The 234,247-nt window shown below is 43.8% G+C and overlaps 2 protein-coding genes across 3 annotated transcripts; one reads left to right on the top strand and one right to left on the bottom strand.

Moving 5' to 3' along the window:
• Positions 1–30,120: 30,120 nt before the first annotated feature.
• Positions 30,121–116,884, top strand: Lonp2 (lon peptidase 2, peroxisomal). The gene is made up of 15 exons (XM_057753224.1): positions 30,121–30,466; positions 44,359–44,593; positions 47,718–47,849; positions 49,832–49,954; positions 51,376–51,539; positions 52,947–53,041; positions 55,143–55,401; positions 66,872–67,013; positions 82,444–82,594; positions 84,202–84,328; positions 88,327–88,460; positions 107,047–107,189; positions 112,827–113,034; positions 113,418–113,608; positions 116,477–116,884. Exons 1-15 carry the CDS (start codon positions 30,234–30,236, stop codon positions 116,696–116,698), a joined length of 2,559 nt encoding a protein of 852 aa, XP_057609207.1. The 5' UTR covers positions 30,121–30,233; the 3' UTR covers positions 116,699–116,884.
• Positions 116,793–149,911, bottom strand: Siah1 (siah E3 ubiquitin protein ligase 1). Of its 2 annotated transcripts, XR_009055718.1 has the most exons (3): positions 149,772–149,911; positions 119,913–125,818; positions 116,793–116,911 (listed from the first exon to the last, which is right to left on the bottom strand). XR_009055718.1 is itself a non-coding variant. In XM_057753225.1 (2 exons), exon 2 carries the CDS (start codon positions 125,814–125,816, stop codon positions 124,968–124,970), a length of 849 nt encoding a protein of 282 aa, XP_057609208.1. In that variant the 5' UTR covers positions 125,817–125,818; positions 149,772–149,911; the 3' UTR covers positions 116,978–124,967. The 2 variants fall into 2 exon arrangements, 1 of the variants encoding a protein (XP_057609208.1); XM_057753225.1 differs by lacking the exon at positions 116,793–116,911 and having other exon boundaries at positions 116,978–125,818.
• Between the last annotated feature and the right edge of the window lie 84,336 nt (positions 149,912–234,247).

The raw sequence follows: 234,247 nt of genomic DNA, 5'->3' as shown, positions 1-234,247 counted from the left end.
ACAAGAGGCGTGCCTCTGGAACGAGATGCCTTTCTCTCCCCTCACAACAAAATCAAAAACAAAAACTCCTTTACTGAAACAGGAAGAATCTTCCCAAGTAGAAGCTGAAACATGAAACCGGATGGGAGAGGCACGTGTTTTATGTGCAGTAGATCTGCTCAAAGCCTTTTCATTCGGTTAATGAATATTAATGACCAGAACACCACAGACACAGCTCTAGAATCCTAATTCAATCAGAAAATAGAAATTTCCAGAGTTGCTAACCCTTTTACTGATGTGGGCCCTGCTCTCTCCATAAATACAATCTCACAATCCTCTCCAGCCAGACTTAATGTATTAATGTCCCCTGAACAGAATGCCAATCCCCCCTACTGTTGCTGGGTCTTCATGCACACAGCTGGAGCAAGCTGGCCTCTCCTTCCCTTTCCCAGTTCCTGTTCAGACTCTGAGGCTCAAATCACACCTCTCCTTGGCTGAGAAAATTTCCTCTCTACACAAACGACTGGGGATTTCATGTCTCTCTCACTAACAGCCCTACTTTAACCCTTAGCCCCGCCCCGTATACGCTACCTAGTTGGTGCATAAGTGTCAGCTGGGATTGAGAGAGACAAGTACCTGAGAAGGCTAAAACAGAAATGCTCCCCTCGAAGAAAGAAGAAACGAGCACACAACAACACCATTATACTACAAATCTCAGGACAGCATACGTTCTAGAAAAAGACACCAAAGTAAGGGTGAGCTAAGAAACCGGGGGCGGGGGAGGAGAGAATGTTAAATAGTAGAAGATCCCACAAACGCCTAAAAAGCAGACATTAAGGAATAGGAAAATTTTAAAAACAAAACAACAGCAACCATAAGAAATAAATGGAAGACAAAAAACAAGCTAATGGACTTAAACTGAATCAGCGATAATTACATTAGATGTACATGAGCTAAGCATTTCAACGTTTCAAAACAGACATTGTCAGACAGTAGAAAAACAAGATTCCATGGCATGCTATCTACAAGAGACACCTTTTAAATGTGCAGGTATAACTAGTCGCGGTGGTAAATGCCTGCAAGCGCGCCTATTCAGAGGGTGGGGGTAGAGGGATCATAGATTCAAGTCCTCCCTGGTCAATTTAGCACAACCCTATCTCACAGTAAAAGTAACAACATCAGCAAAGAACTGGACCTAGTGCTCAGTGTTAGAGGTTCCTGCCACGCCCTAAGTCAGAAGTACCACTGATATAAACAAAGACATAGGCAAAGTGGCTCAGAAAGGAAAACCCCAGTGAGAAGACATAAGTACAGAGAAAGACACGAACAGGCTTTGGAGAGGGAAGTGTTTCTTAAAGCAAATTTAAAAACATAATTAAAGTCTTGACTAAGGCCACCACACTGAAATCTCAAACTTGTCAATCAGTTTAGCCATCAGAGAAATGCAAATCAAAACAACTCTGAGATTCCATCTTACACCTGTAAAAATGGCCAAGAACAAAAACACGGATGACAACTTATGCTGGAGAGGATGCGGGGTAAAGGGAACACTCCTGCATTACTTGCTGGTGGGAATGCAAGCTGGTACAGCCCCTTTGTATGTCAGTGTGGTGATTTCTCAGAAAATTAGGAAACAACCCTCCTCAAGACCCAGTAATACCACTTTTGGGTATATATCCAAAGGATGCTCAATTGTGCCACAAGGACATGTGCTCAACTATGTTCATAGCAGCATTGTTTGTCATAGCCAAAACCTAGAAACAACCTAAATGCCCCTCAACCAAAGAATGGATAAGGAAAATGTGGTACATTTACACAATTGAGTCTACACAGCAGAAAAAAAAAATGACATCTTGAAATTTGCAGGCAAATAGATGGAGCTAGAAAACATCATTTTGAATGAGGTATCCCAGACCTAGAAAGACAAATATCATATGTACTCACTCATTAGTGGCTTTTAGACATGAAGCAAAGAAAAACCAGTTTCTACACTTCACAATCCCGGAGAACCTAAACACCTAAGAGAGGTATACAGGATCTAATCTACATGGAAAGTAGAAAAAAAAAAAAAAAACAGGATCTGATTAAATTGTGAGTTTGGGACCATGGGAGAGAATAGAAGGGAAGGGGAGAGAAAGGGAAGGGAGCAGAGAAAAATATATAGCTCAATAAAACAATTTAAAAAGCCTTGTAAAAATACAATATACCTAAAGAAAAGGAAAAAATAGACCACCAATGCCAGCCCATACTACTATATCCAGCAAAACTGTCAATCACAACTACTGAAGAAAGAAAAACATTGCACAATAAAATGAAGTCTAACTAATTTCTATAAGTCCAGGTCTAAGAAGGCACTAGAAGGAACAATTTAGTCCAAAGATGTTGACTACATCCAAGAATACAAGAAAACAATAATCACAGAACAGTAAATCATCAAAATCCACATCACAGCAACAAATTAGCAGGAATCAATTAACACTGTTCATTAACAACACTCTATATTAATAACCTCATATCCCCAATAAAAAAGACACAGACTAGCAGATTGGATTAGAAACCAGTGTTCACCTTTCTGCTGCTTCCAAGAAACACGTTATTTGGATAGGCATTTCCTTGAGATAAGCTAGCTTATCTGTCTGCAAAGAAGAATCTCAGTTGAGCAAAGGCCTCCATCATTTTGCTTGCAGGCAAGTCTGCAGTGCATTTTTTTTTAAATTAATGATTGATGTGGGAGACCCCAGGTCACTGTGAGCAGGGTCATCCCTGGGCTGGTGTTCCTGGATGTGTATGAAAATGAGATGAGCAAGTCATGCAGAGCAATGCAGTACACCTTGTTCCTCCACAGCCCCTGCTTCAGTTCCTGCCTCAGGTTCCTGGTATGAGTTTCTGTATTGATTTCCCTTCACGATGGACTGTGTTGTGGAAGCAAAAGTTTAAGTAAACCCTTTCCTCCCTAGGCTGCCTTTTCTCTTGGTGTTTCATCACAGCAAAATAAACCTTTACTAAGACAAAAATCTTATAAAAAAAAAAAAACTTGTCAATCAGAAGGCATTCTTAAATAGAATATTAAGCAATGTGCTGATATAAATACAATCCTTTAACTGTAAAGAATTAGTGTGTGCAATCTATAAAAGATTTCAATAGACCAATAATGAATAAATACTCAATTCGGAAGGTAAACAAAAGACGTAGCTAGGCAACTGACAGAGGAGCTCACGGAGCACACGAAGCCGGGTGTGGTGGCACACAGCTGCGGTCCCAGCACCGAGAGGACAAGTCAGGAGTGAGTTTAACAGTAAGAGCCTGTCACAACAAAACAACAATGCTTTTTTAAACCCACAGGAAAACATGTTCGGCCTCTATCTAAGTCGCAGTGATGTCATCAAACCAAAATAACCTCTACCTCGGATTCTTCAAATAGGTAATATCATAAAGCCTGGAAGTTGTAGGTCTTGGCATAGCTAAAGAGCACTGCCACTCTTAAATCCTGTTTGTGAGGAAGTAAGTTGTGCCAATAATTTATAAATCAATTTGTCACCATCTGGTCAAGTTCAAGATTCTCTTATCAACATAGACAGCAATCAGGCAGGCACATGGCAGATGATGCAGTCTCCATGCTTAAGCAATTACATATGAAGTAGCCTAAAGTTTGCAAGCTTGTTTTCACTCCCCTCTCGGATTCTCTCCAGCCTCTGTTTTCTTCCTTCTCTCATGCCTATTGGTATCAAGACCAGAATGCAACATAAAGCACACACAGCAGCAAACAGCCCACAGACAGTGGAATCTCATGAAAACATGCTTTAGAGACTTCCCCAAGAATGTGTCTAGCGACTGTTTGCCCTCTCTTCAACACGCACAGTCAGGAAAACGGCTTGACAGACTGTATACTACCAACACCGTTATGTTACCACTTACAACTAAGGGCAAGTGAGCAAGGCCCTCATATCAGCCTATGTGAGTAGCACATGCCATAAGCAGGGCGGGGCGGTAAGGAACAAGACAAAGGAAACATAACAGTCTGAGCAAGCGAGTTAGCGAGCTGACCAATGTTAAAGGTCTGAGACTTGCTCCTACTCTTCAGACAGTCGAGGGTGTCAGGGCCCCTGAGCAAAGGGCACAGGAAGTTTTTCCTACAAAGCTTCCCTGGTGCTTGTCAGAAATCCTTTCTCAGCCTTCTCTACTGAAGGCTCCATCTCTGTAGCCCTCTCCTGACTTTTCTGCATTCACTGCACGCCTCTCACCTTGGTCTCTTCAGCCCAATGTGATTCAGCTGCAACCATCGAGGGAAGCAGAGCCCCGGGCCTGGTTCAGTCGCTGTTCTCAGTCTTGCTCCTGCGGCCATGCCCTGGCGACTGCCACAGCATGAGTGGTAATCACACTGGGGTCCCTGACCTGCTACCTCCATGGCCTCTCTCTGGCTGGGGGCCTTTTCCGTGTCCACTCCCTGCTCACTATGACCGGCTCAGAGGGAGGAGAGCAAATCAGGTAAAGAAGACAAGGGAGCTCAGGAGTATTACAGAATCTAGCAAATGAAAGAACCAAGAAGACTAGGCACAGCAAAGAGCCTCTGTGTGCGAGCCTCGCCCTGGTCAAGACAACACTCTTCAGCCAGCTTGGCCACAGGCTCCAGTCATTGCTCAACACAGCCCTCACGTTGCGTTTATTTAGAAAATGTATAATCTCATCTAAAGGGAAGCCCAGGCACACAGGAGCTCTCTGCAAAAATAGCCTGAGCTCTTGAGAACCTTAGCATCATAGAAGACAAAGAAAGCAAGGAAATGTTCCTGCTTTAGAGGAAACCAAAGACAGGACAGCTAAAAGCAAGGAACAACCCGAGAAGTTTGTGTGGGGGCTGTGGGTTGTGCCGCAGTGTTAAAAGTTAAAGTCCAATGTCCTGCTTTTGATTGCTGAATGATTGAAGATACTTATCCTTTTGATGATTCTGGTTATATAAGAATCCATGTTCCTGAGAAATAAGCAATCAGAGGAAGTGCAGCAAATTATCTGAGACTTTCAAATGTGTCAATAAAAATAGTAAGAGTCAAGCATGGGGACGCACACCTGCAGTTGAAGCCCAGAGCTCGGGCACAGGGGTCTGGAGGTCACAGACGGTGCTAATAAATAATGCAGGCAGAGAATATTAAAGTCATCCCCGCAGCTTGTTATTTCATCTGAGTATAGATGAAATTTCTTATCATTATTCTTTCCACCTTTCTGTGAATTTGAAATCATTTAAAAATGAAAAGTTAGACATTTGAAGAAGAAAGAACCCTACAGGGAATGTGTTGTTTTCCTTCTGTAAACCGATCGCCATTTCCCTGTGATCCCTGCTTGAGTCCCGGGGACCAGAGAGAACACACACATGCCTCTGCCATTTGAAGGCAATCACCGTGTTTCGTTTTAGCTCTCAGCCAGCCTCCAGCCTCTATTCCTTCCTTGTCCAGTCTCAGCTTCTGTTCCTCCACTCTGACAGACCCAATCTGCCTTCTATGTGACTTCTGGGCTCTTGTTCACCTCTTAAGTGGTGAAGGATCCTGTCAACAGCTTCTCGAAGTTGTCAAATAGCCCAAGATTCCCCGCACAAAAAAAAAAAAAAAAAAGCCAGCCTCTGTGATGTCCAGCACAGAAGGCCGTACCTAGGAAGCTGGTGCTGGGAGCTGATTTCCTTCCACACTCCACAGAGACTGCCGAGCAAAGATGTCCTAAGATGGTGTGGAAGCTCACAGCTGGATGGGCGTTTTACTAAAATTGGCAGCTGAGGCGGGGTGGGGTGGAGTGAGACTCTTTAAATCAGGAAGTGTGCTTTGGGTAACGTCTTTCTCCCGTCTGGCATGCCATCCTTTGCCAGGAGCAGTGCCAAGAGCAGGAAGCTGCCTAGAGTGAGGAAGCTGCTTGCCAGCAGCCACAGAGAAGCAGGAGCAGAAGGGCGGAGGAGGAGGCACAGTGACAGGCAGAGCTAGGCAGGGGACCCTGCAGCCATCATTCATGATGGAGCACCTCAGGACTCACAGGAGATTGCCAACCGTCTCTGGAGCCCCTTGCTGTTTGCAGGTGGGGGTTCCTAACCTATCCTCAATCTACTGGGCAGGCAGAAGCAGAGAAGAATCTACTTAGAACAAAGAACACAAATATACACAATTTAGAAGTCCATTTTATATGGTCTGCATAGTTCTTTTTTTTTTTTTTCTCAGTTTTAGAAAACATATTAAGAGCAGCACATTTTCTTTAAAGGATTTCTTTTTGGTCAAAAAAAAAATCTCGACAGGTCCTATGGTTATAATCAGATACTGCAAGAGCAGGCACCCATGCTCCTCTGAGTCACAGCCTGCAACACCACTGCTGGCCCCTGGCTCTTGAGCTTCTGGGCTCCCAACCTTTATTGTCACATGGGCACTGTGGTTCACCTCATTCTGTATTTGTTTTTCTCTGCCTGTGACTGTGTTCACAGTAAGAGGAGGAAAGGTATCTAGAGGACAGCTTTATGAGAAACACCCTCTATGCCTGTTCCTGTGCTCTTCCACTCTTCGTGGCTCTCTGACTCAGAACATTTACAAGGGCACATTGCAGATCAGACTTCTGACGTCCCTTCACGTCTGCAAGGTTGTCCCTTCCTCAAGACCCCATTGAACCTTTGTGGCTGCATCTTTCACCAGAAAACCCACCCAGAGAAGAGGCTAGGGTTTCCACCTCCCCAGAAAACTTCTCTCTCCCCCCCCCCGTCCCTCTGTCCCTCCCCTTCCCTTTCCTTCCCTTCCTCCCCCCTCCATGCCTCTCTCTCACACTCTCATTCTTTGCTGCTAGGGACTGAATCCCAGGCTTCACGCACGCTGCTGAACTACATCCCAGCCCAGTAAATCCATTTTTAATGTAAAGTATCCAAAGCCTCATACCCTCCTCCCGACTTCCTTCAAGACCTGAGTTGCCTGCAGTTCAGAGGAGAAGCTTTAGGTGATTTTTCCTCTGGCCTCTCACTTCTACCACTCAGCCATATTGGCTGAGCCCTGTACCCTACGGTCAGTCAGCCTAAAATGTTAGTCTTGAGTGATGAGGAGCTGGTGTCAGAGTTGGAAGGGGGTGAGGGGAGGCCACAGACAAGCACCAGAAAGGTCAAGGGCTGTCTGCTCAAGTCCTCTCATGCCTAAAGAGCCTAAAATGGTAGCTTGTGGAGGTGTTTCCAAATGACGTCACCCATTTAGGAGAGAGGTGGTCTACCATGACTGAAGAAAGATAAGAACTCTCATTTTAAAGCTGTGAGAACCACATAGTAATACAGCGTGAATTCAAGATCTTTCTTGGAAGAATCTCTCGGAAAAACTGTGAGCAGTACCCTGCAAGCATGCATATGTGCGTGTGTGTGTGTGTGTGTGTGTGTGTGTGTGCGTGTGTGTGTGTGTGCACATGACTGAAGGACCTCAGTTACTCAATTCAGGCTTCTATACGTCACAGCTGTTCAAATCCTGTCTCATTTCTAATTTTTTTTCTTTCACATACCACAAGGCTCCAAAACTAGAATTGTCCCGGCCTCTTCCAGCTCTGGGAACCCCAAGTCAAGGCTTCCTCCTACAGGGGCAGACAAGGTTGTACATGTCCCCCCACCCCCTAGGTGACCTGTACCTAGGGAGGGGTGACAGAGACCCCTCAGAACTAACTGAGGGCCACTAATTGCAACAGAGATGAGTTTTGCCTGGGCAGGGGATGAGGTGATGAGGGAGAATGGCCGGAAGCCATGGCCGCGGCCCTTCTTACCTAGCCTCCTCCACTACAGACAGCAGGTTTAGTTTCCCTGGTCCCACCTGCCGGGAGCCCTCCTCTCCAACTGCCCCATTCAACTGCCACTCCCACCACACCTGAGGAGGGAACTCTGGGGCAGCCAACATTCCCTCAGGACCACATCAAAGGGCACTGCCCCATCCCAGGATTGATCTGCAGGACACCGGGCTCTTGCAGCGGGCATCAGAGCTCACAGAGCAAGCTGGCCTGGCCTTTCCTCCAGTTTCTCACAGCATGCCTTTGTCTCTGAGGAGAGGAATCATCCTCCAACCCCCATCCCATTGCGTGAGGAAACCAAGGAGCAGAGACCTCCCACAGCGGACTCCAGCACGGTCAGCGGAGCTGAGGTCATTGCCCACACTTCCTGACTGCTCCTCCAGGCTATACCCATTTCTGGTCCTGTGTTCCTTCTGAAGATGCCAACTGTAGGGACTGGAAGGTGGTAAGAAACTAACCTTCAAAATAGAAAATCCCTGCCCGGCTATGGTGGCGCACGCCTTTAATCCCAGCACTCGGGAGGCAGAGGCAGGCGGACCTCTGTGAGTTCGAGACCAGCCTGGTCTACAAGAGCTAGTTCCAGGACAAGCTCCAAAGCCACAGAGAAACCCTGTCTCGAAAAACCAAAAAAAAAAAAAAAAAAAAAAATAGAAAATACCATTCATGCATTCATTCATTCATTTAACAGAAATCAAGGGGCAATTTGAGTTCTATTTTTCCCCTTGCGTTGAACAAATGCTCAGTCTGAGACTAGAACTCACTCTTGTGTACAGGACTCTACAGTGAGCACTGTAGGGGGCAGAGGGCTTGGCTGAGTGGCTTCTGTACCTTGCCCAGAGTAGGTTGCCAATCACAAAGTTGTAGAAGGATGCCACTGTGGCCATGAATGGGTGCAGAAGGAGCAAGGTCTCTGATGCCACTGTGGCCGTGAATGGGTGCAGAAGGAGCAAGGTCTCTGATGCCACTGTGGCCATGAATGGGTGCAGAAGGAGCAAGGTCTCTGATGCCACTGTGGCCGTGAATGGGTGCAGAAGGAGCAAGGTCTCTGATGCCACTGTGGCCGTGAATGGGTGCAGAAGGAGCAAGGTCTCTGATGACACTGTGGCCGTGAATGGGTGCAGAAGGAGCAAGGTCTCTGATGCCACTGTGGCCGTGAATGGGTATTGAAGGAGCAAGGTCTCTGATGCCACTGTGGCCATGAATGGGTATTGCAGGAGCAGGGCCTTTGATCTCAGAAACAGCAAACCATGACTGGCTTCAAGGTGCTGTTGAACCCCCAGAAGACTTCTCCCGAGCGTACTTGGCCTGAAGGACTCCTTTTGATGTGGTCCAGTTGGAGGTTTGCTTTCCCGAGTTTTAGTCACCTGCGGTCAACTGAAAATATTACACGGAAGACTCTAGAAGCAAACCCTTCCGAAGGTTTTATTTCATTGGAGCCCATTGGGAGGAGTGTGACAAAAATTTGGACAACCCTGGCTCTGGACATCACTGCTGTCAGTCACTTGGGAGCCGACTAGGTTATCAGACCCACTGTCAGCAGAACCACAGTGTTCATGTTCAAGCGACCCTTATTTTGCTTGCATCATAACCCAAAGTGCCAGAGCTGTGCTGCCGGTGATTCTATTACAGCGCATGAATTGTTCTACTTTATTATTATTATTGCAGTTATACTCTTTCTGCACCTGACATTGAACTTACTACATGTGTAGGTAGCAGGGAAAGCATCATATGATAGAGGGCTCAGGGCCGGGTGCTGTCCGGCTTCCACTGGGAGGTCTTGGAACACATTCTCCACAGACCACAGGGACCTGCTCTATTTTAGACCTGCCGGGTCTTAGCTTTGCCGATTCCTCCCTCTGCTGGTTATTTCTAGCTTCTACATTTGCTGCAGGAATTTGGTTGCATTTGTCTGCCTGCAATAAACCTGATGTTTTTCTCCCTGCCCTGCAGGGGGGTAGAAACATGGTCACTGGACAACTGGATAGTAAAATGGATGCTTCAAGGGGACTGGGATGGACCCTGGGAAGGTTCTCTTTGCATATGCCTGGAGTGCCCCCTCCCTCCTCTATGGATGCAAATTGCTGCTAATAATATCACTTGACATTTATAAAACCCTTTGCTTGATCTTCTCAACAGCCTCAGGATGCCTCCGAAGCCCAGCCAGACTCCCTTTCAAAGTCTTCCAAATAGATCCAGATATGACATGCTTACCAAAGGAGGATGCTGGATTTACCTCCATCTTCATGCGAGGCAGAGCAGAGATGGATTTCTACTAAGACAGTATTCTGGTGATATGCCAAATGGTACCAAAGATGGGATCTTGAGGTCAGATTTTGGAGCAGAATGACACAGAGGGGCCATAGGTCTCTGCATAAAGGAATCTTCCAAAAGAGATGAGCTCCCACCTCACACAGCACCGGGACTCATCCTAGATCAGGGAGCAGAAACTCAGCTGAATGAGCATGCCTAGGAGGATGGAAGGAACACAAGAATGCATTGCAGGATGAGAAGAAAAGTCGGGCATCCTCACTATAGCCTGGCATAGTGGCACACCCCTATCTCAGCCTTTGGCAGCAAGAGGGACTGAACCAGAAGGGTCAGTAGTTTGAGGTCAGCCTGTTAGATGCTAGGATGAAAAAGAAGAGAAGGAGGGAGGGAGGGAGGGAGGGAGGGAGGGGGGGGAGGGAGGGAAGAAACCTTGCTATATTTTCTCACCCTTTGAAAAATTCTAACCGTATACTGTTAAACTGAAGATCTCAAACCTAAGGGTGTCTAAAATAAAAGGATTTGTCAACTGCTAGACACACCATCCAGAAAAGGGACCAGGTCCTAGGCCAAGTGTCTGCAAGTTCCCAGCAGCAAGCTAAGGAGCCCCTGAAAATTGTCCTCCGTGGAGTTGAGAGCTTGATTTTATGACTTGGGGAAGGGAAACCTGTGGGTGCCCCACCCCACCCCCACGTCCACCCCATACTCATCCCACCCCACCCCACTCTCAGAAGGGAAGCTTGGACCGGGACATGAGCCTTTAGAGTCACCATGCCCCCATGTCTTGCTGTTTGCCTATCCTTCCTGTCTTTCCCCCTCTGTCTTATAACCAGAGAGCAAGGAAACCTGTTCAAAGCCAGTACTGAGCTTCTGCCCGAGTCAGGGTCCCTCTATCAGACTGAAGGGATGAATTAGATGAATATTGGTATTATTAATCTTTTCCATGCCACGGGCCTCTTTGATACTCCAGTGTATTTTCAGGATAGTTTTTCAGATGTCGAAGACAAGACATACAGAAATACAGATAGCCAATTATATTACAAAGGGTTATGATTAGAAAAACAAGGCTGGATATTACGAAACATAGTGTGCTGCGTGACACCCTAAGGAACGCGATCTAGATCCTGATTTGATCACGATTTTGATCCTGATCGAAAGTCCGAAGCATCGATACACATGAGGATTGTGAAAACTGGGCAACTAAGCGAGGCTTGAGAACACCCACCGGGGGCACTGTCCCCACGAGGAGCACAGATGTGTCGTGTTTGGTTGCCTCTGTTATAATAAAGAAAAATGCTGAATTTCAATTAGTAAAACTGATGATATATTTTTTTCTGCTCTGGCCCACGGCCCCGTGAACCACAGGGCAACTTCCAGATTGGCAGTCTGTGAGGTTGCTTCTAACACGGACCTGACTGGAGTCCTCGGAATTATCAGATGAAGCACGGGGACAGAATGGGGCTGTATAGGAGAAGGGGTTAGGGTTTCTTTTTTCTGAGATAGAGCTTTACTCTGTAGTCCCAGATGTCCTAGAACTTACTGTGTAAACCAGATTGGCCTCAAACTCAGAGAGGTCTGTCCACCTCTGCCTCTCAAATGCTGGTGTCGCCAAAGTCTGCCACCTAACCCTGGGTAAGGATTTGAGAGTCTTGAGAACTGGTACCAGAATATCTCATGCGTGGAAGCAGGTTTTGTTTTGAGAACTACCTGCTAGACATAGTGGCCCATACCTGTAATCCCAGGCGCGTGGCAGGTTGAGAGTGCAAGGCTACAAGTTCAAGGCCAGCTTGGACCACGAAGTGAGTTTGGAGCCAGTTTGAACAACAGAGTGAATACAAGGCCAACCAGGGCCACAGAGTAAGACCCTTCTTTAATTCATTAAAATAAATGATTTAGCTGCTGTTGACTTTGAGAATGGCTCCAGAAAGGGAGGCTGCTGGAAGAGGTGGAGACAGGGAGGGGGTGGGGGTCCTGTGGATCGGGGACAGTGGCCTCTCTCCTGTCCTCTAGCTCAGGTCTGGGTTTTCTGTGCTGAGTTCTCTGTAGATTATTATAGTTCTGAGTCAGCTGAGCCTTCCAGCAATTATTGGGAAGAAGCTGCCATCTGCTGACCAACTTGGGGAAAACGTGGCCTCTAGGTTAGTGCCTAGGAAGAAGCACTATGGGGAGATTGTTCCGGGAGGGCATCCTGTGGGTACAGCAAGCTGCCACACAGCAAGTGTGGGAGGGGCAGGGCCCGCCTGGTAAGTGAAGGAATTTTCAACTGGCAAACTCTGGCCTGGCAGAAACCGGATGGGATGGCACTAGCTGCTTCGGTCGCTCTTCAGGAGTCAGAAAGCAAAGAAAGGAGCCAAGGGGAGCAGAGGGAGAAAATAACCCGGCAAAGGGCTGTTAGGAGAGAAGAGGCATTCACTGTTAGGGAGAAACAGGTGCCACTAGGGACGCCTTGGGGAGAAGAGGAAGAGAACCTTTCCCCATCCTCAGGGGAGATGGTGTTCTTTGGACCCAAGATCGCTTCACACTCCTGTAAGGCTGTTCCTCCTGCCTTGACTATTCCTCCGACCCCGTCCTTCTTACCTAAATGTTTGCTGCGGGCCTAGGAACTGTCTGCAGCGTGTCCCCCGGGGAAGCAAGCTCTAGGGAACCTCATCTCAGCTCTTTGTCGACACCTCCTGGCGCTGCTCTGGAATAGCTTGCTGACTTGTTTACTGTTTTCTCGGTGTCCCAAGAGTCCAGAACCACCACGAGATATTATTCATCCCCAACTCTATCCCAGTGTGAAAAACCATGGGGCCTATTGGCTTACTATTTGTTTTTCTTGTGGAATTTCGAGAAACTTGTGAGTATAATTTAAAAACAAGTTATAATATGCTTTGAAACATGTTCCCCTAGGGATCTGTCTAGAAGTTGAAAATCATGTCTTTTTCTATTTTAGTATCTATAAACACACTTGCATGGCCTGCCGGCATCCGTATCCATTCAGCCTCAATTTAGAAAGACAATGCCTCCATCCAGTCCCTGTGACTTATAGAAATTGACCCTATGCTGCGAAGGAATTGAGATGTGACGTGGGCCTGGCAAATTCAAATTCTAATCACTTAACACGATTGGTTCAGAGATGAGCACGTGACTGAGCTGACCCAATGAGTGCGTCCTCACTTGGAACCTTGACTAGGAATTGCTAAACTGGGTAGTCATGAGGCTAGCGCCTGGTCACTACGAAGCCAACAGGGAGTGGAAAGTGGACAGAAGTAAAAGCCAGTGTCTTCAAGATCACCGTCCTGGCTACACTGGCCCTGGCCCAGAACTTTTTCTGGACTTTCCTGTTACACGAGTCAATACGGTGTCTTTGTGGGAGCTGGCCTGAAGGAGTCCCTGAAACTGAGCGGAGCTAATTGACACACAAAGCAGAACATGAGGCTTTTCCTTCTTGGCCTGATTGCTTCCAAATCGAACACATCACTGCAGTCCTTCAGGTGCAGCCAGGACGCTGTGAGCGCGTACGTTATTGTGAAGAGCGCTGTGTCAGAAAGGGTTGGGGTCCTAAGATGTAGAAACCCCACAGCGATCTGCTCCGTGCCTTGCTACCCGCTTCTCCCTTTTCACCCCAGCTCCCCTCACTGCATTTCAGCCCCAGTGCATTTCGTCTCTAGACAGGAAGCCATGGATCCACCGCCAGCCTCTATGAAGTTTCCTTGTCTCCTAAGGTTAGGAAATAGCTGGGGACATGCAGTCTCCTTCTCCGTTTACAGAGCTGGCTATTGCCAGGAAGGTTGCAAGCAGTGACGCGGGTGCTTCTGCGGGACGTTGGGCCTGTCAGACTCTGCGACCTGACAAATGAAGCAAGCACAATGCCTTATTCATGTGATGTTTTATTTATATTCTCTGGTGTTTTGTTTTTTTTTTATGAGCATCCCTCCTCAAAATGATGGCTTTTGTGTGCTAAATGGCTTGCTCGAGGTCACAGAAGCATAATCCACGTGAAAACCAGGCTGGAATCAAAAACCAAGTCAGTAAGAGCAGATACCCAGCTCTCTTGGAGTCTAGATTTGGCTCCTCATCTTCCTGCCACAAGGGGGCGCATCATTGCTGATTCAATGTGCTAGGACGTCAATAATCTTTTACTGTGTCACCTTTCAGAATCCTTTTCTTCAACAGCAATGTGAACGAAATAAAACAGCCTCCTGTGGCAGTAAACACTATATTAAAACATGAATATGGCACACATGGTTGCTCAATAATGGGTCGTTTTTACCATCCTTTATACCAAATCACAATAGGGTTGGCCAAGTTCTACTTTGGTGTAACTAACTCCCAGACAGTCTGTGCACACATTGTTCATGCCCTACAAAGACTTTCTCCCTTCTCTCCCTTTTACTGTCAGGCAAGGTACTACTTTTTCTTCCAGACCTTACTTAAATAGCCCCCCATCTGTGACAATTTAACCTATTAACAATTCTCCCACCCTAATTCTCTAAGCAAAGACTCCCAGAGTTGACCTAAGAGCTGCCATCTTACATTGTAATCCATCAGATCTTATACCTATACAGAACTGCCCACCCAGACCGTGGTGCAAGTTCCCAAGGAAGCAGAAGAAATGTCCTCCTCCCCTAGCCTCCCCATGGCACAGAGGATTGAACCTAGGGTATCATGTATGCCAGGCAAGTGCCACAAAACTATGTCCCCAGCCTTCCCCTTCATGTTGCCAAGATTAACCTTGAATTTGCTATCCTCCTGCCTCAGCTTCCCAAGGAACTAGAATTACAGGTCTGTGCCACCATGTCTGTACAGAGAATGTTCTTCATAAAAGTGTCCCCAATAGCTGTAAGTGTCCCATATAAGTGTTCCACAGTGTCTGGACCTGGTAGCAGCTCAGAAAAGGCCAGGTAACTAACTAGGCTGGATGAAGAAAGAGACAGATGCTGGGGGTCAGTTTAACATTTCACCTCTAAGATTCTCTCCCCCCCCCTTTCCTTTCTCCCTCCCTCCCCCTTCTTCCCCTGTCTCTCTGTCTCTCCCTCTCCCTTCTCTTGGCTTCATTTATTTTTTTTTTTATGTGTATGGATTTTTACCTGCATGTGTGTCTGCACCACAGGCATTCCTGCTGCCAGCAGAGGTCAGAAGAGGGCATGGATCACCTAGAACTGGAGCAACCGATGGTTGTCAGCTGCCATGTGAGTGCTGGACATTGAACCCAGGTTCTCTGGAAGAGCAGCCGGTGCTCTTAACAACTAAGGCATCCCTCAAAATCGGAGCAGGTTTAATGCGGCAGTCCTCTTTGCATGGCCACCCCTTTGCCCCTTACAGTGAACTGCACTGTCAGCAGTGGCGCTCAGCTGGAATAGCTCAGTCCCCGAACTGAGCGCCAAGAAGCAGACGCTAGGTGAAGACGCTGGGGTGTTCAGTGCCAGCTGCCCCAGTGGCTGCCCTTCCCCCTGCCCTGGATACATCTGTGCAGAAAGTCCTATGTCCCAGCTCCTGACCAGTGAGAAGAGAGTGAGTCATGTGGGGGACACTAAAGAAGATGGTGCCCCAGGGCATTGCTTTCTTGCAGCCCAGCTCAGCAGTCACCAAAGCCCACCGCTTCTCAGCTGTGAATGAATAAATCCTATGCAGACTATTGATGGCACTGTCGTGGATGTGACATCCTCCTGCTGTGACCACCTGAGTGAGCAACTTGTTCTTCATGTATAAAGGTGCCACAAAGACACACATCTTGTTTTTAAAGAAAGCAAAGAAAATCGATAGTTACATAAACCTCTGCCCAGGCCCTGTGGATCTGCCAGCTGCCAGCCTCTGGCTGTGGAACAAACCGCAGCCAAGGCTACCCATGGCCAAGATGCTGATTGTGTGGTCAGAGGGACATCACACAACGAATAGCTTTTCACCCCATAATCACTTAAAATACATACCGTAGGAACCCATGTTAATGACACAGAGCACTTTGCTAACTTAATGTGAAGCTCAAAGAGCTAAAATCCTTGGGACTGGAGAGACAACCTGGTGGTTAAGAGCTCTAGATGCTCTTGCCGAGGACCTGAGTGTGATTCCCAGCACCCACATGGCAGACCACAACCATCTGTAACTCTAGTTCCAGGGGTTAAACACCCCTGGACTCAGTGGACACCAGACATACACATAGTTCACAGACTACATGCAGGCTAAACGTCCATACACACAAAATAAAAATAACTAAATATTTAAAAATGTCTAAAAAAAAAGAAAGAACTATCAGAGCCAGAACCTGGAAACAACCTAAATGTCCCTCGACTGAGGAATAGATAAGGAAAATGTGGTACATTTACACCATGGAGTACTACACAGCAGAAAAAAATAACGACAGCTTGAATTTTGCAGGAAAATGGGTGGAGCTAGAAAACATTATTTTGAGTGAGGTAACCCAGACACAGAAAGAAAATTATCACATGTACTCACTCATAGGTGGTTTTTAAACATAAAACAAAGAAAGCCAGCCTACAAACCACAATCCCAGAGAACTTTGACAACAATAAGAGAGACTTACATAGATATAATCTACAAGGGAAGTAGAAAGTAGAAAATGACAAGATCTCCTGAGTAAATTGGGAGCATGGGGACCTGTGTGGATCTGTGGCCTTTGATCTAGTTGGCTTGGGATCAGATGTCTCCACAGTGGAGGAGTGATTTCGTGTGTGCTGAGGACTCTACCTCAGTTGTCCGGCTCCTGAGCTTTGCCCTCCTGGGCAGTGTCCCACCAGGACCCAGGCAGCAGACAAAGCTAAGTGCTCCTGGTAAATGCAGACGTTTTCATACTCAGATCTGAGTGTGAACACAGCACAGAAATCTATGTAGCTGAATTCTGCATGTCCAGGCATGTGTTAAAAGATGTGACCAGTGCATGCATAGTTTGCTGCATGGGGGTCCTGAAGAGCAAGGACACTTCTTTGGCACACCCCAATAATTTCTCCATGCTGAGGAGAAGCCAAGTAGAGGGAAGGCCACAAACTAGAAGTTAATGAGTAAGCCTGAGGGAGAGGATGCCCGGAGAAACCCACAGCGCTCTGCCCCCAGCCCTCCTGTGGGACTCGGCGGAAAATGACCCTTGACTGGCCACTCTGATCTACGCCACCTCTCACCCACCTAGTGCTAGGGCATGGAGAGACTCAGGCCCCAAAGCACAGAGGTAACTAACTCCCCATCTCTTAGAGAAACATAAGCAAAACTTCATTCCCAATCTAACCTGGAAATCTCTGACTGTTCTTCCCAAGTGCGGTGTCAGTAAATGCCAGGATTTGTGTGTAAGCAGCACGGAGGGAAGGATCCCTCATAGTGGACGCATAAGTCTGAGATTGCCATTTTGCTCCCACAAGGGAACCCTGAGCCTGCCTGGGAGTCTCCAAGGTAGAGAAGATAAAGTCACATGGCTGGGCAAAGAGGGGTGGTCCACCAGCACATCTGGGGACACTGGCTGAGCCCAAGGCCAGTCCTCACTGTGTGTCCCCTCCCTTATGTTCCATATCTCCCAACAAGCATTCTACCCCTTCCTACACGTTTTTAAGCTCAGAGGAGTTAAAATGCTGGTCTAATGAGCATCCTTAGGTCCTCTGTCTAATTTAGCAAGTGCTAATGTGTTTGTTGTTTTTGAAGTCTCTTCTAAGCTCATATGAATAGTCTTCTCCCGACCCTTCTACCTGAAAGAGACTTACCCATGTCCAGTTTTCACACGCTACCCTCACAACTTTCCAGATCAAAACGCACATGCCGGGAGCTCACTGTGTAGCCCAATCTAACTGTGAACCCATAATTCTCCTGCCTCAGCCAAGTTCTGTCATGATGGGCATGCAGACACCGTGCCTGGTTCCTATATATGGAATAATGTGTTTCTTTTATTTGGGTCAACATATTCTATAATTAACATTTAAAATGAAGCCTATATCTTTCCCCCAAATTATAAAAATGAGTCTGATGTATCAGTTATATATTTTTCCTAAACAATATTCAAATAAACTTTTTGTTTACTAAAATGGAAAGTGTTAGCCGGGTGATGGTGGCACACGCCTTTAATCCCAGCACTCGGGAGGCAGAGGCAGGTGGATCTCTGTGAGTTCGAGACCAGCCTGGTCTACAGAGCTAGTTCCAGGACAGGCTCCAAAACCACAGAGAAACCCTGTCTCGAAAAACCAAAAAAAAAAAAAAAAAAAAAAAGAAAGAAAGTGTTGGTCTACAACCCAAACAAAACCACCTCATTTATCACTGGAGTGGGCAATGGCCACAGGCGTGGTGTTTATACAGCACACTGCCACACCCCCTGAGCTCCTCCACTAACCTCTCCACATTGCGTCCCTCAGAGCCTTCCATGGCGATGAATCACCCTCATCTTGAGGCCTTCCTATGCTTAAAACAACATACTTGACCACAGTGTGGTTTCTGTGTCAAGCCGCTTGGCTGGCCTTCAGGTCTACATCCCCACATAAGTCTTGGCATCTCCAGTTCTCTCGGCTTGACAGACATCTCTCTGTAGCTCATGCTCACTTGACCAGGATCTCAACCATGTGTCCTATCCCACAAAGCAACTCCATCCAGTCTCCATCTCCAGACTCTCTCTCTGTCTCTGTCTCTCTCTCTGTCTGTCTGTCTCTCTCTCTGTCTCTGTCTCTCTCTGTCTCTCTGTCTCTCTCTCTCTCTCTCTCTCTCTGCTCCTCATCCTGCTCTGTGCCTCAGGCCATGCAAGGAGTGTGTTTATTTGCTTATTTGTTTGTTTGATTGTTTTTGAGGCAAGGTCTCACTACGTAGTTCTGGCTGGCCAGAAAAGCAATATGTAAGTAAGCCCAGCTTCAAACTCTGTGTTTGCTTCCTGAGTGCCTGGATCAAAGACCAATACCTGGCCTATGTCTTCCTAATTGCCTATCCTATTGGTAGGAGTTGAGCGCATGGCAGGGGCCCTGTAGACAGAATGAATAAATCTCTTCTGTCTGTCCCACCCTGGTTTCTCTCCTATGCCAAAGGAGTCAGGATTCCAGTTAGCTGAGATTCACTGGCTCCCAGGCTCAAATATTTTTTTAAGAAAAAGAAAATCTGATTTCATTTTATCAACTGCCATTCTTGAATATGCACATATAACATTCTATGCATACACAAGATATTTTATCAACAGAGTTCCCATTTTTACTGTGCATACTCATAAACAGAATTCATTATAAAAACAGAGTTTACAATACGCAATGTAATCTGGTTCACTATCAATACTATAAACATTTTCTCCTTTTTACAACAGTTAATACAGTTGTATAGCATAGAGGAAACCTTCAACAATTGTGTAGAAGAGATTCATTTAGCTTTTTGGAGGTTTTTGTGACATAGTCTTGCCATTTAGCATTTGCTGACCTGGTACTCAGTATAAAGCCCAGGTTGGCATGAGCTGTTGGTTAGTCCTGCCACAGCCTCCAGAGTGCTGCAATTACAATGCACCACTGCGCTTGGCTGAATGATTTATGAGCTTTTTAACTTGCCTATTGGCACCCACATGAGCATTAGTCAAACAACCCATCCTGTGTCTCCCATCCGTCTCTCTCAGATGCTCCCTCTTCTCTCCAGTCCCTCTGCACAGACCCCAGTTGCCTCTCCTTTCTACCAATTTCCCTGTAAGATGCTTTCTTTTCTTTCTTCTCTGAAATAGTGTTTCTCCGTGTACCTCTGGCTGTCCTAGAACTCACAACGTAGACCAGGCTGGCCTTGAACTTACAGAAATCCACCTAGATTTAGGTCACAGAGTTCTGCTCTCTCAAGGTTACTGTCAACAGGTGTGACTAATAGCCAGACCTGGTATTTCAAGAATAGAGAAGTAGATATGTTTCTGCCTCAAACAAAAGTCTACAGATCCAACTAAGCTCCAGTTCCCTTAAGGAGATAACTTTGGATTCCACCAATGGAGTGGTTTTCCTACAGACAGTTTTGGTGTAGGGCATGAGCGTGACTTGTTTTGTTCTAGCAACAGACTGTTTAACAAGAGCGTAGCCCATGACCTTCAAGTAGCCTGTTCATTTCCTTGTATCGTGTTAATGATGTTAATGTATGTTTTTCCATTTATTATTTTCATTCACATCTTCATATTCTTTACTAAAATCCCCATGCCTCTACCCTGGCAAGAGATATTTTTGTTGAGTCTGTGTCCTACACCTACACTTGTTTTTCTAGAAAAAGACAAATGCATAACAATGGTCAGCACAGGTGGTGCTGTCCTCAGTCCTGAACTGTAAGATCCTGGTCCATCACACGACCACCACTGTCAGGGAACGCTTCTCAGGTGGCCTGGTGCCACAGGAAGAGACCCACAGCTCTTTGCACACTTTATATCCTCAGCTGTGTCCATAAAAGGAAGACAGACAGGCACAGGAGGACCCCAGGATGCAGGTCCCTCCTGGTTCTAAATGCTGTCATCTCTGACAGGCAGGTCTCCCAGCGATGGAATAGCCAGCTCACAGTGGCCCATCCCTAAGATCTCAGCACTCAGGAGGAAAAGGAGAAGTGAGGGGAGGATCCAGAGTAAGAGGTCAGCCTGAGATACATGAAGAGACCCTGTCTCAAAACACTGAAGGCTGAGAATATAGACCAATGGCAAATTACACTGCAGTATTTAACATTAGGTAATGATGGTTAAACACACAATATACATCCTTATGAAAAAAGTCAAAATGCAACTTAAAACAAATGTCTTACTAATTTTAAAAAAGTTTGTGTTGGGTGCCATTTGTACAACACAGTTCTTTTAAGCCATTTTTACTTTGCGCCTACTTGAAAAAGTCACACACAAAAAATAAAGTCAATGAGGTTTTCTTAATAGCAGAATAGGCCATTCTCCATACAGGAGAAGCAATATCAAATATGCATTTGTTGTTGCTGGTGGTGATTTTAAGTCTACACATCGAAACATTTAGTTCAAGTCACGGAATTTTTCTCAATAGACAGCTCAATGCAGTGTAATTAGCTGCTTTAACTTTAAAAGACGTTATTCTTCTCAGGTATAACTTTACTGCATTTGGGCAGAGAAAAAAAGTCTTAAGAACAAGACCATGATCTAAAAATGAAAAGCAGAACAGAGAGAAACATTAACATCGTCTGGTAGCATCAATCAGCAGGTGCTGGCTCAGTTCAGCCAGGTCCCCACCAAGCAAGGCTGGTGTGCTGATTTGGGTCCCAGTAGCTGATGGACAGGCCCAGTAGGACTATAAGCTTGGCGACAGATCTGATTTGACGCTGGACAAATACATCTTGCTCTTTCAGGCTCTGAAGAGGTGCAAGATAAAAATCTAAAGGTTGTAGACCAACAGTGGAGCCATGGAAAGGCAGGCTCTGGAGTCCTTTTCCCAGCCTCTCACCTTCTGCTCGAGTCACAGCGGCCTCTTCTTTGGCCACTTATGTGTTCCCTGAGAGTCTCCAGGTGCCCCCCTACTTTTTTTGGTTTTTCAAGACAGGGTTTCTCTGTAGCTTTGAAGTCTGTCACCAAACACATAACAAAAAGGAACTTAAGAGAGGGATATTCTGGCTTACAGTGTGAGGAGACACAGCCACAAAGGTGGGGAAGATGAAGCAGGAGAAATGTGAGACTCGGCCACACTGTGTCCTCCGGAGCAGAGGGAGATGAACACTGGCGCTCCATTGCCTGCGCTCTTTTCATTTAGTCCAGAATTCTCAGAGATGGTACTGCTCACACGCCAGGTGGATCTTTCCACCTCAGCCCAGCCCTGAGACTTTCCTGTAGATCTGCCCAAGGTTTGTCTCCTAGGTGAGCCTGGATTAGTCAGTTTGAGAACAGTAGCCGTTAGAGGGAAATAGATCAATGGCCCAAGTTGCTACGCTGGTAATGATTTTACAGATATGTGTTATAAGTAGACAAATAAATAAATGGAACAGATGGTTCATGCATAGATACAGAATAAAAGAGGGTCAGATAGTCAGATACGCACAAAACACGGAAATGTATCATAAGAAGGCATTATGATTCATTTACTCATGAAAACTTACATGTCATTGCCATAGCACCATCTACTCCTCTCTAGTGGGAACGTGCTTGGCCTTGGTGACTGCCTCAAGGGGCAGTCACTTAGCTTTCTTTAGTTACCCTCGCCACTTTGCTCCCAGACTTCAATCTTTTGTGTCACCTTTGACTCACCATAGGCCTATTCAGAAAGCCATCTTCTCTGCCAGGCCTGGTGGAAAGTCTGCTTGTGGTGATATTTTATTTGTGCTTTAATAAATAAAGTTTGCCTGAAGATCGGAGTGCTGCGCTAGCCATACTAGTTAGCCATAGAGGCCAGGCAGTGGTGGTACACACCTTTAATCCCTGGAAATCAGGGGCAAAGGGATCTCTGTGAGTTCAAGGCCACCGTAGGCTGCACAAGGTTGACTCTGTCTAAAAGAGAGGCAAAACCAAGGGGTGAAGGCTCACACTTTTAATCCCAGAATTTGGGAGGTGTAGAAGGGAAGTGGTATGACTGGACAGAGAGAGGAATATAAGACAGGAGGAGACAGGAGTTCAGGATTCGGTCTGAGGTTTCATAGAGACAGGATCACCGATTTGGTCTGATGATTTCGTAGAGGTAAGAACTAGTGGCTGGCTGCTCGGCTTCTCTGATCTTTCAGCTTTCATCCCCTAATATCTGACCTGGGTTTTTATTATTAAGACCAATTAGAATTTGTGCTACAGCCTGCTGTCTCAGAACTAAAGAGGATGATGCAGGAGGCTTGCCTAGGCTACAAGGAATCTGCTATCTTCACCTGCCATTGGAGCCTTCGCAATTATGAGTTAAGTCCTGGAATCCAAATACAGGTTTTGACATTCAGATTGGGTTATGCTGCAAGTAAAAACTCACACACTGCTTTGAGAGACGATTCTCTAACTTTATCTTCTCCTCTTTCCTTCAACAGCTCACAAAAGCTCTAGTAGACTTTGCTTGTGGAAATGGACTTCCCTCCTGTGGCACTAGGCTACATTTACTTGCTGCATAAGGGTGGAATGTGCCCCTTAAGGGCATGGTGGGAAAAGACCGTTTTGGGTAAGAGTGATTAAGATTCGGAGCAGGGGGCTCAGTTTTCCAGTTACATGTGAAGCCTGGGTCATGAACACACTGAGACAAATACTGACATGCTGCAACCCACTGAGACCCTGCTGCCATATTGTTGCGAGGTTTAGTCACAAAGACTCTCATGGGCCAGAAAGAGGTGAGGGATGAAGGCAGAAAAAGCCCAGATTGCAAGTCATGCACCCTGGCAAGTTACTGCATCCTTGGCATTGACCAAGGTGTCTGTAACTAATCTACAAGCCACGGGTCAGTGCCCTAGTTTGCTTCTTTGTTGCTGTAATAAAAGGCTGACGAAAAAAACATTTTGAGGAGACCGGGTTTATTTGGCCTGGAGGTTGAGGTGGTGGTTGAGGGAAGCCAATGCAGAAACGCAAGGCACAAAGCTGGAGGCCGGAACTGAGGCAGAGGTCATGGAGGAACCCTGCTTACTGACTTGTTTTTCCTGGCTTGCTCAGCCACCTTCCTTGTATCAGGTCCACCCGCCCAGGGGTGGCACCACCTACAGTGTGCTGGGCCCTCCTACACCAATCAGCGATGGAGAAAATGCCCCCACAGACATGTTCAAAGGCCAATCTGATAGAGACAATTCCTCAGCCGAGTTTCTCTCTTCTCAAGCACAGCACGTTGACAGTCGAGACTGTTTCTCACAGTCGGTGTGTGCAGTCAAATTTCAGGGCTGCTCGAAAGTTTGCTTTCCCTTATTAATTAAAGAGAAAAGCGAAATGCCAAAGACACATGCTGGTTGTATTTGAACTTGTTTGTCAATAACCCTAGGAATCGCAGAATAGTTCCTGAGCCTGGAAGTCGCCTTGCAGCTACTCACCGTGTGGCAGCTATACACAACAAGTTTGTGAATTTAATTCATATTAACATTTCCTCTGGGGGCTGGAGAGATGGCTCAGTGGTTAAGAGCATTGCCTGCTCTTCCAAAGGTCCTGAGTTCAATTCCCAGCAACCACATGGTGGCTCACAACCATCTGAAATGCGATCTGATGCATTGTACACATATATTATGTGTACATATATTGTACACATAATAAATAAATAAAATATTAAAAAAAGAACATTTCCTCTAATTCCTGTTTAAACCCACATAATTAACAAAATAATAATCAAGCCTTTGTGTGTCCTTTGTGCATATTCCCGCAGTGGCTGATGTCAAGGGCGCAATGAAACTACCACAGGTACAACTGGGAAGAGCAGCACATGACACCTCCTCCTCCATACGGTCACCCCCGTACAGCGGTGAGCTTCAAATCTACAGATCATAGCTGGGCATGGCGGCCTATGCCTTCAATTCCCAGCACTCAGGAGGCAGAGGCAGGCAGATCTCTAAGTTCAAGGCCAGCCTGGTCTACAAAGTGAGTTCCAGGACAGCCAGAGCTGTTACACAGAGAAACCCTGTCTCAAAAAACAAAAACAAAACAAGAAAACAAAAGCCCTAACTAAGACACCTTTGTTTACATTACAATTTGTTTAACTCTAAGTTATTAAAACTCTACAGTTTATTTAACAATATAATTTGTATTGTAAAACTAAACTTGTCAAAATTTCTTGTTTGGGCCATCAGTTTCCACGAGTCATCGTGAGCAGGCTCCTCAAGCACCCTGTTTAATCAAGGCGGCCACTTGGTGTTGCTAAGATGGCTTAGCCGAGGAAAGCAAGCACTTGCTGTGTAAGCCTGAAGACCTGAGCAAGTCAAGAAACCAGATGGAGCAGCATGCATCTGTAATCCCAGCACTCCTGCTTCCAGACGGAAACCAGAGACAGGAGAATCACCCAGAAGCTTGCAGGCTAGCTAACCTGCAGGATGCATCACCATGACAGAAACCAGAGACACCCCATCTGAACTAAGTGGAAGGCAAGAACTGACTCCTACAATTTCCCTTCTGACCTCTGCGTAAGTGTGGTGGCATGCTTTCAGACATCAATCACATCACACACACACACACACACACACACACACACACACACACACAGACAAAGCAATTAAAAAAATCAAGAAGAAATAATGGTGATTTTTGCCTAAGTGTTCCTTCCACTAAGACATCCTTCACAGCTTGCTCCTAAGGTCTCTGTGCACTGGTACTGTTCTACCTGTGTGACTGTTGTCTTTCCCGTGGTATCGATGGAAATAGCCATGGTGGTACATTCCAGCGCTCCAGAGGTGGAAGCAGGCTTATTGGGAGTTCAAGGCCATTCTAGCCTACACAGCAAGTTTGAAGTCAGCCGGGATCACAGGAGACCCTGTCTCAAACCACCAGAATGAAAGAAGTTAAAAGTGTGGGTGAGCCTAATGGTGACCCAGGTTGTGAACACCTGGGAGGCGTGGCAAGGTCTTGGAGAGGATAAATTACCAGCAGAGGTGGGAGAGGAGAGGCCCAGCAGGGATCAGGTGAGTGAGTCAAAAGGTATAGCTGAAAACCTACACAAGACCCTCCAGCGAAAGTGAAGGCAGTGGCCAGGGGACAAAATCATGGCCAGCAAAAGCCTAGGACCACAGGAAAAGCCCAGGATCCTGGATGATCTGAGCCAGAACCTTGGCTCATTATTTAACAAAGCTGAACCAGAAAAGATCCTCGAGGGGCAAGCTTGAACATTATCTTCCTTGCATCAATCAGCACGTGACAGACCATAAGGACAGAGTCTTAGAGATGAAGTAAATTAAGAGTTTCTTTTGCTTTTTAGCTGAAATATAATTTTTGTTTGCTTTATTTTTTTCTTTTCTTTTCTTTCTTCTTTCTTTCTTTCTTTCTTTTTTCTTTTTTTTCTTTTTTGTGGTATTTTGAGACAGGGTTTCTCTGTAGCTTTGGTGCCCGTCCTGGAACTAGCTCTTGTAGACCAGGCTGGCCTTGAACTCACTCACAAAGATCCACCTGCTTCTGCCTCCCGAGTGCTGGGATTAAAGGCGTGCGCCACCACCACACAGATATATATATTACTTTAGTAGCATGCCAATTTGTCATGCCAGAGTCCCAGTTCTACCACCAGCAGGGAGACAGCACCCCTTGGGCCTTCCTTCAGGCTGCTCTTTCTTCTTTCTGTGCCCCCACCTATTCTTTATCTCTGGAGCTGTGAAGGTTGCAGCTCCCAAGGTTGGCACCTCCCAGCTCACCACGTTAGGCCATCTGCTTGCAACTTAACTTGACCCTTTTGGGGCCAGTCTGCCATTTCTAGATGTTTTCCCCATTAAGTAAAAATCTATTTTTTTTTTCTTTACTTCAAACAATCAGTCTCTCTGTTTTCTTTATGATGAAAGAGGGGGTGGCATCTCCTTGTGTATAGTACCTCCCTTTCCCCTTATTTAAGATGTTGTCACTGACACTTTCCCACGGTAATGCTGTGAAGTCTTACCTTGCTCTCTATGGCATGCAGGCCTGGGGCCTGGGACAGTGGTTCTGAATTTCTTCATGGTTTCCTCTCTCACCCACCCCAGTCACTGTCTCTTTAGGTCTGAGACCCTGATTTTTAGGCAATTTGGTCTGGGGTTCTTTTATTTATTCTATTGGTTTTTTTTTTTTTTGAAGGGAGGATATCAGAAAGCCAAGAAAATAATAAAGCCAAGCATGGTGGGTGGCGCAAGCCTTTAATCCCAGCACTCGGGAGGCAGAGGCGGGCAGATCTCTGAGTTCAAGGCCAGTCTGCTCTACAGAGTTCCAGGATATCTAGGGCTGCTACACAGAGAAACTCTGTCTCCAAAAAACTAACTCACTAAATAAATAATAAAATAAATATAACTAACTTACTAAACATAGAATCAGTCCAGCGATTAGTAAGCTAGCTTACATGTTTGTTGATTTTAGGATATGTGGGCATGGTAAAAAGCATTAAACAACAGTTTTTAAAATAGGCCCCAGAATTTTAAGATTGTCATAGAGATTCCTTAATAAAATACCTAGCTTGAGCCCGGCAGTGGTGGTGCATGCTTTTAATCCCAGCACTCAGGAGGCAGAGGCAGGCAGACTCTTTGAGTTCGAGGCCAGCCTGGTCTATAAGAGCTAGGTCCAGGACAGGCTTGACAGCTATTAGCAAAACCCTGTCTGGAAAAACAAAACAAAACAAAATACCCAGCATGTGCAAAGCCCTTGGTCCAATCTCCAATACCATTTTTCAAAAGACACCAGGAGTCTCAGAGAGTAGGGGCCCTCTACCCTCCAGCTGAGTGAGGCTCTTAATGAAAGGTAAGCTCTGGTGGCCCTGAGACTTGACATTTTGTCTTCAGATCACTCTCACAGTCTATCTGATATACCACACCACACACACCCAGAGGAATGATCCAGACCTGTGTGTCCATCAAGATCAGTCAGAATCATCAGCCACCAGCTCATTCTCCCTCTAGACCTCAGCGACTCAGCCTAGAATCTATCACTGGAACTGAGACTCTTTACAAAACAATTTTAAAAAGTATCTGTTTAACACCATGGCAATGTTCAGGTCAGAGCTGCAACCGAGGGCCATGTCTGGGTGCGTGGCCCTGCTGCAGTTAGGTCTGTGTTGATGTCTGAAGCTCCTATTACCACTGAAGGCCATGTGGAAGCCAAGGTCTGGGGTCATGTTAGTGTCCAAGGGCTACACTGCTACGGGGCTGTGCTGATCTGAGTAACCTGCACTGCCACCTAGGGCCACGGTGACATTCAGACCTGGCTGCTGCTCAGGACCATGTCTGGGTCCATGGTTTTACCACGGCTGGGGTCTGTGTTGAAGTTGAGGACCATGTTGTCATATGGAAGCCCTGGAATGGAGCTACAATCTGTGGCCTTGTTGGGGTTTTAGGGGCCATACCACCGCCAGCCTCATCCTGATCTGAGTGGCCAGTGCTTCCATCCAGAGCCAGGATGTCGTCTAGGCCCGAGCTGATGCCGAGGGCCGTACTGGATGGGGTCTGTGGTCCAGGTCCTGCTGGGGTCTGTGTTGATGTCTGTAGCCTGTGTCACCTCAGGTGGCCATAGGAAACATGTGTGATGAAATCAGGGGGCCATGATGAGCTGGCTCCACCCTTTGCTGGCCCAGGGAAAGCTGGCCCTGCCTCCCACTGGACACTGTAGCAAGAGAGCTGGCCCCAATCCGCACAGTAGAGCTCCCCCCGCCAATAAACTCCGGATAGATGCCCCCCACATCAAAGGTCAAAGGTGAGAGAGAACTGACCCTGACTCTTGGGCATAGGGGACCCGCCTCCAACTCTCACCTGAGTGGGTAGCCTGGGTATCCTGGACTGGCCAGCTCAGCTACCACCCAGACCCTCAACTGAGCCTGGGGTTGACCCATCCTAACATTTACCCCATCTAGGACCTGCTGCAGCTCATGAAGAGACTGGTCTTATGAAATAATACCTGAAGGATCTCCATGATTTGGGGCATCCGTGGGATACACCAGAGAAGTTTCAGTGGGGATCCAGCGATGGTGGGGTGCCAGAAATCGGAGGCCATAAACTAGACCAGTGACTCATTGCAATGATCATTTGCTAGTAAAGCTGACTGGACGAAAGGGTGAACTGTGCGCCTCACCGTAGCTTCTACCGCCACTGGGACAAATGAAGAGGTGTCGGAGAGGCGGGAACAATGGAGGAGTAAAAGGGGTGTTTATTGTTTGGTTGGTTTGCTTTGCTTTTTGAAAAATTTTCTTTTGGAGGCTGTTGCAGGGGTGAGGGGAGGATACGAGGAACTGAGAGGTGAACGGAATTAGGGTGCATAATGTGAAATTCCCAAAGAATCAATAAAGAAATTATGTTTTTTGATAAAGAATTCATATATATGCCGTGCGATGGTGGCGCACGCCTTTAATCCCAGCACTCGGGAGGCAGAGGCAGGCGGATCTCTGTGAGTTCGAGACCAGCCTGGTCTACAGAGCTAGTTCCAGGACAGGCTCCAAAGCCACAGAGAAACCCTGTCTCGAAAAACCAAAAAAAAAAAAAATTCATATATAAGAAGATACAAAAAAGTTTACAGTACCGTAACAGCAAGGTGTCAGAGACCAGGGTGGGCCTTGGGGCTCAAGGGAAGAGATAAAGAAGAGCAAGGGGCATTCAGGAGATAATGGCTGTTTTCTATCTTTACCAAGGTGACTGCTCCATTAGGCTACACACACGTCAAACGCTATCAAATCATATGCTATTAATATCTACAGTTCACTGTACACCAGTCGATCAGTAAGGCTGCTTAGAAGAAACCAACTTCATCCTTCGCTGAACTGCTTTATTAAGAGTGACTAGTTGGCCTCTCTGGAATTTACCTCATCTGCAAATGACAATAATGCTGGATTTCTCTGAAGCTTCAGGGTTTCTATATCATGTGAAATGATTTTTAAATGAAGAGCCATCTCTATATAATTCCTTTAAAGTATCTGTTTAACATCCTAATAAGATAAAGCGAAACTGAAGCAATGCCCCCGGTTTAAGAGATCTAGAGATAGGCAAAGTGAAAAATGAAGGACAATAGGAAAACCCAGAAGGGAAGGTCTGCGGATTAGGAAATGGTAATACTAACTTCCTGGTTTTGGTCATGAACCCCGATTGTGTAACGCAACAGGGAAAACCGGGTGAAAGGTGTATGAAACTTGTTACAATCTAAAATCTATTCAACGACAGGTTACAAAATATTTCTAGGGTACACCCTTCAAATACGATGATCCTTCTCAACATTCCTGTCGAGTCTAAATGTAGGCACAATTCACGCTGGCTGCACACCGATTTCTTTCTTAACTTCTGGCACCGCAGGTTTAGAGAGAAGAGCAGAACGCAGCGGCAGAGTTTGGGTCCAGGGGCCCACCATACCTCTGGGCTAGCCGGAAGCCGAGGTGTTCGGGGTAGGAACCAGCCTAGGGGTGCTGCCCGAAACCCAGGCCTGGGGGCGGGGCCAGAAGTCGTACGCTTTGGCCTGGAGGCGGGCCGGAAGCCTAGTCGCTCGGGCCTCTGGGAGGGTTGTGGGCGGGCCGGAAGTGGTGGCACATGGGCCTGGGGGCGGGGCCCATGCGGCGAGGCTTGAGCCTAGAGGCCAGGGGAGGGGGCGGGGCCGAGGACAGGGGGCGGGGCCGGAAGCGTTAGCACTCCGGCCTGGGGGCGGGCAGTAGTGAGCTCTCCGTGGTGCGCTCTCCGGTGGCCTTGGCATAGGGCGCTCAGAGCTCTCAGCGGGAGTCCTCCTGACCGCCCGGGTGCTAAGAGCCGTCGCCATGTCGTCCGTGAGCCCCATCCAGATCCCCAATCGCCTTCCGCTGCTGCTGACCCACGAGGGTGTGTTACTGCCCGGTTCCACTATGCGCACGAGTGTGGACACGGCCCGCAACCTGCAGCTCGTGCGGAGCCGCCTGCTCAAGGGTACGTCTTTGCAGAGCACCATCCTAGGAGTCATCCCCAACACGCCCGACCCGGCCAGCGACTCGCAGGACCTGCCACCTTTGCACAGGTAGGTCGGGCACCCGAGGCCTCCCCGCCCGCGCCCTGGCGACCTGCGTGCACGGCTGTGTCTCCTCACTTGGAAAGGGGGAGTGACGCTTTTAACCAGTGACCGTTAGCGAGCTGGATAACTCACGGACAGGGGTAGGAACTCTGTGCTGTTGATTACCTGCCTGTTGCTGTTAAAAATCTAATCTGAGTCCTGGTCCCCTTCAGGGCCATAGGCCAGTGCTGTTTATTTCCCAGGCCCCTCCCTTCTCCCTTCCCCCACCCACCTTTCACCCTGTTCCCTTTCTTTTCTTTCAACTGGCCGGCCTCCTGTCAGTTTCAACTTGTTTTCCAGTTGAAACGCTATAAATCTAGTCATTTATTTTCCTCCTGCTCATGCCTAAACTGCGCAGTTAACTTTTGAGTGTTTTTCTTTACACTTTATGCTACCCGTTTTCTCCACCCCTAGTGGCCTCCTCCTTGCCGGGCCTTTCCTGTTCCCATTTTCCTAGGGATCTCTTTTTCAACCTTTCTACCCTCTCATCTCAACTTGTCCCTTCTTAGCATTTTGTTTTGTTTTGGTTTGGTTTTTAGTTTTTCGAGACAGGGTTTCTTTGTAGCTTTGGAGCCTGTTCTGGAACTACCTCTGTAGACCAGGCTGTCCTCGAACTCACAGAGATCCACCTGCCTCTGCCTCCCGTGTGCCGGGATTAAAGGCGGCGCCGCCACTGCCCCTCCCTTCCTAACATTTTTATCTTAGGCCCTGTTCTTGTCACTGGAGTGCTCCCTGTTCTGGCTTGAGTTCTGTGACTTGGGTGATAGATTTCACCCGTATCTGACTTTCCATCTGCAGCTTTGAAACAGCATGTGTCTTTTAGGTATGTTATGAAGGTCCATCTGTGTAGACTGCTTTGAAAGTGCATGTGTCTTAGGTGTGCTATGAAGGTCCGTCTGTGTAGACTGCTCTGCACCATGCCTGATGGATGGCCGTGCTCCCCTGGACGGTACAGTGATTATGGATATAGAGCACGTGAAGTGCGGCTGTTCTAATATGAGTTTTAGCACCGGAGTGGCTGTGTCCCAGAAAGACCGTCAACCCCAGGCAGTTTAGGGCAGTTAGTTACCCTAAATGTGTCATAAATGTTCAGTGCACACTCGATTTTGAGAAAGCATGAAAATTTTGACCAAGAGTAAATGCTGGACTGCTAATATTTTGGCCATTTCATCTGTTACTAGTTTATTTGTGGATCCTAACGTCACAGATGTGGCTCGTATTTTTATGAACGGTATTTATCTATATATAGTGTCCCTTAGCAGATGTTACCTTCAAGTTCTTCTCTCAGGTTCTTGCTCCATATATTGTACTGAAGGCGTTTGTCCAGTTTGGAGCGCCTCCTTCCCTTCATTTTCTTTTCTTTTTCTTTTTTTTTTTTTTTTTTTTTTTTTTTTGATTTTTCGAGACAGGGTTTCTCCGTAGCTTTTGGTTCCTGTCCTGGAACTAGCTCTTCTAGACCAGGCTGGCCTCGAACTCACAGAGATCCGCCTGCCTCTGCCTCCTGAGTGCTGGGATTAAAGGCGTGCGCCACCACCGCCCGGCTCTTTCCCCTCATTTTCAAATTAAGGGTTGCCTGACTCTGAATGGAGTTTGAAAAGATTTAGAACACCTTATTTTTACTTAAGTGGGACTACGTTTCTTTGACAAAAGTTGTAGCTTTTCTTCATGTTTCCAAAGGAGACCGATAGCTCCTTAAAAACAAAGCGAACAGAAAACATAAGACAAATCCACCACAACTAAATACTGGTAGTTTACACTGTATCATCATGGAAAATCTTTACCTCCATTTGATCTGTTTCCACTATTTCCTGAATAGGGTCGGACACCAAGTTTCAGTCTTCCATCCTAACGTATTATATTTCCTATTAGTTTCCCAACATATTATCTCATTCCTTAAGCCTCTGCTTATTTCTCCCACGTTATTTTACATACTGTGTCCAACCACTTAGTTGAGGCAGAAGTCCAATGATTAAATTTTTTTGATTTATTTCTTTTGGGGGGAGTGTAGTAGAGATTGAGCCTATAGCTGTCTTGCTTGCGAATTAAGTATTCTACCATCACACTTTATCCTCAGCCCTTTTGTTACTTTTTATTTTGATACTGAGTCTCACTAAGTACTCTGTGCTGGTGTCTGCTGTGGGATAATCCTTCTGTACACTGTGAAGCTGTGTTGCTCTCATTGTTAATAAAAAGCTGATTGGCTGATAGCTAGACAGGATTTGATGGGAGCAGAGAGAATGCTGGGAAGAAGAGTGGAGTCTCGGGAGTCAGGAAGAGTTGTCATGAGATACAGAGTGAGCAGGATGAGGTGCACAAGCCTTGGGGCAGCACATAGATGAACAGAAATGGGTTAATTTATTAGAGCTAGCTAAAAAGAAGCCTAGGCAATGGACTGAGAATTAATAATTAATATTAAGTCTCTGTGTGGTTATTTGGGAGCAGCAGGTGGAATAGAGCTGATCCCTATGAAAAACTCCGCCTACAGCCTTTGAACTCTTCTATAGCTCAGTCAAGTATTGAACTGGTGATCACCCTGCCTCAGCCCTCCAAGTAGTAGGGATTATATACCTGTGCTACCAGGTCTAGCTTGGTTTATTTCTGATGTGTGCTGGATAGTTTTATGTCATCTTGAAACAAGCTATAGACTCAGTCAGGGTTTCTCTTGCTGTCAAGAGACACTACGGCCACAGCAACTTTTTTTTATTGATATTTATTGAGCTCTACATTTTTCTCTGTTCCCCTCCCTGCTTCTCCCCTCCCTGCTTCAATCCTCCCCCAAGGTCCCCATGCTCCTAATTTACTCAGGAGATCTTGTCTTTTTCTACTTTCTACTTCCCATGTAGATTAGATCTATGTAAGTCTCTCTTAGTGTCCGCATTGTTGTCTAAGTTCTCTGGGATTGTGGTTTGTAGGCTGGCTTTCTTTGCTTTATGTTTAAAAACCACCTATGAGCGAGTATGTGTGATAATTTTCTTTCTGTGTCTGGGTTACCTCACTCAAAATAATGTTTTCTAGCTCTATCCATTTTCCTGCAAAATTCAAGCTGTCATTATTTTTTTTCTGTGACCACAGCAACTCTTATAAAGGCAAACATCTAATGAGGTAGTTTACAGTTCAGAGGTCCAGTCCATTGTCATGGTGATAGGATGTGATGTCATGGTGCTGGAGAAGGAGCTGAGCATGCTTCATCTAGGTAACAGGAAGTGGTCTGAGGCACTGGGCAGTATCTTGAGCATATACTACACCTCAAAGTTCATCTTCACAGTGACACACTTCCTCCAACAAGACCACACCTCCTAATGTTGCCACACCCTTTGGGTGCCATTTTCTTTCAAACCACCACATCATCTGAGAGGAAGACTTCAACTGAGAAAATACCTTTATAAGATCAGGCTGTAGGCACGCCTGTAGAGCATTTTCTTATTTAGTAATTCATGTGGGAGGGCCCAGACCATTGTAGGTGGTACGACCCTGGGTTGGAGGTCGTGGGTTCTATAAGAAAGCAGATGAGCAAGTCACAGGGAGCAAGCCAGTAAGCAGCAGCCTCTGCGTCAGCTTCCGCTTCAGGTTCCTGCCCTGCTTGAGTCCTGTGGTGATGGCTTTTGATGATAAACTGTTACATGGAAGTGTAAGTGAAATAACCCCTTTCCTCCCCAAGTTGATGATAAACTGTTACATGGAAGTGTAAGTGAAATAACCCCTTTCCTCCCCAAGTTGCTTTTGGTCATGGTGTTGCATGTTGTTTTGGGGAGGATTGTGGAAGGACCTTGGAACTTTGGCCTGCAAAGGCCATTGAGTATTCAAAGCTTGGTGAGCTTTTCTGTGGGGACTTGGAAGATAAGAATGTTGAGAGCAATGCAGATGGTGGAGGCCTGGCTTATGAAGTTTCAGAGGAAAGCGAAGACTCTCCTGGGTCTTCTGTGTGAAGAATCTGTGGTGTCTGGTCAGCTGAAGCTGAAGAGTTGGCTGTGATTAACATGACAAGAGGACCATTAAAGTAAAACCTTTGCTTTCTGAGACAATGGGTGCTGGTCAGCTGGGGCTGAAGAATTAGTTGTGATCAAGAAGGGGCTAACATCATTGAGATGAAATCTCCTGGAAACTGTTTCATCAGAGTCAGTACATACAGGCTGTGTTCCTCGGGTGATCAAGGTTTTACCTTGGTCTGGCAGCTGAACTTGGTTGTTAAGTGTCCGCCAGGTACTACCTGTTTCAAAGGCATGAAGGGGTCATGGAGAGCAGCTGGGTCTTGGCACAGTGTGGCAGAGGTGGAGTCCCTGAAGAGAGCCTAGGAGAAATATTGGTGAAAGTAGAACCCAGTTGGACAAGAGACCCCACCATTTTAGAGAAGCCAGTATCATGGGATGGCCACCAAGAACAGCAGCAGTTTGGAACGTAGCCAATAAAAGACTCGCTCTTTGTGTTACAGAGGGCAGAGCTGGAGAAGTGAGCCAAGCTCCTTGGAGGAGCCTGGAAGATCATGTACGAGTCTCAGATAATTGGACATTGTGTGATTTACATCTTGGAAATTTGCTTTTCGCTTGTTCAAATTGTGACTGTGCTCTGGTTCTTCCCTCTTGAAATAAGAACATATTTATGATTTCACAGGAACCCACAGTTAAAAGACTAATTTTCAAAGAAATTTTAAAGGAAAGTTTGGATTTTTGTAAAGACTGAGACTTAAAGTTTGTAAAAATATTTTATATTGTGATTTTGATATAATGTGTAATCTTAGGGACAAACAAGAAAGTAAAGGCTATGGTTTAACCATAATATACTTGTGTGTTGAGTTGACAAAGGGTCAGTTGTCCTGACTAGTTTTATGCCAACTTGACACAAGCTAGAGTCATCTGAAAGGAGGGAACCTCGATTGAGAAAATGCTTCCATAAAATCAGGCTGTAGGGTATTTTCTTTGTGATTATTGGTGTCCTACTAACTGTTACCCAACTCTAGGTTGGGTTGCTTATAACTGCCTTAACTACATCTTGTGGGGATCCAATGCCCTCTTTGGCCTCTGCAGGCACTGGCATACACCTGACATGTGCACATATCACCCCCCAACACACACATAGATACATACATGTACATGTGAGTTAAAATCTTTTTAAAAGTAGAATTAGTTGTATTTTAGGTTTGAGTTAGTAATTTTTTGTATTATTCTGGCAAGGTTTTTGAGGGTTACTAATTGCCTTCACATAAATAACTACAAATGACAATAACTAAATTCTCCTTGCCTGAAACTAATAAGTCTAGTGATGTGCATTCTTAACATTCAGATTGTTTTAGGGGACTCAAAATTGGCAGTGTTGTTGGTTTGTTTACATTGCTGGGGAATTTAACCTAGGGTCTCCCAGCATGCAAAGCAAAGCCCTCTCCACTGAGCCACACCCTGTTCTGATCATTTCAATGAGAGAGTGTCTATAAAAAGCCTCCTCAGCCTCAGCAGTGTCAGAACTCACCAGGCCACAGCTATACGAGAAATGTTTGTTACTTGAGAAGCTTATATACAGAAAGATTGTACTATATCCCTCAGTAGATTCTGAAGTCTTTTCTCTATCATGGCTTTCAGAACGCTTTGTGCTTTAGTAGTATGAACATCACCGGTTTCTGTGCACAGATCTGTCCTTCCCAGTTACCTCCTATTCTGGATGCTGGCCATGCCCAGAGGTGAGTGGAGGGCTCTGTTCCTGACTGCTTTCCTTTACAGTCTCCTGGTGACCAGCCCTAGACCCAAGGACTTTGCTCTCCTGTGTTTCTGACCACCTGTTTGCTGGCTTCTCTGTGTAGCACAGCTCCTTCTTTCATGTTTCGTATATAGGCATGCTACTGGATAAGAGACTTTTAAAAAGAAATGTGGAACTCGCCTTCCATGACACCTAAGGACATAGTTAGTGGCTTCTGTGTGATGACCTGTCTCATTAGTGAAAATGGGCAATCATTTAACACCATTTGCACGGTGTCATTCATTCTTCAGTCTCACATTTTCAAAGCTTTTGTTTATTTTTTGTGTGAATGTGAATGGGGAGGGGGTCAGATGCAATGCACTCCATGCAGCACATGTGGAGGCCAGACAGCTTGGGAGTCATTTCTCACCCTCACCATGTGGTCCCTGGAATTTAACACATCTACAAGACTTGGCAAAAGGCACCCTTACCCCTGAGCCATCTCACTGTCTACCTAACTGAGCCATCTTCCTACCTAACTGTTGTGGAGAATTAGTTGAAGATGTGTTACATTTGTTTATGCTGTGGACAAATGTTTAATGATGCAAAGATGAGTTGCATTCTTTTATGTTGCATTTTTTTAACTGTGAAGCTGTGTTACTTTGCCTTCCTAAAACATTTAATTGGTCTAATAAAGAGCTAAACAGCCAATAGCGAGGCAGGAGAAAGGATCGACAGGGCTGGCAGGCAGAGAGAATAAACAGAAGAGGAAAAGAGAGAAAAAAAGGAAGATTAAGGAACGAGAAAAAGGGGAGGACATCAGGGACCAGCCACACAGCTAGACATGGAGTAAGAAGGAAAGAAAGATATACAGAAATAAAGAATGGTAAAAGGGGCTAGAGAGATGGCTCAGTGGTTAAGAGCATTGCTTGCTTTTCAAAAGGTCCTGAGTTCAATTCCCAGCAACCACATGGTGGCTCACAACCATCTGTAATGAGGTCTGGCGCCCTCTTCTGACCTGCAGACATACAAACAGAATATTGTATGCATAATAAATAAATATTTTAAAAAAAAAGAGAGAGAATGGTAAAAGCCCAGAGGCCAAAGATAGACAGGATAATATAAGTTAAGAAAAGCTGGCTGGAAATAAAGCCAAGCTAAGGTCGGGCATTCATAACAAAATCAGTACTGCAACAATTCATTTATTGCAGGGCAATCACATGAAGGGAAAGGCATCACTCATACAAAGATATCATCATCTGAAGTTGCAAATTCCAAGTAGACCTCTTGGCCATGTCTTATAAGCCACATGCTCTAGTAGAAGGCAAGACTGTTTAGAAGAATGCGCATCACAAATACTTCTCTTCTGCTGGGATAAAATACTGTGGCAAAAGGAGCTTCAGGAGCTGTGGCTCACATTTTAGGTGAGAAAGTCAGGGCATCAGGAGCTTGAAGTAGTGGTCACATCACACCCCAAATCAAGAAGTGGGGACAGCAGAGAATGCTTGTGCTCAGCTCATCTTATTTATACAGAGCAGTATCATAGACCAGGGGATGATGCCACTCACAGTGGGCAGGCCTTACTTTCTCAATTAACTGGATCAGGCTGGTTTCTCACAGGCTGGTTTCTCACAGGCATGCCCAGAGTCCCATCAAGGTGACAGTTGAGATTAGCCATCACAGTGACAAACAATGTAAAGACAATGTATATATGGTAATATGAAATTAGATTTGTTGACTATTTCATTTGCTTAGTTTCATGTATAAAACCTGGAGATGAGTAGTGTATTAGTTACTTTGCTATTGCTGTGATCAAACACAATGACCAAGGGAGCCTATAGATGGGTTTATTTGGGTTTGCAGTTTGAAAGAGATAAGAGTTCATCATCACCATGGTGGTGAAGCATAGCAGCAAGCACTAGGAATGGTGGCAATAACAGCTGAGTGCTCACATCTCAAACCACAAGCAGGACATATTGTGGAACATTAACTAGGCAAAGATGTATTACATTTGTTTCTACTGCATTTGTTTAATTATGCAAAGATGTGTTGCTATTTCACCTTGCCTGCCTAAGGCACCTGATTGGTCTAATAAAAAGCTGAACAGGCAATAGCTAGGCAGTAGAGGGATAGGTGGAACTGGCAGACAGAATAAGTGGGAGGAGAGAAGAGAGAATGAGGGAGAAAGAGAAGGAGATGCCGGAGCCAGGCAGCCACCAGATAGACAGACAGACAGACACGGAGTAGGATATACAGAATGAAAGGAAGGTTAAAAGCCCCAAGACAAAACATAGATGAAAAGAAACAGGTTAAATTAAGTTATAAGAGCTAGATAAGGCCAAGCATTCATAATTGGTAAGAAGTCTCTGTGTCATGATTTGGGAGCTGGCTGGTGGCCCCAAAGAAAGCCTGCTACAAGGAAACAGCAAGAGCACACTGGGGATGGCAGGAGGCTTTGCAACTTCCAAGCCCACCCCCAGTGATACACTTCCTCCAGCAAGGCCACATCTCCTAAGCCTCCCCAAACAGCACCACCAACTGGGGCTCAAGTCTTCAAATGCCCAAGAATATGGAGGACATCTTATTCAAACTACAACATTCTACTCTGCAGACCCCAGTGACTCATGGCCATGTCATAATGCAAAATGCATCCAGTTCAATTTAAACATTCCCTTCATCTTTCAATCAAAACAATATTAAAGTCCAAAGATCGCGATTTCTTGAGACTCAAGGAAATCTCTTAACTATAATGCCTTGTAAAATTGAAAAACTATTTACATAATTGCAACATACAATGGCAGAGAATACATATTACCCTTCCAGTAGGAGAGGGATTAGGGCATTGTGAGGAAATACTGAAGCAAACTCAGCAGGTCAAACACCAGAATGTCTAACTTCATATCTAGTGTCAGGACTTAGATGGCTCTGTCCCTCCAGCTTTGCTGCCTGCAACACACTTATAAATGCTCCTAGGCTGGTTCTGTGCCCTATGTGCAGCTCTCCTTGGCAGATATCCCACAACTCTGGCATCTTCAACATTTTAGAGTCTCCACTGAAACTCAGGCTTCAACTTCACAGCTTCGTGAATGGCCTTTCAAGGCCTCTTGCCCTCTCAGGGACTTCATTCAGGGACTCTCCTGTCATGTGTCTGGTCTCAATGGTTCTCTGAATCCATGGAGGAGGGTTCTACAACCTCTTTATTCATGTATCTCTCATGACTATAAAGCCAGACCTTGTGAACAACAGTTTGGGTTCAGCTGCAGCTTGTGATGTACCCGGGCCCCTTGAATCACATTTGCAGTGGATTTTGTTTGTTGTTCCTTTCTAAGAGCAAAAAATTCCTTGTGTCTTCTCCTTTCACAGCTTGGAAGCTTAGCTGAGTGGGATCTTGCCCTGAGGAGGCCCTTTCCTTTATTCCAGTGCAGATTTGACCCGTCCTTAATGACACCAATTTAACAGTGTCCGTCTTTCTTCTAGCAAGCCTTGGCTGTACCATTAAGCTTTCCAGTGGCCCTTTTCTCTCCACACTACATTTTTGTATTTCTGTCCCCCTTGCTCTTTCTTCATTGTAATCCTGCATAAGTATAATTACTAGTAACCGTGTGATGGAGGCAATACTAAACTGTCTTGAAATCTCCTCTACCAAAGAAGTTAGTCCATTACTTCTTAATTTAGCCCCAGGAAAGTTCTTAGAATGTGGGCAAAAAAGAGCCACACTTTTTACCAATATCAAAAACAGTCCTCTAGCCCTGTTGCTAATATTGTTTTCTTCTAAAACTTCTTGAGTTGGGTCTCCACAGTCTTCTTCATAGCTCTCAGCCCTGTCTTCCAAGCTCCTACCAGAATGGTACCTTGATTCTGTTTATTGTGTTCTGCTGATTTCCTACTCTAAATTTCTAGGTTCTTTAACTGACAGGGTCTGATGCCCCAACATAAACTATTTTTTCCCCTCTGGACCGGAGTGGAGGTGCAGGAATAATTGAGACACAGTTCACACAGCAATATCGGAAGGGAGTCTCAGGGTTCATTCAAATCCTGAAGATCACCCGCCTTTATTATCTGAACACCTTTTATCCCCCAAGGTAAACTGAGGTGGAAGTTCATTAACATTCTGTTTCCGTGGTAGCAGGACTACAGTCACATCTGCAGCTCTGTCGCTAGCTTGGAATTGACCTCTCTTCTCAGGCATCTACATAATTACAAAGCAAGGAGCTTTTGTTAGGGTAGCACAGCCTGTTTGGAAGGGTACCTGACTGCTTCAGATACCAACCATGGCCCGAGAACCTGGCTGTCACACCATGTAGAAATATGGGCCTACATTTAACAGTCATCAAAAATAAAAATAACAGTGTGGTCAGGTCTGTTACAGCAATAGCCCAGTCCTTGGTGCCACCTTGTGTCTCAGTTACATCCTCATTGTTGTGATGAAACAGCATGACCAAGGTTACTTAATAGAAGGAAAGCTTTATTTTGGTTTATGGTTCCAGAGGGATAATAGTCTGTCACCATCATGGTGGAAAAGTGTGCAGCAAGCCCCAGGTATGGTGACAGAAACAACTGAGGGCTTAAATCTCAGACCACGAGCAGAGAGGGCACACAGGGTGACAGGAGGCTTTGAAACCTCAGAACCTGCTCCTAGTGAGGCACTTCTGACAGTGCCTCACCTCGGAGTCTCCTCATCAACTGGGGACTAAGTATACAAATGCCCCGGAATATGTGGGGCATCTTATTCAGGCTGCCACAAAAAGATGCTATGTCTTGCCTAAAATAGAATTAAATTTTTCCACAATACTTGTTATCTAAAAGTGTCTTTATCAGGTATCATATCTAACAATACCAATAAGGTCTAATAATGTCACAAGTCATGTTTTTCTTTGAAAGGCATATATTCAGGGCCATCAAGAAGCTCAGTGGGTAAAAGTGCTTGCAGCCAAGGCTAACAATCTGAGTTCAGTTCTGGACACACATAATGGGAGGAGAGAACCAACTACTCTAAGTTCCTGGCTTCCACACATGTACACATGCAAACACACACATAAAAAGGCATATGTTCTTGTCAACTCTTTGCGAGTTCAAGAAAGAAACAATACACTTAAACCTTTGTCCCTTTAGAACTGAGAGGTATAATGTAAGTCCAACTTAAATTTGGCTTAGTTTGCAACACATTCCTTTCACTACACACACACACACACACACACACACACACACGCTTTGTAAGAAAATTCATTTTTTAGTGCAACATTTTATTGGTGACATAGACAAAATAATTTGTCTTTCAATCTGGAGGTTTTGATTTGGCTCATCTCTTTAGTTTTGCTTCATTCTATAAAGTAGAGAGAGGCAAAACTAGGAGAGTAAATGTTGTATATAATCCAATAAAGTTTATAGTAATTGGGAATTTGCTATATATACAAGTCAGCAAATTTACTGAGAGTGTCACCATATTGTGTGTGGCTCGTACAGTTGAGATAAGTAGGCAGAAGTCTAGTTCCATTTCCCCAGAGTGCAGGTGTGCTGGTTAGTTATGCCAGCTTAACACAGGCTAGGATCATTTGGAAAAGGGGCCTCAGCTGAGAAAATATCCCCACCAGATTAGCCCAAGGGAAAGCCAGGAGTGCATTTTCTTGATTGATGTGGAAGGGCTCAGCTCTCTGGGAGTGGTGCCACCCCTAGGCTGGTGGTACTGGGTTCTATAAGAAAACAGGCTGGGCAAGCCATAGGGAGCAAGGCAATAAGTCACACCCTTTCATGACCTCTGCCTCTGTTCCTGCCTTGGTTTTCCTGTGATGACTTCCCTGGATGATGGACTGCAAGCTGTAGGAAACCCTTTCCTTCTTAAGTTACTTTGGTCATGATGCCTTATCACAGCGCCTTAAGACAGTGTTGTATTAATTTTAGCTCCCTTCTGAGATTACCACCTTCCTAGAGGGGATAACATGTTCTAACTTGGGATCTGGAAGCCTTTTTGCTTTAGTTTAGTTTCGTTATTTCTTTTTTTGTGTGTGTTGGAGGGAATTTTGTATACATGCCACAGTGTTCTTTTGGTGTTCAAAGAACATCCCACAGAAGTTGGTCCTCTCCTTCCATCACGTGAGTCCTAGGAATTGAGCTCATGCTGGCAGACTTGGTGGCAGGATCCTTTCCCAAATGAGCTATTTTTCTGGCCCTGCAGATAAGACTTTCTTTCCGTGTATATTACATATGCATATGACTTGATCAGAAATATGTCTGATAAGGAGCTACAACTTAAAACCTTTCAATTCATTCAATGGGATTCTGCCCCTTGTAACTAGTCTTAAGGATTCTTGGGATACATGCCCTTAGTTCTCCTAAGTCCTGCAGTGTGTGCTTGGGAGTTTTTACCGTCCATGTGTAGCAGTTGAAGATTAAGTGCATATAAATCTAAATAGTAGGTTGATGATGGAGATAATTGGCTTGATGTTAGCAATGGTGATACTGGGACAGATTTGGAGATTCATTTATGCTGTTTATGTTTTAGCCTTTTAGAATGGTATTCAGGTGTTCCTATTTGATATAATTGAGTTATATAATTACCAACTACTTTTATTCCTACATTTTTATTTTTAACCCAAATATATGGAATTCTCTAGTGAGTCTTTCTTGCCACAATTTCTTTAGACTGCCAACCCCTAAATAATGGCATGGAGACTTCTTAATTATGAAAGCTTGACCTTTAGCTTAGGCTTGTTACCAACTAGATCTTATAATTTAAGTTAACCTATTTCTATTAATCTATTAATAGAAATCTATAATTCTATAGATTCTGCCATGTGACTCTTTGCCTTTCCTTGGTTCTGTGTATCTGACTACCTTTGTGCCTCGCTGGCACATGCCAGATTCTAACCCTGAATTCCTCTCTTTGCCTGCAAGTCTCTCCTAATTCCTCCTGCCTAGCTTTTGGCCATTCAGCTCTTTATTAAACCACTCAGGTGCCTTAGGCAGGTGAGGTAAAACTTAGACACATTTTCATACAGTGTGATCAAATATCTTGCAACAGAATTTATACTTCATTTTTAAAAGATGTGCCAAGTATAGTAAGATTATGTGCTTTGTACCTCACTAGATGGTAGTAGTCTAACAGATCACATACCGAATGATAATTTAAGTGCAGAAATACTAAATTCATACTTTAGATTCCCTGTTGTTATTAAAAGAATTCATTCACAATTCAGACATTTTTAGAGTTTTATCTTTTGTTAATTAATTAATTTATTTATTTATTTTGGATTTTTCGAGACAGGGTTTCTCTGTAGCTTTTTGGTTCCTGTCCTGGAACTAGCTCTTGTAGACCAGGCTGACCTCGAACTCACAGAGATCCGCCTGCCTCTGCCTCCCGAGTGCTGGGATTAAAGGCGTGCGCCACCACCGGCCCGGCCTCTTTTGTTAATTTTTTAGTTAGAATATGAAGTAATGGGTCTCATGATATTTTCTCTTCTTTCCTTTTGTTTATTTGAACCAGGATTTCTCTCTGTAGCTATGGCTGTCCTGGAACTCACTCTGTAGACCAGGCTGGCGTCAAACTCAGAGATCTACCTGCCTCTGCCTCCAGAGTCCTAGGATGGCGATGCAGAGATTAATAGGAATGGGTCAATTCAAGATGTAAGAGCTAGCTAGAAATACGCCTGGGCCATTGGCCAAGCACTGCTGTAATTAATATAGTTTCTGTGTAATTATTTGGGTCTGGACGGCTGGGAAAGGAACGCGCAGTCTCCATTTACATGCACCACAACTGCCTGGCTCATGTTGACACTTTCATATATGTATATAACTGTATTTTGTTTTTATTTGTTCCTCCTCTCTCACTCCCTTCTTTAGTCTTCTTTCTCCCCTCTCAATGTTCCCTTTCTGTTTTTGTGTGCTATAGATATAGGTGTACACATATATCTTTAAGTTTAAATCTGTATTTTCTAGATGAAAGAAAGCATGATATTTGTCTTTCTAAGTCTGGGAAAGTCGGCACTTTTTGTGGGGGTTGGGAGTTTTCCCATATAGTTCTGGCTGTCCTGGAACTTTAGACCCGGCTGACCTCAAACTCAGAGATCCCCCCTGCTCCTGCCTCCTGAATTCTAGGACTAAAGATGTACAACACCACACCTGACTACGTCAGCACTTTTTGAAGGGAATTTCTGTTCTGCCATGCTAAGTGTAATGCCAGTGTTTTATGTATTTTTCAGGATTGGGACGGCTGCCCTGGCAGTTCAGGTTGTGGGCAGTAATTGGCCCAAGCCACACTACACTTTGCTGATCACAGGCCTGTGCCGGTTCCAGATTGTGCAGGTCTTAAAAGAGAAGCCGTATCCCGTGGCTGAAGTGGAGCAGCTAGACAGACTTGAGGAATTTCCCAACACTTGCAAAGCCAGGGAGGAGCTGGGAGAGCTGTCGGACCAATTCTACAGATACGCAGTGCAGGTGGGTGGCTTCCACTCCCCCCAAAAGCTTTTCCCCTTTGGTTCTTCACTGTCCTGGGCTCAGGTGACTGTGAGGTGGCTAAGCTGTAGGGCTATGTAGAGCTGCATACATTGAAATGATTTGTGGTATTTTATAGTGTATTCTAGTTTTCTTTTGCATACACTGAAATGTATTTATAGTGTATTCTAGTTTTCTTTTGCCTAGGTTTATACTTAAACCATCCTGGACATATGGCCAACTCTTTCTAAAAGTGTTCTAAAAGATAAGACTACAGTTTCTTGATAATCCCCAGAGCCTCCCAACCAGATACCTGTTAACCCTAGTGTTTAATGTTAAAATGAAATAACCCGGAGCTGCCACTGAGATACTTAGTCAGGACAATAGAAGTTATATTGTTTCAGGTCCAGGCACACCACACAGGTTAGTGACAGTGGAAGGGTGAAGCCATAGCTACCCAATTTCAAGAACGGTTGCACTTTTGGCTAGCTAGAATGCTGGGAGAGAAGCTTGTCTTGGCTGTTCATGAAGAATTGCTCTCCTTAAGTCTAGGTGTCAATTTTTCGGTCAATCCTAGATTAAAAACCTCCTCTCTCACCTCGTCTTACTTAAAACTATAATAAAAATGCAAAATTGTATCATGAAATGTAGTCTTCTACCCTCTATTAGTGTAGTCCACTGACCCTGCCTGAGTCTGTGAGGACTAGCTGGTGTCTAAGGTCTTATTCCAGACACCACTGCCATCTGAAGTGTGGAGCAGATGGGCACAGCCTGTGGCGTTTGCATCTGATGGCCATCCAAAGAGATCTGCACTCCTGATGGTGGGAACAGCAGTAGAAATGTGGAGGGTCTGGAGTTGTAACTTCAGGCTGAAGGGAGAATGTCCCGGAAGAAAGAACCCCAGTATGGGAACTGGTCCAGGCAGGCTTGTCTACTCCTGTTTCGCAGAGGTGGTGGGAGGTATAACGGCTCCCGTCTCATGCAGAAGCTCAACTCTGTAGCCTCTTTTCTGGCCTTATTCCTCTCCAGTTTGAGTCCACAAAAACCTGTTAAATGTGGAGGTTTTACAGTGACATTAGAAAAACCTCTATAGAGAAATTAGATTAGTTTCCACCCTTTTTCTTCTGGATTTGGTCTGTACTCCACTTTGTTTCATTTTTATACCTGTGCTTTGTTCTGTGTTACATACTTTTAGTTAAGTCCGTGCACTGAAGCCGCTGGCTTTACTGTCCTGCTTGGACTTGAAGAGTGTGTTTAAGTGAGCGCTTCTCCTGCCTTCCTTTCAGCTCTTACAGGGAGACCTGCCTCTTCTGGGACGTTCTGTGTTGTAGGAGCTGCGGGCTGTGTTCCTGCCACCCAGCTCCTGGCCGCCTGGCTAGCTTATACCCCGGAATAACAACACACAAATTGTATTCTTTTAAACACTGCTTGGTCCATTATATCTAGCCTCTTGGCTAATTCTCACGTATTAATTTAGCCCATTTCTAATAATCTGTGTAGCACTCCAAGGTGCGCTTACCGGGAAGATTCTAGCCTACTTCCATCCTGGGTCGGAGCTTCATCATGTCTGCTCTGGGGAGCAGCTGCATGGCATCTAAGCTCACTTCCTCTTCCTCCCAGCATTCTGTTCTGTTTACTCCACCCACCTATGTTCTAACGTATGAGGGCCAAGCAGTTTCTTTTTTAATTAACCAATGACCTTCCTCCATCAGTTCTGAGTTCCTTCTACTCTCTCCTATTTCTGACTTGTTATACTTGCTGAGCCTTTCTTCAGATGTAACAACCACCCAGGCTGAGAGTACATCTTCATGGTAGAGCTGTCTTGGGATGCCCAGAAACGTTTCAAAGATCAGCGCAAAACCGCAGCTGCCTCTGTAGTCAGAGGAGATGAGGAAGAGCAGCCCTACCGTGTGCCCTGATGAAAGGGAACTTCTGTCATTTGTCTTTATCTTCAGCTTAATGTGTTGCAATATCCTAGCCTGCAAGTTTTGTTTGTTTTGTGTGTGTTCACCAACTGAATTATCAGTGTGCATACTAATTAACTCAAATAGTATACTAAAAAAATCGGGATTTCAACTAGTAATTGGCTATCATATTAGCATCAACTGTGCTATTAATTTCCATAATCTAATTATTATACTGTAGTTATATAAAAGTGTTCTTTGATTAGGAACAAGAGTCATGATGCCTGCAGCTTACATGTAGTGTGTCTGTGAAGTGCACAGATAGAGCGCCACATCACAGACAGGAAGAATTAGTGAATCTAGATGGGGAAGGCAAGGGGCTCATCGTACTCTTCTTGTAGCTTTGTTATAGACTGAGGGGCCACTGACAATGGCACTGGGCTTTGTCTCTACTGCATGGACTGGCTTTTTGGGATCCTATTCTCTTTGGATATATGCCTTGCTCAGCCTGGATGTAGGGAGGGCCTTGGACTTTCCACACCTTGCCCTCTCTTAGGATTGGAGGGGGGTGGGGTGAGAGGGTATATGTAGGGAGTGGAGGGGGGGAGGAGTGGGAATTTGGATTGGTATTTTTTTAAAGTAATAATAAAAAAAATTTGAGTTTTAAAGTCATAGCAAATTTACAAAGTCTTGTAATTTTAGTGTTAAATACTTAGTAGCCATTTTCGCTTTTCATTCATAGACATTTAAAAATATTACATTTACTTGGGACAATTTTCAGGATTCAGTTCTCTCTTTTTTTTGGATTTTTCGAGACAGGGTTTCTCTGTGGCTTTGGAGCCTGTCCTGGAAATAGCTCTGTAGACCAGGCTGGTCTCGAACTCACAGAAATCCGCCTGCCTCTTCCTCCCAAGTGCTGGGATTAAAGGCGTGCGCCACCATCGCCCGGCCAGTTCTCTCTTTCTACCATGTAGATCCTGGGGGAGGTCATAGGTCATCAACCCTGGAGAGCGGCACCTGTACCTGCCTCTCAGGCCCTCCGATATGCATTCTGTGAAGGACGTGTTTCTCCTGTGGCCTGTGAAATGCTTGCCATGTATGGATCAGTGATCTTTCAAAACAAAAGATGCAGATATAACATTAAACCTGTATAATAATCAGATTATTTTAGTTCACAAATGCCACTGCTTTATTTCATTAGACTCTCTTTTTTTTCCTTTCAGTTGGTTGAAATGTTGGATATGTCAGTCCCTGCCGTTGCTAAATTGAGACGTCTTTTAGATAACCTTCCAAGGGAAGCTCTACCAGACATTCTAACTTCGATTATTCGAACAAGCAACAAAGAGAAGCTGCAGGTACTGAGCCCTCTGGAATAGATCTGGATAGTACTTACACTTTCGCCTTCATAACTGCGTTCTAGAGGCTCAAGGATGTAGTTAAAATGCATTTTCTTTAAAAAATCGGCTTCTGCCAGGCATTATGGCACATGCTTGTCATCCAGGCACTTGGGAGGTAAGGGCAGAGAGATCAGAAGTTCAGGGTCATCCTTGGCTGCACGTGGATTTGAAAGCCAACTCTGGCTACATGAGACCGTCTCTCGAGAAAGGAGGAGGAGGAAGTGGGGGGTGGAAAGAAAGAATTGGAGTTGACTTTCACAGGTGGTTGTGTTACCAGGCCTGGTAACGCACAGCTGTAATCTCAGCCCTCTGAATCAGCAGTTTAAGACTAGCTTAGGCTGCACAACCAGACTGTGTGTCAAGACCCAAAGCAAACAGAGTTTATATTGTTGTTGATACAATCAGTGCTTTGGGGGGTACAATCAGTAGTATTGGTGGTCGGTTTATAAAGACAGAGAAAGCAAATATTATTTTTAAAGAAAATATTTAATTTTTATTTAAATTTAATTTTTTAAAAATTTCACATATTTGGGATGTATGGGGTGGTCAGAGATTGATGTTGGGTGTCTCTCTCCATCACTTTACACCTTACTTCTTTAGACAGGGTCTCTCATTGAAACTGGAGCTCTCTGGTTGGCTAGATTGGCTGGCAGTGGGTTCTCGGATATCTGCCTGCCCCTTCCCCTGCCCTTTAAGTGCTAAGGTTATGGAGGTGAGCCAGCACACCAGCTTCTGCATGGTTCCTGGGAATCCAGACTCAGGTCCTCTTCTGATAGGCTGTGGTTGGTGCAGTCAGAAGGAAGCAGGAGAGAGAAGACGTGCTTTTGGAGTCACCTGGCTGCAGCATTAGTGAGCACATTATCCTGAGGGAGTGTGGGGTGCAGGTGCCAAATCAGGCTGTCCTTGAGATCTGTTAATCATCTATAGGAATTTTAGTTTTTGGGGCTGGAGTGATGGCTCAGTGGGTAAAGTGCCTGCTTGTTATGCAAGCACGGGGACCTGAGTTCAGAGTTTTAGCGCCCATGTCAAATCCAGGCATGGAGTATGTGTGTGTTTGTAACTCCAGCACTTCAGGAGACAATGGTTCCTGGGGGCTCACTGGCTAGTGAGTGAGTTCTGGGTTCTCTGAGAAATCCTATTTTCTTTTAAGTACTAAGATTGAACCCTGGGTCCTACACATACTAGGCAAGCACTCGAATACCATTCTATATGCTTGGTCCTTTTTTTTTTTTTTACTTTGTGTTATGAGACAGTGTCTTGTTAAGTTGCTCAGGCTGGCCTTGAACTCACTCTAGTCCAGGGAGGCCTTGAACTTGACATCCCTGTCCCTCAGTCTTTCAAGTTGCTAGGATTATAGGCTTGTGATACCAAGCCCAGCTATATGTTTAGCTCTTGATCATGGGATATATGGCATTTTAAAATAAAAATCAATATTTTTGTGGTTTTTTTTTTAAATTCTGCTCATTTCTACTTTGCTGATAATATAGTTAATTTGGTGGTGTTAGCCATGCTAACACATGATTCCTGTCATGATTGTTAGCAGGATTGTTGAGGTTCTTTCCGTTTAGAGGAGTATACATTGAAAATTGACAGGGTGGCTACATCTCATAGCTCCCTGCAGGAAACTGGATGACCCAGGCCCAGTGTGGCCAAGGGACCCAAAGTGACAAGGAGGTAAGAGGTTCAGGTTGGGCTAAAGGTGAGGCCCATGATAACACAGAGTACCTCAGAGCTGCCTCTTAGGCAGTTCCGCCTTGGCAGCGCTGGCAACTGCCCAGGCACGGCCACACCAACCTGATAGGGCCCCAGAAGGGCCAGGGCCATGCAGATTATGGTTTTGCCTTTCTTGTAATTTAAGAACTTAAATCATGGTTCTATCTACTCGTGTTTAGAGCATATGCCTCTGGAAAAGGTGCTATTAATTTACTTACCCTTACTAGATCTTAGATGCTGTGAGCCTGGAGGATCGGTTCAAGATGACCATACCCCTGCTTGTCAGACAGATTGAAGGCCTGAAATTACTTCAAAAAACCCGAAAACCCAAACAAGATGACGACAAGCGGGTAAATAAATTTTTCTTTTTTTTCTTTCTTGGCAGGATCTTGCTTTCTCATCCAGGCTGGTCTTGAGCTCATAGCAATTCTCTTTCCTTAGCCTCAAGAGTGCCAAGATTATAGACGCATGCCACCATACCCTGCACATTCTTTTATTACATTTTTTTTCTCTCTCTCTCTCTAATATGAGACTAAGTTCTTTTGAGAAAAGAAAACTTGGAAGCCAGTGTGTGATTGTATTTGAAGCTCCTAGGGAGCTGAAAGTAAGGTGATCTCTTGAGTGTAGGAGATGAGAGCCAGCATGAGCTACATAACAAGAACCTATCTCACAAATAAACAAGCAGACAGAGTTTGTTGTTTCTCAGAAGATCTTGATGTGTTCAGAGTAGTTCTTTTTATTGCCTGGATTTTCTTCTCTTTTAGTGTATAAGCCCTATCTCAGCTCTTCACAACCTTCCCAAAGTGCTAGTGTATCATTTTTGTCCAGCAATAGTTGGAGTTAGTTCATGATACTAACGAGTTGGGAATTCAAAGAACACATATAGTACTTTTAAAATATTGCAGCAAAATCATGGGGGAAAATCAGGTGGTGTTGGTGCATGCCTGTAATCCTGGCACTTGGGAGGCAGGTAGAACTCTGAGTTCAAGGACAGCCCCATCTTCAGAGAACATTCCAGGACAACCAGGGCTACAACAGAGAAACCCTGTCCTGTTGGGAGGGCAGGGAGCTTATGGGAAGAGAAAATGTAAGTAAAAGCCATTTGAGGAGGGAAAGGATGTTCACATTGGCATAGGAAAGAGTTTAGATTGGAAGAAGAACAATTGATCATAATGGAACAGAAGCCAGACTTACTGAAGCACAGTAATTAGTGTGTGTGTACGTGGTGGGGTTAGTAGCCCCTTGCTGGAGGAGCGGAACATCACAAGAAAGCAAGTAAACAAGGGAGCACTCGCCCGGGACAGGTCATGAGACAGATGAAGTTGAAATTAATGTGGAAAGGGTGGGAATGCTGAGACATTGGCGTGTAGGAGCACGATGGCAGTTGCTGAGTGTAAGTGGTGGTACATGTGAGGAAACAGCCATGCAGTTAAGTGCAGAAGACACCTGTGCTCCCTTGCAGACACTTCCTATCTGTTGTGTGCACTGACAGCCATCTCACATTATGTTGGTCTGCTTTTTAATTCCATGGAACAAATGTGTGCACCTGCACTTATTTCCTAAAGTGCCTGTGGAGCACCATCCTGGCTTACCTTGCCTTGTACTTCTTTCCTCTCTTCTAGCTCCTTTTTGCTTTTATTTTCTTGTCTTGTCTTTCTTGTGTTTTATTAATATTTTGGAAACAGGGCTCCCTTTGAAACTTCGGCCACCCTTTAATTCTTAGGCCTCCTGCCTCAGCTCCAATTCGCTTTGACATATACTTTCTGCTTAGGTTATAGCAATACGCCCCATCAGGAGGATTACACATATCCCTGGGACATTAGAAGATGAGGATGAGGAAGAAGATAATGATGACATTGTCATGCTGGAGAAAAAAATAAAAACATCTAACATGCCAGAGCAGGCTCATAAAGTCTGTGTAAAAGAGATAAAAAGGTAAAAGTTTGTTAGTATTTTCATTTTGCTTGCTAATTTTAAAAGTTATTGCTTGTGGAAACTTGGTTATGTCGCCTCGAGTCACAGACTAAAGCTGCTTTATTGTTTATTCTCTGATCTTTTCTTATGCTTGATCAGTTCTTAGGCTACCTATGCATATTGCCTCATTGCCCACTTTTGTCCTTCTTGACCTTCTAAATGACCGGCCTTCCTCCTCTCTCCCTCTCCCCTCCCTCCCTCCCTCCCTTCCTCCCACTCCCTCCCCCCTCCCTCCCCCCTTTCTTTCTCTTTCAATTTATTTTTTACTCATATGGGTATTTAGCCTGTACATACATGGAATGCCTGAGGAAGCCAGAAGAGAACATTGGATCCCCTGGGATTGGTGTTACAGATGTTTGTGATCCACCATGTGGTGCTGCAAATCAAACCCTGGTCCTCTGTAAGGGCAGCAAATGCTCCTAACTGCTGAACCATCCTCCAGCCCCACCTTCCCTTATTCTTGACTTGCAGCTGTGATTGGTGGAATTTTCTCCCTCTGTCTTCATTGCTTTGGGTAGCTTACGTCTTGAAACATTTCTTCTTCTCAGCTTTTTTTGTAAAGGATCTCTCTGTGTAGATCCGACTGGCCTTGGCTTTGAACTCAGCCTCAGCCTCAGCCTCCTCAGTAATAGACCATAGACAGTGTACCACCATGCTCAGCTGTGAAAACAGTATTAATACTCCTAAATCACACCACATTCACTAATCTTTTCTTCAAAGCCTGAGAGGTGATTCATCTGTTCTGCTTGTATTCTGGCGCCACACCAAACTATTGTAGCTGCCTTTTCAATGTCTAAAAGAACTGACCAGATTCCTTTGTCTAGTCCCAGTGTTGTTCACAGGTCAGGGGTCTGTTTGCTTTGTGGGTCTAAGAGTTTAACCAGGACGTGCATGTGTCTGCTACTGAGCTGCATCCCAGCTCTGTGGTTTTGCTTTCTCATTAGATGATAAATTCCAGGGAGAGCTGGGGCTGTAGCTCTGCAGTACCATGCTTGCCTGTCACATCCGAGGGCCCAGGTTCCGTCCCCAGTTGCAGTGAATTAATTAGTTAACTCCAGGGGAGGGGGACTGACAGTTTGTCTTTGTATAGGCAAACTACAGGAAAACCTTGAAAACAAAAGATATATTTTATTTATTTTTTTCTTGTATGGGCATTAAGTCTGTACCTACTTACAGTGGATTGCACATTCATAATAACCATGGAGTTTAATAGAGCTTCCATTTTATGTTTTGTGTGTGTGTGAACTAGCTCTTTAAAATCTTTGTCAGGGTTTTCAAGTATGCTTGATAAGGAGACACACTTGATTTTTCTGCTATTGTGGAATTATTGTGTTCTTAAACCTGTTGTTTACATATTTTCCTCCACAGACTCAAAAAAATGCCTCAGTCAATGCCTGAATATGCTCTGACGAGAAATTATTTGGAACTTATGGTGGAGCTTCCTTGGAACAAAAGCACGACCGGTGAGCTCACAATGATGCCTGCTTTTCAGTCTCATGGTCACTCAGAAAGCTGATGCAGATTTTCATTTTATACAACACAACAGGATGCAGTGTTACATGCCTGGATTCCTACTTGGGGCGAGGAGGGTTCTAGGTTCAAGGCCAGCCTGGGCTACATTGGGAAATTCTATGTCAAAAAACAAACAGCAACAAAGTTTTACTTCAGTTATTTTGAAACCACTTTATTGAGATGCCATGGCCTAGAAAAAGTTGCACACATGTTAAGATTGTCTTGATGAAATTCAAAATGCCATTTATGAAATTATCACCACTTCCTATACTGTAAGTGTACCCATCACTTCCCAGAGTTGACTCCCACTCATTGTATGTGATAGGGAAGCCGCGTTGGAGAGGGAGAGGTGGGGGAAAAAAAAGAACAGCTGCTCTCAGCAGCATTTTTAAAGTTTTTTTGTTTTATGTGTATGGGTATTTTGATTCCATATATATCTGTATCACATGCATGCAGGGAGACCAGAAGAGGTTTGTTGGATCTCCTGAAACTAGAATTATGGACAGTTGTGAAATGCCTGTGGGTGCTGGGCATTGGGCCTGGGTCGTCTGGTAAAGCCGCAGGTGCTTTTACCTGCAGAGTCATCTCTAGCCCTCCTCTTTACAAAATTTGGTTTGGTTTGATTTTGGAGACACGGTCTCACTATGTAGCCATGGTTGTCCTGGAATTCACTGTGTAGACTAGGCTGGCCTCAAACTCCCTGAGATCCACCTGCCTCTGCCTCATAGCAAATTTTAAGAATACATGCAGTATTGGTAGCTTTAGGCACTGTGCTAGCACACTTGTCTAACTGAATGTGAGACTCTTTCACCATCACCGCCCACACCCCTCTTCCTCAAGATCCTGACAGCCATTCTTCTCCACTTCCGAGAGTTCTAACTCCCACATCGTATGTGAAAGCAGACATACATATGGGTCATATGACCCATACATATGGGTCAGTCCCAGCCTCCTCCCTGCTTCCACAACTTGGCTCATGTCTTGTGGGGCTGCCTGCCTCTTGGTGCCTTACCTTGGTTGGTTCTAGTCTCCTCCTTAGTCGTCAGCTTTCACCGCAAAGTTTGCTGAATTCTTATCATGAAAAGGGAGTGAATTTTGTCGAATGCTTTTTTTGCATTTATTGAGATGATGTGTGAATTTGGCTTGCATTCTGCCGATGTAGCATAGTAGTACATTTTTTTGATTTGTGTATGCTAAACTGTTTGCGTAGTCTCAGTAAAACACCCCACATGGTAATGGCGTATGAGTCTCTTTTTTTGTCTTTTTGAGACAGGGATTCTCTGTAGCTTTGGAGCCTGCCCTGGAACTAGCTCTTGTAGACCAGGTTGGTCTCAAACTCACAGAGATCTGCCTGCCTCTGCCTCCCCAGTGCTGAGATTAAAGGCATGTGTCACCACCGCCCAGCCAATAGAATGTATATTTAGAAATCATTGCAAAGTCCATGATTTGAGCATAGGGTTGTAATGGGTGAATGTCTCTGGAGACTCTGAATCTTAAATAGAATAATCAAGCAACAATGGAGTTCTCTGTCTTAGCTTGTTCTCTATTGCTGTGATAAATGCCATGACCAAAAGTACTGGGAGAGGAAAAGGCTTATTAAATTTTGCAGCTTATAGTCCCTTATCCAGGGAAGTCAGCTGATAGTCCATTATCCAGGGAAGTCAGGCAGGAGCTCATATAGAGGCCATGGATGAGTGGCTCTTACTAACTTGCTCCTCACGGCTTGCTTATCCTACTTCCTTACACTACATAGGACCACCCGCTGAGGGGTGGCCCCCGCCACAATGGATTGGGCCCTCCAACGTTAGTCATCATACCTATAGTCCAACCTTATGGAAGCATTATCTCAATTGAGGTTCCCTCTTCTTAGATGACTTCATCTTGTGCCAAGCTGACAGAAAACTAGCTAGCATAATCTATTTGAAGACTTAGAGGGGTCCAAATCTGGTTTTGATCATTTTTTTCTAAATAATAAATTTAGTCTCTTGCAATGCTTAAAAGGCGTTCGTTCACTTGAGAGTTCCAAGTGCTGAAGTGACTTCTGTTTGGCAGACCGCTTGGACATTCGGGCAGCCCGGATTCTTCTGGACAATGACCATTATGCTATGGAAAAGTTGAAGAAGAGGGTTCTGGAATACTTGGCTGTCAGACAGCTGAAAAACAACCTGAAGGGCCCAATCCTCTGTTTCGTTGGCCCTCCTGGAGTAGGCAAAACAAGTGTGGGGAGATCGGTGGCCAAGACTCTGGGTCGAGAGTTCCACAGGATCGCACTTGGGGGCGTGTGTGACCAGTCTGACATTCGAGGACACAGGTAAACACTGCTCTCAGCCTCACCTCTGGTTCTGCTTCATGATTTAGCTGACATTTGTGCAGTGGGCTCACTAGTGTAAGCCTCAACTTCTGTACTCTTCCTTGAATAGAACTGTAACTTCCTTTGTGATTGGACTTTAGTTGCCCTTATGTTTACTTTGGCCTAGTAGTATTACCTAAGTAATGATACTAACCTTTTAGCCTTTGCAAGAGTAATTGCGGTGCTGTGGGCAGATGTGAGGTGGTGAGTAATCTTTGAGAGCAAATTTGCTCGGCCAGCAGTCTTTATTTTCTTCCTGCGCTAAGGAGAAAGGTTAGCATATCCAGCACAGCTTACCCTATGTGTTGGACTCACTTTCTTTCTTTCTTTTTTTCTTTTGTTTTTTTTCAAGACAGGGTTTCTCTGTGGTTTTGGAGCCTGTCCTGGAACTAGCTCTTGTAGACCAGGCTGGTCTCAAACTCACAGAGATCCACCTGCTTCTGCCTCCTGAGTGCTTGGATTAAAGGCATGCGCCACCACCGCCCGGCTTGGACTCACTTTCTGTTAAAAAAAAAACAAAAAGACTATAAGAGTGTTATATTTGACTAAGCTACATTATTATAATCAGGTTTATCTTTCTTTTCTATTATTTGGCTCTGTGATTCTCTCTGCTGCCCTGATTGGAAGAGGCTTTTGGGGAGCCCAGGTTTATACTCTATGGTCAGAGGGCTCCATAACACCGTTGCAGACTGTGAGAGCACCCCCCTCGAGTATGTGTGTGAGGGGTGTGTTTGTGCCGCAGTGTACCTCAGCGGTACAGCCTGGCATGAATGTGAAACATGGAAATCCCGAACTGCTGGTGAAAGAATATGATGCATTTTTAGCATCTTATTTTCTCAGTAGTCTTTTTCACAGAGATCACTGGCCTTAGCTAATGGTGGAGAAACTGTTTGAAAAACTTCTCTCGCCGGGCGATGGTGGCGCACGCCTTTAATCCCAGCACTTGGGAGGCAGAGACAGGCGGATCTCTGTGAGTTCGAGACCAGCCTGGTCTACAAGAGCTAGTTCCAGGACAGGCTCCAAAGCCACAGAGAAACCCTGTCTCGAAAAACAAAAACAAAACAAAAAAAAAAAAACAAAAAACAGAAAAAAAATCTTCTCTCCGAGAAATAATTATTTTCTGGGTGGCCCATGCCTGTAATCCTACCATGTGGGAGGTAGAGGTAGAAGGGCCAGGAGAGCAAGGCCAGTCACAGCTATGCACTAAGTTTGAGACTAACCTGGGCTACGTAAGACCCTGTTTAAAAAAAATACTCTCTTTCATTCACACATGAATAATATACATAAAGAGAAAGCCTGCAAAAGTTCTAATAAGGAATGAGAGGACATCGAGCCAGAGGATGGATTCGGGTCATTCTGACAGTCTCAAGAGGCCTCTCTCGCTGCCTAGGCTGTCCTGTCCTCACTAGTGCCACTAGGGCTGTAGTTCACTTTCATGATAAAGTGCGCCCTTGGCGGACCCACTAGAGTATTTGGGGGTTGAAATCTGCTTTTGACTACAAAACTCAGGAGGCTCACCCCTTCCCAGTGACTATTTGTCCTCTCAGTTTGGATGATTTCCTTTCTTAGGGCAGCACAGCACTGTGTCTGGTGGGGCTTAGGCAGTGCGAGGGCATTTTGTTGCATATACATGGTTAACAGGGATGTGTTTCTTCCCCATGGGTGCTGGTAATTCTGTATGCACAGTACCTGGCACACAGCCGCACAAGGTCTCATCACTTCTTACTGGCATTGCTGGATTTCGATCTCTGTTCTGAGTTTTTACTTCAAACCTTAGCTTTGCTATTATTTTAAATGTACATTCTCAGGAGGACGAGTCTAGCTTTATAAGCTTCAATATGACTTTTTATAAACTTTAATCTGATTTTAAATTCCATTCAAACCATTTATCCTATTCTCAGTGTTATTATTTATATTGCAGAATTATGAAAAAAGTCTCCTGCCTAGTAGTGAATATACACTATCATGGGTCTTGTCACTAATTTTGTGTGTGTGTGTTTTGAAATAAGGGTCTCCTTTAAACCAATGTGGCCTCTGACTTACTATATAATCAAGACTGGTCTTAAACTGAAGATCCTTCTGCCTCTGCCTCCCAAATGGTGGTATTGCAGACATTCAGAGTCTCATCATTTCTTACTGATATTGTTGAATTTAAACATATCTCTCTTCTAAAGTTTTGCTTGCAAATAAAATTTGTCCTTAATTTTCAAGCAAATATACTTTGTATATTGTATGAATGTATTGAGAGCTAAAGCTACTGAAAATTAAAATTTATGGTCTCAATTGCCTAAAATATTTGTAGCTATGAGTTCATTTATAAATGGGTGATTTAGATAGAGAATGTGATTGCTGTCCCCACCTCAAAAAGTTATTTAGGTTTGGTTGTGAATTCAGTCTGATTTTAACTACATTCTAGGCATGGATCTTCTGTAGTTTACCGAACAACACAGCAATCCACCCTTGTGCTTTTGGGATAACTGCAAAGTACTAAAACCAAGTGACAACTTTTCCTTGAAAACCTGTTGGAGGCTCATGGACAGAGAGTGGGGTCTACTTGCCAAGAAATAGAGACAGTGAGGACCGAGTGTGGGTCCACATCCCAGTGGTGAACTGAAGGTGACTGGAAGCGGGCAGAAGAAGCAGTCCAGGGTAGAGCATAGCTCTGGGTGTCCCCTGAGAACATGTGACAGCGGAAGCCTTTGGGCAGCACCCAGGGTTGGCATTTGAGTGTTTGTCACATGCCCTCTATTGGCACTCCTAGGAAGTTTTGTTCCGCCTTAGCCTCCGAGTGTACGCCACTGCTCTGCAGTCTGAGATGGCAGGGAAACATTGCTTTGTGCTGTCTTCCTCCCCTAATCGCCGGGACATCTGCATGGCACCCAGCTGTTTGCTAGTTTCACATGTTTATAGGAAAGGAAGGTGCATATAAGTCAGAGATCGATTTTTAGAACAACCAAAAACTGTATTTTTAATAGTTGAAAAATGGTGAGGTGAGATGGAGAAAGGCAAAAAAGGGAGGCTTGACTTACATTTATGTATTAAAATAATGATCTGATGGAAAGGAGCCTGTTGTTTTTCTTCCTGTTATATTTAGTGGCTTAAAGGAAGAATGAAGCAAAGTGTAGCATTAATTCGCTCATGCAGTTTTATCTCTATGCATAGTTTCCTGTCTATAAGCCATAAAATGCCCATTCTTCTTGATGAGTTTTTGTGCTTAAATAAATGAGTTATCAGAAATGATGCAGTATAAAACATTTCCAAAAGGATGAAGCTTATGAAATTGTGTTTGTATAAATCTGGATTTTTTTGTCTTTTCGTGTGTGTGTGTGTGTTGTGCGTGTATGTGTGCTCTCATGTATGTGCGCATATGTATGACGCATGTGCATATGGAGACCCCAGGATGATGTTGGGAATCTTTTTCGATTGCTCTTCTCCCTTGTTCTTTGAGGCAGGGTCTCCCACTCAGACCTGGAGTGCAGCTCGCCAGTTCAGCTAGTTTTGTTAGCCAGCTTGCTTCAACAATCTGTCTACCTTCTGAGGCTGGGGTTGCAGACAACCACCTGACGTTTACATGGGTCCTCCTGCTTGCCCAGCAAGTACTTTAACAAAACGACCCAGCCATCTCACGCTCATGAATCCCTTTCTTATTTCTTGTTCTTTGTTTTTTAAAAAGCAAATACTTATTCTTACAATTTATCTCAAATCACTGTTGATATTGATTCTTTGAAATAATTTTGCTCCCTATATGTACAGTTCTGACATGGCAAGATATCAATGGCTCAGTTTTAAAATAAGATGAAAAGAAAATCTTGTGACTTCTATGTTGATAAATTTTTATCTGTAACTAAAATGAGAAAGATATAAATAAACCATCTATTCTTCTACAAAGCAAAAGTAGCTGTAAGTTTTTAATCTCATTTTTTACCAAAATACATTAGACATACTCTGGAGTGCTCATCTCCTCCTCTGCACTGCCTTTGAGATAGCTCTTCTAGAAGAAATTTAAGTGCCCCCAATCCCGTGTATAATACTGACTATCAACTTGAGTATGTATACAAGAGAGTTTTCCAGTTGGGCTAATTCAGGTAAAAAGCCCCAACCTAAATGTGGGCAACACTATTTGGAATGAATAAAAAGGAGAAAGTAGTCAGACTTGGTGGCACATGTCTTTAATCTTGGCCCTTGGGAGGCAGAGACCGGCAGATCTCTGTGAGTTCGAGGTCAGCCTGGTCTACAGTGAGTTCCAGGACAACCAGGTCTACACAATGGGATCCTGTCTTAATAAATACATAAATAAAATAGAGAAAGCAAATTGAGCATTCATCTTTGCTTCCTGACGGCCGATGTAATGTAATAAGCTGCCACCCGTTCCAGCTCATGGGACTGTCTCTCCCTCAGACTGTAAGTTGAAACAGATCCCCCCTCTCTTAAGTTGCCTCTTGTCAAGTATCTTGTCATGGTAACAAGAAAAAGAAGTAATGTAGGCCGAGTTTAGGCTTCCTGTATTAATATACACAGCCAGTTATGATCGTTCTTGTCTCTGTATAAACCATAAGATATTTATTGTGACCTTTTAGTGATTAAATAATGTAGATTTCTGCCACTTCTACCACATCTGAAAATATACAGCATAAATACAGATTGAGTATCCTTTCTGTAAGTCTGGAGTGCTCTGAAATATCAAAAAGTTTTTGAGTGCTGACATGATGCCTTAGTGGAAAACTGTATACATAATTCCATGTACAGGTCTCCATCAAAATATAGGTGCTCTCAAGGGATAAGGGATGACTTAGTGGTTAAGAACATTGACTGCCCTTCCAGAGGACTTGAGTTTGTTTTATTCCCAGAACCCATTTATGGCCCACAACTGCCTGTAACTCCAGTCACAGGGGATCTGATGTCTTCTTTTGCCCTCCTAAGGTATTACATGTATGTGGTACACAGACATGCTGTGAAACAATGTCTGTATTCTGTCAATTATAGCTTAAATAAACACTGATTGGCCAGTAGCCAGGCAGGAAGTATGGGGGGGAGAGGACAATCAGGCAGGAAGTAGAGGCGGGGCGACAAGAACAGGAGAATTCTGGGAAGAGGAAAGCTGATTCTGCAGTCCTGTCCCAGCCACAGAAGAAGCAAGATGTGACTCCCTTGCCAAATAAGGTACCAAGCCACGTGGCTAACATAGGCAAGAATAATGGGCTAATATAAGTTGTAAGAATTAATAAGAAGCCTGAGATACTGGGCCAATCAGTTTATAACTAATGTAGACCTCTATGTGATTTCTTTGAAATTTAATGACTGCAGGGACCAGGTGGGACAAAAACCCCAACAGACATACAAACTATTCATACATATAAAATAATTTTTAATGTAGGTATTTAAAAATATTGTATAAATTGTAAGCTATGTGTGTGATAATATGTATGAAACAAATTAATTTTTGTGTTGGATGGAACAGTCAACCTGTGTAAGAACAAGCTGTGACCCTTAGGTTATGCTGTGTATCTTGCACTTCTTTGTGTTACCTCATGATGTTTGTTTATTCAGATAGGAGAGAGCCAAATGTGGTTTCTGCGTGTTTGGGAATTCATGTAAGATTAAAACCTAATTTTATTTTGGAATTCACCCCTTTTGATAAGTCTAAGTTGTTTTTATGAAGATTTAGAAATGACTGCCAGAAGAGTAACAATCAAATTTGTTTAGACATGATGTTTTTATCACTTCAGAAGACAGTTTTCTTCTGAAGATCATTGAAGTCTCCTTTAGGCTTACGACTTTTTCGTATTTGAAACATAGCTACATATAAGTGCACATGGATAGTCAGAGTTCCCAAAACTAATGCTGTTCTTTTCCCTCAACCCTCCTTTTTCTCAATTAAAACTTTTGTATAAGGAAATAGATGCACACTTACCACTGCCACCACATTACACTATTGATAGAGATGGTGAAAATACTTGTTTGTTTTTTCTTTCATACAAAGACAATCACTATGAACTCTTTTTTTCTGCTAAACTTTTATTGGGGATTTTGGAGGATGGTTATTTTGAGACAGAGTTTCTCTGTGTAACAGTCCTAGCTGTCCTGGAACTTACAACTTGCTCTTATAGAACTGGCTGGCCTTGAACTCACAGAGATCCTCCTGCCTTTGCCTTCTGAGTGCTGGGATTAAAAGCCTGCACCACCACCACCCAGCCAGATTTACTTTTTAAAGCATGTCTGTGTGTGGGTTTGTTCTTGTGAGTACAGTGTCCACAGAAGCCAAAAGAGGACATCAGATCTGGAGCTGGAGTTAGAGGTGGTTGTGAGCTGCCTGGTGTTGCTGCTGGGAACCAAACTCAGGCCATAGAAGAGCAAGCAGTGATCTCCCTTAGCCACTGACCATCTGTCCAGCCCCTCATTGGGGATGATGATATGGTGGTAGTGATCATTTTTAAAGCAACAGAATTGTAATATTACCCTTTCTGCTTAATATTATGACACATAAACTTTTATATGTATTATAAATTCTTTTTAAGTTTTCTTATTTTCATGTGTATGTGTTTTTCCCATCTCTCCAGCCTTTATATTACAAATTCTTTATGAACATCATTATAGGGGTGTGAACATCATTACAGAGGTGTGTGCCTATGAATAATAAGAACCCTTTAAATAAGCAGAACAAACATTAATGATCAGACGTGTCTGTCTTCCTGGTTTTTATCAGGAATAACAAGTTGGTTTGCCTTTTGCATTATGTTAAATTTGAAGCTGCCTAGGTCTTTGACAACATAATGAGAAATCTGATAACCACAGGGTGTAGAAACATCATATTGGAATGCTCCTTGTAGCTGTTTATGATGTATATGTTTTTGGAAAAATTGAAAAATGCTAATCTTGAAATTTAAACCTTTTATTTCTAGAAACAGTTTTAGTTTTGTATATTTTATACAGTACCTGAGTAGTCCTAATTATTTGAATTACCATTAGCAATTAAAAGTATGAATCCATGTGTTTTTCTTTAAATAGTTTAATGGTTTTGATATGTATATATTCATATATATTCAAATACATTAGAATACTTTGAACGCATTCATGAAATTTGATTTTTAGCTAGTATATAAACACAGAATTTGTAGTGGGGTACTATGAAATGTTTCCACATAACTCCTATGTTTTGTTACCTTATTTATTGTGGTGCTAGGACTGGATGCAGGGTTTCTGTATGCCAGGCAAGCCCTTTGCCATTGAGGCTTGTCTCCAGACAGAATTCACGTCTTTAAATGAACATGTTTGTTTCAGTTTTTGGCAGTTGTGCTCTGAGACTCAGGTGGTTGTAGGAGTGATGTTCCATACACACCTACACACTGTGGGATGCAGCAGGAAGTGATGTTCCATACACACTTACACACTGTGGGATGCAGCAGGAAGTGATGTTCCTTACACGCTTACACACTGTGGGGATGCAGCAGGGAGTGATGTCCCACACACACCTCCGTACTGTGGAGATAGAGCCAGGAAGTGATGTTCCACACACACCTACACACTGTGGGGTGTAGCAGGAAGTGATGTTCCACACACACCTAAACACTGTGGGGTGTAGCAGGGAGCCCAGGCTAGCCGTTGCATCTTTCACATATTTCCTGCCTTTGTGGTTTCTGTGAAGGAGGCTTTGGTATATTTAATTTATTGAGAAATGACTACTGTGATTTGGTGAGTTTAGAAAGAATATTTTTATCTTGTGTAATCTCACTATCCAAGTCCATATTGGCCAGGCTTCTTACATCTTCAGTCTGTGAACTACATGTGCTGCCACTGTGTTTTATCTGCTAAAGTCAGTCCTGAATAGAAAAACACGTGCACACAAAATTAGGCATGTGTAGACACCTGGGTGCTACATTCCTAGGATAATCTTAAAAAGTTAAATGTTTTCCCCTCTAATAACTAGAACTTTAGTCTTTCCATAAATCATTATTTATCTAACCAGTTCATATTAGATCGATGCTTTTCTCTGCTCATGGAAAGAAAGCACTTCGCAATGAGGCTCGAGCCTCCCGCATTATTTAGACTCAGAGTCATAACTGTGGCAGACTCGGGTGCACGATGTGCAGTCACAGAGATCTTTGCAGTGGTGTGTGAGCTCTGTAGTGTCATTCAAAGACTTGTCACCTTAGCAGTGGGACTGAATCTTTGCTTTTTGATCTGATGGTGACGGTTGTCTTCCTGGCTTAGTTTTAGACTAATAGCCTGAAGTTTGGAGTTGTCACTTCCAACTGAGGAACAGGAACAACCCTGTGTGTGCCTGGTGCTATGGAGAAGACATTTTGGGGTTGTTTTCACAAAGCAAAAATTAAAGTCAGACTAGAATTCAGTTGTCTTGGTTTCTACCTAAAGTCATGGTTCCTTGACCAAAGTCTCATAGCTTCTTTCCAAGACTTCATAAGATTGGCATTGGCACTGTTGTCCCCGTTCTGTAGGTGAGGAAACTGAACCTTAGGTCAAATAATCTTCCCAAAGGACTACCTTACCAGTGGTGGTTTGGCGTACCCAAGAGAGAAGAATGTTAGCCGCTATGTATCAGCCTCTACTGTCAGCAGCCTGCTCGTTATCTCTGGATACAGAGAGGTTACAATATCCAGACTGAACTAGGTCATAAATAAGAATCAGATGCATTGTAGACCTGGTCAGTGTTGCAGGCCTTGCATTATTGGAAAATTACTGTGGGTGAGGTGTTCAGGAGAGTCTCTGAGGACTGATAGAAATTCAGCATGGCGGCAGCTCGTGTAACAACTCAGGAGGACAAGGCAGAAGAACTACCACAAAGTCAAGGGTACCCTAGGGTACATAGTAAATTGGATACACTGTGAGGCCTTGCCTCCAAACCAAAAATAAGACAGGAAGACTAATCTTTATTTTCAGAGAATTTTGTTAAATGCATAGGCAAGAAAAGTAAGGGAAATGTATTTATTAATCAGCTTTTTATACCATAATGAAATACCTGAGGCAAGTAACCAGTCAAGAAAAGAAATGTATTCAGCTCAGTTTTTAAAGTTGAAAGCCCCGACAGCACTGGACAGCCTCTTTGGCTGCACATTCTGGAGCAAGCGGTTACGTTGATATTGGGAAGACTGGCACATGTTTGTAAATCCAGTATACTTCTTTCAAATAATCTTCTTTTAAGAAATAACTCAGAATTTATTAGAACTATCTTAATCCCTTTGTTAGAAATAACATCCTCTCTCAGGATACCCTGCTTAAAGTTCCACTAACTCCTGATACTGCCACCTGGGGACCAAAGTTTTACCACATGGGTCCTCGAAAGGACATTCAAACCATATCTCTACCACAATAAGGAACATGATGTTAGCAGATCTCCCTGCATTCAAGGTCATCCTGGTTCTTGAAGCAAGTTCCAGGACAGCCAAGAGCTGTTACACAGAGAAATCCTGTGTCAAAAAAACAAAACAAAAAAAGACCAGCTTGTAGGATCTTGTTTATGAATGAAGAAAGAGAAGGCTGGCTGCTGGCAGGAAGCTGCTGGCAGATAGACGGTGATGAACCTTAATTCTCTTCTCGACAGAGGGCTTTGGATCTGTGGGGATCTCTCTGAGAGAGCCGGAACAAGGACTGTTTGTTTGCAGTGCTCTAGAAAGGGCCCGGGGATATCATTTTCTCCCCTGAATTAGGTATAGAATTGTAAGTATCTGTGTCTGAAATCTTATCGAAACCAGAAAAGCAAGAAATCTCATGGAGAATTTGAAACTTAAACAGCTTTCTCTCCCAGCACATTTAAACAGAGTGCTGGCAAGTCTGTGTTCACTAGAGAAAGAGTTTGAAAGGTTTAGTGATTTATCATGTCCTTTATGTATTCCATTCTTAAATTTATTATTATTATTAATAATATTTAAACTTTTATTAAATTTTTTCCATACAATATATTTTAATTGTATTTTTCCCATACTTCAGTTCCTCCCAAATCCTCCTCACCTCTGAACCCACCCAACTTAATGCCCTCTCTCTCAAAAAAAAAAAAGAAAAGAAACAAACAAAACCTCCACCAAACCACAAAAATGAAAATCAACATAAGCAAAATATCAGTAAGACTAAGACAGAAAATGCCTAAAGCATAGTGAGACACAAAGTCTCCAAAAGTACTATTGAGTTTATTTTGTGTTGGCCAACTCACTGCTGTTGGTGCCGAGCCTGCCCTGGGGTGTGGTTACTATACCGGGGGAGACTTCATTAGAGAAAATGGATTTTCCTTTGCTAGTGATTATCGGTTGCATATAGTGTCTTTGTCTTTGTTGGGTGCTGTAGCCCATGCCCACTTCTCCCTCTCATCTGGCTTGAACCTGTTCAAATCCTGTGCAAACTGCCACAGTCTCTGTGAGTTCCTTTGTGCGTCGGGGTCATTCATTACCCCTGGCTCTTACAAAGATTATTTTTTTTAGGACAAGGTCTCACGTATCTCAGGACAACCTCACTTGCTATAGAGCCAAGGATGACCTTGAACTTCCGATCCTCCTGCCTGGCTTAGGTAGTACTAGGGTTCAAACCCAGGGCTTTGTGCATTGCTAGTCAAGTGCTCTATTCCCCAGACCTCTATTCTGAAACCTTGGCTGTGCTAATTTCTTATTGTAAAAGAATGTTATTGTATCTAGCTTCAGTACTGCTCACCTTCCGTGGATAAAAGCCATTCCCATGACAGGACAGTTTTTCAGGCTTGCTTGTTTTTTTAAAGGTCACTCTGCCCTACTTTGTGCGGTCACGTGGCAGAGCCGAGGCTCCCTCTGTAAATGGGCTTTGTGGTTGTGTGGGTCATGTTGTAACTGCCGCTGCTCCCCTTACTGCTGATGGTTTTCTTCCAGGCAGACTGCCCTGAAGCCCGTTCAGAAGCAGAATCTGCCGTGCCTGGTGGAGGCACGGAGGCTATAGTAAAGTGAGCGAGAGTCGCAGAAAGCATGCCCCCTTGGGGAAGGCGCTTCTTCCAGTTGTGTAAACATGCTTACATCTGCTGCAGTTACGTAATGATCTGACTCAAATGGGACAACACAGCCTCTGACATTTTCACTCAGTAATACTGGACGTTCAGTTCATGAGTTATGCCCTCGCGTGCTTGTGGGAGTGATGGAGTCTTGATATTGATATAAGTACTGTTTACCTCAGATCGTTGCTTTCAAAATGAGATATTTGGATCTCTCTCCATTTCTCTCCTTTAACCAGAACTATGACTTAAAGTTATTCCAGTGTCATGGGCAACTCACAGTTAGAATCCAGCAGAAAATTAGAATTGAATCTAACATCTTTTTGATAGATCATAAAGGTTCTGTGTGCATAGAACTTGTGTGTACTGGTGAGAACTAGGCACTTTCCAGTCCTGGGGTCTCACTTCTCAGTGGCTTTGCCCTTTGCCTTTTCATCGTCATTGCTGTGACCTTGCTGCTGCTCTCCCTAGGCGCACCTACGTGGGCAGCATGCCTGGTCGCATCATCAATGGCTTAAAGACTGTTGGAGTTAACAACCCAGTGTTCCTATTGGATGAAGTTGACAAGCTGGGGAAAAGCCTACAGGGTGATCCCGCAGCAGCTCTGCTTGAGGTAAGATCTAGAAAATTCCCAATAAAATCATACTTGCGTGTGAATGAATGAGCATAGGCCATACTCAAGGCACATACATATTGGTGTGCAGTTGCTTCTAAAAAAACAGTAAAGCACAGACTGAAGTCTGGAGCTAGTTAACATCTACATACAGATCAAAAATTCCATCCTCTGTGATGTCTCTTTTTACATTTTTATGCAGTAAAACAAAGTTATGTGTGCTTGTTGTTCACAAATTTAAGTAGTAAGCTTATTGCAGAAAGAAGGTTCGATCCTACTCCTGCGCTTTAGCCTCTAAAAGGCTTTGTTAATTTGCTCCATTCTCTACATTGCTTGGCATAGCCAGGCACAGTGGTACAGGCCTGTAATTGTAGCTGCTGAGGAGGCTATAGAGAAAGATCCCGAAGGCAAAGGGAAGTAGAGGACAGGGCAGGGCAAAAGAGGGGCTCAAACCTGCAAAACAGCTCATTCCTCTGTGCAGACTGCTATAGCAAATTGTTCTGTCTTTACTTTCTTGATTCTGTGTCTTCTTTTATAGATTGGTTTCTAGTTTGCAGAGTGCGTGAGCGTCTCACAGCTGAGCACGGTTAGCCCTCCACCTGTCCTCACCACTCTTTTGCTGGTTTCCGCTGCCCTGAGACTCTTCTGTTCCCCTCACAGCCTGCACTCTGCTCTCAGCACAGTCAGGCACTCCAGATGGTCCAAGTCTTACCATCGTTAGTCTTCCGGTTGGAACGGACTGCACCCGAGTTGTCCCTTCGCCTCCCACCATGTTGAATTTCCTGCCTTCCCAGTCTGTGTTTTGGTTTACCTCACTCTGTGTTGTTAATTCACAGGAGTTTCTGGATAAAGCTCATCTGGGTGGTGTTTTTAAATGTAAATTATAAAGCATCTTCATGTTTTCCACAAACTTGCGTGGTAATTTGACCACACGTGGAATTTTTGTTGGGAATAATTTCTTTGAAGGGTGTCCTTTGTCCCTGTGACTTTCTGGTTTTTAGTGTTGCCATTGGTAAGTCTGAAGTCACTGTGCTTCCATCTGCTTTACTCTCTGGAATGTGTGGAAGTTTAGCCAACAGGGAAAACAGTCGGGGTGAGGTAAGCATGAAACTCGGTCAGCCCAACTTAGAAAACCAGTGCTGAGTCAGGGCTCCAGGAGTTGGCCTCCCCTCGTTTGTTTTTGCTGTGTAAGCACAGCACAATTTTGGAGAAACATTTTTGATCTCAATTAACTAAGCCCTGTGAGTACAAGACCTAAGGCATGTCTGCACTGAGTATCTTTACAAAGGACATGGGACTTTATCTGTCTGAAGGGTTCTTGTTGACTTAGGAACAATGCTCAATGTAAGCTAGGCAAGTGGTTCTCACCCTTCCTAATTCTTCCACCTTTTAATACAATACAGCTTCTCATGTCGTGGGGACCCCCAACCATAAAATTACTTCATTGTTACTTCAAAACTTGAATTTTGCTACTGTTATGAATTGTAAACACCTGTGGTTTTACATAGTCTTAGAGCTCAACTTTTTATTTCTCTTTTATGTGTGTGACTTTTGTGGCACTTGGTATGCCATACACCATGTTTGTGCCTGGTACCCATGAGGGCATTGGATGCCTGTAACTGGAGTTACGGATGCTTGTAAGCTGCCGTGCAGGTGCTGGGAAGGGAGTCTGGGTACTCTGCACGAGCAGCAAGTGCCCTTTACTACTGAGCTGTGTCTCCAGCCCAGAGGTATTAGACCTTTAGTCGCCATGTCTCTTCTTCCTGGAATTCACCCCTTTAAGTTTTGTTCTGCTTTCTGCCAGAACTTCTTCAGCTTTGCCTATTGGGGGGGGGGGGGGAAATAAAGGTTTTTTTTTTTTTTTGAAGACAGTTTTTTTGTGTATTAGCCCTGGCTGTCCTGGAACTCCCTCTGTAGACCAGGCTGGCCTCCACCCCACAGAGATCCACCTGCCTCTGCCTCCTGAGTGCTGGGATCAAAGGCGTGTGCCACTACCACCTGGCCCATCTTTATCTTTTAAAAAATAAAACTTTTCATTTGTTAGTCATTTCAAAAACATCTCTACATATTCTTTTCTAGTATCCTGATTTTGATTCATAGAGGTAATTCTATGGAAAAGAATTGTTGATAGATTAAAAAAAATTCCTTTTCCTTAAACTCTTTGTTTTGTACACACACACACACACACACCTTGTGTTAGAGTCTTTTATTGGATGTCTGCAAAGTTTCAGTTCTGTAGTCATATTTAATAGCAAAGAGTGAAAACGCTGTTTGGAAAGCTGTGGACACAGAAATGGAGTGTAATGACTTCATGCACACTGAGGTCATCTTATGTGTGTCTGTGCACATGTGTGGAGAAGGCTCTGAGAGGGCACTGGAGTCCATGGAGCTGTAGTAACAGGCAATTATGAACTGTTTGACATGGGACTCTGTATGGGCAGCACGTTCTTTGTCTTTTTTCTTTTTTGTTTGGTTTTTGGTTTTTCAAGTTAGCATTTCTCTGTGGAACTTGTGCTTTGGACCAGGCTGGCCTTAAACTCACAGAGATCTACCTGCTTCTGCCTTCCGAGTGCTGGGATTAAAGATGTGTGCCACCATGAATATTGTTGAGCAAGTGTTCTTATAGTATGAATGAGTATTCTTTGGGTATATGCCCAAGAGTGATACCGCTGGGTTTTGAGGTAGATTGATTCCCAATTTTCTGAGAAACCACCACACTGGTTTCCAGAGTGGCTGCACAGATTGCACTTTCACCAGCAGTGGAGGAGTGTTCCCCTGACTCCACATCCTCTCCAGCATAAGCTGTCCTCTGTATTTTTTTATCTTAGCCATTCTGACAGGTGTAAAGTGGTATCTCACAGTTGTTTGGATTGCATTTCCTTGATGATTAAGAATGTTGAGCTATTCCTGCAGTGTCTTTCAGCCATTTGAATTTCTTCTGTTAAGAATTCTCTGTTTAAGGTCGGGCGGTGGTGGCACACGCCTTTAATCCCAGCACTTGGGAGGCAGAGGCAGGCGGATCTCTGTGAGTTCGAGACCAGCCTGGTCTACAAGAGCTAGTTCCAGGAAAGGCTCCAAAACCACAGAGAAACCCTGTCTCGAAAAACCAAAAAAAAGGAAAAAAAAAAAAAAAGAATTCTCTGTTTAGTTCTCCATCCCATTTTTTAATTGGACTATTTGGTATTTTGTTGTCTAGTTTCTTGAGTTCATTATATATTTTGGAGATCAACCCTCTGTCAGATGTGGGGTTGGTAAAGATCTTATCCCATTCTGTAGGCTGCCATTTTGCCTTACAGAAGCTTCTCAGCTTCAGGAAGTCCCATTTATTGATTGTTACTCTGTGTCTGTGCTATTGGAGTTATATTTAGGAAATAGTCTCCTGTGCCAGTGCATTCAAGGCTACTTCCTGCTTTCTCTTCTAACAGGTTCAATATAACTGACTTTATGTTGAGGTCCTTGATCCACTTGAACTTGAGTTTTGTGCAAGGCCTTAGATGTGGATCTATTTGCAATCTTCAACATATTGATATGCAGTTATACCAGCATCGTTTGTTAAAGATGTTTTCCTTTTTCCATTGTACTTTTTTGACTTCTTTTTCAAAAGTTCATATGTGCATGGATTAATGTCAGGGTCTTCATTTCGATTCCATCGATCCACATGTCTGTTTTAATACCAATACCAAACTGCTTTTATTACTAGAGGTCTATAGTAGAGCTTGAGGTCAGGGATGGTGTTGCCTCCAGAAGTCCCTTTATTGTACAGGATTGTTTTAGCTAATCTGGGTTTTTTACATATGAAGTTGAATATTGTTCTTTTGAGGTCTGTGAATTGTGTTGTGATTATAATGGGGATTCCGTTGAATCTGTAGATTGCTTTTGGTAAGATTGTCATTTTTATTTTGTTGAGACTACCTATTCAAGAGCATGGGAGATAGTTCCATTTTCTGATATCTTCTTCAATTTCTTTCTTTAGAGATTTAAAGTTCTTGTCAGACAAGTTTTTTACTTGTTTAGTTAGAGTTACCCCAAAATATTTTATATTTGTTAGCTATTGTAAAGGGTAATGTTTCTCTGATTTCTTTCTTGGCCTATTTATCGTTTGTATATAGGAGGGTTAGTGATTTTTTTTTTTTTTTTTTTTTAGTTAGTCTTGTATCCCTCCACATTACTGAAGGTCCTGAGCTTTTTTTTTGATTGTGTAGGGGTTATAGGTCTATTTAAATTGTTCATCTGGTCTTGATCTAATATTGGTATGTGGTTCCTATCCAGAAAATTGTTCGTTTCTTTAAAACTTTCCAATTTTGTGGAATACAGGTTTTTGAAGTATGACCTAATGATTCTCTGGATTTCTGTTGTTATGTCCCCCTTTTCGTTTCTGATTTTGTTAATTTGGATATTGTCTCTCTGCCTTATGGTTAGTTTGGATAAAGGTTTGTCTATCTTGTTGATTTTCTTTTTTTTTTTTTTAAAGATTTATTTATTTATTTATTATATACACAGTATTCAGCCTCCATGCCTGCAGGCCAAAGGAGGCACCAGATCTCATTACAGATGGTTGTGAGCCACCATGTGGTTGCTGGAATTGAACTCAGGACCTCTGGGAGAGCAGTCTGTGCTCTTAACCTCTGAGCCATCTCTCCAGCCCCTTCTTGTTGATTTTCTTAAAGAACCCACTCTTTGTTTCATTGATTTTTTTTTTGTATTGTTCTCTTTGTTTCTATTTTATTGATTTCATCTCTCAATTTGATTAATTCCTGGCATCTACTTCCTCCTGGGTGAGTTGTTCTATATCTTTCAAGTGTTCTGTTAATTTGCTAGTATGGGATTTCTTGAGTTTCTTTATGTAGGCATTTAGTGCTATGAACTTTCCTCTTAGTACTGCTTACATAGTGTCAGATATGTTTGGGTATATTGCACATTCCTTTTCATTGAATTTTAGGAAGTCTTTAATTTCTTTATTTCTTCCTTGACCCAGGGGTGATTCAGTTGGGCAATATTCAGTTTCTATGAGTTTGTACACTTTCTGGAATTTAAGTTGTTGTTAAATTATAACATCTGATAAGATACAGGGGGGGTTATTGTAATTTTTTTTGCATCATTTGAGGTTTGCTTTGTTACCGAGTTTGTGGTCAATTTTAGAGAAGGTTCTATGAGGTGCTGAGAAGAAGGTATAATCTTTTGTGTTTGGGTGGAATGTTCTATAGATGCCTGGTAAGTCCATTTGAGTCTTGACATCTGTTAGTTCTCTTATTTCTCTGTTAAATTTCTGTCCGGCAGACCTGACCAGTCTGGTGAAAGTGGGGTGTTGAAGTCTCCCACTATTAATGTGTGGGTCTTGATGTATGATTTAAGCTTTAGCAATTTTTTTTTTTTTTTTTACAAATATGGGTGCTCCTTTATTTGGGGCATATATATTCAGAGTTGAAACTTCATCTTGATGGATTTTTCCTGCTACAAATATGAAATGGACTTCTTCATCTCTTTTGATTACCTTTAGTTTGAAGTCTACTTTGTTATATATTAGGATAACTACACCAGCCTGTTTCTTAGATCCATTCTCTTGGAAAATCTTTTTCAAACATTTTACTTTGAGGTAATGTCTGTCTTTGAAGTTGAGGTGTGTTTCTTGTATGCACCTTCTGTTTTTGTATCCAATCTGTTAGCCTGTGTCTTTTTATAGGTGAATTGAGTCCATTGATATTAATAGATATTAATGACCAGTGATTGCTAGTTCCCGATATTTTTCCTCTTCTTGTTGTTGTTGGTATTTTGTGTGCATTTCCCTTCTTTGAGATTTGCTAGTGTGGGATTATCTATTGCCTGTATTTTTGTGGGTGTAGCTAACTTCATTGGGTGGATTTTTCCTTCTAGTACTTTCTGTAGGTCTGGATTCATGGATAGGTATTATTTAAATCTGGTTTTGTCTTGAAATATTCTCTTATCACTGTCTATGGTGATTGACAGATTTGCTGAGTATAATAGTCTGGTCTGGCATATGTGGTCTCTTATTGTCTGTATAATGCCTGTACAGGACCTTCTGGCTTTCATGGATTCCATGGAGAAGTTTGGTATAATTCCAGTAGGTCTGCCTTTATGTTACTTGGCCTTCTTTCTTTGCAACTCTTAATATTCTTTCTTTATTCTGTATGTTTTGTGTTTTGATTATTACATGGTGAGGAGACTTTTTGTTTGGTACAGTCTATTTGGTGTGTGAGCTTCTTGTACTTTCATAGGCGTGTCCTTTTAGGTTGGGAAAGGTTTCTTCTTTGATTTTGTTGAATATATTTTCTGTGCTTTTGATCTGGAATTCTTCTCCTTTTTCTATCCCTATTATTCTTATGTTTGGTCTTTTCATGGTGTCCCAGATTTCCTGAAAATATTGTGAATTTTATGAATTTGTTGGATTTAACATTTTCTTTGGCCAACGAATCTACTTCCTCTATCATAACTTCGATACCTGTCATTCTGTCTTCCATCTCTGGTATTCTGCTGTTTATGTTTGCATCTGTAGTTCATTTACTCAGTTTTTCCATTTCCAGAATTCCCTCAGTTTGTGGTTTTTTTTTATTGCTTCTATTTCAGTTTCTAAATCTTGAACTGTTTCCTTCACCTGTTTGATTGCTTTTTCTTGGTTTTCTGTAAGAGATTTATTGATTTGTTCTAATTTTTTTGTTTGTCTTTTTCTCTATTTCTTTTTATTATTATTATTATTATTATTTTTATTATTTTTTGGTTTTTCGAGACAGGGTTTCTCTGTGGTTTTGGAGCCTGTCCTGGAACTAGCTCTTGTAGACCAGCCTGGTCTCGAACTCACAGAGATCCACCTGCCTTTGCCTCCCAAGTGCTGGGATTAAAGGCGTGTGCCACCACCCGCCCGGCTTTTTCTCTATTTCTTTAAGGAAAATTTTCATTTCCTCCTTAAGTCAGTCATCTTCATAAAGTTTTTTTTCAGCTCTTTTTTATATTTATTTATTTACTTATTATGTATACAATATTCTGTCTGCATGTATGCCTGCAGAAGAGGGCACCAGACCTCATTACAGATGGTTGTGAGCCACCATGTGGTTGCCGGGAATTGAACTCAGGACCTTTGAAAGAGCAGGCAATGCTCTTAACCACTGAGCCATCTCTCCAGCCCCTCATAAAGTTATTTTTCAGTTCATTCTCTTCTGCTTCATCTGCATTGGGATGGTCAAGTCTGTTGTAGAACTAGTTTCTGGTGGTGCCATATTGCTTTTTATGTTGAGTGTATTCTTTCACTATTGTCTACCCATTTCTTCCTCCAATTGGTACAGGTGGAGCCTGCGCTTTAGGGGGCCCCTCTTCCTCCAATTGGTGCAATTGGTGGCTGTGGTTCTGTTAATCGCTTCTCCAGGAGCAGGCAGGTAGAGCCTCAGGTGATTGTTCCTCCAGGTGTGGGTCAACCGGAGGCTCAGGTGGTTGCTCCTCCAGATGTAGATGGAGTCACCACTCTGGTAATCAATCACTCCTCTTGGGGCAGGAGGGTCTGTGGCTCTGGTAGTTGCTGATGCAGTGGAGTATCTCATACAAAGTATGGCCCTGGATGCTGGCTGGGCCACAGGCGCTCTTTCCCAGACGGACTTCTTACTCTAGTTTCTGGAAGCCACTGCTATCGATGCTTTCAGGCCGCCACTGCAGCTGCTGTGCTTGCTCTCTCTTTCTCTCTCTATCTCTATCTCTGATGCTTCCAGGCCAGGGTTGGGGCCACTGCCACTCTCCCTCTGATACTTCCAGGGCAGGGGCAGGGCCTCCCCCGTGCTACCTCTCTCTCTCTCTCTCTCTCTCTCTCTCTGATGCTTCTATGCTGGATCCATGAAAATCTTAGGAGTTGGGCAATTACTGTATGAACTCAAGACTGACTAATAATCCCTAACACTTCTTTCCTCTCCTGCCATCCTAAGAGATACCATGTCAGGGAATCGTCGGCCCAATATACATCTGTAATCCAGACACCTGCCTTCTTTTTGTCTCTGGAAGGACCCAGTGGCTTCAGTAGGCCTATGTGAAAAGAGAAATACCCAGCTGAAGTTATAGAGAGTTATAATGAAGTTATAATGTTAATAAGTTCTATTAACAAATGGAGAGAGGAGGCCAAGAGTGATGTCAGCTGCCACCCTCCAACTAAACCAGAGATCTTTATCTTTACAAAATGCATCTAGATAACATTTTTGTTGATTTTTTTTTAAATTTTACAACTTTACTGAGGTGTCAGGAAATTAAGCACACCAACAGATGTATGACAAGACAGAAGAAAAAAGAACAATTGTTTAAAGAAATAATGGCTAAAGTCTCCCAAAAAATGAATTTTTTAAAAACGAGGTTGACTAATAAGGTTCACATTGTATTCATAAATCATAATATCACCTTGTACCCCATAATATATACATTTGCAATTTGTCATTATACAATTTTTTAAAAAAAATCAAGCATCAAAAAGAAAAACATTGTAAGAAACCATGGTTCTTTTTTAAAATAAAATAGTTGTATTAATTTTTTTTGAGTATTTCCTATACTCATTCAATGTATGTTGGTCATATGCACTTCCCACCCTTCCCTCTGGCTTCCCAAATCCAGCCCTGTCCTCCTACATCCTCCTAACTTCATGTATTTTTTTATAACCTAACAAAACCATATTCAAACATGAACATAAAATAGAGGCATTCCCATGGGCTGGAGAGATGGCTCAGCGGTTAAGAGCATTGTGTGCTCTCCCAAAGGTCCTAAGTTCAATTCCCAGCAACCATATGGTGGCTCACAACCATCTGTAATGATGTCTGGTGGCCTCTTCTGGCCTGCAGGCATACACACAGACAACACTGCATACATAATAAATTTAAAAATATAAAAAAAATAGAGACATTCCCAAATAAAGAGTAAGAATTCACTTTAAGCAAACTCACCCTACAGGAGACACGAAGGGAGAATTTCAGATTGTAAGTGAGCTAGCAGCTGAGAACTGCAAACAGAAGCACCAATAAATGGATTGCACTAGTGAAGAGAGGAGAAAGATTTCTCCTCACTGGTTTAAAAACAGTTATATAGACCAGCATACATACATGATTGAGTTATAATATGTTTGATAATAACAGTACAAGGACGGTAGGAGGAAACACAGCTGTTCTTTACTAGGGGTAAAAAGTGACAAATAGAAACACAGGGCAGCAGGAAGCAGAGCTCTACAAAAGACCCACATGCAAATAGCAACAAAGAAGACTAGATAGCTATGACTAATGTCAAACAAAATAGATTGTAAAGAGCAGTATTTTCTAACAAGGAAAATCTACCAGGAAGTTACACACACATCATAGCCCCAAGACACACGGAACAAAACTGATAGAAACAGACGGGAGAAGTAGACAGTTGTGGGTACCTTTACAACCCTGCTTTCAGTTGTACTGGAAACTGATTAGACACTAAGAAGGATAGAAAGTGCAGCCAATCGATGGGAAAGGGGGGTGAAGTTAAACGAAGTTTAAATACCACAGCCCTTGAGCCCCTAGCTTGGGATCCAGCGTTTTCCTGGGATATACACCATTTGGGGTAGTCCGGGCTAGAAGGTAGCCGCTAAGGAGGCCAATTTGGCCCTCTTTGCCGGAGGGCTGACTCACTGCTTTTATGGAGGAGTGGATTTTTGGAGTTCCTGGATCTGCCTCATCCCACTGGAGTTTCAGATGATTTCAGGGCTTGCTTTTGACACTTTCATGTGGTGTATCTCCTGTTTAGATAGCGTGTATCTTCAAACTACTTTTTTCAAAGATTTTCCTGTGAGCTGTGTTTTGAGGCCTTTCATATTTGAAGCCTCTTTGTCATCTGTGCCATTAGCTTTTATGTGTTCTGTTCATAAAGCATTTAAAATTACATCCTCACATCCATGCACAAATAAGCATGTTACACGAAACAAGGATGGGTCATCTGTTAAAGCCACCACACAAGATACTAGTGTAGTTAGCGTCCAAAAACTTGGCAGCTTTGAAGGCAGGAAGTCTAAAATTGGATGTTGACAGGTTTCATTCCTTCCTGGACTTCTGTGGCTTTTGAAGGTCTGTCTTCTGTGTATCTGCATCACTGGAGCCTTTCTGTTCTTGGAAAGATACCAGTTAGAGTGCACTGGGACTTCACACCCAACCTCTTTTCCATCTTTTTGTTTTTCCAGACAGCGTTTCTCTATGTAGTCCTGGCTGTCTTAGTACTATCTCTGTAGACCGGGCTGGGGAACTCAGAGATCTGCCTGCCTCTGCCTTCCCAGTGCTGGGATTAAAGGTGTGCGCTACTGCCCGGCTTCACTCAACCTCTTTTTTTTGTTTGTTTGTTTTTTGTTTTTGTTTTTGTTTTCGTTTTTGTTTTTCGAGACAGGGTTTCTCTGTGGTTTTGGAGCCTGTCCTGGAACTAGCTCTTGTAGACCAGGCTGGTCTTGAACTCACAGATCACTCAACCTCTTTTAACCGTAGTATCTCCTTAAAAGTTGTATGTCCAAATAGTCGGTGTGTATGTGCTGTATGTATGATGCATTTCTAGTAAAATCCAGTGTTCTATTTAAATAATTGTTTTTGAATTCATGTTATCATGAAAACTTATTTCAGAAAGAAAAATGCCAACTCTATTATTTTCTTGCCAAATCTTTGTCTTTTAATTATATGTTGCAGTAATCTTTTAAAACTACTCTGCATGTCTGTTTTAGTTTATAGGAATGCTTATCCTGGCACATCTGTGCCAGATGTGTACGTTACAATGAAAGCAGGTGAGTGAGCACACCATAGCTAGCTTTGCACACTGACTTATTGATTACTCACTTTAACATTTCTGGTGAGGCCATCACTTTAGTTTATATTTTGTTTTAAAATCCAGTTTCTTACTGGTATCAGTGTTTCTGCTTGTGCTTTGTGGGGGCCGTGCCCCTCTCTGCGAGTGGGGATTCTCAGTGTTCTCTTCATTAAGCTTTATATCTTATATATGTTACATATTTTCTGAGTATTCAGGATTTTTGAAGATTTTAAAGCAAAATCCAGGCATTGTGTCTTTTTGTAAATATTTTAGTTCCTATCTCTAAAGGGAGTAGATTTTTGTAAATGATAATAGATGGTTATCAATGCCATCATACCTCAATGTGATTGTTACCTAGGCTTCTCTGGTCAATGGAATGTTTCCTGGCTTGCCTGTAGTTCACCTCTTTTTAGAAAGCGTTATTGAAGAACACTTCTCAGTGCACGTAGGCCACATTCCTGCCCCCTGACTTCACCCTCCACAGAATAAAGTGTTGCATCTCAGTTTCTTCTATACTTCCTAGGCATGCCATGTTAGATAGGAATTCTTCTCATGGGGTTAATGTTGAAGTTGGAAGCAAGATGGGGGAGTGTAGTCGGAGACTGCTCATTCATTTTCTGGCTTCCCAGACCCAAAATAATCACACAGAAATTGTATTAATTACAGCACTGCTTGGCCAATAGCTTATTTTTAGCTAGCTCTTACATCTTAAATTAACCCATTCTTATGATTTTATATTTTCCCACGAGGCTCGTAGTTTACCAGTACTGGCGCAAGGGCATCTTTCTCCTCAGGTGGCTACATGGCACCTCTCTGACTCCACCTACTCCCTCCTCTGTCTGCTTAGAATTCCTACCTTACCCTGTTCTGTGCTGCAATAGGCCCAAAGCAAATTCTTTATTAACCAATGGTATTCACAGCATACAGAGGGGAACCCTACATCAGGGGAGATTGCCCTAGTCAGCTATGAAAGCCAACCATGTATGTAGGGAAGCTGCTGGGACAGATAGCCCTGGTGCTAACGTAGGCTAGAGCAGATGTTTTGTGGTGACCAGGAGCAAAGGGCAATGCTGTTCTTTCATGTGTTTATCATTTTCCCTGAGGCTTAGTCTGAGAAATAGTTTCTAGAAATTCTTTTCCACTAGGTTATTGATTAGTATTTCTTGAGCCTTTTAAAAGGCTACACCTCCCGTAGTGTTTTTCTTGAATAAAAAACTGAGAAGTACTTTCTCTTCTTATCACCTAAATACCTTATATAATCTTTTTCCTTTCCTAGACTCCAGTGATCTTCCCACTTTTACCTAGGATTACAAGACACTTGCCACCATACCCATTTTTCCTTTGATTCATTTTAAAAATACCTCCTTGGAGCTGGAGAGATGGCTTTCAGGTTAAGAATACTGGCTGCTCTTCCAGAAGACCTGGCTTCAGTTCTGAGCACCCATAGTGCCTCACAGCCATCTGTAACTCCATTTCTAAGAGATCTGATGCTCTCTTGTGGTCTCTGTGGACACTTTGCATGCACGTGGCATACAGACATATGTGCAGGCAAAAACACACACATTAAATCAAATGATAGAAATATATAATACCTCACTCACAGCTCATAGCTATTGCTTTTAATTCTCCCTTTGAAAGATCCCTTCTTATATGGTGATACATGCCTATAACCCAAGCACTTAGAAAGCTGAAGCAAGAAAACAGCAAGTTCTAGCCCAGGACTAAATGAGGCTAATCACAAATGATGTGTTCCAGGCCAGATTTAGCTTTATTCTAAGACTCCATTCCAAAAGACAGACAAAGGCCAGGCATGGTGATGCATGTCTGTAGTTGGGGTTTTGGGTTTTGTTGTTGTTGTTTTTTTTTTTTTTTGGTTGGTTTGTTTGTTTGTTCTTTTGGACCCTGCTGCCCAGCTTCCAAATAAATACATGGAGACTTAGTCTTACTTATGAATTCCTGGCCTTAGCTTGACTTATTTCTAACTTAGCCAATTTTTCTAACTTAAATTATCCCATTTCTCTTTAACTATGTTTTGCCTCTCAGCTTTTTACCTTTCTTTATTCTATGTTTTTCTTCCCTTCTTACTTCATGGCTGCCTGAGTGGCTGGCCCTGGCATCTTCTTCTTTTCTTGCCCTTCCCCTTTTTCTTTTTCCCACTCCTCTTATTTATTCTCTCTGCCTGCCAGCCCTGCCTATCCTTCTCCTCCCTAGCTATTGGCCTTTCAGCTCTTTATTAAACCAACCAGGTGTTTTAGACAGGCATAGTAACACAACTTCACAGTTAAACAAATGTAACACATCTTAGCATCATTAAACAAATATTCCACAACATGAACAAATATAACACATTGTAAACTAATATCTCACACACATGTCTTAATTACAGCACTTGGAATGCAGAAGCAGGTGGATCTCTGTAAGTTCAATACCACCCTGCTCTACACAGCGAGTTCCAGGACAGGCAGAGCTACACAATGGAGAGACCCTGTCTCAAAAAGAAAAAGGAAGAGAAAAAGACAGATGAAACAAAGCCCATCATATTAGTCAGAATTCTCTAGAAGAAAAGAACTTTGTGGAATCCAAATTGATGACATTCAGACAGAGATAGATAGATAGATAGATAGATAGATAGATAGATAGATAGATAGATAGATAGATAGATAGATAGATAGATAGATATACTATAATCTATGTAATAGTTTATATATATTACAAGGAGATTTATCAGATCATCTTGCAGGTATGGTCTGGGTAGTCCAACAATGTCTCATACTAGAGAGGCCATGAATCCAATAGCTGTTCAGCCCTTAAGGCTGGATGTCTGTGCGCTCAATCTCAGTCTGGCACTGAAGACCTGGAACATCCCTGGAGAGCTGCTGGTCTTCATTTTACGCTGGATCCCAAAGAAGTTCATCCCACTATCAGTGAAGAAATAAATGCAGCAATAGGGCAGATGAACTTGACTGAGGGCAAGCAGCGCAAAGTAAAGTTTCTTGCTTCCATGTGCAGAGGTGCTGCCCTAAAACAGGCACGCCCAGGGGCTTGCCTTCCAGTCAGGTTGACACCAATATTAACCATCACACCCACTGTCTTATTTTTAAGGGGAAAAATATCACTTCATTTGAGCGGTCTGACAGTGTGATTATCCTTCACCAAGAACATTATTAGAGCTTTCTTTGTGGAGCTGAAAGCTCCTTATTGTTTTTTATAAAACAGTATTGTGTCTTATAAAAATGTGCAGTTAGGATCTTCTGGGAAATACAATCTAGAGGGACACAATGAGTTTCTGAAATTCAGGATTGTAAGTAAAAGGCTTTGAATTAAATTTGACTGGTGTGTGTGTGTGTGTGTGTGTGTGTGTGTGTATGAGAGAGACAGAGACAGAGAGGTGGGGGGCAGAGACTTGAAAAAGAGAATCAGAAGCAATGGTGAACTTATGGTCCATATTTTAAGAGACTAAATTTGGCATTTTGGATTTGTTTTAATTTTTTATTTGTTTTTCTTTTTCCTTTTTTTTTTTTTTTTTTGTTTTTGAGGCAGGGTTTTTCTGTATAGCTCTGACTGTCTGGGAACTCACTCTGTAGACTAGATTGGCCTTGAACACAGATATTCACCTGTCTCTGCCTCCCAAGTGCTGGGATTAAAGACATGTACTACCACACCTAGCGTGTGATATATATGAAGTCATGCAGTTTCCATTTTGAATATGTATATCAATCCTAGAGAGTTCTGAGTGAAATGTGTTGAAGGTTTAGGGCGTGCCTGAGGATTTCGCTGCTTATGGCCTATGTAGCTTGTGAACACCAGTGCCTGTAACTTGAAGTACACGAGCAATAACCTCAAGATGATCTCTCTGATACAAAGTTGCTCGTTTTAAGAAACTAATTGCTAAGGACACTCCTGGGATGGCTCAGCTGGTAAAGACACCTGCTGCTACCTGAAGCCATGTGACAGAAGGAGAGAAATGATCCCCACATGACCTCCATGAGCATGCCGTGGAGCACCTGCATGTGTGTGTATACATAGCCAAAATTTAAAAATTTGAACCACATAATTAAGACTAGTTATTAAATTAGCTATTAGATCAGCTTAACTATTTCTTTTAGGTCTATTGGTCTTTCAAAAAGTCAGTTTTTCATTGTACTACATCAAAACACAGTGATAATTTAAGTTTGTTTTACTTGGTGTTCCTCTTCCAGGTAAAGAATAATACCAGACAATCGGAAACTGTTTGAAGAGTTATCTACTGATTATTAATTTACTTAAAATTTCAAGATAATCTGCATATCTGCTATATATTCTATAGTGACTAAGACAGCTGTGGTTCTGCAGAGTAGTTAGCTTATGACCCACGTGACAGAGCTCCGCGGTGCAGTGTGTGGCTCTGTGCTGGGCCCTCCTGTGCTCCCAGTTATTTTGACAGTACAACTTGTGACATTTTTTTAAAAAGTGATTTAGGACATGGGGAGGTCAGGTTTTTGTTGTTGTTGTTGTTTGGGTTTTTTGTTGTTGTTGTTGTTGTTATCCTTGTGTTTATCAGCCAACTCTGTTGAACAGACATTTTACCCTTGGTGATACATTAGTGGTTTTGTTTGTAGAACTTTCTGTTGTGACTAAGTTTGTTTAAATGTTAATCCTTCTTTCCTAGGTGTTGGATCCTGAACAAAACCATAACTTCACAGATCACTATCTAAATGTGGCCTTTGACCTTTCCCAAGTTCTTTTCATAGCTACTGCCAACACTACTGCCACCATCCCACCAGCTTTGTTGGACAGGATGGAGATCATTCAGGTTCCAGGTACTTCGTTCATAAGCATGTAGACACACACAAACACACACACACACACAGAGAGAGAGAGAGAGAGAGAGAGAGAGAGAGAGAGAGACACACACACACACACACACTTTGGAGCATACCCTTTAAACTGGTCATGTTATGGAGCTGGTTTGTCCAGAAGCTCATTTGTCACTGTGTGGTCCTCAGAGGTTCTGCACACTGTAAACCACCCTTTCTGGAGATCCAGCGCAAACAACACGAGTGTGTTTGTCTGCACCATGGAAGAGTCAGTGTGTGTCCAGAAGACACAAGCAAAGTCTGTGGACTTCACACTCGGCTCTAGGCTCCCTTCAGGGATGATTAGAATGTCAGACATTCTCTGAAGCAATTCCCAAAATTACAGGCGAAAGGTTTAATTTCTACAAAGCCAGTGTCTGAGACCCAGATACAGCTTCACATCTCTGTAAGGTTGTGAAAGCTCTCCCCGTTTTTGGAAAAGTGTTACACAGTAGTCACTCCTCCTGGATGCCTCTGGGCCAGTCTCTGAGCACACTCTTCCTTCAGTTGATTATGTTTGTGTTTCTAGCCATGTCTCCTCCACACTGTAGTGCACAAAAATAGTCTTTTTAGTTATACTCAGTTTGTAACCTTTTTACTTTATTTAATTACTCAAAATTATTTTGTCTTAAAAGACATCCCATATCAGAAAGTAATCACTGCAGAGAAAAATAGGGCAGACTATAAATACATTCAAAATTGAAATGTAGCAATATAGTTTACATTCTAAATACAATTTCACATTTTAAGTAAATGTTCATTGAATTTCTCAATTACCTGCAAACCTGGTAGGTTCTTTTATTTAGTTTTAAAATGTGGTGGAGTAAAGTGTTGCTTTTGTGTATTTATAAGACTAAAGTTAACAAAGGACATTTAGTTGTTCAGAAACTGCCAGTGAGTCCATGAGCTACACTGATGGACTGGAGACAGATGCTACAGTCGTGGATGCTGCCTTTCCCTTTGACAGCCGCAGTCCTGTCCTCTAGCCTGTGTGGTGCTTTCAAGCCTTTTCTTCCTATCCGAAAGATGTGTTATCAACCCATGTTTATTAGACAGAGAGGGTACATTAGTTTAGGTGAGATTTTTTTTTTCTTACAGAATTTAAGCTCATTGGGGCTTCTTAGTCGATAAGAATATAGTCTTTTTATTTTTATAAAATGTGAAGGTAAAAATCAAAACTGATGTAGTTTAAATTTTCTTATTCTGGTTCCAGTATTAGTTGAAGTAATGCTTAAGCTCATTCCGAATCTCAGGTCTACTGAATCTGCATTTGATTCATTAAAAATTGTGGTGGGGGCTAGAGATGGTTCAGCATTCTAGGACACTTGTTGCTCTTACAGATGACCAGTGTTTGGTTCCCAACCTCCACAGTGTACCAACTGTAACTCCAATTCCAAAGGCTCCTATACCCTCTTTTGATTTCTGTGGACACCAGACATGTACATAGTACACCAACATACATGCAGCCAAAACATTCATATACATAAAATAAAGAAAATAAATCTTAAAATCCAAACAAGATGTGACATTGTTGAAGTCTGGTAGGTAATTACAGAACTCTTCTTTTCCAGGGTACACACAGGAGGAGAAGATAGAGATCGCCCACAGGCACCTGATCCCTAAGCAGCTGGAACAACACGGCCTGACTCCTCAGCAGATTCAGATCCCTCAACTTACCACCCTGGCCATTATTACCAGGTTAGTCATCTGGAAGATGGGACTTTTTTCCATGCCAATAATTTGCTGAAGGTCTGTGGACTGAAGAAATGTTTAACTGGCATCGTAGAGCATGAATTCCTCTAGCAACAGAAAACATTGCTGCAGCTGTGACTAACTCTGGATGAGGAAGAATTTCATAGTAAAACCATGTAGGATTGTCTTCATTACAAAGGGTCTTCATTGAACCAGAACTTCTACTTTGCCTTAATAGCAAACTAATTATTAAATTAATAGATTAAGAACTAAACTCATGAAAAATATAGAAGTGCTCCTTTATGCATATTAAAAACTAGAGCCAAAGCCGGGCGGTGGTGGCACACGCCTTTAATCCCAGCACTCGGGAGGCAGAGGCAGGCAGATCTCTGTAAGTTCGAGGCCAGCCTGGTCTACAAGAGCTAGTTACCAGGACAGGAACCAAAAGCTACGGAGAAACCCTGTCTCGAAAAATCCAAATAAATAAATAAATAAATAAATAAATAAATAAATATAAAAACTAGAGCCAAAGCCAGAAGTGGTGACTCACACTTTTAATCCCAGCAGGAAGGCAGAGGCAGGTGGATCCCTTACTCCTAGGCCAGTTCTAGCTTGGCCTGCAGAACAAGGACTAGTACAGTCAGGGCTATAAAGAGAAACCCTGTCACGGGTTAGGGATAAAAAAGCAAAACAAGCAAGCAAGCAAACAAACAAAAAGAACAAATCAAGCTGCTAATTTCAGACACCCATTTTATGTTTGCCTTTTTCTTCTCTGAGAGAGTAAAAAAACAAAATACCAATCCTTGGAGTTTTTGATGTTGAGATTTAACACTGGAGCAATAGAGAATGTGCTCTCCCAGATCTGCTGCCACGTGCTTACGCCTGTGACAAGTACCACGTAAATCCTCTTAGGCTGCCATGGTGGTGCACGCCTTTAATCCCAGCACCAGGAGGCAGCGGTAGGTGGATCTCTGTGAGTTTGAGGCCAACCTGGTCTACAGAGTGAGTTCCAGGACAGCCAGAGCTGTGTAGAGATCCTGTTTTTTCCTCCACCCCCTTCCAAATGAGTAAATTTATAGGTCATGTGTTTGAATGAAAAATAGACCCTGTTGGGAATTTATATTGACCATAGCCTCTTGCAGTTTTCCTCGCTCACTATTACAGATTGATTGCATCATCCAACAACTTGAGTCTGCCAAGGACTCCAGCCACCCTTTCATAGTAACCGTTTTCAAGAAATGTGAAATTTCTCTCCATACATGGCCTCTCTGACTGCCTCATGGTCTGTGTCAACTTTCTTCTATCTAGTTAGATACAGAAAATAGGACTAAGTCTGACACAAGAGTTCTTTTTTCTTAATTTTTTTTTGACATGAACTATTTGGATAATGCCAGGAGAAATAAACTGATTACCCAGAGTCTTCCAGCAGTGACATCACCGTGGACTTGTAACAAGCCATGTGAACCTTTATGGTACACCCGGCAAGGGTAGTGAGTGAGAAGACGCCTGGCTTGCCTACTTCTAAGAATGGTGCTGAAGAGTTCATATTTGTAGTTCCCAATTACTGCCTCCTACATGCTTGTTAGTGCAAAACAGTAAAAGCTGTAGACATTAGGGACTCTGATAAACAGTAAAAGCTGTAGACATTAGGTACTCTCATAAGCAGCCTTCCTACTTTCAATACTTAAAAACAATGCACAGCGGCACATAGTGCAGCGGACACTGCTCTACTGAAGCTCCAGGCGCTGAATTGCCAGATGCAGGAGACTGATGATCACGGCCAGACCTTTTCATCTGTTGCTGTGCGCTGTAGTCATGGCCCTTGGTGTTCTTGTCCCCTCCCCTCCCTGTTTCAAGCTGATTTGAACCTTGTAGTTCTCAGGTACTTACTGAGCTCCACTTCCTTGTGAGAATCCTGAATGTCATTTGTTATCATAGTCACTGTCCTATGAATTTATACTCCTATCTTATAGAGACATCTGAAGCCTAAGTATAATTGCTCTGAAACTTAATCCTACTGAAATTAAACAGAAGTACTTTCAGGTCTCCACACTATAAACAAAGCTCTTCTTCAAACTGAATGTTCATTACCACTTCTCCAGGGCAGAGGACACACATCAGTAAGAGTGTGTTCACATCGTGTGCACGAAGCCTTGGGTTCTGTCCCTAGTGCTGCCTCCCCCTCCCCACAGTTGTTTCTGTTGACTTGCTTTTAGGACTTCACTTCTCTGGTTAGTTGTCTGTAGATAACTGTGGGGTCCTGCAGCCTTGCTTCCAGCTCCATCACTAAACTGACTCAGGGGAAGTCTCATTAGTTTTTTTTTTTTTCAGATTAACTTTATGCTTTAGAATGCAATGAAATGAGTTCCTTGTTGTATTCTCATACATGTCTATCTTTGAACTTTGTTCTTGCCTGTCCCTGTGTCCTCCCCCACTCTCCCTGTGGTCCCTACTCTTTCACACATTCCCTCTCTGCTTCTCCGGCGGCGTATCTCCACACTCCCCTCCTGTCCCCTCCTCTCCTCACAGTCGCTTCCCCTCCCCATCCCCTTTTTACTGTCATGTCGCACTCAGACTCAAATCTAGAATCTATATTTGAGAAAAATAGGTTATTCTTTTTAAGTATGGTTTATTTCGTTTAACTTGAGAGATTTCCAGGTGCATCCATTTTCCTGCAAGTGCCATAATTTCTTTCTTTCTTTTTTTTTTTTTTTTTTACTGCTTAATAAAATTCTTCTGTGCCCGTGCACCACATTTACTTCATCGCCTGCTGATGGTCCCCTAGCTGTTTTCATGCTCCGGCTACCGTTGGTAGTGCTTTGCATTAATCAGCATGGGTGTGTAAGCATCTCTGTGGCACGCTGACTTACAGACCCACGAGTAATATAGCTGCATCATCTGGTAATTCTGGTTTGGGATTTATGACAGACCTCAACACCAGTAGTTCTCAACCTGTAGGTCATGAGCACTTTGGAAGGTCAAACGACCCTTTCACAGGGTCACATATCAGATATCCTGTGCATAGTAGATATTTACATGGCATTTCATAACAATACCAAGGTTGCAGTTATGAAGTAGCAATGAAATCATTTTATGGTTATGGGTCACTGCAACGTGAGGAACTGTATTAAAGGGTTGCAGCCTTAGGAAGGTTGAGAACCACTGGAATACACTGTTTTCCATACAGTTTACCTTCTCCTCAGCATCCCTATATCCTGACCAGCATCTATTATTTCTTAATGACAGCTATTCTAACTGGGAGAGATGGAGTCTCAGTACAGTTTTAATTTGCGTTTCCTGGTGACTGAGAATGATGAACACTTCTTAGGTCTTTATTGGCCACTTGTGTTTCTTAATACAGAACTGTCTATTCAGCTCATTAGCCTTTTCTCGGTTTGTGATTTGGAGTGAGTTTTTTTTTTTCTGTTTGTTTGTTTTATCTCTGTCTTAGGTTTTAGAGGGTTTGTTTGTTTGTTTGTGAAAAGTGTACCAATTAGCCCAGGCTGGTCTCCAGCCTATGAGAATGACTCTTGGTCCCTCTACTTTTACCTCCCAAGTAATTGCTGGGATGGCAGGTGTCACCAAGCCCTGGCCCGTTTCTCTGATCTCTTCATCAGTAGTTCAAGACCAGCGCATTTGGAACTAAATTACGCTGACAGGTTGTAGTCAGGAAGCTACTTAATAGACATCAAGACACAAGTGGTGTGTAACATGCTGCCGGGCTCACTTTAAGCGTGTAAAATTGCAGGGCCAAAGGTCAGCTTTTAGATGAAGGGTAACAGTTCAAGATAATGTATGTAAAGGAAATAACTGTGGCTGAAAAGATACCTTAATAGTTAAAATACACTAATTTTAATGAAATGTATTATGCTAGAGAAGTTAGTTTTTTTTTAATTAACTTTCAAATCTGCATTGTTTCTTTAGTGAAGGGGTTGGCTCTGTTTTACTTACAGGTGGTGGTTATCAAAAATAAATAAATAATAAAATGTTTTCATTTGTAACAGGTACACCAGAGAGGCAGGAGTCCGTTCTCTGGACAGAAAGTTTGGGGCCATTTGCCGGGCCGTTGCAGTGAAAGTTGCTGAAGGACAGCATAAAGAAGCCAAGCTGGACCGTTCTGATGTGGCTGACGGGGAAGGTTTGTGGCCTTGTTCTGGTATTTCCAGTCTGGCAGCTAAAAGTAGATGGCACTATCAGTTGACCAAGGAGGGTATCAGATAATCCTTGAAACAGTGGTGTCTGAATGGGGATGGAATAACAGAAGGCTTGATGGGTTTCTCAAGTTTTTTTTTTCAAATAACAAAGAGTTAATTCCTCTTCAGCGTTCTTCAAAGTTACCATTTTAATGATATAGTAACCTTCTCCAGAAGGTTGCTATAATATACACTTTACATATGGTTTGCTGTTCTCATTTTGGACCAGTGCAGGAAATTGTTCAAGTCTTTGTTATAAAGTTGTTAGAAGCCAAATGTGATGACAAACACCTGTAATCCCAGCATTCCTGAGGCTGAGGCAAGTTCAAAGCCATCCTGGTCTACATAGTAAAAACCTGTTTTAAAATTGCTGATGATGATGGTACATTTAAAAAAAAAAATAAGCTGTCTAAGTCTTCCAACACATCAGTACACTAGAAGAGATCAGTGTATGCCCTTCTTGTCCCTGAACTTTAAGAAGCTTAAGCTTCAGTTCATCACAGCATGTTCTTTTGTAAACATGACGTAGTAAGGAAGTAAGAATTGCTCCGTGGGAAGCAGACTTATTAGAGTCCTGCCATTTCCAGAACTCTTTCCAGAATGCAGTCCTGTGGCTGTGAGAGAGTTAACTGTTCTTCGTGGCAGTCATAGTAGACCAGATGTTTTCCCAGGGCATGGGAGAGTGGGTGCTCACATGACCCTCTTGGTTCTGCGTCGTCCTACCTGCTCCCACTTTGCCTGGAACCTCACTGGTTCATTTTTTCTTGAGACTAAACCTCCACTTTAGCTGAATTGGAGCTATATAATTATGGTATATGGGGTATGAATATTGAAATCGAATTGTTTCTTATAAGGACAGCAGACTTATGTTGTCCTTTGTATGGCTTGTGTCTCCCAAGTTCATCTGTTGGAAACTTCACCTCCAATGGAACAAGCGTTCCGAGGTGGTGAGGAGCTAGGGAGCTAGGGCTGTAGCCCAGTGCTGGTGTGTTTGCATAGGTCCACAAGCCTGAGTTCTATCCTGATAAGTCATGAGGGCGGCTCTTCCCTATGACGGGATTGGTGCGTTATCTTGAGGACGTGTATGTTACATTTCACAGTAGTAGGTTCCTGGTGAGTGGATGAGTTTGGGTTTCCATCACCTCTGTCTCTCAGGAGCTCTTTTGTCATGTGACCTTCTTGTCATGTTGCACATAGACCTTCCTTGATGTAGTTCTTTGCTCTTAGATTTCTCAGTCCCTAAAATTATGAGTCAAACACATTTGTATTCACTATTAATTACCTACTCTGGGGCATTCTGTCATAGCAGCACAAAACAGGCTAGGTCAGTTCTCTCAGAACTTTCAGGTGTACCCCAAATTCCTGAGTCTTTTTAGGATTTCATGGCTCAGGTCAGTTTGTTGTTGATCACCTGTCCAACACTGTAGACACTGAGGTTTCTGCTCTCTCTAACTGGCTAAATTTCATTGTATTTCTGTTTTTTTGCATTATACTTCTAAAATTTTGTCAGCATCTCTTTATCAGATTTCTTTGTTCTCATCTTATTCTTAAGAGTTTTTACTTTTTCATTTTTCATTGTTTTAGTAGAAAGTTAGTAGAACTGGGTAGAGGAAATATAAAGATTCAGATTATGCTTTAAAACCTGCCCTAACCTATGAACAGAAAGGCCATGCAGCAGCATGGAATGGCTCTTTCTCTTGTCTCTTTAGAACTGGGAGCTGTGCTCTTCCTGTACTCCAGTGTGCTCAACCCTTGGCCATCTAAGCCTCTGTCTTTTTTTGTATCTGTGATATAATAATAGCTGAAATGAAATGTGTCCATTTAACACATCCAGAAAATTGTATTTAAGATTGAGCTGGTGTTTTTAGAATTTTCAATACATGCATAGGTGTCAAATGGAATTTTCCATAGCTATAATGCAGATTAATGTATGTATGTATAATTTCTAATATTTGTGTTTATATTATATTTACAAATAGTCAGGCGCTTGTTCAGTTGTTTATGAACATACATTTTTAATGAGTAGTCATTTGGGTTTTGTTGTGATTTTATTTTTTTACTTACAGGTCATCTTGTACATGATTATGTAGCTAGGCAAAACTGAGTAGCTAAGCTATATTTCCTATAGTATCTACGTGCCTTCCTAATTAAGAAGACAGTTATTTTTCAGATACTTTGGTTGTAGTTCTTATCATAGGCACAGACATGGCCCTAGGTGGTTCTGATATCATGAAATACTGAGTTATTGTGAATGACTATCCTCCAGACTTTATAGAGTAATTGTAAGGAATATTGTAATTATAGCGTATGTAGTATGTGATATAACTATAATAAATCATGTTTGTGACTTCAAAAAACAAAACAAAACAAAAGGAGCATTCCTATAAAGGGATCTGCATGAGGTTTTCCTGCCAGAATGTTTAAGTAGAGCTTAGTCACTGGGTGTTTTTTGTTAGAAAAAGATTTATTTAAAGTAGGAGTTATTTGCTTGAAACAGTTGTTTCAAAACTTTCAAGTAATTCATTGGGTGAGTTATTATTTCTAATGTTAGAAATAATGATGGAAAGCCGGGCGGTAGTGGCGCACGCCTTTAATCCCAGCACTCGGAAGGCAGAGGCAGGTGGATCTCTGTGAGTTCGAGACCAGCCTGGTCTACAAGAACTAGTTCCAGGACAGGCTCCAAAACCACAGAGAAACCCTGTCTCGAAAAAAAACAAAAAAAAAAAACAAAAAAAAAAAGAAAGAAAGAAATAATGATGGACTCAGCTCAGAGTTACTGCCAGAAAGAAAAGTAACTTTAAACCACAAGTTTCAAATCCAGCAGAAACTGCCAAAGTTTTAACTGGTTTTCCGGAGTGGACCCAGCATCTTAGTCTGTGAATGGTGTCTCTATGTTTGTGGGATTGTTTTGACAATTAAACTGGCCACAAAGCAATGGGGGATTGGAGAAGTCAGATGAGGGATATAGTTGATTAGTGTCAGAAGAGGAATGTTGATGCTTCAGTTAGCTGTAAAGCAAGGCCTTTCATAAAAATATTGACTCGTTTTTCTACATGGTATTAGGATAGTCCAAATTTATTTTTTTTTTCCTTTTTGGGGTGTTAGTTGGATTGTAGAAAAAAGACATGACTAAAGTTTTATTCTGATATTTGCCTATCTTTTACTAAGACAAATATTCAGTTTTCAACATTACATACTTAGGTCTTACTCTGCAGAGTTAGACCAGTGTCTGCTTATTTGGTCCCTTATGTTTCATGTGTGCTCAATGACACAAGCACCTTGTGAGCATTTTTCTCAGAAACCAACCTTAGCAGAGAAATTGTCCATTTTGATGCTGATTCGATTCATAAATCTCTTTTTCATGTTCCCCAGTAAACACTTTGCCTTGGCCTTCAGATTCTGGGAACAGACACATATCAGACATGTGGCCAAGTGTGATGTGTCCTGTTGTTGGGTTTTCTGTCCTTGCTGGTTTCTGTCTTCCCACCAGGTCCCGCAACTGTTTAGCCCCAAAGAAATCACACAGAGAGTCTACATTAGTTATAAACTGATTGGCCCATTAGCTCAGGCTTCTTATTAACTCTTATAACGTATATTAGCCTTTTATATGTTATATGTTAGCCACATAGCTCGGTACCTTTTTCAGCGGGGCAGGTCACATCTTCCTTCTTCCATGTCTAGGCAGGACTACAGAGGGAGCTTCTCTCTTCCCAGAATTCTTCTGTTCTCATTGCCCCACCTCTACTTCCTGCCTCACTACTGGCCAATCAGAGTTTATTTAAAACATAACTGACAGAATACAGAATTGTCCCACAGTGTCCATTTGTTTGCAGTTCTGGAGGTTGGATGAAGAGTCTGGCCCATGCTAGCACCTTGTTTTCTTTTTACTTTTCCATTTTTTGTTTGTTTGTTTGTTTTTAGACAAGGTCTTATTAAGTTGCTTAGACTGTCCTTGAACCTGCAATTCTCCTGCCTCAGCCTCTTGAGGCACTGGAATTTTAGGCTTATACCACCAGGTCTGATAGGTATTATTTATGTTTATTCATTTAGGATTTCCCAACCTTTTGGTATGTACTGAACTAATTTCTTTCATCGGTTTTAGAAAAACTATGACAATTGTTTTTTCACATAATTGATATTTTTCCTTCTCCATTGGGACTATAAAAACTATACTCTCTTAACCCCCCTTTTCCCCATTAATTTAGCTTTTATATTCAGTTTGTACATTTTTTGTTGCCCTCTATTTCAGTTTATAACTGCTGACTCTGGCTATTTAAACCTATGTAATTATTATTTTCATAAATTGTCCTTTTTGCTTTTTAAATGGTCATTTAATTATAAATGTGTATATGTATATATACATATGTATTTATACCAATGGAATGTTTGATTATCTATATATATATATATATATATATTCACCCAATGGATTCTTAGTTGGAATTGTCTTTTCGTATCTCTCTCTCTTTGGTTTCTCAAGACAAGGTTTCTCTGTGTAGTCCTGACTGTCCTAGAACTTGCTCTATAGACCTGACTGACATTGAACTCAGAGATCTTCCTGCCTCTGCCTCCTGAGTACTGGGATCAAAGGTGTGTGCCACCACCACCTAGCTGCTTTTCTTCTTTAATTCATTTTCCTTGCTTTCTTGGGTTTAGGGTACCTTTGATCAATCCATCATCGGATCCAGCTGTAAGTGTGTCTGTGTCGCCTGCCTGTTATGACTGCTGTTGGGTGGGTTTATTTGTTGTCTTCTATTTCTGTTTTGTTTTACTTTATTTTTTGTCTTCTGTCAGTACAGAGCTACAGGTTGAACCTAGGATCTCACATTCTTGCTTCTACCTCTGAGTTCTGTCTCCAGACATATTTCTTGTTTTTCTCCTCCTTGTCCTTCTTCTATAATTTATCCTGATTCTTAGTATTCATTTTTCTTTTTTGTTTGTTTTCTTCCTTCCTTATAATTGAAAATATAAAGACCATAGCAATCACTGTCCTCTGAAAAGGGTGATATTTTCTTTTCACAAATCACTAGGGACCAGCAGGCCACTTTTGATACTGCCGAGAATTCATTTTAGACTTCGTAGGATTACTCTATCTCTGACTTAGCTTTATTCCTAAAATATGATCCTCTAGAACGTGGTTCTTCAAGAATACAGCTCTTACTGCTGATGTGACCCCTTATTGTAAATTCTTAATTTCGAGTCTAGTTGGGCCTTTACTGTCTGCTTCTTTTTCCGCTTTGGTTTCTGGAATCCCACCCTGAACATGCTCCAGTTAGGAGCTGGTCACATTAGGGAAGGAAGAATTTCCAGGCAAGTTTTCTAGCTCCTTTGTCAATGAAGCCAACTCTGTTTCGACAAACTTGACTTCTCATAGTTAAAGACTTTAAGTCCTTTCAAGACTGGAAACACAGCTTATCTTCTAAGCACTCTGCAGTATGGCAATGCTCAATTCTAGCCCATGGTGCCAAGTAAGGAGAGAGAAAGAAATCCATCTGGGTCTGGAGAGTTGTAGCTCAGTGCTAAGAGTACACACTTGGCCAAAAGACAGAGGTAGGGGCTAAGCCACCACCACTTGGCACGTAAGCGGCCCTGGTTTGAGTCACAAGTCCCATCACAGTGCTCCTCCGCTGACACTGTTCCTTACCTCCTCCATGCAGCTAGCAGCTTAGCTCCCAGTCCACAGGGGGATACGAGCTGTGCTCTCAAAGACAAAAAGCGAGGGGTTGGATTTTATTTACCTGAAGACAGGCTTGTCTTCCCACAGTAAACCTCTGTGCCCTGTGCTGGGCACAGGATGCTGGGATGGCAAGACTGTTGAGGACAGTCTGTGTAGTTCAGTGTGGGTCCCAGTTGTCTGGGGTGCATTTTGATTTGTGTTTTTTCGCTTGTGCCAGTCCCGCTGTCCTCCAGAAGATGTACGTACAGTGACTCGGCCTAAGGCAAATCCTGTATCTTACCGCCTTGTCACATCCTTTCTAGGCACCACCACAGTTTAAAATGCATCAGAATAAAAGATTTGAATTCTCCAGCTTACGACTTCTCACTCATTCACTTTAATTCTTGCAGGCAAGCACAGCATAAGCAGGGATGGAGTGGGTGAAGAGGCGGTAACCCACCCTCTGAGCGCTCATTCTTAGGGCAGGGTCCAGATGTCCTCAAGGAGTGCTGCTCTGCACTAATGGCGTCTTCCTCACCCCACTCACCTCTTAGCTCCTCTCAGGATCCAGTTCTTCAGGAAGAGTTGACCTGTGGTGGCCAGCTAGCTATCAGAGTTCTTTGTGGTGGCTTCCTGCCATTGACTTCAAGTTGAAAACATTCTGTGCTAGATATTCAAAGTGTACCCCCTTCCTAACCAAAACAGGAAGCTTTGCCTGCAGGAGCACCAGGAGATTTTTAGTTTTTCAGCTTCTTTTCTGACTAGCCTCCAAATTTGGGGATTTCCATTCTCCTGTCTATTGCCGTAAGTGTGTTGCTATGTAGTAATGAAAATAGTGTCAGGAACCGGAGCTCACACGTAATCTTAGCACTTAGGAGGAAGGAAGCAAGAGGGTAGACAGGAATTTGAGGCTAGCTTAGGCAACAGTACGAGACCTTGTCTCAGAACATAGAATAAATAATAGTGTATATGATACTGCTACTCCTCAGTCATCACAGCTGGGCTCAGAGCTCCGCCCGTACCTGCCACTGTCCTCCGCGCTCATCCCATGGGTATGCTGGGGTGTTCCCCTCAATGGCCTCTCCTGACCTCTTAGAGAGCCAAGCCTCAGTGACTCTCCACAACCCATTCAGTCCTGCAGCTTTCATGTTGCCCAAAACAGCACCATGTGGGAGACCAAGTTCAGATGCCAGCTTGGGATGCATCCATGGCCCACTCTGGACCACACATCTCTGCTGACCCTGAGGAAACCCTTCCCAGAAGATTTCACCTCTATTATTTTGATCTCTTTTTAACTGCAGCTTATTCTTCAGCCCTAGTTGTCGGCATCGTTTGTCACAGTAAAGGGAAAGTTCCAGTTACAGTGTATCACATGAATGGTCCTGGCAGAGTCTTCCCTCTGAAATGTCACAGGCCAGGTCTCCATTATCTGTATGTCTCTCAGCATTTCTGTCCTCTAAGCTCCCATAGCAGTTCATTCGACTTTGAGAAATGACTTTTCCAGCCCAAAGTTCCAAAATCCTTCCCCGGTCCTCCCTAAAACCAATATGGACACCATGACCAAAAGCAATCAGAGGGAAGAAAAGGTTTGTTTATTGTGTTTCCATATCATAGTCCATCAGTGAGGGAAGCCAAGCAGGAATCTGGAAGCAGGAAGCGAAACAGAGACTATGGAGGTACGCTGCTTACTGAATTGCCTTCCGTGGCTTGCTCAAACATTTCCTTAGAAGGCCCAGGCCCATCTGCCCCGGGGCGGCACCACTCACAACCAAGAAAATGCCCCACAGACATGCCCACTGACCAGTCTGACAAAGGCACTTCCTCAGTTGAGACTCCTCTTCCCAGGGAACTCTAGTTTGTATCCCATGGACAGAAACTAACCAGCACAGCTGCTCAGCTGGATAAGCCACCGGCAACTGAGCGGTTACCACAGAGCCAGTGTGGCCAAGACAGGCTTAGTGAGTCATTCTGAGAAGACGTTTGAAGAGTCCTGTGCTCGGGCAACAGCATTGTTAGGATGCCTCGGTAATACACACATTCGATGCAGTTCTTTCCAAATTCCAATTGCCTTGGTGTGTGGTTTTGATTTTGAAACAGGAGTTTATTGTCTCACTATGCTACTGAGGCTGACCTCAAATTCATAATTCTCCTGCCTTAGCCTCCTAGTTGCTAGGGTTATAGGCATGTGCCACCATACCTGGTACAACATCCTATTTAAAAGAAATGAAAAAAGAGTCTTCAAATCACATAGAATTGAAAGAAGAAGTAGGTAAGTCTTGGGGAAGAAGTAAGTGGTTTTTCATCTTTGAGCTTGTGAAACTAACGCCATCCTGCACATGAAGTTCCCACAGGCAGGTCTTTAGATATGTACGTGGGTGGGAATGGAATGGCAGGATATGTTGTATTTCATGTTGCACTTTTTAAAGAACTGCCAAACTGTTTTTTTCTGACTTTGGACTTGTTAACTTCAAAACTTGCTACACTGCTGTCATAATTGAAATAGTATGATATCGGCCTAGGAACAGAAGTACAGATAATGTGATGGAGTGGAGACACAAAGAATGAAGGCTACCATGATGAACTGTGTTTTAGCAAGGACTCCAAGCCCGTACAGTTAGGAAAAGATGCTCTTCAACAAGTGGTGTTGGGAAATCTTGATGTTCACATGTCACCAAGGAATGAAGCTTAGCTCGGATGTCTAGCGCTGGTATGAACTGGAAGTAGACCAAGCTCTACACTGAAGAACCAGTGCTGTGAGCTTACCTTTAAAGGAGCCCCGGAGGACTTTCACTGATACTGTAGTTGACACTGTGTACAGGAATGCTACCAGAATAGGAACCAAAAGAGAAAAGTGAACTGACCATCATCACAGTTAAAATTTTGTGTATTGGACTGAGAAGGTAGTCTGGGGAGTAAAGTGCTTGCTGCCAATCCCGACAACCCGAGTCCCATCCCTGGGACCCAGCTGGTGGGCGGAGAAAACTGACTCCTGCAAATTGTCCTCTGACCTTCATCTCTGCGCTGTGTATAAGCATGTTCACACACACGTGCATGCACACACAATAAATAAAAGTAAATACAGGTTTTTTTTTAGAAATTTGTATATAAAATGACATAATTAAAAGGAAAACAGGGCTGAGTAGGAAAAGGTTCTTGTTACCAATCTGACAACTTGAGTTCAACCCTGACCCCTGCTAGTTGTCCTCTGACCTCCATGCCTGCACCACGGCCTACATCCATCTGTACATATCCACACATAAAGTAAATTTAGAAAATTATAAATGAAAGTGAACAAAGTCTACACAGTGGAATGAAACGCTTGTAAATTGTACATGATAAAGAATTGATACCCATAGCATATAAAGAACAACAGCGTAATTGCATAGAAACAGGCCAATTAAAAACAGGCCAAGTATTTGAGTGGATATTTCTTTAACAAAGATGTACAAGATGGTCCATGAAGACATGAAAAGATGATAAGATCATAGTTCGCTGTGTCAATGCACACGACAGCTACAGTGAGAGCCGCCGCATGCCTAGACTGGCTCCAGTAGCGTTAAAGGATGTGTTAGTGTTGGCAGAAATGTGGAGAAATCAGGACAGCTCTGCATTTCTGTCAGGTGGTGGTGCAGCCACTTTGAAAAGAACATGGCAGTTCTTCAAAATAATTGAAAATAGAACTGTAGTGATCCAATAGTTCTATTCCTGAGGAGAAGAACACACGTGTATAGTCATGTTCATAGTGGAATTATTTCCATAAGCTAAAAGGAAAAAACGATCCAGATGTCTACCGTCAAATTAAGTGAGAAACAATGTGATATGTGAGAAAGAGAAGTGGATAATTGTAGTTTAACACAGTAATTCTCAACCTCTGGGTCCAGAACCCTTTGGGGGTAAACAATTGGTTCACAAGGGTCACATATCAGATATTCTACATATTAGATAATTACGTTATAATTCATAACAGCAATAAATTTATAGTTATAAAGTAGCAATTAAAATAATTTTATGATTCCTTACCACAGCATGAGGAACTGTACTAAAAGGTCGCAGCATTAGGAAGGTTGCGAGCCACTGGTTTTACAGGTTCACTTATGCTAAAGATGATGGGAAGTTTGGGTATAGATGATGATGATGCCGTGGATGTATTTGGGGTGCCCAGATTGGTCATTTGCTGGTTAAAATCATAAGCACTGAGCTACGCATTTTACTCAGATAGAAACAACTTCTAGCAAAGGATGCAAAGGAACTTTCTGAAAGTCTGCAAGCAAAAGAGCAGGACGTCCCTGCCAGGCTGTCTGACCACAGGCAACTTTGAGTAGAGAGTGAGAGAGCAAATGTACCTCTGCTGGACATTTTGTAGGATTTGCCCCAACGCCTTGTGTGTTGGTCCTTGCCTTCCACATTGTTTGAGGCAAGGTCTCTACATACAGCTGTCTTTCCTCCCATCTCCCCAGAGGGGCCTGCAGGATTACAAATGGTCATTTTATGAGTCTGGTTTTTATGTGGGCTCTACAGATTTGAACCCAGGTTGCCAGGCTCGCACAGTGAGCACTTTACGCACTGAGCCATCTCCCCAATCCCGCCCCCTTTGGAGACACGGTCTCACCATGTAGTCCTGGCTGACCTCAAGCTCATAGAGATCTTCTTCCCACCTCTGCCTACTGAGTGTTGGAATCAGTGTGCCACCATGCCAGCAATCCCCTAAAATTTTAAAACCCAAACTACATCCATTGTTCTTAGAAGTTAAAAAGTGTCTACTGTAGTTGGACTAGCATTCATGGGGCATTGGGTTTGATTTCCCTCCCTCCCCTCCCTCCCTCCCTCCCTCCCTCCCTCCCTCCCTCCCTCCCTCCCTCCCTCCCTCCCTCCCTCCCTCCCTCCCTCTCTCTCTCTCTCTCTCTCTCCTGGGATTCTCTCTTGCTCAGACTGGTTTTTGACTCCTGGCCTGATGTGGTTTTACTGCCTCAGCTTTGCACGTAGGTATGAGTATAGATGCACACCATCATGTCCAACTCAAGCAATCTGGTCTCTAGATTTGCTGCTCTTTGCCTTGTCAAGAAACTCCTAGGCTACGGGTGTCTTGTCTCAGCCGGCCTGTGGAAATGAGTCTGCCTGGGACCAGGCCTGATACATCTGTGACAGCTGTGGATTCAGGTGATGGGTTTCATCTCCCAGCATCTGTTTCCCTGGGCACAGAATGGAGAATTGGATCAGCTCAATCCAGATTTTAAGATTTTAAATATCATGCTTTTCTCATGTGCTTCTTGAGTTCCCAGTCCTTCCCAAATTCCGTAACCTCAGGAGGTGACCTAGGTGTTATCAGAAAGCTAAAGCTTTGCCTAAGGACACCACGTTAATATGAGACAAACAGCACCATTTCTATGGAAATCACCTGTCTGTGGACTGCTACGGGCCATAGTTAGTGGTGTACACTGTTGGTTCAGCCTTCACCTTTCATAATCTCTGAAAGATTATGCCCAAAGACCAAGAAATGTAGCTTTTAAACTTATGCAGCTAGGCTTGGGTAAGCAAGGTAGAGAATAAAAAAGATTGTCTGTCCCGAGCAAGGATGGAATGCAGGAGCTGTCCTTTGGTATGTCATCAAAAATACCCACAGCTCTTATCTTAAAGGGAATCAGAGATAATTTATTTTAGAGCCATTATGAGTGACCATGAACATAGATTATGTTGCCCTAAATTCCATGTTCCAATGGAGAAGCAGTTTCATAGGGTTTTTTATAGTTGAATAGAACAAAGGAAGTCATAAATCAAGCTAACTTTAAAATACATGGGTGAGCCAGGCAGTAGTGGTACACACCCTTAATCCCAGTACTCAGAAGGCAGAGGCAGGTGGATCTCTGTGAGTTCAAGGCCAGGATAGCCAGAGAAACCCTGTCTTGAAAAAACAAAACAACAACAAAAAATTGGTAGTTCCATCACAGAGGCAGATACATCAAGGTGAGGGAAAGTTTTCTGTAGGCCCAAGATGCTATCTGATGACATCCTTAGCTCTTGGATAGGTGGATCTAGTGTTCCCCTGTTGACAGCTCCCACAAGATTTTTGGTGGTGCTGGTTTGGCTTTTGTTTTGTTATATTGTTCTTGTTTTAATTTCACAAGGTGTTGATTCAGATACAGACTGGGGCGAGGAATGGCTGTTCCAGAGGCTAAAACTAGCTCAAGGAAAAGTAATTAACTTCTGAACCTACAAAATTCCAGTCTTGACAGCACTGAGCTTCAGGTCAGCCCACTGATCTCTGCAGACACGGAAGTGCCTTTGCAGGTTTTGTTCATAGATGGACGGACACAGCTTCTTTTCTGAAATTTTCGTTCACAGGTGTTGGGTTTGTGACAGCTCAGGGTGTGGCTCAGCGAAGCAGTTGCCTAGCATTTGCGGGTTGTTCCCAGCCCCAAGACAGGTCACCTGCTTGGACAGATCACCTTACGGAGGTACCGTTCTAATGAAAGCTTTGTTTGAAAGGCAGTACTCTGGGCTTTTAGAGACCTGCTACAGTTTCCTGAGGTTTATACTCTAGAATCTTTCTCTTTACCTCTCCTTTTTTTTTAAAAGACAGAGTCTAATGTAGCCCAGCTAGCCTCAGACTCAGTACGTATCCTTGATCTCTGGCTACTCTTGCCCCCTGTGTTAGAATTACAAGCATGTGTCACCACCTTTTTTTTTTTAATGTGGTGCTAGGATCCGGACTGCATGTTTGATAGACAAGCACCCTACCAACTGAGTTACATTGCCAGCCCCTTTCTCACCTTCCAGAACCTCCCCTTCTTTGCCCCTCGTGATTTTTTGATAGCTCTGAGACCTACTTTCATCAGAATCATGTTCAGTGGAAGAGGGAAAGGGGAAGGGCACACCTGCAAGTCTCTCCGCAGTAACTGAGAAGAGTGTGCCTGGTCCCTGGGAAAGTCAGCCACTCCGGCTCTGCCTGCATCTGTACCAGCATCCACACTGGAGCCCCCTGTGTTGTGTGCTTCCTGCTACCTTACTGCAGTGCACTGTCTTGAATTTTCTCTGGCCATTTTGGCCATATCCTGAATTAACTTAAAACAGTGTAGATTATCTATCAAAAAGGCTTGAAGATGCCCTGGAAGATAGTAAGACAGTTCTTAAAAACTTCAACTTCCTTTTGTTTTCAAACCATTTGAACAGGGAGAAAAAAGCTAATTTAGTGTGTATATACAGTGTATCTCGATCAGACCTACCGCAGCTCTCCGTCCTCACCCTCTAGAGCTCCCTCCAGCGCATCCCCTTCCTGCTTTCACGTCTGTACCCCACTGAGTCCGGTGAGTGCTGTGTTGTAATATGAGCGGCGGGGCTGCGTCCCCGGCACCCAGCCGCCCGCATGGCTAGCTTATGCCCTGAAATAATTACACGGAAACTGTATTCTTTTAAGCACTGCCTGACCCATTAGTTCCAGCCTCTTATTGGCTAGCTCTTACATATTGATCTAACCCATTTCTAATATTCTGTGTAGCACCATGAGCTGGCTTACCAGGGAAGATCTTAACCTGTGTCTGTCTGGAGTGGGAGAATCATGGCGACTCCCTCACTCGGCTTCTTTCTCCCAGCATTCTCTCTGTTTACTCCACCCACCTAAGGGCTGGCCTATAAATGGGCCAAGGCAGTTTCTTTATTAAATGAAAGTAACTCCTCCATCATTTCCCCTTTTTTTGTTTAAACAAAAAAGAAAGACTTTAACTTTAACATAGTAAAATTACATATAACAAAACAGTTATCAAGCAAGAATTACAGTTACAATATTTATATCTATTTTATCTTTTATCATAACTAAGGAAAACTATAACTATCTATTTATTTTTTAACTCCATCAAAGACTCCAAAAGGATATAATATTACCTAAGAAAACAAGAAATAAGAAAACTCTAGAAATGACAGAGACATCTTGCTGCCTGGACAGTCATTTAAAGTTCCTCTGTACCGTTGGGGCATCCATCTTTGGCCTACAGGCCCATAGAATCCAGTAGACATTTCCATGAAGCAGGAAAATTCCAAAGACAGTTCAGTCATTTTCTGCTGTGTCCTGTAGAATGTCTCGCAGACTCTTTCATGAGTCAGGAACCCCGAAAGATCATCTCACCTTTAGGCAAGTTTAGCAGTCCTCTTTCTGTGGGTTCTTTGTTTCCAGTTTATGCATCAGTCCAGGCAAAAGCAGTTTCGTGCCCAAATGGCTAACCAACTCCATAAGGAGCCTCTTTGATGCCCATCTTCCTCTTGAAGTAGATTGGTGCTGCCAGGAGCAGACGTGTCTCATTGTCATGAAAAGTCCTAAGTTATTAAAACACTTAAATGCCATATTTTGTAGCCTTTGAAAGATATGAAGAATGCCTATCTGAAATATATCTATGCACATCTAGAAAACCTAACTAACATGACTACAAGCTTGACTATTATTTATGATTATCCATTAGCAACCTATATTTCCTAATTATACATTACATTTTTAAATGAACTACACAATCACAATACCTTAATCAAGATCAGAAATACATATACATATAACAAAATTGACCTTAAAATCTATACCAATGTAAATTATATCTATATCATATCCCCCTTTAAATGTAAAAGAACATTTATAAACAATATTTGGGAACATAATGGGTGTGTCAGTGACTTCTCTGCATCTACTGAAACAGCCGTGTTATAATTTATGACATTTATTGATTACATGTGTTGAACCATCCCAGCATCTTAGTTGGAGTTAAATCCAGCTTGATCATGGTGAATGATCTTTCTGATATGTTCTTGAATTCAATTTGCAGGTATTTTGCCAAAAAGATTTGCATCTAAGTGCATTAGAGAAATTTATTTTTTTTATCTATCTTAAGTATCAGGGTAATACTAGCTTTATAAAAAAAAGGAGGAGTTGGTGATATTTGTTTCTTTGCTATTTTATTGACTAGTTTTAGACATATTATTGTTCTTTGAAGGTCTAGGGAAATACACCTGTGAATCCATCTGGGCCTGAACTTTTTCAGTGTAGAGAGATTTAATTACTATTTCAATCTCACTGCTTGGTACAGATTTGTTTAAATTGTGTAATCTTGACTTGGCTTAATTTTTATAGGTCATATGCATCTAGAAATTCATCCATTTCTTTTAGATTTTCCAATCTAGTAGAATATATATTTTTAAAGTAAGACCAAATGATATCTGGATTCCACTAGCATTTCAAATAATGGCTTCCTTTTCATTCCTAATTTTATTAATTTAAGTCTTATCTCTCTTGGTTTGTTTGGCTAAGGGTTTGTCAGCATTTTCAAAGAACCAATTTTTGTTCCATTGATTCATTGTGTTTGTGTGTTTCCATATCATCAGTTTTGGCCCTGATCTTAATGCTTTCTTTCTGTTGACTGTCTTGGGGGTTGTCTTGTTTTCCCGGGGCCCTAAGGTGGATCATTCATTATTTATTTGTAACCTCTCTGATTCTTCATGTAGACACCTAGAGCTCTAAACTTCTTTTTCTCCGTCTGTTTTCCTTATGTCTCTTAGGTTTGGGAATGCTGTGTTTTCATTTTCATTTGATTCTAAGAATTTTTTTTTTATGTTCTTGACCCCTTTAGAGATCCACTCGACATTAATCTCCAGGAGTTTATATATTGTTTAGTGCTTCTCTTACTGTTGATTTGTGGTCTTATTCCATTCTCATGAATATGAGGAATTATTTCAATTATCCTCTGTCTGTTGAAGCTTGCTCTGTCCTAATAGATGATCTATTTTAGAGAAAGCTCCATGGGTTTCTGTGAAGAATATATATCCTGCAGTGGCAGTAGAATGTTCTATAGTGTCTGTTCAGTTCATTCGATCTGTAATCATTCAATTATATAGTTCTCTATTTTTAATTTAAATTTTTTACGCTATTTAATGTATTTGGAAAAGAGATGCCACGGGAGGCATTTAGTACAGCAAACAGTTAAGATCAGAAAAGAATCCCCTCTGTCATAATTGAAACACTAAATATATAAAACAAAAAGTATACTGAAAGAAGCAAGTAAGAAACACCAAGCTACACAGACACAGGCCCATCAGAAGAGCAACAGATTAATCAGCTGAAACTTGAAAGCCAGGAGGGCCTAGACAGATGTAGTTCAAATTCTGAAAGACAGTAACTACCAACCCACACTACTATACCCATCGATTCTATCTGTCATAATTGCAGGAAAAAGAAAAATTCTCCATGATAAAAATAGACTAAAGGAATGTATGAGACAAAACAGAGGCACAATTTCCTGCAGTTTTTAAGACACTGTATGCCCAGCACGGTAACACATCCATTCATTATTCCCAGCACAAAGGAAGGGCAGCTCTTTTTCAGTTTGAGGCCCACCAAGTCTATATAGAGAGTTCCACATAGTGAGAGGCTGTTTAAATACAGGTATAAATTTAGATATTGTATGTGTGCATACATGTGCACATGCATGCGTATAGAAGTCAGGTGCACTTAAGGGAGTTGGTCCTCTTGTGGGCCTGGGAATTGAACCTGTCAGAGCTGGCTGTGGTGCCTTTATCGCTGAAGCTGTCTCTCCAATGTACAGGTTTGGAGGGCTTGATTTCTGTTTTGGTTTTTTTTTGTTTTTTTTTTTTTTTTGTTTTTTTTTTTTTTTATTTTTCGAGACAGGGTTTCTCTGTGGCTTTGGAGCCTGTCCTGGAACTAGCTCTTGTAGACCAGGCTGGTCTCAAACTCACAGAGATCCACCTGCCTCTGCCTCCCGAGTGCTGGGATTAAAGGCGTGCGCCACCATCACCCGGCTTGTTTGTTTTTTATTCTATGTGTGCGGATGTTTTGCCTCATTTACCCGCATATCTACTTGTGCACTCCATATTTGCCTGGCACTCGAGGCAAGAAGAGGCTTTGGGTCCCTTGAAACTGGAGTTATGGAAAGTTGTAAGCTACCATATGGGTAATGGGAACCAAACCCAGGTCCTCTGAAAGAGCAGCAAGTACTCTTAACTACTAAGCCATCTCTCCAGCTCCCCTGACCCCTACAGTTTGAAACCTCAACTTTTTTTAGGTCTGATTGCAGGTCATGTTATATCTCTCACCTGAGGAATTACAAAAGCTGATGGGGGAGGTAACCTCTGAGCCCAATATGGTCCAGCCCCCATGTGCCAACCCCAGACAGAAATAAGTGTGTTTTACTTTATCGTCCAAGCAGCCTGCTCCCGTGGGGAGAAGCACCTCACCTCAGCTTCTGCATCTTTCACTGCAGCATGCCCAATTATTTATGGGCAGGTAATAACCTTAAAGATGAGCTTTATCCTTACAAAAGAGCCACTGCCAGCTAGGCACCATGGCACATGCCCTCAACCCCAGCACTCAAGAGTGAAGCAAAAGGATCATGAGTTGGAAGCCAACCAAGGCTACATAGCAAACCCCTGTGTTTAAAAGCACAAACATACGAGCAAACCCATACATAGATCATGAGGTTCTACCATTTCCAGGTTCACATTGCCCATCAGAAAGTGAGACAGGACTGGTGTGGAAAGGCCTATATATGTGTTGCTTTTATTGGCTATTGAATAAAGAAGCTGCTTTGGCCTGTGATGGGGCAGAATAGAGCTAGGCGGGGGAACTAACCTGAATACTGGGAGAAAGTGAGTGGAGTCAGTGAGATGCCATGTAGCACTGGAGGAGACAGACTTTAGCGGTAAAGTGCAAGCCTCATGGCAAAATATAAAATAATAGAAATGGGTTAATTTAAGATAAAAGAGCTAGCTAGCAATATGCTTAAGTAATTGGTCAAGCAGTGTTTTAATTAATACAGTTTTATGTAATTATTTCAGGTCTGAGTAGCCTCCACCAACACAGGACACCTACAGAAATGGTGGCACATACCTGTAATTACAGCACTCAGGAGGTTGAGGCAGAGACTGAATATTTGAGGCCAGCCTCTTCTACATAATAAAACTCTATCTCCAAAAACATAAGAAAGAAAGTACAACACCATATCAAACTCCTCTAAGAGGGAGTTGAGTTTGTGCCAGGCTCAGGTTATACCGATCCGATACACTATACTATGCTAAGTAATGTACTGTGTCTGCATCTTCAGCCTCTGGTCTCCAGGGCCAGTAGTTGAGCTGTGCCTGCTGTTCATTGTTGTTTTGTTTAACAGTGAGCTAAGTTTTGGTCTAAAACTTCATATGTGCTAAGTGAAAATATCCCCAGCTGCTTTTACTTACTTGTTTGTTTACACTACTCAGGGTTTCACTGTATGGCCGGCCTTTGCTGTCCTGGAACTGGCTATCCAGACCAGGCTGGCTTCAGATTCAGAGGTCTGCCTGCCACCTCCTAAGGGCTGGGATTAAGGGCGTGCACCATTGTGCCTGACTTCTTATCTTTGAGGCAGTCTCACTAAATTGTTCAGATTGCTCTTATATTCCCTCTATAACCCAGGGAAGCTTTGAACTTGTGATCCTCCTGCCTGACCTTCCATTTTACCTAGCCTCAGCGTTACTATGTAAGCAGGTGTTTGTTGTTTTTGACAGGATCTTGTTTATAGCCCAGGCTAACCTAGGATTTTCAGCAGCCCTCCTTCCTCAGCTTCCCAGCTGCTGGATGGCTTGAGCCACCACACTCCATTATTCTCAGTAGGAATTTATATGTGAAAAGAAGATAGTCAGTCCGCCTCTTGTGAGGGGCAGAGACAGTAACCACGTAGAGGCACTTGTGAATACTCCCGTAAAGGCTTTGAAAGACGACTCCTCCCCCTGTGACAGGTGAAGGCGGTCTGTGCCCGTTAAGTGCATGGAGAGGCCTGGAGCGAGGTAGTCACTGTGCCTCCGGTTACACTTTCCCACTAGCTCTCTGGGAACCTGTACGTACGTGTTTCTCTTAGGGTGCAGAGAGCACGTGCTGGAAGCTGCGAAGCCTGAAGCCATCGGTGACACTGCGGACTTGGCCCTGCCGCCCGAAATGCCGATTCTCATCGACTTCCACGCGCTGAAAGACATCCTGGGGCCACCAATGTATGAGCTGGAGGTGAGAACTCTCATATCTATGTTTCCACTGGCGCTTGCTTGGTATCGGGCAAGTAGAGTTGTGGATTCTGAGGCTGAAGTTCTGTCCTAACGGGGAAATCTCCCTGTGTACTGTCACACGTGGTAGTGTGCCTCCATAGGGAAAGAGGGCCATGTCGGCTCCGGGGCAGCAAGGCTGACTTGACTCAGTCATCCCTTCCGTCTCGTGATTGGCTCATGCTTGTGGAGCTGCTGCTGCAGAAGAATCCTATCTTCTGTTGTGTGCATCTTAATCAAAGCTGTCTTGTCTTGTGCTACTGAGGGCTTGGGAGGAGGTGGGGAATCGACATGATCCCCACTGTCCGAAAGCAAGAGTCCACCTGTAGCGTCAGACTGGGGCTACCGCCCACCAGATGACGTATTTCAGGACCCTGTCATCCCTCAGGGTTAAGCCAAGTGCTGGGCTCACCCTTTCACTGTCCTGTTCTGCTTTTCCCTTTCCTACCCCACAGAAGGCCTGAGAGCCAGGACAAACCGAGACACAGATGGACATAGTTATAGAACAGGATGTTGAAGCCATTACAACATATTTGGGGAGTTTAGATGTTCCGGGTGCTTTCCTAGGAAAGGTTTGTAAAGATGTCTAGAAAATAAATCTGTCAAACCATGCATAAGGCAGTCTCTCGAGCAAAACTTCAAAATCATTACCAGTGGTGATGGTTTTCCCACGGGCTTACAAAGGGGGAGAAGAGAGACTCCCTGCAGCCATCTTCCTTGCTCACGTATCAACTTCTGAGCTAGCTTTTCAGCTGACGAGCCTTCCCACAAAGCTCCCATTCACTGGAATAGTCTTTGTTTATTCTTGCCAGCAGATCTGGAATCGTACAACCAAAGGCATTTGGGTTCTTTGAATTCTTAAGATCCCATGGATTTCAAAGTGTTTAAAGAAAATGAGGTTAGTTTTCACTGTCAGAGTCAAGACGGGTTCTGATTCCATGTTCCATGGCCTCTTTCTCTAGACTTTCCAGAAAAGGCTCACCCCAGCAGTTCCCTGAGAACTGAAACAAAGGCTGACACTTGTTTGTGTCTGTCTGTAACCCTTCTTGGCTGATGTTGACTTTCTGCCATTTCAACAGCGCTGGCAGAGGAACAGCAGAAAGAACAGAAAGGAAAAGCTGTACACATGGCTTAGTCGTGCTCTTTGGTGTCATTTTATTTTCCTAACAGCATCTTAGCTATCACAGTAGAATACTTGACCAGCTTGAATGTAAATGAGGATTTCAGCGGGGTCTGCTGACACTGTCCCCTGCAGAGATAGGCACTTTGTCGACACACTTGTGGCCTGTCATACTTTTATACCACGTTCTTCATCTTTACGTGGTCTGTCAGTCACATCTATACTCCTATAATGTTTGCCAGGGCGTTACTGGGACACCATGGCTCCTTGTGAAGGGATGGAGCGGCTGTACAATCTTGATGGGTGCATGAGTCTTCCTCTGGACTAAGAGTCACAGAGAGGTCTCCACATTTGCAGAGATCATCTTAGTCATGGGAGGTAAAGCAATGTAAACGTGGCCACAACTAGATATGCAAATGGTCCTTAAGTATTGATCTTTGAAGTATTAAAACCAGTTGGGCTGAGCTGTGCAGTGGTAGCACACGCCTTTAATCCCAGGACTCGGGAGGCAGAGGCAGGCGGATCTCTGTGAGTTTGAGGCCAGCCTGGTCTACAAGAGCTAGTTCCAGGACAGACTCCAAAGCTACAGAGAAACCCTGTCTCAAAAAAACAAACAAACAACAACAACAACAAAAAAAAACAGTTGGGCTGAAGAAACAACTCAGCAGGTTAAAGGAGATTGTCACCATGCCTGTTGTCCAGGGGTCAGTTCCCAGAACCCGCAGAGTTGTCCTCTGACCTCCACACATGTGCTTGGCATGCATGTGTATGTACACACACATAAATGTTTTCATTTTTTTCTTTAAAAAAAAATGCCACTAAGAGGCCCAGTCTAGTATCCATTAACCTTTTCTTGAAACATGTTAAATGTTTCCTCAATCTGCATATTAGCCTTATTGGCAGTTTGAGTGGGAAAATAACAACAATCAACCTGAGGGCTGGGGTTAGAGTTCAGTGGTACACTGCTTACCTAACAGGCACAAGGCGCTGACTTGAGACACTTTTATTCTACTTTGACACATAGTGAGAAAAACATTCTTTGTTTGTTTTGGTTTTTGAGTCAGGGTTTCTCTATGTAGCCATGGCTGTCTTGGAACTCGCTGTGTAGACCAGACTGACCTCAAACTCTGAGATCCACCTGCCTCTGCCTCCTGAGTGCTAGGATTAAAGGCGTGCATCACCACTGCCCAGCGAGAAAAACATTCTTAAAAGGTTTGTGCATGTTCATGTGTTCACAGGCACATGTCACAGTATACATGCAGAGGTCAGGGGACAGTTCTCTCCTTTCACCATATGGATTCTTCTAGGGATCAAACTCAGGACATCAGGTTTGACAACAAGCCATCTTCCAACTCTAGAAAACCATCTAGACTGCAAGGGTCCGCCTGTCTTAGTGGAGAGAACTGGTGACCCTACAATCAGTAGTAATAATGGGGGGCTAACAGGTATGCGCCGCTGCATAAGCAGGGTTTGAGAATTGTTTTTGTTGAGTCACTTCTTAAGAAATGTTGTGTTGAAGGGAGCTGCGGGCCTCTTCCCACAGCCTGGCTCCCAGCCGCCTGGCTAGCTTATGCCCCAAAATAACAACACACAAACTGTATTCTTTTAAACACTGCTTGGCCCATTAGCTCTAACCCTTACTGGCTAATTCTCATATCCCGATCAACCCATCTCTAATAATCTGTGTAGCACTAGTCTTACCGGGAAAGATTCAGCATGTCTGACCTGGCGGCTGGCTGCATCTTGTCTGCTCTGGAACACAGCGGCATGGCATCTGGCTCTGAGAGGAGCTGCCCTGCATCTGAGCTCACTTCCTCTTCCTCCCAGCACCCACCTATGTTCTAACCTATGAGGGCCAAGCAGTTTCTTTATTATTTAACCAATGACCTTCCTCCATCAGTGTTGTAAACCACAGCTTGCTCTGTAAAAGGGCCAAGGGCTAGGCTTGCATTTAAGAGATGTTTGGACTCCCTATGTGCTTGATTGCTGAGTTTTATATGAGGACACAAAACCTCAGGACCCCATGTCTAAGAATGGCAGGAAGACCCTTGGATAATTGTACTACCCCTGGCCACAGAGATCCTCCGTCTGATCACCGCTCCATTCTCCGCTCGTGTGTCATTCAGGTCATCACTACTCTCCGCTGCAGGTCAGTCTCCACCTACTGTGAGTCTGACCCTTTCAGCCTGGCCACATCCATCCTTCCAGTTAATAGTCTCCCGTCTCCTGCCCAGAATACCAAGATTCTCCAGCAGATGGTGTTTCAAAAAAGCAAACAAACGTGTGTGTGTGTGTGAATATGTGCACATGTCCACTTTCATGCCATGAGAGGACACCTGCCTTCCCACATTGGTTTTGAGATAGGGTCCTTCTTGGTTTTGACGCTATCTATATCAGGCTAACTGATGTGCAGCCTTCCAGATGAGTCTCCATCTCTACCTCCGATTGCCAGAGGAATGCTGGGATTAAGTACACACTGCCACACTTGGCTTTTCACTTGAGCCTGGATTGAACTCAGGTCATCAGATTTACAGAGCAAGCTCTTTTACCTCTACATCATCTTCCCAGCCTGCTTTCCTTCTTTTCCAATTTTATGTGTATGGATATTTTACCTGAATGTATGACTATGTACGACTTGCATCCTTGGTGCCCATGGAGGCCTTAAGAGGGAATGGAATCCCCTGAAGCTGGAGTTAACAGGCAGTTGGCTATGAGCTGCCATGTAAGTGTCAGTAGCTAAACCTGGATCCTCTACAAGACCCCTAAGTGATCTTGACTGCTGAGCTGTCTCCCCATCTTGCCTGGTTTCATGAAGCAACATGGTTAATAGTTTTGAGGATTCAGCTGTAAGAATTTATTGGCAGGGGCTGGAGAGATGGCTCAGAGGTTAAGAGCACTGATTGCCCTTCCAGAGGACCTGAGTTCAATTCCCAGCAACCACATGATAGCTCACAACCATCTGTTAGGAGATCTGATACCCTCTTCCAGCCTACAGGCATACATGCAGGCAGAACACTGCATACATAATAAAATAAATAAATAAATAAATAAATAAATAAATAAATAAATAAATAGTTTTTAAAAATACGCACAGGTATTAAAAAACAATTTTTTAAAAAAATGTAATCGACAGCTAATAAAACTGTAATAAATGACTTATTGTGTTAAACATAACTTTGCATTCTGAAGATTATTCTTTAGGATTAGTTCATCCAGCCCTGGAAAGAAGCCATGCAATAACAAGAATAAGAAAATTGACCCCATACTTGTGTCTTTAAAGTCATGAACAGTTTTATCATCTGGTTTTTTATTCTTAAACAGCACTGGCCTATCTTTTCCATCTTTCTAAATTAAATATAGCACAGAGCAGGTACCAGTGCTAGAGGGAACTGACTGGTTGAGCTGGGCTGGTAGCCAAGGGTAGCTAAACCTGCTGCCTACCTGTGAAGAGAAAGGTCAGAGTTAGCTCTTCCAGTAAGCTGACTCCCCAGTGGCTTCCCTGATGCCACCGTTTCCACTGCACACTCCTGCTAGAGAAAGGCTGGGTGCAAGCATAGTGACACAGTACCCAACGGTGGAGAAGCCTCACATTGGGTTGGTACTTGGTGACATACTGTACTTATTTCCTCTGGCACAGATAACACAACAGAATGGGCAGTCTGGAGACTGGAGTGCAGTCAAAGTTAGCATTGCTGTCTTTTTTTTTTTTTTAAGATTTATTTATTTATTATGTATACAACATTCCTTCCATGTATGCTTACATGCCAGAAGAGGGCACCAGATCTCATGATAGATGGCTATGAGCCACCATGTGGTTGCTGGGAATTGAATTCAGGTCCTCTGGAAGAGCAGTCAGTGCTCTTAACCTCTGAGCCATCTCTCCAGCCCCTGCATTGCTGTCTTTCAATTGTTACTTTGCATTTTCATATCTGGGATATGTTAACCTTTAGCTTATCACCTAGACTCAAAATTCCAGCTAAGCAGCTTGCTCCACTTAGGCTGCAGTCAGGCCGCACAGGGCTGTCCCATGCCCCGAGTGTAGAGGATCACCAAGGAGTGGCAGTGTTTCTGCAGTAGCTACAGAAAGCCTGTGAGAGCTGCTGCTGCTCCCTAAAGCAAGCGTACATAGTGAAAACCCAGTCAGGCTCGGGCTATGTAGAGATGCAGAGTCCAATAAAGATACACTGATACAGCTTCTGTATACCGCATATATAATTGGACCCAGCTCATGGAAGTCAGTTACTCACCCGTGTTCTAGGACTATGCTGCATCTGGCAAATACTAAATAAGAAGTGTATGTATCTCTTGTGGCAGAGAGCCAGATAATGAGAGGGTATCTCAAAATAATGTCAGGTAGTAAGTTCTCCAAGAGTTAGTACTTAAGTTTGCTCTGGAAGAGCGAGTCTTACAGGACAGTATGATTAAATGCTCTGGAAATAATTTCTCCGTGTTGACACAACTGATTGTTTTTCATCCTTCAAGGTATCTGAGCGTTTGAGTCAACCTGGAGTGGCGATAGGATTAGCGTGGACTCCCTTGGGTGGCAAAATCATGTTTGTGGAGGCAAGTCGGATGGACGGTGAAGGCCAGCTAACACTGACTGGCCAGCTCGGGGACGTCATGAAGGAGTCTGCCCATCTTGCCATCAGCTGGCTTCGAAGCAATGCGAAGAAATACCACTTGACTAATGGTACATGGCCCAGCCACAATGGGGACACAGCTGGGAAGGAGGGCCCTGGGATCATGATCCAGGAAGCATCTTACACTGTGTGACAAAGGTGACCCACTCGGTAACGTCCAGTGCTTGGCTTCTGAACACCTATGGAGACTCTAGTGACCGTGTTAAAGCTGTTTGGCTTAGTGCCTGAGCTAGAAACAAGAGCAAAGGTTTGTTTGAAATCATAGTTAGAGTAGAATGAATCTTTCTGTCCAGACCTCACTCTAAGTGCACTATCCATTAATATTTTTGAAGGGTTCATTTACACAAAACACCCATTTTTGTGTTTGATTTTATTCAGAGAAAAAAATAGGTTTAGTTTTTCTACATTAAATTTCCTTTTTTCCTTTTTAAAGCTTTTGGAAGTTTTGATCTTCTTGACAACACAGACATCCATCTGCACTTCCCAGCTGGGGCTGTCACAAAAGATGGACCATCTGCTGGTGTTACCATAGTAACTTGTCTCGCCTCACTTTTCAGTGGGCGGCTGGTGCGTTCAGATGTAGCCATGACTGGGGAAATTACTCTGAGAGGGCTTGTTCTTCCAGTAAGTATAGAAAACATTTATGTTCTTGTAATTTTTACTCAAATTATTTTTAAACTTTCATGAATAATAGTTTGCCTTCTTTCTGTAAACACTTTGGTTTAAAATAGGCATTAACAATTTAGTACCTGTAACTAATTTTTATTTTAAACTTTGGGCCAAGTAAAAGAAAACATCTCTCCCATGTTCCCTTGTCATCTGAAAAGGTTTAAGGGGGAATATTAGCATGGTTGGTAGGAAGGTCAGCAGCTTACCTGAACATCTGCAATCTCCCTTAATAGTTAAAAGTGACTCACATGTATATAAAGTTTTAAGCTCATCCCACACTTCTTGAATTGAGACATCCTAGCACCTTGCAGAAATCTTAGGTTACTGTAACTGGCAAGATTTAGAGCAAAACTACCAGCATAAAAATGGGAACGGAAGCCGGGCGGTGGTGGCGCACGCCTTTAATCCCAGCACTCGGGAGGCAGAGACAGGTGGATCTCTGTGAGTTCGAGACCAGCCTGGTCTACAAGAGCTAGTTCCAGGACAGGCTCCAAAACCACAGAGAAACCCTGCCTCGAAAAAACAAAACAAAACAAAACAAAACAAAAAAAAACAAAAAAAAACAAAAAAAAAGGGAACGGAATTAAAGTTGTCTGTTACATTTCAAAAGGCCTGACAGGCGGTGGTGGCACAACACACCTTTAATCCCAGCACTTGGGACGCTCTGTGAGTTTGATGCCAGCCTGGTCTACAGAGTGAGTTACAGGACAACCAGGGTTGTCACACAGAGAAACCCTGTCTCGAAAAACAAGCAAACCAAACAAAAACAACATCTTAAAAAGCCTGTATATCTGTGGGTCTTAGGTTCCAGTGCATATCCGGATCCGTCTACACAAATGCTGTGGCTAAATACACAGGACTCAAGTATTAGGACTTCCGGTGACTATGTGCCAGGACTTGTCTACAACAGACTGACAGATCCATGGCAGAAAAAGAGAAAAGAGCTAATGTTCTTTACTCTGCAAAATATGAATGAAAGTAGATTATAGGATTACCAGTTAAGATTATTAAAGGGGTCAGGCACACCTAAAACCCCAGCAACTCAGGAAGTCTGAAGCAGCATAGGCAACTTAGTGAGACCCAACCTCAGAGTGAAAAAGAGCCAGAGATAAGGCCCAATGGCAGAGGACTTGCTCAGCCTTGCTCAGCCTTAGTTCTAGCCACTACAATTGTACTCCAATATTTTCATTCAGCCATGCAAGGACCATGAAGAAAAGTGGTAGAATTAAAAAAAAAAAAAAAAAGAAAGAAAGAAAGAAACAACTTACTAAGTCTGAAATAAAAAGGAGTCTTTTGCACTTGGGAGGCAGAGGCAGGAGGATCTCTGTGAGTTTGAAGCCAACCTGGTCTACAGAGCTAGTTCCAGGATAGGCTCCAAAACTATAGAGAAATCCTGTCTTGAAAACCCAAAAATAAATAAATAATAAATAAATAAAATAAATCTTTTGGATTGAGTGTGGTTAGAGAATGACTAGGGAAATAATATACAGTATAGTCAGTCTGCCATATCCAGCATCTGGCAAGAGATACAGCAAACAGGAAGATGGACTACAAAGAGTAAAAGAAATAGCAGAGCTTATCCTGGAGTGGAAAGAGTCCTCAGCCACTGAGAGACACTGGATACACCGTGGAACAGTGTTACATACAGTGTCTTGTTCTTGCTCTCAGTCCAGTGCAGTGTAAAAATAGACATTTCATACTGGAAGGACACAGTCTGTCTCAGAATTTTCTCTGAAGAAGGCACTCCAGAAAAGCACAGTCTGGGCCAGGGTGACAGCTATGTAGGAAGGCCTAAAGCTAGCCAGTTAGGTTGAAGCTCGGAAAATTTAGGGAGCAGGAGAACCTGCTTCTTTCTGTGTGATGCATAGGAGGCCCAAGTCCTCACTTGTGGGCTTTCCCAGTCTGTAGATAACCTCAAACATGATACCTTGCTACTTCTAGGGCAAGTGATCCAACCTATCAATCCAGGCAGCAGCTTTCTTTTTATGCCTTAGCACTGAAATTCACGCAGCATCACTTCCATCAGAGGGAAGGGGGATCAGACTCCACCTTTTGTGAAGGAACCATTCGTTGTAGGAATAGCTTTTTGTTTGTTTTTAAATCACAAGAGGGCAGCCCTGGTGGCACATGCCTTTAATCTCAGCACTTGGGAGCAGGGAACAGAGGCAGACAGATCTCTGTGAGTTAAGGCTAGGGTAATCAACAGGGTAATTGTCACGAAGCAACAATTAAAAAACAACCAGAGCTAGTTTGGAGTGTTCTCAGTTTTAGATGGCACAAAGGCCTTTGCTTTGTGGTAATGAAGACAATAATCTTGTAACACAACTGAACATCCTCTGTAAGACCAGTTCATTTAACTTTAACTTTAAAATCTTTATTTTATAAAAACAGAACTGTAGCAAATGATGTACATGTACACATTATATAACATTTACAGCAACATATTTATTTCTTCCATTTGTCATTTCTTCATGGTAAAAATTTCCAAAATTCTTTCTTCCAGCTAGGAATAGCATAACCAAGCTAATGTAATACTGTTACAGAATCAACCTAAATACAAGGTTGCAATCACACACACATACACACACACACACACACACACAGGCATCCATAGACATCATAATTTCAAATTTTCTCATTAAAATATTTAAAATGGAAGCAACACAAACATTTTTTAGAAAGACTACCATTAGCCTTTTTACTGGCATCCCAGCTCAGCTCATACCATAACCAAATGGGAGGTGGCTGAATACCCAAGCTCAGTGAGAAGCAGGTCCACTTGCAGACCATAACCCTTGACGGCTGTCTTCTCTCGCCTGGCAGGTGGGTGGAATTAAAGACAAAGTGCTAGCTGCACACCGAGCAGGGCTGAAGCAGATCATAATTCCACAGAGGAATGAGAAAGACCTTGAAGAAATCCCAAGCAACGTCAGACAGGATCTAAGTTTTGTCACAGCAAGCTGCCTGGATGAAGTTCTAAATGCAGCTTTTGATGGTGGCTTCGCTGTCAAAACCAGGCCTGGTCTCATTGACAGCAAACTTTAGATCCCAACGTCAGCTGGAATTTTAATTATGAGGTGCCAAGAGGTGCCAAGGCTGGTTTTAGGCACCAGTAAGAGTAAGCAAAATATCCCTAATTTGTGGACATAATCAAGATAACAGTGAGTCTGTTCAAGTAGCTGTTGATGTTTATTACAGAAATATTGGTTTAATAAAGAATTAAAACTAGAAGTGTGGTCTTCAGTAGGATTGGTGTCCCTGGAAAAGATACAGAACAGAGGTTCTCTGTGGTCGCAGAACAAAAAACATGCTAGAAATGTCAACCCTCTGGCCCACTATAGACCCGAATCCTACTCAAGGATGTGGAATAGAGATCCAGGAATCCCTCTGATGTGTCTGATATGTTTAGTGATTGGGTGAGTCAAGTGCGGTGGTACAGGTACTCGGGAGGCAGAAGCAGGTGGGTCTCTTGACGTTCAAGGCCAGCTTGGTCTACACACCAAGTTCCAAGGCAGCCAGGACGACATAGGGAGACCCTATCTCAAAATAATAACAGTTGGCACATACTCTTAACTCTGGAGACCCATGTAGACTTTATTGGATCCTGGAACCCAATTACTTAGAAGGGAAACTAGCAAAAACAAAACTCTAGGCAACTATTTAAAAGTATAGGATGAGGCCCACATAGGACCATACAGGTCCTAGGTTGAGGGAAGCAGCAATGAGAACAGTGGCATATGTTGGCAGTCATTGCAGGAACACAATGGCTTTGGGTGCCTGTAATCTCGAAAAACTACAGGCCCAAGGGAGCAGCTGTGTGTTTCGGGATGACCCCTAAACTTGGAATCCTTTTTTATGCCAAATCCCAAGTGTGTCAACTTGGAATGCCTGTTTGCTCCTGTGACTCAGTCTGAAAGGGTGAAGGCCCTTACTAGGTTTCTGAACCCTGTTTCATACATGCTCATGTGTGAAATAACAGTATTATTGCTGATTCAACAAGAATGCAATGTAAACAACACAATTTTAATTCTAGAGTCAGAATCTTACATTATAAGATATGAGAAGAGCTAATATAGTTTTGATACTTCCTGAATGAGAATGGGGTCTGCAAGCTACCTAAACCCTGCTCAGGCCTACTAAAAATCTCTGGAGGAAATACCGAACCAGGACTAGCTGGGGGCACTCACAACCCTTGATGAGCTCCTGACCTCTGTAATCATGCACAAGGAGCAAAGGAACAATCCACTGGCCTTGTCCATCCAGCCTTCCCACCAAGCCCTGCTTCATATACCTGCCTGAGGTGGTAACACAACATCTTTTAAAGCTCAGGGTTCTCTGGGGCCTAGAAATCAGCACTGACCTACACAGGAAATTACATAGGGCAGCTTCTGTGCTGTCTGAAGTATGTGCATTTTCTAAAACAGATTTATGTCCATCTTTGTGTGTGCGCGCACGGGCACCTGCACAGGCCAGAGAGGGTGTCGGATCCCTGGAGCAGGAGTTACAGGTGCTTGTAAGCTGCCTGGGCTGGGTGCTGGGAACTAATTTGGGTATTCAGCAAGCACAGCAAGCACTCTCAACTGGGGAGCGGTTTCTCCAGCCCATCTTTCCTTTTGAAAGGAGCCATCTGGGATTGAATGGTATGGTTTTTGTTTTTCTAACACTGTTTTGGGTTTGCTATGCAGGAGGTTTTGATCAGAGAAACTGCATAAAATCCACCACTGTAACCACTTACAAATATTTAGTTCAGGGACATCTGTGACATTCAGTGTTCCCACTGTCCACGATTTTTTCAGCACAAACAACTCATTCCCCCAATTGCAGGCCTGGTAACCACTCTTCCCCTCTTATTCTAAGTGTTTTGAAGAAGTTTTGTTCTTTTCTTGTCTGACATCTCACCATCTTGTCAAGTTTATCTCTATATCATGTATCAAACTTCTTTTTCTGGCTGAACAAGCCACTGTGTACATATGACATACTGTGTATCCACTCCCCTGCTGTTCTGTGACTGTGGACTACCAACAGGAATGTACAGATCCCTTGCTTTTCTATTATTTTGGGGTGTGTGCTCAGAAGTAGAACTTCTGTGGTGGTGCTTTGATCGAATGCCCTCCCAAAATGCATGTGTTCCATTTCTCATAGGAAAGGGCTCAAAAAACGAGCTAGTTACTTTGTACAGGTGCACTTCTCCACCAGGTTAGCACTGAGGCAACATCTGGGAAGTAGGAGCACCTGGCTCCCATCCTTCAACTCACCAACCCTGACCTCCAGCTTCTGCCTCCAGACCTGTTCTTTACTAGCCACAAACTTTCTGCCCATGCATGTGTCCATGTGTGCACATGGTGTTGAGGGCCACAGTGGGACTTGCACAGACTGGGTAAGTCCCCAACACTGAGCTAGAGCACACCTCAACCTCAGCCCCATCTCCTCTCTACTGTGGCTGCACCATTTGGGACATGCATAGCTTTTAGGTATCAAAGACAAACAAAGCTGTAATGCCATGGTTATCAACTTTCTAAGTATAGTTTCAATTGTTCTGTCCATGTACCATCCCTCTGAACTCTTCTATGTACTACAAATAAGACTCTGTGATCCTGAGTCACATAATAAGCTATATGCAAATTTAGGGCCAAATGCCTTCTGTTTTAGTTGTTCATAAAATATTTAATACCAATAGGTAAATCAGTGGCTATAAGTAAAATACCAGATTATGAATGATATAAAAGATACAAGAATCTTTTAAAAAAAAAAATACCAGGTTGGCCAGAGGAAGTGCACGCCTTTAATCCCAGCATTCAGGAGGCAGAGACAGGTCTACAAAGTTCGAGGCCAGCCTGGTCTACAAAGTATCAGGACAGGCTCCAAAGCTACGGAGAAACTCTGTCTCAAGAAACAAAACAAAAACCACCAGGTCAGTGTATGTGCTGAAAACATGATTTTCTTTCCTCTTCTCTTATAGCAATTACAGTTTGTATTCTGGACTAGAGGTATTACTCGGTAGAATTCTTGCTTAGCACTGGAGAGGCCACGGCTTCAACTCTGAAACACAAACAACTTGTGGCCATACCACATACCTTCTTCATAATAGAGGGGCTACAGCTGGGTCTCATGTGCAGCACCAAATTCCCAAATCTGAGACAGGCACTGCTTGAGCTCCAGGACATTGATTCCCATCTGGGCACAGCAGTTTCTGATGGCTACCATTAATTTCCAATACTAAGTGAAGGGACAGTCACTCTTCATTGCTGTGACGGAATACCTGAGGAAAAGGCTTCTTTGGGCTCATGGTTTCAGGTTTTCGTCCACAGATGCCCCATCGCTGTGGGCTTGTGATGAAGCAGAACACGGTGGTGGAAAGGGAAGGTGTGCCAGAGTAAAGCTGTTCACCTCATGGCAGCTGGAAGCAGAAGAGCCAGAGAGGAAGATCCAAAGACAAGACACCCTTCCAAAATACATTCCCCAGTGACATATCCTTCCCCCAACACTCTATTCAGCCATCAACATCCACTGATGAAGTTACCAGTGATCCACTTTTCAGGGTCAAGCCTTTTACACCAGCCATTTTAGAAGATGTGCCAGGCCAAGCAAGACACATCTCCCCCACCAAACCTAACTCAGACAGTCACCGCTTAAGGCAGAAGCACTTAGTGGCTCTCCTAGGAAACTTACACAAAGGAAACTATACTATTATTAAGAGGCTTGACAATAAGTTACACAAAAGTATTTGACAATCTGGGATTAGTCACTAGTTTTGCTTAATGAAATAAATGTGTGTCGCATTTCTCAGAGCAAAGGAGAAAGAAACTACTGTGTATGGCAAGAGAAGCTGTCAGTCTCCGTTGATGGTTAAGGTCCAACAGTAATGCTCTTCTCCCTGATGTATTGACACACAGTGTGCCTTACAATGATCATTATTCTTTACTAAAAACAAAAAATGACCTGCACACGGTTTTAATCCCTGCCAACTGCCGAGAAGCCAAGGTCTTACTGAGCAAACTCCAAGCCAGCCAGTGCTGTAGAGCTGCACAAGACCTGGCTCCATAAACAAGCTATCTAAAGGATTTTAATTCTAGGAAAAAATTGTCTTTGATAAAAATTCCCTTGAGATACACTATAGTGCTTGGTATAAAAGCTAAATTCTGTTTGGGTGATGCCATCTTTAAAAATGTTTATTTTGATAAATGATATAAATAGCCTAACTGGACAAGTCGGACAGAACTCTTGTGTTTTGCACACTCCCATGGAACACTGCTCAGTCCACAAGCTTCCACGATATCCACACCTTTTCTTTTGAGACAGGGTCTTGCTGTATAGGCCAGGCATGCTGCTTACCTGCCTATGCACTGGTATGTTATGATCCCCCCCTACAGCCTCCCAAGTGCTGGTTTGGGATTACTTTTTTTTTAGATAATGCACACAAATAGTGGCAGGACCTGTAAGTTAATATACTCTGCACACTGTTACATTCTGATCTTATTTTTGTCCATCTAATGAGATGGTCACAAATTGATTAGTTTGATCCAATGTTGGGTTGGTTGTGAGTGTTCTGTTTTTTTGTTTTGGTAACTGTTAAAAAGGTAGTATTTTTCCAATTTTTTATGTGTTTTACCTATATGTATATCTGAGTACCATGTGCATGCCCAGTGCCCATGGAGGCCAGAAGGCATGAGATTCCCTGGAACTGGAGTTAAAGATGGTTGTAAGCTACCACAAGGGTGCTGGGAATTGAATCCAAGTCCTTTGGAAGAGCAGCCAGCGCTCTTCAGCCTACTTTTAAATTTTAAATTTGGATTACTTACCAGATTTTCCTCTCAGGAATCTGAATAAACTTCTACATTTGATTTATAATCATTGTAGATGTTCCTGAAGAGTTCTAAAGTTCTTTGAGAACAGAAAATGAGGAATGACTGTCACTTTTTCTAAATTAAACTCACCTAAGTGTACATGACATAAATGTGAGTTTTCAAGTTGCTTAAAAAAATTAAAGCAAAAGTAAACTTCCCCCAACCACTGATACACAACTAAACTAGTCCAGGATTTAATTCAGTATGACAAACTCAAGCTTAAGAGATAGAGGTGTAGCATGAGAGGCCTTAGTTTGATCCTGGGCAACACAAATTGGAGTATTTTTAAAAGCAGAACAAAGTCAAGGAGGATCGTGTATATCTACCCATAAAACTCCTGAACGATGCTGAATGGTGGCGCACACCTTTAATTCCAGCACTCGAGAGGCAGAGACAGGTGGACCTCTGTGAGTTCAAGGCCAGCCTGGTCTACAGAGTGAATTCCAGGACAGGCTACAGAGAAACCCTGTCTCAATACCCTCCCCCACAGTTCCTGAAAGACACCAAAAGGGTCAAAGCAATCAACAGAAATTATCTACTCTAAACAATGTAAAGACAAGAGTTCATTTTTGTGTGTCAAATCTCAAGGGAACAAAGAAATGTGGCTACATTTCTCATCTGTGGGAATCAAGAATATGAAGACTTAATAGCTAATAAACGTTAATGTGTCAACCTTACCTGCTGCTAAATATACATAAAATATGCCTTCACTTGCTAAAATTAGCAAAAACGGGAGATAAACAAAATCCTTTACAATTCTGGGTCCCATTGAAGCCTCCCCAGAGAGCATCAATAAAAGTATCACAACTTTTCAAATATTAATGCCCAAAACATACTAAGAACGTACAGACTAATATGTAAGTAGCAAAATAAAAAATCTTGACATATTAAACAGCAAAATTATTAGCTGAGATATAGTGAGTGGTCAAATTACTAAAAATGTTTTTATTAGGGGTTCAGCCACTGAATGCTTGCTTGTAGTTTTGCTGAGGTACTAGGTTTAAGCCCAATAACAACAACAAAAAAGTCCAAGTTTTGTTTGGTTGATTATTTTCTATTTTTGAGTCAATATGTTGAGCAGGTTGACCTCAAAACCTTGCGTTCTGCCTTGGCCTCCAAGCCCTGAGATAACAAGCATGAACCATGGCCAGCCTTCCCAACACTATCAAAATGGTAAAGTCTAGGGTGATCTTGTTACGTGGTGAAGGTTACAGAAAAAAACCAATCAATATCTCAAAATATATGTGGTACAAGAACATGCTCATGCATTTAACTAGTAAATAAAATGTCAGTCAGCTCTGATTTCATGGAGGAGAGTATGGATTTCTAATGGCCATGCCTTTTGAGATGTTAAAGTCTGGGCACAATACAGTGAAACTGCAAAATGACATTCCCTCAAACATACACTCAGTTGCTTTTCAGCCAAGCTTTGTGGCATTCAACTGTGTGTGTGTGGGGGGGGGGAGAGGCTGAGGTAAGGCGTAGAGAATTCAGGGCCACCCAGGGTAGCAAGACCTTGTCTCAACACACACACAAGCTGCTTTTCTAAATTTTCATGCAAATAAAAACCTGGTTGTAATCTGTGGCTAAATTATTCCCTTTCACCCCAAATATAGCTACATAAGCACATGACAATCAACTCAATAGAAGGTTTACTGGTACTTAAAATGGCTAACAGAACCAAGCTCCATAATCCAGAATTGGAAATAGGATAAAGGGAAAATGCAAGTTAATTCTCAATGACTTTCTAAGCTTGGGGTACCACTAGGAAAATACAAAATTATCAATGACAGATTTCTGCTGTGTTCTGAGTGTAGCTAGGAACACAACACTAAAGGTAAAATCCAGTGTTCCACATTGGCTGGATACTTAGGTCGTAGGAAGCACTGTTTCAGGGTAAAGTACTAGCGTCTCATTTAACCCTTCACATACTCACCATAATTTAACTCCATTTAACACATTAGGAAACTAGGCCCAAGGTCAGACAGCTGGTTAAGTTGGATAGAGGTAAACTAGTACATAGGAACTTGGCAGCCAGGCTGCGGAGTCAAACTCCACCACTGGAACTATGATGATAAACTCACTTTTCATAAAGGAAAAGAGTGATCAGCATTAATCAGGCATACTCTAAATGTCCTTATGGGAATCAAATGGGGGGAGAACCTAGTCCTTTCTGTGCTTCAGAATAAAACTAACATACTTCAAAACAGAGGCATATAATCTAATCTTCTGCTCTAAATACAGGAAACCACCTCTAGACTTTATCAAAGAGCTCTCTTTAGAGCCAGGGGTTAGGGATGTAGCCCAGTGGGAGAGTGCTTGCTTAGCAAGTGCTGGGCCTATAGTCAGTCCTCAGCTCCAGGAAAAAACAAAACAAAACAAACCAACCTAGAGCTAAAGTAAACACATTAAGATTTTTTTAATTTGCCAGATAATCTTTTAATGAGAATTATAAAAGACCAAAAACATTTTTTGCAAACTGCCTTTTTTTAAAAAACAAATGATTTCCTTTAATTACAAATACTGTGTATGATGATGCACTCTTTTGCAAAACCAATAAATACAAGAACCAATTTAAACATGTGATTTGCCCAACACATTTGAAGAGAGGAAAGGCCTGATTTTTTAAAGGTATCTATATAACTCAGTTTACTCCCTAACCTGACCTTCCCAAGAGTCAGCCTGATGGAGGGACTCACACAGACAAGACCATCTCATACCTGCTGCAGCTTGTACAGCGCTCTCATGTTACCTTTCCTTTCTGGAATTCCTATTTTCACAAAAGGGCTGAATTAAAAATAGTTCTAATAAACTGATTGAAGGAAAAGAAAGTATGTACTGAACACAAACTTTTGACATAAGCAATTATGAATATCAAAAAGACACTAACTTAAAGGTACAAAAGTGAGAAAAACCTGAATTACAGAAAAGAAAGTCAAATTTATTTAATGAAAAACTAGAATAAAAATTAGCAAATACACACACAAAAAAAGAAAAGAAAACAAAACAAAAAACACAGCAGCACTATGTATTGACTCACAAGGGGAAAGCAGTGGTCCATGACCACGCAGATGGCTTGTCAGTTAAAGGAAAACCAACCACACTTGTGCACCCATGTGTGCACAGACACACATCCCCAAAAAGTTGTTGTCAACAATACAATCAATCTACAACAAACACGAAGTTCAGAAATATTTTACAATGCTTCCTTTCTTTTTTCTTAATACAAAAGATGCCCATCTTGGGTATATATATATTTTTTCAGTGGTTTACTGTTGAATTATTTTTAAATATATTAGTGTTACTACATGCAACTGTTTCCTGTATTAACAGCCTTTCTTTTTATTTACCTTCATGTGTCTAGTTCTACCTACCAGGAGAGTTTTAGGTTGGCAAGCAGATGGGTGCCTTATTCTCTGTGAAGTCAAATGCAAATTTTAAACACTGGCCAGAAATATTTGATTGCTGTTTCAACACATGGAAATAGTTACATTGATGCCTAAATTGCCATTTTCTGCAAAAAGCTGTGCAATGCTGGTGTCAAACACTAGGCAGTCACTATTCATAATGGCTGTTGCAATTCCCTCATGAATAGACCGAGGAGTCGCTTCCCAAGTCAATCGCCGCCTATGACCATTTAGCTCAAGTCGATAAGCAAAATTTTCAGCTTGCTTGCGTGTTCCTATCAGCTGTACAATTGCAAAGAACTGCTGGTGACCATCGTATTTTTCCTGTTTCTCCAAGACTAACATGAAGTGAAAGCCAAAACAAGACTGCATCATCACCCAGTCAACAGCACCAGGAAGGTTAATGTCTGTAGCAAGGAAAACTATATCTTCTCCTTGCAGGGTTGTAATGGACTTGTGCTGATGCATCAGGTGGGGCATGACAGCATCCAAGGAGCCTTGCCACTTACAGGAAGCACCAGGGCAGGGGCAGGAGTAAGGCCTGAACTCACAGAGCTCCTCGTGCTCTGCCTTTTCTGTGTGCGGGAGAGTTATTTCACATCCAGAAGAGGCGTATTTACAAGGGAAAAGTACTGAATTGGCCACTTTCTCCATAGCCAAGTTGCGGATGGATCCCAGTGGACCCCGGCAGGTCGGACAACATGTGAGTTTAGGACGACAGTTGCTACAAACAAGATGGCCACTCTGACACTGAAGAATGGGTGGCAACACATAGTCAAAGCAGACAGGACACTCAAAAAGACTCGCCAAGTCATTGTTGGATGCAGTTGTGCCAGTCAGGGCAGGTACCCTCTGGGATGGTGGACACTTTGAGGTGCCAGTGGGTAATGCTGTAGCAGTCTGGCGGCTCATTTCTGAAATGAAAAACAAAAAAATAAAAGGAGGCAGGAGAAAAGGTTATAACTATAACACATTCATAAATAATGTATACATATCATACTTATAAAACATCCCACAAAATTTATGAGCAAAAGACTAAAGTTAAATAAATATGGTTTTAAAACGATATACAAATAAAATAAAAATTAATGTGATGAAGGATGAATTTTAATAAAGTTATACAAGTAAACCAAATATTTCCAAAATGTTCTATAGCGTGTTTAAAATACCTTCTGTCTAAAAAAAAGTACTGAAAATCTTTGGGTTGGCTACATAAAATAAGAAACACAGCCGGGGGCAGTGGTGGCGCACGCCTTTAATCCCAGCTCTTGGAGGGCAGAGGCAGGCGGATCTCTGAGTTCCAGGACAGCCAGGGCTACACAGGGAAATCCTTCCTCCAAAAGAAGAAGAAGAAGAAGAAGAAGAAAAGGTAAATATAGCAAGACAGCATGGTATATGCCTTTAAATCCAGCATTCAGGAGGTAGAGGAGGTAGAAGCAGGTGGATTTCTGAGTTTGAGGCCAGCCTGTTCTATAGTGGTAGTTCTAAGAGAGCTATATTTTGAATAAAAAACAAAAACAAAGGACATAAATACAAAGCTGGAGAGATGGCCCAACAGTTAAGAACACTGGCTGCTCTTCCAGAGGACCAGCGTTCAAATCCTAATACCCAAATGGAGGTTCAAGAGAGACCTCTAGGGCCCTGCATACATGTGGTATACAGACATACATGCAGGCAAAACACCCATACACATAAAATGAAAATAAATCTTTTGTAGAAGAAGCCTTAAATACAATATTAGGACCTACTTGGGCTGGCCTTTTTCTCCTCAGAGTCTCCACCTCTGTCTATTTCTTCAAGACTGAGTTAAGCCTCACGGCTTCAGAATCTACAGCTTGAGTCCTATACAGTTCATATGCCAAAGACTACGAGAGACTAACCCTCCCCAGCAGTGAGCAACATCTTCTGGAGAGGTATGTTCAGGGAAAGGAAGCACTGTCATCCCACTATCTACCTGCAGCTACCTAATAGGTCTTTCCAGCTGGCATCATTTGTCTCCTGTCAATCAGTGCCCACCACCAGGCTGGAGAAACAGGGACAAGTGCAGAGCCATCCTTCAGTAAGCTGTTGCTCTGGCATTTATGAAAGTCCTTATTCTACTTCCACAGAACAAATCTCACAGAATGTACAAAGGGAAGGGAAACTCAGGAAAAGTAAGAGGAAATGAGGGTAAAAGCACCACAGAAACAAACACTGGATGAGGATGAAGGGCAAGCAAAGAACTCCCTGCACCCATCGGTTCCTTTGGATGGCTGCAGCACACACCAACTATACACAGACTTCAGGGTCATCTGGAGAAAGGACCAGCAAGCGAGAGTCAAGCAGAATAAGCCCCTTTCCCCAGCACTGTGCCGCTAAGGGATATGGCAGGTCGTAATTTATCTCAGCTGACAAAAGATCAATGTCCTAACAGTGCACTCCCTGAGACTACACTAAATACTTAATATAGTAATTCCTCCAGTTATAATCATTCTGTTGCAAAGACATTTAAGTTTCAAAATAACTGTGGTTACAAATATAACCAAGCCAATACAAATGAATTATAGATTGAAGTAGACAGTAGACATTGTAAATAAGGGGCTAAGAGCAACACTGGAGGGTTAATTTTTTTCCTTTTGTTACTAAAATCGTGCTCTCAAGTTCAAAGGGCAAAAGAAAGTACTAACAAATGTTTAGCTTACCCATGTCCCTCGGGTTTCATCTCCAACACACACACGCAGTATAACAAACTCCATCACAACATCTCAGGCTCATAGTATGGAAGGATATAACATGAATCAACTCTCATCATCTGAAGCCCTGTGATCCAGGTGTCACAATAAAAAGAACGTTCTGTAATCTACTTTCTATCTGAGCAAATTCTTTAATGCAGATGATTTATCCATTTTAGATCACTTATAAAACAATGGGCTTGGCATTACCAAAGCCTATTAGTTTCCCATCTACTCCACCATGTTAAGTGTGCTCACCCAAAGGAACACCGTAATTGGAAAGTGATTCCTTGAAACAAAACCGCTCCCATCACATAAAAGAGCTCAGTTTCTTTAAATGCAATACAGTCAAGTTCAGAAGAAAAACACTAGCCCAATGCTTTGACCTGGCAAAATACCTCTAACATTTATCAGCATAAGTTCAGATTCATGTTACAACATATTTTTATTACCTTCCAAACACTGGAGAAAGCACACTGATTTCTACTCAGCATGATAAACAAAGATTCCGACACAGAAAACTGCCACACCATTCCCGAGTTAGAAGGGTGGAATGCGGCTCCATCTTGAGCCACAAAGATTCTCGACTATGCAGCAGCCCCAAGGTAGAAACCAAGAACAAGTCTGCAGAAGTCGTAACGTGCCTGAAGCTAGATTTAAACCAGAGTCGCTGCAGTTCTACTGAACCCTTACTGCGGACCTCACAGAGCCAAACACAGCCGCGTGGCCTAAACCAGAATCTATGGATTCGTGAAGTTCAGTTTCTGTCTTGGAAACAGATGCTTTTATGTCAGTACCTTTCCTCTTTCTGGTCCTGGTCCTAACCGTTGGCAAGCATGTGAACAGGACTCCCTTCCAGGAATGCAGAAAGGGTGCCGGCGGCTTCCAGGACATGAGAAGCCAAGCGTTAGGTTCCTGCAACCCACAAGGCCAGCCCTTGGCTCCTAAATTTAGAAGACTGGTCACTTCCATTCAGATTTAAAGTAGCTCAATGGGTGGCCTGTCCCCAGGAGGGACAACACCTCCCTTGAACTCTAGCAGAAGTCCGCCTGAGGTTCTGGCATCCTGCTGCTTAGGCTCCAACACCTGGCAGGCCCCTGGGCAGGGCCTAGAGAAGGGACGGACTTTGTCCCAAGCCCCGCCCCACAGACCACCTGAGCAGCTTTGGCAGGCGCCACCTGCAACATGAAGCCGGTGCACTTGGCAGCACTTGAGTCCGGTAGAACATGTTTGTGGAGGTCAGGATCTCAGTGCTTTCTTAAGGCTCCAGAGTATGAACATACAGGGATGAAGGGAAGTGCACAGCCAGGCAAGCACTCCTAACGTCAACTTCGTCCTGTGAATTCTCAAGTTCGCATGCAGTGAATAACTCACACAATACTTCCAGGCCTCAACTACTATTTTCCTCAATTCTAACTCAGCCACTTGTGTGCCAGCCTATTTCAAATGCCCTCTTCCAGTACAGTGAGAATCGTAAACACATTCAGGACACATAAAACGCTACTTCTACCTCCAAACTGAGATTATACTCTCATCCCACTCTGGAAAAGTTTTCTTAACTGGCCTCATTAAACTAGAGTAGCTTGCCTTGCTTTTAAACAAGCATTACCCTTGGCCCATAAAGTCCTATGCACTTCAGACCTGGATGGTGTCAGCTGAAGCTTCAAAGGTTTATGCTGGTATTACATCATGCTTAGGACAATCTTCAAACATAACCAAAATCTGGCAATGAGCATCCCAGTACAATGAGTTCTACCCACTTTCACTAACATCGACTCCAACCACTTGCCCACCTTCATTATGTTCAGTAACTTTCACCTAACTTTAATACTAGACTATAAGAAACATCTTTAAGAACAGAAATACAACGTACACTTTCCAAATTGTACATCAAGCCCATTTTGGTAGAAAGCTTCAGTAGCTATTATCTAAATGGGGAAAAAAAAAAACATTATTCCCTTTAATTTTGCCTTAATATTTTCAGGGCACTTAGCCACTGTTAGGTTTTTGTTGTTGTTTTGGGGTTGTTTGTTGAGATCTGACATACTCATTAATCCTAGACTGCCACTGAACTCTTAAGAGCCTGAAAATGATCTTGAACTTCTGATCATCCAACTCCCACCACAGACTACTCAGACTGCTCACCACCACATCTAGTTATGTAGTGCCATGCCTTTGGAAAAACCAAGCAAGCATTCCAAAAACCGAGCTATGTCTCCAGCTCATATACATTTGTTAGTGTGTATCAGTGTTTTGCCTGAATGTGTATATATACACCACCAGCAGAGGCCAGTAGAGGCCATAGGATCCCTTGGAATTAGCATTTGGACAGTTGTGAGCCACCATGTGGGTGCTGGAAAACAATTCACAACAGCAGCAAGTGCTCCTATCTGTTGAGTCTTCTCTTCAAGCCCTGCATTCTTTACTTACAGGGGGGAAAAAGGTTGAATGCAAAGACCGTTCACCCTTTCTTGATTTCCCTAAAATTCTTCTTAGAAATTACATTTACTATAAAGCAATAATGATGAAGGTAGATCAGTGGTATGAGATCTCAAACCCAGGACAAATGACTGAGGTGTCTATTTAATATATCAAAGTAGACCTGGTTGCCAGGTTCTCCATGCATCCCTCACTCCCTATCTGTACAGGGTATGGCTGGGATGCCCCGGTCCCCTTAAATTTCTCCAGCCCAGGAGCTGAGCTGCACTTCCCTATATAATCCAGCCATTCTGCTTACTCTGCCCCCGCCACCCCCATCTACCCTTTACTTTCCCGGCTCCCCACTTCTCACATGGCCAGGCTCAGGGTCATGTTCACTCTGGACTGGCAGCTGTCCCTGCCTCTGGCTATGCTCTCCCTTTTATCTACAATAAATCTTCTTCTCTGTCATACCCGGAAGCAGTCATGTCCTTCCTTTCTTATTTCTTCTTTTCATCCATCTGGCACCAAAAGCTGGGACTGACACAACTGATCCCTTCCAAGGAACTCTGCTGCTCTGACTCTCCTAAGGTTTGCACAGATCATTTGTTTCCGCCCCCTCTTGTCATCCATCAAACTGGACCCCAAATTCTAGGGTCTGCCTTCTCACTACTTCTCCCCCCACCCCCACGTCCCTCTCCTTGTCTATGCCATCACTGTATCCCCGACTCCTAGAGCCTTCTACATCCTCCCAAGGTACCCACTGCATGTTCCCTTCATCTCTCAGCTCTGGCCTGCGACACCCATCTGGGTCTCCCTGCCCTGCCCTGCCCTCTTCATCTCTCTACAGGATCAGTGTCACCCCAAGCTGCCTGCTTCTCCACTGTCACCACAAAAGCCACACCGGTGTGCCAGGAAGCTCCCTTGCCCTACTTGGGTCCTAGTCACGTGAGAAGAGCCACCTCTTCATGATTTGGAACACTTGACAAGTTTTCCATTCCCCTTGAGAATGCCCTGGCTGGAAATTCTCGTCACAAAGACTCTTTATCCACCTCAGCTCGGCTCGCTTTCTCTCGCCTCCCCCAGGAACTGCTGACCTGCTTGCAGTCCACCCCTCCCTCCCACAGCTTCTCTAAGCATGAGCACATTTGGGTCACCACACACACTTTCTCAGCTCCTCTAGGAGCTTACAGAAATTCCTGTAAGGGGAGTTTCTTTTTTCAACATACACAAACACACACACACACCCAGGCCTGGACTATAAACAGCTTAGCCTCAGTATAGATCAATGGCCAAAAATTGGCACACTTGATTTCCAAACTCTCACAAATCTTAACTGCCACAGCACAAACAACTGACCTCAAGTCTCTTACATCTACACTAGCTCTGCTCTACACTTCTGCTTCCCACTCTTAAAAAACTTTTATCTCTACAATTTCTCTTTGCTCTGCTCTCAAAACATCTCTTAAACCTATGCTGTAAATTCTATCTCAGGAGTTGTAAGTTCACTGGGTATGGTTAAAATTATCTATAAATCTGTAACAAAACTTGGCTTTAAACAAAGGCTTATAATTAAAAATCTATACAGAGGCAATCTTAATTTGCTATAAGTTACTATATATGTGATTCAAGCCTTGTTTATAATATACTGTATATGTAACTTGAATTCAACTTTTTTGTTTGTTTTTTCAAGACAAAGTATCTCTGTGTGTCCTTGCCTGTCCTCAAACTCAGAGATTCACCTGCCTCTGCATCCAGAGTATTGGGATTAAAGGGCACCATCACTGCCCAGCTGGATTCAACTAGAGAAAGAAAGAAAGAAAGAAAGAAAGAAAGAAAGAAAGAAAGGAAGGAAGGAAGGAAGGAAGGAAGGAAGGAAGGAAGGAAGGAAGGAAGAAAATGTTTAGCAGTTAAGAGCACTGCTCTTCCAGAAGTCCTAAATTCAATTCCCAGAAACTACATAGTGGCTTACAACCATCTATAATGAGAAATAAATAAAGCTTTATTTATTATGTATACAGTGTTCTGCAAGCATACATGGAAACAGAACATTGTATACATAATAAATCTTTCAAAAAATAGCTTTTAATAACAACTATGTGGCTGGCAGCCATCTTTACTGAGATTAAAAGGTACATGCTATGGGACTTAACTGCCATTTTAAGATGACCACATAACATAAACCAACTAAGGTAACATCTATATAACTTTTTAGTCCTATTGAGCCATCTGCTTCCTCTTTTAGACTAATGAAACAACAACAGGCCTAAAATATTTTGGGTTGGTATGAATTATGATGATAAACTTTAAGGTTATAAAGGTCTACTCAGATTAACAAAAGCTGATTTAGAGATTTAGACCTAACTACTTATAGCTTTGCTAACAGTTCAACCCCAGGCTTCTAGAAAATTCAGATAAGTAACAATATATGTTTGCTAAATAAGGTGTATTTGTTTGATAAGGTTTATAAATTCCTAAGGGCTACTCAGGGTCACAGTAATATCTGTCTAGCTTCTTTGTCTATGCTCACTTTGTTACACTTTAACTATCGTGATAAACTATACAAAAAAACTGATCTTCTATAATGGCACACCATAAAAAAAACTGATCTTCTATAACGGCACACTATAAAAGGATCAGAAAATTTCCCAGTCTCCCTATGGACTGTATTTAGGGCTCTAAGCTTTATTTTGATGATGCCAGGAACACTTTTGGGCTGACTTCTCTACTCTGCCTGGTCAAAGTAAGGTCATCCTCAAGTTCTTCTCCACAGGAACATCTCTCAGACTTGGGTCTGGCCAAGGCTGCTCTCTGTGGCAGCTAAAAATTAAATGCTGTCCTGTATGATAGACACTGACTACCCCAAACAAAGGCATCTAGACCACAGGAGCCACGGCAACCATCTAGGTAGTGGTTTCAGGGACTCAACTTGAATCCACCTCCTGCAGGCCAAACAGACTCAAGTACTCCTAAATTTCCCCCACCTGCTATTCCTGAGTGGGCTCTCTTCTCTCTCTCTTCCCCTTGATCTTGGGAATCCAGTCCTCTAACTACCAGGACCATAGGTCTATAAATTTCAAATGTATACCCTAGATAAAAAAAATTCTCCTCTGGGGGCTGGAGAGATGCCTCAGCGGTTAAGAACACTGGCTGTTCTTCCAGAGGATACACATTCAATTCCCAGCACCCACATGGCAGCTTACAACTCTCTGTAACTCCAGATACAGAGGATCTGACACCCTCACACAGACAGACATACATGCAGGCAAAACACCAATCAATACTCATAAAATAAAACTGAATTATTTTTTAAAAATTTCCCCTAAACTCTTTAACTCTACCTTCTGTCCCTAATCTGTATCTGTTCCAGCAGATTTCCAATCAACTAAATACTGCAAACTACTCCAAACTCGCCAGTCCCATGTGTTTCATTCTGACAGAATTTCCAGCCAGCCTGAGCCTCTGCATCCTAGACAGCTCCAAAGCAGCTAGCCCTAGGTGGTCCAGCCTCACAGACTGTTCCAACGTGCCTACACATATCTTAACCCCGGATAATCCCATTGAGCCTGGATAGTCAGTGACCCTGCTCTTCTAGGCCTTAGCCACCATTCCAGCTCTCCTGGGTCCCCAACAATCCAACAAGGACTCTCACCGCTGGCAGGAAGTAGTCACTGATTATCAACAAAAAGACTGGGACGTGGGTCTCAAACTGTAGACAAAAGGCTGAGGTGCCTATTTAACATATCAAAGTCCACCTGACAGCCAGGTTCTCCCTGATCCCTCATTCCCCACCAGTTACAGAGTATACTCCACCCTAAATTTCTCCAGCCCAGGAGCTGCACTTTCCTATAGAATCAGCCATTTTGGTGTCCCCAACCCTTCTACCCTTTACCCTCCTGGATCTCCTCTCTCCCCTTCGCCTTCTCTCACAGCCAGGCTCAGGTCACATTCACTCTGAACTCTCCCAGCTGTCCCTGCCTCTGGCTATGCTCCCCTTTATCTACAGTAAACCTTCTTCTCCACCGTGTCTGTCCTTTTTATTTTTTTTTTCATTCAAGTGGTCGATCTCTCATAGCTAACTACCAAATGCAAATCCTTAAGTTCAAATTCTAAGTGGCAAAAATGTCAATAAAATTATAACTATCCAATTATATATTTACACTTTATATTAGGAATTTGAATTAAAACATTTAAACATGCTGGTGATAGCTCACTTCTACACTTCTACATGTATGAAGACCTAGTTCAATCCCTCACATATATAAAAACAGTGTGGGGGAGTTATTCTAGCACTGGAAAATGAAGACAGGAGGATTCCTGGAGCTCCAGAGCCAGTCTAGCAAATATGGTGGGTTCGTGGCCAATGAGACTCATTCTCAAGGGAGGTGTTTCTGAAGACAGGGCTGTGCTTGGGTCTCTGTGTGCACGTCAAGAAAAGTACCTGACAGAAAGCTGCTATGGAAAAGGAACTCAAATCTGTAACTCATCTCCTTCCAAGATTCCCTACTGAGGTTTCCACTTCAGAAAAATACCTAATCAGAACCTCACAGGCACTATGTAAAGGAGATCCTGCAGAGGCTGAAGAGATGGCTCAGTGGTTAAGAGCACTGACTGCTCTTCTAGAGGACCCGAGTTCAATTCCCAGCACCCATATGGCAGCTTACAACTGTCTGTAACTCCAGGATCCAGCACCCTCACACAGATATACATACAGGCTAAAATACCAATAAAATAGTTTTTTTAAAAAAAAGAGAGAGATCCTGCAATATGAATTATAAATAAAATACAAAATAAGAGTGAATTATGTAAGAAATATAGCAGCATCAGAAAAGTGTTCATTAAAGGAAGAGTCCATCCCTAGACCACAATAGTTCTCAAATTCAATGTGCTACCTACCACCTAAGGAATCTTGTTAAAAAACAAAAACAAAAAACATAGACTTTAATTTGGGAGGTCTGAAGCTAGACTATGTCTTTGGGGCTTCATTTGGTTTTGTATGATGTACTGCTGAGGATCTAGCCCAAGCATAACCAGCCTGCATGGCAAGTCTAAAGACATGTTTGTGGGCTGGAGAGATGGCTCAGTGGTTAAGAGCATTGCCTACTCTTCCAAAGGTCCTGAGTTCAATTCCCAGCAACCACATGGTGGCTCACAACCATCTGTAAAGAGGTCTGGCGCCCTCTTCTGGCCTGCAGGCATACACGCAGACAGAATATTGTATACATAATAAATAAATAAATATATTTAAAGACATGTTTGTGCCTCTCTCCTCTTACTGAACCTGATCCCAAAAACTGAGAATTCCTCAAGAACTGTTTGAGGCACTGGGCTACAACAAGAAGAGAATCTTGTCTCCAGCAGAAAGATTTACACTGTCAAATGACCTTGTAGGAAAGACAGGAAAAGCCGGGCGGTGGTGGCGCACGCCTTTAATCCCAGCACTTGGGAGGCAGAGGCAGGCGGATCTCTGTGAGTTCGAGATCAGCCTGGTCTACAAGAGCTAGTTCCAGGACAGGCTCCAAAACCACAGAGAAACCCTGTCTTGAAAAACCAAAAAAAAAAAAAAAAAGACAGGAAATAGAGGCAATGAAGGGCGATGCGTGGCCTCGCTGCCTTACATAGGTATATCTGTCCTCTTCCCTTTAAACTCTAGTTGGGGACAGGCATCACCTACTTTTATCCCTCTTCCCAATTGTGGTTACATTGACCAAATCCCCCTTTCTGCTTTTCATCATTAATTTGGCTCTTTTCATTGGTTTATTGAGGATGGGTGACAACGTGTAATGGGGTATCTGCTATGACCCCGACTCCAGTAACATGGGACCCTCAACATTCCAGGAAGTGCTCTACCAGTAGGCCTTCTGCAGTGTGCACAAACTCCTAAGTATAGCCAGCCAGTTCTGCTGTCCACATGGAAGCTATAACATGGAGACCATAACAAAGTATAAAAACTGAAAAAGTGCACACCTTAATCCCAGCACTCAGGAGGCCAGCCTGGTCTACAGAGAGTTCCAGAACAGCTAGGGCTACCCAGAGAAACCCTATCTCAAAAAATAAATAAACAAACAAAACAAACTCTCATGTACGTCATTGTTAGAATAAATTATTTTCACTAAATTCTTCAAGGAATTCAGATTATTCATATTTTTTAAAAGTAGTAAAATGATAATAAGCAAACATAACTAAGGCAAGGACTCAAACAACAGTGATGGAAGGAACCTTTAAGAAGACTATTATTGAAATAATCAAATGATTAACAAGTAATTGAAGTCTTACCCCAGTACAGGGATTCAAGCCCTTGAAATCTTTGTATGCTAACGAATGGCTGATAGTGGCCAAGGATGCAGCTCAGTCACTCAAAAACTTGACCCTTCAGAGAGGGGATAAAGATAGGGTTGACTGCAAAAGGGGCCAGAGTTTAATCAGCCATGTTTAAATAATGAAGCCTCATAAAAATCCCACAAGGACTGGGCTTAGTTTCCAGAAAGAGTGGCATGTGGAAGTGTCTAGAGAATGTACCCAAGAGGAAGACACACAAGTTTCAAGCCCCTTCCCTTCTAACTTGCTTTATTCATTTCTTCTACTTGGCTGCTCACAGTATGTTATTTATATCATTTGTAACAAAAGAACATTAGTAAAATATGTACCAGAGTTCTGTGGACCACCCTAGCTAACTATGAGATCAGAAAAAGTAGTCCTGTAAACCCTACTTTATATCCACCCATAATGCACTGCTGGTCAGAAATGTAAATTACAATCTAGAGAATGACATCAGAACCTCTAGACACAGATCTTAACCAGTAGGGTCAAACTTGAGGGAGAACGTATTTCAGGACACCCAACTGGTACTGATGGGAGAGGTTGATATGTACAAAACCCCTACCTACCAAGGCTAAGGGTTTTTTTGTTGTTGGGTTGCTTTATTTTTTGACACAGGATTTCTCTGTGTAGCTCTGCTCTCCTAGAACTCTCTGTAAAACAGGTTCGCTATAAGCACGTGGAACCCTGCAAACTCAGACTTCACTTGGGAATGGTACAGCCATGCTTCACCATTGTAGTCAGTTCTACTACACAGCACACACAATTTGTCTATATAATGTCAAAAATGAAGTATTAGCATTGCCCAAACAAAACACTTTACCATTCCAATGAGTATTTTTCCTTCCTTATTCATGATCAAATACAAAACCCACAGTTAATGCCAGAAATTGTGGACAGTACTGTACCCTACATATACTGTGGTTTGGAGTTGTACATATACATATATATACACATACATACATTATATACGGACCTGTGACAAAGTTTAATTTAAAATTAGGCACTGTTAAGAGACTACCAATAATTTACTCTGTATGTTCTGAGAACTTTTCTTCCCTATTAAATCAAGAAATTGACCTTTTCATTTAAAGAAGACATTTCTACCCTCTCTTTGAAATCTTAAATCACTAGTAATAAAGCTCTTACACTTCTGAGCTATTGTTTAAATATTCTTAAAATTCTATGTGTATAAATGTTTTACTTGTGTGTGTGTCTGTGTACCAAGTGTTTCTAGTGCCTGTGGAGGCCAGAAGAGGGTTTCAGATATCCTAGAACTGAAGTGACTGCCATGAGCTACCATGTGGGTGCTAGGTCTCAAACCTAGGCCCTATGTAAGAGCAGTCAATGCTCTTAACTGCTAAGCGCTTTCTCCAGCCCCCTTGAGCCACGTTTTAAGCAAAACAAAGATTATTCAGACTTACTCACTATAGTGCCATGACAAGTCCATCTTGTCAGTAGACAGTATGCTAACTTAGCTGGCTCCTGACTGACTGCTGGGTAGGCAGCACATACAGCATGGACACACTAGGGGGATTCATGACTCAAGTGGTACAGTGATTCCATCATACAAATTTGAAATTTGTATATTCTCTCTGAAATTTTCCATATATTTTGGGGACAGCTGATCAGATAAATGAAACCAGTAACTAAAATGACAGAAATAGGGAAATAACCACAATAAATTTTTCCCTTTTCCTATTTACCAGGAAAAATAAATGTGGTACCTTTTCTGTTACAACCACAGTATATCAAGAAAGTTTTGAGAAAAGTTAGACAACTATCTCAACATCTAAAGGTCTTGCCTTTTGCACTTAAGCTATGCGAACTTTCTGCTTTGTTCTGATATTTAGTGATACAGATAAAATGCAATAGATGTTAATTTTAGGTATTCTTCACCCCCAACAGGCTGTTTGTAGAATTCTTCATTTTTACAAGAATGTCTCGACACATACAAAGCATCAATAAATCTGAAATCCAAAATGATATGACACCTAAATGTTTTCTTTTAATTTTGAAGCTTTTCAAAATTCTAAATTAGAAATGTTTAACTCACAGAGTCTGTGCAAATATCCCCAATCCAAAGAAACATCAAAATTTGAACTATTTCTCTGGGTTCAATGAGACAAACTGGCCTGAATACTCAGATCGCTAATAAAACTCTGTGTATTCATTTTGTTTTTGTGAGACAGGGTTTCATGTAAGCTAGATTAGTCTCAAAATCACTATGTCAACTCTTGAACCTGCTGCCACTGTACTCAGTTTTATGAAGTGCTGTGGATCGAACTCAGAGCTTCATTCATGCTAGGCAAAAACACCATCTAAACTGGATCCCCAGCCAGGTATCTGACCTCCAGAACAAACTGCCAGCATGATGACCAGCACATTCCACAGCTGCTTTAAGGTATAAATTTAGCACGCAGTATCCAATATTTCAGTACATTTTGTTTGCAAGTTGTGAACTGTCACCAACATGTGACAGTTAACAGATCAAGTTATAAACTTTAACCACTAACTATGATGGTTTTCTATATTGCCAATCTTTCTCATTGCCCTTTGCAAATTACTCTTTTTCTCTTCTAATTCCCAAACTTCAGAGTTGCCCACAGCCACCTTTTCTTACACTGTTAACTTTATGACTCTTTAAATTCCCCAAGAATTTAAATTTATGTCTCTAGGTACATCGTTCACCAGAATCTAGCGAGGTAAATGGATGCAACTAGAAAAGATCATATTGAGTGAGGTGAACTGCAAGTTCTCTCCTCTGAGGCTCTCACTTGAAATCTTCAGATGTGAGTATAAAGCCTGGAGTGACCTCAAAAACCAGGAAAGTAGAGGGGACACTGGAGAGGGAGAAAGAACAACTGAGAGGAGGCAGATTATAAGTGACTTTGTGGAAGAAATGGGAGAAACAGGGAAGGGAGGCTTTAATTATGGAGTGGGGGGGAGATAAACTACAGGAGGGTAAAATAACAGGAAGTCTCTTAGAAAAAGTCATAAGGAATCATTTATTTTTTATCTACTAAAATAACACATAATACATATAAATCTGTGTATAAATATATAGAGAGTTTAAATGAAATTTTTCCTTCTGGACTGAGAATGCTCCCATGAGAGTCATAGTGTATCTAATACAAACCCAACACCATACATGAGAATCCTTTTGAGTTGTTAGTCAGGGTTATCCAACAGATTCCCAAAACATTACAGACTAGTGCTATTGCCCTTGGTTGCCTCCCCGGGGTGGAATGTAAGTTCTTATTTTTGAAGACATCGTGAACTTTGGACACAGGACCTGAAAGCTTCCTCTGAGGACTAGCTTTCATGGTACCAGAAGATGCCATGCAAGCTTCCAAAAGATGAAAGCATCCTATACAGCTATGATGCCCATGAACCACAGTAACCACAGAATGTAGTGGCAAGAGTACCTTGGTGGTAACCAACAGCTCTCTAATTGGACTTAAGATCCACTCAACAAGAGGGAAATCATGCCTGGTACTGGAAACCTAGCCAATTACCTAGGGCTAGAAAAAAAAAATTTATTTTGGATTAAACCTACAATGCCACTTTACTAAAACAACACAATTCCTAATTACATTTTAAATATTTATCCTTATATACACAAATAAGTGTTCTCACCCCTCTTCAATGGAAATTCTCTTTGCAATAGACCAGAAAACTAAAACCAACCAAAATCCAGAACAAGAGATAGTGTTCCAACTGACACATCTACAATAAAATTCCTGTACCTAAAGCTCAAGGATCACTGTATAAAAGAGAAGAGGAGATGGAAAGATTAAGAGACAAAAGAACAAGAGTTTGTCAGTCTGCTGTGAGACTGTGTCTCCTAGAAATGTCAGAAGTTATATTCATGAAGTCTCAACAACACGGCTACCTAAATAAGACCTGAACAATGACACCACCAATGGACATGCTAACACAGAAGAGGGAAAATTCACAGGGAGCCTCAATCCTAGAAAACGAACTACAGGCAAATGGGGGAAAGTTGAGAGGAGAAAAAAAATGGTTGTTCTCAGGAAAGAACCCTCTCCCTACCCAACTGGTTATTCAATACCAAGTGGTCAACTCTGAGATCATATACATAGTTAGCATTATACAAACTGAGCATATATTATTTATATATTATGTAATACACACAACTAAACAAAGAAAAAGAGGCCATGCATTTGAGAGAGTTAGTAGGGGGATGCATGGGAGGGTTGAGGGAGGAAAGAAAAAGAGGGAAATGGTGTAATCATAATTTCAAAAAAAAAAACTTTAAACATGTATCTCTAGCTCAAATTTAAAAAAATAAGCCCAGCTGTCTATAATATCACACATGAGAGGAAGAGGCAATTCAGGAGACTTAAGTCACCCCTTTATACATCATACACTTAAAACAACCAGTCAATCTTATTGTCTCTCCTTAAAAATCACCGAAGAACCCAACCGTTGCTCAACACCCTATACTACCATCTGACCTAAGAACTATTTTCTTACCTGAAAGATCACAGTATCTTCCTAATCCAGTCTTCTCCTTCCATCTCTGTCTCCCACATTCATCCAATAATCCATTCATGTTCTAAGCACAGTAAGCTCAATCCAATTCAAATTTATATCACATTATCTCACTCCTTTGCTCCGTACCCTCCATGGCTCCTCATACATACTGAAAACTAAAATCCTATAAATGGCCTATAAGGCCTAAACAATATGATGTATTTGCAATCACTTCTTCTCAGTCTTATGATAAGGCTAGGTTGTTCCATTGGACCTTCTGTCTTCAAACACTTTTCTCCTAGATTCAAATCTTCATTCAGACATTACCCCTCAATGAGACCACCCCGTTTCTCTATTTTACGCTGTAACCTCATCTGAGCATGGTGGGGCATGTCTTCAACTCAAAAGGATGAGGCAGTAAGAACTTCATTCAAGGAGGCTGGGGAGATGGCTCAGTGGTTAAGAGCTTTCTTTCAGAGGACCAGGGCTCGAGTCCCAGCACCTACATGGCAACTCACAACCGTCTATAACTCTAGTTCTAGGGAATCTGACACCCTCACACATATATGCAGGTAAAACACCAATGTACATAAAAATTAAAAAAAAAAAAAACAACCTTATTCAAGGACAGTTTAATCCTGAGTTCAATCTGCAGGACTCGTACTCACAGCGGATTAAAAAGAGCCCACTCCTACAGGGTCTCCAGGGTAACTTCTTGCTCACACACACATTATCATCCCACATGCACACACTAAAATGTAATAAAAAAGATTTTTAACAATTTTTTTTTTAAAAAAAGCAACCCATACCCTGACTACTAACTCACCTTTTGTGTACTTCTAAAATCTCTACACATCTTAATGCACTTTTCTTTTTCTCTTCTTACTTCCCAGGCATCTGATATTTATTCCTTAGACTGTGTTACTTTCTATCTACTATACAACTCACTTATGTTAATTGTTCTAGGCCCATTCACCCTTATTTAGAAGGTGGAATTTGTCTAGTTCAATGATGTGACTCAAATTAAAATCAAACTTAGTATACACAGCATTACCTCAAAAACCATTTGTTGGATAGGTAAGTAGAAAGCACAGAAGCACTGCACTTTTGAACAGCAATATTCAGTTACAAAGCAATATGGTATTACTTTTTCAATTCTTGAAGAAAATGATTATCCAGATCAAACTATGCCCGTAGTGTTGAGGGCAAAATATTGATGCAACGTTTTGAAAGACCACCTCTTCTACACACGGTCTCAGGAATCTGGACAAGCTCTTCAAATTCAACGGAATGAACCAAGAAGGAACAGGGAGTACACTAAACAGAGCCCAAAATAAATTCAGTGCAATAAAGGGGGCTTTAAGAATGACAACTTAGGCTAGGTGACCAATAGTCTGCAGCGTGCTAGGGACTTGGAGACTTGACCATTTAGAAAAGTAGTAAAGGATATAGTGACAGTTGCAGTAAAGCACAGAAAACAAAGTAAAGCTTACAACAAGAGGGTATTCGCTGTAAGAAATACAACTTTAATAGTGCAAGGGAAAGCCATCATCCCCATAGAGAGCCAATTATAAGAACCTGTCCAGCCAGGCTGAGGCACACACACAAGTGGGGAAAGTAAGTGTAAGTGGGAGTGGGGGAGGAGGAGGCTTGCTCCACCCACAGCAGGAAACCAATAAAGTACAAAAATAATTAGCTAAGTCTAGCTGTCCCTAAAAAAGAAGAAATGGGGAGTCATCGTTCTTAAAAACCTTACAGAGAGCTGGAGAAATGGCTCAGAGCTAGGAGCACTGGCTGTTCTTCCTGGGGACCCGGGTTCCCGTTCCCACAGAGCAGCTCACAACTGTATCTCCAGCTCCAGAGGAGTCAGTGCACTCCGCTGCTCTCCCAAGCACTAGGGCATGCACCTGGTGCATGCAGGCAAAACACCAAACACATGAAATTAAAAAAAAAAACAAAACTCTGTAGAGGGCCGTGAGAAGGCTTCTGTAACTCTCAGTTACATTTGAGTTGCATTTCAGAGGCCCTATGTTTCATCCCTAACACAAAAAAAAAACTCTTGAGAAGTTAGGCATACTGGCTCACACCTGCAGTCTCGATGTCTGGGAAGCAGAGGAAGTGAGGTGTTTGTAAATTAGTCAGACAGGACTACACAGTGAGTTCCAATTTGGGCTATAGTGAGACCCTGCCTCACAACAAAAAAGAAAAACGCATAAACCTTGTGAAATCTACAGTAAATATAAAACTTTTTCAACCAAAGGGAAAGTTCTAAGAGTAGGGAAATGACATACATAGATTTGTTTTTAAAGATTTTAGCCTTAACTCTTAGCAAAATGTAGGGAATTTTCCAACTCTTTGGGGAATACTTAATATAAAAGGCTCTCACAATTAAGCAATATTAAGTGTGTACCTCTGTAATCTAGCACATTTTCTTCTGATTCACATGTTGGCAAAGGTATACAACATGTATAAAAAGGAATAAGCTAAAAATAACTCTTCCTTAAGAAAGCCGTTTAAGCCAGGTGTGGAGGAACACACCTTTAGTCCCAGCACTCAGGAGCCAGAGATAGGTGGATCTCTGTGAGTTTGAGGTCAGTATAGTCTACAGATCGAGTTCCAGGGCTACACAGGAAACCCTGCCTCAAAAAAAAGAAAAGAAAAGAAAAGAAAAGAAAAGAAAAGAAAAACAACAACAAAATGTGGTTTAAATGTGGTCCAGTTAACATACTGTGGTACATGAGACTATCGTATTACACATAAGAATAAACTGCTAAAACTGGTAAGGCATCTGGGAAAAAAACTCTGTGTTAGAGAATTTTCCTAAGTATGCCTGGGGGTCTAGATTTATCCCCAGCCAAGTAGAGGGAGGAAAAGTACAGAATAAAATTAGGACAGAGGGCATGGGGCAAATGTACCTATAACCACAAGTAAGTATCAAGCTGTAAGATATCAAGATTTATTAAGCACAAACTCCTTTTGATATGGACAGCTCAAAAGTTAATAACAGCTATCTATCATTTAATGAAAAAAATGTCCATTTCAGTCAGATCAAAGAAATTAACTTTAAAATATTTATAGCTGGAGATGGCTCCACGGTTAATAGCATGTCTGCTCTTGCAGAGAGTCTAGAGTTCAGCTCCCAGCATCCATACTGGGCAGTTCACAACCGCCTACAACTCCAGCTACAGAAGATCCAATGCCCTCCTATGGCTTCTGAGGGCACAGCATACTCATGCACAATTCCACACAGACACAGAATTTGAAAATAAATAAATGTTCTAAAGGAGAAAACTTTCAATAAATTGGAAGCTGCAGAGAGGCTTGGTACCAAAAAGCACATACTGTTCTTGCAGAGCACCCCGTTTGGTTTCCAGCACCCATAAGGCAGCTCACAACCACCTTATAACTCCAGTTCTAAGAGTTCCTGCTACAGAGTAAGAACATCTCACAGAAAAACAAAAAGGGGAAGAGAAGAGGGAAAGGAGGAAAGGACATGTTTGCTACTGGCAGTCTCTGTTTATAAACACAGATTAGTTTTTCTCCTTCCAGTTCATGTGCCCAAACCTTTTTCCCAAACAAAGAATATACAAAAAAGTCAAAAACAAAAACAAACCAACAAACAACACACACACACACATCAATATGTCAAACTTAATGAAAATTCTTTGCCAGGCAGAATCACTTGTATCAGCACTGTCAGACGGTACTTTCTGTTGAAAAGTGCACATGACGTGTAAGTACTGGGATGCTATGTCATTTGGCTGATGACCTTGTCAGGAACAAACTCAAGAACTACAACAGATGGGAAGGAGCACATGCAGCATTAATCCGTTCATAGAAAGCTCAAAAGCAACTAAATTCCATCTGTGGCATTCAAAGGCAAGAGATGCCTCCTGTCAGGAGTGGTAATTAGAGAGGAAAGAGGGTGTCTTGTTCTGGTAATGTTCTTCTTAACCCCGGGGGATAGTTAGAACAGCGGGCTCATTTTGTGAAAAGTCAAGGCCTACTCATGATTTGAGCACCTTTCTATATGTAGTTGCGTAAAATGTCAACCAGAAAACATACATGTAAGAATCAAAGTGCATCATTCCATCACTTTAGCATTCTCCCAGGATCCCCTTGAACAACAACCAGGAATCATCAGCAAGCACTTGGTAGCAACTCCCTTCCCCAGTGCAGCTGCTCAACTCATTTCCATGCCTCTGACCTGCCACATAAAGTACTTGCACTCACTGGGAGTTTCACCTCTCCTACTTTGAGAAAAGAGCAGAAACCACCAAAGCTTTATCTACCTTAGCTTCTCTCTGTCAAGCCACAGACTAACTTCTAACCCTTGAGAATCCAAGAAGAACCCTGCCTGCTATTTTCTTGCTTCAAAATGTTACACTTCCCTCTTGGACCAGGTCTCTCCAACACAAGCATGCATTACTAGCCCCATCGGGCTTCTATGCCACTGCATGCCTCTGGTTTTCTTTTTCCCTCCAACTGCACAGACACCTCAACTAAAACATATCAGAACTCTGAATGTTACTACCATCCTGGCTCAACATCTCCAGTCTTTTTCATCTTGACAAGTGGCAACACAACCCATAGTCACTCTAGCCAGAAATCTTCATTCATTCCTTCCTTTCCCTACCTCTCACATCTAACTCATCAGCAAGACCCATTATTATGTATCAAAAATATACCTGAAATTCATCCACTTTGTTCATCTTCACCGCCAGCACTTTAATCCCAGTCATAATCAGCTATCACAGATAAGAAATAGTCTCCAAACAGCTAAAGCAATCTTTGTTTTTTGTTTTTGTTTGGTTGTGATTTTTCGAGACCGGTTTCTCTGCGTAGCTCTGATTGTCCTAGAATTCTGTAGACCAGACAGGCCTCAAACTCAGAGATCCACCTGCCTCTGCCTTCCAAGTGATGGTATTAAATGCGAGTGCCACCACCGTCTGGATTAAAGCAGCCTTTAAGAGTCGTGGATTGTGGCCGGGCAGTGGTGGCGCACGCCTTTAATCCCAGCACTCAGGAGGCAGAGGCAGGCGGATCTCTGTGAGTTCGAGACCAGCCTGGTCTAGAAGAGCTAGTTCCAGGACAGGAACCAAAAGCCGTGGAGAAACCCTGTCTCGAAAAATCCAAAAACAAAAAAGAGTCATGGATTGTGTTGTCCTTGTCAGTAAACCTTTCTCAGAGTTCACATTCTTTGCTGACTCAACAGAATCAACCCCCACCTGCCTGCTTCCTCAATCCATCATTTCATTTCAGTGACATTCTTCTGTAAGCACTCCAAATCCATCCAGCCTCAAGGACCTTTACTAGGCTGCTCCCCTGCTTCAAAGGCTAGTGCCAGTTCTTCATCTTCCTTTAAAGGTAACCACCCCAAACAGCAGCTGTCCCCTCACTGTCTCTACTTCGGCACCTTTGACTCCGTTTATAATACATAAAGTAACATGTAATTTTATTTCTTCACTTGAATGTATGGCTAATATTTAGAACTGCAATTTTAATTAATTAAGCTGTGTGCGTAGGCACTGTGTTTTTTAATGCAGAAGTAGGCAGTATCTCTGCTCTCAAGGATCTTAGACAACTGACAGGGCCAAAAGACACATCCAGGTCTGACTCTTAATGGCTGTCCTCTTAATCAAACAAAAGTACTTCAACAGTAGGACCCAGGTGGTGGGTAAAGTAACATCCTTGACAGGTGTTCACACAGTACTAAAAACTAAGGCTCTGAGAAACTAATCTTCCCAAAGTAGCAGACATTGAAGATTATACACAACCACAGAGCACTATAGAAATGTACAGTGTTCAGGGAACAAAATAATCTAGTTTGAATAAGTAGGGCAAATATGACACACTGGGATAAGGCTGAGAAAAGTCTACTTAAGTCAATGTAAAGATATAGTCATCATTTAGCAATGTATGCCAATGCTGTGCTTGACAAGCAGGAGAACAAAGCTAAAACTCAAAGGCATTACAGTCTATTTGGATAAGCAAAACGCTATATAGAAAAACAGCGGCTCAGGAGACATTGCAGTGGAGACAAGCAGAGTACTGTGGGAACATGAAGAAATGGCACCCAATTCAATGTGGGGAGTTCAGGAAGAGCTCAGCTAATGATGACTGGGCTATTATGAATTTAGTAGAAAGAGAAGGACCTGGAAGCACACAGTCCATCAAAAATGCAAGGAAGCAACAGAAGGGGCCAGCTCAGACAAGGCACTGTACTTACTAAACACATCAAGGAACTTAGGCCTACATATTGAAGGCCTTTCAAGTCAGGTTCATAGGTTTAGTAAGAAAGCTCATTTACACTGATAACACTAGGAAGCCATAAGAATGGCTAAACCAGGGCTGGAGAGATGGCTCAGTTGTTAAGAGTACTTGCTGCTCTCCCAGAGGATCCCAGTTCAGTCATCCATGTCAGGCAGCTCACAGCTACCAGTAACTCCAGCTCCAGATGATCTGATTGCCCTCTTCTGCCTCTGTCATTGGCCGATTACCAGTAACTATACTGTAAGTATACTGTAAAGATAAAAACTTCTGCATATTTTTCTGTTTATAGGAAAGTGTGAGCTCTCAAGTTTTTATAAAGATCTGGTTGAAGGCAAGGTCTAGATAAAATACATCAAATATTTAAATATTTGATAAATTACATGTAGAAATTCTTATTTTTATTTAAAGATCTGAAACAGACCTTAACAGAACTTCTAATCTTTAAAACTGAGTGTATCAACTACCATAAAATAAGATGAAAGTTATCTACAACTATGTAAAGTCACTCAACTTGTTCTGTTACCTTAATTATGCAAGACTGGTCTTCAAAATACCTTACACACTGAAAACAAAACCCTAATCTTCCAATCATTGGCATATTTGGATATTTCCCTTGTTATTTACTACTTTTAACCAAATAGAATATATTTTCTAGTAATACAGCAATTTTTTCGAGTGGTGTGTGTAGGTGTGTGTATGTGTGTGCACACGCGCGAGCGCACACACACACACATACACACACACGCGCGCGGGGGGGGGGTGGTTCAATAAATAGCCCTAGATGGCCTAAAACTTTTCTCTTGCCTCAGCCCCACAAATGTTGGAATTTCAGGCAAGTAATGCAATATAGGTTTCTACCACCATGCTCAGCTTTCGGCTGTAGGAATTTCCTGAAGCCTTGAGAGAGTAGATATTCTGACGCAAAATGAATTACATTTGTTTCTAAATGTAATTCTTTGTGTCCCCCCCCATTTTTTGAGAAATGACAAATTAGCAATTCCCCAAATTTGCTACACTGTATTTCAGTTTTAAATACTGTTACAAAGTTATGTGGCAAAGATGCCAACAGGGGTCTATTAAACCAATTCTAATACAAGACAAATCTGACAAAGCCCAGGTTAAGTAAAAAAGCTCTGAACAAAACTGCAACTAACCTATCCAGACTATGGAAGTTTGTATTGTTATTCAAGTTTCCAAAACAAAAAAGTACGAGGAATTTATGCAATCCACTTTGAGAAAATAGCCCAGTCACAAACTTATCCCACTGGTAAACACCGTCTCCAGAACGTGAGCCAATCTCTCCCTGACAGTTACTATGCCATCCCATTTGTCACAGCAACTGCTGAAGGAGCCCGCGACACCCCAGGTAACTACTCTAATTAAAGGGATTCACTGTCCTACTTTTCCAAGGTAGGTAACTGAAGTCCTTGAAGGTGAACTGAACCATGAACTAAGACTGCTAAAAGGGAACTTCATTCTAATCTATTCGACTTCCCAAATTCCGGAATGTATAGTATTTACCAGTTCACACCCGCTATCACTCGTCCCTAACTCCAGCATCTCAGAAAGCATGCCGTTCTGTCCTCTAAAACAGTTCATTTAACAACAGAACCCAAGCACTAACGATTTATAATGCCAAATATTTTGGTTTACGCACTTCCAATGCACCCATGCCAAGCTAATTTAAGCATATTTTTATGAGACAAGAGCCTGAGCGGTAATCATTTGCTGAGGACTTAGTATAAGCGCTCTCTGCACTTCAACTACTTCCCATCTCATGAGTTCTCAACAGCTTTGAGGAAAATACTCTCCATGAGTCCCATTTTGCAGATTAGGAAAATGAAGCACCCAAGAAATTAGGACTCTTGCCCAAGGTCACAAACTGGTGGGTCAGGATTTGATCGGAGCAGGAGAGCTGAGTCCCGAGCCCGTGCTTCTAACGCTTTAAGGAGTTAACATTTCACCCTTGACAATCGCCAATCAAGAAATGGCAAATGTTCAACGCTAGGAACGGCAGTCAGGTCCCTCCCTGTCCTACATCCCACATTCAGGGCTCCCATGACTTTGACAAATCAGCTCCATGGCCTCATTTTCCGAAGGCACAAATGTGACTCCTGCCAGGGTAAACAAATTTTCTATCTTTCCAGGAACCGGCGCGCCGCAGCGAACCAGGGCGTGCACACGAAGTTGCAACTGGGAGCGTGGAGGAACGACCCCAACTATCCCGCAAAGGAAGCTGGGCGGAGCAAGGCTTAGGCTTAAAGGCTGGAGCGGCCAGGGCGGGCGTCCGCGCGCCCGCTCCTGGCGACATAAACAAGGGAGGAGGCTGCCTTCTTCCCCCGCACAATGAAGGCGCAGATCCGGGGGAGGCCGCCCGACCGGAGCCGCCGAGGCGAGGCCCGACCGCGGGCCGCGCAGCGCGCGGCTGACCTCCGCCATGTTGGCCGTCCACCCGGCCGCACAACAAAGGCTGCGAGAGGGCGCGGGCCCGAGCCTCAGTGAGTCCGCCCGTCTGCCGCCGGCCCACAGGGCCGCTCACGCCTGGGCCCGCCCGGGGCGGCCGAGACAAAGGCGCCGCGGCTCCGCGAGGGCTCACCCGGCCCACCCCGGGCCGCGGCCGGCTCCTCCCTCCAGGCCGCCCGCTTACCTGTGGGCGGAGAGCGCGCCGCGGACCCCGGCCCCGTCTAACGCGCCCGGTCGCCAGCTGCCTCCGCCACCACCGCCGCCGCCGCGGGCCGCGCCTCCAACTCTCGCAGCGCCGACACCGACGGGACACCCTGGGCCGCCGCCCTCGAGAGCGCGCCCGGCAGCCCGGCTCCCCTGCCGCCGCCGCCGCCGCCCCGCGCGTCCTCGAGCCCGGCGCGCGCGCCCGCTAAACACCACACACTGCGGCGGCCGCCATGAGCGGGCGCGCGCGGAGAACCCGTTGGGGCGGGGCTTCCCACGGCCGCGCATGCGCACTGGCGGCTGGCGGCTGCGGCCCGCGCACCTACGGTGGTACTGGTTCCCGCGGTGGCGGTTGGCGCCGGGAAGGTTCGGTTACCGAAGCTGCGCCCCGAGCGTCCCCGCGAGGCGACTGTGCGGTCTCTGGCATCTCTGTGGGGCCTCCTGGGTTTCCGCCTCGCGTCTCCGCGGGCCCGCGGCCTGTAGTGGCCGCCACGACCCCACTCCAGGAGGAGGAGGGCCGCGCCCCCGGAGGCTAGTTGAAAGCTGGCTAGTTAGAAGCATGCATGCCTTTTCCTCTGCGTCCCCACTCTTCTAGGAAGCTGCTCTTCGGGGGGCTGTCCATCCTGCTACTATAAATTAAAAAAAAAAAAAAAAAAAAAAAACCAGGGAGCCGGGCACTCGGAAAGCAGAAACAGAATCTTCACAAGTTTGGGCCAGGTTGGTCTATGTAGGGAATTGAAGGGCTTCACGGTGGACTCTGTATCTAAAATAATTAAATGAAAACCTCATCTTCAGGGCTAGGAATGTATTCATGAGGAATGCTTGCCTAGGATGAGATTCCCCAATTGCAGGTGAAGGGGTGGGAGCCTTTCCATTTGATTCTGGTGTGGGCTGGGGGGGGGGGTGTCAGAGGGACATCTTAGGGGTTCTGGGGCCGGAACGCCAGTGGTGAGCCTTGGCAGGCTGCAGAGTCCCCGTTAAAGTTTTTTAATGGGTGCCTGAGTCTGACTAGGTCCCTGAGTGGATTTCCAGGGAAGAACTCTAGAAATGGAATGCTGTGTGAAAACAAAGCACTTTTTCTGTAGGGCAAGAAATTCTCCTACCCCTGAACCATCAGCACAAACACCACCCCAGCCACAACCCAAACTTGTGCTCAAAGGCGGAATTTCCAGCTTTCCTCAGCATCTTTGTAGTCTGTGCTGCGTTGGTACTTGTGTTCTTGAGCTAACATTTTTCTTACCGTGCCCTTCTTCTGGAACCATTGGCACATCCAGTTGAGAAAGTTTTTTTTTAAACTACAGTACTTTACATTTATTATTATTATTATTAATGTATACAATGTTCTGTCTGCATGTATGCCTGCCCACCAGAAGAGGGCACCAGGTCTCATAAATGGTTGTGAGCCACCATGTGGTTGCTGGGAATTGAATTCAGGACCTCTGGAAGAGCAGCCAGAGCCATCTCTCCAGCCCTTGAGAATGTTTTTTAAGGCGTTTTTAGCCAAAGTATTATATTACTACATAACATGTTGGTCCCCAAAAGCCAGATAAAAGGTTTGCATTATATAGAGCCACAAAGATTTTAGATTTTAGTAGTGTTCTTGTCCATTTCAACAAATGGGGAATGTTCAAATAATCTGTCATATGCTGTGCTTAGTCACAGAGCTTACCAAGTAGGAAGAATTCGTTCCCTCTCCCATTCATTGAAGAAATGGTAGTCACCGTGCTAGTCCTGAGAATACAGAGCCATTGCTGGGTACTTAAGATATTTTATACTCTAGAAGGAGACATAAACATTAGCCTCCTACTTGTACCATTACAGCTGTGAGGAAAAAAATCACCAAGAAGGTGCCTAACTGCTGCATGTGTGTGCACAGGTGTCTGGCACAAAACTGAAGGACAAGGAATTAGCCAGATTGAAGGGAGGCTAGAAATCGTGGGGCCACTGATGAAGCAGGAGAGAACGTCAGAAGACGACCCTGCTGCTGTCCACTGCTCCACTATAGGCTGAGGGAGGGAGAGCTGAGGCTCTGCGGCACTGCAAAGCCAGTGGAGTTCAGAGATGCCGAACTTGGAGGACCAAGGTGTTCACTTGTGTTTCCTAAGGGACAGTACTTCTTGACCTGGTGACAGAATGGTACGAGTCCGTATGGGAGAGGCCAAAGAAGCTGAGAGAAGAAACCCCGGGGGAAATCGAGAGAAAATCCCACAAAATGAAAGCCCACACCAGGAGGCAGCTACGGAGAAAGGTATCTAGGATGGGCCCGTGAAAATAGCATCAAATGCTACCATACCTCAGTGCCAGACTCAACGGGTTACTTCATCAGTCCCACAAAAACTCCGAAATAAGCCTGGCTGCCATGGTGCATGCCTTTAATCCCAGGACTCCGGCGACAGAGGCGGGTGCATCCATGGGAGTTCGAATCTAGCCTAGGCTATATAGCAGGTTCCAAGACATCCGGGGCTACACAGAAAACTCTGTCTCGAAAAAAGCAGAAACCTCCATGAAATAACTACCATTACTGTTCCCATTCTTGCTCTGCTAGAGCAAGTAAGGCACATAAAACCTAGAAGATGCTAGATGCCAATCAGGATCCAGATCCAACCCAGCAGCGCACAGTGGGGCATGCTGGTAGATCCAGTGCTCAGGAGAATGAGATCAGTGCATCACCACTGAAACACTATTAAAAACTTAAACCCAGCTTCAGTGTCCTGGCTGCTATTCCAAGGTTCCCGCAGAAAGCAAGAGGAATTCTTGTTTTTCTTTCTCAAGACACAGTTTCTCTGTGTAGCCCTGTCTGCCCTGGAATTCAGCCTGTTCACCAGGCTGACCTTGAACTGAGATCCACCTGCCTCTGCCTGGGATTAAAGGCGTGCACTCTGCACACACCTTCTTTAAATGGAAGTAGCTTGGAGTCCGTGTAGAAAGCATGGAAATGAGGATCGAGAAGTCAAGGAGGTCAGAAGTCCTTTGCCCCTTGAGGAAACCCCTGTGTGGCTATAAGAAGGCAGATTTTCCAGAGTCATGGGTAAACTAATTTTAAATTAACCAAAAATGGTTTGTTTTGGAATGAACATTTTGAGGTTTGTCGGTATCATGACTGTGTAACTAGATACTGTAAAATGGAATTATGAAATATAAGTAATGATGGCTCGTGTCTGAGGCAAGAGTTCGAGTCAAGCTTGAATATATTGTAAATTCCAGGTCAGCACAGAATGAAACATTGTCTCAAAAGCAGCAACAACAACAAAATGCCCACAACTCCAATCTCAACAAACTGCCAGAATAAAATGTAAGCCAGGCATGGTGTCTCAGTCATATGGCCCCAGTTTCTGGAGAGATGACATTGTCCAAGAGTAACCTAGTGAGTCTGTTTGCAAAAATGAGATGGATGTGGGATACCTTTAATCCTAGCACTCAGGAGGCAGAGGCAGACAGATCTCTGTGAGCTCAAGGTCAGTCAGAGTTCCATAGTGAGACCCTGTTTCAATAAATAAATTATGAAGACTACAGAAATATCTGAGGCTCTAACTTAGTGGTAAAGCACTTGCCTAGAATTTCCCTTTCACTTTTTCAGAGAAACTTGCAATGCCTTTGTAAGAGAAAATAGAGACAGTTTGGGAGTGAACTTTGCATTTTCATAGGCATTGGGCCTGGGTTTGGAAGGATACAGGCTTGGGAAAGAGAGAGCTAGCCCCTCTGGGGTGGGACATAGTCCATCCCCAACCCCAATCTACCCCCATCTCTGCACGCTGCAGCAAGGTAAACAAAAGAACCTGACATTGAAACACAGTTGTCAGCACCCTGGGGGCACAAAGACAGACATCTCTGTTCCTCACACCTCACCTCTCCTTTCTCCAAATAGCATTTGTCAATCTGATAATGACAGCATCTGTCTGGCCTGATGCTGACAGACAGCTCAGAGCCTTGTAAATCCAGGAGTCTTTGAAGTTGCTGGGTACCTAGGACAGAGTGTTCCCAGGGATGCCAAAGGAAGGCCGGTCTCAAGATGTTGGCATTCTTACATCAGCACCCAGATGTGGTCTTGCCTCCAGAATTCATTCACTCCTTTTCCTCTTGTTGCTTTTCCCTTTGTTTTAAGCCTTCTCTCCTTCAGAAATCAAAATTCTCTCCTTCATTTTTCTGATTCCTTTTTATAGAAAGCTAATCTCATCAGATTAATTTCATCTCAGGCTTTTAATGAGATTCAGAAACCTGATTAAAAAAAGAAATTAAAAAAATAAATCCAGGTGATAGGTATGGGTAGGACGTGATCCTCACATTCATAAAGTTAATGTACCTCCCATTTTAAAGAAAAATAGTGGAACATGGATGCTGGCATTTTCATGATACTGTAGGAAAGCACTGTTTTGCTATTTGGCCTATTGGGAATCAAACCCAGAACCCCTTGCTTGCTACAGAAGGACTGTGTCAACTATGTGGTGGAATTTTAATTACAATGTGTTACATTAGTCTATGTGGTGAAATATTTGTTTCATGATGCAAAGATGTGTTGCATTCCTTTATGTTGCATTGGTTTAACTCTGTAAAGCTGTGTTACTTTGCCTGTCTAAAACACCTGATTGGTCAAATAGCTGTACGGACAATAACTAGGCAGGAGATAGAACGAGACTGGGCTGGCAGGCAGAGAGAATGAATAAGAAAGAAGGAGGAATGAGGAGAGGAGGATGTTGGGGGGCCTGCCATACAGCCAGACATGGAGCAAGAAGGAAAGAAAAGATATATAGAAATAGAATGGTAAAAAAAACAGAGACAAACGGTTAATTTAAGAAAAGCTGGCTAGAAATAAGCCAAGGCTGGGCATTCATAAGAAGGAATATGTCTCCATGTGATTATTTGGGAACTGGGTGTTGGGCCCTCTAAAAAAAACCCAGCTATACCACTAAACTGCATTTTGTAAACAATAATGCTGTAAATGAGGGGATTTCAGGTCCTGTGCAGAAAATACTTCAGGATAAGTGTGTCTGAGGATCCTGTTGATTGGCAATCACATCTCCAATGGGATAGAAAGCAGCTGTCCTGTACTGACTCCTTATAAGGGCTCTAGTGACAGAAATAAGTCACTTTCCTCTTAGGAACATAGAGGGTATACAGGACTGTCTTTATCGGAGTGATTAATATAAGTGAGATACACAGCTCCTTGCATTGTCTCAGCAAGAAGTCTTTGATGCCTGATGATTTTCTTAGCTGAAGTAGAAACAAGTAGAATAAACAGAATGGGACTTGCATTCCCCACCTCCCTTTTCCCTGACAGTGTCTTGCTGTAGAGCTCACACTGGTTTCCAATTGGCAGTCCTCCTGAGTGCTGGAATTACAGGTGTGCGTTACCACATGTGGCTGAAATTTAAATTTCAAGTACTCTGGGATTGCCTGCAAACCTGACTAGACAGGTTGTTGAGAAGTCTTAATCCCCCTAGAGCAAGTTCAAGGACACCCTGTGTTACAGGAGACTCTTCCTCAGGCAGGGAAAGCACACACAAAGGTGAATTCAAGCTTCATGTATGTACACAGCTCAGATATCCAAAAACTCATCCCTCTTAATACGTGATAGCACACTAACTTTCAAAATGCCTGAGCCAGCATGACCCTCACCCCAGCAGTGTGCAGTACCCCGTTCCAAAGCACAGATCCGACCTTGACTTCATGTTTGCTGCTACACTCATTAACACTTTCCAGGGTCACTGCAGTCCCTCCATTTTTAGAAAACCTATTAAATCTCTTCTCCATCAAGCCGCTAAGGTTTGCTGACTCAGTCTATGAGGAATAAATATATTACTGCTATTTAAAGAAGCCCACTGACTCTGTGAGTTCGAGACCAGCCTGGTCTACAAGAGCTAGTTCCAGAACAGACTCCAAAACCACAGAGAAACCCTGTCTCGAAAAACCAAAAAAAAAAAAAAAAAGCCCACTGACTGAGTGGCCTCCACCGTCAATGCATGGTGTCCTCTGCATGCACTAAAAAGCAGTGTTTTTCAGACAGGGCATCCCATACCTTTCCTCCCAACATTTGAGAGACTGAGAAAGAAGAGTATCAAGCTGGAAGCCAGCCTGGGCTATAGGGCAAGGCCATGTTTAGCAAAATAAATAAATACATAAATAAGTAAATGATAAATAAATGATCCAAGGCATATGATGCCAAATTGGCCAACCAGTTAAGACTTTATACTGATGCCCTCCAAATCACAAGAACAACCTCCTGCTTAGGTCTCCCACCACCTCAGAAGAGCCACAGACTGCTTAGGTCTCCTCCCATCTCATGAGAACCACAGCCTGCTTAGGTCTGTTCCTGCCTCAGGAGAGCCACAGCCTGCTTAGGTCTCCCACCTGCACTGTTTGTTTCCAGGCAATATAGTGTCTTTCGCCCTGGAAGACACTTTCCCCCTTTCTCCGATTTTTGTTTTAAATTTTAAATATGTATGCTTGTGTATGTGTGTAGTGTGTACTTGGCAGATATTTTATATTATGATTTATAATAGTAGTTAAACTACAGTTATGAATTAGCAATGAAAATAATTTTATTGTTGGGGTCACAACATGAGGAAGTGAATTAAAGGGTCACGTTAGGAAGCTTGAGAACCTCTATGTTATAGGCTTACACCACTATGCATGGATCATGTGGGACAGGGAATGGTGTTTAGGGCTTTTGCATTCCAGACAAACTCTTTATCGACTGATCTGTGTCCCTACTTCCTGCTTTCATTTGAATTATTTTAACCACATGTAGTTGAGTCTCTTTATCCATATTCTCTACATCATGGATTCTTCAAAAAACAAGTTGTTATTGAGTCGTTTCTGTAACCTTAGTTAGCCTCATTTTCTTTTGATCCATCTGGCATTGCCTCCTAAGTGCTGGGACTAAAGGTGTGCACTGCCACGCCTAGCCTGGGTGTTTTCCTTGTTGCCTGATAAATAATAAAGTATAACACTGTTTACATGCATTTTCAATGTATTAGACATTTAAAATTAGAGATGATTTCAAGTTTGTGGTGCAGCACGCACAGCACAGCCAGTCCCTCAGTCAGCTCTCATTACCACAGAAACTGGGAAGTAATCTCAACTGTAGGAGGATCAGAAAGAAGGTGGAGGGATTAAACCTAGCTAGGTGTACACAGTCTCAAAATAAATAAACAAAAATTAAAAAGAGCTAAAGCTGTAGCCCAGTGATGAGTGTTCACCTAGTATTGCCAGTAATGGTCCTGGACTCCACGCCTGGCACGACACTAAATAAATACACAGGAGAGTGAATGTGCACTGATCATATGCCAGCAGGCCTTCTGCAGGAGCACCTGCCCATCCCAGGATCTGCTGAACGTTGTGAGAATAGCTCCATGCCCCATGGATACAGCTGAATACTGTATTGGGTTTTTCTTTTTCTCTTTTGAGTGTGTGTGTGTGTGAGAGAGAGAGAGAGTGTGTGTTTATGTGTGTGTCTTTCTGTGTTGTCCAAATTGGATTAGAATCCACTAACATAGCACAGGCTAGCCCAGAATTTACAGTAATCCTTCTGCTTCAGTCTCTCCAATGCTGGTGCTGGGATTACACACCCACCTCTGCCATGCCAGGTTTTATATTGTGCTCTTTTTATAACCAACAATAATAAGGCCAATAATATTCTCCCAGAATGAGGTCTGTGTGGTTGCTGAGTAAAAACATAAGCACAGAAGCAATTTTTAAAAGATATCTTTTTTCACATTTTTTATTGATATTTATTGAGCTCTACATTTTTTGTTCTCCCCTCCCTGCCTCTCCCCTCCCCTCTTCTACCCTTCTCCAAGGTCCCCATACTCCCAATTTACTCAGGAGATCTTGTCTTTTTCTACTTTCTACTTCCCATGTAGATTAGATATTTTAATTTTAATTACACATTCATATGGGGATGTTGGTGCAGGTATCTTTGGAGACCAGAAGAAAGTGTTAGATTTCTTGTCTGTTTGATGTGTGTGCTGGGAATGAAACCCAGGGCCTTAGGAAGAACAACCAGCTCTTAACCATGAGCCATCTCTCCAAACCCCCTGAATGGTAGGCTCCAGCCTGGCTAAGTGGATTCTAATCCCAGTACCAACAAACAGAAGGCTTAGGCAAGAGGATGGGGATATTTGAGTCCAACTGAACTACAGAACAAGATTCATAGAAAAGATAATAAAAGTGAGGATGTAGGAAAGTCGTAGAGCCATTATTGCGTGACATGTGTGACTCTGGGTTCAACTCCCAGTATAAAACAGGAGGGATCGACTAACCTGACTGTTCAGTAGTGTACTGCATTTCTTCTCTTTGTCCCTGTTCTCAATAAAAACGTAGGCCTTAAAGATAAATGAAAATGCTGCTCAGGCTTACATCATTATGGTTTCAATGAGCCAAAAATCCTATTTCCCCTTTTACCCAGAATAATAACTCTTGAGAGCTAAAAACTTCACAGCACTTTGAGCACTTAATTAGTCCTCTCTGGTGCCAAAGAGGAAGACACAGATATTCACAGAATTCATCCTGACTTTCTTCAGTTTGGTGAGGCTTCTGCTGGTTTTGCAAAGCCGTGTCTGTTCCACCAAGGTTATTTGGGCCACCTCAGCACCAGTCGCCCTCACCTATGAAACCTGGTAATCTGAGCTGTCTCCTTGGACAAGGGGAGCTGCTGAAAGCTGAAAGAGAAAGGGCAGTGATTCCCTGGAGAGCAGAAACACAAAGTGCATCTGTAGGGAGCCTGCAAGAATGGTACACGTGATTTGGGCTGATTGCATCAGCATCCCATTGACTCCCTGGAACTGGGGCACCCTGGTAACCCAACTCTTCTGAGAATTCCACTCTCCTGAGGCCCTGAGCATCCGCAGTGGGTGTCCACGTGCTCATAGCTCACCTCCTGTGCATGGGAAGCTCCAGGCCACACTTTCTCTCTATTCAGACTTGCTTCCTGAGGAAGGTCTAACAAAAATAGAGCAACCATGCCTGGGGGACCCAGTTCAAGAGTGGCTGCCTTCACACAGCTTCCTCACCCCTCATCAAACTTGGTCCAGTTCTTAAGATTCCCACAGTGATGACATCAAATATTATTATTTATCTTCACATATAGTCTAGGCTGGTCTTGAACGTCCTATATTGTTCAGACTGACCTTGAACTCTTGGCAATCCTCCTACCTCTGCCTCAAGTTCTGGAATTACAGGCTTGTATCACCAAGCCCACCTTCAGAGTTTCAAAAAGACATTAATTAGTATGTATACGCATTTTGCCCACATAAATGCGTGTGTCGGGTGCAGTTAGGGGTCAGAAGGGAGTGTCAGATCCCCTGGAGCTGGAGTTACAGAAGGTTGTAAACCACTGTGTCATGCTGGGGCTCGAACTCAGGTCCTCTGTCACTCTTGTGTCATTTGCTCTTAACTACTGAGCTATCTCTCCAGCCCCCTTCTTCAGATCCTCCTTTCAATTCTGATGCAAGAGATTACAAAATGCTTACTGAGTGTTACGTGTCAGGCAGGTAGGGAGCCCTGGGCCAGAAAATGACTCCATGGCAGACCCAGTGGTGGAGGCACCAGGCAGCCACCACCAAGAGGAAGTGCCCAGAAGGGGCAGGAAGGGAAGGTGCTGTTCTCAGGAGCAGGGAGGAATGGTCCTTGGTGTTTCTGTTTGGGCCCTGCAGTGCTCGACAAGCACATTGTCAGGGAGGGACATTCCACACCCAACTCTGGTCTCTTTATTACTTTAATCACTGTCAGGTTATTCTGCAGAGCCACAGATTGTCTGCACTGTTCATCACCTCACATTCAAATGCAAACTCCTCCAGTAGGTGTTAGCCTCAGCCCAAGTGCTCAGTGCAATCCACTAACCCGGAAGAGGGTTTACATTTTTAGGTAATTAGGAAAAATTAGTCATGACACATGGAAATTACCTTAAGGAACAAATTTTCCCGTTCATTAGTAAAGTTTTACTGTGACATGGCCACACCCACTCATTTACATACTGTCCCCTCACTCTGGAGTTTACTACAATAGCAGAGTGGGGTGCTGACTTTCCTGGACCACACAATGTGCCTTAACTAAATATTTACTCTCTTGCTCTTTATAGAAAGCCTGCCAACCTCTGCTAGAGTAAACACATTCACACAAGCCTTTGAAACTTAGCATTTGTCATAAATGACTAGTAAACTAGAAAAGATAAGTTTAAAACCACAGCACAGATTAGTAGTAACTAGAAAAGATAATTCCCAAAGGAAAGTAACACCGAGGTGCATCCTATAGTGAGGCCTTGGGAAACACTGTTGAGCTCCTCAGGGCAGCACTTTGGCTGGGTCAACTTCTTTATATGGGCTGCTGAGAGCAGTAACTATCAGTAACAAAGCAGTTCACCATCTAACATGAACAAGGTTAAGGACTTTCCACACAGAGTGCTGTTCCATCCTCCAGAAACTTAGCTTGACTGATGTAAGAAGGCTCAGAGAGCTGAAGCAGTTTGCTCAGAGACACACTAGTGGAAACAGACACCTTCAGGATTTTTACCAGGTTCTGGAATCAACTTAAACCTGAACCCACCATAATTTAACATACCGTGACACCTGTATGGCACCCTGAAAAACCCATCCTTGATCTATCCTCAAAGCACTCCATTGGCAGGGCCTGGGCAGGAGCATTGCACACACCAAGTCCTGCTGTGCTGTGATTCATCTGTACGAGCTAAGCAGAAAAGATGAGATGCCATCTAGGGATGCAGGAACAGGTTTGCTTTCTCCTTCAATTAAAGAATTAAATATTGGGGAGTCCTGGCAAAGCCATCTATGATAATGGGGAAAATGGAATTCCCTCTGAGGGTTCTTTGTTTAATTAATTAAAAAAATATTAAGAATATAGATTCAAGCCGGGTGGTGGTGGCGCACGCCTTTAATCCCAACACTCGGGAGGCAGAGGCAGGCGGATCTCTGTGAGTTCAAGGCCAGCCTGGTCTACAAGAGTTAGTTCCAGGACAGGCACCGAAGAAAGGAATGGAGAAGCTAAGCCAGCGTGGAGGGCAGCTACGTGGCTGCAGGTGTCACACAGCCAGGACAAGGGAGCTTGAGAAAGAACAAGGATGCCACCCATACACCCATAACCACCATAACTTACCCATTGGCCCAGTGCTTAACCCACCAGAGTGGAACCTCTGAAGGGCTAGTTAGGGAGTTTAAAAACATGTGGATTCTGGACAGCCTCATAAACAAAAAGAAGAAAGGGAATTGTCATATTCTTCTGAATCAGAAGTCAGGAAGGCTGGCTGATCCAACTGAGCCTCCCAGATAAGCAGAAGAGCAGGGAAATTATCCCAACAGTGGTGGCGGCACAAAATGTGCTTATTTAATAAGACAGGCATGTGAGAGGAGGCAGTGGGATTCGAACTTATGGTAAAATACTTGCACTAAATTTGTGAGGACATGGGTTTAAGATCAAGCACAGCAGAACAGATGTATAGGGTGAGAGAAAGGTCAGAACACCAAAGATTGTGAATCTCATTGACTGGGAATGGTGATGAGGTTTCGGGAGGGAGTTGAGATGTGGCTTGTGAGTGCTCTGTGGGGTGTTCATGAGTGTTTTGTGGGGTGTTCATGAGTATTCTGTGGGTGTTCTTGAGTGTTTTCGGGGGTGGGTAGAAAACTGCAGCAGCAGACAGGAGGCAAGGGCAGAGTGGGAGTTGAGAGAATAGTGTGCTGTGGGCTATCATCTGCCTAGAGTGGGTGTTTAAGTCACAGCAGGAGCCTTTGATGCTGAGTGTCCCCCGCGGTGATATTAGAAATGCTTAGTGCCCAGCCTGGTGCTGCTGGGAGGTAGTGAAATCTTTACCAAAAGGAGCCTAGTTGGGGGTCTTTAGGTTATTGAGACTGTGTCCTTGAAGGGCATGGCATATGGTACCTCCTCTTGATCTCTATTACTTTCTGGCCATAAGAAGAGAGGCCTTCCTCCCCCAGACACCTCTGCTGTAGTGTGATGACTCACCACAGACTCAGTGCTAAATGAATTGCAGACTGAAACATCCAAAACTGAGCAAAAAGAATGTTTTCTGTAGGTCCATAGCCTCAGGTATTTGCTATCAGAATGAAAAGCTTACCTGGAAACCAGTGAAAATTCCAAGGGTAAGAGGAAAAGATAGAAGAAAGAGAGAATCCTATATTATCTATCTTATCTTTGTGTTTCTAGAGTTTTATACCTAATTTATCTTTTATCATAACTAAGGAAAACTTTAAATTTAATTATTAGTCTTTAATTCTACCAGATGTCTACGATAGGGACATCTGGCTGCCTGGATAGTCAGATGTTCTTCTGCAACGTTTGGGCATCCAGCTTTGACCTACAGAGCTAGGATAGCTGATAGGCAATTTTGAGAAGCAGGGAATTTTGATGGAATGTCCTATCTTGTTTGGCAGTCACTTTCTTTTGCATCCTGCTGTTTCATTTTGGACAGTATACTGTCAGCAATTAGGGCAAAGGCAATTTGATGTGGGATTCTCTGCTGTATGCTCTAAATGCTATTGGCTAATGAATGCAATTGCTTTGGACCTATTACAGCACAGAATAGGGCAAGGTGGGAATTCCAAGCAGATAGAAAAGACGAGAGCAGGTGGAATCAGGGAGAAGTCACATAGCTGCCACAGCAGACAAATGCCTCTGCTGGAGCCTGCTGAAACTTTGCTGGTAGGAAACGACCTTGTGGTGATGCACAGATTCATGGAGATGGATTATTTAGGGTATAAGAGCTAGCTAAAAACACGCTTAAGCTATTGGTCAAAAAGTATTGCAAATAATATAGTTTCTGTGTGCTTCTTTTGGGTCTGAGCAGCTGGGAATGAATGAACAGCCCCTGCCAACAGTAGTTTCTTTGCCCAAATGGCTAGATTTTGCAGTTAAGAAAACAAACTTCCGAGAGAGAGACAGAGACCCAAATTGGAGCAACGGTCTGAGCTCTTAAGGTCCAAATGAGGAGCAAAAGGAGGGAGAACATGAGCAAGGAAATCAGGACCACGAGGCGTGCACCCACCCACTGTGACAGTGGAACTGATCTATTGGGAGCTCTTCAAGGCCAGCTGGACTGGGACTGAATAAGCATGGGTTGAAACTGGACTCTCTGAACATGGCGGACAATGAAGGCTGATGAGAAGCCAAGGACAATGGCACTAGGTTTCGATCCTAATACATGAACTGGCTTTGTGGGAGCTCAGCCTGTTTTGATGCTCACCTTCCTGGGCCTGGATGGAAGTGGGAGGACCTTGGTCTTCCTGTAGGGCAGGGAATTTGGACTGCTCTTCAGTATCGAGAGGGAGGGGGAATGGACTGGGGGGAGGAGAAGAGGAGTGGGGATGGGGGAGGGGAGTGGGGGGAGGGGGCAATGTGTGGGAGGAGGGGAGGGAAATGGGAAACGGGGAGCAGTTGGAAATTTTAATTAAAAAAGAATAAAAAAAAAAAAGAAAAAAGAAAACAAACTTCATATGACATTTCTTCAATGCCCGTCATCCTCTTTTCAAGCAAATTGGTGCTGTCAGGAACAGATGTGTCTCACTGTCAAGGAAAGTCTTACATTACTAAAACATTTACAATGTCATTGCCGGGCGGTGGTGGTGCACGCCTTTAATCCCAGCACTCGGGAGGCAGAGGCAGGCGGATCTCTGTGAGTTCGAGACCAGCCTGGTCTACAAGAGCTAGTTCCAGGACAGGCTCCAAAGCCACAGAGAAACCCTGTCTCGAAAAAAAAAAATACAATGTCATAATGTAGGTCTTTGAAGTTTTTGAAGACCATCTATCTATATATATCCATTTAACCATGAAAACATACCTAATATGACAAATTTGATTGTTATAAGTGACTAACTACTAAACTGTATTTTTTAATTATACATTATATTTTTAAATGAGCTGCTTAAGCACAGTACTCCAAACAAGAGTACAAACATACAGTATAAAAAATAACTTTAAGCCGGGCGGTGGTGGCGCACGCCTTTAATCCCAGCACTCGGGAGGCAGAGGCAGGCGGATCTCTGTGAGTTCGAGACCAGCCTGGTCTACAAGAGCTGGTTCCAGGACAGGCTCCAAAACCACAGAGAAACCCTGTCTCGAAAAACCAAAAAAAAAAAAACTTTAAATTTATATCAATAAACCAAAATCCATACCAATGCAAACTATTTTGAGATTAATGGTTTTTTGAATAAAGTAGATTCAGTAATCTACCCCTTTTTCCTATCATCCTTATATCAGCAATGGCAGAACTTAGGAGACTGGGAAGGAAGGTCACAAGTTCAAGCTTGGTCTGCATTATAGAAAGAATGCAGTGCAGTGGTGGTGCATGCCTTTCATGCCAGCACTCAGGAGGCAGAGGCAGGTGGATCTCTGTGAGTTTGAGGCCATCTCAGTCTACAGAGAGAGTTCCAGGGCAGCCAGGGCTATACAGAGAAACCCTGTCTGTGGGTGGGAGTGGAGGCAGCTCCAGGCTGGCTTAGGCTACATGGCAAGACTGTCCCTCCCCTCCCCGCAAAAAAGAACAAAAAACCCTAAACCAAACAACCCAAATCTCTTTCCATCAATTTGCTTTGTCAGTATTTTGTCATAGTGATTTTAAAAAAAAATTAGACAGCTGATTGGTCAGAAAAGTTGTCTTTCTCTTCCCCCATCTCTGTTTTTAGAGACAATCCAAAAAAAATTTTCAAAAAAATTTCCTGCTCTTCTGTGGTGGACCTTGTACTAATGCCCCTTCTTATTCTTTGTGTGCGTGTGTGTCCTCTTTATTTTCAGTTTGGTACGAGGAACACAATTTGGCCAGCATCACCTCAGTTTTGTTTTTATTATGTTTGCTTTTGGTTTTGAGATAAGAATTTCTTATGTAGCCCAGGCTGGCCTAGAACAGCAACCACCCTGCCTTAGCTTCTGAGTATTGTGATCACAGGCATGCACCCTACATCTATGTATTTCTTCTCTACACATCTTGTCTCTATACCTGAGTGGCATGGGGATTGTGACTTCTGGGATTTGTTTCAGCACAGTGTTTTCACTAAGAAAGAGAAAAGTGCTGGGTGGTGGTGATGCATGTCTTTAATCCCAACACTTGGGAGGCAGAGGCAGAGGCAGAGGCAGGCGGATCTCTGTGAGTTTGAGGCAGCCTGGTCTACAGAGCTAGTTCCAGGACAACTAGGAATGTTACACAGAGAAACCGTGTCTTGATTTAAAAAAAAGGAGGAAAAAGGGAAGGAATAGGATGAAGAGGTGAAGGAGGAGAAAGAGGAGAGTTGGAGGAGGAGGGAAAGGAGGAGGAGAAGGAGGAGGAGGAGGAGGAGGAGGAGGAGGAGGAGGAGGAGGAGGAGGAGGAGGAGGAGGAGGAAGAGAAGAAGAAAGCCTGTAAGGAGGTCAGAAGTTACCTCCAACCTAAACTACAGATGAAGTTTGAAGTTAACCTGACTACTTGAGACCGTCTCAAAATCAAAAACAAAGCATACAGTGAAGAACAGCCCTTGCCACCAACCTCTGACATTTAGTGCTGGAGGAAAGAACTGTCTAAGCAGGTCTGAAAGATTCATAGCAGTCCATTGCTAGCATAACAATGTGCATTCAGGCCTGGGGCAATAAGGCTTTAAAAGCCCAGCATAAGAAAAAGTCCTGTTAAGGAAGATCTTCAGTTCATCTTCATTTCTTTCAATGCTGAAGCTTGAAGTAGGGTCTTGCATTTGCTATGAAAGGCCCTCCCACTGAATTATACCCCGGCCCAGAACCCTCCAAATAATTCTTTATACAACTTTTTTAGAATCATGTTAAAACCCCTCTCATCCCAACCTGAAAAGAATGCAAGTTTTAAAGAGAAAAGGTAGGACATTATCAAACTTGCACCTTTCAGGACCTGGAATAACAGAACGACATCAAGGGCCTTGAACTCAATGCAAGGATGTACTTGGACACAATCTAGGTGTCAGGTGGAAAAGGCAGTCACTACTGTGCCCTCCGGATCCCTGGCTGGGCCAGCACAACTGACACAGGCCCACCTAGGGTGTTCACAAACTCCCAGTGGGGTACAGTTTCTCAATCCTTCCTTGGGGAGGCTCTCAGAAAGCCTTTCTTCCATCTTAAGCAAGTGGGTCACAAGGGCCCATAGAGATGAGAGCCAAGTGAGGTCTGGGAGCTGGCAGAGAACTCTGGACAGGGCAGATCCATTATTTCTATGGTTCTCTGTCTGTGGAATGAGGGAACTTTCCTGGCCCTGGTTCTGTGTGCACAGGCACTTCTTCATGGGTGGGAGGTCTAGGAAGACTGAAAGCAAGCCACTTTGTGTCACCACAGTCATGACAATACAGTTGCCGGACTGCTCTCCCATTGTATTAGTAAGGAAATGTGCTTCAAGAAATGTGACCTGCTTCACCAAGGCCATCCTGGTTAGATAATCTAGAACTGCCCTTCACATTGAGGTCTTTGTCTATCTTTTGTGCATCCCTACCCCCTTAAATCAGCTTTGACTACAAATCCCAAACTCTGACAAAAAACAGCAGCCAAAGCCCCCATTGCTCTCCCTAGGACACTCAGAGCCTCTGTCTGAATTCAGGGTTCACAGTCTTGCCTTCAGCAGCAGGCCCTGGCCCACTCCATCCTGTGACAGTTTGTACAGACTTAAGCCTTGCTCTTGGCTAGGCACTGTGGAGGGCTCGTATAGTGACACTGTGACCCCAGTACCAGTCTATGAGGTGAGCACCATGTGGTCCACACTGCAGACCAGAGCATTCACGGGACCAACTGGAACTGTTCAGGTGGGTTGGAATAGGAGGCCAACGGTCTCACACACTAGGACAAACAGATGCCCTTTAAAGGAAATGGTCATTACTGGAGGCCGATGCATGCTCCATAACACAGGCCGGTCAGCTATGAAGCATCCACACTCCAGAAATCAAGAGTACAATGTCAGTCTAACTCATTCCTTTCCAGAGCTCTTCTCTGCATGCCCGTCCTGCCAATGTTGGGGCACATCTGCTTAAGATCGAGTCTATGATTATATTTTAAGATGACTGGATGGATATGACCATTCTTATGATGACCTAAAACCTAGGGCATGAGGTCAGGGAAGTAGGTGTCCCTTTGAGCAGGTGTGTTTCTTTTTATATCATGTGACCCAGACCTATTTAACCCTTCCAATGGGTCTTCCCACACCTAAAGGAAGTCCGGGATTTTGCCTGAGGTGATCTGGCCATTTATCTGATTTTTACATGGCAGAATAATTGTAACTTGGATTTATTTGTCATGTTATCAAAGACTTTCAGTTAATTAATTTTGTTCCCAGAGCTGGGGATACAGCTTAGTGATAGAATAGTAGCCTGGCATACAGAAGGGCCTGGCTCCAGTCTCCTCAAATGACCTTTGGATCTCCTCCCCTCCCTAACCAAAACCACTCTTTGAAGTTGTTGCCATTCCTCAGTGCTTTCCTTATTTTTATTTAATACTCAAAGGAATTAGTTTCTTTTTTTTTGGGGGGGGGGTTCATTATGTCATTTTATTTTATTTTTTTTATTAATTAATTAATTTAATTATTAAAGATTTCTGCCTCTTCCCCGCCACCACCTCCCATTCCCTAGGAATTAGTTTCATTATGACAATTCCATAATACATTGCACTCTGCTCATTGTCACACCCTAATTATCCTGGCCCTCGACTCCTCCCACCGATCCTTGATTAACAGAAAGAATCGCACAAACACAATCCTGCTCTGAGAACAATTCTCCACCAGGAGAGAGGCTCTCCCTGCCTTGCTCCAGATCCTTCTCACGAGTGTGTATGGGGAGAGAGAGATGGTGCCTCCTTCAAAGAGCAGGGCTGCTTATAGCATCCCAAGGAAAATGCATTTTACTGACCTGCAAAGGGAAGGACCTTAAAGGGGGGGGGGGGAGCTCTCCTGCAGTATAACCAGCGGTAAATGTATGTACTATTAGTCCCTTGGGTTTGGGGAACTGATAGAGAAATTCTGATGCTCTATCACTGCTAGCCTTGTAATAAAAATCTACCTCTCGTGTCTTCTAGGTTCCGGTGAATCTATAGACTAGTCAGTTAGCCTGCAAGTGCTGTTGTATACCAAACCTTCCATACTTCCCAACATGCTCAATTCCAGTGACACACTTTTGTGTTCTCACACTGCCAGAGTCCAGGGCTAGTGCAGGTGTCAGCAGCCCTGAAATCCATGCTGCTTCTGGGCTGTGCATTGCCAGGAACTGGACTCAAAGGCTGTCACAAGACTACACAGTGACACAGTCAACAGACCCATGAGGACTGAGTTGCACAAGCTCTGTAGTACAAAGATCTCATCCATTTCCCGACATTCTTACAAGAGCAAGGACCATCTGGAGCCTTGTCCTACCTTTTTGTGCACCCCCATGGGTCTACATTGCTGCCCACTCCATGGTGCTAGGGTGCATATGAATTCTCTTCCGCAACCCTGGCGGAGCAGCCTGGCACCATTGAGGGGATATCTGTTCTCATGGGGCAAAATGTAATAGCTATGCATACTTAGTTGTATAGTAAAGCAGTTTCAAACACTAAAAATAACATGTAATCCATTATGATGTCAAGAATAAATTCTAACATATTCCCTTTCTCCTGTTTCATAAAGAGATTAGTCACTGAGGCATAGTGTTCCGGGGGTATCAATAATTGGACTAAGATAAAGAGAGAAGAGAAGTTCTTTAAAAATCCAGTCACGAAAGAGGGTAGGAGTTTAACGTGTGCCATCAGTGGTAGGAGGTGAGTTTAACATGTGCCATCCTTGGCTCCATTAAAAGCAAACAAATTCATTCACTTGTTCTATCCATTTGTCTTTACCTGTCTACCTACCTACCTATCTATAATGTTACCTGTACATAAAACATATGCACACATAGAAATGGGTAGAGGCATCGCTCTGGGCTAGAACACTTAACAGTGAAGTAGAAAAGGATATGCCCTCTGGGCTCTTGCTGAGAAGGTGGCTGGGTACACAAATGGGGTAAAAACAGGGGTGAGTCTGTGGAAGAGGTGAACTTGAAGGAGGGGGCACATTCCCTTTGACCTGGACACAGGAGACTGGAGAAGGTGAGGGACAGAGAGTGGTGGGAGGGACTTGTTTGGGGGGGGACACAAAGAAGCAGGTGCATGTGGGGAGGGTGGAGCTGGAGTTGGATCCAAGACCTGGAGTCAACCTGGGGCATGGCTGTGGGAGAACTTTGAACTAAGTGAGTAACTGGTTTGTACTGTGGGAGTGTGGGCTCAAGGTACCAACTAGAGAATGTGGCCACACAAGGCGACACATGAAGAACACGGGGTGTTGGAGGGTTCAAAGTCACAGCAGAGAGAAAGGTGATAAGATGGAAGAGGAAAAGAGGCCAGAGGGGATCCACTGGGGAAACTGTGCTCCCCTTTACCCTGGTTGTGGAGAGAAACGCTGAGACTCGTGCTTACATTGTGAGTTACAGAAGGCCTCTGCCATCTTCTTTCAGGACATTAGCTGAGCAAGGGGACACACAGTAGCTGAGAAGTCACACTTCATCCTCTCTTCAGAACAGATCTGAGTCATGGAAGTTTAAAATGTTGGGTGTTAGAAGCATTTGTGTTCGTGGGTCTAATCAGATCTCACTTTAATAGCTAACTACTAGTATCTGAGGTTTTTCCAGGTTGGGCACCTTGAAGTTTCCTATTCCACAAGAGAAAAATAAGCCCACAACTTCCAGCCCCCATCCATTTCCCCTCCTCTTCATAAAATACTACTTTATCCTATTTTTAAGACAGTGTCTCACTCTGTAATCAATCTAGGGTGGTCTGGAACCTATGCTCTTCCTGCATCCACTCTTCAAGTGATAAGATTGTAGGTGTTTACTATCACATATGTCTCTTCCTTTTTTTTTTTTTTTAAGATTTTTTTAAATGTGTATGAGTGTTTTACCTGTATTCATGTGCACAGTGACTATAGAGGCCAGGAAAAAGGGTGTGATCCCTTGGAACTGGAGTAACAGACAGTTGCCCACTGCCATTGTAGGTACTAGGAATGGAACCTGGGTCCTCTGAAAGAGCATTAAGTACCCTTAACCACTGAGCTATCTTTTCCTTGTTTTAATAAAAACCGACAGATCTGTTGCTAGGTGAAACTTTTGAAATCCTTGCCAAGCAACGCCTTTGTGATGGCCTGGAATACTGCAAGCGACTTCCCCTTCCATTCTCTCAGAGGTGAAGCTTGTCCCAGTCCACACTGGCTACAAGGAGGCTTCTTTGTCACCTTTGACAGTCAGTTCAGTGGCTCCCACCTCTAAGTCTCTGACAGAGAAAACTCAGGAGAAGTAGGTTAAGGGTCACCGTGCACACTCTTGAGCAATCCTGAGGCCAGGGTTGTGTTCTCTGCCCTCAGCATTCCTGTCTCAGGTTCTCAGCAGGCACCTGTGAAGTGCTTTGGGGTCTTTTAGAGTTCAAGGGTGGGAGACTTCCGGGAAGGGGACATTGCCCTTGAACTCACAGAGTGAACCAGGAGCCTTCCTGATTGGATCTCAGTCCTGCCCCAGTTTGGCACTCACACAAGAATGCTGTGACACCTTTCCAAACCACTGAAGTGCTAATTACAGAGGTTTGTCCACACACGTGACCAACCTCCTCAGCCAGCTCTGCAGCAGCCTCTGCTAATGGACATAGCTTGAGGTAACCAGGGCAAGGATATCATTGCACGATCCTTGCCTCAGCCAATTTTTCCACTAAAAGCCAATTGTTACTTAGCAACCAAAGCAATTGGGCTCAGCTCAAAAAATTATCCATCCATAAATAGTACACCAAGATAGCCTATACCCACCAGCGTTCTCTGAAGGGTTTTGAATGTGGGCTCGGTAGAATTCAGAATTGCATGTATTTGTTGACAGTTTTGTAAAGGTGGGATTAGGCAACAAACAGATAAAAAATGTATTGTTGACTAATGAAGGCAGCTAGGAGTGGATGAGTCGTTCTGAGAGCCAGCTAAACATCATTCCTTATTTCCAAGCCCTATTATATTCTGCCAGTCACAAAAGCCTTCAATCAGAGAAGTGACCAACTCAGGGGCAACACCTACCACTTCTCCCTCCACCCAGTGTTGGCCTTGAGGTCATGGATGTACCCTCCAGAGGTAGCAGATAGATTAGGCACCTTCTCAGCATGTTTCAGGGCTTCCCCACAGTGCCCACACTGACTGGAAACATTTCTCACATCCCCTTGAACGTTGTCAAATGTCATGCCACTATTTGATTTTGAACTTGATTTCTAACCAGGTGCCAGTGTGGTAGTGCACTCTCAGATTCTAAAACAGGGAGATTCTGAGTTCAAAGCCTGCCTGGACAACTTAGAGAGATCCTGACTCAAAATAATAAAAGGGTGGTGTGGGGCTGAAGGTGTAGTTCCATTGGTTGAGTGTTGGCCTAGTGTATGCACGAAGCCCTTGCTCAAGTCTTGGTACCACATAAAACCAAGTATGGTAACACAGGCTTAGGTGGAAAACTCAGAAGCTCAAAGTCATTTTCTACTATATGAATTTTGAGATCAGGTAGGTTACAGGAGACCCTGTCTTTATGTAGATAGGTAGATAGATAGATGGATAGATGGATAGATGGACAGACAGATAGATGGATAGATAGATAGATAAATGAGGTGATAGAACACCTCCCTAGCGTTTGCAGGTTCCTGGGCTCATTGCCAGCCCAAAAATAATCAAACTGGTAATTCACCTGCTTGAGAGACTGAAAACTAAGTGAGCAAGCTTTGATGAAGGTGGACTCTTACTTTTCTGCTAGGAGTTGTAGGCAGGGTTGGTGGGTGCCATTTGGGGAGCAGGGAAGGAGACAGAAAAGAAACTGGTTCTAGTGAAGAAGTCCAGAGAGAGGCAAGCATAGGTGGGATATGTGAGCACAGAGTGTCAGTGTGAGCCCATGTGGAAGCGTGAAGGATGATGTGGGAGACGGGATGGCCGGGCAATCCTCTGTGCCATGGTATGGAGTTTCCATTTTAGCTCATAGCTGTTAGGGAGCCAAAAAGAGTCCAAGCAAACAAGTAGTTAGGTCTGTGTCTGGGCAAGACCATTCTAGTCAGCAAGTTCTGGAGGGCTGGAGAGAGGCCAAAGAGGCTTTAGGGAACCAGGGAAGGGCTGGTGCAGTGACTCAGGCAGGAGACAATCTTTGACTTGGTCATGATCTGGGTGCAGAAAGGAGGGTAAGTAGGAAAAGATAGCTGTGGGCCAAACTGTGGAGTGGATAGGGAAGTGAGAAAGAACCAAGGCCGGATCAAAACATCTGGGGCTCTCAGGGGGAAAGGAAAGGAGGAAGGGAGACAGGGAGGGAGGGAGAGAGGAAGGGAAGGAGGGAGGGAGAGAGGGAAGGAAGGAGGAAGAAAGGAAGGAAAGAAGGAGAAAAGAAAGAGCAGGTGCTGTAATCTGTACTCATCATCTTCACAGTGTTGAGAAAGGAGGCAGAGACTAGACAATCCTGGTGCTCACTAGCCGCTAGCCTAACTTACCTGCTGGAGTTTCAGGCCATAGAAGCCCAATCTCAAACAACAGGTGTCATTTACGTGAGGCAATCTTACATGCAATTATGTTAATACCTGCACATACATGTCCATATACATGCTCACGTGTATCCATCCCTACACATACACACATGTAAGCACTTCTTGCATGTAGCTCCACATACATGTGTGGACACATACACCGCCTCACACACACATACAACACGAATGTCTTGTTTGAGCACTAACTGAATGCTGTTCATTGACATGGCATAATGAACTGATTGTGTCCCTTCTCCAAATGTGTAGGCTGAAACTCTAATCCTTTCATTGTTACTTATTGTTTTGTTTTGTGTTTGTTTGTTGAGACAGGGTTTCTCTGTGTAGCTCTGGCTATCCTGAAATTTACGGTGTCACCAGACTGACCTTGAACTCAGAGTCTGCTTCTGCCTCCAGATTGCTGGGATTAAAGGCGTGAACCACCATTGTACAGCGTTAGACCCTAATTCTTTTTTATTTACTTATTTTAAAACCATCATTTCTCATTTTACATACCTATCCCAGTCCTACTCTGTCCCCTCCTCCCACTGCCCCCACCTTCTCCCCACTCCCCAGCCACTCCTCAGAGAGGGTAAGGCTTCCCAATGGGAAGTCAACAAAGTCTAACACATCACTTTGAGGCAGGATCAAGACCCTGCCCGCTATATCTACGCTGAGCAAGCTATCCTTCCAAAGAGAATGGGTTCCAAAAAGCCAGTACAAGCAGTAGGGATAAATCCTGGTCCCACTGTCAGTGACCTCACAGACTGCCCAAGCCACACAGCTGTTACCCACATTCAGTGGGCCTAGTTTGATCCTATGCACATTTCCCTGCTTTCAGTCCAAAGTCAGTGAGATCCCACTAGCTCAGGTCAGCTCTTTCTGTGAGTTTCCCAATCATGGTCTTGATCCCTTTGCTCATATTATTACTTCTCCCTCTCTTCAACTGGTCTCTAGAAACTCAGCCCAGTGCTTAGCTGTGAATTTCTGCATCTGCTTCCATCAGTTGCTGGATGAAGGTTCTATGATGTTGGTTTCTCAGAAAATTGGGAATCATTCTGCCTTAAGACCCAGCAATCCTAGCACTCGGGAGGCAAAGGCAGGCGGATCTCTGTGAGTTCGAGACCAGCCTGGTCTACAGAGCTAGTTCCAGGACAGGCTCCAAAGCCACAGAGAAACCCTGTCTCGAAAAACCAAAAAAAAAAAAAAAAAAAAAAAAAAGACCCAGCAATACCCAAATCACTCATATACCACAAGGACATTTGCTCAACCATGTTGATAAACCCTAATTCTCAATAAGACATTAAGAGGTGGTGTCTGCTGGGCAGTGGTGATGGTGCACACCTTTAATCCTAGCACTTGGAAGGCAAAGGCAGGAGGATCTCTGTGAGTTCAAGGCCAGCCTAGTCTAAAGAGAGAGTTCCAGGGCTGTTAGGGTGGTTACAGTGAGAAATCTTGCTTCAGAAAAGAGAGAGGGGAGGAGGGGCGGGGACAGGGAGAGAGCAAAATGAAATCTTTGGGAGGTGGATACTCGGTCACAGTTGTGGAATCCACATGAAGATTGATTTCCTAATAAGAGACACCGAAAGCACTCAGTGCCCTCTTTCCCACAGCTGAGGACACAGCGGCAGGTTGTCTAGTCAGCTGCTACCCAGAAGATGGCCTTCACCAGATGGCCTGCCAGCCCCTGACCATAGCCTCCTAGCTGTCAAGAATTGTGATTTTTATTTTTTTGTTTATAAGCCACCTACGTCATGGCACTTTGCTGTAGCAATCCAAAGCCAGAGGCAGGGGAAAACCTAGACTTGTGTGCTCAGGATGGAGTTGGAAAACTCAAGAGTGAAGTTTGAAACGCTTTGAAGAAGTTTGTTCACATGCTGAAGTAACGCTCCAAGAACAGCTCAAGAACACGCGTGTGCATGACAGATGAGTGTATTCTGACTTAGTGCCTCCTGAAGGTGCCTCTTGCCCACAGCACTGGCTTTAACCTGGCTGTGCTCCTGAACACCAGGATGCCTCCTACACAACCTATGACGTAAGGCCCAGGGCTTCTGCAAGATTTGTGCAGAGTCAGCTCCAGTGAACTGGCTCCACAGAGGTTTTCAGACTGTTTATAACTTTACACTTTTGTTTGAAAAACAGATGTTTATACAACGTAAATTTCAAATACAGAAATCTTATTGGCATAAGAACAGACAGGAGGACCAATCAAACAGAATATAAGACACCAGATATCAATCCACACACCTTTGAACACCTGATTTTGACAAAGAATCAAAAAATATCAAATGGAAAAAAGAAAGCATATTTAACAAGTGGTGCTGGCATAACAGGATATCAACATGTAGAGGAATGAAAATAGACCCATATCTATCACCATGCACAAAACTTAAGTTCAAATGGATCAAAGACCTCAACATAAAGCCAGCCACACTGTACCTCATAGGAGAGAAAGTGGGAAATACACTTGAACGCGTTGGCACAGGGAACCACTTCCTAAATATAAGCCCAGCAGCACAGAAACTGAGAGCAACAATTAATAAATGAGACCTCCTGAGACCGAGAAGCTTCTGTAAAGGACACAGTCAACAAGACAAAATGCAGCCTACAGATTGGGAAAAGATCTTCATTAACCCCAAATCAGACAGAGGTCTGATCTTCAAAATATACAAAGAACTCAAGAAATTGGACACCAAAAGAACACATAATCCAATAAAAAAAAAAATGGAGTACAGACCTAAACAGAGAACTCTCAACAGAGTAATCTAAAATGGCTGAAAGACAGTTAAGGAAATGTTCAACATCGTTAATCATCAGAGAAATGCAAATCAAAAGAACTCTGAGATTCCATCTTATACCTGTAAGAATGACTAAGATTGGGCTGGAGAGATGGTTTGGTGATTAAGAGCACTGACTACTCTTCCAGAGGATCGGGGTTCAATTCCCAGTACCCACATGGCAGCTCACAACTGTTTGTAAATCCAGTTCCAGGGGATCTGACACCTTCACACCAATGCACATAAAATAAAGTTAAATAAATCATAAAAAATTCTTCTTAACAGAAAATTCTGTCAGATATTAAAAAAAAATAGTCAAGATCAAAAACACTGATGACAACTCATGCTGGAGAGGTTGTGGAGAAAAGGGAACACTTCTGCATTGCTGGTGGGAATGAAAGCTGTTACAACCCCTTTGGATGTCAGTGTTGTGATTTCTCAGAAAATTAGAAAACAACCTTCCTCAAGACCCATTAATACCACTTTTGGGTATATATCCAAAGGATGCTCAGTCGTGCCACAAGGACATGTGCTCAATTGTGTTCATAGCAGCTTTGTTTCTTTGTTTGTCATAGCCAGAACCTGGAAACAACCTAAGTGCCCCCGACCAAAGAATGGATAAGGAAAATGTGGTACATTTACACAATGGAGTACTACAGAGTAGAAAAAATTGATGACATCTTGAATTTTGCAGGAAAATGGATGAAACTAGAAAACATTAGTTTGAGTGAGGCAACCCAGACACAGAAAGACAATTATCACATATACTCACTCATAGGTGGTTTTTAAACATAAAGAAAGCCAGCCTACAAACCACAATCTCAGAGAACTTAGACAACAATGCGAACACTAAGAGAGACTTAAATAGATCTAATCTACGTGGGAATTAGAAAGTATAAAAAGACAAGTTCTCCTGAGTAAATTGGGAACATGAGGACCTTGGGGAAGGGTTGAAGTGAAGAAGGGAAAAGGCAGGGAGGGGAGCAGAGAAAAATGTAGAGCTCAATAAATATCAATAAAAAAATACAGAAATCTACCGATAACACTAACTTCCTAAAGGAAATCATCAAAACAGAAAACCAGAGCCCCTCCCTTTGACAGGCTTCTTGGTAAGGTAGTATTGTATCCCACACCTGGGAGCCTGGAGTTGTGTGTTCTTCCCTAATGATGGCTGTAGCTTTCTAGCAGGCTACATATCTGAGAAACACTCCTCCCTCATGAGTCACTTTTTTCTTTTTTCTTTTTTTTTTTTTTTTTGGTTTTTCGAGACAGGGTTTCTCTGTGGCTTTGGAGCCTGTCCTGGAACTAGCTCTGTAGACCAGGCTGGTCTCGAACTCACAGAGATCCACCTGCCTCTGCCTCCCAAGTGCTGGGATTAAAGGCGTGTGCCACCACCGCCTGGCTCCTTATTAACTCTTACAACTTATATTAGCTCATTTTTTATCTGTGTTAGCCACATGGCTCAGTACATTTTTCAGCGAGGAGGAAGGTCAGAGGTCACACAGTACCCAGTACATGCCAGTTTCCACTGGTGACTGCCCCTCACACTGGTCAATTCTCTGATGCTCGATACTTGAAGCTTCAGCATTCTTACCCTGCAGCCTTGTCTTAACTCAGCCAGGCTCCCTCTCCATCAAGAGCACTAAGGTTGTGCTCCATGAACTCCACCATGGCACAGAGTCAGGCTGTCAGCTTTACTTCAGTGTCCAGCCCCTTACCCCTAAGGTAATGCTTTGGTTTCCCTAACATCTTTCAACAACTCCAGAGGTTACATTAGCATCATTGAAGTGTCCCAATTAGTCAATCCCCTCTGAAGAGGAATGGGTCGGGTCAAAGCAGTCATGCATGAGTGTGGAATGCTTTTAATGTGAACCACAGCAGGTCTAGAGGACTGTCAGGGATGCAGGGCTGTTTCTACCTAGGGGTCCTATTAATCCTGAACTAGTTAGTGTCTTGTGGGTTTATCATCAATATCCAGGAAAATTCTAACTCTGTCTGTGACTCAAACTTGGATTGAGGCCCTTCTCTGGGCCAGACCTAGGCCATATACTGAGGCTACAAAGATGAGCAGGAGAACTCGGAGCACAGCATCTGTGCAGAACACAAGAAGCTGAAGCCCATACCTTAAACACTAGAAAAAGTTCCTGAGAACCTGTAGGCAGGGCTCCCGAAGGGCATCCACATGTCCAAGGCACTGTTAACACAGACTAAAGTGTCACAGTTAAGATATGAAGTGCCCTACAGAGGGCTCAGGGACTGAAGGTTTAATCCCTCACTGGTGAGGCCAGCTATTCAGAGGGTGTAGCCCATGAAGATGCTGTGATAATCTTTGGGTTGAATTGATAGCGTTGTCGGGAGGAGGTGCAGACTTTCAGAGGTGGGCCTAGTTGAAGGAAGGATGTGTTTTAGAGGGGTAGCTCTTGTCCTGGGCCCATTTCTCATCTTCTCTGCTTCCCTGTTATGTGGTATGCAGATGTTGTGCCATGCCCTTCTGCTGTGATGCTGTGCCTCATTACAGGTCCAGTGTCGCGTCCGCCTCGACCAGCAAGGAAGACGCAACACTGGAGCTCTTCTTGCAAGCAGTTTATTCAGGACCTTATTTACAGCTTCTCTCTCTTTCCCTTTCTCTCTCTCTCTCCCCCTGGGCAAACCGCTCCCAGCCCTTAAATAGGCACAGGCCGCCAACCCCGGATTGCCACGTGGGCACTGTCCATAGGTCCACGCATATGCAAGCAGCTGACGATCATTGCGTGATAATAGCATAAGTCAGGCCTTAGCCATATAAGGAGCTGATTATTACAGAGAGCACTCGCTTTCGGGATCGCGGAGGCGGAAGCCAGCATCATCAGGTGCGGCTCCATGCAGCTCTCTACAGTCCAGAAACAATGGAACCAGCTGACCATGGATTGAGTGCTCCAAAATGCAATTCTCCAATATGCCAAATAAGTCCTTCTACCTTTTAAGTTGTTTATGTAGGGAATTCTGTCATAGCAATGACAGGCTGACCAACATGCAGAAGTCAGCAGACTTTCTGTCAAGAACTAGATAGGAAGAAACCCATATTCATGGGCCAGGCCTGGTTCTGTTGTAATCACTCAGATATGCTCTCATAGCACAAACAGTCACACGCAATGTGTGAATGAGGATTTGGCCCTTGGATGATCTTTGGTGACCCTGACATAATGCCATGGACATGGTCTCTCCTGGAGTCATGCAACACTCATGCCATATCTGGGGGTGACATTAGACTGGCTCCCTCGAAGATTTCGTTCAGCTCTGCGGTCCAGGCTGGCCTCAAACTTGATACCTTGATTCAGCTTTTGGCTACTAAGATTAGAGGCACATGCCATCTCACCCAGCTAGAAGATTCTCCTGCATTAAGATTTAAAGGGTAAATGTCAACCAGATAGGCATCTCAGGGAAGGGATGGATCATAGGCAGAGGGAGCTGGATAGGCAAAAACATAAGGTTGAGGATCTCCTATCCCATACTCAGAAGCACGGACTCAGCCACATGGGTGGTGAGGAGTCAATTGAGGCCGAAAGGGACCACCTGAGAGTGTACTTCAGTGAGAGAGTTGATGATGGGGGACCTGTTAAGAGGCTATGCACCAGGCAGTGGAGAAATGGTGAGGACCCAGCCAGTGAGGGCAGGAGAGTTAGAAATGAGAGAGAATGAAGGATGGTTAGCATCACTAGTCACTAGACAACTGTCAGTCAAGACTACCACAAGATGCCATGTCATATCCACCAGGGATGGTCACTGTTGCAGGATAATCTCTGTACACTGTGAAAATGTGTTGTTCTCATTGTTACTAAAAAGATGATTGGCCAATAGTTAGGCAGGATTTTCAGGGCAGAAAGAATACTGGGAAGAAGAAAGGTAGAGTCTTGGGATGCACGAGCAGATGCAGAGAGAGAAGCAAGATGACTTTGCTATGTTAAAAGGAGCTACTGCCACGTGGCAGAAGGTGGATAAGAGCTATGGGTTACTTTCAAATGTAAGAGTTAGCTAGTAACAAGCCTGAGCTATGAACCATTTATTTATAATCATTATTAAGTCTCTTGTTATTTGGGAGTGACTGCAAGGAGACAGGAAACCTCCACCTACAGGTGAGAATTAAAAAGTCAGGTAATTGGAAGTCACCTTCACTACTGTGGAGAGGAGGCGATGGTACACCCACCCTGGAAGTCATTCTGGAAATTTCTCGAGTCAGCTTCTACAGGACCTAGCAACCCGCTCCCTAAGCATGTACCAAGAGATCTGAGGACACATGTGCATGTTTGTGGATGCTTGTGGGAGCATTGTGTATAATAGCCAAAAAGTGGTAAGCCCACCAGCTGATGTAGAGATAAATAAAATGTGGTCTACCCATGGGATATGATTCATCAGTCAGAAAGAATACAGCATCATCACACTCTGAAGTGCAGATAAGCCCCAGAGACACTGTTAAGGAAACAAGCTGGTCACAGAAGACCACGTTCATGACTCGGTTAGGTTAAAAGACCAGAGTCAGCAGATCTACTACAGACCAAAGATTAGTGGCTGCCTGGGGTGCAGGAGGAGAGTTGAAGAGGCGCCTGAGGGGTGACTGCTAAAGTATTTGGAGTTTCATATGGGGGTAAATAAAAAGTTTTAGAGTTGGATGTGGTGATGGTCTCAGAACTTTGTGGATATGTTAAAAACTCTTGAACTGTATATCCCGAACGGGTGACATGTACCATGTGTGACTCAGGTCTCAAGACAGCTGTTAAGCAGGATTACATTAGTGTAATTCAAGCCTAGCAATTTTCTCTTGGCATCTCCCTAAATAAATCATTGAAACCAGTCATCTTTTGGTTGTTAAATACATGCATGTTTTTGTCATTTAGATTTTTGTGTCTTACTAATTTAATTTGGTGTGTATGTTTTCATCTTAGGAATGCTATTGCAACAATCACTTTTTAAAAACTAGTTCAGGCCAGAGAGGTGACTCGGTGGGTGAGGCTGGAGAGAACGTTTGCTACTGCGCCTGACAACCTGAGTTCCATCCCTGGGTCCTGGGTGGAAAAAAAATGAATAAATAAAGGAAGGGCATGACTGGTCTTGGGTCTGGCAGAGAAGGTTTATTGTAGAGTTGAGGCAGGGACGTCTGGGACAGTCCAAAGTGAATATGACCCTGAGCTGGTCCATGTGTGGAGTTGGGGTAGGGGAGAGGGAAAAGCCAGACCAAAAGGCCAGGAAGGTAAAAAGTAGACCAAAGGGGACTGGGTAACCAACCAAATGCCTGGATTATATCTGAAAAGGCAGTTGCGGGGAAGGGCAGCTCAGGAAGGGCAGCCCAGCCCCTGTGCTGGAGAAGTTTTGTGTAGGAAGTGAGGTATGCCAGCCAGGAGGATGCTGTAACAAGTAGGAACAGAGGGATGCAGGAAAACCTGACAGCCAGGCCCACTTTGATATGTTCAGTAGGCATCTCAGTTAGCCGTTTGTCCCAGAGTGGAGACCTAACAGAACCTACTGGTAGAAGAGTCTCCTGTGGTTCAGGCTGGTCTTGAACCGAGGCTGACTTTGAGTTCCAGATTCTCCTGATGCAGTCCTCTGAGGATTATGGGTATGTGCCACCATGCCTAGTTTTCACCCTTTTTACTTTAATTTTTACTTTGAAACATGGTTTACCTAAGTTGCCGAGGTTGGTCTTAAACTTGTGACCCTCAGGCCTCAACCACTGAGTAGCCAAGATCACTTCTGTGTGCCACCACACCCAGCTCACAAATCAAAGGGACCCTTGCCACACCATGTGATCTCCTCTTAGCTTTTCATTCCATGCCATAATTACAGGATGAGAGAGGTGCAGGCAAGCATATCCTTCCTTCCTTTTCAGATGCCTGCGTGCTTGCTTGCTTCTCACTGGGGAGCAAACAGAATCAATGACACAATCAGTGCGGTGGGCTGGCACCTGCAGCTAAGCACGTACTGCAGCCCTGCTCCACTGTGCATCCAACTTCCCAGGGCTCTCTCTTTAGATATTGTGACAAAATCTATACAGCAACAAGATATACAGTTAGGAGGGCATTGGACTAATCCAGAAAAGACTGTTCTTTCTAAATGACCTACCCACACACCATCTACTCCCACACATGGGAGTGTGTCCCTGAAAGCCATATCTGTACCTCATGATCCCATGCCCAGCCAGGCCCCAAGCTGGACAAATTGTTTCTTCCATGAGAATCAGAATTTGAGACTAGAAATGTTGTGTCCCTTACTACAGGGCCTGAGAGTGGAGTTGTCCCTGTCCTGTTGCTTCTGCTTCACATGCCTAGAGGGCCACGTGAGATTCATTTCTTTACAACAGATGTTCCTCCTTTTCAGGTTTACCTTACCCCACTGCATAGCAGTGTAATTCTTTGAAGCAATGTTTCTTATGGTCCTTTATTGACATGCTTGTTTTATACACTGCAACCAGGGACACTGTGAAACTGGGGCTGGAGGGAGGTGGCTTAGTGGAGATCACAACCACACAGGAGTGAGCATGAAGTAGCCCCTTTCCTCCACAAAAGGCTAAGAGGAAGACGAGAATTGGCGCTTCTCGTGTCCTCGGGGCTGTACATCCACTGAGGATTAGGGCCCTGCGTGATCGAGTCTAAGGCCAGGCTTGTCACCTCTAGATGTGATCTAGGGAGCCTGCTGTCACAGAGGATGACTCTACCCTCTGGCCTATTTTAGAACTTTACTTTCAATAATCCAGTAAAAAAGTGGAGTACAATCATATGTTGGAGGAGAGAGATGCTTGTCGTTCCTGGCTGCCCGGCTATCTTAGACCCAAAATAGTAATACAGAATTTGTATTAATTAAATCACTGTTTGGCCCATTAGCTCTAACTTCTTATTGGCTAATCTTTTACATATTAATTTAACCCATTCCTATTAGTCTGTGTATTGCCAGGTGGCAGTGGCTTACAGGCAAAGTTTTGGCAGTCTGACACTGGCAGTGGCTCCATGTGACTCCAAAGTCACAAAGTTTCTTGTGACTTTGCCCTTCTTTCTCCCAGCATACAGCCTGGCTTTCCCCACCTAGTTCTATTCTTTCCTGCCAAAGGCTCAAAGCAGTTCTTTATTCATTAACCAATAAAAGCAACCCATAGACAGAAGAACCTCCCACATCATTTCCCCTGTTCTGTTTAAACAAAAAGGAAGGCTTTAACTTTAACATGGTAATATTACATATAACAAAACAGTTATCAAGTAAGTCTACGTATATTTGTTTAACAATGTGACCCATTTAGAGGTATTTTATGTCTGAATCTGTCCTTATTGCATTATTTGTAATTTTTTACTGTCTTGAAGAGCTTTTAAAAAGGTAAGCAGCTTGGTTACAGCTGTTTTGGGTGCTGGCTCTGCCTCTCTCCACTTTTAAACTGGTGGAGGTACCATTACTGTGACCTAAACTGTGAACTCTCAACAGATGAATCTAAAATGGCTGAAAGGCACTTAAGAAACTGCTCAACATCCTTAGCCATCAGAGAAATGCAAATCAAAACAACTCTGAGATTCCGTCTTTTTTTTTCAAGATTTATTTATTATGTATACAGTGCTCTATATGCCTGCAGGCCACAAGAGGGCACCAGATTTCATCCTGGATGGTTGTGAACCACCATGTGATGGCTGGGAATTGAACTCAGGACCTTTGGAAGAGCAGCCACTGCTCCCAACCTCTGATCCATCTCTCCAGCCTTGAGATTCCATCTTACACCTGTGAGCATGACCAAGATCAAAAACACTGATGACAACCTATGCTGAAGAGGATGTGGGGTAAAGAAAACACTTCTGCATTGCTGGTGGGAGTGCAAACTGCTAAAGCTGCTTTGGATATCAGTGTGGCGATTTCTAAGAAAGTTAGACAACAACCTTTCTCAAGACCCAGCAATACCACTTTTGGGTATATATCCAAAGGATGCACAATTATACCACAAAGACATGTACTCAACTATGTTCTTAGCAGCTTTGTTTGTCATAGCCAGAACCTGGAAACAACATAAATGCCCCTTTACTGAAGAATGGATAAGGAAAATGTGGTACATTTACACAATGGAGTACAACACAGCGGAAAAAAATAATGACATCTTGAAATTTGCAGGCAAATGGATTGTGTGAAGACCCACCATGATAGGGATCACGACATTAACAGTGGAGGCCAGAATGACAGTCACACCTCAGTGGTCACCAATCTGAAGGGCACATGGAGGAGATAATTAGCTTCTAGTCAGTGAGCATCTACAAGCACCAGATTGGAGTGACCTTGCTGTTGGTTGCAAGACCCTGGAGCCTTTGGACTCAGAACACCACTTCATGAACGATAATGCCTGTCCTGGAAAGGGCTGTGAATCACTACCGTGGCTTCCTGTTTGGAGGGTACAGGTGCCCTGCCTTTCTTTTTCATCTTTATTTTTCTGCAGAGTATGCATTCATAATACACTGAAAAGCTAGGAATCCACATCTTTGTATACACCTGCTCTGTGGATGGACTGTGATGTTAATTGTGACTGCATTTGTGTTCTCCTAGGAGACAGACCTCTAAGCGTGTCTGTGAGGGTGTTTTAGAGAGGAGGAGATGATGGAGGAAGACCCACCCTGATTGTAGGCAGCAGCATCCCATGGGCTGAATAAAAGAAGAAAAGGATAAATTAAATAAAATCACACACACACAGGGACACATGGTGGGTGAACAAATAAGGAAATTGGACAAGGATGTTGAAAACACAAAAGAGTAAATCCCAGGGAGCAGATGGCTGAGGTCACTGTATTCTTGAGCAGCTGTTCTCTGTGGTCCCCACCCCTCCCTCCAGCAATCCTTGTCTCAGCTAATGACACCAGCAGACTCTGCAGCCCATTTGGATGTTAACACAAAGTGTCTTGGTGAAGCACCAACCCCCCAGCCCACTCCCCGTGGGCCGCTTTATTTTAAGAATAGAGAGCAAACAATTGTGTGGTTGTAGAAAGTCTATCACTGGTGAACATTCCTAAGAGGTCTTTCTGGTACTAGTGTTTGAGCCCACAGCCTTGTGTGTGCTGGGAAGTCCTGTAGTAGTGACTTACACTCCACTCTCACTAGTAAATACTGATGGATGATAATGGGCAAAAAGCTTCCTGGTCACTTTTTTTTTAAAAAATATTTATTTATTTATTTACTATGTATACAACATTCTGTCTGTGTGTATGCCTGCAGGCCAGAAGAGGGCACCAGACCCCATTACAGATGGTTGTGAGCCACCATGTGATTGCTGGGAATTGAACCCAGGACCTTTGGAAGAGCAGGCAATGCTCTTAGCCTCTGAGCCATCTCTCCAGCCCCTCCTGGTCACTTTTTAAAGTTGTGCACACAATTGCTTGTAAGTTATTCTCCAAAGTATTGTCAAACACTTACAGAGTCTGTGTCCCTTCCTTGTCTACACTGCCAGGCCAGCTCTCTTCACTGGCTGACTCAGTATACCTCCCTCTGAGCCTGTGAGTTTGGGCACAGAAGAGGGAGGAATGGGAAGTGGCCGAGACATGGCATTGTTGTGCATCAGTTCTTGTCAAGCCTGAATGCCTGCTTCTGGATGCAGGTGTGTGGCCTGTCCTTGTCCTCAAGGCCCTCACATCCTGTGTCCACCCAGAGTCACCCACAGTCTGTCTCCACCGGGTAAAAGTGGGCCACATGTTGGCAGACCCAATGGCCAAGGAAATGGAGCAGCTACCAGCTATGGTACCACGGGCCTGTCAATGTCAGTGCTTGGGAGGTTAAGTCAGGGAGATGGCAAATTGGAAGCCTTTCTGGATTATATAGTAAGCCTTTGACACATAAACCAAAACAAAAAAAGAAAGTGGAGCAACGAAGCATTGATATCTCTCATCTCCTCTGTGGGAGTCTGTGCCTTCTCTTTCCCACCCCCAACCAGGTTGCAAAGTCTAGTGGCAGTGACAGTTCAGAACAGGGTCCAGCACAGACTAGGTGTGCGACCGTGGCCTGAAACCCACAAGGTCATACACAGCTGAGGCTTTCTGGAGACAGCACCTTGAGGTGGGCTTGGAAGAAGCCTCGGGGACGTGGGTGCCAGCATGACAAGGTCCCCGCATTTAGCAAACCGCCGGGTGGGTGATAAATATGGATTGGAACAGCAGAGTGGAGAGGCAGTGGGCAGTGGGGGTAAAATAAACTGCTGCTGCTTGGGCTGAAGGGCTGGGCCGTATGAGGACAGAGTCTGGGGCCAGTGCTAAGAATGGAACCAGCTCTAGACTTTTGAGGGATGTTTCCCCTCCTCTCCCTATCAGAGTAGCCGGAGGCCCAGCAGCTGGCAGGGGATCCACAGACCCAATCCTGAAAGTCCACCCAACAGCCTAGGGACTTAGTCGAGTCCCTGGAAGCCAAGAGCATGAGGTCTTTCTCTTGAGTGGTCAAGAAAGGTTATAGGATTACTAAAGATGCTTGCTTACCAAACTAGGGCTTCAGTACCCTCTACTGGTCACTCTGTTGGTGGTTAGAGCTCTGATTACTTCCCTGTGGCTGTGCTGGGGGGGCGGAGACATAGGATGAGACTCTAGAGTTCTTCTCTGGCAGAGGAGAACAGGCTCATTGTTTTGCAGGATGGGGGAACTTGACAGTAACACTGTTATTTATAGATTAAGTGATGTCATTCTGCTTCCTTCCTACAGCCTGAAATCCCCAGAGTTCTCTTCTAGTTAAGTCTCCAGACCCTCCTTTCCTTCTCAAGTGCAGATATTGTTTGGTTTTGGTTTGTAAATTTTATTTTTATTTTATGTGTATGGGCATTTCATGTATGAATCCATGCAACATACATGCCTGGTGCCTGTGGAGGCCATGATGGGGTGTGAGATCATCTGGAACTCTAGTTATAACAGTTTTGAGTCACCATGTGAGTGCCAGGAACTAAACCTGGGTCCTCTAGAAGAGCAGCAAGTTTTCTTAACTACTGAGCCGTTTCTCCAGCTTTGATGATTATTTATTTATTATTCGTCTGTTTTTTAATCTGGCTGTTTTTGAGACAGAGTCTCCCAGTGTAGCCCAAGCTGATGTTGAACAGATAGAAATCTGCTTCTCTTTGCCTCCCAAATGCAGGATTAAAGATGGATGCCACCATCTCTGGCTGTTGTTTTACCAGTAAAGTATTGAGTTCCTTAGTGCCAGATTCCTCAGAAATTCAATAGGCCCTCTGCGAAGTAATAATGCTGCCACCTAACAATTCTTTTTCCTTTTGGACTGTGTAGCCCAGGCTACTCTCAAACACACTAAGCAACAGGGCTGCCTTCATACTTGTAATTTACTTAGCATTGATGGGACTGACTGTGAGCAGGGCCAAGTGCTGCTGCTACCCAGTTCTTCCCCATCCTGTTACTGGTGCTACCCAGTTCTTTCCCATCTTGTTACCGCTGCTACCCAGCTCTTCCTCATCCTGTTACTGCTGCTACCCAGTTCTTCCCCATCCTGTTACTGGTGCTACCCAGTTCTTTCCCATCTTGTTACCGCTGCTACCCAGCTCTTCCTCATCCTGTTACTGCTGCTACCCAGTTCTTCCCCATCCTGTTACTGGTGCTACCCAGTTCTTTCCCATCCTGTTACCGGTGCTACCCAGTTCTTCCCCATCCTGTTACCTCCGCTGCTACCCAGCTCTTCCTCATCCTGTTACCGCTGCTACCCAGTTCTTCCCCATCCTGTTACCGTGCTACCCAGTTCTTCCTCATCCTGTTACCACTGCAGGCCTTTCCAGCTGGCATTGTCCTCCTGGTTTTGCAGATGAGGAGCCGTAGCATGGCAAACATAAATCTCCTCTCCAATGTCATTAAGTATAAAGGCATAAAAAGCAGAGCCCGGCCCGTCAGCCACAGTCCTAGAGCTCAGATTGCAGCTGCTGTGTCTGCGTGTTGGATGGACAGATGACAGAGATGACAGAGTTTCTGGTTTGTGGGTGGTGGCTGACTATGGGATGTGATGGCTGTCAGTGGCTGCAGAAGGCAGTTTTTTTGTTTGTTTGTTTGTTTTATATTAGTGTCAAAAATGAATTCGAAGAGAAGCTTCATTTTTGGCTCTAATCACAAGCAGGATAGCTTTTCCTGCTGCTCATCTTCCACCATCCCTGAGCACGGACCAGGTAGTGGCCAAGGAAACAATTCCTGGAACCAGGACGGGAGACTGACCTGAGAGCCCAGCCCTGTCCTGCAGTGTCTCCTCTCCAGACAGAGGGCAGCCAGGCCACATGGGGAGATTCCAGCAGGCAGCCACAGGGCGGTGGCCAGGGCTACAGAGGTCTGTGGTTTAAACTGCTTATTTGTTTTTGTTAGAGGGAGCTGAGTTTGTTTGCATCCTCAGGGAATATCCTGACCCAATTGTGGTGTTTTTGACTTTTGACCTCATTCAGGCAGCTAAGCTCAGAATTCCCAGTGTCTCAGGGGAAGGGATGAAAGTGAGAGAGACAAGTCCCTTTTCTCAGCTTTTGCATTTAAAGGCCTATGCTCTTGTGCAAGCACCAAAGACTATTCTAGTGCTTAACATGGGGGCATGGAGCCCCTGGAATAGAGGACTGTGTTACAAGAGACCTTTGACCCCTGTGCCTCATCCAAGCCTCAGGTCAGATGCAATCCCAAAGCTTCCAGGGTGGAGAACAAAGGAGCCCCCCACTAAGAGAGCTCTACCTACAGAACCAGGTGGAGGGTCCCCACCAACAAGCTGTGCGTGAGGACAGTTGGAACACTGGGTGATTGCTATAACAACCACTGGATAACTTCGCCCCAGAAATCATAGGCAACCCTGAGAAAGAGATGAGTACCCAAAGTTTTCTGACTTATGTTCTTGCTGTGTAGTATAAAATAATATTTCCCGAAAAAAGCAAAAACAAAGGCCCACACCTGTGCAGATTTGTAGGCAGATTTCCAGATGAGAAGTTCCTAGACAGAAAGTTGGAATGATGCAGATCCAGGACCAAACTATCTTTCGTCTCTCTCATAGCCGTTCATTACTGACCTCTGTGTCTGACCTAACATCCTTCTGTTATCAGCTAAGAACCTTTCAGATTACGAACCTATAGATCTCTAACTTTGACAAACTCCAACCCAGGGATGCTGTTAGCTAGCTGAGACTTCCCCTTCACTCATCCTCACTACCTACGGCACTCATCCATCTTTTCAGTACTAATACACCGACTTTGGACTTTTTATTTTTAGTAACTAAGAAAAGCTCTTATAACTTTTTTATGTCAGACTTGCTATTTGAAGTGACCTGAACTAGGTTCCTGGCCATGGTCACTCCTATTCAGCTAGAATGAATGATCTCTTATTCTATTTAAGGTGAGAGTTGCATTTGTGTCAACATGAGCAAAAGGTGAGGCAGAAGAAAAAGCAACTAGAGAACTAGGAGAGCAGGGATCTTTCCTCTGAGACACCGGGTTTGCAAGCAGAGAGCCTAGCTCACTGTCACTCAGAGTGAGTGGTATTTCTCTAGAGCACGTGCCATTACTTTGAGGAAGTCTGGGGAGGCTCAGGATAATCCTGGAGTCTAGGGGAAGATCAGCCTGTGTCTGCCCTCACAGGCGAGCTTCCTAAGGGGTAGGGGGTTTCCACAGCCTCTCCTGAAATGGATTCCCAACCTACAGTCCCATGATTCGCCCACCTCCCCATGTTCAGTTTGGAGTGTCACAGCCCAAACAGCAAACACCTGCAGCTGAGCGCATCCATTCCAGTGTGTGGATCACAGGGGTCATCACGTGTTTTCTGTCCTTAAGTTGCTTCCACAACATAGCCTGCCCGACTCATCTCCCTAGATGGCTTCCTGGCAGGCCCTTCCCTCACACCCATCTTCACCTTCCATCTGCCTGTTTCCCGCAGGTACCCCTGAAAGGTCAAGGCTTAGCAGACATGTTAGCTCCTCTGTGAAGTTCTCCAGGTAGAACTTTGTCCCATGGCCTCACTGTGTCAAGTTCAGATGGTTACCATGGTGCCCACATCACTGTTTTCATGTCATTTTCTTCCATCACAAGACTTTCAGGCTTGAGACCAAACAGGACTGCACACTACTTTGCTCTAAGTGTTTGTGGACAAGTCACGATATCAGCATTGAAGACGGCCCTTCAAAGAAAGGGGGTTTTGCCAGATTTTACTTTTAAATACAGACTGTCTTTGTACTCCCTGTATCCCCACAACACAGAGATATTGCTTTATAAGCTCAGTGGCCAGTGACTCACAGTTCTCTGGTCTCTACCTCTTGGATTTCGGGGTCACAATTTACAACACTACCTCCCACCAGGGGACCAACTTTGAAGATGCTTTGTCATAGGATCTGAGCTCTAGCAGGGATGCCTGGTGGCCTTTGAGATCACACTCCAGTAACCACAGTTGCTCGAGCAATCAGAACCCCAGGGACACACTGCAGATGCCTCTCCTCCCTTCTTGCTCTGGTTTGAGCTGAGTCCCTCCCGGAAGTCATTTGAAGCTAATAGCATCATCAAGAGACTCCCTGTGTTCGCTTCAGTTCGAAAGGGGTTTTCTCAGCGGGTAAATCCTGCTGGGTTTTGCAGTCTCAATTTCGAGAAGCTCCTGGGAGGGCTCCTTGCCTCTCATGTGACCTCTTCAGGCTTGGCTCAAGGTCTGTGGGAGGGAGGACTGATTCTCATCTAAAGGCCAGGGAAGGCAGGAGTGGGGCTCACATCTGAAATCTTGTCTCTGCCTAAGTGGACGTTCTCAAACCATGTCCCCATACCACCTCCTCCCACAGATTGACATCATTGTCAATGTCTCCACTTTGTAACAAATATTTTGAAAACTCCTTTGTTTTTCTGAAGCCAAATGTGTCCATAAGTGAACTAGTGAAGTGTGGCAGTTTGAATGTAACCGGCCCCCATGAGCTCATAAGGAGTGGCACTATTAGGAGGTGTGTCCTTGTTGGAGGAAAATGTGTCACTGTGAGGGTAGACTGTGAGGTCTCAGAAATCGAGCTAAGCCCAGGATGTGACAGACTCCTTGTGTTTTTGCCTCTGGAACAAAATGTAGATCTCTTGTTCCTTCCCCAGCACCATGTCTGCTGCATGTCACCATGTCCCACCATGCTGATAATGGACAAAAGCTTTGAACGCTAAGCCACCTCAATGAAATGTTTTCCTTCAAAAGAGCTGCCGTGGTCATGGTGTCTTGTCACAGCAATAGTAAATAAGACAAGAATTAAACTGGCTTTCCCTCTGATATCACAATTAACACAAACGACTTCTGTAAGTGGCAAGGTGCGGGGCCTGGGATGAAGCCCAGTGGTAGAGCAAGGCCCTGGGGTCAATCTGCAACATGACAAGAAAGGTGGGATTCCTTCTTACTGTTTCCCTGAGCCCGGTCAGTTCTGGCACTGTCCCATGTGGAGAGCTCAATACTTGATGCCCCTAGCTCCTGCTACAGCTCATGGACCCTAGGGAGACTCGTCTAGAGGTTTATTGTACAGAAGATGATTGAGAAGTGCCCAAGGCGAGGCACATGCGAGGGACACACACCTTCTGGCCCTGCAGAAACGACCATGGGGAAAGGCTTCCATGTGCTGAGCCATCCCGACACACCCCGTGACAGGTTTTTACAAACCTTAATAACACTTATCTGTGCATGTGTGGATAGGGCGTGTACGTGGGGGGGGGCAGAGGACAACTTGCAGGAGTTGGTTCTCTTTCTTTTTTTTTTTTTTGGTTTTTTCGAGACAGGGTTTCTTTGTGGTTTTGGAGCCTGTCCTGGAACTAGCTCTGTAGACCAGGCTGGTCTCGAACTCACAGAGATCCGCCTGCCTCTGCCTCCCGAGTGCTGGGATTAAAGGCGTGCACCACCACCGCCGGTTCTCTTTCTTCACTATGTGGGTCTCTGGGATTTGCCTCAGGCTTGGTGGCAGCAAGCACTTTACCCATCGTTGTGTGGGCTGACTGCTTACGCTGTTGGTCTCTGGTGATTGATTGAGTTTCAGCTCCTCCCCATCCTTCGGGGTTTCAAATCCTAAACCACCAATACGCTTAGCTCTTCCGGGTGACCCCTCCCATCCTAAAGGTATGAACAAAGGCTCATAGCACAAGGGCCAACTCAAAAGCTAAAAGGCTCATCACTGTCCTTTACCATTGGCATACCAGGAAGTTGGAAGACCCAATCTATATATCATAATATTACATGAACATAAAAGAAATCCATAGTAACATAACACAAAATAGCATATTTTTAATATGTAAATGCCCTGAGCCCACAGTGGAATCAGTGGAGTTAGGGTTTGTGTCTTGTCTTGGTACGTTTATTCTAAATGTGTGTGGGTTTTTTTTATATGATTTTTTAAAAAAATTTACATGCTTTAGTATTTTGCCAAGGTTTCAGGTTCCCTGGAACTGGAGTTACAGACAGTTGTGAGCTGTCGTGTGGTTGCTGGGAATTGAACCCTGGTCCTCTGGAAGAGCAGTCAGTGCTCTTAACCACTGAGTCATCTCTCCAGCCCCTGTTATGTGATTTTTCTTTTTATTTCTTTTTTTCCTGTTATTTATTTTGTCCTTCTGTGGTAAGATCTTGCTGTGGACCTCTGACTGACATGGAACTTTCTGAATGCGTAGGCTGCACCTGAGTTCCTGGTCCTGTTGCTTCAGGCTGCAAAGTACTAGAATTATCCTTGTATGCCCCCACCCTGGCCTAGCTTCTTTTTATTTTATTTTCGAGACAGGGTTTCTCTGTAGCTTTTTTTTGGTTCCTATCCTGGAACTAGCTCTTCTAGACCAGGCTGGCCTCGAACTCACAGAGATCCGCCTGCCTCTGCCTCCCAAGTGCTGGGATTAAAGGCATGCGCCACCACCGCCCGGCTGGCCTAGCTTCTTTTAAAAATAATTTTTAACTGGAAAATACAAATTATTTCTGTTTGTCATGTACACTATTTTCAAAACATATGTACACCTTGGCACTTCTTTTTTTAAAAATATTTATTGTTTTATTATGTATACAATATTCTGTCTGTGTATATGCCTGCAGGCCAGAAGAGGGTACCAGATCTCATTACAGATGGTTGTGATCCACCATGTGGTTGCTGGGAATTGAACTCAGGACCTTTGGAAGAGCAGACAATGCTCTTAACCTCTAAGCCATCTCTCCAGCCCCACCTTGGCACTTCTAAATCTAGATAACTTACATGTATATTTCCTCCTATTTCTTTTTGCTGTTGTTGCAACATGATTTTTTTTCTTACTTATTTGAAGCGGGGCATTGATACATAGCTCAGGTTAGCTTTGAACTCTTAGGAACCCTTCTATCTCAGTCTGTGACCTGATGATAAGTCAGATATCATGAACTGAATCCAGTGTGGTGGTATATACCTATAATCCCAACACCTGAAAGGGAGAGGCAGAAAAATGAAGAATTTGAGGGCAGCGTTGGCTTAAAAGCAAGTTCAGAACCAGCCTGGGCTATATATTGGACCCTATATGAAAAACAAACAAACAGAAAACACCAATTACCATAAACTATATTGCTGTCATTGTTCTAATGTTCTAAAATATTCTGGTGAAGCACTGAATCAGACACATTACAGTGGTCCTTTGCATCCATGGATTCTGCCTCTGAGAGGAGCAGAGTGTCCTGGTGCAGGCCTATATTCCCAGTACTTGGGAGGGTGAGGCAGGAGGATCTTGAGTTCAGGGTGAGCCTGGGATACACCAGCAAGACCCTGTTTGAAAGAAAACTTTGATGTTCATTGTAACACAGAGTTACATAAAATGCATCACCAAACATAGCTATTAAGAAGAACATAGCCTGAGGCTGCTGGAAGCAGGCAAAAGTGTGAGCAGAAGAAATCTCTCAATAAACCTGTAGGGCTGAGGGCAGCTCGCAGATGGGGTGCTGTCAGCAGGCCTGACATGGCAGAAGCCAGACCAAAAGAGATCAAGTCACAAGCCAAAATCTGCCCCATCCCTTCCCCATGGCGTTTTCAACCTCCTACTGATGAATAGCATGCAGAGAAGCTGGGATAGAGAGAGAAAGTACCCTAACCCCTGAAGGCCGGCTCTCCAACACCTGTACCCAACTTCTGCCATAACATGAACCCCAGCTCAGGACCCACCTCAGCCAACTCTGTTCTGTGCAACTCAGTGGTCCCTGTTTCTCCAAGGCCTCTGTCAAACATCCAGGGGGTCCATACAGTTCTATCCAAAGCAGTTCTGCTTTTATTTTGTTTTTTTAAAAAAACCGAGTAATCAACATTTGGGAAGCATTTAATGTGAACCAGGACCTGGTGTTTTTCCATAGAGAACACACCAAACCTCATGACCACCACCAAGTATCCCATCCCACAGATAACGTGAAACTGAAGGCTCTTCTGATTTCTTCTTCTGCCCCGAGACCCACCTGCCTCTGCCTGTCACACCACAGTGCACTTTTCTGATCCTGGGACCCACCTGCCTCTGCCTGTTCACATCACAGTGCTCTCTCCTGATCCAGGGACCCACCTGTCTCAGCCTGTTCACACCACAGTGCACTTTCCTGAGCCTGGGACCCACCAGCCTCTGCTTCTTCACACCACAGTACTCTATCCTGAGCCTGGGGCCTACCTGTCTCAGACTGTTCACACCACAGTGCCCTTTCCATGGGTGATTTCTTTGAAAAAGAATTTTGGTGGGAAACCACAGCCTGAGGGAGGTCACCTTAGCAGGGCCTGACTTATTTGACCAGCAGAGTTTGGATAAGACCAGAGTAGAGTAACCTCCGCACAGTGGCCTGCCAGATTGTTCTACAAGAACCATTCAAACAATCAATCATTGCAAGAAAGAAGGAGAATACTAAAATCAAAAAAAGAATTCAAAAAATAAACTGCTGTGGTCACCATAGGAATCCACGTGGAGGGTTCTCAGCAGACTAAAATTAGAACTACCTCATGACCCACCTCCTAGGTGTACACCTGAAAGAGCCTAAGCCTAGCACCCAGTCCTAATCAAACGTCTTCATCAAATCCCTCCCCTCAGGACTCAGGGAATTTGTGGAAGAGGAGGCGGAAAGAGTGTAGGAGCTGGTGGGGATGGAGGACACCAGGGAAACAAACCTTCTAGACACAACAGGACCAACACACACGAACTCGCAACTGTGGCAGCAAGCATAGGGCCTGAGTGGGGCTACCCCAGGTGGGGTCCTAGTCCTGAGAGGCCACGTGGACAACTAACCCCTATCCCTAATCTAGACATTATCTCCAACTGATAACTGCCGTGAAGGGAAAGTTAGTTTTCTCTGGTGGAGTCTCACTGGGTGCACAATGCACTCTTGAGGGCAGGCTCTATGCTTAGCAATAGATGGCCAACATAAAACAGACTGAGTGGTATTTTTGGAGGGTGTTCTTTGTCTCATAATGCTTTGCCTGGGCTTTATGTTGTTGTTGTTTGAGCTTACAGGTGTTTTGATTATATATTTTTGTTTCTGATTTTGCTTTTTAATGAAATTTCCATGTGAATGTGTATCTCTGTAGTGTTTTTTTTTGTGGTTTCTCTTTGGCTTTTTTGTTTGTTTTATCTGGTTTGTTTGTTTATAATTTAACTTAACTAATTATTTGTTTGAGACAGGAGCTCACCCTGTAGCTCTGGCTACCCTGGAACTCACTTTGTAGACCAGGCTGGCCTCAAACTCACAGAGATCTGCCTGCCTCTGCCTCTGGAGAGCTGGGATTAAGGGCATTGATTACTATTGTCCAGCTTGATATCACTTTCATAAATTTTTTTAAATTGATTTTTATTGAGCTCTACATTTTTCTCTACTTCCCTCCCTTCCTCTTCACTCACCTTCAACCCTCTCTCAAGGTCCCCATATTCTCAATTTCCTCAGGAGATCTTGTCTTTTTCTACTTCCCATGTAGATTAGATCTATGTATGTCTCTCTTAGGATCCTCATTGGTGTCTAAGTCCTCTGGGATTGTGATTTGTAGGCTGGTTTTCTTTTTTTTTTTATGTTTCAAAACCACTAATGAGTGAGTACATGTGATAATTGTCTTTCTGGGGCTGGGATACTTCACTCAAAATGATGTTTTCTAGCTCCATCCATTTTCCTGCAAATTTCAAGATGTCATTATTTTTTTCTTCTGTGTAATACTCCATTGTGTAAATGTACCACATTTTCCTTATCCATTCTTTGGTCGAGAGGCTTTTATGTCACTTTCATGAATCTTTTTCTTAATTGTGTGGCGGGGAGGTGAATGTGTCAAGGCTCATGCATGGAAGAGAAAGGACAACGTTGTAAAATTGGTTCTCCCTTTCACCTTTGTGTTGGCTCCCAGAATCAAACTCAGGTCTCCAGGTTTGTGTGGCAAGCACTTTTCCTTGCTGAGCCTTCTCCTGGGCCCATTGTCACTTTAATTCCCAACCATCACAGTGGGAGGCCAGCTGATGTTTAATTAGCCCTATTTATTTAGAAGGAGGCCCAAGATGGAAGAGTTCCTCCTCTCTCTGGGGACTGCCAGGCATAATCAGCTCACTGCAAGCAAGTGGTTTCTCAGAACAGCCACTGGCTGTTGACTGAGACCTTTGGCTCCAGAAGACAGACAAGGATGTGGGCAGAGCACCAGGCAGCTGCCAGGGCTGGTTCTGCATAGCACTCTGGGGATTCCCTTCCATGGCGCCAGCAAACCTGCTTGGTCTCTTAGCAACGGTTAGTGGCCTCAACAAAAAGGGGTTTTGAGAGCCAGGGTGGATAGCATTTCAGAGCTTCTACAGTCTTAGAAGAGATTAGTCTTTTCTCTTGCCAGGAGATGCCCTTGAACCCAGGGTGGGCCTTGTAGAGCACAGGCAAGTGCTGGCCTTTGTAGCGCTCTCCACTTCCCTGGCTTTAATGGATCGTGTCCTATCTCTAGGCCTGAGCTCTGAGCACCCAGAGACTGTGTGTTTTCATGGTCTTTCTCCAGCAACAGAGCTGGGTGCTGAAGCTCAGGCGTTCCCTGAATTCTGATCCACCAAGGATGCTGGCATGTGCCAAGTATCTACTATCGGGGATGGGGGTTTGAACTCGGAGCTTGGATGTGTCTGCAAAGTCATCCATCATCCAGGCTTATAGGTCCCATTATAGGCCCCTGTCACCCAAGATGAAAAATGTTCATCTTCTCCTGCCTCTGACCTGCCCGAAAGGAGCTGAGGCTTACGGGAAAGCAGACGGACTTCGTAGGATGGGGTGTGTGTTGACTAGATGTTTGTCTGCTTGACACAAGTTGGAGTCCTGTGGGCAGAAAGCTGAACTGAGAACATGCCTCCATAAGATCGGCCTTGTAGGCAAGCCTGTTGGGCATTTCCGTGATTTTATGTCGGATTTGGTCAGGGTGAGCCCATTGAGAGCTGGGCAACCCCTGGCCCTGGCGTGCATAAGAAAGCAGGCTAAGCAAGCCATGGGAGCAAGCCAGTAAGGTACATTTCTCCTTGGTTTCTGTATCAATTCCTGCCTCTGGGTTTCTGCCTTGAGTTTCTGCCCTGACTTCCCTTCTTGGTCAGTAGGCTATGAGATAAAATAAACCCTCTTCTTGAATCAGGAAAAGATGCTCTCTTACCCCTAAGGGCTGACAATGCACAGGGAAAGTTGTAGTGATACTTTGTGTTTTAACAAATAAAGCTTGCCTGAATATCACAGTGCAGAGCTAAGCCTCTAGAGGCCAGGCAGTGATGGCACACTTTTAATCCCAGGACTCAGGAGACAGAGGCAGATGGATCTCTGTTAGTTCAAGGCTACCCTAGGCTACACGAAAATGGTCCAGTCTATAAAAGAGAAACAGAACTCATACATAGGTGATCCTAGCACTTGGGATCCTACGCCTTTAATCCTAGTACTAGGGAAGTGGAGACAGGACTGATATGGCTGGGCAGAGAGAGGCATATAAGGCAGGAGGAGACAGGGAATCATGGCATTCAGACATGAAGTCTGAGGTACAGTCTGAAGCAGTCAGTCAGAGGACAGGATCACCATTTTGGTCTGAGGATTCGGTAGAGGTAAAAGGTCTCTCTAGTGGCTGGCCACTCTGCTTCTCTGATCTCTCAGCATTCACCCCCTAATATCTGGGTTTTTGTTACTGAGAACAATTCGAATTTGTGCTACAGAAAGTGGTTCAGTATGAAGTGTTCACCTGACACTCAGCTTCTTCCATCTATGCTGGGAGTTCAAACTGAGGTCCTCACTGCGTGCACTGCACACGTGCTCCGACCTGCTGAGCCATCTCCCTAGCCTTGGGCCTGTATTTTGAAGTGTGCTTTGCCCTGAGTCTCTTTCCCTGCGCTCTGTTTCTTGTCACAACGAGGGAACCACTTTCTCTGTCACACTTCCCTGCCACCACGATATTCTGCCTGAGCACAGAGGACCAAGCAATGGTTGACTCTTTTCATTGCTGTGACAAAATAAATGAAGTAAGGAAGAAAGAGTTTATTGTGGCTCCCGGTTTGAGACTTCACGTAAATCTCTCTAGCAGTGGCTCATGGTCCTGCACATCTCCCATCTCTGCTTCTAATGCCTGTCTTCAGGCTGCAGCATGCTGAATGCTGAATTCAGAACACTGAATGCTAACTGAACATTGTCAAGAAACCTGAGCCTGTAATGCTTGTTTACAAAGCTTGCGACACAGACATGTGCTGGAAGCTGCAGAGATGTGACCTCATTTCCCCCAGAAGTATGTGAGGTCATTTTTATCTTGGACCAGGCTGCTAGTGACCAGATCTGGCCTTGGCATTTGCTCTCACTCTTCTCTCTAGGATTGTGTGGGTTTGCTTTTCCTCATGAAAGTTTGTGGGAAATAAGAAACAGCAACCATCAGTGTCTGTTCTGTATGTCTCTATTCATTTATTTTTGAGTCAATATCTTGCTAGCCCATGCTAGCCTTGATCTTGTGACCTTCCCAACTTTGCCTTCTGAGTGCTGGGATCATCACACCCTGTAATATATGTCTGTTTCCAGGCATTTTTTTCACCTGTAATGTATGTCCATTGCTGAAAATTTTTTCTTCTCTCCTTTCATTTTTATTTTTTCAATTTTGGGTCCTAGCTGCAGGTAGTCCCATTTTGACACAATGGGCACTGTTAGCATGCCAGAGAAACCAACGGTTTTAGGAGTCATGTACCAGGACCTGGGCTTAAGACCACTCATTGACTGATTGATTGATTACAGGCCAGGGGATTGAACTCAGGACTCAGCTGCATTAGGCAAGCCCTCTACCACAGAGCTATCCCTCAGTCTCCAGGAGAGGCGGTCAGTGTGCCAGGCCTGAGGTCGGTGTGGCTGGGATGCCTTGAGTCCTTGCTTCAGCTGCTTATGCATCTTTTTTCATGTCGTTTCCAGTTTCTCCAGAGAGACCGCAGCTGCTTGCCCGCCAGCCTACGTACGAGAAGCCTTTTATTTGAGTGCAGTCAAGACTGGCGGCAAAGTCGGTTTTGGTGGGAACTGTGCAGCAGGAAGAACGCAGGACAAGACCTTGGTCTCAGCCATCTAACTGAGGGGAGAGGCGAGCACCAGGGGTAGGAAATACAAATTACCTTTCAAACTAAAGATACCAGTGGGCCAGTGGAAACACTGTTCCTTCTGTTTATCTTTTGTGAAAACACTTGTTTTTCTTCACTTCAGAGCCCAGACTGGCCTTGAACTCCTGATCCTCCTGCCCTAGCCTTCTAAGTGTTGTGCCAACACTTCTTTAACCTGTGAAAAAGGCTGCCTTCCTTGTTGTCCTTAGCAGATAATGTGACAGATGTTAGTGTTAGCTGAGCGAGTCACAAGAAGCAAACCAGGAAGCAGCACTCCTCCATGGCATCTGCTTCATAGGTTCTTCCCCTGCTCAAGTTCCTGCCCTGACTTCTCTCAGCGATGGACTGTTAACTCTGCCTCCGTTAAAAACTGGTCAGTCAGTTGGCATCACAGACCCTAAAGCCCGTGAAGTGTGATTAGTATGGCCCCTGGGCAGAGGTGACATGAAAAGTTCCACATTATGTAAGGGAAACAACAGCTGGTCGGTCCAATGTGACAGAGAACAAAGGAAAAGCTCTGAATCTGTGGGAATGTGATCCTTTTATTTCCAGCAGGACTGGTTGGCAGGGCCAGGTCCTCTGTCTGCTGTGCTCTGTCAGCTCTGAGAAGCACACCACAGTCCCTTACACCTCCACAGAGTTCAGAGGGATTCAGGTGTGGAGTTAGAATGGGGACAGATGTTCTGTGTCAGAGGTCATGGTGTTCCCACCATGCTGTATCCAGGTGTCCATGTTGTCAAGGGTTTCCATCCCAGCCCCAGGAAACTTGGACATAATCCACTTAACAGTTTTTAAGCTGGGTGGAGTAACAGAGGCAGGAGGATTGCCAGGTTGAGGTCAGCTTGGGCTCTGGAATGAGACACCGTTCTACCCCTTCTTTCCACCCAAGCCCTTCATGATCTGCTATTGGACAGCCAATAAGGTCAAATACCCATGGTCATTAAACATGCTTAAAAGCACGGACTGGAAGAGATAGGAATAGCATCACTGACTGGACACTCGACATCATGTCCACGCTACCGCTGTCACTCAAAGTGTTGAATTACTGTGTGTTTGACAAGTGAAAAGAAGGCTTGTTCTTCTTTGTAAATTAGAAGTTGTTTGCTCCAGGGCTGTGGCAGTCAGGGGAGGGAATAGAAGCTTCCATTAAGACTATTCCCAAACCGATACAAACATTTAACAGCCTTGACTATATTGATTGACTACTTGATCTAGCAAAAGCATAGAATGACAGGTAGCCTTCGAAATTTCCTTTATCTTTCTAATCTATATCAGCTAGATTTCTCTGGTATTTTCCCCCATCTAATAGGGAGGGACAGCCTCCCAGTTCCCAAGGACCTTTGTCTAGTTCAGTTCCTCTGACTTCCTTTCTGAGCCTTTCATACCATCTAGCAATGGGGCTGTGTGATTAAAATGATCCAAGGAAAGTGGTGAAGTGGGGGTGTGATTAGAAACTCCAGAGGAAAAAATGTGAATAAAAAGGCATTTAATAATATTCTAAGCCTCTACAGTGAATGTATAAATAATAAGATGCTATTGGTTAAATTTCAACCTTTAGAATCTACAGTTAGGACTAGAACTCGGTTGTAGAGCACTTGTCCACCAGGCACGAGGCCCTGGATTTGATCCCCAGCACCACATTAAACTGAGCATGGTGGTTCGTGTTTATAATCCTAGAAGGAATAGAGGCGGGAGGATCAGAAGTTCAAGTTCATCTTCAGCTATAAGTGAACTTGAGGCTAGTTTTGGATTCATAAGGCCTTGCTTCAAAAACAGTCCCCTGCCCGGCCAAAAAGGGAAAAAAAGAGAAAGAAAGAATCAAGCCTTCCCCCTCCATGCTAAGCAAATACATTTTATTTTAAAAGATTTTTTTAAAATGTATTCCAGGGTAGAAGAGTTGGTTCGTTGGGTAAATCAAATTTGGCACACAAGTAAGAAGCTGAGTTTGGAATCCCAGAACCCACAAAATTCCAAACATTGCAGCACACGTGTGTAATCCCTTCACTCGTACAGTAAAAGTGGAGGTGAAGATATAGAACCCCTAAAGCTCACTGGTCAAGTAACCTGGCTCACTCAGGGGAAATACAAGAGAGACCTAGTCTCCAGCAGGTGGAAAATAAGGATCACCCGTCAAGGTAGCCTTCTGCCTGTCACACATGTTCTCTGGCAAACATGTCTCTCCTCTCCTTCACCTCTCCCCTACACACACACACACACAAACATATACATACATATACTCAAATGTACACACACAAATACATACATATATAGAGAGATAGATACATGCACACATATACATACGTACAATTTTTTTATTTTTTTAAATTTTTAAAAAATATTTATTTATTATGTATACAATATTCTGTCTGTGTGTATGTCTGCAGGCCAGAAGAGGGCACCAGACCTCTTTACAGATGGTTGTGAGCCACCATGTGGTTGCTGGGAATTGAACTCAGGACCTTTGGAAGAGTAGGCAATGCTCTTAACCACTGAGCCATCTCTCCAGCCCCGTACAATTTTTTTAAATCAACACAATTTGCAAAATCACCCTTGATTAAGAACCACCAGACCTGGTTAATACCATGTACAAATCAGTACTCTAAAAGGATCCCAAGAAGACACAGTCAGGGGTGAGGGCCTGGGGCCTGTGTCACTGGTGTCTATCCCCTATATCACACATGGTTCTCAGCTTCCCATGTAGCTATATGAGGCTGTTCAACTTAAACAAGATTGAAGTAGAGTTTTGCTGAGGATTTGAAGGAGGAAGTGTGAAAAGGTTACACTTTTAAAGAAAAAGTGTTTTTTTTTTTTTTGGTTTTTCGAGACAGGGTTTCTCTGTGGTTTTGGAGCCTGTCCTGGAACTAGCTCTTGTAGACCAGGCTGGTCTCGAACTCACAGAGATTCACCTGCCTCTGCCTCCCGAGTGCTGGGATTAAAGGCGTGCGCCACCACCGCCCGGCTTTAAAGGAAAAGTTTTAAGAAAGTATTGTATTGCTGGCCACACACCTTAAATTCCAGCACTTGGGAGGCAAAGGCAAGTGAATCTTTGTGAGTTCGAGGCCAGCCTGGTCTACAAAGTGAATTCCAGAACAGGCTCCAAAGCTACACAGAAAAATCCTGTCTTGAAAGAGAAAAAAAAAAAAAGATTTATTTTATTTTATGGGTATGAGCGTTTGTCTATATGTTTGTGCACCATATGTGCCTGGTGTCCTCAGAGGTCAGAAGAGGGCATCAGATCCTATGGATCTGGAGAGACGGACAGATATGAACTACCAAGTGGGTGCTAGAAATTGAATCCAGGTCCTCTCAAGAGCAGTCAGTCCTCTTAACCATGGAGCCATCTCTCCAGTACCCAGTTTACAAGGCGACTAGCATCCTGTTTCTATCCCGTTTCCTGCTTTCTCTCTAGTGTGTTTGAGTGATGTCGGGAGCAGCTTTTCTGTAACAGAAAGAAGATACCTACGCACGTAAAAGCTAATCCACTAAGGACAGCAGAGAGGAAAGAGAGAAAGCCCGGTGCTTCTTGGAGCTTTCTGACAGCTGAACTCACAATAAAAGGACGTATTAAGGAACAGAAATAGCTCCAGTGTAAACCCTGTGGTCAGGTTTCTGTAATTCGAGAGCAAAGCAATCACAACTCCTGAAGTTACAGGCATCATGAAAAGAGGAAGCTAAAACAGGCACTTTTTCCTGGGCCGGTTAGTGTTAGCAGCAGATACAACCCAGGCATACCCCAGAAGAGGGGACCTCCACTAAGGAACTGCCTCCAGCAGATCGGCAGCAGGACTTGGGTGCTGTCTCATGCCCTCTGGGTTCCTTGTAGAACCAGAGCCTGGCCCTTCCTCCCTGAGACCTCTTCTCTGCTTCCTGCTCCAGGACTGAAAGGGATCCCCTGCTGAGCCCACCCAACACTCGCCAGCAGCACCAGGCTTTGCATCTGGAAGGCACAGAATCTCAGTGCAGCCATGGCTGAGATGCATGGGGCTCGCAGTCTTACTTTTCACACTGGCCTGCAGAATGAGGGGCCAAGAAGCAAGTGTCTGTGGGCAACTGCCAGGGGCAGGCTCATCTGTTCCTTTGCTAGCATCTGCCAAGAGCAATTTCTTTTCCCTACAGTTCAGTCTCAGAACTGATGCCGTGGGCCTGGCCTGAGGCAGGTGCTCATCCCTGCCCTGCTCGCTGTGGCCAGAGGAGGACCGCAATGTGTCAGGCTTTTCATACACCTGCCTGAGGTGCCAGGACTGACTGGGGGGCAGGGAGCTCAGAGATGTCCTGGTGCAAGGAAGGTGTGAGCTGGGCCTAGTGGCATATTCCTATAATACCACCTACTTGGGAGACTAAGGGAAGAAGCTCACAAGTTCCAAGCCACATGAGTGATCTAATGCTATCCTGTCTCAAAAAGAGGCTGGGACAGAAATAAAGGGCTTCCCATGATATGAGAGGTCACAGTCTCAGATATCTGTAATGCTGTTTAGCTTTTTGTTAATTTGACACAAGTTGGGGCCATCTTGCAAGAGGTGCCTCAGCTGAGAAAATTTCTCCATAACAGCATCTTTTTGATTGATGATTGATGCAGGAGGGTCCAGCCCATAGTGGGTTGTGCCACTCCTGGGCAAGTGGTCTTGGGGTGTGTAAGAAAGTAACCTGAGCAAGCCACGAGGATCAAGCCAGTGAGCAGAGTTCCTCCATCATGTCCGCCTCAGTTCCTGCCTCCAGATCCCTGTCTTGCCAGGATGATGGACTGCTTGCTATAACCTGTAAACCAAGGAAACCTTTTCCTCAAATTTCTTTTGTCTTGCTGTTTAATCGACAACCAATAGAAAATGAAGTCAGCTGCTGAGGAACAAGGGGCACCCCTGTTTGCCTCACTGAATCTTCATTTCACTGAGAGAATAAGGCAGGCTCAGGGAATGTGAAAGTGTTGTCAAGAACACACGCTGTGTGTTAGAGGCGGATGTTTTCACAGTTAAGGGCATTCAATGGTGGCTCTTTCAGAGGATCTAGGTTTAACCCTCCAGCACCCAAATGGTAGCTCAAAACCTTCTGTAGCTCCAGTCTCAGAACTCTGACACCTTCAGCCACCATGGGTACCAGAACACCTGTGGTACACAGGCATACAGCAAACTAAACACCCATACAAAACTTTTTTTTTTTTAAAAAAAAAGGAGAACACCCAATTCAGTTCAGACCTGTCCCATATACCTTCTGTACAACACACACCTTGGCTAAAGCTGAGTTAGGAAGCCTCTCTTAAACGTGAACACTTGCCTCTAGCAAGCAGAGCAGATCTGAGAAATTGCTGCTACCAAGAAGCCATGCTTTATTCTATTTTTTTCTGTCTAGAATTACTTCCCAAGCTCTCTGAGGTTTTATGTGTATATAGTTGCCCACATGTTGGGCACCATTTGTTCCAAGGAGGGGTCTGCTTCTTTGTCCCGGCCACCCTGCTAGCTTACTTTAGCCACATATGGCCTCAGCCTTCCTCTCTGTCCTTCTGGTCCTATTCATTCAACACATCTCATGCTTTGTTTTATTTGAGATATGGTTCCAATTCCTAAGAAATGAACATCTGCCTCCCAAAGAGGCCAATTCAGATGCCAATATTCTGGAGTAATTATAGACATATCTGAACCTGTGTCCAATAATTCTTCCATTATGATGTTATTTGTTCAAACTCTCTGTTTTGGTCTTTGACCATTTATAGAATTCTGCCAAAATATAAGTTTTCTATTTTCTTTTGAAATTCTTGAGTCATCCTCCATGGTTATTCTATCATTCAGAGAAGTAGAGGTTTTTTGTTTGTTTGTTTGTTTGTTTTTTTTTTTTTTTTAACAGACATCGCATTTTATAATTTTCCTGGGGAGGTGTGTCCCCCACAGTGACTGGGAATGACTGGAACACATGTGACCTAGAAGCCTGCGAGAGGCCCTTCAAGGAGTTTTCTGATGATAATGGGTTGCCTTGTTTGTCTCTTTTTGCTCTACATTCAGTGGTCCAGTGTCATCCTTCACCTTATCTTCTGCATAACACAGAAGATTGGGGCCTTCTATTTGGGTGAGTTCCAGAAGATACACCCTCTCTGAAATCCCTTCTCAGATGGCCAGTTCTACCACATTTTATTTAATGACTTTAGTATTTTGATGTCTCTTCATACTTTTGGAAATCACTTCTCCTACCCACGCCTCAGTGTTATAGTCAAAGGACTCAACACTGGCTGTGTGTAGCATCCATTTATCCATTGGTGCTCTTCTGACCTTTAAGGTCATTTTCCTACTTTCCATTTTAAATTATCATTTTCAAAAGCAAGAGTCTCAATGAGTACTCATCTAGATTCTGCATCTGCTACCCCTATCTGTACAGCTTTAGTTAATCTTTGCGAAAATCACTAAATGGTGTTCTCAGGCCTTGTGATTTAATAATTTTTTCTAGTTCTTGAATCTTGTCCCAAGCATTTAAGGCTGTTGTACAGCATATGGACAATATGCGTTCATTGTGTGTAGCTTGACTATATGGATCAGCATAAGAGCTCTCACCAAGAATTTGATGTTGGGGGTCTCAAAATCTCTGACTCTTCCTTGATTTTCAAGGGCCTTAGCTTCTTCTCTCCAAAACCTCTTCCACTAAAGCTGTAGTCCTCAGTCTAGTACAGCCAAGACTAGTTAAACCCAATCACGTGGAGTAACCTTATTTATTGATGCCCATGTCTTTAACAACTCCCTTACATATGGTGAATGCATGGCATAAGATACTGCTGCTTGCCTAATGTATTTCAGATCTTTCATACATATAGGTTCCCATTTACATTCTGTATATCCTTTTGGGTATTGAGCATTTGCTGGTTTTTCAGAAGCAGTAACAGAATAAACAGCTAAAACTCTTGGTAAGTGATCTCTGACTCTGAGAGGTACTGGCGATGCTACATCTACTATTGTCTTTTGCCTGTATCTCCTCTCCTTATTTATCAGTTCTGATGAGTTCCTCAATTGATTCTAGTCTTTTTATCACTGTTTTTGGTAAAGTCTGAATCTCTTGACCTGTGAATATTTCTAATGATTTCATCAAATCAATTAATTTCTGGTTCTCATTCTGCACTTGTGATTCCAAGCTTTTAAATTTTTCCATTAATAATATCTTTCCATCCTTAGCGATTATTTGGATGGCACATAGATTGCCTTCCAGGAGGGATGGTCTATCTGCTAGCTTGTTGTAACTTTTTAACAGATTTGGATTGTCAATTTCAGTATGAATCCTTTCAGATAATCTCTCATTAACATTCTTTCAGGTTTAATAACCCTTTGTTATGCATTGAATTTTGCCTGTCAAAGTATGGTTATCATTTTCGATGGTAGAATCCTTTCAGTCAACTTCTAATTACTAGTCTATAAAGTCTGTATCATATCTATAAGTTTCTCCTTCTTGGGTAAGGAAAATGTGGTACATTTATACAATGGAGTACTACACAGCATAAAAAATAATGACATCTTGAAATTTGCAGGAAAATGGATGGATCTAGAAAACATCATATTGAATGAGATAAACCAGACCCAGAAAGACAAAATTCTATGTACTTACTTATAAGTGACTTTTAGACATAAAGTAAAGCAAAATCAGCCTACAATTCACAATCCTAGACAACCTCGACAACAAAGAGGACCCTAAGAGAGACGTACATGGATCAATCTACATGGGAAGTAGAAAAGGACTAGATGTCCTGAGTAAACTTGGAGCATGAGAGTCAAGGGAAAGGGTAGAAGAGGAGAGGAGAGGAAGGGAGGGGAGTGGAGAAAAAAATTTAAAGCTCAGTAATAACAATTTAAAAAATTTCTCATTCTTGACTGTGTTAACAAGCCATTTCTTTAAAGGTATAATATGAATTATCAAACTGATAGCAGCTATGTCTAAGAATGTTTAAGTCCAGGTAGGTCATATACCTCTCCTAGAATTCCATCCATAATAGAAATGAAAGGTTTTTAAATTCTATTTATTTATTTATTAAATATTTCTGCCTCCTCCCCACCACCACCTCCCATTTTCCTCCTCCTCCCCCAATCAAGTCCCCCTCCCTCGTCAGGCGAAGAGCAATCAGGGTTCCCTGCCCTGTGGGAAGTCCAAGGACCACCCACCTCCATCCTGGTCTCTGGTAAGGTGAGCATCCAAACTGCCTAGACTCCCACAAAGCCAGTATGTACGTGCAGTAGGATAAAAAACCCATTGCCATTGTTCTTGAGTTCTCAGTAGTCCTCATTGTCCACTATGTTCAGCGAGTCCAGTTTTATCCCATGCTTTTTCAGACCCAGGCCAGCTGGCCTTGGTGAGTTCCCGATAGAACATCCCCATTGTCTCAGTGTGTGGGTGCACCCCTTGCGGTCCTGAGTTCCTTGCTCGTGCTCTCTCTCCTTCTGCTCCTGATTTGGACCTTGAGATTTCAGTCCGGTGCTCCAATGTGGGTCTCTGTCTCTGTCTCCTTTCATCACCTGATGAAGTTTAATATTCAGGAGGATGCCTATATGTTTTTCTTTGGGTTCACCTTCTTATTTAGCTTCTCTAGGATCACGAATTATAGGCTCAATGTCCTTTATTTATGGCTAGAAACCAAATATGAGTGAGTACATCCATGTTCCTATTTTTGGGTCTGGCTCACCTCATTCAGAATAGTGTTTTCTATTTCCGTCCATTTGCATGCAAAATTCAAGAAGTCATTGTTTTTTACTGCTGAGTAGTACCCTAGTATGTATATATTCCATACTTTCTTCATCCATTTTTCCATTGAAGGGCATCTAGGTTGTTTCCAGGTTCTGACTATTACAAACAATGCTGCTATGAGCATAGTTGAGCATATACTTTTGTTGTATGATAAGGCATCTCTTGGGTATATTCCCAAGAGTGGTATTGCTGGGTCCAGAGGTAGGTTGATCCCGAAATTCCTGAGAAACCGCCACACTGTTTTCCAAAGTGGTTGCACAAGTTTGCATTCCCACCAGCAATGGATGAGGGTACCCCTTTCTCCACAACCTCTCCAGCAAAGGCTATCATTGGTGTTTTTTATTTTAGCCATTCTGACAGGTGTAAGATGGTATCTTAAAGTTGTCTTGATTTGCATTTCCCTGATCGCTAAGGAAGTTGAGCATGACCTTAAGTGTCTTTTGGCCATTTGAACTTCTTCTGTTGAGAATTCTCTGTTCATCTCAGTACCCCATTTTATAATTGGGTTGATTAGCCTTTTACGGTCTAGTTTCTTGAGTTCTTTATATACTTTGGAGATCAGACCTTTGTCAGTTGCGGGGTTGGAGAAGATCTCCCAGTCAGTGGGTTGCCTTCTGTCTTAGTGACAGTGTCCTTTGCTTTACAGACGCTTCTCAGTCTCAGGAGGTCCCATTTATTCAATGATGTCCTTAATGTCTGTGCTGCTGGGGTTATACATAGGAACTGGTCTCCTGTGCCCATGTGTTGTAGAGTACTTCCCACTTTCTCTTCTATCAGGTTCAGTGTGTTTGGACTGATATTGAGGTCTTTAATCCATTTGGACTTGAGTTTTGTGCATGGTGATAGATATGGATCTATTTTCATTCTTCTACAGATTGACATCCAGTTTTGCCAGCACAATTTGTTGAAGATGCTCTCTTTTTCCATTGTATACTTTTAGCTCCTTTATCGAAAATCAGGTGTTCATAGGTTTGTGGGTTAACGCCAGGGTCTTCTATTCGATTCCATTGGTCGACTTCTCTGTTTTTATGCCAATACCAAGCTGTTTTCAATACTGTAGCTCTGTAATAGAGTTTGAAGTCAGGGATGGTAATGCCTCCAGACGATCCTTTATTGTATAAGATTGTTTTAGTCAAACAATCTGGGTTTTTTGTTTTTCCATATAAAGTTGATTATTGTCTTCTCCAGATCTGTGAAGAATTTTGATGGGATTTTGATGGGGATTGCATTGAATCTATAGATTGCTTTTGGTAGAATTGCCATTTTTACTATGTTGATCCTCTTAATCCAAGAGCAAGGGAGATCCTTCCATTTTCTGGTGTCCTCTTCAATTTCTTTCTTCAAAGACTTAAAATTCTTGTCAAATAGATCTTTCACTTCCGTGGTCAGAGTTACCCCAAAATATTTTGTGCTGTTTGTGGCTATCGTGGAAGGTGATGCTTCTCTGATTTCCTTCTCTGCTTCCTTATCCTTAGTATATAGGAAGGCAACTGATTTTTTGGAGTTGATCTTGTATCCTGCCACATTACTAAAGGTGTTTATCAGCTGTAGGAGTTCTTTGGTAGAGTTTTTGGGGACGCTTATGTATACTATCATATCATCTGCAAATAACAAAAGCTTAACTTCTTCCTTTCCAATACGAATCCCCTTGATCCCCTTATGTTGTCTTTTTTTTTTAATATTTTATTTATTATGTATACAATATTCTGTCTGTATGCCTGCAGGCCAGAAGAGGGCACCAGACCCCATTACAGATGGTTGTGAGCCACCATGTGGTTGCTGGGAATTGAATTCAGGACCTTTGGAAGAGCAGACAATGCTCTTAACCTCTGAGCCATCTCTCCAGCCCCCCCTTATGTTGTCTTATCGCTATTGCTAGAACTTCAAGCACTATATTGAAGAGGTATGGAGAGAGTGGACATCCTTGTCGTGTTCCTGATTTTAGTGGGATGGCTTTGAGTTTTTCTCCATTTAATTTAATGTTAGCTGTCGGCTTGCTGTAAATAGCTTTTATTATATTTAGGTATGACCCTTGTATACCTAATCTCTCCAAGACCTTTATCATAAAGGGGTGTTGAATTTTGTCGAATGCTTTTTCAGCATCTAATGAAATGATCATATGTTTTCTTTTCTTTCAGTTTATTTATATGGTGGATTACATTGATAGATTTGCGTATGTTGAACCAGCCCTGCATCTCTGGGATGAAGCCTACTTGATCATAATGGATAATTTTTCTTTTTTTTTTTTTCTGGTTTTTCGAGACAGGGTTTCTCTGTGGCTTTCGAGCCTGTCCTGGAACTAGCTCTGTAGACCAGGCTGGTCTCGAACTCACAGAGATCCGCCTGCCTCTGCCTCCCGAGTGCTGGGATTAAAGGCATGCGCCACCATCGCCCAGCTTGGATAATTTTTCTAATGTGTTCTTGGATTAGGTTTGCCAGTATTTTATTGAGAATTTTTGCGTCGATGTTCATGAGTGAGATAGGCCTGTAATTCTCTTTCTTGGTTGGGTCGTTGTGTGGTTTTGGTATCAGGGTATCTGTAGCTTCATAAAAGGAATTTGGCAATGACTCTTCTGTTTCTATATTGTGAAATACATTAAGGAGTATAGGTATTAGCTCTTCTTGGAAGTTCTGGTAGAATTCTGCATTGAAACCATCTGGTCCTGGGCTTTTTCTTGGAAGGGAGATTTTTGATAACAATTCTAATTCTTCGCGACTAACAGGTCTATTTAGATCGTTCACCTGGTCTTGGTTTAGCTTTGGTATATGGTACTTATCTAAAAAAAAAAAATGTCCATTTCTTTTGCATTTTCCAGTTTTGTGGCATACAGGCTTTTGGAGTAAGATCTAATGATTCTCTGAATTTCCTCTGTGTCTGTGGTTATGTCCCCCTTTTCATTTCTGATCTTATTTATTTGTGTGTTCTCTCTCTGTCGTTTAATTAGTTTGGATAGGGGTTTGTCAATCTTGTTGATTTTCTGCAAGAACCAACTTTTTGTTTCATTGATTCTTTGGACTGTTTTCTGTGTTTCTATTTTGTTGATTTCTGCCCTCAGTTTGATTATTTCCCGTCTTCTACTCCTCCTGGGCGCATCTGCTTCTTTTTTTTCTAGAGCTTTCAGGTGTACTGTTAAGTCCCCAATGTATGCTTTCTCCGTTTTTTTTTTTTTTTTTTTGGTTTTTCTTTTTTTTTATTTTTTATTTTTATTCTTTTTTAATTAAAATTTCCACCTGCTCCCCGTATCCCATTTCCCTCCCCTCCTCCCACATATTGCCCCCTCCCCCCACTCCCCTCCCCCTATCCCCACTCCTCTTCTCCTCCCCCCACACCATTCCCCCTCCTTCTCGATACTGAAGAGCAGTCCAAATTCCCTGCCCTGCGGGAAGACGAAGGTCTTCTATCTATGTCCAGGAAGGTGAGCATCTAAACAGGCTAAGCTCCCACAAAGCCAGTTTATGTATTAGGATCGAAACCTAGTGCCATCGTCCTTGGCTTCTCATCAGCCTTCATTGTCCGCCATGCTCAGAGAGTCCAGTTTCAACCCATGCTTATTCAGTCCCAGACCAGCTGGCCTTGGTGGGCTCCCAGTAAATCAGTTCCACTGTCACAGTGGGTGGGTGCATCCCTCGTGGTCCTGATTTCCTTGCTCATGTTCTCCCTCCTTCTGCTCCTCATTTGGACCTTAAGAGCTCAGACTGTTGCTCCAAATTGAGACTCTGTCTCTACCTCGATCCATCGCCAGATGAAGGTTCTAAGGTGATATGCAAGATATTCATCAGTATAGGATAGGGTCATTTCAGGTTCCCTCTCCTTAGTTGCCCAAGGTACCAGCTGGGGATATCTCCCTGGACACCTGTGAACCCCTCTAGAGTCAAGTGGTTTACAAATTGAAAAAATATTATAGTTAGCAGATGACTAACCTCTGTTAAGATCCTGGTTAGTTGAGAATTTTAGCAATGATGTGAGCCAGAAAAATCTGTGGATTTTCTAAGCAGAGCTCAAAACCAAACTGAACAGAATTTTGTTAGACACAGGGAAGCCATGCAGCAGTTGCATTCGGGTCACAGAAGTCAGGAGAAGCTGTGGTAGTTGTATGGGAGCCACAGGCATGCGGGGATGGGGTCAAGCCATGGGACCAAAGGAGCCACAGGAAGCTGTGGTGGGGGCTGACAAAGTGTGGGAAGCTGTGTGGTGTCCTGTGGGGTGGTGGCAAGAACTGCTGTGGCAGCAGAGGAAGCTAAGTTGGGGCGGATGGCAGCTGGGATGGTAGTGCTTCTCTGGAACCCAGACGTCTGGGTGTGGGTTCCAGTTCCTAGAGCTGGAATTTCAATCCCAGTTTTGGGCTGGGCTGGTGGCTAAAAACCCTCAGGCAAATGGCTTTTTCGTAAATCCATGCCCCAAAAATTGGGCACCAAATGAAACTCAATTAATAAAACCTCAGAGATAAAAATTGGGATTCAACCTTAAAGGTCAGAAAAGTAAAACAGCCAGTCACTGGCTCTTGCCTCTACCTCATTGGGAAATGGCGATCCTGCCTCCAGGAATCTCAGAATGAGGTTCTCAGGTGAAACTGAGAGCTGTTGCCTCCAATCTTATAATCCTCTCTAGTTCTGGGATTAGGGGTGTGCACCACTACTGCCTAATTTCTATGGCAAACTATTGTAGTTACTGGGATTAAAGGCGTGTGTTCTGGCTGCCTTGTCTCTAAGGCTGGCAGTGTGGCTGTTTTACTTTTCTGATCCTCAGGCAAATTTTATTCATTAAACTACGAAATGCCACTACAGAGAGAGACACACAGAGAGAATTGCTATATTGGAAATGAGAGAGAGAGAGAGAGAGAGAGAGAGAGAGAGAGAGAGAGAGAGAGAGAGAGAGAGAGAGAGAGAGAGAGAGAGAGAGAGAGAGAGAGAGAGAGAGAGTAGTTGTGGTGTCAGAGAGAGGCCAAACAGGTTACAGTGAATTCAGCCTTGTTGAACGGGAGATGAGGCAGCGGAAGAGAGGGGGCGCTGTAGAGTATAGGCTGCCCGCCTTCCTGCCTTGTCTCTGCTTTCTGATCAGTAGAAATGTGAGCAAGTAGCCTTGGACCCCTTCCAACAAGGCTAGAGCTAGTTGCATGGCCATGGCTTCTCTGCCGTGATTGACTTTAGCCCGTGAATCAGTCAGGATACAGCCCCTCTTAAATTGCTTTGTTAGGAGTTGGTGACAGCAACAAGGGAAGAAACTGGCACAGTGGGACCCGAGTCAGGCATGGCGGATTCAGGCTAAGGGGATCATGAGACTGTTCCCTAAGGGGCCCAGAATGCCCTGTGAAAGTCTACCCAGTAGAATGCCATGGCTTGCCAGGTGTGTCTGTTTGTGTCTGAGCTTCGTGGCTATTTCCTGTTTCCTCCCTCCCTCCCCGTCGGCCGCCTGTCGGGCCTTCTTCCTCCTCTTTATGTTCGATCATGTGAAGGTGTGGGGGCACACGCAAGTGCATCCTCAGGACTATCAGCGGTGCTGTTAGGAGAGGATGGGGAGCAGGGGAGTAGTGGAGTCTGACATGGGTTCTGGGAACTGAATTCAGGTCTTCTGGGAGCACACACGCTCCTCGCCACTGAACCATCTCTCCAGTCAAAAGAACGAGGTTTTTCTTTAAGTTACAAAAGTAAAAACCTCTAGGGGCTGGAGAGACATTTCAGTGATTAAATGTGCTTGCCTCTCTTGTAGAGGACCAGGTTCAGTTCCCAGCACCCACATGGCTGCTCCCAACCACCTGTAACTCCAGTTCGAGGTAATCCAAAGCCCTCGTCTGGCCTCCTTGGGCACCAGGCATATGCATGGTGTACATACTTACGTGCAGACAAAACACTTATACACATAAAATAAAATTTTAAAAATATAAAATAATTCTAAGAAAAATAAAATAAAAATCTCTAAACTATTGCTAATTTTGAAATGACAATCTTACTGTGATCACTTGTTTTTAACAAAATGTGCATTTTTTTGGGGGGGGTAAATACTTTGTTTTTGAGGATACATTTAGATTTGCAGAAGGTTTGCTGAGCTGGCACTGGTTCCCACGAGCCCTCCCGCATTCTTTTTCCTGTGCTCAAGAACCCAGGCCACCAACCAACCAATATCGTACAGGTTTCCCAAAGGCCCTTCTGTTCTAGGGTGCTGAAGTACGTTTAGACAGCGTGTGTCCTGCAGCTCCTCACGTCTGCTGACTGAAGGACACAGCCCTACCCTGTGTGTGTATGTGTGTGTGTGTTTTAACTAGTTGTTGTTTGAAAAAGGGTCTTGCTTTGTAGTCCAGCATGGCCTTGAACTCTGTCTTATCCTGACTTAGTCTCTGAGCTATCATGACCTTTCACCCTCTTTTTCAGTTTTTTTTTTTTTTTTTGTCAACTTTGATACAAGCAACAGTCATCTGGGAAGAAGGGACCTCACCTGGGAAAAATGCCTCCATCAATCTGGCCTGTAGGTGAGTCTGTGGGGACATTTTCTTGATTAATCATTGATGTGGGAATGTCCATCCCGCTGTGGGTGGTGCCACCCCTGGACAGGTAGCCCTGGGTTGTGCCAGAAAACAGGCTGAGAGAGCTGGGGAGTGAGCAGAAAGTATGGCTTCTGCCGTAGTTCTTTAGTGCCCGCTCGGACTTCATGAGGAACTGTAACCTCTAAGTTGAAATGAATGCTTTTTGCCCCAAGTTGCTTTGGTCGTGGTGCTTATCCCAGCACTAGGAAGCAACTAATACCACCTGCTTGTTTTGATGACCGTCCTCACCCCGGGAAAAGCTCCTGCATATCATTGCCCAGGGCAGGGGTTCTCATCGTTTTTCTGGGGTGAAACAAAACCTCCCCTCTCCAGAAAAAAGGAACCTAGTAGAGGGGACAACCCAGATCTGAGTTCCCTCTGGAGAGAGGGCTTATCTGTCCTTCCCCTACCTACCAGACCTGGCAGTGTTCCAGGACAGCAGAACTGCCAGGTTGGGGTCCCTGGGGTAGCCACCACCCTCAGGCTTCTTTCCTAAAAGGTCAAGTTCATGGCTAATCGTGGCTGATTAATAATGACGATGTGCATTGCCCTCAGAGATTACAAGGGACCACTATTCATGTCATAGTGCCCTATAGCACAGCAGCCCTGGGTGGTCCCAACACCATGCCCATTCCACAGCCTAGGGAGTAATGAAACAGACGTACTCAGGTCCTGTCCCAATGCCATCCCAAGCTCCCACTGTTACTATGGCCTGCCTTGCATTATCTTCTAGCCCCGGGTCTCCTGTGTACAAATGAGGAAATCAGAGCAGGAGAGGGCATGCTGTCAGTTCTCTACGAGGGGTTTTCATGGCCAGTTTTAATCAACAACTTGACACAGCCCAGAAGCACCTGGGAAGAGAGCCTTGGTGAGGGATTGTCTAAATTGGGTTAGCCTGTGGCTGTGCCCATGAAAGCTGGTCTTAATTAAATTAACTGTTTGGAAAGACCCAGCTCACCACGAGAGTCCTGACTGTATGCAGAAATCAAGCAGAGAATAGGTAAGCAAGCCAGCTAGCTGAGCAGGAAGCATGCATTCATTTCTTACTACTCTGAACTGTGGAAGTGATGTGACCAGCTGGTTCATGTTCCTGTCATTGTGACTCCCCACCATGGTGGACGACAGCCAGGAACTGGAAGTTGAAATAAACCCTTTCTCCCCTAAGTTGCTTTGTTAGGATATGTGTGTGTGTGTGTGTGTGTGTGTGTGTGTGTGTGTGTGTGTATAATCATAGTAACAGAAATGAGATGGCGATAGTAGTTCAGCCTGGGTCAGTGATGGGGTACATGGCATACATGCTCAAGCAGATGGTACCCACAGACAGGTCTGTATAGACAGAGCCTTTTCCCAGCACTGGGGCCCTGGACCCCAGTCCCTTAGCTTCCTGCAGGGGTGTGGCCCATCCTTCCAGAGAAATGTCAGCAGGAGTGTGGGGACCACACAGCCCCTCACAGGGCACTGGACAGCCAATAGCTCGGAGCCTCCATGAAGCAGGAGGCCAGGCACAGCAGAGGAGCCTGTAAAGTCACCAACTTCCCTTTTATAAGGAGGAGACCCCAGTTCTCACTACAAAGCTCTTCTTTCTGTTTTGAGTTGTTCTACCTCTTGGCAAAGAGATTGACTAAGTCCTGCCTTTTCCTTCAGATTTAGTTCAGTATCCTGTACCACACGGAATGGGAGGAGCTTCAACCACCTCTCTTGTGATGCTCAGGTGAGTGACCTCTACCCACAAGCAGCCTCAAGATCAGTTCACCTGCTATCCAGCTGTTGATGTGAATCTGACATGCCGCCCCCCCGCCCCCCGTAGACTCGTGTTCTGGACACTACTTCTCCAGTAGTAAACACTATGGCGCCTCTATGGAACTTTAGGAGGCAAAAGTAGGTTGTCTTAATCAGTGTTCCATTGCTGTAAAGAGACACCATGGCCACAGCAACTCTTACAACGGAAAATATTTAGTCGGGACTGGCTTACAGGTTCATCGTCATCATGGCAGGAAGCATAGCGGCATGCGGGCAGGCCTGATGCTGGAGACTAGCTGAGAGTCCTATATCTAGATCTGCAGCCAGGAAGCAGAAAGAGATACTTCCTCCAACAAGGCCACACCTCCTAATCCAGTGTTCTCAACTTGTGGGCTGCGGTCCCTTTGGGGGTCAAATGACCCTTTCACAGGAGTTGTTTATCAGATATCCTGTATATCATATATTTACATTATGAATTATAATGGTAGCAAAATTACAGGCATGAAGTAGCAACACAAATAATCTTATAGTTGGGGTCACCACAGCATGAGGAACTGTATTAAAGTTTCCAGCATTAGGAAGACTGAGAACCACAGAAGACGACTTAAAATCCCTGACAAAGCAGTACACTCCCTAATGACCAAGCATTCAAATCTATGGCCTTTGGGAGCCATTCTTGCTGAAACAACCACTTAAGTCAAGAGTGAGACTTTGAAGCCTATACCCAGCCCCTAAGGCCCATCTTGGCAGCACACACCTAGAATCCTAGCACTTAGGAGGCAGAGGCACAAGTGGGTACAAGCGTCTTAAACAGGCCCAAGAGATGGCTCACCAGGTAAGCCTTCTGCTAAGCCTGATGACCATGACTTTGATCCCAGGGACTTGGATAATGAAAGAAGAGAAATGACACCTGCAAGTTGTCCTCCAACCAACACACACAAACGCACATGCACACACACATGTGCATGCATGCAAGTAAGTGTAATATACACAAAAAATTAAAACAAAAGAGAAAAGAGTGACTGGGTGGTGGTGGGTGCACACCTTTAATACCAGCACTTAGGAGGCAGAGGCAGGTGGATCTCTGTGAGTTCAAGGCCAGCCTGGTCTACAGAGCAAGTTCCAGGACAGTCAGGACGGTTACATAGAGAAAACCTGTCTCAAATTATATATATATACATATATATATATATATATATATACACACACACATACATATATATAATACATATTACATGTATATATAATATATACATATATATGTGTGTGTATATGTGTATATGTAGAGAGGGGGGCACATCTAACGCCTGCCTCACTCTGTACTTCCTGCTCCCTGTGATATGAACAGCCTCTGCCACAAGCCCCTGCCCTGTGAGCCAAACTGCTTTCTGGTGTCTTTGTCCCATGACAACCGAAACTCCCCCTCCCTTAGGTTGTGTCTCCAGGCACTCTGCTCACAGCACAGGACAGGAAGCAATGGTCCAGCCCAGCCCAGCCAGCCCACTGTCCCAGCCTGAGCTGTGCTTCCTACCCCTTCCTTCCCCTTGCTGCTGTCCCACTCTTTATGGCTTGACATGTAGTTTCCTGAGAATTCAGAAATAGAATTGCTGCAGAGGAAGGTAGATGGTCATGAGTGTGCCACCACCCAGGGACTCGTATCCCTAGAAGAACGGGAAATTGCAGGTTGGGCCTGGTAGCCAACATCTGTGACACTAGAGCTAGGGAGCTGAAGAAGGAGAATGAACGGTTCGAGGTCAGCCTGCTCTATATATAGAGTCCAGGACAGCCAACTCTACATAGTGAGACCTCGTCTCAGAAATAAAATAAAATGCACGCAAAAGATTGAGAGATTTGGACACAAAGATTTTAGAGAGGGAAGATGCTCTGAGGCTGGTAATAGGGAAGGAGAAAAGACAGTTCACTAGAGTCACTTTGAGCAGATCCCTGCCTTACTTTCCCACAAAGATCCTGCCCAGGGACACCCTGCAGACTCCAGCCACCACTGTTAAGCCCTTGACCAGTGCTCAGGATGAAGCAGTAACAAAAGAAGGGACGAAGAGTCATTGCTTTGTGGGGGCTTGCACCATAGGTGGGGCAGATAATGCCACGTGGTGGTGAGACCTAGGACTGAAGCAAGGGGCCCCTGGCTCTTGTCACCCCTGTTTTGTGAGTCCTTTCTGCCTCCCCAGGAAAGGCCTCTCCTACCCTGTGCAGGACTCTGCCTACACCTGCTGTGCTCTGAAGGGGGGTGGCTCCATGCAGGCACCAGGGAGATCTTGGAAGGAAGGCTTCCTCCCCTCAGCTCTCCTGAACCCCTGAGCCTAGCAGCCCCTCTCTCTGTTCTCCAGTCACCTGCTCACCCCTCACAACCCTGCTTTCTGGAACCTGTCTCCTTCCCTCTCAGGCTGCAGGGCCCTTTCCTCTCTGAGGCAGGGCCTACCATCTTGTCTCTTTCTTGATTTCTCTACCTGGCCCCACTTCTTTTTTCTTCTTTCTCCCCCTTTCCTTGGAAAGTTTTCAGATTAGAGTGAAGTCGCACTACTAACGCAATGAGTACTTCGATGTCTTTCATCTGAACTCCCCAGCTGCCAGTGTGTTGCCATTTTCCGTATCCCAGTGAGTCTGCACTTTGATGGACTTTATTTGTGGAGTCATTGGAGATTAGGTTAAAGCCTTGTGAGTCATCACCTCTCATTCCAGCTGTGTTTTCTAAGAACAGGACATTCTATGACAAAGCCACAATTTAGATGTCAATGACAGAAATTCATTGACACACTATTCTTATATAAAATATAGTCCTATTTAAATACCACAGTTGCCCCTATAATGTCCCCCTTTGCATTCTTCTTTTCTGACCCAGGAGTCAGCCTAGGAATACACATAGCTATGAATCAGCATGCCCAGCTTCCTCCAGAGCCACTGCCCCCAGGCTGTCACTCAGTGAGATCCTGTCCCTGTTTCAATCACCAGTCTGCTAGAGACAGCTCCTGGCCCCTCCAGCCTTCTTTTGGCTCCTTCTCTCCTTTTTTATCCTTCCTGTGTTGGTATCAGTCCAGGACAGAGCCTCTGGTTTATGTCCTTTCCCAGAGCCATGCCTGCCAGAGTCTGGGGGGAAGCACCCTTGCCTGGAATCATCCAGACCTGGATCTCAACTGTGGCTCCCCCCAACCCCTGCCCAGTTTCTGCTTTAGAGACCTTTGTGTTACAAGATGCCCTCAAGGCTTCACTGCCATCCAGGAGGATCTGCCTGGGTGCTGTCAGAATGCCTGGCTCAATGTATACACGGTGGAAGGAAGCGTGTGTATGGTACCCAGCAGTGTTCATAGAGCAGGGTGATATGGGACACTCAGCTCCTGGATGTCCCTTCCCCCAGTCTGACCCTTCCAGGGCTGACAGAGACCAGACCTCAGATTAAGAATACAAGGTACCGGGCTGGAGAGATGGCTCAGTGGTTAAGAGCACTGGCTGCTCTTCCAGAGGTCCTGAGTTCAATTCCCAGCAACCACATGGTGGCTCACAGCCATCTAGAATGAGATCTGGTGCTGTCTTCTGGCCTGCAGGCACACGTGGAAGAAATGCTGTATACATAATAAATCAATAAATCTTGAAAAAAAAGATTTAAAAAAAAAAAAAAAAGAATACAAGGTACCAGGCTGTCTGGGACTGCTGGACATACCTACGATGCCAGCACTTTGCCTGAGATCCTACCCACCCTGTCCAGTCATTCCGTGAACCTGATCATCACCCCTAAGTTCGGCCAACTAATAACATTTCTCCCCAACTTGCTACACTAGAAGTGTCCCCCAAAGTCTGCTGGGTTTGGGTGTCTGAGGCTTCTGTCAACCCACAGCAGGAAGGACCAACTGCCTGTGGAGCACTGTTGACATCAGATCCCTAAGTAACATCTGGGTCCCATTTAGCAGCAGAATATTGAAAAGCTGGGCTGGCCATCAGCCAGCACCCAGCAGGAGGGGCAGGGCCACCACTCCCTTTGCAGGGTGATAGAATTGCCTGGGTCTCTGGAGGCCCACCCAGTTCCCGCAAGAAATCCCGAGGAGGCTGGGGGGTGGGCGGGGGGGGGAGTTGCTTCAGCTGGCAGGGCAATATTGAGTTCCCTGAAGACCCATCCCTGCCTGCCTTTCAGGTTTTCCAAAACAATAGAATGAGTGCTTCTTAGACATGATGGCAGAGGGCTAGGGGGCGCTCTGCCTGCATAGACTTAGAGTTGAGGGTAGAGCCTCCACCTAGCACAAAAAGTCAGGCAAACACAGCTGTCTGTCACTCACCAGCACACTGTGCACAGGTGGACCAACCATTTGCCTACCAAAAGGATGTGTGGAAAGACAAGAAAAAACAGTCTTTATTGGGGAAGCAGAGTCTGGCAACTGAAGGTAAACAAAGCAAGCTCTACTTGGGCAGTGATGTCTGCCCGCTGCTGATGCAGTGACTGCCAGGCTGACCCAGCAGGGATGCTGCTGTGACTACAGGTTCATGCACAAAGAATCAAAAGAGCAGGGATCGAGTAGCTCTCAAGGAACAGACAGGCCACCTTTCCCTCTACTGTTGAGGAAACTGAGGTCCCAATGCGCTGGGACACATGACAAGATGATTTCCTGAGCCATCTAAGTTGGGGATTCCACCACATGTTGTCCATTTCCAGGTTGCAGAGGTCAGACCTGTGAGCTCCTTTAAGGTCAGGGGAAGTCGAGTGACTTCTTCAGGCAGAAGTCCTCAGATAGGTGCTGTCTGGGAGCTTGGCACTGATTGGTAGGACTGCACTGAGCAGCGAGCTAGGAGAAGGCAGACCTAGCACAAGGAGCCAGCTCCAGAAAGATGGGAAGATCTGGAACGCCATAGCCTAGCATGTGAAGGTAGCTAACCTGTGTATGGCACGGGGAGAGGTGTTCTGTCTTTGATAACCTATACAGTACCGCGGTGACCCACAGATACTGTCATCTTGTGACCTCCCTAGTCTAATCAGGAATCCTACCAGGATACCTTTGCTGGAAGGTAGGGCCATATATAGGGGGTGTGGGTGGCAAGGCCATGGTATCCTTGAATAGCTCCCAGACACAAAGAGCCATGACAAGTATCTTAGAGTTTCTATTGCTGTGAAGAGACAACATGACCATGGCAACTCCTATAAAGGAAACCATTTAATTGGGGGTTGGCTTACAGTTTCAGAGGTTTAGTCCATTATCATGCTGGGACATGGCAGTGTGCAGAGATACATGGTGCTGGAGAAGGAGCTGAGAGTTCTACATCTTGATCCATAGGCAGCAGAAGCAACTGTGTCCCCCTGACTAGATTTGAGTTTCTAAGACCTTAAAGCCCGCCCCCACAGTGATGTACTTCCTCCAACAAGGCCACACCTCCTAATAGTACCATCCTCTGTGGGCTAAGCACTCTAACACTTGAGTCTATGGGGGCTATACCTATTCAAAGCACAATAAAAATCTAGCATGGGCCTCTGTACCCTTGACAAATAGGGGCTCCAGACAATTGAGTTTGATTTAGAAAACGCAAAATGGCCACTGCAACATTTTACTGTACCTTGGAGGAATCCGGGCTTGACAGAAACTTTTAGAAACATCGTTCAACAAATCACACAGTTTTTAGTTTTTAGGGGCTCTGGGGAGGGCAGCTTTTGTACATAAACTCATGCTACCTCCGTCACACCCCACCTTTCTGGGAGCCTTCCTCATGCCAGTTAGATGTCTCAGGCCTCCTTTTTCTGTTCTTGGGCCATGTGGGGTGTGCTACTAGAAGGAAATCTATTTGGTTGGCTCCCATGGCATGGTCCAGGTAGTCTAACCATGGCCGTCTCACTGTAGAAACACGAAGAATCCAGCAGTCACCATTTGCAAGGCTGGATGTCTCAGCAGTCCCATGCTGGGACTTTGGAAGCCTGAAAAGGTTGATTCCAATCTCAGCGAAGGAGTGCTGCAGCAATAGGGTGTATGAACTTGCCAGAAGGAGTGAAGGCACGCAGGCAAAGATCAGCTTCCTTCTTCCATCTTCTTTATATAGGCTGCCACCAGAAGGAGTGGCCCAGATTTAGAGTAGGTCTGTCGGTCTCAAATCCTACAGATTTAGGGTGAGTCTTCCAACCTCACACGATCCAATCAAGAATGATGTCTCACAGGTGTGCCCAGATGCTGGGACATTAGCTGATTCCAGATGGAGTCTAGTTGACAAGCAAGATGAGCCATCACAAACTTAATGTTAAGTTCAATTTCCAAATGTAAACAATATCCAGGTCCTAGTTATGTCAAACATGATATAACTATCTAACATACAGCTGCAAATGCAAGATATATCTTACAATAGGTGGCAATGTATCTTGAGGGACATTCTGTTAGTATCTCAGCTTAAATATGATAACTACCAGTATTATCTCAATTGATTCTACTTTACAAGATATAGAAATAAAAGAAACAAACCAAATATCTGCACAAACACATTCTTATTTTTATTTTTTGTTTGTTTGTTTGTTTGTTTTTTTCAGACAGGGTTTCCCTGTGTAGCCCTGTCTGTCCTGGAATAGCTCCCTCTGCCTCCACAGGGCTGGGATTAAAGGCATGCACCACCAGTACCTGGCACAAAAACATTCTTAACAAAATATGACAGAAATACTCATGTTACTAATAATCCTCATTCCTGTAATGGTCGCATGGCCTTGGCTGATATGAGTAGCTTACTCTCCTACCCATTCTGTATTTCCTCCACCATAAATAAGAATTTAGGTAGGTCTTGCTTCTTCTCCTGCAGGAGTGACCCATACCTTCATTTCTGAAGGGTCTGTGCCCTTTCTCATCCTGCCTGGATTAGGTTGTGGTCGTTTCCCATTGACTTTAATCACAGGACATGGTAGCACCGAGAGATGCCCTAGGGATCTCCTGCACCGCAGACATAATCTTCATTTTCTCTATTGTGAAGAAGCAATCCAGTTTCTCCTTGGTAATCTGTCATCCCTCCCAATGCTGTCTTCCCTTTCTTAGCATGTTGGCTAAGAATGTCTAAGGCACCAGAAACCCAAAATAATGCGGGGGAAGTCTGAGCTCCCAAAACTTCTAAGCTAGCAGAACTTAAGATCTCAGGAACAGGAAACAAATAATTTCCTAGTGGGTAGTTAGGAGTGATAATGAGTGAAACAATTCCCATTTCCACCCCTGGGTTCCTGGACTCATGGATCCTGGCTATGGGAGAAACCATAGAGTAGGAGTACTTTCTCATCGGGGCTGCAAGCTCCCAAATAATGACACAGAGACTTATTGTGAATATAATAATACTATATTATATCAGCCCTAGCTTAGCCTTGTTCCTAAATAGTTCTTATAATTTAAATTAACCTGACAAGGGAGCAACTACTGAGGGAGTAGGCCTGAGCCAGAGACATCTGCAGGACGGGGTTCAAACCAGGGACCTCTGCAGGAGGGGGCCCAGGCCAGGGACATCTATGGAAACAGGCCTGAGCCAGCTACCTCAGCCTGAGCAGGCCCCAAGCAGCAACCTCCACAGGAGCGGGCTTGAGTCAGTGACCCCTGCCAGAGCAGGCCTGAGGCAACAACCTCCACAGAAGCAGGTACAAGGGAGCCACTGTTGAGGGAGCAGCCCCAAACCAGAGTACTATGTCAGACTGGGCATGAATAAGCAACCTCTGAGGTAGCAGGCCTGAGCTAGCAATATCTACTGGAGCAGGCCGGAACCAGCCACCTCTTCCAGAGTAGGCCCAAAGCAGCAACCTCAGCATGAACAGCCCCAAGAAAACAATCTCCATGGGAGCAGGCCAAAATAACCCCTGGTATTGCAGAGCCACCACTGAGTGACCTCCAGGAACAGAGTGACCAACAGTTTGACTGGAACCATGGCCCTGACTGTACCATGAGGAGCAACCATCGGAGCCTTGGATTCACTGGCACCTGGAAGATTGATCACCAGAGACACAGACAGCCCCAACTACACCAATCAGAGGAAAAGATGGCTAGACAAGGTAAGAACACACACCAGACCACACACCCAGAACTCAGTCATGCTAAACTCCATGTCTTTTTCACTAGCATTATACTGAAACACTTCTATATTATTAAATGTTCTTCTACACTGTAATTTTAAATACCCTCCTAGCACTTGGTTATGTGAATATATAATAAATTACTTCACAAATCCACTATGCTCAAGTTCAAACTTTAAATCTTTGGCTTTAAAAAATCATACTAGGATTCAGGTGTGATGACACACACCTGGAATCTCACACTTATGAGGCCTGAGCTGAATGATTTCAGGTTGTAGGGCAGCCTTGATTTGAGAGCTAAATCTGTCTTCAAAACCATGAACAGCCTCAGAGTGTCGAAGTCGTGCTGGAATTATGATCATTTTCACAAAAATTTTTATTAGAAAATTTCCTAGAAGAGGAATAAATCAAAGAGTACAATGTTGCACATCTTCAGATAAATACCACCCAACTATTTGCAGAAAGAAGTGTCTTCTGTATGTCTTTGTCCCTTATGACTGTGTTCTCAAACTCTGATTGCTACTAGATTTCATCAGAAAGCTTAAAAAATCATTGTGATAAAGTAGGTGAAATACAACATTTATCAGTTTAAATACATTTCAGCTCATAGCTCTTAGAGGCATGAAATAGAATCTTAATGCTGTGCAACCATCACCAGCTCCATTTCTAGAACTGATTCATTGTCCCATGCAGGAAATCTATGTCTGTAAAACAAAGAGAAGGATTAAAATTTTCTTCTAGTTTTTCCAAGCTCAACTCACCAGCTCTGTCTCTTTGTATTATTATCTTTTTATTGCCACGTTTTGTTTTAGAATGCTTTTAAAGATTTGTTTTTATTCATGTTATGTATGTATGTATTCATGTGTGTATATGTGTGTGTGTGTCAACAGGGGTCAGAGGAAGTCTTACAGGTAGTTATGAAACCATCTGTGTAAGAGAAGCAAGGGTTCTTAATTGTTGATCCATCTCTCTAGACCCTTGTTTAGGAATTTTTGAAACAGGGTTTCCTGTAGCTCAGGCTGGCCTGATCTTGCTATGTAGCTGAGGCTGGCCTTGAAATCCTTATCCTCCATCCACTCCTGGAGTGCTGTGATTGTAGACACGTGACACTTTGTGTGGCCTTTATGTTGTTCTTGGAAGTATGTGGTGTTCCCATTGGTTCTCGGAAGGGTGGCCATGCAGAGATGAGTCATTCTTGGTTGTGTTTCTGGTCCTTTGTGCCAAAGAACTACGTTCACTGTACTTGTGTCTCATATACTACCAGACAAGTTGGAAATTCAGACTAGGGGTCCAGCAAACTCACCCAAGCTTATTCTTATTTTATTTCTGTTTATGCGTATGGGTGTTTTGCTTACGTATACGTCTGCTTACACCACACATGCATGCAGTGCTTTTGGAGGTCAGAAGAGGGTGTTCAGTGCCCTGGGTCTGCAGTTCCAGTTGGTTGTGAGCCATCAAGTGGGTTCTGAGAATCAAACTTTGTTTCCTCTGGAAGAGCAGCCAGGGTTGTCGACTGTTGAGCCATCTCTCCAGTCTAGAAGTCTTTTCAAAACAACCGTTATGGTGACATTGATTTAAAATGAGAGCCCCATGGGAAAATGACAAAGAATACTATTCTAAAGCAGGTCAGTCAGCTCCTGGTAAAGGAGGAATTAAGATCTGGTCGCTGAGAGTAAAGAGATCATGTTGAGTGTTAGCTGGAGCCCTGTTTCTACACTATACGCTACAGGTAACGAGGTTCCCCTTTTGCGATGTAGACAGAACGCTGCTGTGTTTTACTCTATTTATGGCAAATGGCCAATTGTATATACCCTAAGTTTTTCCCTGTAGGTTACTGGCTGTCTGCTAATATACTTTGGTTGCAAGGAAACACACAGATTCTAGTCACTAAAGCAAAAAGACATTTTATTTAGTGAGGTGTTAAAGAAGCTGGCAGAGTGTGCCTGGAAGAAGGCAGGTAGCCTACAAAGAAGCAGGTCTTTCTATTTCCACATGCTTGGCCGGACTATGTTAACTTTGCCTCCTCCATCAGTGTTTTATTAGGTTCAGAAGCCTAAGTCTCGGGGATGCAGGGTTGGTTCTTAAAGTTATGTCGTGTGCTTGGACCTTGCCTGTGGCAGGACCCACAGGAAGGCTTACAGCAAAAGTCTCCAGAGAGCTTTTAGATCTTCTAGCTGGAGGAGGCTCGGGAGTTTTACCGAGAAGGCAGGGGTATGGTATCTAAAGAAGTGCATACCAGGTGGAAATCAGGCTGCTGTTGGGAAGTGGAAACAAATTGGAGCCCAGCAAATGCCGGCATCCAGCACCTAAGAGCAAAGAACAGGAATTCAGTGGTATTCAGGCTCCTGAACCTTGTGTGTGTTGGTTAGTTGTTATATGTTGGTTTAATATTTTTCAAATGTTAAAATGATAGCAGCCACTTCGTCCTGTCTTCCCCCTCCCTCTTCTGCCTTCTCTATTTCTCCCACCAAATATACACACCAAAATAATATAGCTTTGCAGAGATTGCATGTCCAAAGCGAATGACCAGAGTACACATGCTCCTAACTTTTCACCTTCTATTGACTGGGGTGCCAGCAGACTCTGTGAGCATGCCTTCAGCTGCTGGTGGTTGACTGTCCAGTGGCTGGATCTTGGCCCAGCTGAAGGTCACACTGTAGAAACTTCTCTAGGCCATACTGTTGGTGATCTGGCTGTGGGAAAAAGCATTCTTTGCAGGTGCTTTCTTTGTGCTGACATGCATATGTATATATTGTTATATATATACATATTAATGTCTGGACGAAACAAATTCCAAGGTCAGCAATGTGGTCCACTCGCTCGCTCATGAAGTCACTTGGGCATTTCCTTCATTGTTGTCATTTGCTTTGTGAGAAGCAAGCCTCAGCTAGTTTGAAAGATGCCCAACGATCTCTCCTTTTCTACCCACTTACTTTCGGCAGAGTTGTAATGAATACTTGTCATTCCTTTGTTCTTCCTGCAGATGTCACTGTCTTATCTGTGTGCAGGGACAGATGCAGGTCAGGAGTTAGGCTTAGCACAGAGATCAGGTGACATGATCAGTTAGACCAAATGTAAGACAACAACAGAAGAATCTATACAAACGCTGGATTTAGGAGGAGGGAATAGTTTCCTCTCTGTGAAACTGTGCCACCCCCTCCCTGTCTTCTTCCTTCTGGAGTTTGTCTTGTAGTGGAACTTTCAGTCTCTGCAGCTGTAACTTGTGATTCTCTCCTTCCTTAAAATTCTTGCCTTTCTAGGGTTTTACACGCATGTATACACATATATGTTTGTATATATGTGTATGATAAATGGGGATTTATTATGTGGGTTTCTGTGTGTGTGTGTGTTTGCTTGTGTGTATATATATATAGAGAGATATTCCTTCTATAAGTCCTGTAACTGTGGATAACCCTGACTACTGCAGATTTTGGCACCAGAAGTGGATCCAGAGCAGCAGAAGGATAAGGGTGACTCAAGTATCTGGTGTAGGCTTTCCCATTTGCCAACAGCTACAGCTAATGAAGCCTCTCCTGGGAGCTCAGAGAGAACTGAGAGCCCATGGTGAGAACACTTTACAAATTAAGGAGAAGAATGCCATCCATTATCCCGATTCACCAATTATGAGCAGGAATGCGTCTGGTGGTTCTGTATAGGAAACTTTAGACAGTTGCAAAATAAGGAAAGTGATGGTGCTGGTCAGTTGCTCTCAGCATCTCTGGTAAATTAACAAAGGATAGGAACGAGCTTTGTGTTAACCAAGGTCTAGCTTCTCAGCACGTGCTGAGGACAACAATGAATTTAGTGATAAGATTGACAGGCTCCAGTATTAAAGGAAACAGGATAAAAGTTTCTAAGTGTGTCCCGGAAGAGAATCTTTCCAGCAGCCATAGACCTCAAGCTACAGAAAATCAAAGAGCAGCCCACATGATAAGGTCGGCTGAACTACAGCAAATACTCAAGTCCCAGCCTCAGACAGTGTCTGCAGTTAGGCAAGGGCATTAATTGGTAAAGTATGGAATCCTGGGACTTGAGATGGGGATGTGTGGGAGGACTCTATTAGGGCTGAGAACTGTGAACTCTCAGGTACTCAAGGGTTAATCTCACCTGTGAACTCTCAGGTACTCAAGGGTTAATCTCACTCTACCCTCATTCCCCCCCCCCCCTTGAAATGTTATCATTGTCACCTGTGACTGAGGAAGTTCATTCTTCATTGTCTTCTAAACCAGCTGTGAAGGAAATGTCAGGCAACACAATACTGATGCCCCTCGGGGCCACCAATAGCTGCCTCTAGACCATAACCAGACTTAAGGCACAGCAGGCTGGTAAGGGGAGGTAGAAAGTGAAGTTCATGACAGTGGGCCCATGATCACGGAATCCCCTGGTCTCGCCCTGTTCTCCGCTATCCCGAGGGAGCTGACCTGATGAAAGATGGGATGGTCTTTTGAAGACATAGTTCCAGTGTCAATTAGATGGCAGCAGCTTGGAGAGCAGGGACAGTGTTCTCTAGAAGGTGCTATATGCTTTGAATCAGCATCCAGTATATGGTACAGTTTCTCCCATAGCCAGGATCCATGGGTCCAGGAAACAAGGCAGGAAGGAAAAGGCAATATGTATACTCGTTACACCCTAGTGACTCCCTAGAAAAAAAACTTCCTTCCTGTTCCCACAACCTTAAGTTTTGCTGGCCTGGAAGTGTTGGCATGATATTGGGGAGCACTCCTACCAGGAGCCACAGCAAACCTTCAATTGAGCTGGAAGATCAGGATTCCCCCGGCCACTATGGACTTCTACTGACGTTAAAACAACAGGCTATAACTGGTTTTCTGCCCAGAAAGGTGAGAACAGATGTGTTTAACAGCCTGGTGACCTTTGGGCTACCTATGTGGCCGAGACTACACCCAGACCCTCATCTCAAACTTGTTTTCTCAGTTAATCTATAGAACCCATCTTTATAGAAGATGGCATTTGTACTTAACACAGAGTTTTGATGTGGTCACGTCTTTAGATTTGCTGTGCACATGAGATTGAGTGAATTATCAGGAAACTTCACCAAATTGTGCTGTGCTTAAAAATGCCTCAAATAAACTACTTGGCATCAGACTTGAAGTTTGAACCACCATTGGACTGTTACCCTGCTGCCTGTGGTGTTTGCAGAGACCCACACAACATGGCTGCATTTAAATCATATCAAGTAGATCAGGCCCAAGGACATACCAGACACTCCATGTTGAGGAAAGGGCACAACTCCCTCACATGGGCTTCATAAAATGCTGTCCCCTCACACTGCAGTGGCAGGAGGGGGCACAGCTTAGTGGTGGAGCCCTCGCCTGGCATGTGTGAGAACTTGGGTTTGATTCCTCGTGACTCAAAACAGTAAAACCCTTTGACAGCAAACAAAAACGCTGCCATGGCATGACTGCACACCACCCTACCATCTGATGCTGTGTGTGCAAGGACTGGGGACCCCTGTTCTGCTCTTTCCCTCACTACTGATAGAGCTTAATTGATGGACCCGGACCTGACCCACTACCGTTCCATGCTCCTGACCCATTTCCTGCTGTGGACTTGGTTCAGACTTTTCATCTCACAGATGAATTCTGCATCTTCATTCTGAAACCTGATTCCAGGAGCAGTAACACCGTATTCCTTCCTGATATGGGCCTCGTTCCTTATCTCTGTGGATCACGTTCCCAGCACACTGTTGAAACCCTTGCACTCTGCAGTGGCTTTCTTTCCTTAACCTGCATGTTTGTGGAGAGATATGCAGCCACATTTACAGTGTGATGTCTGATGTGAATTAATATTAGCATTTCAAATGGAAATAAAGCCAGGTAGTGGGGTGCACACCTTTAATCCCAACACTTGGGTGCCAGTGGCAAGCAGAACTCTGTGAGTTTGAGTCCAGCCTAGTCCACATAGCTAGTTCCACAATAGCCAGGGCTGCATTGAGAGACTCTGTCTCAAAGTAAATAAATAAAAAGAAACAAAAAGGTTTGGAATCAAGAACCAAAATTTGCCTCAGCCAAACTGCTAAGATAAGCAGACTTATACTAACTGCCATCATTAAAACTGCTCAGCCTTACAGCTTTAGTGTTATTCATTACATTCTGACATAGAGGAAGATGTGAGCATATTCTTTTGTGAGAGGTTACAGGCCAGTGACTGATGGATCTCAGTGGATTCTCCTCTTGACCAGTGCAAAGCCAAAATGAAGACGCCAAGACAGAAGCGAGGGAAGAAGGACTTAGCTACAGCAGGAAGGAGAAGCGGGGCATCGTCTCTACAGCCGGGCTCTCTCAAACCAAAGAACAGGTATGAATTTATAGGAAGGCCACACTTGTTCCTATGGGGAGGGCGCATTCCTGCACATGCCCAGTGTGTGCTGCAAAGCTTTATCTGGAAATAAAAGATCACCTGTCATTGACACAGTGACTACCCTTGAAGGTGCAGCTCTGCGTGGCTACTAACAGTGTGAAGCCAGTGAAGCTTCATGAGACCTTGTTTCCAAACCAAAATATAGGAGCGGGGGCTAAAGCTCCATCTGGAGAGGCTCTCTGCTTCCTGACTGTGAATGCCATGTGAGAGGCCGCCTTCAGCTCCCACGGCCACAGCAGACTCTACCCTCCAACCTCCTCAAGTCACTGTTGTCTCAGCAACAGGAAAAAACCAACGCACCACATTACTGTGTTGAACATGGTGTTCCCGATGTTTCTATGAAGATTTGGTGGCTGAGGACGCCTTGTGTTATCGATCTCCCAGGTATAAAGAAATGCCAACATTAGCACCTCAGCTCTCATCCTAAAGGGAATAAGAGATGGTTTATTCTGGAGTCATTTAGAGTGAGCCCGGCCCAGGAACACAAATTTAGGTTACCCCAAAATTCCGTGTTCCAATGTGGAAGCCTTTCACAGGATTTGCGCAGTTTTACACAACAAAGACAGTCGTAAGTCAAGGCAACTTTACCATACATTTGTGGGCACACCAGAGCGGCAGGTACATCGAGAAGTGGGGAGGGCTATTCTACAGGCGAACAGGCGATCTGATGACATTCTTAGAGCTCTCCGTTTGCAGAAGCTAATGTTCTGCTAAGTTAATAGCTTCAAGGAGGTGTTTATTATCATGAGTTACTAGTTTTGATAGAGTGACAGCTGGGTGGTGGCGGTAGACACCTTTAATCCGAGCATCCAGGAAGCAGAGGAAGGTGGATCTACAGAGTTCCAGTCCAGCCTGGTCTACAGAGTGAATTCCATGACAGCCGAAACTAGACAACCAAACCCTGTGTGTGTTGAAATGTCAAAAAAAAAAAAAAAAAAAAAAGGAAGGAAGACAGGAAGAAACTCAGAAACTGAGTGCGGCAAGGAGCAAGAACTAGCACAAAGTAAAGTAATTAGCCGCTGGACCTATCAAATTCAAACCTCTGCACAGTATTGAAATTCTGCCTAGACTGTCTGTCTCTTCAGACACAACACAGACTCTTTCCAGGAGCTTTGTTGTTGTTGTTGTTGTTCACAGACAGACAGCATCTTTTCAGACATTTTTGTTCACACAAACTAAGTAAACTATTTTTTTCATAATGCAGAGTAAATTAAACCAGGTATAGGGAAGTACACCTGGAATACCAGCAGCACAGAGGAGTTAGAGGCAGGAGGATTCCTATGAGTTTAGTGCCTGCTTTGGATATGATATATAGCAAGTACTTCTGATAGCCACATGCTGCGAATACATACACACATAGGAACTCACACACACATATACATAGGAACACACACATACACATAGGAACAAACACCCATGCATATAGGAACACACATACACATAGGAACATACACACATACACTAAGAACACACGCAAAAAGTACTAAAAATAATAATTAAGAGAATTTTGAAGGCAGTGCCGGGCATGGAATCGTGCCTGCAGTTCAAGGAGTTGGGAGACAAAGGCAGGAGGATCAAAGGTTCCAGGCTATTTTTGTCTACATAGTAAATCTGACAACAGCCTGGGCTACATAAAACCCTGAACCCTCCCATTTGGTGGGGAGCAGAGTCGATGTTGACCTTTTTCCATGACTCAGAGTTGCAACAAGGGGTCTATCTTCCACCTTCTGAGTTTTTGAACATAAGTTGCTCTTCTTCCCCTGTGAGCACCCAGGTCTGTCTGTTCCGGGTTCTCCCTTAACAGCCTTCTCTCACCTGGTGTGTGCCTATGCTGCTGGGATAAGAAAGCATTGCTGAATCCAAAGCTGTGAAAATGTATTAAAATGTTTTCATTTCCTTTTTTAGAAAGGGTCTCATGGAGCTCATGTTGTTCTTAATAGTCTAGAGATGACCTTGAACTTCTGATCCTCCTGCCTTCACCCCCATATGGTAAGATTACCATGTGTGCCAACATGCCTGGTGTCCCATCCAAGTGCTAACTGGGCCCAGCCCTGCTGAGCTGATGGGATGAGGCTGTATGGTCAGAGTCCGGGATACCTGGAGTGTGATACAAGTTAGAGAGTAAAGCTCCCAGCTTGTAGAAAAGATAAGTACCAAGCAGTCACATGATCTGCTTATTATATATTTCTCATTCTATATAGGAATGATGCAGAAGGTAAACCTAGGCCACCAGGCAACACAGTCAGCTCTCTGCCCTGCTGATTTGGCATAAGGCCCCAGAAATGTCAGTCATTGACGTGACAGAAGACTAACTTCGAACTATCAACCTCATCAGTTTAAGATTTTAGGGATCTTGACTCAGGAGAAACCGGGATTTGTGGTTTTGACACTGAAAAGAATTTCAGGAGTGGCCTAGATGGCAAGGATATTTCAATAGGCTCAAGGGTGAGGAGATGTCTATGCAGTGAAAGCCCTTGCCCGAGGCCCTGCTGCCAGTGCCACCAGCTGAGCCCACCACCATGCTGGTCTGATCCTCTGCAAGCCTGAGCCAAATAACCTCTACCTCCCTTACACTGAATCTTGGTATCGATGTGGGAGGAGCCATGAGCAAAGAACTCTAAAGCTATGCTGGCTTCTGGTCAACTGTGATTGGTGCATGGCTCCATGACCTCACAAGGAACCATTGTGATGAATGAGAGAGGCCTGCCTATATTAGGCACCAGCTGGGCCTAGACCTTGTTCTTAGGCTGCGGTGAAACCATTGGTTAACTAGCTCCAGAGGACTTGACTGTAGACTGTGATTTTTATAGATTTTGATTTTTAGTGTGCGTCTGAACATCTGTGATCACCACTGACCTGAATATCGTGAGTGTGCTTCCCAGTGGGGTCGGGTTTGTGCCTGAATTTTGACTGACTTGGTTTAGGTTTAGTTTATGCCTTGCTTCAGTTTATTTCATCATCAACCATTTTCTGTTATTCTCTACGCATTCATCTTTGACATTTCATACATCGGTTTATTTCTTTACCTTAACTTTTGTTAAGTTAGCTGTAAAAGATAAGGGATTTGATTTGGTCGTGCACTTGGAGCATACCCACCTGCCTTGTTACTTTCCCTGCATTTCCCTGTGGTTATAAATCCCCTTACCATGTTAAGACTCTTCTCCTGCCCACCATGCCACTCTCTAAACAGAACACGCTCTGGAATGTCTCGAGGGACGACAGTTTCCTCGTGGCCTCGCAGTGTCACAGACAGGCCATCATCCTTTCAGTGCCCATAACTACGAGTTTAAGGGTCTCATGGAGCTCATGTTGTTCTTAACATATGTCTAGGGATGACCTTGAACTTCTGATCCTCCTGCCTTCACCCCCATATGGTAAGATTACCATGTGTGCCAACATGCCTGGTGTCCCATCCAAGTGCTAACTGGGCCCAGCCCTGCTGAGCTGATGGGATGAGGCTGTATGGTCAGAGTCCGGGATACCTGGAGTGTGATACAAGTTAGAGAGTAAAGCTCCCAGCTTGTAGAAAAGATAAGTACCAAGCAGTCACATGATCTGCTTATTATATATTTCTCATTCTATATAGGAATGATGCAGAAGGTAAACCTAGGCCACCAGGCAACACAGTCAGCTCTCTGCCCTGCTGATTTGGCATAAGGCCCCAGAAATGTCAGTCATTGACGTGACAGAAGACAACCTTTGAACTGTCACCCTCAGCAGTTTGAGCTTTTAGGGATCTTGACTCAGGAGAAACCGGGATTTGTGGTTTTGACACTGAAAAGAATTTCAGGAGTGGCCTAGATGGCAAGGATATTTCAATAGGCTCGAGGGTGAGGAGATGTCTATGCAGTGAAAGCCCTTGCCCGAGGCCCTGCTGCCAGTGCCACCAGCTGAGCCCACCACCATGCTGGTCTGATCCTCTGCAAGCCTGAGCCAAATAACCTCTACCTCCCTTACACTGAATCTTGGTATCGATGTGGGAGGAGCCATGAGCAAAGAACTCTAAAGCTATGCTGGCTTCTGGTCAACTGTGATTGGTGCATGGCTCCATGACCTCACAAGGAACCATTGTGATGAATGAGAGAGGCCTGCCTATATTAGGCACCAGCTGGGCCTAGACCTTGTTCTTAGGCTGCGGTGAAACCATTGGTTAACTAGCTCCAGAGGACTTGACTGTAGACTGTGATTTTTATAGATTTTGATTTTTAGTGTGCGTCTGAACATCTGTGATCACCACTGACCTGAATATCGTGAGTGTGCTTCCCAGTGGGGTCGGGTTTGTGCCTGAATTTTGACTGACTTGGTTTAGGTTTAGTTTATGCCTTGCTTCAGTTTATTTCATCATCA

The sequence above is a fragment of the Chionomys nivalis genome, chromosome 21 (genome assembly GCF_950005125.1).
Source record: "Chionomys nivalis chromosome 21, mChiNiv1.1, whole genome shotgun sequence".
Classification (NCBI taxonomy): domain Eukaryota; kingdom Metazoa; phylum Chordata; class Mammalia; order Rodentia; family Cricetidae; genus Chionomys; species Chionomys nivalis.
This window is presented reverse-complemented; position numbering and strand designations above follow the sequence as displayed.

Excerpts from the sequence above, each read along its gene's own strand:
- Lonp2 (XM_057753224.1), top strand. The coding sequence starts at position 30,234 with ATGTCGTCCGTGAGCCCCATCCAGATCCCCAATCGCCTTCCGCTGCTG. Across the intron at positions 53,042-55,142 it reads TTGGAACAAAAGCACGACCG|ACCGCTTGGACATTCGGGCA; the intron begins GTGAGCTCACAA and ends TCTGTTTGGCAG. Across the intron at positions 113,035-113,417 it reads GAAATACCACTTGACTAATG|CTTTTGGAAGTTTTGATCTT; the intron begins GTACATGGCCCA and ends TCCTTTTTAAAG.
- Siah1 (XM_057753225.1), bottom strand. The coding sequence starts at position 125,816 with ATGAGCCGCCAGACTGCTACAGCATTACCCACTGGCACCTCAAAGTGT.